The sequence below is a fragment of the Phalacrocorax aristotelis genome, chromosome 8 (assembly GCF_949628215.1).
Source record: "Phalacrocorax aristotelis chromosome 8, bGulAri2.1, whole genome shotgun sequence".
Taxonomy (NCBI): Eukaryota; Metazoa; Chordata; class Aves; order Suliformes; family Phalacrocoracidae; genus Phalacrocorax; species Phalacrocorax aristotelis.
The window spans coordinates 42,774,915-43,056,402 of record NC_134283.1 but is presented as its reverse complement, the minus strand read 5'-3'; the positions used below and the strand labels follow the sequence as shown (position 1 = coordinate 43,056,402).

Here is a 281,488-nt window from a genome sequence, read left to right as displayed (position 1 = left end):
TGCGTGCATGGGGAACCACCAAGCTCTCCTGCCCCTCTCAAAGTCGTGTCCCCGTTTCTCTGCGAGCTGCCATCTGCGTTCCCCCCCCAGCCCGAGCAGGAGATAAAAAAATCAGAAGCATTAGTGTTACATAGTTATTAGCCAGGTCAGGGGGTGATGTTTATTATGAAAGACTCTGTGAGAAGGGATTAACTACACACATTAAAAACCCCCCGATACGAGGCATCTGGAAAAACAAGCTTCTTAACATGGAAAAGTACTGAGCTGTTTGTAAACATCCGCGAAGGGGGCCATTGCCAGGGAGGGTGATTATATTTATCTGTGTCTGTCATGGGGGCTCTGCCCAGGCTCTTTTCTGATGTGTCCCAGGCACCAGGCCTCTGCCTTGGCTTCCTCCCTTGCAGAGGTGACAGTCATCCTCACCCGCCCCAAGACCTCGGGGCAGAGCCCAGCTGAGATGCCGATGGTGCCCCGGGCATGGGCATGGCTCTCTTGCCTTGCCCCTGCCTGTAGGCAGGGGATGGACATGGGCAGCTGCCAGCAGCTTCTTGCATCTGCAGTAATAGCAGTCTACCGATCTGGTCATTTTAATTAATCTCATTAGAGCTCGTTTGTCTCTGAACCTGGCCTCAAATGGAGCGTGGTGGCCAGAACCCATCCCCGGGTGCCGCCGGCCCGGGAGCCCTGCGGGGAGATGCTGGCCCTGCTCCCTGCCCCAGGAGCTGGAGGGAGGGGGATGCTCGCTCAGGTCCTCCCTGCCTTGGATGCTGAATCTGCAGCGGGGAATAAGATGTGCCTGAAGTATGGATTTGTGCTTCTTTTACTGGCACATTAGTGCAATCCTGCCCCCGGCTATAGGGCTGCTGGGGATATGAGCGCAAGTCTTGCTGGTTAGACTGCAGTCATCAAGCCCTCTCTCCTGTTTCTGACAGGGAACAGTTGTCAGCGTCTAAGGAGAGAATATAAGAACAAGGCAAGTGTGTAATGATAGTCGCTGGCTCTATGTGCCAGCTCCCAGCCATCATCGGCCTGGGGACTCCCTCGGATGCTGCCTCTGAGTCACTCCTTAGCCAGCGCGTTAGTCATTAGCTCCTGAACTATTTGGGATCCAAAACACTGCCCTTCAATGAGTTGCAGTGCTAGAATCTATTGTGGGGGAAAAACACCCCTGCTTTTTTTGAGCAAACCACCTGCGTGACGCCTCTCCAGCTGTCCCTTCTCTAAGCTGAAGAGCCCTGTGGAGTCTCAGCTCTCCTCTGCGGGTGCTGCTCATCTCACCGGACATCCTCACCGCCCTTCAGGCTGTACCTTCTGGAGGCGAGGGAACCGCAGCTGCAGGCAGGGTTCAAGATGAAGGGGAAACCACAAATTTATACAATTTACGTTATTTTCTGCTCGCCTTGTTTAGATATTACTTCCGTGTTTTGAAAGATGTCTTTATATCTCTTTACAAGGATTTAACCCTTTTAACAAACATCCTCATTACTTCCCTTCTAAAAAGTAATTCATAGTGCATTAGATCTTGGTTTATTCCCTGCAATAGGTATATAATGGCCCAATGCACTGTGGGTTTAGTCCCCGGGCTCTCCATCCATGCTTGAATAAGGGCTTTTACGAGTATGGCCAAGCAAGACTGGACATGCTGTTGCTGGGCTAGATGAGGGGAAAAATCCATCTCTGTTGAAAGGTTTGACTGCAGCAGCTTTGTCACTTTTCCCAAGCCGGGGTGGGGATAACAGATTAATACCATTGTCTTCTGAATGCTGAGAAGGGCCAGACAAAAATGCTTCTTGTTCCTATTTTAAATTCTGTTGTTCATTGAATCTTTAACATTCAGCATTTCGAGAGGAAACAAGACTAGATGAAGAGATAGCAGGCTGGCTCCCAAATGAACATGAGAGTAAGTATTTTTTTCCCCACAGGCAGATAATATCGCTGCTCACAAACACACACCAGGCATTGCCATGTTTCGGAGCCTTGCTACTGAATATCGCCGCTTGTCTTGGTGTGGAAAGGGCTGGAAAAATGTGATATAACAGCAAGGCAACAGGGCTGGGGGGGCGAGAGGAGAGCGGGGCTGGGCAGCTGAGGGCGGCACCCACGGAGGTGCCGGCTCAAGCTGATACGAAGACAGTTTGTACAACCAAAAACTATTCCCAGGGCTCCTATTGTTCCCGTTGTTTTCTCTTTCTCTAAAAATCCTTGTGACTCATGAGCTACAACAAACAATTTTATGCTTGAGAGGGTGACGAGCTAATAGCGCTGGCTGGAAATGAGGAGAGAGCCCTGCAAACGAGGCAGCCGGAGACTCCCATCATCCCGGAGTAGATGGAGGAAGGGGGTTATGGCAGGGGGGTGTACGTGGGACACGGCTGCCAGGAGAGCAGTTGGGGGGGGCAGGGTGGGGAAAGAATGTTGAACCAAAACTTAAAGAAAACCTGTTACCTTGGTGTCAAAAGCGCTCCCATGTCCCTCGTGCGCTGACCCGCTACTGCTCATCCTTCAAAGCGATGCTCGGAGCGCCACGCTGCCTGTGCTCGCTACGGAGGGGTCGTCCGCGCGAGACCCCGCGTTGCTGCGGTGGATGCCGGGGCGTCGGGGGAGGATTGCTGTTTTGTTGGCTTGTAGGAGGGAACAGCTTCAAATGTGAGACTTTGGCTGCAGGTTGTGGCCAGTCCCTTCCCACCTCTCCTGTCCACCCTCTCCTGAGCGAGCACGTTGCGCTTTCCAGCCCGTGCTTGATTTTGAATGATGGGCTTCATTTCTCTTACATTTCATACCAGTGCTTCGCAGCGTGGAGTCCTTCAGAAACTACTTTTTTTTTTTTTTTGGCTAAAACTTTTCAGGGATACAGATGTTTTTGGGTATAAACAAAATTGCATTCCATCCTGGGACTGGGAGCAGGGGTGGAGCTTGCCTCTCTGCCCCAAGAGTAAGGTCTAAAAGCCCCAAGGTCAGCTGGGTGCAGATGCAGGGGAAGATGTGTAACACAGTTCCTGCTGGCTCAGAAAGCCTTGTGCACGGGGACCCAGCCTGCTGGAGCCCGTCTGTGTCTGGCTGAGCTGCCTGGTCCCTTCGGAGCCGGTTCTCACCCGGGTTGGTTTGCAGCAGGCACCAGCGGTCCCAGCTGCGTATCCGTGTTGGGTGATGCCAAGATTGTGCCACCTTGCTGGGTACGATCATCCGCGCTGGATCCTGCACGGCAGTCCCTGGGCTGGCTGCTGTTTTAAAAGCTAATTAAAACCAGTGCTAGACGAGTGTTTCTTTTCATTTCGATTTAAAGCCCAAAACAGATACAGCTTTTTGGCTCTCGCCCAGGAGCTGGTTTCATACGAGCAGAAAGTTGTTACCGCGGGATCTGAATTTCGTGTTTTCAGGTCAGTATTTGGGGCTAAGGGGATAATTGGCAGGCTCACACCTACAGTCCAGTCACTTGAAAAGCCGGGTCCTTGACAGAGCATGTAAAGTGGGAGCTGAACGGCAGTGAGATTGTTGGGCCACTTTGTTCAAGGGGTTTCTGAGTGAGTCAAAGAACCTGGAAATCGATGCGAGGATTGCACAGAAGGGTGGTGGAGAGGCTCGGAGAGGGGCTGGTTGGCCGTGGAGGAGAGACGGAGGAGGAGGAATGCTGCTGCAAAGCGGCGCAGCCTGGGAGTCCTTTGCTAAGGGCTCCTGAAGCGTCGTGGCATGCCCGTCGCAGCGAGGCACTGCATGCCATGGCATCTCCTTCCAGGGCTAGGTGTTTCTCTCTGAGGTTGTCCAAGCATTGGACAAATGGATGCTGGTCCTTGCGAGAGCTCCTGGCGATGCCCAGCAGCCGGCTCGGGTGCAGGGAACCGCTGCACACCTGCGTCGGGCGGGTGAAGCAGCAGATCCTCTGCAAGGTGAAATGGCCGGTGCACAAGGTGGCTGAAGGAGGAGCTGAATCCAAGCCCTGCCTTGCAGGTCTCTGCCATAACCACAGGAGCATCCTTCCCCTACCAGGCTGGAAGGGTAAAGTGTTAGGATGTGAAAATTGGAAGATGTGTTATATTTAATTAGCTTGGGGGGGATCTTTTTTTTTTTTTTTGAGAGATAAAATCAATACAGCTTTTGCTTCACAACAGCAAATTGCAGAAACAGCAAAAAATATTGATGTATCATTGGGGAAGGCAGTGGCTTTGGTGTCCCAGTGTCTATTCATGTTCCTGGACGGCTGGGACCAGCTGTCCTTGGGAGACAAGTCAGTCCAACACTGCAAACTGGTGGGCAGAAAGGATGGGGAAATGGGGAAATAGTAGACATTGGTAATATAGGCTTGCCTGGCTGGTGGGGTGTGAGTCCCAAGGGTGACTTAAAGGCTTGCAGACCTTGGAGATGAAGCCAGCTCAGAGCAGTTGGATCCACAGCACCAGGCTGTGGCTGGCAGTGGTGGTGGGTGGGACAGGAGGGGTGAGCTCGAGTCTGTGAGTGCCCAGTAGTTCTTTGGTCCAAGGAGCAATAATTGCCTAGAGGTTGTTTCCTACAGAAGAAGATCTGGGTGGGACCGTGTGTGTGATCAGACAGCTGGTCTGGTGGGACAGCTGGAGCGGCAGGACCTCTGCGTTGGTGGCCTGAGCTACTGGGGGGAGGTCAGTGTCCTCCGTGGGCTGCTCTTGGTAGAGCCTGGTCTGTGATGTGAGGTCGTTGTGATCACACTGGGAATTAACCTGCCACCTCGTGTATGAGCAACACGGATGGGAGCAGGAAAGCCTGCTGGGAAGCTGAGACGCGAGGCCGATGGGCTGCTTTGGGAACGGCGGCGGTGGCAGAGGTGAAGGAAGCTGCTACAGCGATTGCTGCTTTTGTACAGTACTTCATGGTTTGCTGCTGCCGCCTCGTTGGGTACACTTGTGCTGAGGAGTGGTGTCTTCAGGAGTATTTTTATGAATACTTACTCTATCCGTCACTGTAATATCCGGAGACACCTGCATTTTCTGTTGCTCTGTGGGCAGGTGGGAAGGTGGTGGTGGGTCAGTGGGACCGTGGTGGGGTGCAGGCATGGTCCTGCCAGCAGTGCCAGGGCTGGCAAGGGGGAGCAAGAGGTGCAGCCCCCAGCAGGAGCTTCCAGTTTTACCTCCCTGCTGCAGCTCCGGGGGAACGTTGGACACCTTTAGTTTTTCCTTTTCCTTACTGTGCCCTGCTGTGAAACACTCCTCATTGCTCACCCATGCGGCTTTGGGATCAGCAGGGACCGAGAAGGAGGTTTTCTCCAGCGCCTTTCTCCTGCTGGGCTCTGAGGCTGCACCAGCATGCTGACCCCCACTCCCGTACCCCTGCTTGGAAGTACAAAGGCAAAAATATCTTGGGATTTTGCAATTTCCTGCTCTTTTTACCCCCCTCCCCCATCTTTAAAGCTGACACATGGGTGAGGCTGGCCCCTGGGCATCGGTGCGATGCATCCCCGAGCATCGCCGAAACCTGCCTGAGGTTCATGACTGAGCAGAGGTAATAAAGCGCACGTCTTGCTTTGGCCTTCCCTGTCGCTGGCAGATCAATAGGCAATAAACTGGATCCTGCTGCCAGGCTGGAAGGGGAGGACGGAGCCTGGCCAGGACTGCGGCGGTGGCGGGGGGAGCAGGGAGCGGGGCAGCTTGGCCTCGGAGACAATTTGTCAGCTCCTGCGGACGGAGAGAAACAGTAAACACTCCTATTGAGGGAAAATTGCTTGTTTTCTGGTACCCAACTTTCTCTTCACCACCAGGTCCTCAGTTCATCAGTGCCCAATTTATCTTTTATTTGGTTTTCATAAATAATTCAGAGGAGTTTGAGTAGAATAATTGAGTCTTTTCCCAACCCTAATCCCAGACAATTCAAAACAAAAAGACATTTAGATTACAATTTGAGCGTATTAGCTGTTGGGAGATTTCCAGACAACTGATCTGCTTTCCTTTACAATTTCTGTGCCGTTCTATCATTTCTAAAGTGTTCTGCTTTGATAGTTAATAATTTGAGCATTTCCAGTTCTTCATGAAAAGACAGGCATCGCTGTGATAAAGTGCGGGCGTACGTGCTGCTGTCGGATGGGTGAGCTTATCTGTTTTCCAAGAAGGTCTAAATAAATGAAGTAGTGAGATTGCAAATCCAGCCTGCGATGTGCATTATCATCTTCAGGGAAATAGATACAATCGTGTTTATTTGGCTTAAAATTAAAACTAAGCTTCTATGCCGATGTGAGCTGAAAAGCCAGAAGGGATGAATTTGGGGAAGACTTAATGTAGAAAAACACGAGCCTGGGATCCACACCATGCAGGGGGGAAAAATTATACCAAGGGCTGTGTTTTCCAGCGTGGAGGCTGCGAGGTACATGCGGCGGTTTGCCAGAGGGTTTTGCATCTGCCGAGGATGTTTCGAAGCATTGGTGAGGCTGGTCCTGCTGGTTCAGAGCAGTGGTGAGCAGCGTGGGATGCTGCTGGGGCGCCTGGACCGCCAAAGCCATGACCCCAGCGAACAGCCGAGAGCGCTAAGGAAATTAAGTAATGGCTATAAGCAAAGCAAAATGCGTTTAGTTTCTGACACGAGGATCGGATGGAGCCATTTTATTTCCTGCCCGTGGGCAGCAGCCCTTTGCGGGGATGGACCAGGGCTCCCCAGCCGCGCTGCCGGCTCCTTCCCAGGCCCGTTGCTCGACGTGGGGCATGTCAGTGCGGGCTCATTCATCTCCCTCTTCATCGGCAGGAGGAAGGGCATGGGCCAGGCATCGACGTAAATCCACCGTGGCCACCCGCCCCTGGTGTTACACTGAAGTGGTGGGGCACATCACCTCTGAGGCTGTTGCCTGGTGCTGCCTTTGCAAAAGAAAGTGGGAACCCTTGTTTGGGGTAAGGCTCTGGAAAGGGCGTTGCTGCTGTGGGTGCCAGCGCCCCGGGGAGGGGAGACACCTCTCAGGGCAGATTAGCGACACGGCTGGCCTTTCCTGGGAGCCAGTTGCCCTGGAAAGGGCACTTCCACATCCCCCATCGCTGCTCCTGTGCTGGCTGCCAGGTCGTGTGACGTGCAGCGGGAGCACAAGCGTGCCTGCTGCCCTGTGCTGCCTGTGGGGCCCTGCCTGCGCTGCCAGCACCACCCTGGGCAGGCTCATGGAGGAATTGTGTGTATCTGCATGCCATGAAGGGGTGATGCCACGCTCCTGCACCCTGCGGCGTGGAAGGGGGTGTCTTCAGGAGGCGACTGAGTTGGCGGTGAGGGAGGTAGAGAGCATTTACATGTCAGCAGGGTCCAGTCCGGAGAGTTTTGAAAACCTGTTGGGTTCCCAGAACCTTTGGAAAGCATTCCTACCTGGCTTTGCCCACAAATCCCGAGAGCGAGTGTCTCCAAAGTAGTGTTTTCTGTAAGAGTTTTGCAAGTGGAGCGACGCAGATGTGCTGCGATGCTTCTGCCCTGGTGCTGGTGGCTGGAGCAGGGAGGTGGCACCGGCCCCCGACGCTGCCCTCGACCATGCGTGGTCCAGGCAGGGGGGAGCATCTTGTCCGCCAAAGCAGAGCAGTCCGAGGCAGGGAGGCTCGCTCAGGTTTGCGTTATCCTCATTTGCGTTATCCGCACCGGGTAACGAGGTAACGGCGATGTTTCCCTGAGCTGTGACCAGGGGTGTCAAGAATGGGGCATATTCGTACACTGTGTTTTAGAAAACCAGGGGTTACAGGGGGGTTACTTTGCTTGTTTTGGCATGCAGACACACAGCACTGGAAGGTCTATGACATCTCACATATCCTTTGTTTAATTAACATCTATGTTAATATATATTTTTTTAAATTTCTCACGTTGGCACCATATTAAAAGGTTACTGTGGCATCTGTAACCGTGAATTTGTAGCACGTAGAGACTTAAAGGAACCTGATCTTTCTCAAACTGAGCCTAATTCTGACTGTAATACGTAGGCTGTTAATTATGTTTATTGAAGGATGCGCTGAGACTGTGTCTGGCCAACTCAAATCAGGTTTCTATAGACATAGTCAAAAATGTCTCCAAGCCGATGCTTCAGGAGGAATGTACCAGTAAAATTCAAAGAGCTCCCAACATAGAAAAGGTTGTTTATGTATTGTATTTAACTCTAATTGGGTTAGCAGCTGAGACTCTGAGGATTAAACAAACTGACCTAAATACCAGTCTCAGTGGTCTTAGTTAATGTCTCGTTTCCTCCATCTCAGCTGATTTGGTTTCCCAAATACTCTCCAGAGTTGTTACCTTTGTATCGAAAGTGTAAAACCATATTGTATCATTTATTGTGGTTCTGACAAAGCAATTTGGAGAATAGACTCTGGACAGATTAAACAGCTTCTATCAGGTGTTTTCTGTGTGGATCTGTCCCGGCCCCGCAGAAGGTGACACAGAAGTAGCAGAGATGGAGAGGATTGAGCGAGATGGTGTCCAGGCATGATTGCTGGCACCGTCAGTTATTATCTCAGCTAATAGCAGATGGTAGAGAGGAGAAATCATCCATTTTCATTTACAATTTATTTTTATGCTGTAAGAGGCTGGATTGCTCGAGTCGTTGCTGTCAGGCAACCCTCTGGAAGGAAAACCTTATTTACTGTGAGGGATTTTTTTGAATGAGTTTTTATCGTAGTGTATTGGGGGAAGATGCTGCAGGGCCAGAAGTGAGATGGAGAGCAAGCCTGTTCACTGTCTGAGGGGCTGGAGGATTTTCGCAGAGGAGGGGTCCAGTGTCAGATCTCACAGGAGGTTTATTGGGTCAGGAAAAATCTGCATGTGTTTGACTGTAGAGGTGTAAGCAGGCACCTACATCACCTTTTAGTCAGATATTTTCCAGCTCCAGGGTAACCCAGCCTGGCTTTATTTTGCCTTTTGCTCCTCGGTGTGCAGTCACCACTGGAGCAATCAAGCTCTGACGGGACACCTTCTGCTTTTGGCCGCACCTGCTTGGGGCAGTGAGGTGATGCATTGGGGATATGAAGGTGCTCGGGGCAGTGAGGGGACAGGATGGGACATGAAGATGCTCAGGGTGATGATGTGGCTCTGTGTTTCCTGCATCTTCATTCATGCCAAGAACAAAGAAAGCAGCATTTCCCCCAGCAAGTCTGAATGTGGAGAAGCCCAATTGCTGTACATCCCTTGGCATTTGGAGCAGATATTTGTGTTGCTATGTTAAAACATTCATCCCCTAAGAGAAAGCAGACTGTCATTTCTCTAGCTTAGTACTAATTTTCAGTCCGTGTCTTGGCTGTGGTTGCACCCTGTGGCTGGATTTCACATCTGCCTGGGCTAGGGCACCTTGGAGGGGTTGCAGCTGCGGGGGCTCGGGCCAAGCATGGGCAGCCCCTGCCTGTGCACCTTTCTCTCCCCAAATCCTGCCCAAACCTCACCCTGGAGGTCACATGAAGTGACACCCTGAGCCGTGCTGTTGGGGATGCAGGCATCCACCACGCTGTCCCTCGGGCACCCTCCCCAGGCACGCATGAACCCAGACTCTGCCAGAGCCCTGCCTGTTGGATGTGGTTTTTTTTTTCTGATGCAGGTTTTCCGTACGGACCTGATAACGGCCATGAAGATCCCCGACTCCTTCCAGCTCAGCCCTGACGAGTACTATGTCCTGGCCGATCCCTGGAGGCAGGAGTGGGAGAAGGGCGTCCAGGTGCCAGCGAGCGCCGAGGCCATCCCCGAGCCCGTGGTCAGGTAAGCGAGCGGGGTCACCTCCGCAGGGACCCTCTGCCTTGGTGGGGTGCGCATCATCTCAGAGAGCATGTAAAGGGGATGCACGGGGACCTCCCACCGTGCCCTGCCATGGGCAGCTGCTTTCTGAAAGTCCCTCTCGTACGTGCCCAGCTTTTCTCGGGCGGCAGCGAGGAGCCGTGCCAGGCAGGCCAGCTTCTCTTGTTTGGGGAATTTTAAAAAGACCTGATAAAATCAAAGGGAGGATAAAAAAATACCAACAGAAAACCACTCAGAACGTCAGCCTCTGTCTGGCTGGTTGATACATCTCCATCTAGAAACACGTGGCTGTGCAACTGGTATTTCATGGCCAGGGTGCAGGAGTTGGTCCTTAAATTAAAAACTTCCCTCTTTACCATGTAAGCTTGTTTGTGCATATTGGAAACGTGATGGGCATGCCAAGATTTGGGGCTTGGGAAAGGGAGCCCAGCAAATAGACAAGCATCTCCTGGACCTTGTAGAGACGACGTCTGTCAGCCTAGATCGGTGTCTCATTAGCTATTTTAAAATAGGGAACTGAGTTTTAAAATAGACACTTAAACAGCTGCTCGGGCAGAAAAGAAACGTGGGGGAGCTGCAACCCGTTGGCTGTGCGCAGGGGATTATCCCAGGGCGATGGCCGAAGCTGCAGGGGAAAGGCTGGGACTGCTGGTGGGGGGAACTGGGCGGGTCGGGAAGGGACCTTGCAAGTCAACAAGTGCGTACAAAACTTGCACAATTGGACCCCAAAACCCACAGGGCTTGCAGGGGCTTTGCAGCTCTTGCACCCCTCGCTTCGTGGCGCGTGACCCTGGGCGCACATCCTGCGAAAGCGCTTGCGAAAGCATCGTGCCGGCGTGATGCTGGGGCTGCGCGTGGGAGCGGGGCGGCTGCGGGAGGGTGCGTTTTGCTGAGGGATTTGGGCAGGGTGTGAAGCCCAGCGGAGGCTCCGCTTGTCCCACAGCAAGAGCAGCTGCTGCTGCAGCTGCCAACCTCGCTTCTGAAGTAAACTTTTGTGTACGCTCCCCCTCCTCCCCCGGGGAAAACAGAGAAAGAAATGAAACTTTAATGAGTCTGAACACATCAAAAGGGAAGTTGTAAAGGGGGCCGTTGAGTTGATTTAATCCTTGGGAGGAAAAAAAAAAAAACCCAAACAGAAAAAAAAGAGAGGGGGAAAAAAAACACCTATGTGTGGAATATCTTTTTTTAGTTGTCTTTGATAGCTAACCGCAGTCTGGACTCGCAAGTGTTCTGCTCCCCAGCTGAGGACTCGTGCTGGTGCTATTTCCAGCTGAAAAATGATAGCTCGGCACTGCCTGGGCTGGCGGTGCCCATGTAAAGCCAGCCTGAACAGCGGGGTGCCGGGCTGCCCACGGGCACTGCTTCCCGGCGTCCCGTCGGATGGGGTTTTGCATCCCAGACCTCTGAGCCGGGGCTGCTGGGGAGTGGGGTAGGCTGCAGACGTGCCCCTCTGCTTTTCCCTAAGCCCTTGGTTTTGGGGGTCTTTGGGGCAGCTCTGCTGTGCCGCCTGCTCCCACGCAGAGATGCTCCTAAAGCACGCCTGGTGCAGGTTGTCCCCTCCAGGTCCCCATCCCACCCTGTCCCACTTCGGCACCAGCCCTTTACCAATGTCTTTCACATTTTTTTGGACCTCTATCATGTCTCCTCAGTCCTCTCTCCTCTAGACTGAACAGATCCATTCATTTTAAGCTTCTCTCAAATGCTTTCTGGAGTTGTGAAAGTTTTTGTCACGGTCTTCCAGGCTTCCCCTGGTTTTGCCCATGTCACCACAGGGACATGCCCATGGGCTTCGGAGGGGACATCAGACACCCCACCACAGCCTGGTGCTGCCCACTCACCTTGAGCTTGGGTTTCACTTCCACTGTCAGATCCTCCTCTGGAGAATTTCCTCATTCTGGGGATTGTTCTGCTCATTTGGTTATTCTCAAGCTCGGTGCTATTCCATAATCCTTGATGAATTGCCTCTTGCAATAGTTCCAGCTCTTTCTTCAGTTCCTCAACACTGTTTTGAGTTCAAGCCTTGCTCTCCTAACAGTTTATGACTTCCCCTTCATCGGAGTTAAACTCAGCAGACCGAGCAAGCGTACCCCATGTCTGCGCGAGGAGGCCTGGCCCTGCAGAGGTCTCGGCACAGCCCACGGACATGGGGGAGCGTGTCCTGATAGGTAGTGTTGAAGCCTTGCTAAGTCCAGATGGGTCCCACCTGCTCATCTCCTATGCCCCCACTGAAGAGGTCCCAGCCCATGTCAGGTGGTTCTTGCTCCGTGTTATTTTCTGTGTGCATTCATACAGATTGCTTATTTATGTGTTTCAGTGGTTTTCCCCAAGTTGTCTTTTTAAAGGCAGATAATATACGTTGTCTTCTGGTCTTCTGAAATCTGACTCGTTCTCTGCAACCTCTCAAAGATACTCAGCGGCTCCATCACTCTCAGCTAATCCCAGGTGGATTTCTGCAGCCCCTCTGGGTTGCAACGTGCCCCGCTCATCCCAGGCTGCTCCTCCCGGGCTGCTGCGGGATCATGTTCCTTACCCACAGCCTTAGCTTCCTCAGAGGTCTTCCCCCTCCTGTGCTCCGCCTGTCTCTCCTGCCCCATGTCTCGTTTGCCTGAACCATCTCTCTTTCCTGGCAAGACAGCGAGCACGGCCTGAAGGGCTTTGTCCTCGGACTGAAGCCCGTTCAGGATATTTTGCCTTCGCTAGTGCGATGTGAGTGGAATGAAGAGCTCATTTTACAGCAGTGTTAATGGTTGCACCTGGTTTGTGGCCACGATGCACATCCCAGGGGGACAAATGGTGACACTGCCAGATTTTTTTTAATCAGGACAGCATCTCTCCACACGCACACCAGACGGAGCAGCAGAGGCGGGTGCGCTCCTCCCGAGCAGCCCTGCCTCTGATAGCATCCTCAGTGTTTTCCCACTTGGGCCACTGGTGTGAGTCGGAGATGGAGAGAGCAGCGTTCGGACTGCCAAGGACAGATGAAGATTGCAGTCCCTTTCGTATCTCCAGTGTTAGACAACTCCCTCTTGCAGCTTGCCCTCCTTTGGAGAAATGTCAAGTATTTTTTCACAAGAGATGACTGTATTTCATCTGCCTAAAGAGAGCAGCCTTTAAAGGCCTTACAACTCTGTTCACCTCCATAGTCCAACTGCTTTAATTTTACTCCTGTCTCCATCCTGGCAGCAGTGAGCTGGCACCTCGCTGGTCCCACCTGAGCTGCTGCTTTCGCCGTCACCCTGCGGCTGCTGCTCCGTGGGCTCTGCACCGGTTTCCCCCTTTGCTTCTGAACTTTCCTTTCTCCCTACTCAAATGAAATATTGCACATAAACATAACAGATCCTCCCTGTGTCAGAGGTAGGCAACCCAAATTCCTTTCTCTGCTGAAAAAAATCCCAGCGCTGATTTTTTCCTAGACTGGGAAACTTGGAACCCAGCAGCTGCCGCTCTTCCCTGCTGTCGGGGCAGCGTTTTGCCTTTCCCCCCCATCTCAAAGGTGTAATGCAGTGGTGTGACTGAGTATCCTGCTCTTAGGTTTGCGGCAGCAGGGGAGGGATGCCCGTGGTAATCCAGTCCCGGTGTTGTCACTTCTGACAGCCATTTCCATGTGAAATTCCTAGAGGGAGGCTGGGAGGGGAGAAGCCGCTAGAGCCCCAGGAGCTGGAGAGCAGGCAAGCCCTGCCTGCAAAATAATACTCAGCCCATCATCCTGCGACCCCAGGGGTCTGGTTCCTGGGCTGAGCAATCAGCAGCGAGCAGATTTTGCCGCGAAGGGTGCGAGAGTCGCTTCCCACTCCAGAGATGGATCTCGCCCTCCGAAAGGTGCCTTGTACGCAGCTGCTGCTGCTCTTTTCATCTCCCGCCTGGGCGCTTGGAAACCAGCTCTTCCTACCCGCAGCCTGCCTCTAGGTTTTGTGCCTCCAAAGCTGAAAATTAGATTTTTGAAACATTTTATTTTTCTGGAGCTCTAAAATGTCAAAAGCTGGGGATGAAGCAGAAGGAAGGAGCTGTATTTTAAGGAATGCTTTCCCCAGAAAGCCACCGTCTCAAAATGCCTCCACTAAGAGCCACCTTAAACTCGGGGGTCCTTTCTAGGTTAGCGCAAATTGCAGGGCAGTTGCAAGGAAAGCAGTGGGGGAAGAGGTGCAGCATCTCTTGGCTCAGTGTCCCAGGAGGCACAGATGCTGCTGGTGGCCACCCGCACACCAGGGTTATCGGACGGCACAGGAGATCAGCCGTGTCCTCTCCACCATCATTTCTGGCTCATTGCTACTGAAGAGGGTTTTATTCTGTGCAGTAACACGCCTGAGAATTGCCCAAAGCTCGAAGGGTTCCAGCGTGGCGAGAAAAGATGCCTACAGTCAAATGAGAGCAGGAGAATGAGATGTCGAGGCGAGTTTCCCTTCTGACAGGCAGGGAGCGGCAAGCTGGCATCCTCTGCCTGTGCATCTCCAGGTCACCCGCCCTGGGATGTGGGTGGTGATGACACTACATCCCAGTGATGACAGTACATTGCACCTCTGCTAGAGCCTGTAGCCGAAGGATCTCCACAGGCTTTCCAGAACAAGAGATGAGCCTTACAGCTCCTGTGTGACCTCTGCAGTTATTTTACAAACGGGTAAACTGAGGCACAGAGTTTCCTACTGTGAGTCAGTGTAGAACCAGGTACAAGATCCCAGTTCGGTGTGGGACACAGCTGGGTTCTGGATGCAGTGTTGGACCATCTTGGCACAGCTTGAGTTTAAGAATTACGCAAGGTGAAGTAGCAGGAGGAGTTACTGCAACAGCCTTGGAGCATCGGGGCTGCGGGTACCGCTCCTGTTGTAACTGGGAAAGAGAAGCTTTAGATGAGCTTTGTCTCCCCAGAGTCACACTGTGATACACCCAAGAGGAAAGTGGGCCTTGCTGGTTTGCCATGGATGCCCATAGGAGGCTGTGAAGATCTGTTTGCAGAGCAGGTGTGCAGGGACCCGACCCAGGCTCATTCCTACCCACTGGTGGCGGTGCCGGTGGCGTGCATGGTGGCGCGTTGGGCTCACTCAGCGCAGAGCATCGCTCCTTAAAGCAGTGGCACCTACATGGGATTTTATGCACCTGTATGGGCTCTAATTCCTCCTTTATTCAATGATTTAACATTTTTGGCACGCAGCTCCTTCCCCAGGCTGACAGGGATGCGGGCAGGATCTAGAGGTGGCTCTTGGATCTTGCATTAAGCCACATTAGTATGTGCTGTAGATTCTGTTTCCTGTGAATTTGCACACAGCGGGAGGACGAGCAGGAAGGCTGCTTCTTGCTGGCAGGCTTCCCAGGTACTCTTGGCATCGCAGATCTATACTTGCATCGTTGCTGCAGCCCTGTTTTAACAGAAAACAGAAAGTGCTGTGGCAACAGGAAGGCACAACCTCTGCGAGTACCAGCTCGGTGATGGCGGTGGCACCAGTGCAAACGCCGTCTGCCACGTCGGCGTGGCGTTTGTGTCGCTGTCACATCCTCCTCCCTCGGGTCCCCTCTGGCCCCTCTCCTCCAACAGCCACACGTACAGGTAAAGCAGCTCCTTGCTGTGCTGCTGGGCACGTGTCAAGCTGGAGTAGGGCTGGCCCTGCCCGGATTGCGATGTAGAGCTGCCCGGTGTTCATCTCCTTTCGTGGGCTCTAGTCCCATAACGAGTTGCCCCAACATCTCCAGGAGGCCCAGCTGGTCTTTGAGAGGGTGCAGAGTTGTCAGCAGGGATGTTCACGTTATGGTTTTGCGATACTGGCGTCATTGCAAAAGGCAGCAAGAGGAGGCACGCAGAGTGGGCCTGCGAGCAGTGTTGGAGGCGAGTGTACTGGGGCAGGGAGAAGAATTAACTGATGCACCAGTAATGGGTGTAGGACTATATCCGTGTCCTTCTTCCCTTCTGCTCCCAGTGGGTGACACCTTGGCTCATCCCAGCAGGGCTGGATGCCACATGCAGAACACCCAGCACGAGGAGGGAGCAGTTCCAGCAAAGGGAGAAAATAACGCTGGGAGCGATCTCTGCTGTGGTGCGGAGCATGGTAGCACTGAGGAGCTGTGGCCAGGCTGGCCTGACAGCGGGGTGGCACGATGCAAATGTCCCAGCAATGCCTGGATTTCACCTCTCCCTCTTCCTCCATGTGCGGCAGGAGCCCTGGATGGCGGCCAGGCTGTCTCCCTGCAGCAGCACGGCTCCCAGCCCGGGGAGGGCTTTCCGAGGCTTCGTTCTCAGCTTATACTGTATGAACCAGCACACTTTGTTCTCGAGTGTTGAGATTGGACTTCCTTTCCTCGGTCGGCAACGCAGGCTGGCTGTTGACTCATCAGCAGCTTCCCTTGGGCTTTGCTGCAGAAGGGGCAGGCAGGATTCTGCAGCAGTTTGTGTATCTTTTGGAGCAGAGCTTTTGTTTTTTTTTTCAACATGATCCTTTTTGTTTTTTTCTCTCTTTCCTTTTTTTTTTCCTTCCCTCCAGCTCACCATGAAAAACGTGGGAGTGTGGGGCTTGCAGATGGCATGCTGGTGATTTTACAAAGGGCCATTTCTTGGGTCAGTTATCCCCGTTTTGTGGCTGCCTGCCCTTAAATATGCTTTGGTTCTGGTATGCCTCAGAAACACATGTACGCTTCCCTTTCAAGATCTGAGACTCTGCTCCGATGAAAAATGGAAAACCCAACTGCCCTAGGCCTAAATGTTTAGATCACAAGCCCTGGGACGTGGGAGCACGGGGAGAGGAAAGCTTGCTTCCTGCACGGACCGCGCGCTCTCGGGGACCCCTGGGGTGACACCTGGCTGCGGCGAGGGTGGCCAGGCTGAGCTGCAGGTCCCTGGCAGCACTTGTGCTCAGGGCTGGCCAGTGGCACCGATCAAGGACAGCAAGAAAACACCTGGTGATGTGACACCAGGGAGTTCCCTCTGCAGCCCTGCTGCTGGGAAAGGGAGGTTTCCACTCGGATCTGCTCAGGCAGCCCTTGTCCCTGCATCAGTGGGGAGGGGCAGGTTGTTTGCAGGGTGGTCTGTCCTAGCGGTCTTTTAGACATCTGATTTAGGATCGGGTGAGTTGCCTCTATGGCAGCAGCGGTTCAGTGGCTCAGGGGGTCTGGGCAGTGCAAAAGGTGGTATCAGCGCTGTAGAGGGTTGTTAGCTCGTGCCCAGTGCCTGGGAGCGCTTTGTAAAGGAGTTAAGTGTGATTTACTCTGTCTGTTACTTGTAATCGTTTCTATTTTACAGTCTGCTTGACAAGTTCTCGTGTGGGCTTTCAGCAAGTCCTCACCTTTATTAGTTTGCTACGGGAAACGTGTTAATCCAGGCTGTTCTTACCTAGTACCGAGCCACTTGGACTTTTATTTTAAATGTTTGCTAATCCTCCCAGTGGATGCCTGTGGTTTGTACTGGATCAAGCGCACAGAAAGTCAAGTGTATTTCAGCAGTAAATGTATAGAATGAGCGGGCTTGATTCCCGCTGCTCCGTAATGAGGTTTACGGCTCTTGGTTTGGTACAGCCTCGGGAGTCTCCGCACCTGGCTCTGTCACCTCCACTCTCCATCCAGAACCATGAATTTAGCCTATAGCCGGGCAAACCGGAGCGGATCTGATTGCTGCTGCTTGCAACCGCAGCAGGAATTAAATCACCTCTTAGTGATTTAGTGCACCTCATGTCCGCATTGAACAATACAAGAAACCATTACTCTTAAGTGCTCTTCAGAGCGCTGGGAGGACCAGGACAGCCCGACAGTGGGAATAGCTGCTCGGTTTTTGGTGCTGCTGTGGATAATCCTGCTGAATTTAAGTGAAGCCTGCATTGCTGGAAAGTGAGCTTTACCATGCTCCCGGGACCTTGGTGAGGTGGAGAAGAGCTGGTAGGTGATTTTTTTCAATGCACATGAAGAAGATCTGGAAAATGCACGAAAACAAGCATACCTGCCTAGCAGTACATGGGTGGTGCAAGAGGCAGATGGAGCCCTCCTGGTTCTGTGGGACGGGCTGTGCGCTGCTGCGAACAGCTCAGTGTCAAAGCTGTTCTCATGTGTTTCGGGGTTCAGCGTTAGCGCAGTGATCCAAAACACATTAGGGAAGGCTGCATGCTGCTCTTCCCGATGCTTCAAAGCCTTGCTTTCATTGGGTTGGTTTTCTGGAAGGAGACCCGTGCGATGGCACCGTGCTGGTCACAGGAACAGTCATGTTTGTGCCCTTATCTGTATTTTGAGCTTTCCAATGCTCAGCTCCGTTAGCAGCAGGGTTGGGGGGATTTGGCCAATTCCTGATGTGCTGTGGCTCACGCTTGCAGCCCCCGCTCATACCACGGCAGGTGCAGAGCTGCTGCCATCGCTCACAGCCTGTCTCTGCTCCCCATTAGTAGGTAGATACAAATGCAAGTGGAGCTGTTTGCATTACTGAAATAATTGTGGAAACATTATCTGGCTGAGATAATTAATTCCAGATGCTTTAACGTTAGTAGCTTGGCTTAAGTTACATAAAGAAGCAACATTTTTCGTCTTTTTATATCCAGAAAACATACGCTCAAGTGTCCCTGGCTTCCCTAGTAGCAATTCCAGGATATGTATTGCTTAAATGGAAATGAGCAGAATACTAGCCACCTGCTGGCTCGGTTTGGAGAGGGTTGGCATGCAACACGAGTCTCTGAGGGGCCACCAGGTAGGATAGTGGTGCTCTGGGAGCAGCATCCATGGGTGCTGGTGCTGGCTCTGCCCTGGTCACCTGTGGGGAGCAGATGCTTCCCGAGCATCCTCTGCAGCTGCCCTGGGGCCGGGGGCTGCCGTGTTTTGCTGGGTTTCCGAGCCAGAAGGGTCAGAGCCCCCTCCTGCTGCCTTTGATGCCACTGATAAGTCTGAATGGCAGAGAGAGGAAAGGAGGAAAGGAAAACGAAGATCCTCCCACAGCATCAGAAACTCTGTGTGATTTTGCTCTCAGCCCAGACGCTGCTTTTGTCTAGTCAACCAGAAAAACATCTGTGTTTTGTTGTTCCAACCAGCAAACCACTGCTCGGTCAGCGCTGTTTGTCCGTGCAGCCATGGTTTTCCTCTGCACAGAAGTTGTGCAGATGAAACCCGCTGTGAAATGGTGCCCGTCCTCTCCTCCACCTCGGGAAGGCGGACGCTGCTCTGCAGCTCCCCAACGCTGCACCCGAGCGCTTGTTTACCAGGTCCCTTCTCCGGTCTACATCAGAATAATTTTCTGGGCACTGAATCAGAGTTGAGACTTAAATAATTCATTTGTTGAGCTAAATCTCAGTGAGATTTAGGCTGGAATATAAACGTGAGAAAGGCAGGGACATCAACACTCTGGTCTTTATCTAGTCTGCTGAGTATCAGGCTTTTTATATGGTGATAAACAGCTCAGAAACGAAATTGGAAAAGCTGTCTGGGTTTAACAAGATGGCTGTTTAGTGCCTCCTGTTCACTTGTTTTCCTCTTTTTATCACATCAAAGAAGAGTGAATCACTTTCTCCTTAGAGGATTACATTATTCCAGAGGCCTGGAAGGACCCACTTGGGTTAGAGGCTGTTACTGGAGGAGATATTACATGGAGGGGGAAAAATGGAGCATTTTTCTTGTTGCAGCTGTCAATTGCAATTTGGACCTTCAGTTGCATTTCTGCAAAACTTCCAGAACCAGCCTGTATAAATCCCGACCTGCCAGCAGCACCAGAGGGGCACCCTACCCGGTCCTTGACATTTTGCCTAGAAATGGGGTTGTCGCAGGGGGATTTCCAAACCCAAAGAGCAAGACCCTGGACAGTCCCGGAGCCAAAAGGAATTTCCCAGCTGAAACGTGCTGCACAGTGCTGGCAGCAGTGGGTCAGGGAGGCTGTGCCCCGTGGAGCTGCACAGCACCCGTCGCTGTACCCCCCCCCCCCGATCGCTGAGGGTGCTTTAAAAGCTGATAATGATCATTTAAAATCTTTACTGCTTGGAAAGTGCCGAGCGGCTGGGGTTCATCTGGGAAAAACAACAGCTGAAGGGGCGGTGGGTGTAGCTGAGCTGGTCCTGGGCTGGTCCCTGCCTGGCAGAGGACGCCGGGGTCTCCAACACATCCCTGGGTTCTTGGTGCATCGCGGGGTCCCTGACACATCTCCAGCATAGGAGGGATGGGCTGTGCAGCCTGCGCAGCCACCCAGGCATTGCAGCCACCCAGGCATTACGTCACCCGCAGCCACACTCACTGGCTGCTGGTACCCGGAGGGCAGGACACTGCTGCAAGCAGCGTTAACCCCTTCCTGAGCATCCCGAGTGCTGCTTCGGTACCGCAGAGGGACCTTCACAGGGCTGAGCGTTGGCCATCGGTGTTTGGGCAGTCAGGGGGTGCCTTCTGGGCACGGGTGCTCCTGTTACAGGAGCTTGGTGGATCCCCCTGGGGCCAAACCCAGCTGCTTTGTTCTCCCAAACCAGCAGCAAGAAGGCAAACGAGAGCTTCAGGGCTGAACCAAGTGTTTACTACCTGCGTAGGTTTTTAGGACAAGTAGTTTACTGAAGGTTTATGTTATACCAGGGGCTAGAGTCAGCCCAGTCATCCGTCATGCCCATGAGCAGCAGTGGTGATGAAACCATCAACTATTCTTGCTAGAAATGTGCTTGTTACAGCCCATGACATGAGGATAGCCTATGAACGGCCCCACCTTTGACCCTCGGGCTGAGCAGTGCTCCCGCAGCTGCTCTGTTATGTACATATGAATTTTCGCAGATTTGCAAAGGCTGTTGCCAAATCCTGAGGGGTTTTGGCTGCAACAGCCAATAAGGAAATAACTGCAAATTCTTACTTTTCTGCACAAAGCGGTCCCAGCAGTGCCCACTAAAAACAGGGCTTTAATTCTGTTGAGGTTCTTGTTTTCGAATAGAAGGGTTTGGTGCCAGTGGCTTGCCCAGACGCAGTGTCACCACGCTCCTCCCTGGGACCAGCCGCCTCCAGCCCTTTCTCTGCTCCATCACGCAGGAGGATGCGTTGGCCGGTGCTGGGTACCCTTGGTCCCTCCCACAGGGTTCTGGGTCTCTGGTTTCAGGTCTTCTGCCAGTGGCTTGTGCCAGGGGTGACAGCAGGGTGCCCACAGGGCTGTGAGCTCCTGAGCTGGTAACTGAGAGCCCGATGTTACCTGGAGCATCTTCAGTCAAGGAGGGGAGTGGTGGAGCGCACAGGCACTCGTTAGCACCAAGACCTGGATCCTAAAGATGCTTTTAGGCTCATCCAGCCGCTCCAGCCAGCTTGCATGCCAGTCTAAACATCAGGCCAGTTAATTTAAAATGTAACCCATTTAACATCTTCTTGGCATTCCCTTCCTTCTTTGAACCCAGCTTTGGGAGTACAGTTTTTGGCTCATGGTTTTACAGACTTTAATAGAAGCCACAGAAGTGGAATAAGTAAGTGTAACATGGTCGGTAAATCTGGGCCTGGGTGCACTGAGGGTCACAAAATCTTGTTTGTGGGTTGCAGCTCATTACCGTGACCATCCACCACCATCTGCAATCCCATCCTTCGCCCTCGTGCCACCAGGCTTTTTTTCTAACATCTTAGGTTCCGCTCCGCTATCGAGGAGCAATAGCACCTATAAAATCTATTAGCTTAAATTCATAAGAAGATTGGGCGTCTGGTCTGAATGGCCTGCTAGGCGCTATTTTAATAAACAGAAAATAAAAATCATCCCTTTAAATTGCCTTTTTAAAGTCATCGTATGCCACAGGAGAATTCCCCCACAAGCAGAGCTGGCGGCAAGAACAGTATCAGCATCCGCTGAAGGTTGCTGGCAGAGTTATCTTTCCACTGACTTTCCTAAGAGGATTTATTTATGGACACTGGACAAGACTAATTTAGACTGGCATGTAGGTAAAGAGAAGATGACTGACTAAAGCCTTCCTTGTAATAAAATTATTTTCAGCAGAGAAACACTATGCAGGATTAATTATTTCTATCTAGTATATTAAAAGGGAGCATATAGAAGAAAATGCCTTCTCCCTTCAGCCAAGTGAAGCATTCAGTTTACAGAGATGAGATTAACCAGGGGAATTTGCTGAGTATATTTTATTACGGCATAATCTTCTCCAGAGATAGCTGTGGTCCTCGAGAGGGTTGGGGTCCACTTACTCCTTTTCCTCAAGTGCCCTTGAGACCCACTTTCTGACTAATGGCCTCAGGTTTGTTGTGCTTTTCAGGCTGGTCCCAATTTTCAGCCCTTTGTTTAAATAAGCCCTTGATTGATACAGATATATTTTTTTAAATGCCATGCTGGCTGGATAAATGAAGGAGCAAATGCTCCTCCAGAGTAATTGGGCTTCTTCAGATGGTTCAGCACTTGGTGGAGGCGTTGCCTCCGTGGTGTTTTGCCGTGGTGGTGCAGAAAGAGCCGCAGCATCTTGGTGGTGGCACATCACCAGTGAACGCCAGTACCAGTAGCTGCGATGGGAAGGCGTGTGGTCGCACCATCGGAGCCCTGCTTGGAAAACGAGTTGTCTCAGTAGTGTATTGCGCAGTGAGGCCACACATTGCCCTCGTCCCGGGTCGCTGGGGCGGCAGCAAGGTGCTGATGGGACGCTGCTTCACTGGAGTGCTCTGGCTTAAGGAGGGCAGCCAAACTCACCGGCCGCTTGCTCTGGAGCAGCAAGAAGTGACTTACCTCACGTTGGTGGGTCTGCTGTGTTTGGGTGCTCCATGATGGTGCTCAGATGCAGGTAAAGCCCGTGTGCCACCGTGGAGCCAGGCATGTCTGTCCTTCCCATCACTGCCGTAGGGGCTGGAGGGACGAGCAGGGCTTTGGGGGTCACTTTGGGGAGTGGGTAGGGATGGTATTGAAGAGCACGTGCAGCGTGGAGGGCAAGGGCACCTCACGGCTCCCTGAGCTGTTTGGTGGCATCTCCAAGAAGCTGTTGCCCAGGGCCGCATTTTTTCCTCCAAGAGCAGCATCATTTGGGAAGCATGGTGCTCACCGTGCTCTTCAGCAACACAGTGTTTCTTTTTTACGTTCAGTAAAAGCAGGCTTTTTACCTGAGTAGAACTTCAGGGTCCAGGCAGTAGGTTTCTGCTTGGGTTTTTTTTTAAGGTGTTTTTTGATGAAGAAAATCCTTGTGTTGCTGTAATCGGATAATGATTCTCTGTAACGCACCTGTGTTGTTCTAATCAACTTTCAGGCTGTGCTGTTTGTTTCTGTAGCGTTTTCATTTCCTGCTTCAGGATTATGTATCCTCAGCCACCTGCCCATTCTAGAGAATTTGAGTCATTCCCTGTTGGGGTATGAGTTACCCCAGGCTCGTGGCACTTTCCATCCCCAACCCAGGATCACGCACGAGACTTTCTCTTCTCTCAACACCTTCTGCACATCACAGGGCCTTGGAAGCTCAGGATCTTGCATTGCCCACGTGCTTCATAACTACGTAGCTACCCAAGACTCTTCTGCTCCAGTTTAGGTTGAGAGAGGTGGTTTGGGGCTTTTTGGAGCATGTTCTTGCTTTTTGTACAGACCCAGTCTGGGTGGGTTGGTTGCTCATCCCTGGCTGAAGGGATGCTCGTGTCACTGTCGCCATTTATTTGGAACATGCCAGGGGCTGTGTGTGCTTTGCTGTCTTTGAACCGAGTCTAGGGATGAATAACTAAAGCATGAAAACTGGGGGAATGGGAAAAACCCTTGAAGACACGTTAAATTCCTCTTGTGCTGTGCTTGTGCAGGAGCTGGCCCCAACAGAGATGGCAGGGCAGCACAGACAGGCTGGGCTGATGAGCTTGCAGCCTCACAAATGCCCCAGTAATGGATTTCCTAGCACTGCGTTTGCTGTTTACCTGACTGATTCTGCCTTTTTTAAAAAAGAAAATTTTCTACACAAGCTAACAGAAGCCCTTCAATACAGATAAAGGGAAACGGGAAAACTGGTAATTGAAGTAATTAAGAGCTTGAGTCTTGCTTTCTGAGACAGGAAAAATCGATGGAGCACCTGGGCAGCCGTGTTGGTGCCATCAGCCAGGGGGGTGCAGGCACTTTCCCAGGCTGAGGCGGATGCCAGGGCACAGCACAGCCACGCCGCTGCCTCTCACCAAGGGTGAGGAATGGGTATTTTCACCGATCTTTAGAAAACCATCTCCCTGAGCATGTACCTGTGTATTGTCAGACGCCTCCGGGAACCTACTGCCCGCCACGACCCCGGCAATGGCGGTGGGCATCCCTTACCTGCCACGTCCTGCACCACAGGTGGCATCTTGCCCATCCTGAAGCAGGTAGGAAGTCCTGCATCTTCCCCACCATGCCTGAGGCTGGAATAGGAGAGGAGAACTAGAAAACAAGACCAGAAATAAGAAGGAAGCGTTGATTCCTATGGGATCACCGATGCCTGAAACAGGGATGCGAAGAATATTAATACATAATGGAAAATTCACCGCAAATTTGTGTGAGTTGGTGGCACGTGTGCAGACGTCTCCATCACCCAGCCTGGGCTTCTCCTTTTCCACTGAGCAGCTATTTGGAAACGTGGATGCTTCCAGAGGGATTAAGCCCCATTCCTGCACGAAAGGGAAGCCCTGATGACATCCCTGCCAGCCCCAGCTCTCGGAGCTCAGCAGCAGACGGGCAGGAGAGGCTGGTGAGGGTGTCCTCGGTGGTTTCTTCCCTTTCTCTAGCTGTGTATCCCCTGCAATGTGTCTGGGCAGCACAAAGCTTTCAGCTTTCCCAGCTCAAATTTTCTTGCTGTTATTGTAGATGAGGAAGGGTAGACAGCACGGTCTGTTTTCTACATTGCTGTAAATCAAGGCATGGGTTTTTCCAAAGGATTGCTCTCTTGAGGCAAATGGTAGGATCTCTTCCTTCCACCGTTTCTCTTAGCCCAAGGCAACTGTCTCTGCAGTCACTGATCTTTGTATCTGAACACCGAGAAGCTCTTTGCTGGTGTGTGAGCATGTGACAGGGAGGAATGGGTTGCTTTTTAGGAACATGATTTTACCCACTAAAGCAAATCCAGGAATTGACGGGAGGCTGCACACCTCTGGGCATTGCATCGTGGTAGGTCTTCCCAGGGGCTCGGGGTATCCCGTGAGAGCCCCTGGCAGCCTCCTGCACCCCTCGGGGCGGGAGGGACACGCATAGGAGCAGGCATAGCCTCTTGTACGGTTTGCTGAATTGTTTGTGAGCCGTAAAAACCTCGTGTTTAACCAAGTGCTGCAGATGAGTCAGGGGTTTGATCTGGACCAGGCTTCCAGCAGGTCTTTGTAGCATTATTCAGGCTGCTCGCTGTATTAAAAAATAGTTCTGTAGTTATTTCTGAGGTGCTGATGGGCAGCAGGTATTGGCAGTGCTCGAGTCACAGCTCAGAGCCACCCGACAGGGCAAAGTGTCCTGGCGAAAGGCACTGCTGTCCCTGCGGAGGTTGAGACCTGGCGCTGGACTCTCATCTCCTACTGGTGCAAACTAGGCTACGCTAAAGTCATAACATTCATGTCAGTAGAAAATGAGCGTAAGAGGAGCCAGATCCTGAATCTGCAGTTTCTGCTTTCTGATTAGGTACCCTACATCAGGTTTCAGCCTCACTGGGTCTGGCCATCACTGGGTGTGTGTAATCTATGGGTAAGGTCTCGATGGCAGCGTTTTTATTCCTGGGGCTGAGGGGCACCATGTCCCCTCGTGGGCATTGCCTGGGGAGGCTCCAGCTGATGCACTTTCCTTCTCCGTGACTGTGTTGGCCTCAGAGGCTGGTTAGGGGCAGGTTTCATGCCAAGGGATTCGGCGGGCTGTGGATGCTTTCATCTTTTCCCTTGGTTACACCCAACAGGCTTGGGGTTAGAAGTTCTCCTCCAGGTGCCTTCTTTGTGCATTTCCTTCATTTCTGACCTCCTCCATTTGCTGGCGTTTGAAGTGGTGGGAATACGGCACAAACACCTCCCGGCATCCTGAAGTCTGAATTAACTCGGGGGATGCCAGCCCGTGCTGCCGGCTGGGCGCGGGGGCACGGGGTCCTGCCCTTGAAGAGGAAACTCCAAGAGCAAAGTTTAGTGGTTCTGTTCAGAAGATACATTTCGTACTAATATTTATTCCTTATAGGACTAATAATCAGTAAGGGCAGCAAACTGCAGTGAGGCAGGAGCTGTGCAGGCAGCGCAGTGCCGCGGTAGCCGAGTGCCGCAGCACCTGATCAACCCTCCCCGATACGTGTGTTTCCAGGCGGTGGGAGGCACCTGCCATCACTGCGTTGGCACGTTTCAAACCTTTTAACTGAGCGCCAGCGAGCACGTGGAGCGTGCCGTTAGGTCTTTGTATTTTAATTCACTTGATCTTCATCAACGGTGACATGGTGAGATGCAAAGGGTCGCTCTGTAAATTCCAGTTCCTGTTAAACCGAAGCAAACTCCATTTATCGGGGCAGTGTTAGGAACATCATGCTTTCAGGCCGGCGGTGCTGTTGCCATCGGTGATCCCATGAAGCGCCCTGTGATCTCTGCATCACCGGGTCTGCGCAAGGCCAGGACCTGAGAGGGTCTAAACACACATCCAGGTTTCGGGGTGTTGGGGGGTGTTTGGCAGGTGGCTGCGTGACCGGGGAGAGTCACTCGTCTCCCATCTCTGAGCATTAGGTTCAGCAAAACTCCTTTTCCACGAGGTACCTGCAATGAGAAGGCAGAGCCTGCACACACACGTCGGGGCTGACTTGCCCAGGCTTCGGCGGGCGTTGTGTCCTGCACGCCGGCAGCGCCGGGAACGCGGCGCTTGGCTCTCGGCGGGCGGTATCGTACGTACCCCGTCATAGAGAACGCAAAGAGATTTCTCCAGTCACCGTCAGCATCCTTATCAAACTAAGTGCATTTCAGTCGCTGTCAATACAGTAAATGACCTGTTCAGGCCACCCCTGTGATACATACACAGAGAATTAATCTTTGCACTTTTATGCCAGGCTAAAAATAGCAGCTCCTTTCTCCCACCGTCCCGAGCATCCCCAGCTGGCCCCGTGTCAGACTATCACCTGTTGCAGCCGGCTGTTCGGCGAGCAGCTTGTGTAACTCGGCTTAATGAAGGCTTTCAGCGCCGTCCCTGTGCCTGCTCAGACAGCTCTTTCCAACAGGAATACGCATCGCAGTTGGAGGATTTTTGGGTTTTTTCCTCCTCTCGATAGCTTTGAGCTTTCTTCTGTAAGAAGGGCCTGGCGCTTTGCAAAGCTGGGCTGGACCTGGGCTCCTGGGAAGGAGAGGTTCAGTCCTTGGACCAAAGCACGTTGCTCCAATGACTTCTGCATATTTTAGGGAGTTGGGAGCTCCTTAGGTGACAGTCCTGAAGCCTGACCGGAGCAGGCATAGTTTCAGTGTTATTACTGCTGTCTACATTAAATACAAATGCTACTGAATCCCCAAGCCCTGTCCTAGATTACAGTGAGCTCATTCTAAAATCTGGGGACTGAGAGCTGTCTTTCCATGGGGTTGTTTTCAGATCCTGAACTGAAATTTGGAAATGCCCTCAAGGCGTTAGGGCACATCTCTATTTTCAAGGTACTGGTGGGGAAAGTAAGGCAAAAGAGGCAAAAAGAACCCCTTTCTTGATGTTTCCCTCTCCAAGCAATCAAATTATTGCTTCTCCTGCTTGTGGCTCTGGAAGTGCTTCCAATGGTCATGACTGCAGAAGACGGCAATTAAACTATATGTCTGGGTCTGGAGAAACTCCAGGCTCATTTTCCAGCCCTGCCACAGATTTTCTTCGTGACCTCGGGCAAGGCAGGTAGGGTCCCATTCCTGAGGGCAGCTGTGCCTGAATTTCTCCCCTTGGTGCTTACAGACCTTGGAGCATTTGGTACCACGATTCAGCTGTTTACGTGATGGGCATAATGGCTTTGCCCCAGACACATCGCAGAGCACGAGGCACTCGATGCTCTGACGTTAACTTACGTATCAGGACAGAAGGCAGATGAAAGTCTTGCCGGGGCCACTGGGCTTCCTAGCTGGTGCTGGTGCAAGAGGAGGGTTGGATCCTCAGGCTTTACATGGCTGAGAAGGTGCTTGGAAGGGGGTGACATGCTGCAGGGAGTTGCTGTTTGCTTGTTTGTTTCTTTGCAGCGTCCTTCTGTGTTGACATCTGCGCCAGGAGGTGGTATTTTGGGGAGGTAACGTGAGCTGTGCAAATACTGCAGCGAGCTCCAGTTCCCAACTTTGCAGAGATCTGTCAGCTGGCACCACAGGCTGCTTTTCATTTCCAGCTCGTCTTCTGCTTGCATGTCATTACGCATGACACTGTTGACGTGTGCATGGCAAGTGTCATGCATATTGCCACAGAGTTGCCAAGAAAAGGCAGAAGAGCTGACAGCCAGCGCCTGTTCGCTTTCTGTGCTGGGAGTCTGCAGCAGATGAGGCAGCTCCTCTCCCCGTCCCTGTGGTTGTGACTAGAGAGCGCTCAGAACAAATCTCGCAGGCCACCGTGGGACATTCTCCATTGCCGAGCCTGCCGAAGTGCTGCCCGGCACGGTGTGAATGCGGCGCTGAAGTCTACGTTGCAACATGGGGTTTGGTCACAGGGGCTTGGCTGGAGGATGTTTTAAATGAGGGGTTGCTCTGCCTGCAAATGGTGCCCTGGGGAGTGGATACCTGCACAGAATGGGACAGGCTTCTCATCTGAGCAGCCCAGGACCAGGATCCAATCTCTGTTGTGCCCCAGTAAAGCAGCAGTAGTTGCTTCTGAGGAGTTAATGGCTGGAGGAGTCACTGTTGCTATCAGTGTTTGGACCATCGTATCTGTTTGACCTCATTTTTCTCATGAGTTAATTTCTGTGGATGAATGGGAAAGCTGTTGCTGTAGGTAAAGGACAGTTGCCATGGGCCCGTGCTGGTACCAGCTCTCAGCACAAGCCCGTCCGTCGACTGGTGTAGTGGGGCTGGAGGTGGAGAGCCCAGCCAAGACTGCCTGCCTCGCTGGGGAGAGGGCAGCAAGCAAAGCTGGGCGACTCCTGGTTGCCAAACTATAACTTGCCTTTCTTGCAGTCAGGTCCTGGGCCTGGTGAGAGGGGAAGCACTGGCAGAGCTGGGGCTTCCCCCAGTCCTCGGAGACCTCTGGAGGGACTTGACAGATGCCTCTGCTCCCGCTGAGCACTTAGGGCAGGGCACAGTGGGGAGAAGGCACTGGCTGAGCTCATGTTTCCGAGTGTAACTAGGACAGAGCATTGCGCTTAAATTCATCTACTGGGCAAAGAGTCTCGTATTCACAGGACGCAGAACGCGTGGCAGTGCCAAGCCCAGCACCTGCATGCCGCCCTCCTGCCCGTGGGTGGGAGGAGCTGGGGATGGCAGTGTGATGAGCAGAAGCCCTTGCTCTGTTGCCACGTTTATCCTGTGTCTCTGGTGCATCCTGCCTTTTGGGGGGATATGGGATGATGGGGCAGAGATGGGTTGGTGCCACGGTCCTCTCTTGCCAGCAGGACCACTGGCTGTGGGCAAGAGCATTGCTATTTGTAACAGCTGCTTGCATGTGCTTTCTAAATCAGATTTCCCAGTTTTACAGGCAGGACAGTGTATTTCTCCCAAATGGGCTATTTCTGCCCTGATGTATTCCTGTGTGAGCCTCTCTGCGAACCCCCATGGGCAGAAACAACCCTCTGACGTCAGGGGCAGCAACGTGAGGTTGATGCCGGCGGCTGTACCCATAGGTCGAGTTGTTTGGTTCGGGAATCCAAACATGTAGGAGGTTGCTGCCACCAGCCTGGTAGTAATGCAAGGAGGGAAGGAAGAAGGGAGCAACACAAATGGCTTAATTTCTCATGGTGTGAGGGGGAATTGCAGAGCTCTCAAAAAGCAGGCGTGTTCCCGCAGAGAGCCCGGCGCAGAGCCACCCACTCGGTGCTTCCCCGGGGCTGCTCTGCAGCGTGGAGCCTTGCGGGGTGCGGGCTGGTTCATACCGAAAGCCATCAGTGGGTGTTTAGGAAGAATGAGATGGGGTGGTAAAGCCTGCATGTGGCACGGATACCAGGTTTATTTCTGAAGGGCTTGATGTTATGCCGCCGATCTGCAGGGAAGAATACACTGAGGCAGATGGAGGCACAGGACAAAAACCAAATTCCTGATTCCTAGACTGCTCCGTCCCCTCCGGATCGCAGCCTGAGGTGCGTGGCCATGGTGCCACATAGGAAGCCAGCCCAGCAGTAGCCAGAGCCGCTCCGCAGTGGGATGCGGGCTGGCTCTCAGCAGCAGGTGCGATGCTGGGGCCATGCTGCCATCCTCCCACCTCCCCCCGCCGATTTTCTCTGGGACACTGGGAAAAGTGGAAATTCCCAGTCCATGAGCACCAGGCATCTGCCATAGTCAAAGGTGGATATTTCTCTGGTTTTACATGATTTTTATCTCTGAAGACCTCAAAAGCTTTTTTACTGTTTTGTTGGAGAAAAAGATGAGGTTTTCATAAGTTGGTCATGATACTGAGGATGTCCAGCCTTGTGAAGCCCATTTGAGGTCCCGGGAAGGGGAGCCGGCAGCCGGGGTGTGCTCAGCATTTTCTGAAAATCAGCTTGTTTTGATGCATCCCAACTGAAACCATCGCATAAGGTGCTCAGACCAACAGTCTCCACGGAAGTGCTTGTGTCCCAGCTGTGGTCCTCAGAGCATCCAAAGCATAGGAGACAACCCGAGCACACAAAATCCCTTTGATTTTGCTGGGCTTGCTTTTCCTCTTAGAGTGAGGTTTGTACACGGTATGGCTGCACCCTCCGTGGCAAGAAACAGGACACTTCGGTGAGTTGTAGCTCATTCTCAACCTCTCCTTCTTTTCTTCCAGGATCATACCCCAGCTGGAGAACTCTCCTTCACAGGTTTCACCGAGTAGCCTGCCTGGCTCCGAGATTTCAGAAGCTACGAGGACTTACTTGCAAGGAGTGAGCCGCTATGATCTGGATGAGCTTGATGCTTGCTGGTTGGAACTTGTTAATATGGAGCTGAAGGAGATGGGTGAGTATTGCTGTTGTTTTTCTCCTTGCTTGGGCATCCTAGAGTAGACATTCAGTCTTAAGTAATCGTGTGGAACAAAAGGCCTTGAAGAAGAGATTTTTGTTCAGGCTCTCCAAAAGAGATCAGAGGGATTGCTGCAGTGCAGGATCTTGGGTGCATTTCAGTGCCTCTCACTCATGTAGGGGTTTCCAGACCTGGTCCAAGAAGAATGGGGCAAACCAGATGACGGTAGGAACAGTGCAGCATGCCCTGTGGAGGCATGGTTTGCAGAAGAACCAATAGATCCAGATCACACATGACTGTGCTTTGATTTCATGACCATCATCATCTCCCCTACTCATCGCTGCAGCATCTGTACTGTGGGAGGAGGTGTTGATCGGGATGGGTGTGTTGACCCTGGCTCCTCTTCCTTTGGCCACATCTGAAAACATTTCTCCAACGTTTCTCCAGCTGTACCCAACTGGGCAAGTGGAGTCAGAGGCAAGAGGATTTCCTGGTCAAAATATGTAATTCTCAGAAATGCTGGTCCTGGGTTGTCTCTCCTTTCCCAGGTGTCTCTCAATATCACAGCATAATGTAGCCTGCATCACTGCTGTTATATCACTGCACATTCTTAAAATCCATTAGTGCATTTCGGTTGAGTGCAAGTACCTGGACTTGGAATTTGACCGTTGGCACTAGAGCTTAGCATGGTCTGCTGGGCAGATTTGTTGGCACAGACACGTGCGTGTGTAGTCCTGCCAGACTGCGGAGGGCTTTTCCAGTCCTTGTTAGGTAAGGGTTGTTTGTGGTATGGCTGCTGCTACGCAGGTAAGAAAAACAACACAATAAAACATTCACCTTGTGAGGTCAGTGAAAGCTGAAACATGCCTACGCAAAGCACTACTGCTGTTGCAAAGGTCTTTCAAGAGTGGGACAAGGTGTGTTCTGGTGGTCTCATGATTTACAACCAGATTTTGTTACCATGATCTCTGAGACCTTGAGGAAGTTGTAGAGGCTACTTCTAGAGTTTGGCTAATTATCTATTATATGTATCCTGTATATTGGATTTCCCATAATCTCAGTGTTGTGGAGCCCGTAGCATCACTGCAAATCGCAGTCAGCTTTGCCCTCATTAACTGGTCCTGTATTAGCAGCCTAGCTCTGTCATTAGCACACCCAGCTTTTGAGATACTGGCAGCTGCGGTCAAGTCCTTGGGCAGAGCAGACAGGGCTCCTGGGCAAAGCCGAGTGGCTCCATCCCACTTGGGTGCCTTGCAGAGGAGCCACCCTTCCTAACACTGGGCAGCTGCCATTACTGCATCAAGAAACTGGCTTGTACTGCACCAGGCGTCCTTTTGACTCCACTGTGCTTTCACTGTATCTCCTGCGGCATTCCCCTCGCTATCTCCACAGCTGGGTGGCCGTCAGAGGTGTCTTTGGGCTTCAGAGAAGGATTATTTCTATTTCAATTTCCCCCTTGTACATATTTCATAAGTCTCTGGGAAGGCAGCAGGCAGAGATTTGGATTCTCCAGCTCAGTTGGGTTAAATTTGGCTCGCTTTATTATTATTTCTTCCAAGTATTAGGTTACAAATGCAATGTCTTAAATGGGTTTCAGATGTGGAGCTCCCGTGCTGATGGATGGAAGGTTAAGATGAGACGGGTGCCGTCGGGGCAGGGATGCCCCTGCCCCAGGCCAGACAGGAGCTGCCTGTCCCCGCAGATGCGAGCGGCCCATCACCTTCGGGCTGGCGTGTGCCAAACCCGAGCGCGCTGGGGGAGAGAAGCGGCTTCGCCAGCAGCGCTGCCTTGGGAATATGTTGGATTTAGGAGGGAAGCTTGAGCACTGTCACAGCCATACACCCACCTCCTTGCAGGCGCGTTGGGGTGGGCTGGCATCGCAGCATCCCGGCAAGTGCACCCTGAACCTGATGTCGGGATGCAGCCAGTGCTTTGCCGCTGACCCTCTGTGCAATTTTGAGCAAGCTGCAGTTTTCTTCCTCCAGCTCCTGGTCTTTTATCACCTTTTTCAAGGACGGTCCTTAGGAAGTATTTGTACAGTACCGGGCTTGCTGGGACCAGGTCTCTGACGAAGCCGCTGAGCCCATAACCAACTACAGATGGTAATAATGAACCCAGGGGATTTCAGCAGAGGCAACGCAAAGAACCTCATTGCCCATCAGCTGATTCTGGGGCCCATTTCTGTTGCTGAAAGAGCGCTGTAATTACTGGCTGAGCCTTAAACACGCTGTGGAGAGAGTAGCTTTGAAAACCAGCATTTGGCATGTGAAATCCACTGCGGATATGGCTTCAGCCCGAAGGATTCTGGTGTCTCGCCCCATCCCCCAGCCCTCCCGACCTCTCTAGCAGCGCGAGGGCTAGTGCATTTTTTCCAGTGACTTGAAAGGGAAAACATGTGGCATTGATTAATAACCCATCCCCGGCACCATGGGGAGCCGGGGTCTGGCAGGTAGGGAGCGGGCCGGGTGCTGGCGCTCCTGGCTGCGGGACCGCAGTTGCATCACCCCACACCGGCCGTGCCCGGTGCTGCCCGGGGGGCTGGACCGCAGAGGCTGCAGGGCATCAGCGCTTCTTTGGGGGATGCATTTTCCTGCCCGTGGAAGTGATGGGGTTTGGGTGCACGTAGAAGAAAGCGGTTGCAGCAGATCTATCGCTGCTCACCTCCTGGGCTGTGCCGGAGCGGAGGCTCTGCTCCCTCTGCTTCCCATATGGGAGAAGCCATGGAGCCGGGTGCATCGGGGATGGGACGTGGAGCTCATGCCCTTCACCATCCAACACAGAAGATTGCCTCCTGCTTAGGTTGGTCTGAAAGCAGTCCATAAATAGCGCTTTCTTCCGGAAGCCCTCAACATTAATGACATACTGAGATTTCCAAACCAGCTTTGCTAATCTCTTAGATCATTAACATGACTTAACTGGAGAATTGCAGCTTCTCCTCCTATTCAGAGGAGTCAGGAGTTATCTCCCAGCGTCAAGAGATATGCAGAAGTTTAAATTCCTCGTGGGTGTTTAGCTGAGCTGCTGTCACTGGGCAGTCCAGGGGCACAATGTGTCATTCCCAAAATATTTAATGACAAAGAAGGAGCCTGATCTCTGAGTGGCTCTTGAGGAGCCGTGGGGAGGAGAGCTGGAAAACACCTATGAGATCATCCATCTCTCTTTGCATTAGCGCAGCACGTTGGTCCATGTAGCACATAGCACATGCCTTTTCCAGTCCTTTTTAGGTCACCCCAGGGATGGAATTTTATCACCGAGATCAGATAAACCTCCAGATAGCTCCAGCTCTCTGCACTCTGCCGGCTCCTCTCCCAATTAGGTAGAATTGCACCAAAAAGCAAAAGTTTTTCACATAAAACAGCTTTAAATAGTTTTAAACCCCCCAGTAAGGTGCTTTGGTAGCTGTTACTGTACTCGGTAGAAATGTACTCTTTAAAGAACTTCTGTGTGCTAGAGATTAAATCAATATTTAAGCATGCCTAAATGTTTTATTGTTGCTGCTGCAATATGAGGTAGTAAAAAAAGTGGGTCTGAAGGAGTCTGAATGAAACCCCAAACCAGATTTATGAGTACACCACTCCATGCAGCACAGGTCTTTCCTTTTAGAGAAAAATCTTGGGTTTTATATTAAGATTTTATGCTGTATTTTGTGATCTCCACTAAATCCAAAGCTATTGTAGGAGCGGGGCTAGAGAGACTTCAAAGACCAAGGCTGAAAGATCCCTTTGCAGTGATCGGCACTTCATAAACACAAGGAAAATCCTCAAGAAATTGCTAAAAATGTTGCCGGAATCAATTTTGCTGAAGGCAAAGTCGAAGTTTCTAAGTATTCCCTTGACTTAATCCATATGGTGTATGCTGCTCACATATGCCCACCACAGCTTCTATCTTGGGAGCTGGAGATGTTCCTGGTATTTTATGGCAGGAACATGCAAAGGTCACATTTATTGCTTTTGAAGCTCCGGGGGGAATTCATCACTGCATACTTCAGATATGTCTGTGCGCTAATGAGATGATACCTCCCTCAGCGGAGGTGAGATTGGTCAAGTAGACGTGGAATAAGCCAAAGTTGATAGAGTAACCCCAGGGAAGATGCGCTCGATGGAGCAGAGGCTGCCATTAAATGTACGCCATGGAGAGCGGCTGCCTGCCGCCCAACAGTGCCGGGAGTCCTTGCCCAAGGCTAGCCCTATCCCACAGTGTCCTTTCAGGGTTTGGGGAGCCCTCTTTCCCCTTCCCAAGGCAGCATGTTGGCACTCCCCATGCAGGGCCTGTCCCTGTGCAGCTGCCACCCACCCTTGGGTGCCCATCACCAGGCTCCATCCTCTGTGCAGGCCACCCCAAAATCTGTCATTGAAGCTCTTCCATTATTTTAACGGCTGTGGGTGCGATTCCCTGCTGTGCTGTGGTGGCAGAGACACAGCCCCATTCCCTGCCGGTGCAGCCGCTTGGAGGGAGCCCCACGACGGGGACCACTGCCCCCTGATGTGGGGGATCCAGGGGCTGCTGTCCTCCCGCAGGGATGCTCCCCAGCCCCGGCCAGCGGGAGGATATCCAGAGTCTGTTCTTTTTGTAGTGCGATCCATTTCCTTTAACCACCAGCCCGGCATCCCCCTTTCAAGTGTCTTCCCCCCAGACCACAGCCACAAGGGACCACTCGCAGCGGTGGCCCTTCCACCCCCTTCCCCGCCATGCCCCTGCACCCAGGCTCACCCGGCTTCCTCATCGCTTGAGAAAGCTTAGCCCGTTAATAATTCAAGGTCTGTTTGTTTGGAGTATTTTTTTTTTTTCTTGTTTTGAAGAAACCCTGCCAGTTTGGAGCTGGTTTATAACATGTCTGTGCGGCAGCCCACAACAAACATCCGCACGTAGCCTGAAATCTTTGTTCTCTGCCGAGATCATAAGCTCATTGCACAAGTAATGATTTCAGCAGCAGACCGTTTTGGTGCCTGGATAGATGAACCAGCAAATCCTCTACTACTTGGCGGTATATTACAAGCAAGAGATGTATTTAATAGAGGTACTGATGTACGGCATAGAAGTATCTTGGGAACAGATTTAGGGCTGGAAGCTGTTCTCAATTACATCGCTGTTCATCTGGATTAACACCGTTGGTATCAATGGGAGGAGGATTCACCTGAGCTGCCCGTAGGCAGGTGTCACGCTCGTGCTTGCTGGTGGGCTCTTGCTGCTAATGTAGGCACTGATGTAATGCAAGAGCAGAACTCGCCTTGTAATCGGGCAAGTCAGCGAGCCCAGAGGGTAAAGAGGCACAGAAACGATGTCACTCGGAAATGATGAAGGTGAGAACCCACTGAGCAGCACGGCAGGGGTCTTGGAGAGGTGGGAGGTGGGTGCGCAAGGCTGCTGCCCTTCTCCTGGGTGACCAGCATCGCCCCAGCCACCACCTCTGCCGACACCGGCCAGGGTGCTCCCGGAGCAGTGGGAGCCGCGGTGCCCCTGCCCGGGTGAGACGCGGCAGTTCGCTGGGTGCCGCAGCCTGCCCGCCCAGCGCGAGGTGGCTGAAAGGAACGGGGGGAGGAAGAGGAGTAATTAATGATTCCAGCTCAAATAAGAATCCAGGCTAATTTTGTGTGAAAATAGCCCCAGCCTTCGAGCAAGGAAATCCAGAAATATTTTCAGGTGGCAGTTTCTTAAGTTGTGGGCAGAGGTGAAAACACCGAGAGCCTCTGGAAGGGAAAGCCCAGCTTATTTAACTCCTTATAGAAACAGACATTGCAGGAAAGCCGTGTTAATGTATAGATTAGCAGGGTCGGAAATCAGCGGGAGAAGCGTTAGACATTCTGCCTCCACATTTTTCAGCACAATCAGTTTTTATGGCAAGCCGTTGTTTTGCTGTTTCCATAAATTGCTTGCAGTAATTGCAGTAGTTTCCAGCAATAGTCAAGAGTTTTGCTGCTGGATGGAGTGAGGAGGCTTTCATCAGAAGTGCTCTAGGACAGCTCTGTCAGTGCCGAGCATTGCTGGAGAGAGACAGCAGCTTATAAAGCGGCTTCTAAAACATTTTGTCATCATCTTAAATTTGAGCAATAATTGATGTCGGTGGGTGGCAGAAAGGGTGATAATTGGTTTCTGTAAATCTTTTAAGTGCATTAGCAGGCTGTGTTTGTAACAAAATATATAGCCGTTTCACTGCGGATGCTCAGCTCGCGCTGGTTGTATGTTGCTGTTTGTTTTGTTGGTCACATTTTACATTAAGGTTCTGTTTATAAATAACATTGATAAAAGATGAATATACAATCACTCCATCTCCCGAGCATTGTGTGCCTGCAGGTGATGGGTTAGAGGTGGCTGGGGGAGCCCCAGACGGTCTGGTATGGTGTTCGGGTGGTTGTCTGTCATCCCCTGACCTTTGCAAAGGATGCTTGGGACGGGGTCCGGGATGTCCAGGGGAGCACCCAGCCCAGGACAGGGGTGGCTGGTGTCCCCACGGGTGCCTTGAGCACATGTGTGCTCGGCTTCCAGCCTTATTCAGAGGCAAACTGCTTCTCCCAAAGTGTCCTTCTGCACTGAGGTGCCTAAACTCAGTTTTAGCACCTAGCCAGTGCTTTTTATCCTCAGATTACTTCAGTTCTCCTGGCCTCTGAGGGAGGAAGGATCCTCTGCACAGCTTGCAGAGGCAGAAGCCCAGGCAGGCAGGTTAAATGGCTCGCCCAGGGCAAGCTGCAGAGATGGTCTTTGAGCTGGAAGGAGATCTTGGGAGCCCGCAGTCCCCGTGCCATGCGCCAAAACCCCTGTTCCATCAGGGAGCTGGCACCCCTTCACTCTCAGTTTTTCAAAGATACTAAGAGATAAGCCTACATCATCTCACAAGTGCTTTTCTTTAAAAAAAAAAAACAAACCAAAAAACCAGTAATTTTGCTTGTTTATAAATATTTTTACTGAAAAGTAGACTCCAAGGTTTATAGCTTGTGAATCAGCTAATGGCACAGCCTGCAGCCCTGATGGCTATTTGTTCATGAGCTGTTTTATCTCCAGGTATCTTCCACAGGGTAAAAGAATTTATTGTTTCAGTAAATTGATTTTAGTGGAGTGTGATTTAGTCAGAAATAGGTCTCCGTTTGTGAAAGGTGGCTCTCCAGCTACTTTTTTCTCCCCGCGCAGTGAGTCGGCTCACACCACGATAAGGAGTAGCTGAGAATTCATTTAGCAGAAGAATATCGCTCCTTCATGCCACATAAATTACGATATTACAGAAATAATTATAACAGAGAGCGGTGTTGTGTAAAGGAATGTGCCTGATGGTTCTTCTAGACCCGGCGCTGCGGCTTCAGTGCCAGCCCAGTGATCCCAGCTCCTTTGGGATAAAATATGTAAAATTCTGTGTTTCAGCTGCGGTATGGGCAGTTGCTCCCAAGCCTGGGGGTGCTGAGGCACATGGGGTCAGGGCGGGCGCCTTGGGAGCTCCCCGGGGATAACAGGGCTGCTGGGTGGCTGCGGAGCTGCAGGGATCGTGGCAGACCCCGATGGCAGAGATACAGGGAAGAAATATTCTGCTGGGAGCAAAGTTCAAACGAAAGGCTGGGTTCCTACATGTTTTCCCTTCCTGAATCAGATCTGGAGACCTCCTCTAGTGCATCATCGCCTGGCACCTCTTCTCCTCCTCCATTTCCAAAGCAAAGTCCCCCTTCTCTGTCGGGGGTGCTTCCTTTGGCTGGGTACCTGCTGCCTGCCTGCATCCTGGGCTGAGAGAGGATGGCTTTTCTCTGTCTGGGATGCGGTGGGAGGCAGCGCTCCCTGGGTGATAGTCCTTCCCACCACGGGGCGATGTCGGGGGTGTCCCAGGGAGGCTGCGTGGCCACATCAAAACCCATCATCGTTAACATGCTCAGTGTTAATGGGGAGCGGGTGTGGGTGGCCTCCGGGAAGGGGTGATGGGGCACACGGAGCCCTTTACACCTGTGTCAGTGTTTTGAACATGGCTCCAAATCAGTGGTGATTATTTTGGTGTGAGATTGAATTCTCACTTCTGCCTATGTCCCTCTGGACAGAAACTACGGAGAAGTTTGCAGCTACGCTGCCCTTGTCTGTGGAGGCTCAGAAAAGCTTCATTTTCTCCCCCACCTTTCATTCAAGGCCTTGGCAAACCTTAACCAGGTAAAAAAACCTTTCTCTTGGTCAGCAGGTAGAGTCCACAGTCCTGGTGATGGTCTCAGTCGTGACTTACCCCTAGACATTGCTGGATTTATTCACTGTAGCCACGACCAGTATCTGGGTCTTTGCTTTTGCTTCCCTGGGGACAATAACAGTGTCACTCGTGCATATACACAGGGAGTGTTTTGGTGGAGTATTTTTTTGGTTTCTCTATTTAGCTGGCCACGATCGATACAGATAGCGATTTCGCAGCCAAAAAAGATGACGATTTTATGAATGGAGTTTAACAGCACAAACTTTATACGATGCAGAAGGAGATAAATGGAGCACAAATGGAAAAAGCACTTCACCCCCAGGCCCCATTGTTTAGTGTTTCATAAGCGATTAATCGCTTCATCCCCATCAAGTGCAATTGTCAATTCAATAAGCTCCGAGGTATTCTGAATGGCGCTTGGCAAACGAATTCCTAATGTAATTACATCTAAATGGAGTGTGAGAGCGCGCGCGTGTGCGTGCGTGCGGGAGGGAGAGATCTATATTTTTTGATGTAACGGCATAGCAACTGCATTGCGTGTAGGCTGGTAAGGACACCCCGCTGGGGCGCTGGCCTTGCTCCGGTGCAAGAGTTTTGGGATCGGCGGGGACTTTGTCCCCAGGGTTAAGCTGGTGACAGCGGGACATCGCCGTGGATGGAAAATGCAGGAGGTGGGATGGGAGCTGGTTCTTCCCACTGGAGGTGAAATGGGAATGATGGTGATGTCAGGGTGACCCTGGTGGTGCCAGCAGGATCCCAACGCTGCGGGCAGGTCAGGGTCGTGATTCCTGTGGAAACCTCCCTCCCCTTCCTTCCTTGCGCTCCCTGCAGCTGCCGGCTCTCTGCCTGGCCTCTCCCCTGAGCACAGGGTGGCTCTAGAAAATGCCTGGGGAACACTTTAATGATCATTTTGCTTTACAGAAGAGCAGAGGGAGCAGAGCCTGAGATATTGGGAGAAAGGGAGTAACTCCAGCCTGACACTCCGGTGCCCGGGATCACAGTCACAGTTGTGGACTTGAAATGCTGACCGAGAGCTTATTTAATGCTCGCATGAAGTCATGGCTTGAAGCTCTCCATCTAGCAAGTGCAACACAGGTGGTGTATTTATAAAGGGACACCATTAAGGCAAAAATAGTGCTCTGGCTTTGTCTGTAACCCGCTCCCTGCCCTGTTGCATCCAACCGGCACGATGCCAAGAGCAAGCTAGCGGCTCCGTCCTGGCTCTGGCACGCAGGGCTCGCAGTGCCACCATACCAGCATAGGATGCTTCGCGTTGCTGAGCCCCGGCGGCCCCCCCGGGCAGCCTGTGCCAGCCTGGGGCTCTGCAGAGACCCCGTGCCCATCGCTGGGGCTGCTCAGTAATAAAACAGGTATTGTCAGGCTCCTCGGCGTGTTGCGGCACAGCAACCCTAGTGCTTGAAAGGGCTGTGATAGGGAACAGTGTTGTCTGTCTTAGATGGTATCTCAGACTCGACACAGACATGTAAAATGCCAGGCTAGATGTTTGCAGAGACTTGTCAAGCCAAGGGAAACCGTGCCAATGCGAAACATTGGGGAAGAGCTTAAAAAGGCAGACAATGGTGTGTTTGCTTGCCGAGCTCGCCTACGGGTTGCTTTCCCCCTTAACAGAGTTTTGTCAGCCAGTCCGTGGCCGTTGGGGAAAGGCGCAGCTTCTGCAAGCATCGTCCAGCCAGAGGGGCTGGGAGCGCTGCCCGGGACCCCTGCAGCCCCCCCCCCCCCCGCCCAGCCCCGGGGGCTTCTCAGGGCCCCAGAGCTCATCTGAGACAGGGATGTCACACTGTGGCTCAACAGATGCCCAGGATGGCAAATTTCTCACTGAACATTTAATTAATAACTGCTTCATAGTAATACTTCCTCAAGCCTTTTTTTCTCCTTCTTTGCTCATAAATGAGATATTTTCTCCCATTGCCTTCCAAGAGGAAAGGTGGACAGCAGCGTGGGTCAGGCTCCTCCGCTGTCTGGTGCGTTCTGGAGCATCCTGGCTGTTATCACGGATAATATAAGCAAATTAAATGCAAAGTTCAAATATCTTTTATGGCATCCTGCCGGTATCTCCGTCCCCATCTCTGTGCCTTCTCCGGTGATGGAATAGTCCTCATGGGGAGACAGGGTGCTGTGGGGGCTTAGCTCTGCCTCTTACCCTGCAGAGAACTTTGCTCCTGCTGCTGACAGATCTTTTTCTTTCTTTTTTTCCTTACCTGGAGTGACCTCACATTGTGTTTGTGGCACCAGGATCTTTGGGTGCAGGTTAGAGGCAGCGCCTTTGGGAGCAGCATTCAGCGTGGCACCGTTTCGGTGTCCCCCCCGTACCAGTGACCGGGTATCCCACTGCTGGAAGTTGCTGCTCTAAAAAAGCTTCTCCTGGTTATTGGCCTCATATTCCTGGTTGTCGCTCTAGAGCAACCTCTGGCAAAGCACCTCTGCTGCTTCTGTCTACCAAGGATCCTGGTACCCAGGGAATAAAACGAAGCACAGAAGATCTGAGCCCATAGCGGGTCTGACCTTCTGGTTACACTAAACCCAACCATGAAAAAAAAAAAAACCCTCATTTGTCCTCAGTTTCAGCCTTTGGCTTCAGTTTTACAGTTCCATTTAATTGGCCTTAAAAGGGTCAATTTTCATCTTGACAATTAAAGCATTGACTTTGTGTTGCCAAAGCTTGTCTGAGCCCTCGCTGCAGAAAACATCTTTGCAAAACTTGTCTCCTTGAACATTTAAACTGTCAGACCTAATTATCCTCATTGCTTCAGCTGAATGGGTTTCTTCCCTCTCAGCCAGCAGCAATATTTTGTTACTGTCTATGAAACATAAACTGCATCCCGAGTTAGAAGCAGCCGTTTTCTGAATCACCGCGCTTACCGTCGCCGTGGATTTGCCTCTTGAATTGCAGTTTAAAATGCTCAGCCCTTCACAAAGCGCTCCCCGAAGGCGGGTTGGCTCCTGTGCCGGAGCTGCATCAGTGTCTTTCTCTGCCTTCTGCCTTGCAGAAAAGCCCGAGCTGGACGAGATCACCCTGGAGCGAGTGCTGGAGGAGCTGGAGACCATGTGCTATGAGAACATGAACATAGCCATCGAAACGGAGGAGGGCTTGGGCATCGAGTACGATGAGGACGTGGTGTGCGACGTCTGCCGCTCGCCGGAGGGGGAGGACGGCAACGAGATGGTGTTCTGCGACAAGTGCAACGTCTGCGTGCACCAGGTGAGCCCCCGCCGCGGGGGGAGAGCGGCAGGTTTTGGCTGTCTGCACATCACACTCTACCCTCCCCTGGGTTCCTTCCATCCCCACCGTCCCCCTTTCCCTGAGCTGTAGACCCCTATTCAGCTTTTCTCATGGATTCCCAGTGTGTCTCCAGTGGACTGGGGATAACGAATGGGGTCCTGGATAGCTGGTAGACAGCAAACTTGCTTTTCTTACTTTCTTAGCCCCAACGCTTCATAAGTGCCCGCAGAAATACACAACCGGAGGTTGAAAACGGCTTCCTGCGAGCTTGCTTTCCCCTGTCCTCCTTATTCTCTGGCCGGTCATATTGTATTTTATGCCTCCTCTTCCATTATTATTCTTTCTTTACCCCATCTTTCTTTATTAAACTGCAGCTGTGGGACCTTTAGCATCCAGGGGTGACGAGCACCGTGAGTGGGACTGGCTCATGGGCTGGGAGGGATGAGGGTCTGCAGCCCTGCACTTGCTCTGCACTCGCCGGAGGGGTGGGCTGGCCTGGACCGCCAGCCTCCTCCTCCTCTTCTGCATTATACTGAGTGTAGTAGGACCTTCCCGCTCCACTAGCGCTGTCTCACATCGCAGGGTTTCTATCCCAGCTTCCCTGCTGTACAAGTGTAGGATTTCACTTTATTTTGCTGCCTGGAGGAAAATAATTTTTATTTTTAGAATAGACTGCAAATGCTCCAAGCCCTTGCTGGGGGTGTCTGTGGGCTCTTGCGCTTGGTGCTCAAGGCGGGGAGACCTTGACAAGGAGAAGGCAGCCTTGTGAGGGTCTCCTGGGTCCCACATGGGTCTGGGGAGGTTTTGCTGGTTGTGCTGTGGGGGGAGGTGCCGTGCGGTGCTGGAAAGGCAGCGGCAGCTCCTGGGCTTCACGCTCTGTGTGAAGGGTTTTGGTTTTTTCCTCTGAAGAGAGCCATTTGCTCATCTTTTGGGCAGCTTTTCCATCAGTGCTCCTGGAGGTGGGAGAGCGCTGGAGATATCTATAGTTGCAGGAGGTGGGTGTTTTGAGTGGTTTCCATCGGTGAATCAGATTCCACAAAATACCAGGACGATTCAGGGTTGGGGTTGGGGGGTTTTTCTGTTGGGTTTTGGTTTTTTTTTTAACAAGCCCATGTAGCAGTGCTAGGCTGTGAGCTGACACGTGCCGCGGGCAGGGGCTTGGGGGGAGGCAAGTCAGTGTGCACAAGGCTGCCATGGGGACATACGGACCCTGGCTGTGCCCACCATGGGCCGCAGCACCCCATGGGCTCCACTTTCAGCAGCAACCCCAGCGCTGGGAGCAGAGCGGTGCTGCAGAAGGGGACGCGGCAGGCTGGATTTCAAGGCTGTTGAAAGAAGAGGGAGATTTTCCGTTGTCTTCAGGGAGCAGTGTCCAGCCCTAAGCCCGATGCAGCCTGTAAACTGCCTGTGATTTAATCTCTGCCCCGATTTGCACCGTAAGCCACAAAGTCCAGAGATGCAGCACAGGGTGTTACGTGGCATCATGTTGTAAATCTGACCTTCCCTGAGCCTTTGCTAGCCCCACGTCCAAAACCTGCTGGGCACGATGCTTTCCCGTGGGGAACCGGGTGCTGCTGCCACTTGCTCGGTGTATTTGGGCAGCAGCAGAGGGGAGCTGTGGTGCCGGGGGACACGGCCAGAGCGATGCTCCATCCTGCATCCCAGCGGGAAGGGGCAGAGGAAGGGTTGTGCTCAGATACGCATTGGTGGGTTGTGGTGCCGGAAGAGATCGTTGTAATCATCTCATCTGCATAACACAAGCCACGAGGCTTGCTATTAATTAATTCCTATGAAACGCGGCTTTTAGAAAACACATGCAATCTTCATTTAAAAATCTTCAGCGAGGAGGCATCTTATCCCCCGCCGCTAAATCGTTGCGGTTCATCGCTCTCATGGTGGCAATGTCGCACTTCTCTTTAGCACGGGAATGATCCATCTCCAGCTTCCAGCCACCGCGCCATGGTCCTGTCGCTACCAAATTCCCATTCCCTGGCATGGGGACACGGCTGAGCCTCCCTCTGGTACGTGGACCACACCGAGCATTCCTGTGGCTCAGCGTCCTCCCCGGTGTTTCAGCGTCCCCTTCTCGGTGACGTTGAGCCCGTGACAGGCGCAGCAATAAAAATAGCTGCTCTGCTCCTACTCAGCATTGCTCTGGCTCCGTGTTCCTGGAGCACCTTCTGGCTGGTGCTGGATGGGGAGAGCATGTTTAGCTGATAACCCAACTCATTTCCTGAGCCGCTCCTTGTCCAGGACAGAGGCCCTGTAGTGTTTGCTCCCAGGAGCAGAACTGCACCTTAAGCTGCTCTAAAACTTCTAGGAATAAATAACCGAGAGCTAAGACTCTGCTAGAGATGCACACCTGATCATAATTCCTGTTTTACCCTGGATTTTGAGATCAGTCTGCCAGTTTATTCTCCTGGTAGTACGTACCAGGCTGATTTTTGTCTGGTACTAAATCAGATGTTTTATAAAGCTCTGTAACAGAAACGATTTATCTGTCAGATTTGAAAGCGCTGTGAAGCACACAGTTAAGTCTCTGTGAACCGTGTAGACTTGCAGCAATAATATTACCTCCCTTAATTCCTTATTATCCCAATAATCTGTTCACCAAGTGGCTTTTTCCCTTTGGAAATCACTATCAGAGTAAATTTGTGCTTTGGGGCAAGCTGAAGTCGTGCTACAAAGTCCGTTCTTGGCCAGTAAGGACTGAGGATACACTCCTCCCATGCCGGTGCATCTCCATGTGCCCCCTCTTCCCCTGTCCCATGTCACTTGTGGTGACACTGACCTGCAGCACCAGGATGAAAAACTCTTCCTTTTTGGGGTAAAATTCAAAAAGTGGAGCTGACAAATTCCTGGGCTCAATTTACAGCCAACAGCGCTGGGGGTCCTTATCGGCACTGCCCGTTTGCTGCTGGAGGGATGTCAGAGCAGCCAGATCTAGAATTAATTACATTGCCTCGCTTAAAATAGTGACACAGCCCACGTTGGTGCCCAGGGCAGTTGTCTGCCACTCGCTGAAAACCCTTTAAGTGTGAGTTATCAGGACCTGCCCGTTAAAAACTGTCTAGTATTAGCACTAGCTGTTTAATGCAGCCGTAAGTTACGGCTGAAGTGGAAAGTATTTTATCATCATCATTGTGTGATACGGCTTATCATTTGGCTCTTCCCCAAGTACGGAAGAGAAATATTTATGAAGCGCTTTGGCTTCGCTGCATCCTGCGCTATCGCAGCAGCTCGGGGAGCTCCATGGGCGACCCGAGTCCTTTAGTTCTCTGTCTCTTGGCCATAGACTTGTTCTTGCCTCCTTCAGTTTTATCACCCTTTAGATTTATTGTCCTTTATGGTTCCTCCCTTTTCATTTATATTTATGACTATCAGTTTCCCCTTTTTACCTTTCCGTAGTTATTTTCGCTTCCCCTTCGGGCTGTGTTGGGTGTGTAACCAGCGTGGCCATCTTTCTCAATCATGGGATTGTGGCTTTTCAGCCCTCAGCTACCTCAGAGGTTTTCTCCTCACAGCATTTCTTACTTCTCCGAGTCATCGTGGGTCTGATAGCTGTTCAGAAACGGGCAGGAGATGAGTGGGTGGGTGTCCGTACCACAGAGCTGCCAGTGGTGGGGCTCTGATGGAGCAGCCTGGTTGCATCTCCCCGACAACCCAGAGCCGGCTGGATGCTTGGCACGGTACATGGCACGTTTGTGTACTTAGGTTTTAATTAAAATCCAGGACATACTGATCTGGCATGAGTATCCACATGAAAATAAGGAAGGTAGCAAGGAATGAAGAGCTTAACCTCACTGCCTGTGATTGCGGAGCTGCTTCACATCTGCTGTTTATTATTGCGATGCCCAGATGCGGTGGCGATAAGCCAGCAGTAGTGAAAAAGGTAGGAGTGGAGGAGGAGGCCCTGGAGGATGCTCTTCCCGGGCTGCTGGGGCTAACCCACCTCCCTCATGTCTGCACAGGCGTGCTATGGCATCCTGAAGGTCCCCATCGGGAGCTGGCTGTGCCGGACCTGCGCCCTCGGGGTTCAGCCCAAGTGTCTACTGTGCCCGAAGAGAGGGGGAGCGCTGAAGCCCACCCGGAGCGGGACGAAATGGGTCCACGTTAGCTGTGCCTTATGGATACCTGAAGTAAGATGTTTTCCAACCTCCTCTTGACACACGGGTGGGCACGGACCTGGTTTCCATGTCTGAGCCCAGGATGTTCGTTAATGGTCTAAATAGCAAGTCCAGTTTTGGCTCATTAAGCCTTGCCGAGGCCACAGAGCCGCGATGCCGGTCAGTCATCTGGCTGTGTGTTTAATTATCACCCTGTTAAGGGAGGATGCAGAGGTGGGGTGCAAGGGCGCAGAGGTGGGGGGCATTCACAGGACCTGCCTGGGCAGGGTAAAACTAATTTCATGTGTCCATTTGAAATACACGGTAACATCAAGATGAGGAATTAGTTCAGCGGGAACTTCCATTTCATCCAGATTTGTTTCTGGTTTTGGGGGTGTGGTTATTTTTTTTCCAAATTATAAGTGACCCTGGTGGGGGCGGAAAACAACTAAAAAAACCCATCCCTCATTCAGACTGCCACAGACATCCCCCTGTAGGAGATTTGGGAGGGTAATGAGTATTTACAACTTGTCTCCTATTTCTTGGCCAGGTTAGCATTGGATGTCCTGAAAAAATGGAACCCATTACAAAGATCTCACATATCCCAGCAAGCAGATGGGCTTTGTCCTGCAGCCTCTGCAAGGAGTGCACCGGGACATGTATTCAGGTATGTAACTTGGCACCAAAGAATCTCAGACCTCCGGGGTTGTGCCTATAATTGCCACTGAAGATTCTCGAGCTGTTGGTGGATGCGGTCTGGCCGCGTCTTACTCCTGCTCTGAGTAAACGGAGCACAAGTGCCCATCAGACATCATCAGATGTTGTTTGCAATCATTTAATGTATTGAGTGCTAGGAATCTAGATTAACTTTCTTTGCATAATACAGTGATGTTGCTGTAGTGACACTAATTACCGGGACTGCAAATGACCTTGGTTTGAAATCAGGAACCTCCAGCAGAAAGGCTTGGCGTAGCTGCCAGAAAAGTGAGATACTCGTGAGATACATAGCCCAAGCGTTTCACAAACCAGTGAGGGTTGGCTGGGAAGCCTTTCTGTTGTGGGATATCGGGAAACACTGAGATTAGGTAGTCCTCACTAGCCTGCTGGCTTGGAAAATAGAGTATTTACCGCATATTACTTTCCCACATCTTGTGCACACCTAAGCAAACCACTGCAGACATCTGATTGCCTGCTCTCCCCGCAGCAGCAGCGTACTAAAGAGGGGGCGAGACGTTCTCATCTCAGACCGAAACCAGGACGCTCTGGGCTTTCCTATTACAAAAGTGGGACACAGCTTCCCAGGCCATGGTCTCTCTTCTCGGGGAGCCTTGCTGCATGCAAGTGATTCCCCAAGCTTAGCCCTGCCCCGCCAGTGTAATGTCCCGGTGGTCCGTGGGGACAGACTGGGGGATCTGCTGCTCTGTGGTGCTGGTGCCTGTTGCTTTTGTTGGCAGACTAGGTATGGAAGCAGTCTTGGCATGCAGAGGGGGATGGAATAGCCATTAAGCTTTGAAAAATTGGGAGTAAGTTTGGCATGTGTACCAATCCTGACTGATCGGCTCCAGTACCGTGACGGGAGCTGCACCTCGGAGGTCAGCGTCGGCAGCAGTGACTGTTGGGGACCAGAAGTAGCTGGCGGGTTGCAGAAGGGCAGTAGGAATAGGATGTCTGTAGGCTCCGCTGCATTTGTGCCACTGCCTTGGGTTTAATACTTTAAAGGGAGCTATTAAAAGCAATCCCCTTAGCTTGAAATGAAATCTCACAATACTTCTTTAAATCTCTAGTGTTGACTCACTTCTTTTTTGATGGCTCTGGGTGGATCTGCTTATTCACCCTGCCAGATGGAGATACTGTGTCATAACGGCAACTGCTTTCAAAGAACGGAAGGGCAGGGAAGGAGGCAAACAGGCTTGGCAGCATCAAAAAGAATTCAGCTTCTCTGAGGCTTCATCCTCTTAGTGCCGGCATGGCACGGGAGCTGTGAGATCCCTGGGACTGAATGGATTTGCATTAAAGGTCACCTGAGATGGAACAGGAGCTTTATTGTCTCCTGTGCCGGCAGCTCACGGTTTATAAGTCTTCACAAGATTGTCACTGGAGCATTTGCTGAGGCCACCCCAGCATGCTCAGGATGGTTTTGCTTCAAGGAAAGGGGGAGAAGGAAGAAAAAAAAAAAAAAAGAAAAAAAAAAAAAGCAGGCAGTGCCTTTATTTAAGGATTTATGGGGTAAATCAGCAAGTTCACCCATGGATAAATAAACAGGCTCCACACTCATCAGCGGTACAGAGCTCTGTTTTGAAAGCTTATGTTTATGGAGCATATTTTTGATTAGTGCCTGTTTATACAGGTGTAATCTAACTACCTTTGTCAGCGCTTCAGGTTTATGACCCAGCTGTAAAAGAAGGTTGTTTTCTGTTAAAGCACTGAGCTTTTATTCTTGGCAGCAGGAATCAGGTGCTCCAGGTGGGGCAGGTCAGGGGAAGGAAGGGTGTTGCTTTCAGGAGGGGCTTTTCCAAGTGGCTGGTTGGAACTGGGCTTTGCCAAAAAGGAATGCAAAATCCGGATGGCAAGCTGGAGGAGGGGAAGACTGTCATCCCAGAGGGGCAGGGGGATGCTCAGAGGCAGCACCGCAGCTTCAGAAAACACCCACCTCGGCCACATTTACGGAGACTGAAGTGAGATATTTTTGCATCGGCATCTCTGTGTGTTGGGGTGTTTTTCCCCATCCAAATTTGACCGTGCCAGCTGCAGTGAAGAAAATTAACTCTATCCCAGCTAAAATCATGACACCATCAAAAGGGAAGCACAACTGGGGAAGCCTGAGGAAGGGCTCCCCACTATTCTCCATGCCTCTGACCTTGCTGCTTGCATGTAATTACTTCCCTTTCTGTTCTGGTGCAGAGCTGGGAACCCAGGGTATCTCGGCATGGCCGCAGTCAAGCCAGAGCTCCCGGATGCTGGGCAGGGATGCAGGCCCGGAGGCACACTTCCCCCGTCTCCTCTTAAGGGGAAATCATGACTTCATGGTGGTTCTTGTGGTCAGACATCAGGAGATGCCAAAGAGAGCTCAGTATCTAGCAGGAATTCTCTCGTTTGCATTGCCGAGACAGAAAAGAGAGTGCTAGGAACCAGGCTCTGGCACAGCCCGAGTCCCAGCTGCGCTTGCTTGGGACCCAGCTCCTTCCTCACCAACTCCCTCCTCGCTTCTCTGAGCAACTGGAAGAGCACACCAAGGCCTTTCAGAGCAGTGCAAAGTGCCAGCTCTCTGTTAGTTCCTGGCAGGCTTCTCCAAAGGGCACAATCTTTTGCTGTCATCATCTTCCAGCTTGCTTTTTGTTGGTTTTTGGTTGGTTTTTTTTTTTTGAGAAAAATCCCTGAGATGTGTCCTCCACCACTCACTTATTCATTATTGCTCCTCTGCCCGCTGCTGCCCGCTCGCCTTGAGCTCCTTGTGCCACTGGTCCCCATCCACTGGGATAACTGGTGCGGTGATTCCCGGAGCTGTCAACCGATTGTGCCTGTAGCCCTGAAAAAGTACAGATTGACATCAGGGGAAGAGCAGTGCGTGTGCACCGTGCAGCCCCCACGCCATGCTCTGCCTCACCGCCGCATCCTCCGAGGACGTCTGCGATGCTGAAATTGCCTATTTCGGCTGAGGAGCGCTACCAGGATCCAGACCATCTGTGGTCACTAAAAATCACATGGTCGTTTTTGTAAGGATGCAGAAGCGTCGTGGCTGATGGCTTGGCCAGGGTTCAGTACCGGTATTTAATTTTTCCTTCCTGAGTTTCCCTCGCAGTTCTGTTGGAGGAGCCGCTTCCTTCCCCTCCAGCCCCAAACTGCAGCAGAGCACCTCTGTAAACTGGTAAACTTCTGCTTGAATTTCCTTGGCGAACAAAATCATCCCTCTATTTCTTCCCAGTAAGAGTGGTTTGGGGACTAATTAACAGCCCACATTAATCACTGGTGCAGTTTTCACCCTCTTTTTCGGAATTCTGTTTGGGGATGGATTTGCGTGGTCAAGCAAAGCATGCCGAAATCCTTGAATGAAAGGTGCTGTAAGATAACAAAGCACGGTCAATAACAAAGCAGACTTGGGGGATGCACCAGTCTTCCGAGCCCACTTCATTCTGCGTGGCAGATCTCTCCCTCCCACGAAGAGCGGCTTCATTCCAGCACCGTTGTGGGATGGATCAATATGGTTTTATTGTCAGTTTATGCAAGGTCCCCAGGTAGCCGCGGCCGACCAGGTACCTCTCTTTGTTGTCCTGTCAGCTGAGCTGCCTAATTATTTTCTGTTTGCATTTTGGGCACGGTTTCTGACAAGTGCTGCTTGCCATCTGTTGGAGGAGAGATCCAGGATGGGTGTCATTCGATTTCCTTTATTCCTAAAGGTGGAGTGATGGTCGTTCCTGTTAGCGGGTGCGCTGTGCACCCTTGTCCTGGCAGAAGCCACGACCGTGGTACTAATGCCAATATAACTGCTGGTGGCAGAAACAGGAGGGAGGGGACATTGCTGCGTGGCTTTCCTTAGCTCACCTAATTCACTGAGAGCAGCGAGTTCTCCATGTCCATCTTCCCTACCATAGGTATTTATGTGGATAACAGCACAAATGTGTGCTGTAGTTTGAAGCACCCCCAGCTGTTATGCCAGAACAGCCAAGATAGAGTACATCAGGAGTACCTCAGGAGCTCATGCAGTACCATTACCATCTTGGCTACCAGAGGAGAAAGCTCAATCATGGGCACTTCCAGCTGGCAAAGGCCTCCAACCTGAACGTGCATCGCATCCCCTTCGTGTATTAACGCTTGCCCCATGGCTGCAGGAGCAAGCACTTGCGCTTTAAAAGCCAGTGCGTGGTATGCTGACTGCACCGAATAAACCTGGACACTGCAAGTCAGGCTGGGCTCCCTCTGTCCCTCCTTCATTAGCAACAATGAAAACTCGAGAGCAGAGCCGGTGCTTCAGCCGCGTGGGAGGCTGTGCCAAGGGCTTGTCCTGCGGGATAGGCAGGGCAGGCGCCCGCTGCCCACCGCTGCGGTGGGTGCACCGGGCTGGTGCGGGGAGCACCGGCGGGTCCCGCATGGTGCTGGGCTCTATGCAAGCGCCGGCAGCGTAGCAGAGGGAGCTGATTTGTGCAAGCTATCCGCTATTTTCACAAGCAATTTCAGGCTGAAATTAGGAACAAATGGCCATATTTGAACAGGGTAAGCAGGAGGTAGGAGTTAATAATCTGCTTATGTTTGGTGCCTGCAGGAGTTAGTGCCCCACATCGCTGCCCAGAGCCGTGCTCGTACAGCTCAGGGCTCGGCCGCGTCAGCGCCGCATCCAGCTCTTCCCACTGGTTTTGGAGGCTTTGGAGCGGGGCCTGGAGAGCCCTGGAAGTGGAGGACTTGGACACTGCTTGCCTACGCTTTTCTTGGCCCTGGCAGCCACGCGAGTCTCTCGCTTTCATAAGCACCAGCAGATTCATAAACAAAGTCAAGGGAAAATGTCTAAAAGCAGCAATGTCAAAAGTTTACATGCTGGGTGACTGAGCAGGAATGCAGGGCTGATGGGATGAAGATAAAAAGCTGTAGAACTTCTGTTCCTCAACTACTACCAGAATATATTTTTTTTCTTTTTGAGAATTAAAGTGCAGCAGAGCCCCAGTAAAACTCTACAGCATCCCCAATGGTTTGTCGTCAACATCCATTTCACATGCTTCTGCCTGGTCCTTCAGGCTGCAACTGCATCTTCATCCCCCGCAAGAACAATTCTTCTAGAAATGCTGAAATACGGTGCCTACAGTAATAGCCCACTTAAAATGTCTCATTATTGCAGTTTAACTGATCATTAGCAGCTGGAATAGACTGATTTCTTATGGGTTATGGTTGAAATAATTACCTGACACTCTGAGCCATTAAAAACCAGTTAATGAGTAGAGGGGGAGAAGGTGCTGACATGGACATATACACTGCACTGGCTGGAGGGGTTCCTCCGTAGGAAACCAGGCTGAGGTTTGTTGCCTGTGGGATCCAAAGTAATTTAACTCTGAGGTACATCAGGGAAATTGTTAAAAAATTAATCTGATATAAGTTTGACAACGGTCTAGCCACTGTACCAGTTTGTAAAAGTTCATTTTATGATGTTTTGCTCTGTATATGCTGAGTTGTCTTCCGCTGTGTAATTTCTAGAGGAGAAAGGTGTCGTGCTCCGGGAGCGTTGGCTGCTTCGGAGATACCGCATTCACTCATAAACCGTGACATGTTCTGTATGCTTTCAATAAAAATGGTATATTAGCTTTAGAAGTGGTAAAAGAGTGGAGTAGTTTAAGGGTGAAATACAGCTGGAAATTTCTCCATCAGGAGAAATCTATTGACAGTCTGAGCATCCCATTGGCCCATGCTGTTGTCTTTGGCTGTTGACATGTCGTGTTCGAAGAACCATTGGAAGCTCCTGTTTATGGTGGGTGAAAGATGAGCAGGGCTCGTCAAAGAGAAGGATTAAAGCAGGTAAGGTGAGAAGGTGCCCACTGATAGCTAGTGAGCCCTGCATTTCTTCTGCTTGGGTCATGGGGGTGTAAGGCTTGGGCGATACAGGTGTTCCTCCATAAGATACCTCCATCACTTTGTGGTAGGCGTTGTCACAGATAGGGGCGTCACAGTTTTTGTACTAAGCCAGGCTTGAGCCTTGTGGTCACGTTGTGTTGGTAAGCATCCCCCCCACCGATGGTGCTTTGCCCTGGCCGTAAGCCCTGTCCTTCTCCCCGCAGTGCTCCATGCCCGCCTGCGTCACCGCGTTCCACGTCACCTGCGCCTTCGACCACAACCTCGACATGCGGACTATTCTAGCAGACAACGACGAAGTGAAGTTCAAGTCCTTCTGCCTTGAGCACAGCACTGGTGCCACCAAGTTGCCCGAGGAGGCACGGACAGAGCCTGACCAAGCCCAGCTGGACTTGGAGAAGGTCACGCTGCGGAAGCAGAAGCTCCAGCAGCTGGAGGAGGACTTCTATGAACTCGTGAAGCCTTCGGAGGTGGCGGAGAACCTTGACTTAAGTGAATCGCTGGTGGATTTTGTCTACCAGTACTGGAAGCTGAAGAGGAAAGCAAATTCCAACAAACCGCTGCTGACACCAAAAACGGATGAAGTGGACAACTTGGCCCAGCAAGAACAGGACGTTCTCTACCGACGCTTAAAGCTCTTCATGCACCTCAGGCAAGACCTGGAGAGAGTGAGTACAGCTTTTCTTTCAGTGGTGTACCCATATGCTCCATCAGGGCTGCTTTAATGTGTGCTAGCACCTATAGACAGAACGAGCCCTGTTCCCTGGTGACTCAGTTCGACTCCCCTAACAGGTGCGTCCCTTCATCTACAGCGTTATTCAGCGCGCGTGTATCATCACTGCCAAAACACTGACACTCATGAAATGAGTTAGTGGCAGTCTCAGCCAGGGGTTCAAAAGAGGAAATATCTGCGGGGAGAGGCGCATCGGTGGGGTTGGGTGGCTGGGAGGCAGGTAATGCTGCTCCACCGAGCTCTTCATAGCCCCAGACCACAAAACTACCCTGTGCTGCCCCTCAGATGCTTTCCAGCAGCAAGGCAGAGGAACACTTCATTATTTACTTACATTAGACATCAAAGACGGGTGAATGGCAGGAGTGAGCTGCAGGGCCAGCGGGACTGGGCATTCCCTGCCCTGCCGCAGGCAAAAGTGGGTTGGCTCCTGGGGGAGCTGCCGGCGGAGGCAGAGCCATGCCGGAGGATACAGACGGAGGATGCAGGCGCCTGCAGCTCCCGGCGGCACGGGCCGTCGTCGCACAGGGGAGGGAGCAGCTGCCTCTGCGGCAGCTTTTTTGGGGAGAGCAGATGTCAGCGGAGCAGCAGTACCAAAGCGATGCTGGAGCCCCCCGGGCTGTGCTCGCTGCCGCGCCGCACTGCCTGCCTGCGGATTTGGCTGTCATGGCTGCATGGAGGGAAGGAGCAGGCAGGAGCAAGGATGGGGCAGAGGCAGGCTGGGGAGGAGGAGGGGAGGTGAAGGCAAGAAGCGGCAAGGGGAGGAAGCACAGGGGAAGAAGCACAGCACCCAAAGTGAGACGGCAGAGAGCGGCCTGGGAGGGGACGGGTGCGGTAGTGCTGCTGCTGGGGGGCAACATGGGCACAGTGCAGGGCAAGGCTGCCCAGTGTGGCACGCACGGACCAAGCTCCCTTTCCTCCTGTGTTTAAAACCCAAGTTCTGCCTGGTCCTCCTTCTCCTGCTCCTGCCAGAGGGGTGAATCCATGGTCCCTGCTTGGCTCCCCTCCTGACAGCCCACCCACGGTGCAGAACCCATGGAAGGGCTCAGGGGGTCACTGGGAGCAGGCAAGGAAGGAGGAAAGCAGGAAAAAGGCATTGCTTTGAGCTGGTGGAGGTGGTGCCCTGAGCCGGGGGGTGGAGGGTGCTGCAGGGGACATGCTGCTCCCTGGGAGGCGAAGGTGGTGGCGATGCTGCCCTGCTTATCCCTGAGCCCTCTCTCCAAGCTGCTGTGGGTCTGCAGCATAACTGAACCCATGGGGAGAAAGGCGGTGTGGGTGAGCGGGCTGTTCATGTCCAGGTGGGGTTCAGCTCTGGACCAGCCTGTCCCGGTCCTTCACTGCAGTTCCCCTTGTGGTTCTTGGAGCCTGAGACCCTTCTCCTGTGTAAAAACAATTGGATTTCAAGCTATTGGTTTCTTTTCTCTGGCCATATTGGCCTTCATCCCTGTGTACATCATTGCCATCGCTCTTCCAGTCTGTCCCTCCTTTGCTCCTGCCTTCACTGCATCATGTTTCCATCTCTGTGTTTGGCCAGCATTAGTGGGTCTCCAGCACCAAGCTGTAGGCAACAGGCTGCAGCTGCCGGCTCCGAGGGTGACAAGTTCAACTCACTTTTTTTCCCCTCATCTGCTTCTCTATATTGTAAATCTAAACCAGGCTGCTCCACCTCCCTCTGCTTCCACTTGCTCCCAGCTTGACTTTCCCAGCTGCAGCGAACCACTGTGCATCTCTGGGTACAGCACTTTGCTCCGGGAGCTGCCTAATTCAAAGACATGGCATGGCAGCTTGCCTTTGATCTCTTTGTGTCAAAACTATGGGTTTTACCAGATTCCTCATTTTCCAGGGTTGCCTCCAGGCTTCCTGGGGTCATTCCCCATCGGTGTTCAGCCTCTGCTTAGCAGCTCCCTGCCAGGTTTCACCGCCTGGCCCTGGAAGAGCTGTTTGTTTGCTCTTCTTCCAAGACAGGGGAACAATAAACACTGGCCAGATCAAAGTCTGGCGCTCAGATCAGTGATACGGGTTTAAATCCCATTGCTGCCAGTGCATCCCAGGTATCTGATCCTGTCTGTCAGCACCACTCACAGTCACACCATTTCACTTGCAAACAGTGAGGCATCACATCAAATTCACTTGCAAATAGTAAGGCAGCGCATCAAATAGGGGTCAGAGAAGAGCAGCCTGGAGGGGTGGCCTTTGGAGGGTGTCCACGGGGGCATCACATTGCTGTTTTAGTGTTTACAGCAATTGATCTGGCAGGAATGGTTGTGATTTTGGGGGCTGGTAATGGTATCTAGATCCAAGAGTTGGGGAGGCAGAAGCCTTGGGGCAGCCAGAGTGACAGCGTTTCCCTCTGCCACCTCTTAACCACTGTCATTTCTGCACTTCACGGTGTCAGCAAATTAAAGCTATTGCCTGGGAATCCTAATACAGTCCCCCCATTTTCCTTCTGGCCTTTTTTAACCCTCTTTTGCCTTCTTCAATTTTCTAGAAGCTTTTTCCAAGAACTGGTTGTTTAAAGTAGCGTTAACAAAAACCTCTAGTTTCCAGGCTTTCATACCAGCATCTAAGCTTGGCTTGGGGAAGCAGCGCTGGGTGGTGTTTATCTGTTTAAGTGTGTGTAAACACCAGCAGTCTGTAAGCAGAGGACAAGTAATGTTTTCTTCCAGGAATATCGAATCACGGTGAAGAGATACCACCAAACACTTTGAGATGCAGGTTGCCAGAGGCAGTTGTTTTCCTCATAAAGAAATTTGAGTTTGATATATTCTCCAATCCAGAACAAAAAAAAAAAGAGAATGTAGTAAAATATACAGGATATAGCTCGCTGCCTTATATTTACAGCTAGGGGATTTAAAAAAAAAAAAGAAAAAAGAGCAGCTTTTTCTCCTGTATTCCTGAGTGTTTCCAATTTGTCCTTAGGTAAGACTGATGCCATAAGGGGGTGGCCACGGTCGTCCCGCTGCCTTCACAGCCTTTGGTGGCAGACATTAGGCAAGCGTGGGACGAGGTCCTGGCTTGCTCTGTCACTGTGAGAGGCACAAAGGCTCCCGACCTTGTAGGGACAGTCCCCGAAGCCTGGAAATACCCCAGCTTTCCCCTGCAGAGAGGCGTTTGAGGATGAGGAGGGGGAGGAATCAGAGGCATCAGGGTCATGCATGAGTGTGAACATACCCCACGCACTTTATTGCCCGTGCCTCCTCTCAGGCCACCTCCTCATTACCTTATTACGGGCAGTTTTGCTCTTTCAGAGCGTCAGGAAGCTGAGTAAACGCTGACAAATCTGTTAGCTGCCATTAGCATTTTCTGTTTCGCAGCCGAAACCCTCTGTTTCCGCCAAAAGCTGCGGTGCCCACTGCAGCCATGGTGACAGAGCCCTGCTCTCCAGCCGCCCTTACGTGGGGCTGGCAAAAAGCACAGCACTGAAACTCATCACAAGACAGATGCCATCGGGCATCACATGGTAGCTGCATCGTCTGGGGTTGCTGGGGGTGTTTATCAGCAGCCCCGTGTGAGGAGCAGGGTTTAACTGCTGCTGCACTACCTCATGCAAGCGTTTATGCTTTGCTCTTTGCGTTTAGGGCTTCCCGCTTGGTTAATAAAATGTCTTGTACTGAGACAAAATGCACCAGTGATTTGCAGGGAGATGTGGAGCAAGTGTGGGTAACCATGTGGAGGGGAGGATGCTGGCCAGATTTGAGGCAGGGGAGCCGCACTGGTACATGGCTGCTGACCTGAGCCAGCATCACCTGGATGTTTTGCTATATTTTCTGTGTCCTGTCCTGGCATTTGCTTTAGGGCAGCAGGCAGTTTTCTAAGGCTCTGACATTCAGCAGATTGGTAGCCTCATACCTGGGGCTCCAGCCCAGCTGTGCCCCTTCCCTGCACCGGCTGCAGGAAGAGGGTCTCTCCCTCCCTGCAAAAAGAGCAATTTGTGGATGAGAACTGGCTAATTGACCCAGAGGACCAAAGTACCTCTTAGCATTTGGCATTTTTTTGTGCAGGTTTCTCTGTTAAGTGTGAGCAAGGCACATGCGTGATGCAGCTGCTGGGCTGAGTGCTCAGCACGATGCTCGGGGCACTGTGTGTCTGTTGGGCCTTTGCACAGATCTATTATAATGCTCCTTCTACACCATCTTCCCTTCTGAGACCTTCCAAATCCTTTAGAGACATCAACCTCTTCATTAGGGCTGTTAACAATTAACAGGAGATTAAAACAGCGTGTGTGTCCACACCATTGCTGTACCTGGGTAAGATCACAAATAATTTACCTGTTTCTCCTGGCTCTGTTCCCGTTTTGTGGGTCTTGGTCACTTTGTGCACTGATGTGTATCAGCAGCAGAATTAAAGGATGTGCTGCAACAAGTACTGAAAATTAATCCTGACTAATTGGAGCAGATTAGTGGCACGCTCAGCCCTGTTTGACTCCCCACGTGCTGTGTTATTCGGGCTGAGTTTGTGCCCTCGAAAGCGCCGGTGCCGAAGTGCAAACCCTGCCTGTGCATTCAGGCCTTTGATGGGAGAAGTTGAAGATTAACTTGGTTATTGCTTATGTTCAGATGAAGGCAGGAGAGAGAGAGAGAGAGACTCTCCTACGTGCAGCATCCTACGTGGTCCCCTGTGTGGGGAGGGCTTCGGACCCAGGGCTGCCCCAGCCCCCCGGGCAGGATGGTCCCAGCTCGCTGCTGCCTGAAGCACTGGGAGTGGCGGTGGCCGATCTTGCCCCGGTGCCAGGGCAGAGGCTGGTGGAGCCACGTTTGGGGTTTCCAGGGTGGCTGATCTGCTTTGGGGTGAGTGCCCGAGGCGTGTTGACAGGCATCTGCGGGGCTTTGCAAGCAGACTTGGTGCTGCAAGAGAGACTTGTAGGGTCTCCCTACATGAGACTACAAGAGAGTGCTGTTGGCATAAGCGAAGTCATAACTCTGGAGATACCGTGCTTCCTTACAGCTTTTGTATGCCTAGTGCACGTGCTGGAGAAGCCGGCCAGCCCTCCTTGCCTGCCATGGGGTCGTGGCTGTCAGAGCCAGAACAGGGACATTCAGGCTTTGAATCATTCACTGCATGGTCTTCCCCATTTATATTACACAGTTTGGATCAAGAGCCCTCACCTGTAGTCCTGGCGCATCCAGAGAGCCCTGGTAGGAGTTTTGGTGCAGTGCAGATGATGGTGAGATGAAGAAGACAACCCTGGGGAGCGGGGATTTCCCTGAGGAGCAGAAGCAGCAACACAGCTTGGGCGGGCACACTTAAACCCTGTCTGAAATGGGCACTGTTTCTTGTTTTTCCGTAGGTTAGAAATCTCTGTTACATGGTGACGAGACGGGAGAAAATGAAGCACACCATTTGTAAACTTCAGGAGCAGATCTTTCATCTCCAGATGAAGCTTATTGAGAAGGATCTTTACCCAGGTCAGTACCACTTACCGGAGCTTGTTCTCGCAGACGCTGTCCCTGCCATCCTCTGAAGCCAAAGACTCGTGCCCAAGCCTCAGCCCCCCACCCCAAGGAAGCCAGAGCTGCCCCCTCCCCTGCAGTGTTATTTAAGCACGGTTCATATGTTGACTTTTTGCACATCTCCAGTTTTGTTCAGAAACAAACAATAAAGCCATACCCTGCGTGACCGGAGTGTCAGAGCTCCTTGTTTTTGAGATCCCTCTCGATCCTCTTCTCCACGGGAATCAGTCAGAAGGACCAAGGGTTTGGTTAGGGGGTGATGCTAAGGCAGCGTTTCGGCAGCTTTCGTGGAGATGGAGCTGTCTGGGAGGAGATGGCAAATCCTGGGCACGGGGCTGCTGATGTTGGGGCTGATCCATGGCAGCTGGCTCCCTGGCACGGGTCAGCAGCCCTCGCTTTGGACTCTTCGCAGATGCCTCTGGCTCTGTCAAGAATCTAAGGTTAAGCTGCTGGTGGTACGTCTGTTACTGCTAGAGGCCAGCTCCTTTAGCTCTGGTCGGCTGCAGTTCTCTGCTCCACGCACCTACTAGTGGGGGGTGTCGTGCCTACCACATGCAAAGCCTCTGCACCTTTTATTAAGGAACTGAAATAAAGTTGGTTTCCTTCTGTCCTATTTTTTTTCCTTTTGCCCAAGCAGTGCTGGAGCCCGCAGCTCCTGGTCCCTCCTCCTTTCCCTTCAGTGGCAGCACAGACCAAATCCCATGGCTGCAGAACAGTTTTTCCAGCAGCAGCATCTGGCGCTTTGGCAGGCTCTTCCGACGGTTGTTGTGTTTGTGGCTTTGGAGTTGTGTTTGAAGCCATCGCATAGTTGGGGTTTCTTCAGGAACTGTCTGGGCTGAGCTCTCCTTGACAAAAGTTTCCTTTGAGTGAAGTTCTGGAGGCTGAGTAATGTGTATATTGAGGCGTTTGTGACTCGGAGCCCATGTAAATTCCTCTCCGTGGCCAGAGCTAGGCGGCAATGCAGGGCAGGCGTGGCTGGGACCCCAGGGTGTGCTCCAGGGAGATGTGGGTCCTGTAAATTCTTGGTCCTCATGACACAGATCAGTGATGCTGTGGGTTGCCCTGTACGTCCTTGCTGACCCAGCGATATGGGTCACCAGCCTGGGCACACATTAAAACATGTTCCCAGCTGTTCCCACCAACTGGACACCCTGCGTTGCACATCCCAAGAGTCACTCCCTGGCACCAGGAAATCTGTGCCAGGCAGTGCTCCCGGCAGCGATGCCGCTGGCTGGGGTGGTGAGGCGGGACGTCTGGCGTGGGAATAACGGGTGGATAAAAGACAAGGGCAACAAACTCAGATCCTGAAAGCAGATGCCATGCACTGTCGCTGCAGGGCTCTGCGGGTTTTGGGATCGCAGGGGATCTTGTGATGCTCTTCAGTTCAGCTGGGCAAACCCAGTTTACCACTTGCAGCTCTCAGAAGGAGACAAGCACAGGGTAGTTTTCCAGGAAGGCTTTTTGAGCTCACCTCCATCACAAACAGGGTGTTAGATGGCTGGAAATACCCTTGGGGACCTGCGTTCCCCAAAATGCCTTGGGGAGTCTGACCTCCAGTGCATGCCCAAACCTCTTTCTGGTGCAGCGATGGGGTGGGAGTTGGCAGCTCCTGCCGGGGAGGGCTGGCGTGGGCGAGCTGGGACCCTCCTTGGCAGGGTGTGGATGCTGACCAGCGAGGGGGAGCTGTGTTGGGGCCCTGCTGCTCCCGTTTCAGGGCTGCCTGCACCACCGAGTGCCGGCACTGTGCAATTGCCCTTCCTGAAAATGTTACGCGTGTACTCAGGGAAAAGCTCGCCTGCTGTTACCGTGATGTGTGTTCTGCCTAAAGGTGAGTGATCAGAGACAAACCTGCAGTGAGAGCGTGACTCAGGCAGCAGTTGGTGTGCGGGCTGTGGGATTGCTTCATACATTTTGATGCAAATGTTCTTCTCTCCTGCCCCAAATGGTTAGCGTTTGCCAATTCGTTTTCTGCTCTGAACTGACCGAGCTGAGCTGCTCATCTCTCCTGGGACTGGCTTTTTGGTTGAGCCTCGGCAGGGATTGCTGCCTCTGGGACCTGGCTCCCACAAGTCGCTGCTGCCGGGGAAAGGGCCCGTCTGCGGGAATTTGGTCCTGGGATCTCCAGGTGGTTTGTGCATCTGGGTCCTTCCCATGCCAGGGGGGCATTAGGGACCTGAATGTCTTTCAGCATCGGTGCATAGGGTCTCCTGAGCTCAGGAGGAATTCCCTTGCTGGGAGGTAGCATCAGGCCACAAGTTGCGATCCCAAATGCGGGAAGAGAGGCTGGCCCAGTTAGCTGTGACAGTCGCAGTGCAGGGAAGAGCACAGCGTCGGTACGTACCGCCTCCCCAGTGCAGCACGTGGTCCTCGCGCTGATCTCCAGGTTTTGCTCGACAGCAGGAGCAAGCGCTGGGGCCGCAGCAGCACAGCACGGAGGGGCGGTTGGTGTAAAGGAGATCAGAGGAGGGCTCAGCCTCCAGCTGCCCTTCCTGCGGTAGCTGCACCGCCGGCTCTGTGCTGCCCGTGCGTGGCAACACCTAGCGGAGCCGTGGAAAGCAGTGTTGTGTTTATTTTCTGCCTCAGCTCCTAACTGTTTCATCCTGGTCCCATCCCGAACACGCACCATTGTAGACCCTGATGCTATCAAGTGCTCCCAACACCCACACGTTTGCTAAGCCTCCTCCATGCCAACTGATGATACGTAGAGCTAAAGATACTGAGCACCCAGCGGAACCAAAGCTGTGGGTAACTCACTGCGGCATTTTCCATCATTATGAAGCTCTGACTGGTTTGAAAGTGGGGGGACAGTTCCTGTAGCATCCCCTCCGCACAGCTCCCAACTGGGCTGCTCCGTGAGCTTGGGATTTCTTGGAGAAAGGAAGAAGGCTCCATTATTTTGCCTGGATGAGGCCAGTTTTTTAACTGCTGTTACAGGAGTCATCGACCAAAATCTGTTGGGGTTATTCCAAAGATGGTTTTGGCACAAAGGTTTCTTTGGAATGGCTCCCACATAAAACTCATAACTGGAGGAGTTTATTTTTCCCACTGACAAATGATCATTTAAGCAGGAGATTTTTAATAAAATTAGTGAGAACTGCCTGTGTAAGATGAACCCACCTCTCTCCCCTGTATTTTTCTTGCATGGAGTGGAAAGTAAACACTGTCTGGCTTTGAAACACGGCTACTATTTTGACAGGTCCCTCTTCAAAAAGTGCTGCTCGGGTTTCTCTTTAGCCCCATTGTGCTGTCTAAACAAAGTTAGATTTTTATTTTGTAAGCGAAGTGAAAAATCTGTCTGCGTTTCTCCAGTTATTTGGCAGGAAAGTAGCAAATACCAATTTTGCTTTTGCTTTTCTTTCCTTCAGTAAGTCCTTTGGTCAGGAGGGGGTTCCTGGCTTGGCAACCCCAGGACTGTAAATCCTCTGTTAATCCAGACTCAGGCAGGTGCAATGCGAATTCCCTCCCCTGCACGCCCAGTACGTTTCCACTGCCGCACCAAGGGGAGCGCAGGGCTTATTCCCTCTGACCCGTCTAGTGCGCGGCCTCTCTGCTGAGGCTGTTTGCAGGTCTGCTGCTGGCTGACACAATAACTGATTCATTTCTTAAAATCGCTGCTCCGCTAGCTGCACAGCTTGTGCAGGTTCAGCCTGCGGGCCAGACTCTGAAAAACTGCGTGTCTCATCTCCACTTCCATCAGCCACCCACATTTTGGTTTAAGGGCAATATCCTCCCCCCGCTGCAAATTAGCAGAAGTTTTAGCATGGACTTCTGTGGGAGAATGACCTAACAGAGTAGGTAAAAACTGTTGAAGTATTTTGCTTGGCAATACAAGTTGTACTTTTATAGGGTATTTGTCCTGTTTACCCAAGAGGAATAAATCCAGTAGAAGTTCAAAGCCATTTAGGAAATATTGATTTTCAGCTGAATGTCTACATAGCTAAGAGTTATATCCCTGGCTTTCCATAGGCGATGCTGGTCATCTTTCCTACTCCATTTACTTATGCTCAAGACACTGCTTAAGTTTTATAGCTTTGGGGTTTTTTTCATGCCCACACAGTATGAGTGCGAACAATTACTATCACTGAAAGGTCAAATAAAATCAAGGTCTGCTTTAAAACACTGCCGAGACCATTGCTGACAAACTGGCTTTGCAGCTGAGTCCCTCCAGAAGATGCTGTTGTTGGTGATGGGTGACACACCGCCAGGTTTGGAGGTCCCCATGTCTCCAGGAAAGTGTCTGAGCAGGGTTCAGGGTTACTGGCTTCTGCTGCTCCCGCAGGTCCTCACCCCAAAGCCATGATCCAGGAGGGCCCCTCAGTGGCCACAGTCTCCAGCGAGTCCCCTGCCTTCGGTAGGACTGCTCCTGCAACCGGGCTAAGTTCATGTCCAAGGCCCAAACCTCTTTTTTATATAACCTACGGGATTCAAATTTTCTTAACCTGTAGAGACGGTAGCCTACAGTTGGCCAAAAAGTGGCCACTGTTCTCCCTTTGGCTTGGAGTTGCTTGCAGGTCTGGTCCAGGTCTCCACCAGAGGGGTGTGCCCCAGGGGAACTTGCTCACCGCAGCATCCCTGATGCCTCGTCTCACATGGAGTTTTCCTTTTTTTCTAAAAAATGCCAGAACAAACTGGGAAGAAGACAAAGGGTAAGAAAAGTGACCCGAGAAGGAAAGGAAGAGATGGTAGAAAAAATAGTCCTGAGAAGAAAGAGAAAAGGAAATCAGTCAACGAAACTGTATTGGGACAACTGGGTAAGTCTGATTTTATGGGTGCAGGGTTGACCTGTGCCGCTGGCGGCTCCCTCTTTCGGGGAGCAGGGTTAAGAGTCCCAGCCCTTGATCCCTCCCGCATGTCTGCAGTGGAGTTACACCCGAGGCCGGGGGAGCCTCTTCCATCTCTGGTCCCTGGTGGGGCAGGGGGTGTAAAATCTGCCCGCCCCTCCCAGCCCCGGGGCTTGCTCCTGGATTGGGCGAATGTGTTACAAAACCTGGGATGTGCTGCTGAAGAGTGATTTCACTTTCTGGTGATAAAATCAGACTTACCCACCCCACAGTAGGGCTAATCCCCTGTATCTTCTGTGCTGAGCACATATTTCATGGCCTATACTGCCCAGGACCGTGCGGTTGCACTGGTTGTGCCGGCGGTCTGGGAGCAACCAGGAGGCAGGCACAAAGCACGGCCGGCCTCTTGAGTTTGCTCAGAGGGCAAGGAGATGCAGGCTGGCTCTGCAGATGCTTCCCCCACCTCCAGCTCTTCCCCATCAGCTACAGCCTACCGCCACTCAGCAGCAGACGGAGCTGGGGGGGGAAGTAAGAAAACAGAACAAAAAAGTCTTTTTTTGATAAGATGCTTGACAACTGCATATGTTTTTTACATGGAATTGGGTTTTTGTTCAGCTTCCTCCAGCGCTGTCACCTCTGCCAGCATGCGGGGCAGGAGGTGATGAATTCACATGTGCTCAGCTGCCCCATGGGTGCACTGGTCCTGTGGGGCTCTCAGACAGTCTGGGGGTGCTATAAAACCCTCCTAAGAGTTTCTGTGGGAGGTCCGGGGGTCTGGGCCACCCTACCTTGCTCCGCTTTAGACATTGCTCACCCCGACTCTGCTGCTTTCTCTTAACTTCAAAGCCGTTGGCTTTTTAGGCAGGAGCCCCTTTGGAAACACGGCTTTTGCACTCATCCTGTCTGCGCTGTTCTCTGCTAAAGAAACTTTGGATTTTCTGGGGCAAATTCCCACAAATGATGAAGGACTGAGGTGTCTCTGAGAAAAGCCGCACTGCTGCCAGCCTGGGAAACCAGGGAGCTGACCCAAAGCTTCACCACGATCTTGTAACCTCCTGGATTTTTGTTAAGGGCTTGAAGCATCACTTGGGGCTGCAGTCATCGGAGAAGGGCTGGGGGAAGGCGAGCTTGGCAGTGCCCTTGCCGGCAAGACCTTGTGCCGCTCAGTGCCTGGGTACCACGCAGTGCTCTAAGGTCATCCTTGCTCCCCTGCATTGGGCTGGTGCCAGGGCAGCGGGGTTTCTCCAAAAGGACCATGGTGACCTACCGGGAGGTGCGGGACTGTCACCTCAATAGTGTGACCTCCGAGAGGGGGTCCGACCTGACCAGCCTCCCCAGTGCCGCCCTTGAGCAGCCCTGGCATTGCGCAGGGAGTTCTGTTTGTCCCCTCTTGGTGCGGAGGAGGGGGTCACATCCCGTATTGCTGCTCACAGGGAGGGGTGATTGAAGCTGTCATCGAGATGGGCACACGTTGCGGACGTGAGTCACCCTGCCCGTGCCACTGCTCTTCCCTTCTTCTGTTGCTAGACTGACTGTTTGAAAAGGAAATCTCTCACCTGAAATAAAAAAACCCCAAACCTAACTTTTCTTCCATCCGTAAAACCAGCTCTGATGTTGAACCTGTGGGTTTCTGTTTCGGGGATTAAAACTGCGTGTGCTTGTGCAGGTACGCGCCTTTCCAGTTGCTAATTAGACCCAGCCCAGCCTGCAATGCTCGCTCTTGCTCTCAGAGAAAATTAGTAGGAAGATTTTCGGCTTTTTCCATTCCAGCCTGTCATCTCTGCTCCTCTTCTTCAGTTTTCATGCTTCTCGAGTATTTGGAGAGGTTCTCAGACCTGCCTCCCTTGCCTTTGCACCAGTCCCATCACCCCACTGACCACCCCAGCTTGGGTGATGGATGGGGTTTTGGCAGCACATGGTGGCAGCTGCTCCTTGGGGAACCTGTCACCCCTCGCCTGGGCACAGGTCCCGCTCTGGTAGCAGTCGCTGAATTTTTAGGCTCACACCTGAGCCTAAAAGGCTGGTCCCGCTGCCTTTGCATGGGAATGTGTTTTCCACCACGCTGGGTTGAGTTGGGACATCTTTGCTACAGAAAGATGCTCTGTTTAGATTTGGGGAAGTTCATGGAGTGTTGGATGTGGGAGATCACTCGGGTTGTTGTGCTGTGACCTCAGTGGATCCCAAATTCATCATTAGTGCTGGAGTAAACCCTCTTCTGTGTCCTGATGCGGTGCATTATGGTTGACCTTTTGAGTGTTTCTCTGGTGCCGAGGAGTTTTGGTGAAGTCGGTGGCATTGTTGAAGGGCAGCATGGCTGTTTCTGGCTCCTGAGGCAATCTTCCCCTTTTGTTTTTTCCAGGCTTGTCAACATCCTTCCCCATAGACGGGACCTTCTTCAACAGCTGGTTGGCGCAGTCGGTCCAGATCACTGCAGAGAACATGGCGATGAGCGAGTGGTCCCTCAACAACGCCCACCACGAGGACAGCACCCCCGGCCTCTCCGAGGAGCTCCTCCAGGACGAGGAGACCTTGCTGAGCTTCATGATGGACCATTCCCTGAGGTCCCCGTTCAAGCAGAGCGAGGCCACAAAGAAAGTGAAAAGCAAAACGAGAACGAACACTAAGAAAAAGCTGCCCAGGAGCAGCCCCCCCGCCATGGGTGGGAGCCACCCGGAAAGCTCGGAGCCCTGGACTAACAACGCCAGTGACTTGTCGGATGACGCCGCCAAGCCTTTCGCTCCAGATTCCAGACCGAGCAAGTTGGAGAAAGGGGCGGCGAAGCTTCCCACCGACCGCAAAGGGACAGGCGAGGCAAAAAAGGCGGCCAAGAAGGGGTCTCTCCCAAAAGCCGGTGAGCCTCACCCCCCGGCTGGGGTGAGGGGCTGCGGCAGCAAGGAGGAGGAGGAGGAGGAGACGCTGCGCTGTGCTCAGCCAGAGCCCAGCCCCGCAGCCAAAGTGCCTGACTCCGTAGGTAGCCCCAAAACCGTCGTGCGGTTCAAATTACCAAAGGAGAGCCGAGGGACTCGGAGGTCGCAGCCCCCCAAGCCCGACGGTGCCGGCGGAGCTCCCTTGCGCCGTTTTGATGCCGAGACGGACGGCTACTTCTCCGACGCAGAGATGAGCGACTCGGACGGGGAGTCCCGCGGCGGCAGGGCGCAGCGGGGCCAGCTGGATGCGGCCAGTGAGGACATCGTCAGGATGAGCATCCTGGCATCTTAACTCCTCCCGACTGTGCCGGCTCGACGAGGCCTCAACCCAGTTCCAACTGCCATGTCCAATTTCTGCCTGGTATCATAGCAAGGGGGATTTTTAATATGTGTATATAGTTGGAAATTCGGCACTGTTGTCTTTCTCTTCTCTATACGCCTGAGATACAGCTTCAGCTTCACTGACATCGATGACCATGACAGTAGTGGTCCCTCCCCGGATCCCCGCTGGACCCCACTTCCCGGGAAGACGAACCGGCACCCGGCGGGACCGATGTCGAGGGTGCCGAGAGGGCAGAGGGTGCCGGTACCTGTGCTTTCTGCAGGGATGACAGTTTAATTAATGGGCATTATTTAACGAGGGGCAGATTTCTGCCCGGGACGGTTGCCCCTGGAGCAGGGAGCGAGTGGAGGGTACGGTAGTGGCCAGCTGCGGGAGGGGAAATACCCGCCTGTGTGCGCGTATACGAGGAAGCAAAATAAGCGATACTAAAATAAATAATGACTAAAGCACAAAAAGCTTGGAGGAAAGCGCTCGGGGTGGAAGAGAGCAATGTTACATTTCTATTTTTAGAAAAAAAAAAACCAGATTCGGTCATTATTTTTCCCCTCAGCTTTCCGTCTGGTCGGGATCTGCCCAGGGGCCAGGATGCAGAATTTCTCCGTGTCCCTGCCCTGTAGGTCGACCCCGTTGAGGTCATTAGAAAAACTGAAGTGATTTACTCAGGTGAATTGATCAGCTGTTAGCAAGCTGGAAAATGGAACTGCGGGGCAGGAGGGAGGAGAAAAGCATCCTTTAAAAACACCGTGGGGAGTCGGGAGCTGGTTTAACCTGGGAGGTTGAGCGAAGTTTTTCTGCCCGTGCTTCCCTCCGATGGCTGCCGTGGTCCCACCGTGCTGTGGTGGCACGTTCGAAGTCCCCTTTGCACAATGAAATACTTGGCCCCGAGGCCAAACGTACCATCACCGAGGGGAAATGGAAACGCTTGCCTTCACCATTTTATTTTCCTACTAAACGCTACAATGGAAATGGTGAATTTATTCCTCCCCATCCTTTTTTTTTTTTTTTCCTTATTCCTTAAATCCTGGTTACAAGCTGTTGACTCGTTGTGGGAGGGTGATTCACAGAAGCTGACATTATAAATATTACAATAATTTAATGCATAAAATGTCCCCAGTAAGCCTTAAATGTTGTTTAAAAGCCCATGTTACCTACAAGTCAGGCGAATTTCCATGTTTGCACTTAATTGCACCATTACTTCGGTTTTGGCTTCAAAGGTCACAGTTAAGTCGTGCTACGTGTTTTATTGGAGTGACCCCAGTGTGAGCTCAGGGAACAAAAAAAAAAAAGGAATTCACTGAAACTTTTGTTGTTGTTGTTTTTTAAAAATAAAAAATGTTTAAAAAAAAAAACTAAAAAAAAAAAAATAACCAAACCTGGGACACTTCTGCAACCGGTTAAACCCATCACTAAACAAAAAACCTTGCAATTGTCAAACCAATCAGTCAAATAATTTTGTGGATGCCAAAGAATATTTTGACAGTCAAGCAGCACAGCCAGAAACCGGAAACTTGTCATTATGAAAAATTTGGAAGTTATTTAGCAACAAAGGACTAGAGACACACCCATAACACACTGCTGCGGCGTTAGGTTCCAAGCTTGCTCCGAGGGATGCTGCTGCTCCGAGACCGCATCCTGCCGTTTTGATTTCCGATGCTTTTTGCTCATTTCACTGTGAGCTTTCTTTTGAAACTCTGAGACTCCTTCGATTGATGTTTTAGAGTAGATCATCTTTATCAGCCTTCCAAAGTCCTTATTATTGATCAAATTGCAGCAAAGATAAGCGATGACAGCCTAGCTCATCCCAGGCATGGCGAGCAGCGGGGGCTTCGGGTCGGGTGCCGAGCGCCTGCGCCCAGCCCTGGCTAAGCCCAACACTAACCTGGCCGAGACTGACCATGCCTGGGGAGGAATCTTCCTCCGATGGGAAGAATGTTACACAACTTATTAGCAGGAAAAGAAAAAAAAACCAAACACCAAACAACAGAAAATCAACAAAATGGGAACCACCTTTGTTATAAATTAGCATAATCCATTGATGTTGGAAATGAAAATCTGCTCATTAATTAAGGCTCAGTATGTTCAGATAATGTTAAATACAGTAAATAGGACTTAGTTTATCTTATCAGGCTTGCTAGCTTTAGCTACAGTATCCTAGTATAAGAGTCATAACAATAATCAATATGCTGCCTTTTAATGAATCTTGCTTCCGTGTGCTTCACTCAATTATGGTTAAAAAAACAAAAAGCAATCCACAAATTTCACTGTACACAGCTCCATTCATCAGCTTCTGCACTACTTGTCTTCTCAGTACAGGAAAGCAAAAAGGGGGAGACTTTAAAGAACAACCAACCCGGCGCTGCCAGCACCAGGCAATAAAACAGTTTGAAACGCTCCCAAACCATCAGACATTGTATTTTGCCATCGGGAGATGGTGTTTAGGTGGGGAAGGCTAAAGGGGGGTTGTGGGGCACATCAGACCTGGGGAGAAGAATTGGGTGGAGGGAATAGAGAGGAGCCAAGGGGGTCTCGTCAGCCGTGGGGCTGGGCAAGGGATGGCAGGGCTGGCCGGCAGCAGGACGGCTGCAGCCACCCTGGTGCATCCCCTCGGAGCAGGGGAGCCTGGCGTTCGGGAGAGAAAATGCACAAGGAAAATATTTTTGATGTTACTGTAAATGTATTTTGAAATGAATAGAAAGAAAAAAAATAAAAGGGTTTATTTTAGTAGAGAAATGTTGTCTTTTAAGATGTATAAACTGCAGGAATTGACATTTGCACTGTAAGAGCACCCGTTTCCTTGGAGAAGCAGCAGCCGTTGAGGTGAGGATGCGAATAGCATCATGCCCTGATCGTGGAGCACAGCCCCAACATCACCCCAGCCCTGATAGCTGTGGGGTTTCCCAAGGACATCTCCGATTCCACACACCCTTTTTCCGCACAGCCATTTTTGAAATGATTTTATTTTTGCTTGCACCTGTTTTACAGGGTTTGGCTGCCCGCCGTCCCACGGAGCTCACCCCAAGGCGGGGTGCAGAACAGAGCCGGGAGCGGGGTGCGGGAGCAGCCGCCGGCGGGAAGATGCTGCTGCAGGGTAGGGCGTGAGATTTGGTTGTTCTTTAAGGAAATCCCCCCGCAGTTTGCGCCATTCCACACTCAAAACAGACCCACTTCACATCAGTTACAGGAAACGATATGAATGTCACAGGAGGAGAAACCCTTCTGTTTTCTTTGTTTCAAAGAACGTGATGTGCCATTTGTTAATATAAAAGAGAAATATTGAAAATATATTGAAAAGAGCAATTTTAAATTATTTTTGGCTTATGTTGCAATATTTATTTTCTTGTATTAGAAATTCCTTTGTAGAGAAAAAATGTATTTTTCATTAATGCAAAAACCTATTTCTCCTTTTTGTACATTTTCCATGTTAGTTAATCCTTAAAGCAATATAATGTTATCAGACTCGTTCTGTGTGAGACTGTATTATGCATGCTATTTGTGTTGCCTTGGAATAGCTCTGTCTGCCATTATTTTCATCCTGTTTAGATACAGTGTATGCTTTAATACACATTGGGACCATGGCCCATTGCTTATGAAAAAAAAACCCTTTGCATTCCTCAATGTGTTGGCAAATGCAGTCAATAAAGCAGTGTTTTCTGTGTACCTCTGTGTTGGTGTAATGAGCAAAGTCACGCAGAGCAAATTTACCCGGGGACCGGAGGGCTCGTTGGAGCATCCCAGGGGATGCAGCTCTGTGCGAGGGGATACGGAGCTGGTCCATCCCTGCTGATGCAGCCGCTCTCTGCCCATGAACAGCGAATTTCCATTGCGTTTCCATTTCAATTTCCATTGCAAGATCTCAGCGAGCCCTTGGAGAGCACGGCTGGAGATGTTTTGTCGGTGCTAGACAGGAAAGCCCAAGCAAGAGGGTGCTCCCACAGTCCCCAGTGCCTGAAAGTTTCTGTGATTCAAGGTAAATACCTTTCTCTTGGAGATCTAAATCTTGTTTTGAGACTTGGAGGAAAACACTCAGCGGGGGCCCCGCTGGGAGATTTGGAGGAGCAACGCCTTGCACCAGCAGCCAGCGTAACAGGCAGGGAAACGCGCTGTCCCATTTGCTATTCACAGGAGCAAAAGCAAGCTGTGAAATCCAAAACACTACAGCGATGTGTTGCTGTTTGTAACACGCTGCTTGTCTCTTTGCTGGTGTGGATTGCGGGCAGGTGGGCGCCGGGGCTGACCCACCGTCATACCTCCCTGTGCCGAGCATGGTGGGAGAGGCAGGGCTCATCCAGATAGCTCTGAAAACTCGCTGGAATGGGGCCCACATCTCCCTGCACATGCACAGGCAGCCTGGGGACCACGGGCAAGGGCGTTCCTTCATTTCAGCAAATACTCAACTGGGTCTGGGTACCAGGAACCCCCCTCCACAAAATGTGGGACCCCTTAGTGTTTGGCCACTTCATCTGGGTGGGCAATTAGTCATAAAGGAATTGTTGGCCTTTCGTTTTTTTGTCTTACCTTTTTTGGCGTTTCCTGGCACATTTTTCTTTTCTTCTGTAAAATCGACCAAGTGCCCAAGCTGCTGAAGGAAAATGAGATATTTAATAGACATACTTTGTTCGATTTATTACCAAAGTGATTAATCAGGGAAATCATAGCGCACAGAGAAGGCAGCACTAAAACCATCAATCTGAGATGGGTCTTCTGGGGGGGTGGGGGAAGGAGAGAAGGAAATCCACCTTTAAACTATCACGGCCCTATATTTTGCACTTAAATGAAAAGACAAAGGATCAGTTTATTGCAAACTAAGGATTTTATTACTGGCCTGTGTTATTGCTTGCAGTGCCTGAGGCACCCCAGTGACAAACTGGAATTCCTGGCTGGTCCACGGAGCCTCATGGCGCAGACACACTGCCTGCAGCATCGTGTATGAACCCGTCTGCCCAGAGCCAGTTCAAGAGCTGTCTTCTGTAATAAGTTTTTCACCTGTTCTAGGGAGGGAGATATTAAAGAGTTCCATTTCATAAAGCAGGGAGCGAGGCCAGCCCGCTGTGCTGCTGGTTTGAGAAAAACCCCTTTGGTTTGACTCCCCTGATTTACCCTCAAGCCCTGGTGATGCCTCAGGCCCTGGGATACTCCCAAAATGTCCAAGTGGGGATAACACACGGCACGGCCAGGCCTGGGAATTCTGATGCTGGGGCAATGCCCTTACAAACCAGCAAGGATTTTGCCTCCAAAATATCTGAGCCTCATGGAAGAGAGAGCTACCCAAATTGCTGGGAAGATGCATCCCTGCCTCTGGCACCTGTATTAGATGGTTATTAGATGGCTGGGGTGGTCTGGCTAGAAGCATCATGGGAATGGGCATGGGAAATGGAACCCAAACACCTGGAAGTGAAGGAAGAAAGAAGATAATTTGGGGCATCTAACAGGACTGTGTTGCCTCTGTACATCCCTCCTTTCCCAGAGAGCCCATACTAGAGGCAATAACCGAGACAACAACGAAACCAACCTACCAACAATAGCTCGGCCCTGTATTTTTGGCATCCTTCTTTCTAGGAAAGCACCTTCTAACCCAACCAGCTGGCTCTTGCAGGAGAGAGGTGCAGCAAGGAGCTCTGCAAGGCCAGGACCCAAGCCCTGGGTACCCAAACCGTGGCAGCACCCTCTCTGCCCCTCACCATCACCAGGTGAGAGCCATCGGCACCAGTCCCCGAGCCTCCGGCCGCGAGGGTTGCTGCTGGTTTTCCAGGCACCCAACAGAGCAGGGACAGCCAGCCCTGGGGCACCAGGGCTCCACCAGCAGCACCGCATCATCCTCCTACAGCCCAGCCCAAGAAATACTTCCCCAGTGAAGTTACAAAAAGCCACTCTTATTAAAAATATATATATTTATAGGCACTTATAGCACATAGGGTTTCCCTGTGGTGCCTGCTTGGGGTTTGCACCCTTGTCACAGATGGTGCTGAATGCCTCAATCAGGAGCGAGCAGGCAAAGAATCATTTCAGTTTAATGTGAAGATAAATGTTAGGCTATCCCCTTTGTTTTGCATAAGGATTACAAGTGCCACCGTAAATACTAATGGGGCAAATATGCCCCACTGTCAGTAAATTGTCAGCGACGGATGTGAAAATTAATTATTTTCCCTTCAACTTATCCTGAAAGAATTGCAGTAAGATCTCGTTTCACTGTGTTTGATTAAGTGCTACTGGTATAACATGATTTCCCCTAACCATTACAAGTGCTGGTGCTGTACTTCTGCATAAATGCCTCTAATGTGATGAGACTGTATTTAATATTTACTCTTCCAAAGTTAATACATTTAGGGGAGATATTTGTGTGCTAAAGATAGCTCCTTGGGCTTGGATTTCCATGTAGGGCTGTGAAATGATGCGTCTGCTGTGATTGCAACAGATTAATAATTAAAAAAAAACCTCTAAAAAAATAAACAAACCTATGACTAACCCACAAGACACGGGAAAAATCCAGCTCCAGCCAACACCAACCCTGGCTGAACCAGCTGGGTTTCACAAGCACTGCCTCTGCCTCGACATCTTGCCCGTCCCAAACTCCACTTGACGAACTCATTCCCCGTTCATTTAATGGACAAATTAAAATTGGACTCGTGCGTGTGATGCGCAGGGTTTAACCAGGCACCTCTTTTTTTGCAGAGGATTAGCGGGGGGAGGTAGCAGTGATGAGATGCAGCTGGTTTTGATGGTGATGGAGCTCTTTCTGCTCCTGTGATGGCCCTGTATGCTGGAGATCATCCACAGAGTCATGGTGGGGATGTGCTCGGCCCCCAGCCAAGCAGTTTTGGGGGCACAGGGGGAGCCCACGGCTTTGCCCGTGTCCACCCCTCACCTGCAAAAGGGTGCTGCAGGCGCTGATCCTGGACCTCGTCTGCACAGGGATATAAATCATGCAAATGGCAACTAATTTATAGGGGGACTCGAAGAAGGTAGGAGGAATAGATCCCCTCCAAAGTCAGGAGTCGGCTGCTGGGGGTGTTGCTTGTGCTGTGGCTGCGCTCAGAAATGAGCCCCGGGGGTGTCCGTGAGCTCTGCTGATGTGTGCAAGTGGTGGGATGGAGTTTCCCAAAGTGGTGGGATGGCATTTCCCAGCCAAGCTCGCTCTCCTGAGCATCAGCCGCGGTGGTTTTGCTCAGGGGTAGCTGCTGTACGTTCAGATACAATAAAGATTAAAATAATTGACTGCCTGTGCTTATATTTTAAGTGGTACTTCATAATGCTGACACTGAACACTAGGAGAAAACGCAGAGGTTAAAATATTGCTGTTACGACTTGGTCATTAGCAGCCCTGCAATGAGCTTGAAATGGTCTGATCAATTAAATGGAGTTTTTCCTGGGAGGCAAGCAGGTCAAAAAGCAAAATAACACATCTGCAGCCATAACTCCTGGGAAAATGATTCTCAGGAGGGAGATGCTGTGTTTGTTTAGGACGCTGCTGCCATCAGAGCGGGACGCGGGCCATCCACGCGGGTCTGGACCTGCCACGTGCTCTGCCTCCGTCCAAGCATCCCCCTGTGCAGGCTGGAGTGCTACAAGCAGCTCCAGGCACCCTGCAAGTGAGAGAATTCCCTGTGGAAAACAAGGTACCGAAACCTCTTCCAAGAACACTCAGCTAAAAATAGGTGTTTGTTGTATGGGATACCACAAATAACACTCATGCTGCGCAGAGGGGCGGGCAGGCGGGGGGGATAAATTCCTGCCCTTAATAAGCAAGCAGGATCAATAAAGCATTTCTAAAAGAGGAAAATCAGCAATTTTTGCAGCTCCAGCTTTAAAACGACCAAGTTCGGGGGGTAAAGCATAGCAGGAAGGATGCCAGTCCTTGTGCCGCACATTCCCAAAGGCAGCTTGGACCAGGTGTGATCCTGGGGGACACAGGAGACCTCGACACCCAGAGAGGACAGCACACAGACCCGGGGTGGGCCCATTCCCCTGAAGGGCTGCTTCTGGAGACCCATGGCGAATGAGCTTGTTCCAATCAGCTTTTTAAATCCACCACAGAGAGAGCACCCTCCAGAGCAGCGCAGAGCCAAGCAACATCACTGCGTGGCCAGTGGCAGGACGGGGACACACATCCCCCGTGCCCCGAGCATCCCCTCCTCGGCACCAGCTCTTCTCTTGCAGCAAAAGGCATCTATGGCTGATTTTTTAGGCTTTCTGAGGCTTGAAGATGGCGAGACACAGTCAGCCACAGGGCAGCAGTGCTGTCATTTATCGGCATGGCAAGAGCCAGATGTGTGCCAAGACACAAGGACTTTGGTCACTCCTCCGCTCTGAAGCCTGCAAGCATCTCCCCAGTCCTCTGCGTGCGCTAGACAACAGCTATAAAACTGGATTATATAAATACCCCAGGATGAAGAAGCACTATAAGCTCCAGGAGCGCGGGCTGGGAGCGGCATGGGCATGGCACGGCACCGGCATCTCTGTGGCCGTGCCTCCCCAGCACCAACAGGAACCACAGCCGGCTGGCAACATCCCACCAGCCCACCTGTGATGTGCGTGCAATATTTTCCATCCCAAGCATTAGAAAATAGTCGGTGAGGATGAAGTAACTGCCCCACCTGACACCAAGGCAGCTGTCACAGCCACCTCCGGCTCACAGCTATCTTTTACGGTTAGAAAACATGACCTGAGCTTTGCAACTCGGCGAACCTGGGAAATACCCTGCAAAGGTATTTCCATCCCGCTCCCTTCCATCATAGCACAGGTGAATCTGGATGGAAGGGGGCAGGAATGCAGCCAATTTGGGAGCAACCAGCCACCAGCATGTGTTACAGCAGTAACTAAATAAAATTATCAGTTGAAGACACCCTCAAGCTGGGAAAAGACTTAACTGCGGTGCTGATGTAGCTTATTCTCAGCATCGGTGAGTGGTTGCAGGTAAACCAAAAAATCTCTTTGGTGCATTAGATGTTCCTGCAGTGCCTAGCAAGAGCTGAGCAGGAGGTGGCTGCTCAGGCCATCGCCGTCTCTGAGGAAGAGGAGGGCGATGCTTCAGGATGGTGTTGGAGAAAGCCCCTGAGCAGTGTGGGCGGCAGCGACGACGCCAGGTTGGGAGCAGCAGAGCTGCCCCGGCGCTCAGCTCAGCACCGACAGCCCAGCGTGGCATCTGGCATCACCTGGAAACTCCAGCTATGGTTTTGATGGTTTTGACCCCGACCCACCTCATGGTCCATCAGCGGGGACGGCAAATGTCTGACGAGTAACTTCCCTATGAAATCATTAATTCAACCTGTCCCTTACAAACCTCCTCTGCTGAGCAGCTCGCCAAACACTGCTGGGAGCAAAGCAAGGAGCACAGATCAGATTTATACCTCAGAGGGATGATCTCTCCAAGCCTGGTTGAGCTCTACACACTTTCAAGCACTTTAAAAGACAGTTAAATTAGCTTATCTATCTCAGGCCACTCCAAAGCTGAGCGGGGACGTGAACCCCACAGGTACTGTACATTGTGTTGTTCTTGTTCTTGCAGATTTTGTTGTCTTTTACCTAGTATTTAGATGTTGAGTGATTCCTTATTTAAACACTCCATCTTATCTGTGTGATACAAATCTGCAGCTGTGACATTTCAGGGTTATTGCCTTTGCAGCATCTGTAATAACAGAAGGATGAAAAAAGTCAACATGCGTATGGGACAAGGCAAATATGTGCTGAGTATTTGGGGTTGTGTTACATGGAGAGAAAAGATAATGGATTGTTTCCCATGTGACGAGCATAGCAGTTGCAAGGGGAGGAAAAAAGGTTGGTTCTGGGTGTTTTTATTGCTCCAGCCCTCCCTGCCCACCTCCCCTCTGGGTCTTGGCAGCGTCTCAGCAGGAAAGCTGGAAAAGAGCCTGTTAAATGCAGGGCACAATATGCCAAACCACCAGGAAACCCAGCAAAGCCTGTGTCAAAATGTCCCTTCTGCAGCTCTGCTTGCAAGGTCGCATTTGGGTTTGGTGGTAACAAGAGAGTAATGGTGAACTGCTCAGCTTTCACGGCGGTTTTCTCTGACCTTCTTCAAAGAGAAGGCGAATTTTGGCTAAGGTGCCCTAAGAGCAAAATTAAATGTACTTTTGAAGTCTGTAAACTTCACCAAGAGGATGTTTTTTGGACTGGAACAGGGTGTGGGGCAGCAGGGAAGCTCAGCAGTAGGATGGGTGCATTTGCAGCTCCTGGCAGAAACGCCTAATGCCCCAATAGTCAGCAAAACTAAAACAGGGTCTGGACAAGATGCTGAAAAATGTTCCTTCATTTTGGGGGAAATGGCCTGGATAAATCAATAGATTCCCCTCCCCTTTCATTCCTCTCTGGTTTTTGTCCAGCACCAATGATGCCGGTTTCTGCCAGTGGCTCTGCTTTCCCTTTTGGGTGCAGAAGGAAGATGCCAACACACCCAACAGGAGAACATGTCACCTTTGGGGTAGTTCATCACCAGCAAACAACCCCACCCACACTATAAGCCAAGCCCGGCTCCTCCGGGACCATGTACAAGCAGAGACAGAGGGATGCAGCACTGGTGCCTGTTGTATAATTGCAGTGGGGACTCTGGTTTTTAACAAACTCCTGGCACCTGGAGATTGCTAATCTGTGGGGAGAGCCTTGGGCCTGGCTGCTTTTATGGACTGCATAGAGTAAGAGCAGATTTATGACCCAAATGAAATATTAACCTCTGTGTAACTCTCTGCTTTCTAATGGGGGCTGATAGGATGCCATTTACCGGCTATGAGACTGCTCACTGGCTTTTTTTATTACTTTCATAAAATCTTTGGCATAGCTAAGGATTCCCATCTCCTTACAATTAAGTGGACAACACCGGCTGCTTGAGCAAACAGAATTACGTTACACTAACGAATGCATGGCCGAGCGAGCCCAAGGGCAGCACTGCTGACTAGCCAGAAGGAAATGTGCTTGGACCCTCGAAAAATTACATTTCAGTTCATTTCCCAGTTTGAAGGTAGTGTTTGCTGGCTGCTGAAGAAGAGGTGGGATGCCGGGGGCTGGCAGCACTGAACTCATCATGCATTTACGAACTCGTTTTGCATTTTTGGTTCCTACACGTATCAATGAAAGGGATTTGTTGGAAATGAGGGAATGGGGACACGGGGAAAGGTTTGCTGGCTGGGGCTTGCATGAATCTGAAGGGCAGTAAATAAGCAAGGAATTAGGTCATTACCGAATGGCAAGCAAGAACCAGGAGTCAGTTCCCAGCAGCAACTGGAACATCTCCCATCAGCAGGCTGTCGACTAAACCCAGCTCGAATGCGCTTTCACAGCTCTCTGAAGGTAAGCACCAGGAGTGGAGGTCTTCCTGGCAAAATATCCCCATCCCCTTTGCTTCGCTTTGTGCCTCTTTGTCTTTCCCGGGAAGGTGCATGGGGCCGGGGCTGTGTCCCCACTGTGGGACATGGCACCTAGTCAGGGCCGTCCCCCCCGAGGATGCTGCCTTGGGCTGGTACGAGCAGAAACCCTGCTGCAGGCAGTTTCATCTACATTTTGCTCTGAGATTTTTGACTCATCCCAACCTGAAAGTCAGAACGAAACTCACAGCGGGGGGGACCTGAAACACCAAAACCCGGGGGAGGCTTGCACCCATGCCCAGGAGCAAGAGGCAGTGGGGAGGCTGCAGAGGGCTGACACCAGATCACCTCCCAGATCTCTGGCAGTCAGTCCCCTCTGCTCCCCATCCTGGCCTCTTGCCGGTGCTGCAGCCCCTTTTAGGATGCTCTTGGATCCAATCTGAGCAAGAGGACTGACAGGCTCATCTCCGCTGCAGAGGAATATGGTTTTCATCCTGTGACACCGTCAAAAGTAAACCAAAAGTAAAAGCCTAGACTGAAACACTGCTATGCCCCCCCTCCCAGCACCAGCTCTATTCCTCTAATGACTGGCCCAAATTCCCCAGCCTGCACGCTGGCTTTGCCCCACACAAGGGCCTCGCATAGCTGAGCCCCGCCATAGCTCAGTGCAGCTCAGCAGCATGGGGGGGATGCCCGGCTCCTGCTCTGGCATATGTGATTATGACCCCAGATTATCACGACAGGGAATGTAACATCTCCTTCCTAACCAAGACGAGGGGACCGCGGTGCTGACTTTCCCAGCCAGGGCTCAGCCCCTGCCTTCCCATTCCCCAGGGCCGTCATCTCCCCTTGGCGTGGTTTTGGCACCTTCACCTGGGGACGGGGAGGGAGAGAGGGGAAGGCATCGCTCGGTGACACCGAGAGCACCATCTTCCCCACAAAAGGCATGAGTCACCTCCGCAACGCGCAGCCGGTGTCAGCCTGAGACACAGGATCCCAGCGCTCTGCCCACACGCTGCTGAAGAGAGCCAGCCAAAATGAGCGCGTGTGGCTTCCCGGCAGTGCCTGGCCCCCTCTTTCCTTCCTCCCCCCACCACCACTTTCAACAGCCACCAGCTCTGCTCAAAAGGATGCTGCTTTCAGAAGGTGGGTTTTTTTTTTTGTGGTCGATCTGGGCCAGCTGGCTTCAGAAAGAAAACTTGGGACTTATCTCCCCCCTCCCTAAGTTACAAGCAGCTCTCCAAGCAGTTTGTGTTGGGTCTGATGCGGTGGAGAGGGGCTTTGCTCCAAGAGAGCTTCCCCTCGCTGCTGCACACACGCTCTGCGCTGGCAGCACAGCCCTGCTGAGTGCCTTCCCACCCCCGGCAGTGGGGACAGGGACGGGGACGCGGACAGACACCCCTGAGGCACACCAGGATGCTCAGCATCGCCGCAGCCTGAGGATCGTCTGCTTCCCTGTGCTTTGTGCCTGCTCTTTGCTTACTGATGAAAACAGTACTGATGAAATACGTTACCGCAATTATTTTATGATTTCTCAAGTCTAATTTGATGGCAAGGTGGGACTCCAGCCCTGCAGGCAGGCGACCGCGCTGCAGAGCATGCAGGAACCATCGCTGCTCCCCCAAATGACACTGGGTTGTCCCCATGCTCACTGGTGGCTCACCTCCTGGCAAGCTGGTGGGTGGGAGTTAGGCTGGACCTGGCAAAATAAATCCATAAATAAATAAAACCCTTGGAAAAAGCAACACTCGGCTGCTGCTGGTAGCATTTACCCCAGCCCATTCCCACTCGCCCAGCCCAGCCGCCCCCAGGGTGGATGGTAGCAGGAGCAACCCAAAGGGATGCGGGGCTGTGCACGGAGGAGCGCACAAAGGAGCGGCTTTGGTGGTAGCAGTGCATGGGAATTGCTCTTTTCTGCAGGAATACGAGGCCCCAGCAAGGTCATGGGCAAAGCTCCCCTTGGCTGCAGCGGGGCTGGGGCTGAGCATCAGCAACACCGTACCTGTTAAACCATCAGCCTCGCTCCCTCTCTGGCACCTCAGCTGTGCCCCAGGAGAGGCAGCATGCCACAGCCACACTTTATTTGCTGCCACCTGGAAGACTGGTGGCATGACCAGTCACTGGCACTCGGTCACTGTCACCTCTCCTGCCTTTAGATGGAAAGACTGAACTACACGGTCATAGCCCAAAGTCCAGACATCCCCTTGGTTGGTGGCTTTGAGTGACATTAAAATGGGCTCAGGGTCTGTCCTGATGAACACTCCACCAGTGCACGCTCCGGCATGGGCACCGCCACCTCCGGGGCAGATGTCCCAGCACTGGGGAAGACATTTTTTCGGAAGTGCGGTGCCTCTGGGCTGGTTTGAAGCTGCATGGGGGTCAACCGAGTGCCTGCAGAGTGGCTTCATTCCCCCGGGACAGCCGAGGAGCAGCTGAAGAAACCATCCACCACCCGCCACAGTGCCTGTTGGAGGGGGAGCTCTGCCACAGCTCCCAGATTCGGCACTTTTATTGAACGCCACGTTAACCAGTTCAGCAAACTGCAGGGGAAGTGTGGGGAGAAGCTGAGATTTGCAGGCTCTTGTTAGGTACAAACGCTGCTCAGCTGCGTGGCAGTTACTTACCCATGTGGTTGATGCAGAGAAATCGTGCAAATAAATATAAAGCAGAACTTGCCGTAGAGCCTGAGCATAACCCGCCTGGATGGGAGGATGAGCATCCCGTTTCAGCCACCCGGCAGCTGGGTGTCCCCGGGAGCTGCTGCATCCCCTGGCTCAGAGTCACGCAGCTCGAAAAGCACTTAGAGCTCTTTTTCAGATGAAAGCTGTGGACAGCTCGAGCCAGAGGGAAATGGGTGCTTTCAAAAAGAGGCTGAACTTCTTCTGGAAGTAATTGCAGGCACTCAGCGCATCGGAGCAGCAGGCACAGATGGAGGCTGGGAATAATACAGTAATAGCCCAAGCCTGAGCAGAAGGGGTTTCTATTAAGTGTGATGCTTAAACTGTAAATTTCCCACAATAACCTGCAATACCTCTTCGGCTTTCCTAACGGAGATGTGAACCGCAACATGAAATGCCTTTAAAACACAAACACGGCCTAACACCTGCTATAACGTTTCCTACACCGCTCTTGCTGAGAGAAAAAACAATAAAACAAAGCCGGATGGCATCAACAACCACCGAAAAGCAAAACTGTGGTGAAGCTGCCGGATTAAAGAGCACCTTATGCAGCTCTGGCCTGCTGGCACAGAAGCTTTTCAGGCATTATGGCTGAGCATCCCACCAGTGCCAGCATCTGCACTTACCTGAAATTAAAAGGGATTTAACCTTGTAAGAGTAGCTTATAGGCAACAACTATATTGAATACCTTATAGGAAAAACTATATCACTAGAATTTAAGGCTGAAGAATCCAATTCCACACTGGAAGAGAGAGAGGCCTTGGCTCACGTCCTTTACAGTCATGACACACGGCTTCAGCCATCACCAAGGCTCAGCCTTGAGGTGCTTGTGGAGCAGCGGGGTCCCTGCACCCTTGTGGCAGCTGCTCATCCTGGACAAGGACCTTTCTCTGAACTCTGCTTCCAAGAAGAGATGATTTTGGAAGGCCACCAAGAAGCTGGGGTATACATCTGTGGCTTGAATAGCAGCTTTTTACAAGTATTTTTGCTTTTTGCTGGTATTCCTGGGTACTGGGAGCCCTTCTGCTGGGTGCGCAGGTGACGGAGGCCCAGTGCTTCCCCACCTTCCCACTTTGGGCCAGGCAGGACCGCAGGGAGCCCGGCTCTGAGGACAGCCACTGCCTGCACAGCAAATCCCCCGCATCCTGCACAAATCTGCATTTTACGCTACAACGGGTGAAGAACCATTGTTCTTGCAGCCATCTAATATGAATATTATTCCTTCAGAATTTCCTTGAGTGAGGAAGGGAAAAAGCCACCCAAATCCAGGCAGAATACCACAGAAGCCCGGCCTCTGGTGCAGCCTCCACCACCGAATGCCTTTTCTCCCCAGGATGCCAGCATCCATCCGCATCCCGCGCGCTGGTGGTTTCTAACCAAAGGCTACTGCAAACAAGACTGAGATCACCACCTCACTTTATGTTAGACACTAAACAGACATAAGATGATCACTTCAACTTAATTATATAATAATTAAGCCCTCATATTCCTGTCATTTGCAACTGTCAACAGCAGTCTGAGCAGAGCTGCTGCTCCTCCGGAGGAGCTGTCACTCATCACTGCTAGCTTCTGAGAGGTGTCAAAATAGGGGTAATTTTGCCTGCAATGCCAGCTAACGGCTGTAAACAAGCGATCATGCTTCACTTCAGAGCTCTGCCGCGGAGCAGCTGCTGGGGCCGTGGGGATGGAGAGGTCTGGCTTGCCAGCGGCATGGGATAACACCCCAGGGCAGCGCAGGGAGCGAGGCAGCCTCAGCTCCCGGCGCAAGGTCCCCACATCCCAGCGATGGCGCTGACATTGCACCCCCATCAAGGGAAATCACCTCCTTGCCTTGTGTGAGCAAGATGTGCAAAACATATGTATTTAAGCACATTGTTAGGAAAAGTTAAATAGAAATCGGCCCGTACTTTTGCCTACAGGATCAGAAAGTGAAGGCTGTGGATGGGAATGTGGCTTCATTTATTGCTCACCCAGAGAAGATACAATTCCCCGAGGTGCATCTGAGCATGGCACCCACTCAGACACATGCGGAGAGCTGGACAGGCTCCCTCTCTGCCAGAGGAGACCACGTCCTCTCCCAGCTCCTCTGCCCACCAGGCCTGATCCTGCTCCCTCACTGCATCGGCTGTGGCTGAACCGAACATGCTGTATCGTCTCCACTATCCCAGGAGAGCCGACAGCCCCAGGAGGTCCCAGGCTTTCTCTTTCCCTTTGGCTGCCTCCCCTCCTGGCCAAATCACAGACGTCCCCATGCATGCATGCGCTACTGTAACTACCACTTTATTATCATTTCATTTTCACAAGCACCATGTACAGCTTGCAAATTTTCCTTTAGGATTGCTTTGCTGCCTGGCAAAAATCCTGCCACCTCGGTGGTTTCCGAGTGAACCATTACCATTGCTCCAGCAACACCCCATCAGTTAACAGGCAGGTGGAAAATAATCTCTCTTTCAATTAAAGCAATGATTAATTTTTGCAAGATAAGTAAAACGACTTATACGGAGGGTTTCCCTCATCCTTGGCCGGTGCTGCTCCCATGCAGCAGCATGCACCCACCACCAGAGCTTTTCTTTTTCACCGTGGCCCAGCCATGCTTTAACAAATTCCTGATTAATCACCCTGGGAGACAGCCGTGACTCATTGCCTCCTCCAAACAAGTGCCTTCCTCACCCTGCCTTGTAAGGAGCCCGCTGACCTCTCTGGCTCTTCCTTGTCAACATGGTCTGATTTGTTTGGGTGAGCCTGGCACGGCACACGGGAAAATAAAAGGCAAAACAGAGAGAGTCACCGTGGCATGCTCGGCCTGTGGTACCGCAGTCCCTGGGATGTGCCGAGCGGTGCTAGGGGACATCCGCAAGCAGGGGAGGCTACCCAAAACTGCTGTAAGTAAAGACAGCTTGATGCTGACCTTCATCCTTTATCTGTTCCACCCTCAGACAGGGGCTGAGGCTGGAGGAGGCCTGGCTCACGGCACTGCAGAGCCCAGAGCAGTCGCAGTGTGATGCTTCTGTAGGTGGAGGCACCGGGACAGAGATCCCAAGTGCTGGAGATCCTGAGCACTCCTTACAGCTGAGGTTACCATCACCGTGGGGCTATGTCCGCGCAGAACAGGTCATACTCACTCCATGTGCTGCTGGAACACGAGCAGCCAAGCCTGCCCGAGCTGTCCCCATGTCCCCACCGTGCTGAGCCTGCTCGCTTGGTGATGCCACCTGAGGCCGACCCAGACAGCAGCCAGGCATCACCACGGGAAGAGAAGAGAGATCCCCGAATGCAGGCAGAGACATACAGAAAACACAAAAGCAAATTTGAGGAAGGCAGCTTAAATCTGCATCACAGACACGACTTTTTGCACCCACATACTTTTGGGAGGGAAAGCTGTTAAGCACGTTATTTTTCCTGGGTAACTTATCCGACAAAATCACTGCTCTTCGCAAAGGTGTGTTGGCCTAAAATAAGTGCTTGTTTGCCCTTTCTTACCCCCGAGTTTAACTTTCTATTTGTCTTCATCGAGCAATTAAGTGAAGAGCTGCATAGGATGTTGTGTTCCTTGAAAATAATTCATACCTCTCACACCAGCTCCATGCACTGAAGTTCTGGAGATCATGGCACAGCTCCCTGAGCTCCTAAAACACATCAGTGTTGAGAGGTTAAAGATTTTAAAGCCTGCTGCCACCTATGGATGGAAAGCAGTGAGAGCAGGAAACTTCCCGGGGGGCACGGGATTTTCTTAGAAAATAAGAAAAATATGGAATAAAAGCCCGTGGGAGTAGGGAGATGCCAGCAGCCCTGGGCAAGACCTGAGCTTTCTCCTTCTTCAGGCAAATTCAGGAAGGTGCAGGACACAGAGGGCTGAGGGAAGGTACTGGGAAATTCTCTACCCATCATATGAATATATGTAGTACAAGAAAAGAAATAAGCCATTTTTTGGATTGCTGGATTGATCTGATTACAGTGGTTTTATTGACAGACTATAGCTTGCCCTCTCCTTTACCTAATTGTTCTGGTGTAATTAAATCTTGAAAATAATTGTGCATATTTGCATTCGGCTTGCTAAGGTGATTATTTCCACAATAAAACTCTACAGCATACCTAAAACGGATGTTTGTGGGGCCACAGAGACTAGAGTGACATATTCCACCCTCACTGGAGGAAACAGTGTTATCTATAATAAAGAAGACATGTTATTTGTATAGAATCATACCTAGCAGAGCCATTAGTCCCTGGAAGAGGCTATTTGGTCCATGGCAGGGGAAGGGGAGAGGTCAGGCAGTATTTTCTGTGGGTGTGGGACAGGGGCTTCAGCCATGGACAACCACGCACGGACCAAGACAGCTCCCACCCCGAGAGCATCCCGCCCATGAGCTGGACCGCGCGGGGAGCTGTGCTGCCCGCGCTCAGCGGGGCCAGCCTTTTACCGTAAACTGGACAAACAGAAGAGGGTAGGGAGGATGATGCAGACAAATGACTGCAATGCAATGCTATGAGAGATGCATTTATACACATCATATTTAATGCTCATACACATGGTATTTGTCCTTTTTTTTTTTGCGCTGGCTATCTGCATGTGTGCTCCAAAAGGGGAATGCTAACTGAAAGCAGGTCTAATCATAGAATCATTAAGATTGGAAAAGACCTCCAGGATCATCAGGTCCAACCCCCAACCCAACTCCAGCATGTCTCCTAAACCATGCCCTGAAGTGCCACGTCTGCATGTCTTTTAAATACCTCCAGGGACGGTGACTCCCCCACCTCTCTGGGCAGCCTGTGCCAGGGCCTGACCACTCTTGCAGTGAAGAAGTTTTCCTAATATCCAATCTAAACCTCCCCTGATGCAGCTTGAAGCTGTTTCCTCTTGTTCTGTCACTAGTAGCTTGCAAAAAGAGACCAGCCCCCCCCTCACTCCAGCCCCTCTCAGGCAGCTGCAGAGAGCGAGAAGGGCTCCCCTCAGCCCCCTCTTCTCCAGGCTAAACCCCCCCAGCTCCCTCAGCCGCCCCCCAGCACACTTGTGCTCCAGACCCTGCCCCAGCCCCGCTGCCCTTCTCTGGACACGCTCCAGCCCCTCAAGGCCCTTCTTGCCCCGAGGGGCCCAAACCTGAGCCCGGCATTCGAGGTGAATCTCTAGAATCTGCTGGTCTCAGGCATCCACCACAACCACCGCATTAATCTCTAGAAAAAGATGTAATACTTTCAACACAGGGTTAAAGATGTCCTATTATTTTATTCCTTTTTGTAATTTCATAGGCTTCAGCTTCTTGAAAAACCTGTTTTTCTTTTATCCTGAGTAATTTTGCATGAAGAAGCTATTGTTCTAAACTGTGACTCATCAGTTTGCATCACCACATTCCAAACCCCTCGGGGGCACCGGGGCTTCGAAGCAGGCAATGGCAGCCAGCCTTTATTTACCAATAAATAGGCACTTCATCGCTGCATTGACTCATCACTATTTAAGCCTCATTGTGCTCCTACTTCCCAACCGTGAACTGGGAGTGATCGTTCTGTTTGCTTTTGTAATCGCCTTTTATGAAGAGCATTCACACGACCCAGGTCTTACTGACAGTCTGACTGCTGTTTAAATACAAAAACTCATAAGGAAAGACAAGTATGTAAAAGCTAGTGCTGAAATACCTGGAAATATGATGGTTCCAGAAATCAGCCTGCCATGAGGCAGAAAACACAACTGCTTGTTACTGAGGCATACCTCATATGCTAGAATTCATGGGGGAAAGGAGGCCGCCATCCAAATTACCCACTTCATTGAAGCTCTTATGCAGTTCGTAACTGTCTTTTTGAAATCCAAGTCAAAAGGAGCTCTTTTGGAGCTAGGCTCCCCTCCACCACCCAGAGATACATCACTCCTGTGCACCAAATGCAGTGCCAGCAGCAGCATGTGAGGGATGGATGAATTTTGCATGAGCAAAACTGAACCTTTAGAGTTTTAAGATGCAAAGTGAAAGGCATGATCCTGCTTTTCTTATGCACCTAGACCTCAGTAATTTTCCTCGTGTACTTCTGCTACTGAATAAGTATGAATAAAACAAAAGAAACTAAGGAGTTTGGATGCATTATTTCTTCTAAATCTCACAGTTGTCAAGACCGAACAACACTCAGCACCTTACCCTAAAATACATGATGCTGCACTTTCTTGTGGGACATAAATCACAGCTCAAATCTCCTGCAGCCTTAGTGCCGACTGGAGGCAGAAGGAGCGGTGTTTGCGGAGAGCCCGCTGCAAGCTCGGGCAACACGCTCCAGCAAACTCTTGCTGCCATGGCTCAGTTGGGTTGAGATTCATCTCGAGAGCAGGAGGATTGCACAAGGCACAGGGCAGCCATGACGCTAACCGTCGTGTCTGAGGCAGGGAAAAGCGCAAGAATGTCACTTGAAAACCAGTGGGAAGAATAAAAAGAATGTCCAGACCTATGACTATGATGATTTCGGTTAAATACCCCAGAAGTGGGTTGCACACCATGATGAGCTTAACATGACACATAAATTCCTGGTTTTCTCTAACAGCAAATAGTAAAAACGATGAAATTTTACATAGTTTAGTTTTTCTTGCCTTCCTACTCTTCTATGCCAATCCTTTGTTTACCTTTAGAAGGCTAATAGGAAAACCATCTGACAGTCATCTCTGGCCAAAAATTCCAGAGCAGCCATCAAGACTTCACTGCTGACAGAGCTGCCCAGCCATGCAATATGGGGCATGACTGTGTTTTCATGGGGGAATGAGCCCAATATGGGGCTTGGGGGTTTTCTTTCACTCTTGAGCAGTGGTAACGTGCCAGCCTGGGCTGCTGATTGAAACCTCCTCGTCAGGCACAACTTACCACCAAGGACCTCTCCTCCACTGTAGAAGGTTTGTGGGGGGATGCTGCTCCTTCCACTTCACCTGATTTGTTAGCCTTAGCCCAAAACCCCCCACATACTTCCCAAAGACCAGGACTGGGAGCAGATTATTCCCTAGGCAGATATAGAAATATAGGCTGAATGGGGCAGGCACAGGGTTACAGTGCATGCCCTATAGGCTACGTTACACACGAGAGAGATGAAGGCACATGCTGCTCCAGGTTTAGGGCTGTTGTGTGTGAATGGAGGGCCACCATCTGTTTTTGAAAGGACTGCCTGCTCAGGCACTTGCTGCAACAAGTTTGATCGCCTCTTCTGTGAAATGAGAAAACCAGGAACAAAGTAAATCCAGGATCCTACCGGTCGCTTCCCCCCCCCCTCCACGTTTTTGCTCTCCCTCCTTGCCTAACTTTTGCACCCAGGATAGGTTCTGTTTTCCCTCCTACCTGCCTGCACCCGTGCGTCTGCACAGGCAGGCAGGCTGCTGCTTGTCCCAGCAAGCTCCTGCCCGGTGCAGCCCAGCGCACAGCCTACTCACACCCCTCTGGCAACGGGCTCTGGATCCCAAGGAGGCTGCACCGAACGTGGGTGCTGGACCTGGAGACACTAGGCTGGGGCAGACTTACGGCCACCCTTGAGTACTGGGGGAGGAACTAAGCATCTAGGGTGGGGAACATCACTGACCTTTGCACCTAGGATGCAGGCTCAGCGCTGGAGCTGATGCAGAGCAGAGGTGCCAGAGGTGGTCCCAGCGAGTGCAGGTGGGACGCATCTCCTGGAGAGGAGCAGCAGCAGGGGAGGGCACGGCCAAGGCAGGCTCCAGCAGAAGACTCAGGGCAGGACCAGCTTCTTCCCCACCGCAGCCTCGTACCGCGCAGGTCGCCGTTGGTACCACCGAATGGTGCAAAAGCAAACTATACGTGACCCATTTCTCCCACATTTTTTTTTCCCCTTCTTTTGCAATCTTGAGGTACACTTTTTTTAATTTTGCAAAAAGGATCCAAGTCTCAGCCACACATCAGTTTTAAGAATTTATTTCAAATCTGGACTGTACAAAAGAAAACATGGGGGTTTTTTAGTGATTTCTTTTCTAGATGCTGTCTTTGTGAGGTGCTCTTATGCCCACAAGGTATGCAAGATATTATTACAGAAACTCAGCACCTTGCCTCTTACCTTGTAACATTCTGGGTGGTTTCTTTGCTTTACTGCTTGACCTACTTCCCTTTCAATAAACATCTTCCAGCAGCACAATATCTGCAATAAGCTCAAATTCACTTTGTACTCCGGGAGAGGTGCAAGTCCAACGACAGTTGACCAGGTCAGACAAGGACTTCACCAGCACCATCTCCATGGCATGTATTTCATAATTTCATGTTTACGGAGACGTAAATAGACTCCATCCCACAGTCACATGCGTGAGGATCTGTTACACATTCTTTGCTGCAGTCAGACTTGCAGCAGCTCTGTGAACTTCAACTAACCACGGTGACAGTAACTTTTTTGGTTTTCCTTGTTTCTCCCAAAATAATAATGGCAAACAAACACCACGCATCAATCTTTTACTGATTCTCTCTTGCATTCTCCCTGACAATGGCTCTGAAGACACAAGCAGAATTTCTTCTATGACAGAGGGCCCCCTTACAAATTTCTTCCCCAGGGTTTTAAACATCAAACGGTTGAAGAAAAGCTCTCCCCAGAACAGCCTGGGAAAAATAGTCATATTGTTTTCTTAAATTTAGGAGGCAATTCAAATTAGAGATTAGGAAACAAAAGGGTATTACAAAAGTGGTAATAGCATATAGGAGGACTAGAGAAGAGCTAAAAAAACCCACTACGAATCAAAAAGAAGTTCTCTTTATAGCCACATTTTCAGGTACAAACGTCAAATCCACATAACCTCCTTCTGGGGACGTTCATCGGAGCTCTTCAGAGCCAGCTGCCGCAGACAGCAGGGAGTAGGAGCAAGCGGATGGGACACGGTTTCTAAAAATCTCTGGAGTAAACATCTCATTTTGTAGGAACACCCAAACTTCTTTACACCAATGCTAAAAGCGTCTCAGATACCAGCGACAAAGCATAAGCTCTAAAAAAAAGGCAAACTGTATTCCTAGTTCTGTCTCCTCCTGTTCTGCCTAACTGTTGTTTCTCCAGGCAGCACCCGGAGCTCCAGCTACTCTCCCTACTGTAGCTGCACATCTGAATTTCTCCCACAGTATCTCCTGCAATTATTTATTCACCAGTAAAGCAAAAGCTTTTCATTTTCTCTACTGCCAACACCTTCTGCTTTTTTTTTGCCTTTAAAACCTATGAGCAGACTTCCACTAAGTGCCCTCTGCAGTTTCATGCTAATGCATCTCAGTAACAGTATTTTGAGCAGATTTATTTTAAACCTCTTGCATATATACACACACATATATTTACATATTTTTATATATATTACAAATATACACACACATCAAGGAATAGAAGAGCTAAGTGGCACACACAGGAGCCTTCCTTCTACACTTCCAATTTATTTGAACCTAAACCTAAATCCTGCTCTGACAAAGCAGGAGAGAAAATGGCATCAGGCACCAGGGCTGGAACCAAGAGTCTACACGGAACTCAAAACCCCGATCCGAGCACTAACAGGCATGAGGTTGCTTAAAACACGGTTTTAAGTTTTGCAGCTCGTGCCTATCTCTGGTCAGAAGTCAAGTGCATTAAACAAGCGACCTCAGCTTTGTCCTTGGGGAACAGTCGACCAAGGATCAGCAGCTTTCAGTAACTTTGCAAACCCCGGCTTAATTGTAGGATACTGGACAGATTTCAAAACTACCTGACAAATGCGGGCATTGCCACAGCGCACACAGACTGATTGGAAGACACCTCCTGTCACTAGCCAATTTCTCCCTCTCCCCTTTGCTTTCACAAGCACCAGCATTTCCAAATACCAGCCCTGGGGTTCGGCCCACAGACAAGCTGTGGCAGAGCAGCACTAGGAGCCCTCTTCATAATCGTTCTCCCTCTTAACTCGCTGGCAAGAGGACATTTTTCAACCCAACTAATTTCTGTCTTTTTCCACTGCACAGCCAGGAACTTAGTCAAGTGCTTCCTAGAGGTGGTCACATCATCTCTGCGGCAGACCCTGCGCTGTGGTCCCCAACGCTGACCCTCTCCTCCAGCCTGCTTGCTGCCCGATTTCCCATCCCTAGCAATACTTTTAGGTTTCAACAAACCTTTACAAAGATTTTTAACAAACTCTGACTTAAACCAAATTACAACCTTCCTCTCAAGGGACACATTCTCACTGAAAAGCAGCTCCCTTTGCTCAGAAACCCCGTGTGCTACAAAACCTGAACCACTTCAGATCCTCTCGACAGGGTAAGACCAGGTTCCCCTTCTTAGCTCAGCTTCCCCAGCTGCACACAGTAACTGTGAGCACCAGTCCCATCCCTTCCCAGACCAGCAGCTTGTCACAGCACACCCCTTGTCAACATACTCTGGGCTTTAGGTACCCGAGTATCATTAAATTGCTAAGATCAGGTCTCCAACAGCTCATCTCTACCCCCAGCTACTGCCAAAGGTTGGCTCCAGCTAGTGCCGCTCCTGGGAGTTAATCAAACCACAGTGAAGTACCACCTTTGCTGGGTGAAAATCTAACCAAGCCCTATAAATTCTTATTTGCCTCTGCCAAAAGCAGGCTTTTGCACCCAAATATTGAAAATACACCTTTAAATTTTCTCCTTTTACAAGGATAGTGTTTATTTACATCACACATTTAGGGAAGAAAATCAGAAATTACAACTAGATACAAGCTTTGCACCCACCCTACACATCGGAAGTTTTTGTGCTGTTCTTTTATCTACTAAATATTGTCATAGTTGGGTGCAACACAGTTGGCAGTGAATGGCACATGCTTAGAGCAGCTTTTTTGCTATGAACACAGGCATACGAGAGGGGGTGACCCGAAGTGCCACTGATTTACACCTGGTCTGTGCAGGACCTTCAGTAGCCTGAATGCGATGAAGGCTTCTGTCATCTCCCTAATACACTGACAAATGGTGCCCAGGTTAAGGGAGGCATTGCTTCATTGACATTGCTCGTGGTTGCTGGGTTGCTTTTCTTCTTCAGGCAGTGACAAAGTACGACCTAATCCCTCTGGACCTCACTATCTTCACAGGTTAAGCAAAGGATAACAAACCCCCTCTGCCTCACAAGGATGTTGAGGCAGCATTAGCAGGTAGAAAGCTTCGAGATCCTGGAATGAAAGGCATCAAAGATTCTAAAATATTACTATAAATTTCTTACTGTGATGGGACACGTGCCATAAGAAATGGGGTCATATGGTAAAATATGATTTAAAAAAGTATCCCTTATTTTTCTTAACTGCTCACCATCAAACAACATTCTAATTCTAATTCAAAAGCAGTCAAGCAAGAAATAATTTGAAAAACACACTAAGGAGAACATATACTTCAGACTGGAAAGTAGTTCTCTCTCACAGCAGGTTAATACATTTTCCCCAAGGGCTGTGTCAGGCAGGGTTGAGTGGACTGGGTTTGATAAGCACCTGAACTCATGGCAATCCCCGCTCAGTACAGTCCCACCACCAGTGCGCATCCCGGAGGGCAGCTGCATTCTAAGACAGTATTGCCGGTAAGATCAGTTCCTTCCATCCAATTTTAAAATTGCAACAAAGGAAATGCAGTTTTTCCCATGCTCAAAGAGTTTTCCGAGCAGAGGACTTGCTTCCATGCACACAAACCCTAGCTGAGAAGAAAGGGAATTATTATTATACCCAGCTGAACAAACCCAAACTCACTACTAGAGCAGGTACTAAATTAGCTCACGTACTTTTTTCCTGGGTTTGATAACTTGACAAGACCGACCTGTTTAAAACTCTCTTTCTTCAAATTCCTAGTCAGAATTTTATTTATTCCCAATACTTAAATTTCAAGCATGGGGTGGGATAACATAATAACAAACACCACATTAAGAACGTGTTTAAGAACACTTTCATCTTTAGCTTTTCTCCTGTAATTTATTATATAAATTATGCTTTTAAACATTAGCGCACTCAACATTTCAAAACAGAAAAGGTTTAGTTCCACACAGATACTAGTGCAAGGAGCGGTTTATCTAAGTGCAAGTACGTTACATGTCCCCACTGACAGCCAGTGGATTAGGCTCTTTTTAATGTAACTCGTAAGTCCATAACTAACAATGACATTACCTACACTAAATCTCAGCACGTTGTAGTCAACAGAAATACTGGACTTTGGTAACAGCCAAATACTCGGACAGTACAAAAGAGAAGAACAATTTGACTTCAAGCAGACCTGGGAATTCACTGGGACTGGAAACCACCACCATTATTTTCTGACCTGATTTTAGCTCTAAATAAGTGGATGCCAAATGTCCTATTATTCCAATTATTAAAATACAATAAAGCTCCCATGCACGCAGGTATTGTATTCCAGTGAATGCCATAGGTCAACTTTGGCACATCACAGAGAGTACCTGAACACTGAACATTAACATCTTGATCCAGCAAGAGGATAAATACAAAAGCTCAAAGATCCTTCCTGTCTCCGGTAGCAATAATTGTTGCTGAAATATTTATTAAACCAAGACTGAAATACAGCAATGCCTCTCAGTTACATATACATACTAAACCCCAAGTTTTAATTAAATCCAAGCAAAATGTATCTTATTCAACCCATAGATGTCAGCACACGGGGCCACTTTGTCAGAAGCGGTTATTAGTATCTTAGAAATCGACATTCATTTTTCTTAAAGAACTGCTGCGATGTAAAAATAAAATGAGACACTTCATAAATAACATCTTTATTAATGAGTTTTCTTTTTCACATTCTTTAAAGTGATGTTTAATTGAAATCTGCATAGTCAAGAGTGCAAAAAAAAAAAACAAACCATAGAAGTCGGACCCAAACGTGAATGTGGCTTTCTTTAAGACTGGTCACAACCACAGGAGTAAGCAACCTCCAGAAATAAATGACCAGGGGGATGTGGAGGGGGGTGGGGATGAAAACCACCGGAAAAAACAATCATCAGTATATTTGTCTATTAATGAAGTCTTCACACAAAGACACACAACACCCATTCACATTCATGTGCACAACAGAACGTAAACTACAGAAGAAAGATACTTCCTCTAGTGAATGAAACGAAACAGAGCAAGATTATTTGTGTGTTTAACCGAGTGTTTATCAGCTATTCCCACAATGGGAACCATTATAGTACCCCAGGTGGATAAAATGCAAGGTCCAGATTTCTTCATGCCCTTATTACAACCACATTTAAACTAGCCACCTACAGTAGGAAACATGAAATCTGAGTATTTCCATAATTCTAAGAATTACTCTTAACACACATGTCTAAAGCAGTACCACCTCCCTTCTTTTTTAATTCTTAATACAATCGTCCCTTTCCTTACTGCTAATGTTATTCACAGTTGGTTGGAAGAGCAGGTGAAGGGGACCTCTTTGTGCCCACACCATGGCTCAGCCCGTGGAAGTGGTCTGCAGCAGAACACCTCCAGCTCCAGCTTCATTTCCATAAGCACAGGCACCACAGTCCCAAGTCTCCCACATCAACATCACAGTGTGACGGCAGTAGTATTTTTAATATTTACACCGTCTGGTTTCACTGTTGTTCTCTGCATTATAACCATCGTCAGAAAAGTCTAGAGTCAAAAATCCCCAGGCATGTCCCCTACATAACAGCTGTAGGTAGTAAAGACTCACATATTGTCCACACGCTGGTGAGAGGCTGTTTCTTACCTCTGGCTTGATTTATGCAACAGAGACTGGACTCGACAGCTGAGCGCTAGTTTAAATGCAGAATTCTCTTATGTTGGACATTTGGAAACGCTATCTGATACTGTCCCTCTGAACTTCACCACGCACAAACTAGGCTTAACACTTTGCATATAATCGTGCAGTAATAAACCTCAGTTACCATTTACATTAGTTAGGTTCTGAATTATTCATCTTACTCAGACGAACAATCTAGGACTGTGGGGAACTGATTGTCAATACTCGATCATACAAGTTCAGATCTGGGCAAGGAATAAGTCTCATTCATTTGCTATGACGCTGCAGGCTTTAAATCTGAGATTCAAGCCCAGCAGGTCAAGAGACAACATTACTTCTGAAATCAAACCAGTCAGAAATACATTTGCTGCCATGGATATTGGAAACATAAGGCCTAAAGTATTTTGAAGACCCTCAATGGTGAGTAAAAGGGATTCAGCAAAGCACTTGCAGCAGTTCGTACTCTTACAAGGGGGAAACAAACTACGCAGCAGACCTCAAACTTATCAGGGTGAAATGGTGACTCCTGGGCTGAAACCCTACCTGCGTTTGACAGATTAGAGTAAAACACACTCAGCACATAGAAACACCAACCACAGCTCTGTGGCAGTCTCAGCCAGCATCAACAAGACACTGACAAGACACACGTGCTTCAACATCCCGTCAAAAATAACCTGCTTTCTCCTCAGGGAACTAATGTGCCCAAAGATGGGGAAAAACAGAAGTCTGGGAAAAAGGACTGCAGATAACCAAATTTTACCCCACAAACAAGCCGCCTGGACAGCCAGCAGCTGCCACGCTGGCTAGGTTTCAGGGCAAAAACCACAGAAAACAATCCGTCTTGTCCCAGTTCAAACCACCAAAAATAAAATTGGCTGATTGGGTGTGGGCTGATAAAGTTTCACAAGCAGCGATGGCAACTGTTTTTTTTTCCCCCAGGCAGTTGCACAGGCAAATCTTCTGGCAGACCCCAAATCTAATTAAATTAGGAATAGAATATTTAGTGCAGTGGTGTTATTGATTTCTTCAGAAAAAAACCCCTGTATTTCTAGTGTCACTTCAGGGGTTTAATTTGAGAGACCAGTAGAGCAAGACCACTTTTGTTCAAGACCCACAATGGCACAGCTGATTTACATTATTTGTACTTTTTAAAGGTGGTGGTTATAAGGGCATTGGACTAGATTTTTCTTTTACTACTGCAAAATCCTAAAATAAATGCAGTTTGGTAGTCTGAAAAAAACACTTTAACATACAATGAAACTTCTTTGTGGCCTTCTGTGTTTCAGGAGAATATCCCACATATTCAGATCATCAGGCAGCCTCACTAATTAAGACACATTAAAATGAAACATCTTCCATTAAAGTTGCCAAAAACTGGATTTAAATTTATTGCATGACGTTGCATAAGAAAGTATATTATTGAAAACCGTAAGGCATCATGCAATTATCCATCAACTAATTATTTATTATTCCTTGAAAGATGGTTATATACTCTAAAGTTATAAAACCAGTTTCAAAAAAGTACATAAAAAAATTTAACATAAGCATTAAATATTTTTCACATGTTTGTAGCTGTTAAAAAGTGCATTCAAACATACTGTACTGGAAAGTTGCTCTGACCAAAAATGGTACCGGAGACTTGTTAAATTAAAAGCTGCAGAAGAATGTTGCATGGAATTAGAAAGCTCACAGGTTGTGGTACTTAAACTTATAAACTTGCTTGAAATAATTTTTCAATCCTCACACAATTTACCATACGTGATATAATTAGCTAAAAATGTATATTTTTATAACTAAACAGTCAAATGAATTCAAGTTACGTACACTGAGTGATCAAATAAGGAGCAGACTTAATACTCAGACACGGGACAGAATGTACTGATGCAATTTTGGCATTAATCAATGTACTGTGCCATCCAACGGAAGCCTTCTCCATAGCCTTGTCTCTTTAGCACGCTGCACATAAACACTTCTAGAGGCCTTGCATTCAGTTCTTTCAATGGTATACTGCCCTGCAGAGAGAAGGAAGTGCTCCGAGTTACAGTATCATTATAACACGACTGCTACTTTACACGGACAATTGTTTCTACGGCATGCCATTATTTAATTTGTGCTGGATACTGGAATTTTAGAAAATAAACTCATCTGAAACTCGTACATGTTACTAAGATAATAGTCACTTGAGAAACACACTGACCACATTTTCATGTGCATCCACATTTGGAGAGAGTGAAGCACATGAAACCAGAGCTCAACAGCAAGCACGTGCACAGAGAATTTGACAGCTTATACTTAGTTTTCAGTCACAGCTCCCCGCTCGGTTTCCAATAGCTTTCCAACCAGATTAAAAAGAACATTTGCAGGCCTGACCATAGCAAGAGCGCAAGGTGCTCGCTTGCCAAGATCAGTGCGATAAAGCTGTTGCTCAACTGGAGAGTCACAACAGTATCCATACTTCACAGACTATGTGCAGTGTTGTAAAAACCAGGGCAAGACACAACAACCCAATAAAAGTCAGTAGTGACTGTTTATAGCCCATTACACCTACTCTAAAACTAACCTGCGCAATTCTCTCTTTTTGTGGAAAACAAGAAGGTGAAGACTTGTTCCTGCCCAACCTAAGCTCCAACTGGCACCGCACTTTAAGGGAAGCATCTAAGAGTAAATACTCTTAGAGGAAACGAGGAATTACAAGCCCAGGTGCCCTCCTCAGCGGAGCCAAGCTGCTGGTCATCTAATGGGAGCTGGGACCAAAGCCACACTGCAATGGCTTTGTCAGCTGGGGAGACTTGTCTTTCCAAGGGCAAAGGACAACAGAGCAACTTGTTTCTAGTGTCCTGTACCCAAATGTCTCCTACAAGCAGTACGCTCTGTTTGCTTTAAATTAAAGAGTTGAAATGTCATGAAGATCCATAATATATATTTGCCTAGTTGCTACTGATGCTAGCAGGAACTTTTTTTTCCTCGCAACCTACAAACTCAGGCATCTACAACGGTGTAAATCTATTTCTAAGCTTTAGGCATACATGTTAATTAATAAATTGTGCTAAGTCTGCACTTTCAATGAGAAAAGTCACCTACTGAAAGACTTTATCCAGTTTTGTCTTACAGTTCTCACTAGAGCTATAGTCTCTGAAAACTTGCTCATCCTTTTAAAGTACTGCATAAGAAAGTTGAAGTACTAAAAAATATCCTAAGTACAATTGAGTTTTCCTTTAAAAAATGTGGTATTAGATATCTTGTAAAAAAGTTGTAGTAGAGATGCATCTAACACACACAACAGAGACTCCACAATGAATTCATTCCATATACAGTTATTGGGTACCAGGTACTTTATAAATTAATACCCATTTATTTTGTGTACTTGGAGTGAACTGGAGCCAACACACAAATAAGGCAAACTCCCTAAAAAAAAAAACCAAACAAACCACCACAAAGCCACAAGGGAAAAAAAAAAAGCAAAGGAGCATTACCTTTCCTGTTGTCTGACCATACAGGCCAAACATCTCTCGTAACCTCTCTTCACTAATGGCTTCAGGTCTGTCAATCTTGTTACCAAGAATTAGGATAGGCACATTAGCAATAGTTTCATCTGTCATTAGTGACTACAAAGGAAAGGAGAAAGGAGGAGAGATTAATTTACAATATAGAAGGTTAAATTGCTACCACTCATGTCCAGGTGGCAGCAGAGCTCTGGTAGATACTGGGAATTTATTTCTTAGAAGTTGAACTCAAAACTTTCAAAAACTTCATTAAACTTACATCAAGTTCTTCTTTTGATTCAAGCAATCTTTCATGATCTGCACAGTCCACCAAGAACACAATGCCATTAATTGCAGGCAGATAGTTTTTCCACACTCTGCGAGCTACAAGGAAGATGTGAATAAAAAGCACAAAAGGAAATTATCCCAAAATTCAGAGTGATGCACATCAGTAATTAAGAAGCAACAGGATTTTTTTTACGTCTTAGCTTATGTTGCCTGCCTTCAGGATGCGATTTCATATTTTACCACTCCATCCCACAGGCACATTGATGTACCAAAACTTCTTGTGTTCCCCCAAGAATTATGTCAACAAAGGTAAGTTTGAAGCATAAAGTTTAAAGGCAGATGTAAGTGATTCAAAGTACAGAATCCTCCTCAAAATACAGATCTCGATTAAAAATTTATGCTTGACTGCAGCTCTTGCCAAATTGTACTTGGGATTTGTGATAAATGGTGGGGACTGACAACAGAGCAGTAATCATTTTTATACTGTCAAAGAGTGTGGGAAGTCGATCTTTGCACCGTGGTCTTATTTCTGATCCGAAGTGAACGGACTGTAGACAACTCTTAACTCAGTGCAGTGAGTCAGCGTATTCTCCCACCTTGAGCATGTCCACCCAGATCGAAGGTAGTGAAAGTCATGCCAGCAATTGTCAGCTCTTCTGAAGCTAGAAATTATGAAATTAGAACAGAATTATGTTCTCTGTGAAGATTATGCAGTGCGTTAGAACAGTCTAACCTTCTAGCATGTAGATTTTACTTTCTGCCTTGGGTCTTTTCAGTATTTCTTTATTCAAGAAACAAATCAGAGCAATACCTTCTCTCTCTCAAAATCAATGACATTCATTTAATGGTTAATAGCATTTTGTTGCTAAAACACATATGAAATATCTACAATGCTATGAATAGCAGAGAATATTTGTACATTATTTAACCCTACACATTACACAAACAACAGTTGGCTCTGGCATCTGGTTTGCCACAAAGATGGCATTTCACGTACAATACTGTTCAGAGTTTCTCCTCTTCACATCCTTTCCCCATTTCTCACCTCCTTACTGGACTTCATCAGTCCACATTTTTAACCTGTGTTGAACTTTTTCTCCTGCAGGACTACCCAGATAACAATTACATAGCAACCTCTGAGCCAAAAGAAAAAAAATCTCAGTGTACAGAAATGCTAATTTTCCAGCTGCAAAGAGGAGCTGTTCCCAAACACTGCAAGCCCCAGTTTCCCACAGCTTCCCTAATCTAGACTCTGAGCTCCATCATTCTGCTTGTTACTCGCTCCTTAATTTTAAGTATACCGCAAAGAACTATCCTGTACACATCTTTCTGAATACTACTTGAACTACATAAAGATTATAATCCCAGAAATGCCTGTGTTTCTCCCCAGTTATACTGTTGGTCTTACGATATATAATCAGATCCTGCTTTTCCTACAACACATTATATACATCCTAGCTATGGAGCCAGCAATATTAACTTACTGGGGTGTAACGTGGGGACGTGTTGCCCCAGTCTGTCATCTTTGAGCATATGCAGCAGCGTAGTTTTTCCAGCATTGTCCAGTCCAAGAAACACTAGTTTTCCTGATTTCTTGTACAGTCCTAGAACAAAGAAGGACCTAGTGATTAATCAGTGAAACTGGTAGGAGTTGGTTTCTAGTGCTAGATGATTTTGCTCCCAGGAGTACAGAGACAAAAGTCATCGTACAGAATACAGACCGGCCAAGCTCCGCCGCACTTTATCAATGCCCTTTACCCGTGTTCTACTTGTACAAACTACATTCACACTTGCTCATGTGCCCGCTGCACTACGTGTGCCATGTGCAGCTTACGGGACGCTTAGTGGGGGAGAGGCACACGACTGATGTCAACATGTCACTCATGTAAATGCATTTATGTTATCTTAGGAAAACCACAACAAAATGGGAGCAAGGTTTGCCAGCGTAGCTTTACTCTGCCCCAGCGAAAGGACAGTTTTGCTCACAGGCAATGGAGAGAGGGGCACGCAGGTACAGTGCTGACAGTGGGCTCAGAAATACAGGCCATCCTGAACCTGAGCAGAGGGTGTTTTGTTCGGCTATCTCGAATTCTGACAAAAAACTTGTTCGGGGCAAAAAGAAAGTTCAGACCTCAACGGGTATATTTCAGAGAAATTAATTTCAATGTCAATAGTCATAATTAGTATATGTATCAATTCTTTCATGTTGGTTCATACATTATTTTGACAAAACATAACAATCACCCATATCCCCAGCTAAATTGTATGGCTATATCCTAAATGGCATCATCAGGGCAGTTCCGACACGCTTGCTGTCATGCGATAATGCTTTCATAAGAGGAATAAGAAACTGTATTTTCACCAATTGTCATCTTGATAAAAATGTTTCCCCCCCCCTTTTTTTCCCCTACTTGTAACCCCAGTAAATGCAACAGTTGCTGTGAGGGAGACGAAGGGTGTGTAAAACATGAACACTCTTATTTTCTTAAGTTTGAGGTTATCAAGGAGTGATTCTCTTAAACTTGCCAACGCTACATCCTATGCCAGGCTTATTTTTCACTGCTTCAAACTGATTGACATTCAAAGCAAAACATTTTTAAGACAAATTTCATTAAAAAAAAAAAATATCACGTTCTGTGCTGAAAAAACTACTGAAGTAAGAGCCTCTTAGCTTTGGCTTTAAGAAGAAAAATCTTCCCTTACTCCCTCTACAAAGAGCTGTGGCTGGATACTACGCACTGTACATCTCCTTAGGAGCCACTGCTGATCCCACGGCCTTCAGGAGTGCTGAAGGGGGCAGAGCACTTACAAGGGGTGGTGGTGGTGAAATATATGTATGTGCTGAAATTACACTTCTTTAAAAGCAAAACTGGGCTACATTCCTAACAGAAATCTCCCTTCTGCAAAAGAACTGCAAATACAGCCAAATATTGTAACGTTGGCGTTCTTAAGTCACCAGAATCTTCTACTGTATAATGCCACAGTATTGTGATACTTTGCAATATGCTGAAGAACAGTTTATTTTACCCCCACTGTGGTGATACAGAAATATTTTGTGAAGTACACAATCAGATTTCACTGTTGAAGCTCAACCGTCCCATCGCTGCAGTCCCTACACTTAACCTCACTGTCTCCGCAAGCACAACCAACCCTCCTGATCTGCAAACCACGCTCCGGCGTGCCGCGCAGCGCCTCGGGGCCGCGGGCAAGCGGCTGGTGGCCGTCCAAAGGGCGCACTGACAGCCGCCCTGGGTCTCTCTACATGAGGAGGCTAGCAGGCAGCACCGAGCCAGTAACATCAGTTTCTGGAGCCCTCGTTTTTCTTATCTAATGTGTTATCCTCAGATGTGTTTTATTTGGTGGGATTTTAAGTGATGCTGTTGCACAGGTGGCTACTTGGACAGTCCCGTTGATACCGCAGCATTACACGGGCATACATGCCTCTGTCTGGCCGACCTTTACACCGCTGGTGTTTGCTCACCTCTCCCCCTGCCTTTAGACTAATCTCTGGGATCACATTCCAGCATGGCATGTTTTGTAGCTTGTGGGAATGAATATTCTTTCATATTCCTCAGCTTATTTAATCAGTGAACTTTGTTACTACAGGTACTGTAGAGTGTCTTCACAGTTCTTTCAAATACAACAACTCTTACTTCCCAAACCTACCTCCTTGCATGCCCAAATATATATTAACTATTAAACTACAGAGTGGACGAGAAAGTACTAATCTTTACAGAGAAAGAAGGAGTGGACAAACATTCGCATATATTAATTTATGTCACAGGAGAAACTCGAGTTCACACTTACCTTACGAGTTAAACCCCTACCAAACCACAGTAAAACAATAATAGTTTTGCCACTCTCAGCCTGGACATCCAGGAGCCTTTGCTCCCAAATCAGGTACCACTGCTTTCTCTGAAACATTTCACACTTCCCAAGTGTTTTTCATAGAAACCCAAAACAAACAAGCACCAACACTTCAGCTATTAGTTATACCAAGACCAGATTTTTAATCTATATATATTAAAAAAGTAAGATTCTTTGTGCATCCTAAAAGTATGTGTGCAAAGATGTACTTCATAAAGTGAACTTCTCGGCCTGCTGACAGGCCAGCACAGGGAACTGCGGGCAGTTTCCCAGATGTTATAGTCAGCCGCCTTCAACTGTACACGAGAGTGAAAAGGGAAAGTGTTTCTTTTAGAGTAAGAGGGACATATTGAACGCAATTCTCCTTCCTACTTCAAGCTCCAGTACCTTTCACCAGAATTAGACTTTGCAAGCACAGGAATGGGAAAGCGGGCTAGTGGGCAGTAATCACAGCTCAGCTAAGTAAGAGGAGATAAGAAAGATTAGTCAACTTAGTTAAAATTTCACTGGCTTGTATTTTGATAGCAGGCCAAGGGTCTAACATTCAGCAAAAAAGTTTAAACTTTCAACTGATAAAAGGCAGGTGGCACGGCTTGCCATCGTTCCTTAATCTCAGATGCTTTTTATCCACTTCCATAAAATCCTTCAAACTTGTAATCTGTGCCTTTTACCTACGTGATCTGCAACTTCTGTTCCTTTTTCTGGTACCCTAACATTCCTTTTCCTCCTGGCTGCATTTCCTCCCCACCCCTTTTTTCCTCCTATTTTGCATAAGCTATTATTTCACCTTGGAATGATATGGATTGCAGACTCTTTTTGCCAGGGAATACTTTCCTGAGGCTGTTCAGCAGATGCTAGTGAAGTTTCACACCAATTTCAGTGACACCAGTCACAGAATAATGCATTGCTGAACATAAGGAAGGGCTTCAATATCCAGCACTAATTTTTTGTGGACAGTCCCTCATATCTGGATTCTCAAGTGATATCCTCACGCACAAGAGAACAGAGCTAAAATAACTGAGTTCAGTTCTTTATAGCAGAGAAAAATCAGGAGAAACACCATAAAAGTCAACTGAATTACCTGCTTAAATGTAGCATGATTTAAAAAAAAAAAAATCAAACCTATTATGTTCATGAAAGAAAATGTAGTTTTCTCAAGAGGTTAAAGGATTAATATAAGATTGAGTGGAGAGCTTACTCTGGAAATACTCACTATTGATAAGCAAACCTTTTGTCTGAGTGATACTGAATATACACCAAACCAAATATTATTATTTAACCAGTGGCTATGTTTGAAGATAACAGAGGTGAACAGACATTTTATACAAGAATAGCAGAAAGGAAAACCCCAAACAATAAAAACTTACCTAAAAACTGTAATACGCTACTGAAACCACTGTAAATCCAATCAAATATGAAGGACATATCTGAATCTTATGGTCTGAAATAAACAGAAAATAGAATGCATTTAAGATCTGTCAGAACAGCGTATTAAACATTGTAAGATATTTATAGTTATCAAAAGTAATCCAAAATCCTGGATGAAAAATAAAAAAAACATTTAGTTTTGGTAAACTGTATCATGGACCAATTAAGTGACCCCAGGACACATTAGAAAATTAGCGTAGAAATGGAACACAGAATCCAGACCTTGTGATTCAACAGCAAAGACCTTTTCCTGTCCTTGGAAAATACTACATAGACAGAATTCTTTGCAAGAAGTAAAAATAATTTTAAGCACTGTTTGATGGAGCTGTGTGATGTTCCACCAATGGGATGTTCAAATGGGGCCTTCACATAAACTTTTCAACTGGGGAGAAGCGGTACTTCTGAGCACGCAATAGTGGGACGTCAGTGCTCCAGCCACCCTTGGGAGCTCCTGGGGTTTTGAAGCAGAGGCGATAAGGGGTGAATAAGTTTGTGAAGTTGAATCTGGAGAAGTTTCATACCAAATAAACCCCTATTGTCTGCACAGAACCTGTCTGTTTGGCCTGTAATGGGAAACAACTGCTTAGCACAAAGCACTGGAATTGCCATTCAAAGACCAGGACCTCCCGTACTGCCCTGCACAGGCTGCCACAATTTAAACCTTACATGCAAAACTTATGTTCAAAAAAAAGGACTCTAGAACACCATGTTTCCCACTGAAATCCTTCAGCTTTGGTTCAAGAACAGAAGGCCGAGCTGAGAGCAGCCAGGATGACTATAACCAATGCTCTAGTTGTGCCATACAACCATCAGCCAACTTCAGCCAACCATCACAGGCGGGACACCCTTTGCGGAGTAGCAGAGCTTCACCCTGGTAGCAGATACCCCTTCTTTGTGGCATGCTTAAAAAATATAAGGCTGTTATGCTCATCCCTGGGAAAGAAGCAAGTGGCCAGGATGGATAGCACAGACTGATGAATCCATTTGTCCTGCCCCAGAAAAAAACCCTTTGCCACCAAAGACAGGGCTGTCTGCAAACAACCGGCTGCAGCAGAGGTGTCAAGGGAGCTTTGGCACACCTTGAGTGCCCAGGAGGGCAGGGAGCACAGAGGAGGAACCGCCACTACTGCCACAGCAATGCTTTGGGGCGTAAGAATAAAGCCGTCACTAGGTTCACTGCACAGCCATGAGCAATTCATTTCTTAGCTTTCATCTTCATTTCCTCATTATCTAAGGTGATGATAACCATGCTGAAAGCACCAGTTTGACACAGTGAATTAGTATCTAGCATGAAAACCTCTTGAAAGACTAAAGGGCAACATCCTTAGAGGCATTTAGCCAGCTAAATCCTACTGGAGTGCGTAAGCCCTGCTAACGTCAAGAAATGCTGGAGTCTGACTACCCTCGAGAAACTGGACTGTGCTGCTAAGTGCAGCTGGCAGAGGCATCCACACCACTGCAGGCTGTCTCGCTGTGCTCATTTCGACACTGCAGCAGTACCTGGGGGAGGTCACAAGATGACTTTAGGTCAGCTCTGACCCTGGAGCACAAGACACTACTCAAAACACAGGTCACAACCAGATCAAAATCCAGGCACCTGTCATAGCAATTACGCTCACAGCAACAGTTTCTCCACTCTGCAACAACAGGTATATCACAGAAAGATAATCTGGAAAGAGGAGGAAAGAATATTCTAATTACATTTGCTTGCACTGGAACAAAATCTTCTCAGCCCATATTTGCCTCCCTGCTCGAGGACAACACAGCACTAAGAGTCCTTGGTTTCTCTCTGACTAACCCTGAAACCCTTACACACATCCTGCGTTCCTCTGAACAACTGATTGGCTGCAACAGGCACAAGTTTTAAGAATACAAATCAAATACTCTTGTCAATGCATAAACACCCAGTTACACAACGTCATGACTGAAACTGTCCCTTGCACGGCTAAAAAGCAAAGGTCAAGAATAAGCAAACACGGCAGGACATACACGTCAGCAGATTTATTTATTGCTTGAGCAAAATACCGATCGAGAAAAGCCTCTACGGGGCTTAGAAAAACGATCGACTCAAATAACCTGCAAATCAGGGCAAACAGTGTGATGTAAGAGAAGCGCTCAGTTTACTGAGGTGAGAATAACTTCACAGTGTTTAGCTGTATTAACCTTTTCCATCTATTAAACTTATGGATAAAACAACAACAAAAAAATCTTTATGCATTATAGAAAAGACTCTAAGGGGCAAGATTCATATTATTAAAGCGAGAACAGGATGAGTCTGCAAACACAGCTGAAGTGGCAGTAATATTGGTTAAATTTCCATCACCATAAGAAAAGTGGTGTTAGAAACGGAGCTATCCAAATACACCCAGAACAGCCTCCGTATCAGCTGGCAGCACTTAAAGGAAAATACTTTTAAAATGGGGAAAAACGGACAGCTAATTGTAAAGGCACATTGGTAACATTTGAAGAGAGATATTAAATCTACTCTTACCACACAGGAAAAGTAACTACATAACTCTCAGCAGTGTCAAATCAAAGCATTAAAAAGCCATAGCAGCTCTGCATTGGTATCGAGAGTTGTTACAGTGCTGAGACACCCAAGTCATGGAGCTACACCGAACGAAGGGGAGAGCCCAACTGCTCAGCGTGCACGGAGTCAAACTCTCAGGCCCATGTTAAAAACACCAGAGAAGCAAAACAATGAAAACGCTGGCAATCACTGTTCACAAGCCACAATAAGACAAAATTACTATTTTAAGGTTATTTCAAGGGTTCCCTTGAAAATAATCCAGTTGCATGCAGACATAAACTTTTAATGAAAAACTGTACCGGACACGAGACAGTCTTTTGACACCACCTACTTTTACAGACATCACCAACTTACTCGCGCCCACTTAACAGAAATATGGAAGTTAATTTTCTAGCATCACATCAACAACAGATGGCTAGCACTTCAAAATGTCTCCGATGACTCCAGCTGATGTTATTGCATCAGCAAAGTATCATTCGGTAACTCCCAGGGAGCCCTGTAAGCCACGCCATAGACCAAGGAGAGGGTTTGCTTATTGGAGACCACTTCTGACCATGGGGATGCGGGATTCTCACCCAGTGGCTTTAGCAGTAGCTTGAGCCAGTCCCCCAAAAGGGAATGTCGCTGACAGCAAGGACTAAGCAAGCAAACTCACACTTATTTCTTTTATATTCTGAAAAATGGGAATGTCCTGCCCCCCTGCTCTCAACCTCCATTTTTCTAGCTAAAAATTAATAATTTTGCTTCTGAACCAGTTAGAAAAGCACTTACTTCCAAAGTCTGTGAAACTGCAGATAAAGAGGGGCTATCAGGCTTTCAAAGACAATTTTAAATCCCTTTATGGAATAATTAGGAAACAGAAACCAGTGACACCCACACTGAACTGCTCTTGCAGTAACTGGAAACACACTGTGCTGGGCCTGGGTGGGTACTGTCAGCAAGAGCGAGGAAAGAGACCTCTGCCCGGCCTAACTGCACCCACCCTGCACCCCAGGTAAGCCTGAGAACACAACTTGTAAGCAAGAGCTTAAAGTCTGCTCTTAAGGGTATAGTTGCAGTTTTTCAAGGAGGATCTAAACATGATCACTTAAAGTTATAATTTCACATACGATCATTTTGATATCGTAAAATGTTACCAGAGAGAACAAAAATCAAAATCCTTAAGAAGCTCAGTGAATATAATGTTATCTGCCTTCTTCTTCAGGACTTTGTTCTATGATACAAAACTGCACTTTGATGCAGTATTTTAGGAGCTGAGGGAAGGGACAGAGTTTGAAAATGAGGTACAACCACAGATTTTCTCTGGGTATTTTAATCAATTTTTTGATAGCAAGCCATCTCTGAGATTTCAGAAAGAGCAATCATCATGCTGCTCCACTACAAATTGGGTTGAAAACCAGAAAGATTACATATCTTATGGCAAATGACTTAAATTTAGTTCTATCACCTCTTTAACTCAGAGAGGGCCTGTATGAATTCGGCAAAGATCTTAAGCACATCTGAAACAGCAAACCAACAGTTTATCCGCGAGGACGGCACGGCGACACGCAGGGTAGTTCCTAAGGGCACCTAACGTTGCCTGGCTCACAAAAACCAGTTCATAGAGCACATTCTCAATGGAGGCCCTACTGCAGTTATTTATCTGCCTATTAAAAAAAAAATTAAGTCATAATTTGTGTGGAATTAATAACACTCAGAACAAATCCCGGCAGGCGGGTACAACGCGCGGGCCAGCCAAAGAAGGCAGCGGAGCGGCTGTAGGCTGAGGCTTACCCGCCGCTCCCCAGAGCCCCAGGCCCCCGGGCGAGACGGAGCCGGGGCCGCGAAGGCTCCGCGACACCCACGGAGGAGCCACGCAGTGGGGGCGGCTCACGGGCCGCAGTCCCCAGCCCCGGGGCCCTCCCGGAGGGGCAGAGGAACGCAAGGCAGGCCTGGCCTCGTCTCAGGGAGCGCTGCCCACGGACCCACGGAGGCCGCGGCCTCCCCAGGCGCGTGGAGACCCCCGACCAGGCCCGGCCCAGCCAAGCCCAGCTCAGCTAGGCCAGGCCCGGCAGGGTAGTAGGACGGCCCGGCGCCCCGCGGGGGCGGACAGAGCCCCTCAGCACCCGCCCTCCTTCCCCGCACTCACCCGCTGCCGCCGAGCCTGAGGTGCGGGCGCTCCGCTCCACCGGCGCCGACACGCAACCCCGCGGCTGCGCCCCGCTCCGTCCCCGCCCCGCTCCTTCCGGCTGCGCCGCACGACCCACGTTCGGCTCGGTTCCGTTTGGCTCGGTCCACGGTCGCGGGGCTGTCCCGGCACCGCCTCCCCCCACCCCGCGGGCACACCCGCAACCCGGCCTAGCTTAGACTAGGTTTAGCCCCTGCCCCTGCCCCTGCCCCCTTAAGGCGCAAGGCTCCGCCCAGTGCCGCAGCGCGCCGCTCCCGGAAGTGCCACGTGTACGCAGTGCGCCTGCGCGCGCCGCCCGGTAGTTCCGGTGCGGGGCCGTCCCTCCCCTCCTCCTCCGAGCTGGGCCGGGCGCCGCCAGACGGGCGGCACCGTCGAGCTGAGCCGAGCCGAGCCCAACATAGCTAAGCCGAGCCCAGCCTGCCGCCATGGCCCAGCCCGCCGCGCCCCCAGGCTACCCGAGTCAGAACGGGGCCGGTCAGCAGCCCTACAGCAACGGTGAGCGCGGCGGCGGCGGTGGATGGGCCGCGGGGCCCGACGGCGGGGCGGGGCGGGGAGCGGGGGTGGTGGTGAGTGAGCTCCTCGCGGGAGCGTGACCCGGTGTGGGGGTGGGAGCGGGGGCGGCGCGGGGGGCGGCCGGGTACCGGCTGGGGGGCTGGCCGCGATGGGGGCGGCGGGGAGCTGCGGGCGGGAGCGGCGCCCAGTAGGGCGCAGAGCTGTTGTTCACCAGGCAAAATAAACCTTTGCTCCGCTCTTTTTTTTCATGACGAAAGTAGCCCCGACTATATTTATTTCGCGCATCTCGGCTTATAAATGGACAAAAGCGCCTCTCAGAAAAACCGTGTTCGTGCTAACGAAGTAAAATATGGGGCCGGGGCCGCGCTGAGCGCCCCGCCGGCCCAGGGGGACCCAGCCGAGGCGGCGGGCTCGGCCCCCGGCCCTTTGGAGCCGGGCTGTACATGTGGCACCGCCGTTATCGCTGGCGGGGGGCCCGGCCGCCCCGGCAGGAGCGGCTTTATCTTGTCATTCACGTAAAACCCGTATTATCTTGTTCCCTGTGCTACGATCTGGGAAAGGCTTGATGACTTTTTTTTCCCCCTCGAAGTAGATCTTTTCTTTTTTAAAACGAGATATTGAAGGTGAAACTGAATCACTTAGTAGCCTGCCTTTTAAGCTAGGAAGACAGAAACACAAGGCGAGCCTTGCCTCTGTATCTGTTTTCTTTGCAAGTGTGGAAATCAGTGCTGTTGGAAGTGTTTCCTGATTTCGTGTATATGGACAGCATCCTCTGTACTTGGTTCCTTAATTATACGCTTCTGCGTTTCGGTAGTCGTGCTGCATCATAAGCAATTTAGTTATAATGAGATCTTTTGATTTTTCTGCTTTATGCATGAGCAATTAAATGGTTTGACTTGTCTTCTCCCTCCTCCTTCACAGCGCGCTTATTACTTTCCCTCAAAGTCATCTGCAAAACGACATTTTATGAACAACTGTATAGTCGCTTATAGGGTCAAGAAAGCGGGAAGCGTATGAATACGGTCCAAAGAGAGTCTTTCTTCGGGAGAGCTTACGGTCTGAGCAGGGAATGTGCAAAGAGAACGTTAGCTAATGGAGTAATCAAGTGGGATGATTTACAGACCGGCATTGCTTTGTGTGTGCTGATTTCCCTGTAGTCGGATTAAGCATGTGATGGTAGTTCTGGAGGGGCAGTGGGAGGAGGAGGAGGACTTTCAGGCTGCCCGGCTGTCAGGTGTATGAAAAATAAAGAACTGAAATTTAGAGTTACGCAAATACAAGGTAATAAAATTAAATAGTTTTTGCGGTATGTCAGAGATAAGGTTCGGGTTGCTGCCTTTTGAATAAATCAGATTATTCAAGCGTATTCTTAGCGTTGTTTAAAATATACGTTGAGAAGGTGCCGTGACCCTTGACTTTTACAGTAAAAATAAAGATTTTTAAAACAATCGAGAGCATACCAAGAGTACTGCTGTGACACTTGCAGTCGTCTGTGAGCAAAGCAAGCTTTCAACAGAATGATAGATTGTTACATAGCTGCCAGCTCTTCCTCTCAACTTGTTGCTTGCTTTACTGTTTGCAGGTAAGTCCCCGAGCTCAGAATCTGGTGAAGGCAGTAAATCGTCACAGCAGCACCATGTGCTGACCAGGGAGTTGTTTAGCACAGAGCATCAGGTTGCTGAGCAACAACCTTCCTCTACTTCATTTGTGATTTTCTTTCAATAGAACCAGTATTCTGTATTCCTTTAACTGCAGGTTACTAATTTGCTTTCCAGCTAATAGATCTGAAGTACAAACCAGAAGGAGAAATAATTCTTGTAGATCTGTTCTGCTCTCCTTGGGTGATATCTTAGCATGGCACTTTGAGGCTGTGAGATGCTCTAGAAGCTGTTGGGTTTGGTCAGCTCTAGTGTGCTTGGAGACTGGGGGTCAAAGTCAGCTGACGTGGGCACTGGTGGTGACTGATCCCATGGCAGGTCAGTTGGGATCCAGCTTGTCGGTGTGTTTATCCTTGCATCTCTCCAGGGGTTGGAAAGGTTGCGGCTGGTGAAAGTGATGTACTGAATAACTGCCTCGGAGTAGGTGATGCTGAAATACTGTATGGCCGAAAGTATGATTTGGATCCCAGCTTCCTGCCTGAATATTTTGACTCCTCATTTTATAAAACCATCAGGCAACCTTCATATATATCTTGGTGCTATTCCTGATATCACAGAGACATTCAATGACCTTGTGTTCCTGTAGAGGTGTCTTTTGCTGTTAAGTAGGTGGCCTTTCTTGTATTACCAACTTATTTCTGCTCTGAGCTTTGGTGGTTTTGCTGCCATGCAGGTGGTCTAGCTCTTCAGTCTACACTGAATTCCTTGTCAGTTCCTGGCTTCAAAGAACAGTGCAGGAAACCGGCAGCAGTGTTTGGGGAAAGCTGGAGAGCCTATGTGCTTTCTGACAGGCCTCAGTAAAGAGGTCAGGTCAAGGTGGGTACCTGGCAGCAGCAAAACAGCAAGTTGTGAGAAGTCTTCGTGAACTGTGAAGCCCTTTGGAAAGGGTTTGCACCCCTCAGTGCTGTCGCTTTAGCTTTGTTGGCAGCTTTATGCAGGCTTGTCTTGAAAACATGAACTGCATGTAGGTTATCGAGACTTTTTGGTGTGCTTCTGACTTTAAAAATTAAAATTTGGGCCATTGTGCTGTGGTGAATTTGATTTTTAAAGCAAAGTGCCATAGAAAATATCAGGTTGGTCTGTTTTGGGTTTCACCTCACTTCCATTGCTTTATCCTCAAACTTATCCCTCCAGCAGGGAAAACAGTGCGTGAGAGCAATCCAAGTGCTCCGATTCCTGCCTGGGCTACAGAGTCATGCTCAAAGGTGAATAATCAAGTTATGAAATTAATTTGTATTTGTTCTGTACCTTTCATATGGCTTACAGTAATGTTGTTATATCGGTGTGCGTGGTGATGCAGTCAGGAGGCCTGGCATCATGTAGGGATTCTTGATCGTTCTTAGATTTAGCGAGTTTAATTTACAATGGATTTTGTAAATTGATTGTTGAAAAACTCATCTGATGCTGCAGGGTAATTTTCAAAGGTGAGTCGTAATTGTTAGCGTTTTTGTGCCTGCAAGCTTTTTGTTTAGACACCATCGATTTTAGAGAATTTTTAATTACTAAGATTTATGAGCAGCATTGAAGGACAGTAGGGTATAACAGTTAGGATTTCCTAACTGAACGATAAGTAGCATATTGAGATTAATGGGTGGAGAGTAACGTGGTATGTACTTTTTAGGCACAAATAACAGTGGTGGTGAGGATGAGGTCACTGGCACTGTAGTACTGTGCCAGTGTATGTAGTTAGCGTGGATGTGTACGATATTCAGTGGAGTAACAGCTGGCTCTGAACTGTGGCCTAAGGCTTTCTAGGGAATGAGGAGCTGAATGACCAGTGCAGCATTTGTCCTAAAGAAGTGTTTCAATGTATTCTGTGTTCAGCTTAATTTATTGTCAGAAATGCCCAAATTCAAAGTTATTTTAACTTGGAAATGCGAACTTCCTCACCTTTTGAAATTTAACAAGAATGCTTCAAAAGGAAACCAGCTGTCTTTGTTTTAATGTTAAATGCAATTCTGTGATTTCATTCTGGTGGCAGCTGTTTCCACTACTTGTATGGTAAATACATATCGCCTCTCCAAGCTAATCTCTCTGGAATCTTTTTGAAAATGTAAGTGGCTTCTGGTCTGGAAAATTAAGTGCTTTTGTTTATCTGGGTTCAACAGAAATTGTCCAAATCTTAACGAAGTCTGGAAATCTGGAAAACAGTACAGGGTTGCAAAGAATAGAATCTTAACTATAAACCATGAAGGGGATCTTTTCTGCTTTCAGATGTTTATCTGTTTACATGGAATGTCTCCAGTATTCAAACTGTGTCTTTAAGGGGGTTCGGGAAGCCATGGTGCGACTTGCTAAAATAAATGTGCCACATTGGAAAGTGTTTTAGTCATTTTTAAGGTCGTGGCTGGCCGTGGCATGCATTATCTAGTGTATTCCATTCTGAGGGATTTCAGTGGAAGATTTATAGTTTCCCCTCAGAATGTCCATTTTGTGGCAACGATATGAACAACCTGTAGTAGTAACTTTCTTGATGGAGCTCTCGGCATGCCAGAAATCTCACTGTAATGACTCTGTCCCAGTGTAAAGCAGAAGTTTGATGATGCTCTTGCCAGTGTTGGTTACTGTTTTGGAGGGTTATTAATCTTTTTTTCATTTCTTTTTCTTCAGATGAGTAAAGCTTAGTTCAGCTGTGCCAACCAACAAATATGCAAAAAGCAGCATTAACCCGTCAAGTTTTATTTTCCTGATTGGCGAATTATTTTATGACAAAATTACCCTTCATTCCATGTTTGTGACCAGTTGGCCGCTCACATGAACAGTGTGTGTGTGAATAGTTCTCTTACTAAAATTAACTGCAGAAACTTTCCTAGATGAACTCTGTCACTTGAGAAATAGCATGGTGACCTACGGTGAAACTGGCTGTTCGTGTCTTTGCCGTAAGCTAAAGTTTAAGCTGGTGTCAATCGTCAAGGGAAACCGAGTTATTACGTAATGGATGCTTCCGCTTTCGGTCTGCTCGCTTGTAGGGCTGCCAGCTGTGTGGGAGAGCACTCCTCTTTGGTCGGCTTGCTTTTGGGTGTTTCTGTGTATAGAAATAGTATCATGCGCGAATTTCAGTTCAGGAGGATGGGTTGCCCTCAGTCACTGGAATGCTTAGTGGCTGGGAGGCTACTGTAAAAAAATAAAACAAAACAACAAAACAAAACAAAAAACCCCCCAAAACTCAAAGATCTAAGTGTTGATAGCACGTGTAGACACATAAACATAAATTCATGTCCTGTGCAGCTGGAGACTAATAAAATCCTAAGAAGAGAGTTTCCCAGGAACATCTCTTACTTTCAGAAGGGATACTTAGCACTGACTTCCTAAAGGATTTATTGTTTTATTATTATTATTATTTTTTAATTCCAGGTCCTGTTCAAAATCAGCCGATGCATTCATCAGATGGCCAGGGATATAGCCCTTCGGTTCCAGGATCGTATTCACATCAGGTGCCGGCGAAGGTTCTGCCCCATCAGTCTTCTGGACAGTATAACTATAGTGGCTCTCAGAATGTTTCTCAATTAAACAATTATCAAGGACCTGGGCAGACTCTCAATAGACCACCAGTGGCACCTTTCTCTGGGTCACCAGTACAACAGACGGGTCCTGTTCCACAAGTGCTGCTGCCTGCATTGCAAAACTCAGCTGCTATATCATCTGCTGGTAGCTTTCCTCCTGGAGCTAGCCCGCCAGTGCTTTCAAACTGGCAGTACAGCCAGACTCCTGTGAGTCAGCCAGTTGGGTCTCAAACAAGCCATTTGGCTCATGTCACAGGGACAGGGTCAGCTCAGCCGCCGTTGTCGGTATCAGGAAATACAAATCCTCCAGGAAGTTACCAATATGCTGCTTCTCCGGGAAGTCCCCTGCTTCAGAACAGCTATATGAAGCCAGGTAACTGTAACTTTTTGATATTTTGCCAATGCCCATTTCTCAGTGTCCTTTAAAGAAAAAAATACAGAATTTACTGTATTTAGCGGCGTTTTGCTTGTGGAACAAGGTTGTCAAAGCAGATACTTTTGAGAAAATGCACATCACAAATACTGGGGTGGTTTCTTTGGATTGGAGATGGAAGTTCAGAGCGCAGGTCAGGCATTTCAGCTGCCTGAAGCAGGTAACTCCTGAATGGTGCCTTGTTGTTTTGGGGAGCTGTTTGCAGGTAATGCTGTTTCTGTGACCTTCACCATCCCTCAGGGCAGCTGTTGGAGCATCGACGTGCTTCAGTCATGTGGGGACTTCAGGACTTCGCAGTTGAACCCTGTAGTCCTGTTTAGTGACGTGGTCTTTCACAGCTCAAAACTTGTTAGCCTTTCAGTTAATCCCTTGATACAGGTAGCTCTCAGAATTACCTTAGACAGGTTGATGCAAATAACGTGACCACAGCCTGAAAAGAAAACTGAAAAGCATTCTGTGCCGTTGAAATAGAGGCCAGCGGAATGGGAAGCATCCTGCCTCTGAACTTGTAATTTTCACTATCTAACAATAATTGTCAGTCTTTAGAAAGTACCCTGGAAGCATGAGATGCAAAGAATTACCACTTCTGTTTCTGCTGCTTGCGTGCTGGTACGTGCAGTGGCAAAAAGCTCTTCTAACACTAAATAGCTCTCTTACATAACTCGTGAGTATTATGGAAACACAGTTAATACTCAATTTTCTCTTTGCCAAATGGCTCTTTGTTGTTTTAGAGGTTTTTCTAACCATCTTTCTGAGCATGCTAATAGGAGTTACGTACAGAGATATTTTAAATGTTAAAGCAAAATTTTTTTTCCTTGTGAAATGCTTTAGACTCATTAGAGACTTCTTGATGCTAGTTTCTTGTTATATGCCTGACTGATTTTGTTATGGTATTCAAACTGTTTTAGGCTCACAGAATTTATGAAACTATTTCTGGCAGTTTATTGGAATAAACAATTAGTACTTTGGAATTAGTGAGGAAAACTACGAGAAATTTTGGGGAGTGGCATATGAAATAAGCCTGAGTGTCTGGGATAGGAGGATTCTTATATCCATTCAATAATGAATCCTCCCGAGCAATTTCCCTGGTAGTTCTTTGTAGAACAATGATCACTTCTAAAATGAATTTGACTCATTTTGCTGATCACGCTCATTCTTAGAACAAAGGTCTGCCAGCTCCCTGCCTGCATGGCCAACTTTGGACGGCCTCTCAGACACAGAATATCTTCCAAGTTCTGTGATTGCAGCGTTGCCTGCATATAGCAATTATCAATTAGCTTTACAGTATCAATCACTAAGTGAGCAAACAGATAAATGCACTGGATGTGATTTGATTTTTTTTTTTCTTCCTTTTTGACTTTCCTGCCTCCCTCAAATGTGACAATGCTGTGCAGGCTCATGGGGTTGCATATTTTGTGTGGTGGGGAATTTGTCAGTATACTTTTGTGTCTGGCTTACAGGTTTCTGTACCGTATTGAGACCTGGTGATACTGGACAATTTGGCCTTACCTTTTGAAAGGCTAACTTGTATATTAAAACACATTGGTGTCTTCCTAGAGTTAAAGGGCAGTATACTCATCTCTCGAATAATAGGGAACAAAGGGGTGGAAGTGCTCTTAGGATTTGGTGTTATTTGAAGGGAAGAAAAGCAATTTGGTTTCTAAATGTCTTGGCTTGAGAAAATACTAGAATTTTAAAATAGAAGCAATTAAAAACTTCCCTGTGACTTTTAACATGGAGAGTTAAACATGTCAGAGCTAAACCACCTCACATTCACACCCCAAGTTTATTCAGAGTGTATATTGTTGATGCTTTCTCAAATGAAATCTTTTTCCCAAGTAATTTTAGTAGCTGTGGAATCTGTACTTCGCTGTTTTGCATCAGATTATTGAAGTGGAAGACAAGCATCCTGTCAGAAGGAACCTGTTTAGACTCTACTAGTTCATTATTCTCTGTCTAATATGGGGCTGTACTATAACTTTATATAAAGCCCAGACTTAGTCATTGAAGTTGGATTGCTTTCTGTACCTCTGGAAATTCATACCAACAGCAGCAACAAAAAGCTGAAAGAGATCATGGATAACAGCTACAAGAACCTGGTATGAGAAGAGCATTACAGAAACAGTCTGAAGTTGTGAAACCTTCTACACATGTTACGATTTAAGCATCTAATGCTGTTTATCAATTGAATAAGAGGACTATTTAGAGTTCTGTCTGTGTGTTTTCATAACAAAACTTTTGTGACCTTTTCAGCTGGGTTAAACTCATCCTAAAAATTAACCTCTTTACAGGATCTGCACCTGTACCAGTGACTCAGCCTTTAACTCCACTCCACCCTCCTTCAAGGCCGCCTCTAGGACCGCCACCAGTTGGTGGTCCACCTTTAATTAGGCCACCAACACTGACAACAGGACCACCTAATACACAGTCTCAGCTAAATTCAGCTGCAAATCGAGATGGTAAGAAATAAAATGCTCTTTTTGTTGAATCTGAACATTACAACTTGTTCTAATCTGCAACCTTAAAGTCAAGTCCACTGTTCTATTAGACACTTAGTAAAATTGATGCTAATACAGCATAATTTTATCTGAAAGGAGCAGGTAAGGACCTGGAAGGAGGTAAAATATTTCTTGTTGGCCTTTAATAAAATAAAAATAATTAACACTTCAAGATAGGTTTCTAAGTGCAGTTTCACATGTTCATGTCTCCCATAGTTGCCACCTCTTTTATTTTTAGTGTTCTAAAATGATATTGAAATTCTGATTTCTCTGCGTCCTAGACTGCTGTGGAGGGCATAATCTGTGTATAACTTCCTGTATTGTTTTATTCTGCAGGGAAAGCTAAAATAAGAACCCTATAGTTCCTTGCCTGTTTATGTAGCTGTACCTTATTCTTCCCTTCTGTGTAAAATCACTGAAACAGATATTCTGGATCTGTTCATTTTCTGAAGGTTGTTAGTAGAGGCTGTTAAGTGTCAGCTGTTGAAGACAGATATCAGACTTTCTCTGTCCCCAGCGGGCCCTGCACAAATATGCCATTGTTTAAGAACTCATCAGGGCTGTATCAAACAGACCTGCAGTTGTATTGTATTTAGTGCCCATGCTAGATGGGGCCATGTGGTAGCTGGCAGTTTTATTTTTACGTCCATAGTTCTGTGAAAACTGTTGGTTCCTTGCATGTTCAGATCGATAGTTTCTTGTATGTGGTAGCTGTGTGAGTACAACAACAGTATATTCATAGTTAGCTTTAGTTTTGAACGTATGAAATGCGTTAGAAACTGCTTTTACTTAGAAAGTCTTTTCTTCATAATGAACAGAAACATTTCCAGGGCCCTGGAGAGATAGGAATGTTTAGTCTGAAGTAGGCTGACTGCTGCGTACTAGCAAGATTCAGCATATAATTTAAGTTCCTTTCACTGGGTCATCTTTGAAGATTTTAACGATAATGGAAAGTAAATTGAGTACCTACTTCTCCTTAGCAATGGATAATTGGTTTTGTATATTTAGACATAGTTACCTTACAAAAAGCTGTCCTTTGGCAGTTCTCTCTCACTTTCAAGGTTTTTTCTTATCTCAGTTGGAATTTATATCTTGACTGGTAAGTGACCATATCAGGACTGTTGGTGTTTGGTGAACAGTACTGGACTAAGTGCGTACATGAAAGGAATTTGGTGTTTCCTTGAATTATCAGTGGAAAACGTTCTTTAGGGAACTCTGTACCTTTGTTCCAAGGGACTTTGAAAACTGCAGCTAGCCTACAGACACTTCTTTGATAAGGAGGAAGTGTTCCCTGACATTTTGCTGCATATTGGCTTGGAAGTTATGGCGAATACCTAATCTAAAGTAATCTTAAAAGATCCTTCAACCCGAAGTGTAGGGACTTCTGTTTTCCGTGAAGAAAGATTGTGGTGTTTTATGAATGTCCTTTGTTGAGGTCATGTGAGCAGGGGAGGTATGTGTGCTAAAGAGGCTAAGATGTGTATTTAATCCAGTTTTGTCCTGGGACAGAAACAAAGTAGATCCAAACTATGCTAATCTTCATATTCATCTAGCAAGTAGGATTTCTTTGCAGTTGCCTCATTACAACTTCTTAGTAACTTGTGAAAATTTTTACTGGGACTGTGTTTCTTAATAGGCGATGCTACGTCTGCTGCCAGTGATGGGTCTGTGGTCCAAAACAGCTATGATGCAATAGAGGGTGGTGGCCTCATGGGTAAGGCTTTGGGATGAAAAATGTTTACTGTTACGTAACTTGTTTTTTATGAGCCTGGGAAAGGTAGAAGTTTAGGCCTTTATGTACAAATATATGTACTTGGTTTGATGTCTGTCTTGAAACTAAATATGAAATTTGAAGCATTGACAATTAACATGTCTTTGCCTGGAAGCATGGTAAAGCAGTGAAAAGCACTTTGCAAAACTGACAGCAGTTGTCAGTTGTTTACACTTAAGAGACTAAACAACAGCTAAAAGCCCTTCTGCTGTATTAATGCATTGAGCAAGCTGCAGTTCTTCAGCAATTAATTTTAAGTATTTGTCTACTCTGCCTTTAGCAACTCCACATCCTTCTCCTGCACCCCCAAATCTTAAGATGAATAGAAATGTTGGCTACTCTTACCCTGCCTTACCTCCAGGCTACCAAAATACTTCTCCATCCGGAGCACCAGGAATGCAAGCGTCTGCTTTGCAATATCCAGATGGATCAAAACATTTCCACCAGGTAAAGATTGTCTGGTGTTTATCTTGGTACTACTCATGGTGCACGTGAGCAGAGGAAAAGTGACGACTGGTGTGTGTTGTGCATCTGCTAGGTGCTGCTTCTGTGGTTCACTGCTTGGTGTGCCATTTGTTCAAGAGGATAGATGTAGCCTGAAATGAATGCTTTTGCTGACACCTTGGTAGCAGTTTGGGAGAGCTATGTGCTACCTCGGTCTGAAGTGTGTTCTATCCCCGAATCTGTTCAGAGTATTTCTCTCAAAACTTCCAGCTGCTTTTGGCATGTTTTTCTTCCCTTGGGTTGCTATTGTTAGCTGAGTACTTGGGTTTTTTCCCTTCACTTTCAAAGCAAACTGACCAACACTTTTGCCAGCTGAGCCTCTGTATTTCAATATCTTCGTAGCAAATGTACGCTAATTTTTACCTCTGCTGCGTTACATGGCTAAGTCCAAGTTTATGTAACAAGTAGTATTTCTAATTATATCACTCTAATACAATGGCAGTTAATACACAAATAAAACATGAAAAAATTGGAAGGGAAAAATATTTGCTTTTTAAATGGACTGTGGGTTTCATCCAAATAACTAGTGTTAATTTCTGTCAAATTTTATTTGATTGTAGCCTGCCCTGGGCACTAATCACTTAACTGCATCTATGGGTGGCCTGAGCCTACAGCAAGAAGGATTAAGGCCTGTGAATCTTCTTCAAGAAAGAAATATTCTTCCTACGACCCTCTTGAAGGCTCCTGTCCCAAACTTGCATGAAGACATCCAGAAGCTCAACTGTAATCCTGAGTAAGACTGTCCATTTGCTATAATCTATCAAAACAGAAGTGTACATTCCTACTTGTAAACATAACTCTTCACAAATTTTTTCCTTCATTTTGTGAGTAGAAAACATTGAAACCAGGCTTCACTGTGTTACGTTAAAGGTGGTAAGTAGTTTAAACTTTGAAGTGAGGAACATTATCTGTGTAGAAAGTACAAGGAAAAATATGTTGCTTGCAAGGCAGCTGCAGACAGGCGTAATACAAAAACTTAAATATAGCTGGCAATGAGTATGCCTGAGAAAAGATAAAGCAGGGCTTAACTCACTGGAGTGAGGTGCACCAAAAAGACTGTGAATGCAGAAACATGAGTGACCTCTGTATTGGAAGTAACCATTTAAAAGAGCGGAGTAAATGCAATGTCAGACAAGAGGCTGGCAGTTGATTATTCAAGTAATCCCTCTGAGGAGACCAACCAAACTGTGTATAACCAGGCACTCCTGCTTTGCCAGCCTTTTGTGATAGGTAAAGGAAATAACATTGTCTTTGTGAAGTTGTTCATACAAACAAGCTGGGCTGGATTTGCAACAGGACTGTGCGCATCTGCGCTTTGGAAACCACCAAGTTCTGAGGTTGCTAGAAATGACTGTGGGGTTGTTAATAGGTTTGGGTAGTTTTAAAACAACTTTTTAAACTTTGCTGCTTCAGATTTGTATGTAAGGCCACCTCAAAATGGTATTCCAAAGTAACACTTAGTATATAAAGGTTTGGTGCAATTTTGAACGTCGTTAGGTTTAACTTTGACTGGAGTGACTAAAATGACACTCAGCTCTGTGTAAAGAGCATGTGTACAAAATAACGTAAGACCTCAAAGTATGTACTGTGGGTCAAGCTCAGACTAAAACAGAATGATTTGATGGAGTTGGAGAAGATCCTTTATCTGCAAATGGAAATTCACCATCACCAGCTCTAGAAAAATATAAAGCGTGCTCTGTACTACTGAAATCATCATTTTATTATCTGAAAGCCTCTGAAAATAACCCTTTGTCCTCCATGTAGGTTGTTCCGCTGTACCCTGACTAACATTCCTCAAACTCAGGCCTTATTGAATAAAGCCAAACTTCCTTTGGGGCTCCTGCTTCATCCTTTCAAAGACTTATCGGTATGACAAATATTCCAAACTTTAAATGCTGAAATATCAACAGTGCCTTTATTAAAGTCCAGAGCTGGACAATGAATTATAAAAGAAGGTCAAGTATGTTGGCTAATCTTGGCCCAGAACAATTATCCTTGTAACTGACAATTCCCTGTTCCATACAGATCATTGTAATTTTTGTGACTTTTTTCTCTGTACCATTTTTAAACCTTCAAGCCTCACTTCTTAATCAAAAAAACCTCCCAAACCTCAAAAAAACAAAAGCTTAGAAGCAGCACAGCACTCGGACTATGACAGAAGGTGACACATCTAAATTCCAGTGTGGTTTAGACAGCTTTGTCACATATCAGTTGTAGTTATTGATTTCCTGTGCCAAACCCAATACTAAACCTCAACTTAATTAAGAATTAACAAAGTTAGAGGGGTTTGGATGTCCTCAGATAGCCAGGAGACTTTGTGAATTTAGCAGTGCCTCTTCTAAACGTTGTTATTCTTCACAATTTAATTTTTCAAAGGTGTAGGGGTTTCTTCTGATTTTTGATCTGTACTGGATGTAGAATTTGGTCATAAACAGTGTAAAATTCAAGACTCTAGAGGCTTGAAAAGGGAACCTATGCCGTCAAATCGGTTACTGAGGAATTGTAGGGGTGCTGTGAGGATGCAGAAGTAACAACTTCTTCCAACAAGTATGCTTTGACTTGCTAACCAGAAGCACAGCGTAGAAGATGCTGTTATCATACATGAATAGCTCTAGTGTGGTGATGCTTTAAAACAGGAAGCTTTTCTTTTCCAGCAATTGCCAGTGGTCACTTCAAGTACTATTGTGAGATGCCGTTCCTGCCGGACGTACATTAACCCTTTTGTCAGCTTTCTAGACCAAAGGAGATGGAAATGCAATTTGTGCTATAGAGTGAATGATGGTAGGTTTTAAATATGTGCTTTAAACTGTTACGGTTAACCTTTCCCACCTTGACCTTTGAGACTGTAATATTTTTAGCCGTATCAGCACTAGGGTTCGTCATCAGTCATGCTGGGGCTGTGAGACACGAGAAGTGTTTCCTATGGGCAAAGACAGTGGTGTTACTGATCATAGACTCACAGAATGGTTTGGGTTGGAAGGGACCTGAAAGATCACCTAGTTCCAACCCCCTGCCATGGGCAGGGACGCCTCCCACTAGACCACGTTGCTCGAAGCCCCGTCCAGCCTGGTCTTGAACACTTCCAGGGATGGGGCATCCACAGCTGCTCTGGGCAACTTTTTCCAGTGCCTCACCACCCTCAGAGTGAAGAATTTCTTCCTTATATCTAATCTAAATCTATTAAAGCCATTACCCCTTGTCCTATCAGTGCACGCCCTTGTAAAAAGTCCCAGTGAGTCTGACATAGTCTCCCAAGGTACCCTAGCAGGTGATAAAGTAGCTGCCCTGCCTAGTAAGTTCTCCCAAGAAGTGTTGCCCAACATGCACAAAAAACTTGATGTATTTGTTTTAAAATGCAGCACAGCTAATTCTAGTGTGAAGTAATAATGTATAAATTTATCTGCATAGTTCCTGAAGAATTCATGTATAATCCTGTGACAAGAGTTTATGGAGAACCTCATAAAAGACCTGAAGTCCAGAATGCTACTATTGAGTTTATGGCTCCATCTGAATACATGGTAAAGCTTTTGTTTACCTTTAGTTATTCTCTCCCTTTGTTCTATTTCCAGAGGGAAGTTAGAACAAGCCTTGTTATAGAGCTCAGAACAGTTGCTGCCTCAAGGAGTGTATCTGAGAACTCTTGGGAAGAACTTCCAATAGTTCTTCATTTCTAAACTTCTGTGATGTCAAAGTTCTGTATTTAGAATATGTAGGTGTTTGTAGGTCTTCTGGAAGAAGACAGGTGCAATGAGAAGTTTTAGCTATCATCTCTGTGCTGTTTTAAGAGAGTTTAAACTTGCAGTGGAATTAATAAACCCAATCTAATAAATGTCATTTTGAAAATTAAAGGTAATCTTTTCTTTGCTCAGCTGCGTCCACCTCAACCACCCGTGTACCTCTTTGTGTTTGATGTCTCTCATAATGCAATAGAGACAGGATACTTGAATACAGTCTGCCAGACCCTGTTAGACAATCTTGACTTGTAAGTACCTTTTTCTTAGAATCTCCTATTTTCGTTCCTCTTCTGAAACTTGTGCTAGCCATCAACATGCCAGTATTTCCTGTATCGAAGAGAAATTTCATAGCTTTGCCTAGCCATGGCCAATGTTTTGTGTTAAAATGTAGCCTAAAGCTGTAGCCTTTTTCCCATCACAGCTGCATGGTATAAAAGGTAATTTTGAGGCTTGTTTCTCAGTCTGACTCTTTCATATCTGCTTCACCAATTCCAAAAAAGAATAAACGTCATGTTTATGATGTCTTTTTGAACTGTTTTTTAAAAGCTGAAATTTGGATAAATATTTGCTAGAAGGAACGCATACATCTAATAAACTTTTCATAAAATATGTGCTATTTGAACGTATATAAATGCTGCTTGGTATTCTGTCGCTCATTTATTCCTTTTTGTTCCATTTCTATTACCCTCTTACAAAAATTTCTTGAGTGTCTGCTAGGTGACCCTACTATGAGCTCCTTTTTTGTTGTTTTGGTGGTTTTTTTCTCCTCCAAAACAACTTAGTGAAGCTGTTGCAGTGTAGCTGTTAAGCTCACTACTTGCTAACAACCTTGGACAGATGCAGTGGATGTTAAAAAAAAAAAAGCCTGAAGAAATGAAATTTCATCTTGCTGAACACCATATGTCTCATTTTTAGGCTTCCTGGGAACACTAGAACAAAAATAGGCTTCATAACATTTGACAGCACAATCCATTTCTACGGTCTTCAGGAAGGTCTCTCTCAGCCTCAGATGCTCATAGTTTCGGATATTGAAGGTATGCAGAAGGAAGTTCTGTGATTAGTATCTACTAATGACTGCTGGTTTTGACAGCCTTTTAAAAAAATATTCCTGGTGGGAGTTTCTAGATCAGATCATTAGTCTCTCTAGTAATGGCTTTAGAAGCAGCATATGTGTGTTCGTTCATGAAGCCCCCGATGCCTGAGCAATGCTGTGGCTGTTCGTGACTTAAAACATGAAGGCAGCCTTCCTAACTTCTAGCTTAATTTGTACAATTATCTAGATTTCTCTTATGATCCCGAATACTGACGCTTGGCAAATGGCTATAAATTCTGTGGTGGCTGATGCTTCGTGCTTGTTCTGCCATTAGCTTTAAGTCACCCTTCACTGTACAATATAGGGCCGGGCAGGACGAACACTAGAAAATGCTGGCTATGTGTTTTTACTTAATAGTCTTGATTATCTTTCAATCCTGTTGATTGCTACTCTAACATGGCATTCTAGCCACAGATATGCTCATGAGAAAAAAAGAAATACATATAATTGTGTTTGAATGGGTTTACATGCTGATACTGGTTTGTTTGGGGTTTTTTTTAAGAGGTATAATGGTTGTCAAATACAATTGATGTGTTATGTTTTAAAAACTTACTTTTTTTTTTCTTCCAGATGTATTTATACCAATGCCAGAAAACTTATTAGTAAATTTAAATGAAAATAAAGAGGTAAGAACTACCTTAAATAACTAGGGACCTTCACGTAGTTTGGGATATGCTTGATAATTTCTGGATTACTTAATGCTCTAACACCTACAGTTTACATGCCAAGTTTGAGGTGGTAAAAAGAGGTCTTTTAATTTATCTGTGTAACTATAAGCTTCTGCCAGCCTGAAACAAGACAGTACTTGACTTTAGCTAGAGCTTTTTCTTTAAGACCTTAACATTAGACATGTTAACACATGTTTATGTATGTTCTGGAATCAGCTCTATAACAAAGAAAACGCCGAAGACTCCTAGTCTTAATACTTTTGTTTTCTCACTTGTAGCTAATTCAAGATCTGTTGAAGGCCTTGCCACAGATGTTTACCAAATCCCTGGAAACCCAGAGTGCTCTGGGGCCTGCATTACAGGCTGCCTTTAAACTGATGTCCCCCACTGGAGGTAGAATCTCGGTCTTCCAGACACAGCTTCCGTCTGTGGGAATGGGAGCGCTGAAGTCACGAGAAGAGCCAAACCAAAGAGCATCCGCAAAGGTTAGAAAAGCAAAGAGGTTGAGAGAACTGACTGCCCTGTTCTGTACATGCAGGTGATTCTGGAGTTGCCTGTTCTGGGATAATTTTGTGGTTCTCTTGTTGAGGTAACTTTCCTTTGTTAAAGTAGTAGAAAGAACAAAAAAAACCCCAAACCAAAAACCCCAATACCAAGCACTATAAACACAGATTAATGATCTTAATTTTTTTTAAAAGATATCAGTGATGGAGAATCAATTATTAGTGTCCCTGAAAACAGGCAGTAAATGCATTAGTCTGTTTGAATTTCCTTTGTGACACGCCGTTGTATTAACAGGACATACATCTGACGCCATCGACTGATTTTTACAAGAAGTTAGCCTTGGACTGCTCAGGGCAACAGGTTGCAGTGGATTTATTTCTTCTTAGTGGACAATATTCTGACTTGGCTTCTCTAGGTAAGTCATAATAAGCTGTTTTGAGGTGTGTAACTCTTGGGCAAATACACAGAACCTACATTAACATTTGGTATATGAACTTGATTTGGATGAATCTAGTGTGTCAGGATGCAAATTCATCCTTGATGAGCCATGACAGTGAGTAGAATGTAATCTTTGAGTCTTTCTTGATTTACCCTAGCTGTTTTCATATTCTCCCTTAGTGACTCATGATTCTTGTGATCCTGGTGTGAGCGGCTGAAATGCTTTCCTTCTTCTATGCCTTTTAACCATCAGTGTGAACATAGTTAGATGAAGCTTCATTAGCATTTTAATGAATTTTTTCCTCCATTTAACCAAATTTTCAAGTGACAAGCTACCTGTAATTTCAGGCCAATGGAAAATTATTTCACACCTGAAACTACATACACACCTGAACATACAGTCGTGTTATGTCTATGTCTCTGTATGCAGGTCTATAACTGTGTAACAGAGCTGTTTGCAGGTGTGAACAGTTTAATAATTAAAGGGAATATTGCATTCAACTGGTATATTTAAAGACCACAGCAGCAACTGTCTGCACTCTGCCAATGTATGTTGGTTTTGTTTTAGGTTGTATATCAAGGTATTCAGCGGGTAGTGTCTATTACTACCAGTCTTACCATCACAAACACAACCCTGTCCAGGTGGAGAAATTGCAAAAGGAACTGAAACGATATTTAACTAGAAAGATTGGGTTTGAGGCTGTCATGAGGATAAGATGCACCAAAGGTTTGAACACAGTTTTTTGGATTTTTCAGGGGGGGTGTGTGGAAGGGAAGTGGGCATTTGCTGTTATTTGGGAACGTTTTGGTTGTTATTCTGGCTGTTACGTGAACTTAAATGGTTAAAAGACAAAGATTAGAGAAGTAAATATTCAGTACCGGGAATCAGTTTATTAAAGACTGTTTGCAGTACTGTTACTGGCATCTGAGTTCCATTTTACAATGGTTAAAACTGGAAATTTTGTTGGACCACTATTTCAACAGGGGGCTCCTTTTATAATCTACTTACTACTATTCTGCATTGATTAGACTTCCAAATTCCTGCTTTCTGCTAGGCTCTGTGGATTCTATGGCTTAGTTGTCTGTTTGGGTTATTTACCTTTCCTAAAGACACTTTATTTCATTGAGAAGGATCTTAACATAGAATCATAGAGGTTGGAAAAACCTCTAGGATCATCAGGTCCGCCCATCAAGCCAACACCCCCAGGCCTCCTAAACCATGCCCTGAAGTGCCATGTCTACACGTCTTTTAAATACCTCCAGCGCTGGTGACTCCCCCACCTCTCTGGGCAGCCTGTGCCAATGCCTGACCACTCTTGCAGTGAAGAAATTCTTCCTAATATCCAATCTAAACCTCCCCTGATGCAGCTTGAGGCCATTTCTTCTTGTCCTATTGCTAGTAATCTGGGAGAAGAGACCAACCCCCACCTAGCTACAGCCTCATTTCAGGTAGTTGTAGAGAGTGAGAACATCTCGCCTCAGCCTCCCCTTCTCCAGGCTAAACACCCCCAATTCCCTCAACCTCTCCTCATAAGACCTACTCTCCAGAGCCTTCAACGTTCTGATACAGAGCCATCTGGCAGCGATGGCAGATGTGTAAATGGTGTCTGTACTTCACAACTATAAAAATATAAGCATTGCATTGAATAAATTTTCTTTGTAGGTCTTTCCATTCATACTTTCCATGGGAACTTCTTCGTACGATCTACTGACTTGTTGTCGTTACCCAACGTAAACCCAGATGCGGGATATGCTGTGCAAATGTCAGTAGAGGAGAGTCTTACTGATATGCAAGTTGTTTCTTTTCAGTCGGCCCTCCTGTACACATCCAGCAAAGGTACGATGTACAGGTAGTGTTAGCTGCATTAACAGTACAGTGTCCGGATGAGTCTTTTTGTGTCCATTCATCAGCTGCAGTTTAGTTGCAATAACTGACACAAACTGTTTTATCTAATATCAGAATCACAGCTGTGATGCGTTATTGCATGTTGTTGATGTTACTGCTTCTTCCAGACCAAGAATTTTCTTGGGAAACTTAGTTCTGGTCTGAAAATAGGTAGGCTTGACCCAGAAACTGAGAACTAACTGTTTTTAAAAGCTACTGGAAATTACCCGATTTACCACTTATAGGATAAATTAGATTAAATCTTAAATATTTATTGCTATTGAGTAAACGGTGGCATTTCTTGAATGGTTTCATGAAACAAAAGTTCTGTTTGGAGGCTACAGTTTTCTTTTCTTACAGGTGAAAGACGGATTCGTGTCCACACTATGTGCTTACCTGTTGTAACATCACTGAGTGATGTCTACCTAGGGGCAGACGTACAAGCCATCACTGGGCTGTTAGCCAATATGGGTAAGCATGATAAGAGCTTGTTTGGATACCTATGGATGATATCCCTAAAGCTCCAAGCAGTAATCCTCTGGGAAGTGACATTAGAAGTTTCTCTCTTTCTAAGAGTGCTTTCCGAGTTGTAAACCAAAGAGGTTTGGTTTTTTTAATGCTTGGCCTAGGTAAAGTACCAGTATAGTTGTATGTAGTCACCTGGATGTAGTCTTAATCTGGTGCATCATCATGGGCCCCTGATTTTTTTTCCCCGAATCCCTTGTCTTGGCTTTCTCTATAGTGTAGTAAAAACTTATTAAGATGCATATGTTTAAATGAGGAAAGCTAATGTATGTGACTGTATCCCTACCAAGGGAGGAAAAGCCTCTTATTTGAGCTTTGTACTCTGTTTTTAGCTGTGGACCGATCAGTTTCTGCTACCTTGAGTGATGCTCGGGATGCCTTGGTCAATGCAGTGATAGATTCTTTGTCTGCTTACCGTTCATCAGTCCTAAGCATTCAACAACCTGGGCTCATGGCCCCCCACTCGCTACGGCTCTTTCCGCTTTATGTACTGGCACTCTTAAAACAGGTAAGAGTTAAAAAGAAGCTGTGCAGGAGGATGACTGTCTGTTTGGCATGTCAGCCTGAAGCAGAGGACACCTCTTTGATGTACAGAATAGCATCTATCTTCTCTTTCAGTATTTTTGTAGGCCTCAAAATTGAGATGTTGCTTGATTTAGATCGTTTAATAAACCCAGCCTTCCTGCAATTGGCCATTAGAGTACTGACATATTTTACAGACCTGAGAACATTCCTTCTTGCACAGATAAAGTTCTCTCAAGATAACAGTTCCATTTCTCTGCACCCCAGACCTTGATTACTTGAAAGGTCAATGTAGAGCAAAGCCCATTTAATTGTTTCTTAGGCCTGGGTAGATAACATATGATTTTACAGGTGGTGAGCGTGTGTTTTTATCTTGCAGTCTATGTTATGAAAAAGAGAGGGATTTGGAGAATTTTATGGAGCAAATGTATCAGGGTAATGACGGACAGGCCTTTTGCTCTTGCCTGCAGAGGAAAGCAACAGGGAATAGAGAATGTGTTTGAAGGATATCACTAAGGAGAATGATCTAGTTGAGAAGTGGGAGGTTCGAAGTGTGTCTAAAAACAAAAGTATAAGTGGTGTAAGCACGGGAATAGGAAAATATCAGACACACTGACTAGAGAGTGTGGAAGGGTACTGGTAGTTTTCTCAAGAATCTAATTTTTGTGCATTTCTGGAAATGTAGATCCACATGGCAGTTCAGTGTGGATTAAGAGAGCTAGCTGGCTGGCAGAGAGGCAGTTGGCTGGCTGTTCGTACAAAAGGTTTAAAGCATTTCACAATATTTTCTAAGTGTAAGTATTTATGATTGGATTTCCCTGAACTTATATGAGTAGTTATTTTAAGTGTTGGACAAGCTGCCTTTCTGTTCTAGAGAGAACTTTGATCATACCTTTTGATAAGGAATTAACCAGCGTGTTGCTACTACCATGTTCATAATGACACTGGAGCTTTTTCATGTAGAAGGTTGTGTAACTGTTTGACCCAGAACAGTGGGAGGAGCGAGCCCTCGTTTCAGTTATAGCTGGACTTTTTTTGCCCCAACAAGCCAGGACTACATCTTTATTGTAAATCCAGAATTAATTAAAGTTCTGTACCTTGAAGCCAACTGTAAACTGCTCCAATATTTAGTCTTTTAAATTCCATCAAGTAGCATTTTTGAGGTGTATGTTAGAAGAGAGATATTTCAAGATGCTTTCAACTCGGCTGTAGTGCTCGCTAAAAAGGATTGATAGTGCAAGGTCATGGTAAATTCTAGAACCCAGAAATGGGATTGAGGAGGATTGTATGATTTGTATGTGAAATGCTGAAGAGAACTGTGGAGAAGTAAAACAGCAGTGGTAAAGTACCATATTTTGAGAAAATACTTATGGCTGAACTCTAAGACGTTTAAGTAAGTTAGAAATAAACAATAGATGGCGTGCTAAATTCAGCTTATCTCAGTTTGCTTTCATGGTCAAATTAAATGCCTGATTGTTTGCAGAAAGCATTTCAAACTGGGACGAATGCACGTTTAGATGAACGCATTTTTACCATGTGTCAAGTGAAAAACCAGCCCCTTGTTTACCTCATGCTTATGACACATCCCAGTCTGTACAGAGTTGATAACCTCACAGATGAGGTGAGTATTGGCATTGCTGCGTGGTCTGTGTGTCTGGTCTCAAAGATCTGTATGATATGAAAATAAATTTGTGTTAAAAATCTCACAAGTTTTCCATATTAAAGCTGTGTAGCTAAAATTTACTGGTTTGTATTTTCCCATCTGTTGCATTTATGCGTTTGCTATTTGGGATTGGATTGATGACTTCTGGAGAGAAGCTGGGCTCTGGCTACGGAGGGATGGGGAAGGTTTTTTCTAACTTAGTTCACTTTGTGCCTTGTGTCGTTATCTTGCACGATAAATCACATGTGTGTAAAGACAGTGTAACATAGGTTTTAACTTTTTGTCCCTCTGTAGCTTCATTTTAAAATGTCAAAGTAGTTGTGTGAGGAGTGAGAGAATGTTTATGTAAGAGCCTGAATAATTTTAGAAATCACACCTCTTGTACGTAACGAATATGATATTCCAGTTCTAGAACTAATTAACTAAAATTAAGTTGAAGTACGCCCTCTCTCAATAAAACATTAAGTGATTTATTAGTAAATTATACACTTGAAGTATGGCCTGAACTAAACTGAGGAAAAGGGTCCAGCTTCAGTGTTCCATGTAACACATCCTATTCTTGTTTAACCTTCTGTTCTTGGGCCTGTTTCAGTGCATCAAGGTGGGAACCGCTGTTCTTTTTTGTCTTTTCCTCTAGGGAGCTCTTAACATAAACGATAGAACTATACCTCAGCCACCCATTCTCCAGCTGTCAGTGGAAAAGTTGAGCAGGGATGGTGCTTACCTTATGGACGCTGGCTCTGTAAGTTGTGTGCTGGTGGTGATTTTAAAAAGTATCCAGATTTACTTGATGGGTTCTGTCTGAGAACTCAATGTGTAGGAGGCTGCTGACACGGTGTTTTGCATTGAATTAATGTTGTTATTGCTGGGTATCTTTCAGGTACTGTTCCTGTGGATTGGGAAGAACTGTGGGCAGAGCTTTATCAGCCAAGTCCTTGGAGTTCCAAATTATGGCTCAATACCACAGAACATGGTACGTGCTTGTGTTGCTGTTCGCCAGCCGTACAGTGCTGCCAGAATATTATTTTCATGAGAACTAAAATAGCACTATTCAAATATTAGCCCTCCAGTTATTATCCACTATAAATCCAGATTCAGGGAAAGAATTTCTATTACCTCTCTTGGAGTTTCTCCAGGCTAAAGCTTTATAGATCTTCCCATGAAAACACAGTAAGAAAAGGCTGGCAATGATTAAGTTTCTCAGAACTGCGCGAGCAGGCCAAGAATACTTGGGAATAGTAAGGACAGTGGGCTAGTGGGAAACCCTTCGGTTTTGGCCATAAAACAGATACCGTCACAGCTCAGTCATCACCATTCTGATGCCAATTGTTTGTACCAGTTTAGTGCATTTGACTGTTTCAAACCCTTTCAAAGGAGACTAGACTAAAACTATACCTCACAAAATGTATCTGTCTGGGTTTCCTTATACCTGAATAAGATAAAGTTGGGCTATTTTAAGTGTTCCTTTTACTAATTTTTTTTCTGAAAAATACCATGGTTGTATTAATGATACCCTTTTGCTTCTTAGACACATCTCCCAGAACTTGAAACTGCAGAATCCATCAGAACACTAGCTTTCATTTCTTGGCTGAGAGAACAGAGACCTTTTTTCCCTATACTATATTTAATAAAGTAAGTGGTTTTTAACAATCTTTGGCTTCTTTAGGGACCTCTTAACAATATACATATTTGGATACCATACACTGAACTTTCTTAATGGAATTTTAACAATGGTGCATGCTGTATATCATGTTGATTTGACAACAGATATGACTTGTTACGAGTTGTCTCCAATTAGAATTTCCACAGGCTAAAAAAAGACTAAATGTCACGGAACAACAGCAAGAACTTTAGTTAATGGCAGATAAATGAAGTAAATGCTGATAAGTGCGCTTGTGGTTAATCCCAGCAAGGGCTATTTGAGATCCTTTTTTCATATGTCCTTAAGCTCTTGAAATATCTTGCCACTTGACAAGTACCTCTATTAATACATTGCACTGTCTTCTTGGCAAATACTTCTTTCACTCAAACACTTGTATTTTTGTTTTTAAGGGATGACAGTCCATTGAAACCAAGTTTTCTGCAAAATATGATTGAAGACAGAACAGAATCAGCCTTATCATACTATGAATTCCTCCTTCATATACAGCAGCAAGTGAATAAATGAAACACTAGCCTTTGGCTCACTTCTTTAAGGAAAGATTTTGCAGTAAAGAACAATTGTGCTTGTAATATCTTCATTAAATCTGTGGCCTGAGGCAGTTGATGAGAAGTTCTCACTGTGATTTCAACAAACTAAAGCAAATAAAGGACCACATCTGAGAATCAAACATGCAACTACATAATATTGTACCTTAAAAAAAATCAAACTATTGGAACTTGTTGAGCACCTTTAATTTGCTGCAAATCATGTTTTTACTGTAAGTAGTTGCAGCATGAAGTACATTTACAAAGGCAATACTGAAAAAGGTGAAATACGTTTTGTAAAATAAAAAGTACTTTGTTGTTCAAAATGTATATTTCTGTAACTCTCTGCGCTTTTTTTTTGCTGCTAGATATGAAACCTCACAATACTGATCATGATTTGCAGGGAAATTCTTTCTAAGTGCATCCAGTGATTACAGACAGAGCATCTCAATGTTCATCTTAAATTAAAGTAGCAATGAAACAACTGTTCATTGTGAAACGAACAAATACTTTATGAAGTGTAAAATCCAGTGTTTGGATTGGATTATGGCTAATAGGACTAAAGGTAAGCTTAACCCAGACAAGATGGCTGAATTTGTTAAAGCTTATTAAAAAAGTCAGTATTCCAATTTAAAAAACGGAGTGGGGAGGAGCGGGCCCTATGTGAGAAACTTCTTAAGAAGTCAGTGGCTGAGTCAGCAGCAAAAGTAGACTTAGGTAGATGGCAAGCTTTGTTTTTCTTCAGTAAAAGGAATAGTTTTCATTTCAGTTTGTGAATGGTGTGGGAGGGGAAGGGCAAGAAAGGATATCTCAAATATTTTTTGGTTTATGTTTCAGTAGACTTTTGGCTTTTGTTTACATTAGCTGAATGTTAGGCCCCTAAAATCTAGTGTGTTTCTGAAGCGAGTTTGTATGATGGCACTTCAAACCTAATGTTTCGAGACAACATTGAATATTCTGATGTTAAAATTGGAAATTATTTTTCCAAAGACAAAAATATTATATCACATTTGCAGATTTGTTTATGGTTTGAGACATGCTCGAAGTTTTCAAATGTTTGGGTTTTTTTTACTGCAGCTGTGTAATGAGCCTAGGTCCAAAGCCAGTGTGCACCAAATAAAAAGCTTTAAATATATTCAGATCCCTGCCAGAGCTACAGATGGGAGTTGACATTGGACTTGAAGTGAAAATTAATATACAAAAATATTTACATCATTTTATAAAAGTGTATTGATAATCATTCTGGTTTGGAGAATAAGCTATCATTGATAGCTACCAGTGTAAAGAGTATTTAAGTTACTGTATCCTTGTGCCCGAGGAAGTGTTCCATATGGGAAAATCTTGGTTTGTTTTTTTTTGTTTAACACTGTTAAGACTTAAAGGTCTTGCAAAACCTGCTTCCTGGGGCAAGTAATTTGAACAGGTAAAACACTTATAAGTGGTCAGACATGTACTGTGATTAGGCTAGCTAACTTATATTTTGTGATACAAATGTCAAAGGACACCATAGGGTAATCATTTGCGACCATTTCAGGCTGTAGCTGCACGTGATTGTCAGGAGTTGCCTTACTTCAGGGGAGGAGTTTCTTTGGGGAAATTGTTCTTGTCGCTTGAGCACAAGAAGCTAAAGTTCAGAACAATGTATAAAATAGCATGAAAAGACTATTCTAGAACCAATTTAAGCTTCCCTGTCTGCTCTCTCCATAGCAAACAGGAGTATATTTACTTGAACAGCTTTTCAGAGAATTGCACAGTTTCTAGTTGTACTGAAGAGATTTTTTTTTAAGTTTTGACGGTCTGATTTATTTTTTTCTGGGGGAAAGGGGTCTCTTCATTTAAATCATAAATGGAAGCTATGCTCTTGCATAGGTTATGACTTAAACCTTGTGTTTTGGATATATTATCACTCGGATGTTGAAAAACATCCTTGCATCTAACAGCCCACCCAAAGTCTGTTTCTTACTATGACTATATTTTGCTACTATATCCCTTATTTTTTTTAAAAACATAAATGTCAAAAATGGCTTAATTGCTTAACGTACACCAGACTAATGGCTAAAGATATCAAGATTTGTGGCAATTAACAACTTTGAATTAGAGTCCCTAAGTTTCACAGAGCAAAACATTATCAACACAAATCAGATGAACCCTCTTGGAGCATTCTTCACTTTGGAAGAAATTCTGTATTGAACTTTGTTAGTTTATTCCCTTGTGGTGGGAAAGGCCTGCTGGTTCACCTTGTAATGCTGGATGGGCAATACAGGACAGATGAACACACAAACTACCTATGATGTGTCATTTTTACTTGCAATTGAAAAATGAGGACACTGAAGATGAACTACAAAAATAGGGAAGAGTGGCTCTGGTACTTAGATCTCAGCACGACAACTCTACCACTGCAAATGTACTCTATTTTTCTAGTTGAAGAATTTTTTTTTTAAAACTATTTCTGTATTTGACACATTAGTGTTCAGCCAACATTGTTACCATCCATTTTACTTTGCTTTCATTATTGTTTTTAATTTAATATATTTGAGTCTAAGTCCACGTAGACTGTGTTGCAATAATTAGAATTATTCACTTTTCATTTATTTAGAATTAATTTCTTAACAGAATTTAATCAAAGATGCAGAATGGCTGTTAAATAAGGGACCATTAAATGTGATTTTAAGGTTCTGTTTACTATTATGGATGTAATCCTTATAGTAAATTTAATTTTGTAAAGTCGTGTATAATATTGTAATATTAAATCTTTGTTTTCTGAACTCAAACATTTGATCTTCAGTATGAAGTTATAAATCTTCCCCCTTCTGAATTTAAGACAGGATTTACTTGTCCTCCTTTTTACAGTTTGTAATTTTCACTGTTTTATTCCTGTAAAAAGTCATTTGTAACACATGCAAATGCTTATTTTATCTGTGCTAATTTATCAGATTTGGCTACTCAATAAAATTAATTGAACTCATGCAAGTCCATCAGTCCTTTCTTATAAATAAAAATAATGTATTTGATCAATTGAGATAAATACAATGTACCAACAGGTGATAAATTCTACTTTTAGCTAAAACGTAATATTTAGGTGATACAAACTGAGAGGGAATTTGGGAAAATTAGTTCTAGCAGACTCAAACTTTTCTTCCGTCACTGGCATTTTTTGTCCCCCCAGAGCATCTCTGTCAGTCTGCGTCATCACTCAGTCCTACCTTGGGGTTTGTTCTTCCAGTAAGCCCGCGGTGGTGCTGTACCCCACTGTGTGGTACCCTTCCATCTGGCTGGAGGCTGGTCTCTAGACCCAGCTGACACGGATGGTTGGAATTTAGCCTTCAGCAGTGTTCCCAGGATGGTGTCAATTTTATTTTAGGTAATCCCATATCTTCATTTAACATGCTGTTTTTTCAACACCTTTTTGCAGAAGTCATTCCATCTTATGCTTGCCAGTTTTTTTATGAGCTGTCATCACTTCTGCTTCTGGTTCATCATATATGAGTTAATGCATGAGCTTGGTACTTTGACCTCTGTATTTACGGTTTTTGAATATGGAATTCTATCATTCTCTGAATCACTTAGGATTGTAGAAATATTAATTGGACATGTCTGCACAAAGTTTTTCCCCAGTACATGTAACAATCTTTGTCCTCCTGCTGCTGCTGCTGAACTTTGCCACTCCAGCTGTGGCTCAGCATTCAACAGGCATTCTCCTAGAACAGGTCCTCTGAAGTCCAAGTACAGGATCTTGAAGCTGAGTCCTGCTTCTGAAGTGCCTGTGGCACAGTCTGTGAGTTAAGGAGTGCAAGTCGTTCAGTGGCAAGGATGGAGAAGGTAATTCATTTGAAGTATCCACGGCACTTTGATTTGGCTTTTAGGTACTTTTGCTACATGTGTTAGTTGTCTGAATATTCAGCTAAGGGAAGAATACTGTGGCCCAACTTTATCACTTTTTGTCACACAAAATCAAGGTGTGATGGACTTTTTTTTGTATGTAAATATGAATATTATGCCAACTGTGTCTTGCTAGAAAAAACTGAAGACACTCTCTGTTATGGTAATTCTGGAATCCTTGAGAGGTTCTTATTCCCTTGGTTTTTTCCTTCCATATGCATAGTCAATCCCTTTAGCTGATTACTGTGCTAACAGCAGTGCAGTGCCACTACGCTGGGACTATCACTTGGGAAGCTGATCTGTGCTGCTTAACAGTCCCCTAGAAGGCCTTTCCCTGTGTTTTGTATTTGTATCTTTCATGTACAAGTAAAAACGTGTCTTTGCTGGCACTCCAACAAACGGCATATTCTCTTCCCTCGTTTGGAATGTGCCTAGATGTGACAAATTAACTTTCTAAATTCAGCTATACAGCAGCTCCCAAAGCTTTTTTCCCCCACAGAGAATCTCAAAACCCGGCACTGTGCTCCCCCTCGGTGTGCTGACCTGTTCCGTGCAAGGAGTGCAGCGGGGGTCACACTTGTGGGCTGGAACTTAAACACACCTGCGTGAACTTAGCCTTGTGAGCACCTCTGATGTTCTGCTGCTTTTGTACGGTTAGAAACAAAACACCCTAGAAAAATTGTGACTGAAGTAGTATTTACCTGAATTACATGTTCTAACACTTTTAAGTTTCTATACAGAACACTGCTTTCATCTCTCTGTATGACAAGGAAAACGTTACCATCCTGTACTAGTTCTTACATTGCATCGTTAAGCAGATTTTCCTCACTGGTCGCAAGGTGGATTTGCCAGGTTTACTGAAACCGAATTTTAAGCAAACTGAGGCAGGAGCTGGCCAGCGGTAGCGCTCGGAGCATGAAGTCACGTCACTGCTGGTTTGCTTTTCCTACAGGCATGCAAAACCCCTTCCCCCGGCTGAAGCTCTGCGTCTCCCCTGCCCCGCGGCCATCGCCCCCTCTCTCCCTTCCCGCCTCCCGCGCCGTGATGCCACTTCCGAGGCTGGAGCGGCCATCTTCAGTGCGGGCGTGGTACCGTCAGAGAGCGCGGGACTCCAAAGACTCTCCCCGCGCAGCCCCATGTTCTCCTGCCCTTATGCAAGATGGCGGCGCTTGCTTCAGCGGCTGGAGGCGGGAGGCGCTGGCGCCTGCGTGATAAGGCGGGGCGGCCCCTTTGTGCAGCGCTGAGGTAACGTCGCGGCCTTTCCTGGCGGGGATGGAGGACGGCGGCGGGGCGGCAGCGGCGGCCGCCGCCACCCCGGGGACTCCCGTCGGCCTCTCGGCCTCGCAGCGCCGAGCCGAGCTGCGGCGGAGGAAGCTGCTGATGAACTCGGAGGAGCGGATCAACCGCATCATGGGCTTCCACCGGCCCGCGGCGGGCAAGGGTGAGCCCGGGGGCGGCGGGCGGCGGCGGTGCGAGGGCTCCCGGCCGCGGGTCTGGCGGTAACGGCCGGCTCCCTCTGCCGTAACCGCTCCCCGCAGTCTTCCCATGGGACAGGAGCGGCTGTCGTTTGGCCCCTCAGTGCGATCTTTCCTTTCAGTGATGCTTGAAGTGAAGCACGACCTTCCCCAGTCCTCGAGAGACCCGCGGATAAAATACGTGTGTCATCAGGAACATGTGCTGAGATCGGGTCTGGGGCCTGTTACTGTTCTGACATAGCGAGCGGACAAGCTGTCCTTTCACTTCAAGTAGTTTTTCTTAGTTGAATAACCGATGAGTCTCCCCCACGTTTCCATTCAGTAACTCCTTGCTTTCGTAGCTGTGTTTTTATATCAAAGTTTTCTCGCATTTGGATGATAACCAGTCACTGGATGTTTGTGGTTGGCATGCAGAGCTTTCTTGCAGATTCATAGGTAGGTCATTTATGTCTCTGCATACTTTAAGGAGGCTGGCTGACTTGTCGGGAAAGAGGTCTCAGATTTCAGTGTACAAGGATGGCCATAAGCCACGAATCAGACTGCTTTAATACCAAAAAATACTCTTTAAGCGTTGGTGCTTCCTCTCTGGTAGGATCAGACCTCTTCTGCATGCCTCTTGGTTTGGTTTTTGTTCTCTGGTATCACATCTCTGCCTGCTCATTTGTCAGTCTGTAAAGCTCCTGTGTGATTCACTGTAAATCTTTATCTTGTTTTCATGTTGCTCCATGTATTTGGAACAAAATTTTTCCTCCTGAGCATGCAGTGTTAAGGAAATCCAGTGTTTTCATTTTTCCATTGCTGACTGACAGCTCCAACTTCCAACCTGCATTGCACAGCTTTCGCTCTCATGTCTGCGCCATTTCCGAAGAGCGCCCTGCAATGCAAAGCGTGTGGCACAGGTCAGGTCCTTTGTAGGCTGGTGGAGGGGAGACAGAAGAGTTCCAAGTCCAGTTGTGTAAAAACATAATTTTGGTGAAGCTGATGAGCGTTTTCAGTCTGGTCCATGCTGTGCTTTTCCCTTTTCATTGTCATCTGTGGTGTAACCTAAGTCTGAGTGTAAACCTTTCCTTTGAAACACAAGCAGGTTGTGTATCAGCTGAGCCTGGTTCTTTTTAAAATGAGATTGCTTTTATTCAGGTATGTCAAATGGCTTTGTGATCAGTTTAGCACATTTATTAATTATAAATCTGTGGTTTCACCTTGGAAGCAGAGAGACATCAACCCAGGATCCCAGTCCAGCATGATTAAAGTGTTGTTCCATGTGCCTGGTGTGCATAACTGTGGTTTTTTTTCTCTTCTATAGATGATGAAAGTCGCACAGAATCAAAGCTTCAGCATGAGCAAGATAAATCAAATTCCCTTCCCATTCCTTCAGTTTCCAAGCGAATTGTGCTTGGTGATTCTGTCTGCAATATGGCAAGCACGGCTGACCATGCAGGCAGCATGGTAGACCTCAAAGGGGATAAGGACTTGTTCAGTAAGACTCCAGAGCTTGTCAGCGAGGGTACAAGTGAGCTCCGTCACCGTAGTAGAGGGGAACTGCCATCTGAAGCTGCACCACGGCCTCCTAGGCACGGATTAGACCAGTATTTATCCAGATTTGATGAAGCTCTGAAGCTGAGGAACCAGCTGATGAATGAGAAGCCAAGCCAAGAGAATGGGAATGCAGTGGAGGAGTTTGACTCTTTCCGCATTTTTAGATTGGTGGGATGTGCTCTGCTTGCCATCGCAGTCAGAGCTTTTGTGTGCAAGTACTTGGTGAGTTCAGGGAAACAAACAATCCTATTCTGTTTTGCTAGTTTACTGCAAACTTACTGTGAAATATTCTTTATCTAGGGCTGAAGTCTATCAGTAGTGACTGAGTGGGGGACTTGAGGCACTCTTTACATTTCCAACAACAGTATAAAACAGTGTTTGTGGAGGAGAAGCACTGAAATAGTTGTTGCAGCTTAAGTCCCTTGCAAATTTATTCCCGTCTTTGTGAGCATTAGTCAACTGCCCCTCTGGTTTGGAGTCTACAAAAGAATGTAGAGTAAGAAAAAGAATAGTTGTCCCAAGATAAGCAGATCCTACTCATTTATCGGTCTTCTGAGAGAAGTAGTTCCTCAGTATTCCAGGTGTCTGCCAGTACATCGTAGAGGTGCATGGCTGGTATAGTCTGCCGTCTCCTGGATCACTGGGCTCTTTTTCACATGCTGCTGTATGCTTCTGCGATTTCAGGTTTTTAGCCTCAGAGGAAATAAGGCAAGAGTCTTATTTTTGACATGTAGCTCGTCTACATAGGTTTGTAGTATTCAAGAATACTGTTGCTATTGTCCACAATTATTTTTTTTACCCACCTAATTTTCTTTTCTAACTTGGGAAGTATTCAATTTCTGTGTTTTCTAGCAATTACTGCTGACAGTTATTTTGACAAAGTGTCGTGGTTAACTGACAAAGTTAATTTTCATATATTCTTTTCTGTTCCTTCAGTCAATATTTGCACCATTTCTTACTCTACAACTTGCTTACATGGGACTGTCCAAGTACTTTCCAAAGGTAAAATATTCTTTTCAGAATTAGATTAATTTGAAATGTTTTAAATTTAAACTTGTGCTTAGGTTGTATTGTTTTAGGATCAATGCATGTGAAGTATTCTTCCCTTGTTTTAAAGTATAGAATTGAGTTACCAAATGCTGGTAGTTTACACTAGTTTTTAATCTTCCCAGATTTACTCCAAATCTTTTTTAGAGACACTGAAAATGTGGACTAGCAACTTGTTTAGCTGTAGCCTGATTAAAAGCATCTGACCAGGAAAGCCAGGTAGTTCTTTCATGTATTTAGAAAACTTCAGCTTTTCTCATAGACTGCTCTCCTGTGGTTACTGTTCGCTCTGTCAACAGCCAGTCTGCATGTGATACCTGGACAAAATTTGGGAGGATGTTAGTTACAAAATGACATGGTCCTTGGGTTTTTAAGGGCTCTGTGTTCCATTGCTAGAATAAGTTTGAATGGCAACTTGAAATGAAACGTTTATTTGTGCGTGAAACTTGCTGCTTATTAGCAAGGTTTGCTCTATCGCTTGCTTTCTATATTTACACCAGTTAATTGTGCTGAAGTGTTTGTTTGGTTGATGATTTTTGTCAGGTCTACAGTGCAAAGTGAGTTTGACTGATGCTCAATCCGTAGTTGAAAGGGAACATTTGCATTTTAAAAGGAATAACAGATTAGCTGTAGAAAATCAGAATATATCAGCGGATCTTTTGTAGTTAAGTATATCACCGAAAACTAAACTTCACAGTAGTCATTCTAAGCTGATGTGTCAAGACACAAACCAGCAGAATTAGCCTTAGACTTCTTGCACTAGGTCACCTGCTAGATCTTTCTGATCTTGTTTCTGCTGTTTTTAAAATGAGCTCTTCAGTTTCAGAATGTAAAGAGGTGGTTCATTTTCACAACTTGCTTTTACTGCACTTACACCCAGACGAGCTCACTCAGCTTGTTATCCTTCATTTTTCTCTCATGAAACCTAGAAAGATTCTTGAGAGCTTAATTTAGCTTGGATTAAATTAAGATATCCAGCAAGTATCATCAAATTACCAACATTTTCAGCCACTGTTGCCTTTTCCTGCCTGTCAGACTTTGCATCCTTGGGATTTGTCATCTTGAGGACAGAACAGTTTTCAGAAGCGTTTTGGGGCATTTCTGAGTTCAGAGGATAAAACTGTCAAATGGAGTAATACTAAAATAGAAAGGAACGGTTGGGTTTCATTTCTAAATCATTTTTCTCTCTTAGAAAAGTAACAGGATCTTTCGCCGAGTAGTGTGATGAGATTGATCCTGTTCTGCCAGTGAGATGCCTGGCTTGGCTTCTTATGCCGGGTTGCCCTTGTCTGGGGCTCTTCCCGCTCATGGAGAAGCTGCTGCACAGCCCCACTTCACAGCCTTTTTGGAGTGCCAGTGTGAAGTAGGCATAATATCTGTGATTAATTTTATCTGCTGTTAACCAGCCTCTGGGTTAACATGAATCTGTAGCGAGGATAAGTGTTATGAATCATGGAGCGTGTCTGGAGAGAATCAATCCAACCTCGCTGCTCTTACGGATGATGAATGTGGAATGTGCCTGACTGTGTGTGAAATTGGCACAACCTTGTTGACATGTAAAGCAGAATTGGATTGTAAGAACTAACATAACACTGTTGTTTTTTTCTTTTAGTGCGAGAAGAAGGTGAAAACGACAGTATTAACTGCTGCTCTTCTACTGTCTGGAATCCCTGCGGAAGTGATTAGTCGCTCCATGGACACCTACAGCAAAATGGGAGATGTTTTCACAGACCTTTGTGTCTATTTCTTTACTTTTATCTTCTGCCATGAACTTACTCTGTTTTTTGGTTCTGAAGTGCCATGATGGCTCTAGAATTCAACGCCATAGTTACACTAAAGCTTTCTGGACTGTTTTCATTTAACGTCTGACTGTGCAGAGAGGTTAAACCTTCGTTAAAATTCTTACTTGTTGGAATGCTTGAAAGGAGCCTTAAATGCAGTCATTTTGGGAAGGGAAGAGCAGGGTCCCAGACTGACGGTTCCATTGGTTCGGTTTATTTAAATACTGTGTCTGCCTATTACAAATGTGAAGAATAAGATGTAAGTGTCAGTGGATGATTTATTTGGTTTAGTTAGGTGATGCCCTTCTCAGCCTCCTTCTTACCGTTGTAAACTGCCTTTGTTTTCAGTGAGAACAAAGAGAAGAGAATTCCTTTCACCAGAACTGCGCATATATATATCCAGGATGACTCTAGCTAACAAGAACTGCTCATTTTGTGGTGTTCCCATTTTTTAAAGAAAGCTCTACGTAAAAGAAATCCCTGTGTTCTGTTCAAATTCAGAATGTCAAACCAAGTAGCTGCTTCTGGAGAATGTTGGTGAAACATGCCACTTTGTTGTCCTAACCCTTGCCTTGCTATACCTGCTTTGTTGTGATGGTGATTAATTTCATTTGACAATTATAGCGCAAAACAGCTAAACAAAACCAACAAAAAAGAAGTCCTGTTGCTTACAGATGTCGTTAATGCAAAAGTAGGAAGAAATATAATATCTCACCTGTTTGTGAGTTTTCAGCCACATAATCCTAGTGTAGCTTATTCATGTGCTTTTGTTTTGATGCCTTTGGTTTTTTATTTTAACAGTTCACCCCATGAGAGGAAGGTTGTTCATCCTGGGAGCCAACCTGCAGTTATCAAGCATTTGCTCCAGTCTATGTAAAACTTATAAGGAAGCTATTTTCTTTTTTCTAGCTCCTTGCAGGATTGCATGATGACTTTTAATACGGCGTTAATTTCTGCAGTTTGTCTCTGTTTATTCCCAGACATTTGCATGTAAACAGGACCCTAACTGCAGAGGAGTTCCGCTCCTGCTGCGTAATGCCGCAGCCCCACAGGACACAGCCTTTGATTCAGCAGAGCTGGTGACTTTTTGTGGTGTGGTCAGAATTGCCCCAGTGGAATCCCACTAGCCATTCCCGTTCGAGCCCTGCATACTGCAAGTGACAGTGAAATCAAAAATAGTGCTTTGAGTGGAATCCCACATGACGACCCATGTCTGAAGGGAGAATAGCATTTTGGGGTTTGTTTTCTGTGGATGTCCAGCCACCTTTCCACCTTTCTTCCAGGTGGAAAGAGGACAAATACAGATGAATCCTGTCACTGGATGAAGTGGCAAGCTAGTGATTGCTCGTTTTCAATCTCATAAGAATTTTGCACAGTGAATGAAGGAAGTGTCATTCCAGGTAGCTTAAATGCTGATAATCTGTGAAAATTTCTGTTGAAGCTAAAGTTGGTATTATTTTAATAATCTACACTTTCAGGTCATCTAAGCCAATGCTTTTTTTGGGGTAGAGAAACACCTACGTATCTTAGTATGTGTCTGCAGAATTTTTTTTAGGGAGCAGAGGGTTTGATTATGGCTCCTTAAAGTAAATAGCCCTGCTTTCTGCTTAATCTTTTCTGTTAAAGCTTCCTGCTGTAATTTTAGCACTGTGTTTCTGCCTCCTAAGTTAGATATATGTTTGTGGCACAAAAACAAGCAGCTTATGTTTTCAATTTGACAATTTTTGTGGTTTTACTGATTATTTTACAGTGAGTATCATGTTACAGGTATCTGGGGCTGGGCTGCAAAAGATTCTGACTTAGATCTATGAGCACGAATACTTATTCAGAAGCTTTAAAGTTATATTAGTCAGGAATTTCAGCAAATTGAAATAGCTGTCATTTAAACTGAGTTATGTAAGTAATGAGTTTGCTCAAAAGTTACACTTGTTCTGACTCTATCTATGTGCCCAAACGGAACACAAATAATTTGCAAAAATACTGTGTACTGACGTCTGCAAAAACCAATTAATTTTTAATCCTCGGCATAAAAATTTTAATCCTAATCAGCGAAATACGAAGAAAAGAGCTGCCCTACCTGCTGTATCACTCAACCCCTTGCACTGTCCTTATAGGCAAGGACAGATGAAATAATTTTCTTCTTATGCCGTGAGAGAAATCTTGCTGCGAGACCTAAGCTGGAACTTTTCAGCCTGTAAACACTTGATTTTGTCCGACAAGGTGGGCTGGGGGAAGCCTCCCTGCCTGCGGGTGATGGGGCACGGCGCCCGCAGGGGCTTGTGCTAAACGACGCGTCTTCCCCTTGGGTCAAGAAATTAATCCCGTTTAGTCCGTTTTTAACTTATCTCTGTTCATAGAATGGTTTGTGTTGGAAGGGGCCTTTAGAGCCCATCTAGTCCAACCCCCTGCAGTGAGCAGGGACATCTTCAGCTAGACCAGGTCACTCAGAGCCCCGTCCAACCTGACCTTGGTGTTTCAGGGATGGGGCATCAACCACCTCTCTTGGCAACCTGGGCCAGGGTTTCACCACCCTCATAGTAACAAATTTTCTCCCTATATCCAGTCTAAATCTACCCTCCTTTAGTTTAAAACCATTTCCCCTTCTCCTGGAACACGTTCATGTACATAATTCTATTTAATACCCTGTCATATGTTCATGTACATAATTCTATTTAATGTTTATCGGCAATCTGATTGTTTTCTATTAAAAATATATTTGCTACCCTCTTCCTTGGCGCTTTGTCCTGGCAGGGTTGCGGTGCGCAGCGGGCACCCTGCCCTTGGCCGGGGCCGGGGCCGGGGCTGGGCAGTTGCGACGAGCGGGACGGCGGGCGGTTGCCCAGCGCCGCTCGGTTTTGGGGGGGCGCTGTGCCCTCCGGCCGCCAGGGGGCGCCGCAGCGGGGCGGCGGGCCGGAAGCGGGGGTGGGGGCGAGCGGCAGCTTCCCGCCGCGCCTCTTGTCGTCCCGGGCGCTGGGGCGCGGAATGGCTGCCGCCGCCGCCGCCGAATAGCGCAGGGTCCGCGCCGCCGCCGCCATGGGCCGGGAGTCTAGGTGAGTGCAGCGGGAGCGCCGCCGCCGCCACGGCCGCTGTGGCCCGCGCCGGGGCCCGCGGCTCTCTCGAGTGGCGGCGAGGTGCGTGTGGCTGCGTGGAGGGGGAACAAAGGGCGGCGGCGGGGGGCCCTCCAGGCCGGCCCGAGCGGCGGGGAAGCTGAGGGAGGACGGGCCGCGGCGGTGGGCCCGCTCTGAGGGGTGGCTCGGGGCTCTGGGCCGGGCTTTAGGGCCCCGCTGGGCTGGGCGCTCCCTGGTAGCCGGCCGGCTCCCCTCCGCCGTCCCGGGTGGCCAGTAGCCTCCCCTCCGCCGTCCCGGGTATCCGGGAGCCTCCCCGCCCTCCTCCACCGCGCCAGCAGCCTCCCCCCCGCCGCCCACGGGGGCCGGCAGCCTCCTCTGCACCGTCCCGGGCCCGGAGCCGCTTTAGGGCTCGGGGCTGGCCGCCGGAGCCCGGTTGGGTCCGAGTCCCCGACCCCCCGCTCCCGCCCGAGCCCACCAGCCCCTCACTGCCTTGTCTTAAAATAATAGTAACAACCGAATTAGTCGGGTAGCCTTTTTTTTTTTTTTTAACCTGGGTTAGGCGGTTTTGTTTGTTCTTTTTAAGATTATGCGGGATCGCGTATTTTCTGTCCACTCGCAGCTCGTATGAACACCCGATTCGGTGTTACCGACTCAGCAGCGGTGTGATCGCGCCCTCGGCGTGTTCCGGGACGAGCCTCTGCTGCCAGGCTGTTCGGAGCTGCTCACACCTATCAGTCTTTAAACCAAGTCCATAATCTGCACGTGCTGTTGTGGCATATGTCTCTTATTTCTTAGTTTAATCTAACCGTCGGATTTTGGCACTAAAAACGTGACGCAATAATCCCTGCGTGCAGCTGTCCCTGCGCTATAACAGCTCCCTGGGTCCGTAACTGAGATTTATACTGAGGGAGGCAGGCGAGGTGAAATTTTAACCACGGGCATGTGTTCACACTGGTGATTCAGAGAAGAGCTGGGTACTCCCGTAGTTATGTCTAAATTAGTTTCAAACTAGCGAGGGCAGCGGTTGCTGCCAGCAGGGCACCGTTAGAGACTCGGGCTGCAAAATCTCCTGGGACTGAACGCCAAGCTGCTGGCACTCGAGCTAGCAGGGCTCCCTTGCGTATCCTAGTACAGCTTCCCTGCTGGTAATGACAAGTTTTTTCTGTTTGGGCTAAAACTAACCTTAAAAGTGGGTTTAAACTTGTATTATTTTCTATTTTAATACCTACAAAAAGTTTTAGAAGTGAAGAAATGGTAAGGGAGTGAGAGCAAACGGTGCTGGAGATGGGTGGGGTGGGCTGCGTGTGCTGGAGGTGATGTAAAGAAATGGTCATCAGACTAAGGCTTTTGAAACCTGAAACCATACTTGGCTTTACTGCACAAAACCAAAAAAGTTTAATTTTCTAAAGCTAAAAGATTAGAAAGGAGGGAAGTATGGAGCAGATCCCGTGGCATTTTGTGACAGAGATGGGGAAGAAATTAGAGATATCTAATGCTGACGGATGTTCTTTGCGCTCAGTTATACTGCTGATAGGCAGTATATATGGATATCATGCTGCTACTGTACTGATTCCAAATGTACATGGTACCTAAATATACCAGAGTGCTGAAATGAACTCTATTATTTTTAGTGCCAATACTGTTGTAATACAACCCTGTGTGGCGATGATGGAAGGGAAGGAAGGAGGTGGGGGCTTGAGGTCTGTCCTTCTCTGCCTCTTCCTGCTTCCCAAGCCTGGCTACTAGGCTTGTTGGGAGAAAGGGTGTGTGGGTCCTGGGCTGCAGGAGCGTGAACAAGGGAATTATTCTGGCGTGGAGACTGGAAGTCAGGAACTGGAGGAAGAGGAGATGGTCACGGTCCCTCTGTGACTTGTACACTCAGCTGAAGGGTTTCCTAGAGAATTCCTAGCCCTACGCTAACGTGGTTGAGATAAGCGAGCACTAATGAGGGGAGAAAAGGCGACTCCCATCTCCATCACACACCCCTCAAGCCTTGCTAACTTCTTAATGTTTCTGTTGCAATGTTTGATGATGTTACGGAATTTCTTTTGATGTCAGCACTCTAAAGGCATTGACCATTGCTGTGTAACACGTGCTCAGGGTTTTATGTTTCCTTAACTGCAGTTTGACAGCTTTTCCATTGAGCAGAGGTATAATTTACCTAGCTTACCTAGATAAAAATAGTATATTGTCTAAAAAGCAACAAAGAACAGTTTTATTTGTTCAACAAATTTTTGAGATTGCTTCCAAGAGTCTTTTTCTTTTCCTACGTATAATGGAAGTCAGAGGACTTCTAAAAAGGAAATTGTTCTCGATGTTCTAGTGTTTTCACAATGTGCTTATAGTAGTTCTCTAAAACCAAAACAAAAATATGACCAAGTAATTCCTCCGATTTCAGCATTGTTGGGAGTATACATATATTAATCCGTTTAGCAAGATGATTACAAATGTTTAGAAATCTAAAAAGTCCAAGAAATTAAGGTAAATAATTCTTTTTGGCCTGTCCACCTAAATATGGCAAATATCCTTCAACTGCAATTGTTCTCATGCTCATGTTCATCTTTTTTGTGTGACTTTACGATGCAGGCATTATCGGAAGCGCTCTGCGTCACGTGGACGCTCTGGTAGCCGTTCTCGAAGTCGTTCTCCGTCTGACAAAAGAGGAAAACGCGGAGAAGACAGACGCTCTAGAAGTAGGGATCGAGAACGTAGACGTGAGAGGTCACGCAGTAGGGACAAGAGAAGGTCGCGATCGCGTGACAGAAAGCGTCAAAGGTATGACTTATCAGTTCCAATCAAAGTAGATAAAAATGCCTGTCATCTGACTATTGATGTTCTTCCACGGTCATTAGTTACTTTGCTGGTGTTCCTGATAGATTTTACTATGCTTAATATTTTTGCTTATTAAATGGTTTCTAGCTGCTGGTGCTGGAGTTTGTAAGCTCTTAGTGGTCTTGATGATTTTTTGATTCCTTTTACAGCCTGTTCCTCAATGGCAGACTAAAATTATACTATGATCACATGCTAAATAAATACAATTTTGTTCTGTGGCAGACGTTCAAGAAGCAGAGAAAGGGAACGGAGCCGAGAGAGAAGAAGATCCCGGAGCCGAGAGAGGAGGCGCTCTAGAAGCAGAAGTAGAGGTAGACGGTCTCGATCCTCCAGCCCAAGCAAGAACAGGAAAACAGAAAACAGGTATTTGTGTTCTCTAATTACAGTCAATGCCATAGTGACAAAATATCGTAAAACTATTGGTAGCATGGAGGGAACCATCAGGCAAAACTACGCAAAGCTTTGGTTTGTAGAACAAGGAGAATATTATGCGAGTGTACTGTTAGGATATTTTCCCATTGCTTAACGTGTCTAACACAGTTTGTTGTGAGAATGTTTCTGTGAAAGAAGATAATCCGAGTTGTGGCAGCTAAAAAATGCGCTTAACTTTAAAGACTGAACTTCGTTCTGAAAGTTTTGTAGTGCTTCGTTGTTATCTCAGGTCCCAGTAGCAATAAGTAGCGGTTTGTGTCCCAGCACGTATGCCCAAATCAATGAAGTGTGCACAGTCTCTAGCACAGGCATTACTCTGAATATAACTTTCTTTAAACTTGTAAATTACAAGTTTTAGTTGTCAGATTTGCTCCAGTGCAGTGTTCTCAGTGATGCACTGTGTTGTTTTCTTTCTCAGATAAAGCACTTTATTTCTTTGGAAACGTACAGGGTTTTAAAAAAATACAGGTAGGGTAGCATCAGGGGATCTATAAACAGCATCGTGGTGACATTTACAACAGGAATTTCTGAACTGTTATAAGCGCCGCTGATTGTACCTGAGCTCAGTGATTCATCCATACTTTACACAAAAAGTGTTCTGAAGAATGTAAGCCAATGAAGTTTGGAATCTGCTTTTTTAATTATATTTGTGCAGAAAAAAGAAAATACATAGCGTAACACTTCAGAGGAGCTCAAGAAGTCTGCGTTGGTAAAGCCCCCACCTGTTTATTTGCTGTTTGTTGCATTCTGTGGGTGTGCTTAGTGCTGCAGTCAGTGTGGGTTTGGCAAGTACTAGTCTTAGGGGTTTACAGTTGCATTAACTCTAGTAAATAGACTTAGTAAAGAGGTGAACCTTGAACTCTTTTAGATATTGTCTTCAGAAATGGGGGAAAACTTCTTACAGGCCATGTTCTTTTAAATATATTTTATCAAAATTTTCAGATATAAACAGCATGTATCATGCTGTACTGTAAAATGAGCGGGGAGTTGGTAAATCGTAACGGTAGTCTGTATCAAGAATAAGCAGGTTGATGACAGTATAGAAATTGTGAGAAGCTGGAATCACAAAGTTTTTTTGGAATAAGCGTATGGTTTGTGTTACAATAGCCCAGTGAAAAAGCCTTAATGAGATTTAATTGGCCAAAGTGAATTTTATATTTATTATCATGAGTTAGCATGTGTTTGGTTTGGGTGCATTTTTTCTTTTTGTTTTCTTTTATTGGAAGCAAGTAAGGATAATAAAATCTGTGATAAATGGGTTGTGTATTAAATGCAAGTCTGCACATTCTGTTTGAGTTATATAAGTAGCTCTTCCCAAGGAGAGGTGTTTTTATGTCTTTCAGCCAGTACTCTATGCCCAGGGGAACGTTCAGACTTCCACAGCAAGATGCTAGATCACTTTACCTTTCTCTAGAAATTCAACAACAGGAAATTTTTACTATCTCTTTTCCAACTGCTGTCTTCAAGGAGGTGTAAAATAAACTGCAGAACCACTAGTGTAGTTACCAATTGTAAGTGGTCTGGAAATGAAGTCTGCAACTTCCTCCGGTAAAAAAAAAAAAGAGACATTTCGGGTAGTTAAAGGGAATATTTCCGTGAAAAGGAAAGATTCTCCTGGAGTCAGTGTGATTTGTAAGGTATTTGAAAACATAAACCTGTACAGGGTGTTCATAGTTCTGTTTCCATCCAGCACGTGTGGATTCCCGCCCTGAGAAAAGCTGTCATGTTCTAAGAAATCTTTGGTCTTACCTTTCAGATCAAGATCTAAAGAAAGGACAGAAGGCGTGGAAGTTTCCAAAGAAAAGAAAAAAGACAAAGACGACAAAGAAGAAGAGAAGGATAAGGATGCTACCACAAATACTGTGGCTACTGAGGTACAAAGCTTTTTAACACTTATAAATTTAAATGATAGAATTTAAACCAGGAATTAAGTTAGCCATAGAATACTGCATTAACAGAAGAAAACCTGCTCTTAGAGCTGGACAAAATCCCGATTGTCAGTAACGCAGATTCCTGTCACGGGATATGCTTCCAGTTCTTGGCATAAGATACATCATCTCAGTTCAAGATTTTGAACTGCTTAGACCACAAACCACAGACAAGCGTGAAGGATCTCTCATTTTTCACATATTAGGTGTCAGTAGAGGAGCTGAACATTTTTTTTTTTTTGGCCTCTGAACCCAGGCAGGAATCAAAGAACAAAGGGAGAAGGAAGCTGACTTTTCCTTCCTCCGTGACATGAAAAGATGTGCCTGGGTGAAGAATTCCCAAACTAGCAGTTTTAGCTAACTCTTCTAAACCAGCACAGGGTTGCTAACCCTCCTTTGTTAATAGCAGCTGTGCTGTCAGCGAAGGCTCTGCAGGTATAAACCAGTCACAGGTTTTTGTACTAGAAGGACTTTTGGAAGAAGAGGGTAATGTGATAATTCCTAAGTCTTTTTGTGGATCAGTGACTAAAATGAGTTGAAACTCACTGGTGTGAGTTATGATTTTTTTTTTTCTAGTAATTAAAGGAAAGTTTAATTCACTATTATCTTAAAAATTATATACCAGCTACTGTAATGAAAAATAAGAGTTAACTGCATTTCTTGAAAATGTTATAGTTGATGTTAGTATTTTTTATTTACTTCTGTTGCGATAGGTTTGTGGACATCCAGCCTTCTACAGCATGCTCGCGCAACAGTTATGTTTCTTTGAAGAAGCATAGGCTAAAGCCAGTGGCCATTAATTTTCACTATTTGGTTGTTTTTATCGTAGAATTTTGATCAGAACAAACTAGAAGAAGAAATGAGAAAACGAAAAGAAAGAGTGGAGAAATGGAGGGAAGAACAACGCAAAAAGGCGATGGAAAACATAGGAGAACTGAAAAAAGAAATTGAAGAGATGAAACAGGGGAAAAAATGGAGTTTAGAAGATGATGATGGTAATTAATTTTTTATATATAACAGTTAAAATACTTTTGTTCCTAAAAATATTACTATTACATTATCCTTAAAGCATTTAGTTATGTTTCAGAGTGTGAACTATAAAATAACAAAGCCTAAATCTGGTCATGGCTTCAGGTCATTTAAGATACAATTGAGATTAACAAACTGGAGAGACTTGTATGAGGAAAAATGATATATTAATAAAACTGGACTGTAATTATTTGGGTAGGCTAATAATTTACTGCACATGAGCACTTTTTGCTTCCCCTGTCTGTTTTATTCTTGTCTTTCTTGCTTGTAATTAGATGATGAAGAGGAAACTGCAGAAGGAGAAAAAGAAGGCAATGAGGTTGAAGATGAAGAGTTAGATCCTTTGGATGCTTATATGGAAGAAGTAAAAGAAGAGGTCAAGAAGTTCAATATGAGAAGTGTGAAAGGTGGAGGTGGGAGTGAAAAGGTAAAATCACGTATTAAGATTTCTTATATTTGCCTTTTAGAAATAGCTTTGTGTTTAAAAGCAAAATGGCTTTGAAAAAAAGGGGAAAGTACAAGAAAGGCAAGAAGTTAGATACACTTAATACCTGTTTGCCTTCACTTTAATTTCCTGGTGTTTTTATCAAGCTGTTTTATCACACATTGTTTTGATAAAATTTCACTGAAGGAAGTGGAAAAAAAAATCCAGCATAATGTGTTCAGAAGTACAAATATTCTATCTATTTTATACAGTATGGTTTTTTGTTTTGTATGATAGCACAATGATTTTTCTTACCTGTTTTTCTAGAAATCTGGACCAACTGTTACCAAGGTGGTAACCGTGGTGACAACCAAAAAGGCAGCTGCAGAGTCAGAGAAGAAGAAAGGGGAGCTTATGGAGAATGACCAAGATGCGATGGAGGTAATGGAAGTGTCTTGTATTTCTGCTGTGAAAAGGCAACGTGCCTCTTACAAGAGGCATGAGAATGGGGGTACTCTGGGGTTTTTAGATCTCATAGGAGTCAAACACTTAGTTATTTAATCTGCAGAACCACGGTCACAAGATTTGTGATCTTACATGGTTTCTTGTTGCTTGTACTGGGTTTTTTTAGAAATCATCATTGCAGCTTTATTGTTCAGAGTCAACATTATACAGATGAGAACTGAATGAGTGTATCAGGTTGTCTGGCTTTGTAACTGTTCTTAACACGACTGGGCTGGTGGATGTCACATGTAGTGTGTGTGAGCACTCTTGCAGTAAAGACATTTTTCCTAATATCCAATCTAAACCTCCCCTGATGCAGCTTGAGGCCACTTCTTCTTGTCCTATTGCTTGTTTCTTGGGAGAAGAGACCAACCCCCACCTCGCTACACCCCCTCTCAGGCAGCTGCAGAGAGCGAGAAGGGCTCCCCTCAGCCCCCTCTTCTCCAGGCTAAACCCCCCCAGCCCCCTCAGCCGCCCCCCAGCACGCTTGTGCTCCAGACCCTGCCCCAGCCCCGCTGCCCTTCTCTGGACACGCTTCAGCAACTGTCTGTCTTGTCTGAGGGGCCCAAAACTGAACACAGCATTCGAGGTGTGGTATAGAGTGTTTACATACGCAGCTGCTCAGCCTGCATGTTCAGTTGCATGTATCTAATCAGAAGAAAATGGGGTTTATGTGTTACATTTCTGCTGAATTTCTTTGTAAGTATAAATATATTCTTTTCTAAAACACCAGTAAGTTATGGATCTCAAAACACTTCATAAATCATAATGAGACATCTTTTTTAGCACAGACGAGAGGCAGATGTTCTCATTTTACAGTTTAGGAAACAGTAGAAAGGAGTTTGATTCTGCCCGGGGCTACAGGCCAAGTCATGTGTCGTAGTAGACAGCACCCTAAACTGAATTTATGAGCGTTTTCTGTTACACTGGCTGTAATTAACAAATGTGTTTTAGTAGGAAGAGGTAGTACAAGAAGGTAAACATCAGCTGCCCTCTCTGGATGTGGGTTTGATGAACCGGTGGATCTCCCTGTGGTCTTGACAGTGTGCAATTTTTTGCATGTTGAGCAGTGGCAGATCAGCACGAATATTGAATTTTAACAGAACAGTGCTCTGGGATTCTCGTAGAGCGGTCTTGCTCACTGATAGGACCTGAACTTCTCAGAATTACTCCTCTGTGTCCAAACTGCCTTCCTAAAATGCTTTCAGGAGAATAGGAGTATTGAGTACTTCATGTGGTTGTGTGCAGTGGTGTAGGCCTGAATAGTTATTAAGGGTATGTGTGTGTTGCTGGCCGGGAGGTCTCAGAGAGACAGCCTTGCCCAAGTCGTAGACTAGATACCCTGCTAGCACTGTAGCTCAGCTAGGTCGTGCTATGCTCCGTGTTGCTGCAGTTCCAGTGTTAGTAGTACTCGACTAGTTTAAATCTGAATTGGGTGCATCTGTCAGAGCTGTGACTGCAGTGGTGTGCTGGCTAGATCTTTCTTCTTAGTATCCTCTTACTATTTCTATTGTATGGCAGTGGTTATTTCTGAATGACAAGGCTGGTAGTTAGTATTCATAAAGTCATGAAAGCGATACGGAGCATGGTGAAAGTTAATGTTTGGGAGAAACGTGAAAGAAATAGGTGAAAGAACAATTGGGACTCTTAAACTGAGAGCTGGTTTTCAGCCTCTAGTCTAATAAGGTAAGGAGTCACTGCTGCTTCTGTGTGAAGTTCCTCTATAAATGAAAAACCAGAGCCTCTCAGAATACCACTCGTACTAATTTACACACAAATTATAATCTATACAGTATTCTTCAGAAGAGGAGGAAGTCGATCTGCAGACTGCCCTGACTGGCTACCAGACCAAGCAGAGAAAGCTGCTAGAACCAGTGGATCATGGAAAAATAGAATACGAACCTTTCAGGAAAAACTTCTATGTTGAAGTACCAGAACTAGCTAAAATGACTCAAGAAGGTAAAGAGAAATACAACCAGAACACCTTGGGTACTATTAAAGAAAAGAACGTTGGATTTTGATGTGCAAAGAAACAGCAAATTGCTTTGGAATATAAAGAGCATTTGGAGCAACTTGGTATAGAACAACACTGAATCAGTTAGATCATTATTTTTGATAACTTCATATTATTATATATGAGACACTGAAAAAATTTACCTGGGTCCTTTCCACTTACCTCCTGTATTTATGTGTAACAAGCTAAAAGCTGTTTTTCTGGTGGTGATAAAACTATTATTACTAAAAACAGTATTTCATGTTCAGGGACAGATCAAGAATATTTTGATCAAGGTGGCAGAGAAATGTCAAGTTTGACTCTGTTGTAATGCAAACTCTGTTTCAGAGGTGAATGTGTACAGGCTGGAGTTGGAGGGAATTACGGTCAAGGGAAAAGGCTGCCCCAAACCAATAAAAACCTGGGTACAGTGTGGTATTTCCATGAAGATTCTCACTGCCCTCAAAAAGTAAGGAAGCACTTTCTGAACTGTTTCATGCTTGATTTTGCTCACTGTGTTCTATCATACGTTCACAAGAAAAACCTTCTTTGCTGTATAAAGCAACATGTCCCTGTTTGTAGATGTTACATAGATGGCGGTCGGAGTGTTTGTCGCTCAGTATTGCACTACTGTTATGAACTATCCCTTCTGCCGTTTGTACCATGCTTTTGCTGCTCGTGGTTAAGGTGTATTTTTTTGGATGGCACTGATATGTATAAGTAAATATGAATATGCAAAATTTTTAAAGCATGACTTTGCAATTCTCATCTGTCAAACCCTGTTTTGTTCTTACAATATCTTTTTTTCCTTTCTTTAAGACATGGCTATGAAAAGCCCACTCCCATTCAAACCCAGGCTATCCCAGCAATTATGAATGGACGTGATCTGATTGGCATTGCTAAAACAGGAAGCGGAAAAACTATTGCATTTCTGTTGCCCATGTTCAGACACATTATGGATCAGAGAGCGTTAGAAGAGGGAGAAGGTCCCATAGGTACAAAGCTTTTCTTTTCAAAACTGCTATTTTAATAAATAAAAACTCAAGCATACGCTTTAGAAGGCTCTTTGGTTCTTCTCTGGCTTAGGCAGGAATGCTTACTTACTACTGTCCATTAATGAGTGGCTTTTTCTGATTTAGTTAGTGATCACCATGCTGTTTAATGATGTTTGTGATCACTGTGCTATCTAGCGTTGTTTCAAGAGCACTTGCATGTCTGTATATCTGGAAGGGAGACCGTACTCCTTTGATTTTGAAACTTTGACCAGAGTTCCACTCCATCCTCACACTGTCTTAACTCTCTTTTTCTTGAAATTACATTTGTAAAAATATATATAAGTGAATTACTTCAAACATTACAAAAGATTACTTTTTATTGTATAAATAACATCTCTTATATTACAATGTATGATGAAAATGCTTTGCTTTTCAGCCGTCATTATGACACCTACTCGCGAGTTGGCTTTGCAGATTACCAAGGAGTGTAAGAAATTCTCAAAGACACTTGGACTTCGAGTTGTCTGTGTTTACGGAGGAACAGGAATCAGTGAGCAGGTACGCAAAGGACACACCTTACTTGTCAAGTAATTCTTGAACTTTATTAGTAAATGTTACTTCTGCAGTGAATTTAATTCCTTCCTCTTTCCCATAAATTCGGTACATTTGCAGCCTGAATTACGGATTTTCTCTGTGTGAATGGTAGAAATACACAAGCTTAAGCTTTTGCACGTAACTTAGCCTTAAACATACTGATCTTGTTGAAAATTCTCAAGTGTGGTCCTTAAAAGTTTCAGACTGTTTCTTTTTGTGTATGTACTGAGCATGGCAGAAACTAAGCTGTTAGTGGGGTGTGAGAGTTTGAAAGATATCGAGAAGCTAATTTTTATGAGAGTTCCCCTCAAGATAACAAAAGCCAGAAAAGATTAACTTTGGTTTATTGCATTATCAAATACTGCACATTAGAGGAATTTAGAGATTAATTTCAAGGGGTCCCATCCCTGTCCCCCCTTATTTATGGAGACGATGGGAGTGACCATCTGTGATGGAACATGGTTTATTTAGTATCAGTTGTTCCTGATGTAACATGTGGCATTTCTTATGGGCCCTTAACTGTATAGAAGTCGTATCCCCATTATAACTTCAAGTGGTAGTAACTTCAGTTGTCAGGGGTTACTCTTTCAGAAAGCAAAGTTTTCCAAAGACTTAAAGAAGTTGCTAAGTAAAATCTTTACATAAACAATTCACATTAGTAGAACAGCTGCGTTACAGTGTATGTTGTTTTCTTTTTGCAAGGTGATACCTGTTTTAAAAAGAAGAAACCACAAAGCAAAATCCAACTCTAATGGTTTGTTTATTGTGTTTTAAAATCAGATAGCTGAACTCAAAAGAGGTGCTGAAATTATTGTTTGCACACCTGGACGTATGATTGACATGTTAGCAGCTAACAATGGTGAGTAGAAGTCCTTTTCCTATGGAGAATTTTTTATATTTGTTGTGTAATTCTAACAAATTCAAAAGATCATGTATTTTGATAAATGGTCTTATGGAATTTTCTTATATCTCTTCAGGCTGCACTATCTAGCTATTGAGAATATATAGCACTAATAATAGGTTTAATCACATATTGTTTTGACTCTTTTGGGGAGGACAGGAAATACTACATTCTTGAAGAGCTTCTGAGAATGTTTATCACTGTTAAAATTAAAATGTGCTGGTCCAAATTCTTTAACTTCAAGTCATTTAGATAAAGGTTGTATAAGAGTTGCTTATTTTGTCTGCCCATTGATCCTTTATTATTGTTAGTGTAGCTCAGCAGTTACCCCCTTTTACTTAAGAGCGTCTGACTCTGCCTTTTATCTGTTGGCTTTAAAAACCAACCAAAGAAGCCCTCCCGAAATAACTGTTCAAAAGTAAAAGAACTGACCTTAACATCAAATACTCAGATTGATTAAACTGAGCCACTGCAGCTTTAAGAGGTTTTGTCCTAGTGTAACCATTGCATGCTTATTAGATAAAGTTTTATTATTAAATTATTCCACATCAAAACCTCTACTAAACTGTTGACATTATTTAACTTCTGTGGAAAAAGTACCTTCAAGACATATAGAACTGGGCTTCCAAGACTTAAATCGTCAAAGGTAGGTACATTAATGCTGTTCCCAAGTAATTTTACAAAGTTATTATTTGGGGATGAAAGTGTTAAGATTTTACATAGATATGTAGATTTTAAGAAATATTTGTTTTGCTCCTTAAGTACGAATTCCGTATCTTTAAAAAAAATGCAGCGCTAAATCTCTACAGAATAATTTGAGGATTCAGCTACAATTTGCTGAAGCTGAAAGGACCAAATTCTGCTGTAGTTTGATAGGCACGAGTCTGAGTGATAGTGGTAGAAAATGTGAAAAATCTGTTCCGTTCTGAGAGCATTTGACATTGTCACTCTGCAGTTGTTTGGAACTGAATCTGTTCACGTTTATATCGTTTGAGAATATGATTCTTAAGTCCTTGAGTTAAATCCTTCTCATGAAAGGGAATCTCTTAGCTATTTGTTTGGGAAGGGTGCTAATTATCCTGTCCATCATAATTTCAAAATGTTCACAGCCATACAATTTACTTACTTTGTTTCCAGCTGTCCCAGAGTTTGGGGTGGTTCTTAATTTTAATTTCAGTAGTGTTACTGGGTAGGCTTTAATCTTTTATATATTTATTTTGACAAGACTGCTTACTCTATTCTATGCATATTATTAGCTGTTAACTAGAATTAGTATGATTATCCTCAAATAGTTGTTCCTAGCTCCGAGGAAGCATTACAGATTATGTGTATAAAAGGAATTTTTCTGAGGCTGCAACAGTTAGCACTGGACTTTGCCTTCCACACATGCGCTGTAATCTCTAATATGTTTTTTTCTAGGTGGCGCTGTCAGATAATGGCTGATGTGGCTCCTTGCTTCATCTCAGTCTTAGTTTTATGATGTGTTTTGGCGAGGGCAGTTTTCTGAATTTTACAGGTTCTTCTGGCCCTATGATGGTATGCAAGAGAAGAGTTTGACAAAATAAAGGGCCTTGTGCATACTTACACATTTCCCAGAATGTATGTGTGATTAAAATGAGAACATTAAAATTCACATTTAGTGAATTTTTTAAAAAAATTAATTAATGTCTTTGTTAGAAGATAGTGAGACTATATAACATTTTAAAAAAAAATATTCCTGAGGGAAACTAGATTTCCATTTGATTTTGTTTCCCATGTGTTTTTTCCTCTCCTTTCACAGGTCGGGTGACAAATCTCCGTAGAGTCACATATGTTGTACTCGATGAAGCAGACAGAATGTTTGACATGGGTTTTGAGCCTCAGGTAACGAATGACAGGAGTGATATTGCCACAAGATGTTATTTTCCACTTCAAAGGGCTTTGCCATGCTATGTTGTTACTACTACACTGCCAATGAGCGTTCAAAAAGATGTGCTACATATGGACAAGGGTTTAAACTGACCCTTCAATTTTTCTATTATCCTCACATGCTTTGTCTTCAATAAATTCATATATAGCTTAGATTTTTCTCTAATGTACTTTTTTTTTTTTTACACACTTGTTTTGGATACTTGTGGCCATGTTGTAGCCCAATGTCATCCCTTGATGCAGGTGTCAGTAGTAGTTGTAGCCTGCTTATAAAGTCTTTGATGTCTCCTGGCAATGTCCTGCAGCAGACAGGAACAAAACGTTGGAAACGTTGGTGACAAATTACTTGCTGGCAGCTTTGGACATCCAGGACTCTTTCAGTTGTCATCAGGCTACATTGTCTTCCAAAATCAGGAAAAATTCGTTATTCCGTCTCTTGAGCTGCAGGGTTTCTGCCGCATGTGTTAAGCTTTCTGCTGGGCTGTTGCCATGTTGCATGTTGCCTCACAACTTCCTTTCGAGTCAAGTTTTGTCTGTCTTCCAATGCTAGCACCTAGGTCTCGTAAGCAAATCTGTAAAGAAATGGGTTGTAGTCTGTGTGCGGTGCTGATACCGCCTGATGTTAAAGATGTCAGCTCTGTGTGTGCATGAAGTTCAATTACATCACTTGGGTATTAACAGGGGTTGTTCTCTTAAACCAGGTTATGCGCATTGTAGACAACGTCAGGCCTGATCGTCAGACTGTCATGTTCTCTGCTACTTTTCCCAGAGCTATGGAGGCATTAGCTCGGAGAATCCTAAGTAAACCTATAGAAGTACAGGTCGGAGGCAGAAGTGTTGTCTGTTCTGATGTGGAGCAACATGTTGTGAGTATCACGCACCTGCCCCGCTTATCTGCTCATCTGCTTGGAAAAGATTATTTCCAGCAATATTGAATATAAACCAGTACACCCACACAGCTTTTCTTTTTAGAAGTTCAGTGACCTTATTAAACAGGAATTCCAAATAAACTAACACCCTAATCTGCAAATGCAATGTGATCGCTTTTTTTAAAACTTGGTTTTATACCACAAAGCTGAACAGCAGTTTTGCCACTAGCTGTGGAAACAGCCTGAAAAAGTCATCTCCTGTTCCTGATTTTTATTTTTATGCACCCTGAATGTGTTTAATGACTTAAGATACAACTTATACTCTTTCTGCTTTGCTTTTGTATGTCTTTTTTCCAGATTGTCATAGAAGAGGAGAACAAGTTTTTGAAGTTACTGGAGCTACTGGGACACTATCAGGAGAAAGGATCCGTTATCATATTTGTAGATAAACAAGAACACGCTGACGGGTTGTTGAAAGATTTAATGAGAGCCTCTTATCCTTGCTTGTCTCTTCATGGAGGTAATCTGCAACCTTAAGGATTTATATTAACAACCCCAAACTAGAATACTGGTATTCAGTGGTTATAAAGAGAAGTTACTCAATTTCTGTATAATACCAATTATTATTTCTTCCTAAGCAGGCTTTGCTTTGTAATTGCAAAATATATTTGTCTCTGAATTTGAAATAGACGTGATAGTTTTCCGTAACTACTCTTTATTGTTCCCTGTGAGATGTCATCGGATGCCCAATCTTGTCTCTGTGCAACAGGATTGTGACTGAGAGTTAACACCTCTCGGGGAGTATTTCTAACTACTTGCTATTGTAGAATAGCAAATGTCATTGGGGGAGTATTATATGATATTGTTATTAGAGATTTCTCAATAATAGTGGCTGTTGTTTGCCTTTTCTGCCATCAAGTAGTAATACTACAGAAGTAGTTTAGTAGCAGGAAGAGGAAATCTCTTTAGAATATTGTCCATCCCAGAGTATTTTAAAACTTTCTATATATAGTGCTCTTAAAAATACCAATAAGTACAAAACCACTGTTCATTTAGTGCAGCAATGGAAGAGGGAAAAATATTCTTGTTCTTTGGAGATTTCTGTTGCCTTTAGAGAGCAGACAAAGTCTCGGCATGAGGTCTCAATTGAATATAAGAAGTCAAACAGAAAATCATGTTAAAGACACTTTTGAGGATCTTGGTGTGGGAGAACATCTTTTTGTAGTGGAAAAACTAAAAGTTTTGTTATTCTGGATAATAGACTGAGAGATTTATTATTCTGGCTAATATATGTTGCCAGTAAAAGTATAAAAATGCAATACTTTCACTTGCATAGGCTTTTGGCTGTTTGAAGCTGAAGGGTGTTTTGACCTGTGTCCAAATTCTTCTGGCCCAGAGCAGAGCTTTATAATTAACTGTTTTGTCTGGTTTCTTGCAGGCATTGATCAGTATGACAGAGACAGCATAATTAATGATTTCAAGAACGGAATTTGCAAGCTTCTGGTGGCTACGTCTGTAGCGGCAAGGGGCTTGGATGTAAAACAGTTGATGCTGGTGGTCAATTACAGCTGTCCCAACCATTATGAAGATTATGTGCACCGAGCAGGCCGAACTGGGCGAGCCGGCAATAAAGTATGTACAATTGGTTGTCTGTTTTAGTAATCACTGAAACCTTTTCCTTATTTATTGCTTGATCAAGGTGTTCCCAAGGGATAGCTACAGAGGGAGTAGTTCACGTTACTGGTGGGAAGAGGATTTTCCTTTACAGTGTCTAAGGTTTTTGAATGATTGTGTGTAAAATGCATTCTGCGTTTTAACACTACAAAAGTTGGAACTTACTTGTTCTTCTGATGTATGAATGTGCTTTTAAATCCCATTTGTGGCTGAAAGTTTGGGTGGTTTTCACTGTTGGAAATGTGCCCTACTCAAATTTATAAGATTTTATTTTCCAAACTTTTAACCATGACAAGGTTGAACAGAAAGACTTCTGGTTCTACTGTCTGTGGCTGATTATCTCTGTATCAGCTTCCTGGGAAATCACGTTACTCATTCTACATTCCTGCTAAAAAAAATATATGCATGTATATCATGGTTACTTTTATTGACCAGAACAATATAATCTCTGTGAGGGTGCTTCAAAACTTCAGAGATAAAGTGTCTTTAGAGATTTTTTCTTTATTATCTTTTAAATTAATTTTGACCAGGGGTATGCGTATACGTTCATTACTGAGGATCAGGCACGGTATGCTGGTGATATCATTAAAGCTTTGGAATTGTCAGGGAATCCGATACCTACTGATTTGGAGAAGCTCTGGGCTGACTTCAAAGACCAACAGAAGGCTGTAAGTAATTCTTTCTTCTGCAGTGGGCTTTGGTCTGGGTTTAATGCGTATGCACGTGGGTCCAGTGGTATCGTATACATGCGTGAGTCATCTCACTGACTTCATTCAGAACACACATGCATGCTGAGGTAAGTGTACTACGTGTTTTCAAGATCGGGGTCTTGAATGTCATTTACAGGACTGTTCTTGAGAATTTAAATATTGTCATCTGGTATGTGATAGAGAAGCGCCTGCTATATAAGGGGCACTTTGGCTTTTATCAAAATTCACGTAAAAGATAATTTGTATTATTATTTCTAGAGCTCTCACCGTCAGAGGATCTTGCTCATGCTGAGAAGAGTGACTTTGGAGCTTTTCCCATATAAAAACTGGAGGGTTTTTTTAACTGCATTTGAAAAGCATTTAAAATGTATACTTAAAGAAAATCTCAATAGTGTATTGTTTCTATCTGCTGAATTAATATAGCTTTTTAAAATTACAGTTCATTGTAAAATACAGTTTTTAAAATATCAAGAGCTTCCTAAATGTGCTAGGATTTGCTTTTTAAAATAAATAACTTCAAAATTATTTGTCTAATTTTATAGTTAATTACTATCAGAAATGGGATTTTCAACTTTTAAATATGAAAATATATGTTTTTGTTTTCAGGAGGGAAAGTTGATTAAAAAAAGCAGCGGATTCTCTGGCAAAGGTTTTAAATTTGATGAAACAGAACAGGCTTTGGCTAATGAAAGAAAGAAGCTACAAAAAGCAGCTCTTGGCTTGCAAGATTCAGATGATGAAGACACAGCTGTTGATGTAAGCACCTGAAAATAAGGTTTAAGTTGCTTAAGGATTTCCAGTATATTTATGTTTTCCCCAGTGGGTCACATACCATGTTGCAGAATGCACGGAGTTTTGTTAGTCCATGTCCTGCACTACTAACTTAGTTACCTTCCATGAGTAGGACTGTATGTATTAGGAGACATGGTATTGTTGGGTTCATGGTTGGACTTGGTGATCCTAGAGGTCTTTTCCAACCTTAATGATTCTCTGATTCTATTCTTCGATATAGAAGATAGATCCCTTTCCTAATGTTCGTTAGACTCCTTTTTATGACCTTGAGAGTAAACGCTAGGTTAAAACTTTTTCCTGGTTATTAGATTATCTGTTCCTTTTGCTGAGTTGTAGTTCTGAGCTGGACTCTACCATTTATACAAGATTTAGTTCTTTAAAAGCATGTAAACTAAATGCTCCTTAGTTGTTTTTTTCTTGAGGATGATAAGATTATCTAATGGTAAATGTTGTGATCTAATAATTGTTATTTTCTTTAGATCGATGAACAAATTGAAAGCATGTTCAATTCAAAGAAAAGAGTAAAAGACATGGCAGCACCAGGAACATCAAATGCTCCTACACCGTCGGCTGGGAATGCAGAAAAATTGGAGATTGCTAAAAGATTGGCTTTGAGAATCAATGCTCAGAAGAATCTTGGAGCAGAGGCACAAGTATTGGTCCCCTTCCACTTTAAGGTCAGGCTCTTTGAAAAGCGATTTTTTTTCTTTTTCTTTTTTTTTTTAAATAAAGGTTGTTCAGGTCTTTGTTCTGTGACTGCCATTTTATTTAGTGTTTCTGCACACTAATAACATACTGTATTACTTAGCTTATTTGTGGCGGGCTAACTCAGTTACAAGTTCTAGGATTTGTAATTGAGCTAATATGATAATAAGATTTAATTCAGAACTGGAAATTTTTTGTCTGTCCTGGGAAAGAGTTAATTCATTACCGATGAAATTACCCGACTAGGTTTTGTCAGCTTTAGCAGAGTTGCAGGATATCTTCCTCTGCTGAAGCATGTGATAGACAATCCATTTAGATTTAGGTTTATGTGGTCTAGAATGTCCAAAGGTCTTTTGAGCTGCAGATACAAAAGACCAGTAAGATCTTTTCTATGCAGGTGTGAGGGGAGTTACTGAGAGGAAGGAAAGAAGAGAAGGAGAAGTTTGGAGAATGTACTTGTTGTGTGAACAATTCTATTACGTAGAAAGCTTTAACAAAATCCTTGCTGGTTTATGTAGGACTTCTGGCCACCTTGTTCTCAGCACAGACCTGTTTTTTTACAGGATGTGATGCAGCAGGCTACAAATGCCATCCTGAGGGGAGGCACAATTCAAGCTCCTACTGTGTCTGCCAAGACCATTGCAGAGCAACTGGCTGAAAAAATCAATGCTAAGCTCAATTACGTACCCATAGAGAAGCAGGAGGAAGAGAAACAGGATGGAGGACAAAACGAATCCTTTAAGAGATACGAAGAAGAACTGGAGATCAATGACTTCCCACAGGCAAGTGACCGTTTTGCTATAATCAAGTGTAAAGGGCCATTACTTAACAGAGGCTATCTTCGTGGCTTAGGCTGCGATTGTACCAGTAAAATACTTTGTCTTTATTTCTTATCACACCTAATTGAAATTACCACATCATCGGCGATTGCTTCCCAGTTTATAGGTACACAATGCTTTGGACGTATTCCAGAGATTATCGAAGACAAGCATTCCTTACTATAAAAAAATGTCTTTTCGCTCTGCCGCTGACTTCTCTCGTACCCAAATCTTTGACACTGTCTGGCATTTTATTTCCAAGGCTGTACTACTATGGCTGATACTGCTCTTTGCTTTTCTTATTACCTGAGTATTTTCGCCATTCAGAATGTTGCTGCTCTAGTCTACCTCATCTGTTATTTCGAAGATTTATATTCCACAGTAACAAGCACAAATGCCTTGTATTTATCTTTTGAGGTTTTGCCCAGGCTTCCCTTTTTTTATCAAGTTGTTGTGTTATTAGTTTGTTGCCCTTCCCCCTCAGAAATCCTCCTAATTCTTATCCTAAGCGGTTTCTCATTTATAGAACATGTTCTAGATGTAATAATTTTGCTAAGGATCTTTCTAACCCTTTAAGGATACGCTTACTAGGTACAAAACGGTGCCTGCTCACAATGGCTAAACAGGTAACCGTTCTGTCATCTGCATATAAACAAATTGTAAATATTTAATTATTTTATTTTTTTTTAGACCTGCACTAGAAAAAATAGCGCTCTCCTGATCTTTTTGTTGTTCGCTGTTTTGTAACATCTTCTCTGAAACACTGATGTATATGTGGCAGTTAATCAGTGAGAATCATCACTGCTGGTTATGTCACCAGAAAATCTCTGTAAGGGAGAGGGACTCACACATTACGCATTGTGCAGTACTGAACACAGCACAGTCCCGAGATGACAGAGGTGAAGTAGGATAAAGTGATCACCTAAAGCAAGAATGACAGCTGACTCTGTAAGCTGTTGTTATGTAGAAGTACTGCACAACCATTCAATACCATCACATGAGCTGTAACATGCACATGGGGTAGCCTTCCTGATTATGGGTGCAGGTGTTCCTGAGAGCCAGATCACTGCTGATAAGGTACCTCGTGTAGAGAGGATATGTGACAGGAACGGTTTGATCCCAGGACATACAGCCTGCCTTTAGAGGCTGTGTTCCAGAGCTGGCTTCTGGAAAAGCAGTGGTTTAAGGTAGGATACACAGTACGTTTGCTCAGCCTGCCAGAACTGAGGAACCAAACGGGGACTGGAGGGGATCGTTCTTCGTGTCAGAAATAGCTTTGCCTTCACGCCAGGGCAGGGTGAGCTGCTCCAGTCTTGTCCTGCATCCCCTAACTTGGAATGCCAGAGCTCGCTACGACAAAAAATTGGCTCCATCTACAAGTGACTTAAAACAATCTACTAGATACTTTCTAGTAATTTCATTGTCTAAATTAATGGGATGCATTTATCATAATGAAGGGTTCTGAAAAACAAGTGGCAATGTTTATTCCTTAGGCTTTATTTTTGGAGATTTTAAGGTTTGGTTACTTTTGTCTTTAACCGATGAAGTGTGTAGAAATAAATAGCATTTATTTTGTTACAGGGGAGTACTTGCAGCCATTAGCAGTATGTTTGCCCTTGAAGCCTATTCCTCTACAAAAAGTGCGAAATAAAATACTTGAGTGCTGCTTCAGAAAATCACCAGAAAAAATTACAAGTTTTAAATTTTCAGTGTAGCAAAATAGAATCTCTTTAGAGTTCTTGCTTCAATAGAACTATGCATCCATTCTCTTCTCTCCTTCTTCCATAACTTTATCTTGCTGACACAAGGGGCAGATTTTTTTTTATATACTTGCATTAAAAAATGGGCTAAAATTTCAATCTGCATTTTTAAAGTAGAATGCCATGACCGATCTTCACCGTGCAGTGTTTGTCTAAAACCCCGTGGTGTTTGTCTAAAATCTCAGCTAACCTTTGGATTGCCGTTCGGTGCGGTGCCTTTCTCCTCGTTGATCCTCCCATATCCTTTACTTTGCAGACGGCCAGATGGAAAGTTACCTCCAAAGAAGCGCTACAGAGAATCAGTGAATATTCTGAAGCTGCTATTACAATCAGAGGAACTTATTTCCCTCCAGGCAAAGAACCCAAGGAAGGAGAACGAAAGATTTATTTGGCTATAGAAAGTACGTATTCATTTTATAAATGTTTCAATGAAAGATAACGACTCCAGTTTTTTAACTAGATATGGAATCTCTGTAGTTATAGCGTACGGATGCTCAGTTACGGACCCACTGTAGTTACTTTGCAAATTAATATAAATACTCAAGAAACACTTGTTTATCTTAATACACTTTGTCAAATGATCCATGGGGATCTCAGAGATGCTTCTCCTGAGAAGCCTGACCAGCCGCAGAACAACAGCAAGCATGCATGGAGGCGGTGTGGAGGACAGGGAGAGAAAAGATTAAAAAAAACCAAATTGGAATAAGCACAAAGGTGTCTGTGCCAGTGTGAAATAAGGAAGAAAATGGAATTATGTGGGTTTTGGCTGTTAAAGGTATAAGAAATTACATCAACTACTGCAACAAAAGCTTTGCTAATCTTGTGATGGTTGAATAGAGTTTTTTCTCAAAGAAGTCTCTAACCTGTGGTATTTCTGAACAGCTTGATTTATGACTCTGTGCTGTTCTAAGTATCTTCCTTAAAACAGCACACAGTCTAGCTGTGGCAGTCTGTACAATGCTAGAGAGTTCTTCAGCAAATAGTTGAGGATATTCAGCAAGTCCTACAGCGCTTCTGAAAATAGCCAGCAATGTTTATTCTGTAGGCTTCACCTACAGAAAGCGTTTAAGATGGTAATACTTTTTTGTCTTCAGGTGCCAACGAACTGGCTGTACAGAAAGCAAAGGCAGAAATCACACGACTTATAAAAGAGGAGCTCATCAGATTGGTGAGTGAAATACCCAGAATGCAGAGGGAAAGTGCATTAATTTGTGCTTTCTGAGATTGATTTCTACAAACGTTGATGCTCTGGCATACATTTTTATTATTATCGGGGACTGGAGCCTATAGATCTCAAAAGCACCCTTTCATTAAACAGCCCAGAAAATACATGACTGTTCAGTTGACCGGCCATACGGCCATTATCCAGCCAGCAGATGGAGATAACACATTAACAGAGCTTCTTGACTGAAGACCCCTTAAAGAGTTTTCCTGATTTCAGCACCATCAGGCAGGGGGGAGGAGAATTATCCCCCTCATTTTAATACTTTATGTGTGTTGAGAGATTTGTTTTGCCATAGCTTTATAGCATACCCGGCTAATAATTGGCTGTGTTCAACATACTCTGTTTTCAAATAAGAAACTGTCCTGAGAAATCACCGTTTGACTTCTCTGGCCAAAGAAACCTCAGGTTTCTCTAGAATAACCTTCAGTGATATCACATGAGACTTGGCAGCGTCTTTGGCTCCTTCTCTTAAGTAGCCTTTCAGAGCAGCAGTCAATTCCAGTGGTCTTGCTGGGCCATTATTGAGAGTTTTACTTCTTTTTCAAAATCGTTGACCTCCCCGTAAAAATGTTTTCCAAAGGAAGGAGGTTGCTAAGGTACTGCTTGTCCCCACATAACGTGGATTTATTGTTAGTGGGGGTTTATTGCAATTCATTTATCTGTTTTCACTTTTAACTGTGATTATTCTTTCCTTTGTTTGCAGCAAAATTCATACCAACCGACCAACAAAGGAAGATACAAAGTTCTATGAGTATTTGGAGTTATCTGTCTGCCAGTGGCTGGTGCGTGAAACTTTGTGGCTTCTGTTGTTTTTGCTGTTTACACTGCTTATTGTAAATTAAGAATTTTTTTATTTTGTCTTGCGGACATTTTTTTAACAGAAAATTGATACTTGCTGAAACATCTTAATTCCACTAAAGTTATCAGTCTTAAAGCAGACCAGTTTTGGCAGAGCATGATTTAATTTAGAAGTGCAGTTTATATACTTCTCATCATAAAGAATATAAAATAAAACAGATTTTAATTTTCCTGCCAGACTATACCGTTAAGTAAATTAAACAGTGTTGGGATTTGTGTTGGAAATCATTAGAATGTACCTGCTTCATATCGTGGGGATGGTTCACACCATATCAGTTTATACTGAAAAAACGATAAACCCACCAAAATAAAAGCGGGATTTTCTCCTGATCTATAGCATCTCTCTGGCTGGTTCCACACACATTCATTCCCTGTACAAATGTCCCCCTAAGGTCAGAGAGTCTTGCGGTGATCAGAGCAGAGAATTTTATCCAGAAATAATTGAGGTCTAGTTTTAAGATCTTCTTATCTTTATCACGTCCCATTTTGTCTTTATCATCCAGGTAACAGAATAACTCTTTGGGGTTTTTGTAAAGTGAAATGTTTTGTAGTATGAAAATAGCTTTCTTGGTTTTTTTCTAAACATCAGAATTTTAGGATTTGATTTTCTTTTTTCCTCATTCTCTGACATAAGAATGAAAGCCTGTTTAGTTTAAAAATAAATTCTCGGAAAAAAAAAAAGAGAAATCTCTTTTGTAATGAAACACGACTTTGACTTTTTTTATAGTGTTCTTATATATACATTTAATGTGATTTTTTCCCCCAGGGTTGTCGTCTTTATTACTGTTAGGACATGGCTTTAAGTAAAAATGAATAATGATATTTCTGAGTGAATTCCACAAATATTGACTATTGTTGCAGTCAATAAGCTACTGGGACAGGCAAGGCCTTTCTTTTTGAGGTCTCATCCCCATAACCATTAGTATTCACGATGGACACTTACCACTCTTAAGCATTTAACTTTCCTGCCTACTTATCTGGAGCCTAAGCGGCAGCGATTTGAATCGTCTCATTCTAGCAGCTGCAAGACTTTCAAGACGATGACTTTAAAAAGGACTTTTGTAGAAAGCTTTTCTTATCTGACACATTGAGAAGAAATGTGTCATTTTAAAACAACTGTGTATATACTGCTTTAACGCTGGTGAAGACAAATCGTACAACCTGCATCATGGCTGTATAAATTCACAACTTCTATTTCCCAACTTCAGGTAATTTAAATGACTATTTCCATTTGCATACAACTGTCTGTTGCTCTCACGTCAGCGTACCTTATTTGCAATACAGGAAAGGAAAGTAATGATTACTCCGACGTAAGAGTGTACAGTTAGGATAACAAAACCCAATACTTGCCAATATTACTACATTGAGTAGAACAAAGAGAATAAGCACGCACAGTAACACTTCTCAAAACTGAAAACGGAAACCTCAGACTATAGCTCCATGGTTCCCTTTAAATACATCAGGTTTCCTTCCTTTTAAGAACTGGGTTTCGATATGCTTCATACAACTTGTTTGCTGAATTGTCTAACTTTTGACAGTGTCCCCCCAGAAGAGTGACAGATTTGGATGTGTTGAATGAAAAGCACCTTCAAGTTTGGACAGTCTGACACTTCTTTAAATATCTTGTTTCAAAATGTTCATATATATATTGGTATCTCCTAAAAAAGGCATGGTGGAGACTTTTTTTGTGATTTCCAGCTTTGCACTGTTGGATTTCAGAGATGCAACAATGTATAATCTTGAACTTCCTGGGGTTTTTAAATGCAATGTCAATATTCCTATGTTTTTTAAATTCCAGCAAAAAAATAAAAATAATTTCAATGTATATTTTTCAGAAACTGTCTTTCTGAATAGCTCATGTTTTCTGCACTTATATTGCTTCTGCATTCTTTTTCCTATGACAGTTAACCTTGTACTTTTTGGAGTAGGGTGATGTGCACAGTAACTAGCGCTTGTGTTTTTCTGCTAGAAATGCAATGAGGTGCAGCTCAGGCTCAGTTAAGAAAGTTGCAGTGAAGGCATTTGGATGCATGGAAACAGGAATGAAATGCAGAGGGGAAGAAACTCTCAAGTTAACAAATGTACAAGGAAAAAAAGGTGGAAACAGGATGAGTATAAAAGTTGGGAGAAGATGCAATTAAGGAATGAAAAATTGTTGTATTTAGTTCTTTGCAAGTTCTTAATAAACATGACCGTTTGGCTGCTTTCCAGGGAATCTGCCCTGCACAGATTCCTGCCACCAGTTGGTGGAAGAGCGTAGGGATGCTGTATTTGTTGGGGGTTTTTAAATCCACACAGCAGAGTTGTTCTGTTGTGTGCCCACTGCCAGCTTTCTAGGTTGCTTTATGCTTTCAGTGCTTGAGTAACAGTGGTATTTTGGGTGGATAAGTGATACAAGTGTTTGAGACTGGATCATGAATGAGTTTTTGCTTGCGTTTCGCGGTGCTGCAGAGCTGTCGTGCAGTGGTGGCGGTGAGGGGTGATGCTCTGGGGGTGTTGCTGTTCTCGGGGAACAGGGCACTGGCACTTCTAGGTGGCAGCAATGTAGGAGAGACCTGCTGTGTAGATGAGGGTCTGTGAATCTGGAAGAGATGGTGAACACCGGGAGCAGCTGGAGGCAGAAAAGCGTCACTTTTCTCCACTGCAGCCTCCACCACAGCCTGAGGTCCTGGGCTCCAGCAGGCCGGGAGAAGGAGAGAGCAACACCCTTGATCGCAGCCCTTCTGGCTCCCTCGTTCTCAGCGCCAGCACGCACCAAAGATCCAAACAGCAACATTCCTCACGACATTGCGAAGGGTGACATCCCGTCTGTCGCTGCGGTGGCCGTTTGTGTGTGAGAGTTGACACAGCATGTCGGGCTACTCTCTGTATGCACGACTGGGCAATTGTGCAGAGGTTTTGCTCTGTGCCCTAGCCAGGAAAACAGGAGAGGAAGAGTCAAGCCAGTGTTCTGCATGGGGGGCGGGGGGGAAATCGCAGCAAGATGAAAAATGTGTGCAATCACAGACCAGAATTTTGTACCACCCTAGCCACCCCTTGCTTTGTTAAACAGGCAGCTTACGGCCTATTTTATGTGTTAGTTGTAATCAAAATATTATGTGCGGATCACAGCCCGGCATGTTCTGTAGCTGTTCCCTGACCTGGTCGCTTGAGGTCTTGTACAATGTACAACTTGTACAATGAAATTGGTGCAGTCTATTTAATGTGCATCTGGCTGCTAATTGAATAAAAGATCCTCAGGCTCAAAGTGCCATCTATAAAAGCTTTTCTCACTCAAGTCTTCCAAGTGGAAGACAAAAAAATAAAGATTTTCAAGCAAAGCTTTCATAAAATTCTGCCATTGTAAAAGCTGAATTTAAAACAAACACCGAAGGCTACATTTGGGATCATCCTTAAATAATAAGAATGCTGGAGTCTCAGGGAGAGAGCGCACTTTGGTCTTTCAGTCCTTCAGACATGTTTACAGTTGTAGGAGATGTCTGTTACTGAGTGAAACTAGTGACAGGGTTAGAGAGAGGCATGTGTATCTGTGAGAACTGAGCCTGCGCAGCTTGCCACAGTGAGGTTTTCATTTTCTGCCATGGACGCATACCACCGATGGCCTGTTCCTGAACCACCTCTATTAAAAAAGCCTTTTCTAAATTTGCCCCAGTGCCCTTAAATAGGCCAGTGAGTGTCTTCTCAGTGTGGATGTTGGTGTAAAACCAGCCCTTGCCACGAGCCTTCTCTCAGCAAACGACTCGTGGAGGTCGGGCGCAGCCCCTTCGCTGCATCCGAGCGTGAGCGTCAGGCCCTGTGTGCGCGTTCTGGCCTCCTCACGTGACGCTCAAGGAATGTACTTTCCTTTGATTATTTTTCTTGACCCAGATCTCTTCCAAATATGGTCTCAGCTTAAACAAGTTTGTGTTCTTAGAGCTCGGGCGTTTGCAGAAGAAATTCTGGCTTCCAGCTAACTGTGGCTGTATGGGGGGAGTGGAGGCGGAGAACAACCTAAAAATGTAAAGATAAAAGGCCCACAGCTGGACTCGAATTTGTCCCAAAATGTACATTTTGTAAAATGTTTATACAATGCTAGGCAGGAAGATTTGTTTTCATAATTTTAGCTACAGTGGAAACAATTGTTTTTAAATAAATGACCATTAGTCTGAGTGATTGCCACCCAAACATTGCTTCTCTCTCATCTGAAACAGATTTAAATATTTTTCTTTAGTCAAACTGAGATACAAATTTGTCAAGCTGACCAGCACAAGCAGAGGTAAATTAATTAGTATCTCAGAACTAAGTAGTTATAGTGAGTTAAGAAATTAATAACCTCCTGTGGAGTCAGCATATGATTCTTAAGTTATTTTATACTTTGGCCATTCTAAATACAAAGTTTATCATCACAAATTAGTTTCTCAGAACAACAAATACCACTGGGCAACTGTTCTGAAACTTAACTGCCGAGCAAGGAAAACGTTACACTTAACGAAAATCCCTAACTAAAACCTGCATTTCCTCTGCCTGTGCATGTTAGCAAGCAAGTGAATTTGTAGAAATTATCAGCTCCAATAATTCATAGTTACACAGGTTTGGCAGTTACGGTACTGGATTCTCCCGCCTTGCTCAGCATGCTGTATAGCTGAGGACCGGCGAGAAGCTCCTGCGTTGGCAGAAGGAAGAACTTGTGTTATTAGGTGATTCCTCTCCATGAAAATTTGGATCCACGAGCAAGAACTCCAGTGAGGGAGAAAGAGAATGGGACGTTGCAGTTCGCATGTGGGGAGCAGCAGCATTTCATTGCATCTTTTACCTTACAGATCATTAGATGTAATCATTTGCTGTTCCTAGTGAGAAAAGTCATTTAGAGAAGGAAAAGGGAGAAGCAGATTCACAACCCAAGTAACAGCCGTGCTTCAGGCCCTGGGGAGCTTTCACAAAACAAGACAGTCGCGGACCAATTTGTCTTCTGTTTGGTTCCTGTTTTTATTAGCACAGCGTGCAGATGAGGAAACCAAACCCTGTTGCTACCCGATTAATATTTGAGCACTGTGGGCACCGGAGCTGGCTCGTCTGGCGTGCGTTTGTCAGGAGCACAGTACAGAGCGGTCACAGACCCTGCGCCCTCACAGAGGCTCGTCCAGCTCCCAGGTGAAACGCTTAGATCTCACTCTGCCAGTCCGCCAGCGACAGCCTCAGCAACAGCCTCAGCAACAGCCCCATTCAGGTTTTGCAGCTTCTCAGGATGGAACCTTTCACTGCTTCACATACAAGTTCACTCTTCTCTATTATCTGACCACTTCTGCATTCTGTTGAGATCATTATTTCTTCTCAATAAATCAGGAGCCTGAGCCCGGCCTGACTTCCACCACCTTCCAGACTAAGGTACTAAAAGGAAAATAACAGGATACCAAAGAGGTATTGAACTATACCGCTTTTGATTGGCAGCAGCATTTCCAACAAGAGTTAAAAACAGCAGGAAGGTGAAGTTCATAAACAAACTGAATCATTTGCTAAATTAAGCTAAATAAATGCTGCTTTTCCCTGCTGCTTTCTTATATTGGAAGTGAGGATTCCTGCATGCATTAGGAAGCACTGGCAAAACGAACCATCGTCTTGGCAGGATGTTTCACAGCAATTTTTGGCCTGAAGAGCTCCAAGTGTTGTAGAAATGTAATATCACATGGTTGGAGTACAGTAGTCAGCCCCCCAAACAACAGTAGGAGAGGAAAATATTTAGAAAAACAGAATTAGCCATTTGTGAAAGTTGCAGGTTCTTAATTGCCTGGTGTTTCTTGCTTTTATTTTCTAAGACTTAATCTGAATAACGCAGAACGTCTTTCAGACTCTTTCAGATGTCAGTCGTTTAAGGACTTGATGATTATTTAGACCCTGTGATTGGAAGGTGTATTTGCTACTGTCTATCAATGGCCCAAGGGTACTACCAGAGGGCAGGAAGGTTTGGATCACTATAGTGACACCGATGCTGTTACAGTCATTAACAAATGTGGATTAAAAAATCCCTTGGTCATAGCCTTCCCCAGAGTGGGATGTCACATTTGTTTCACTAAAACTCAGGTCAGGTTGTGAAAAGTGCTGGGCACTTAAAATTCCTGTTTCTATGAGATCTCTTTGGAAATAGTTGAAGTTGCTTTTCCCACTCAAAGCCTTTATTTATAGTTAAGTGCCATTGCAGTACCTGTGCTCTTACTGAACTCTTTGGAATGCAGACAGATGAAATAGGGCAAAATCTTTAATAACCGACAATACTTCATTGGAGCTGCTGCTGTTAAGGCATGAGTGGCTAATGGTACATGGACTCAACCCTGTATGAGTTACACTGGAAATGGATGCCGTCTTCATTGCAAAGTCAGCAGTGAAAGAGAACTAACCTAATACATTAATACATTCCTAAAGCCTGAGTCTTCTATGAAGGATTGCAGCGTGCATACTTTTAGGACAAAATATCATGTTCCTCCATCCAAATGAAAGTAATGGAAACACAGCTAACCCTGCGTTTTCATGAGTGTGCTTCACCCTTTAGAATATTTCAAATATAGAGGATGTGTTCTAATAATTATTTTACTGTACAATAAATCAGTGACTTATCGTCCACAGCCAGATGAAAAGATGAATGTGAATAAGGCTATTCGTGAGGTGGAGAAGAACGGGAATGACTGCCCAGCACTGGCCCTGCTGGTCCGCAAACCCTCCTCTGCTCCCAGAGGCCCAGGGTGATGGCGACTGCCCTGGCCATCCTCTGTGCCTGCCTGGCGGCTCTGCCTCATCCTGTGCGGGAAGGCGAAGCGGCAGCGGCTCGCCCTCGCCCGTTCCCCCGTGCGCCTCGCACCTCAGCCCGCCGCCTTCCCGCCCGCAGGACAAAATGGCGGCGGCTCCAGGACCGTGAGTGCCTCAGCGGCGGGAGGAGCCCCCCGCCGGCCCCGCCCCGCGCACGCTCGCCGCGCGCCCCCGCGGCGCGGCCCCGCTCGGGAGCGCGCCCCGCCCTCCCCTCCTGCTCCCGCCCGCTCCCTCCCCGCCGCAGCGCCGCTCCCTGCAGCTGCCCGGCGGGGTGTGGGGAGGCGGCCGCTCCTCCTGCCCGCCCTCCCGCCGCCCCACAGGCCGCCCTCATCCCCTCAGGTAGGTGCAGGCCGGCCCTCCGGTCCCCTTCCCCGGGCAGTGGGAGGCGGCGGGCGGGCAAGATGGAGACGCAGCCGGCGGGGGAGGGGAGCGTCCAGCCCCGCCGCTGAAGAGGATCCCCCCTCGGTCCCCTCACGGGGGGGGCCCCGTCTGCGCGGCGTTGCGGGGTGCGGGAGCCCGGCCCTGCGGGGTGCGGGAGGGAAGCTGCGCCATCGCCGCCCCGTCCCGCTGTGCCCCCGCCCCGCCCGGGTGGAGGGAGTCGGGCCGTGCCCGGTGCCGGGGGAGGAGGAGGAGGCCGCACCCCGGGTCGAGAGGGGCTTTGGGCCGGGCCCTGTTTCTTGCCACCCACGCAAGGCAGGTGACACGCGAGGGGAGCCCCCCCCCCGCCGCTCCCGTGAGCCCGGCGCGGTGCCCGGCGGCGGCGGCGGCGGCGGCAGCTGGGGTGGCGGGCCCGGGCAGGAGGGCGCCGCGCCGCCCCTTTGTCCCCTCAGCCGGCCCGTGGCCTCCTCAGGTGGAGCTGGGCCTCCTGCTCCTCCCCAGCCGGGCCCCTCCGCTATGCTCGGGAATCATTAATTCCCTTCAGCACCCACGGCTCCCGTGCGTGGGGACCGGGTACACGCAGCGCTTTTTACTTAGAACGTATCTCCGTTAGCGTGTGGAATCTTAATGCGTGCATATGGTCCATGGATGTGTTTCCTTGGCATACCTAAGCAGTGCATAGCTTCATCCACCTGCACGTCAGGGTGCCTGGATGACCTCTGGTATGTTCCTTCTGTGCCTCTTTGCCTTCTAGCATAGTGTGTGTGAATGGTGTATATTCTTGTGGATAGTTACAGAGAGTTTAGTACATCCTTATTTGTGCATAGCCCTTCCGGGGTAATTAGTGAATTTTTGCACCTTTAATTTGCATGCATTTCTCTCTGGACACCTCTCTAAGGAAAGTAACAGTTATTTTGATCTACATGGTTTTTATTTTCGTAAAATGAAAGAGTAGGAGGAACAGTCAGTTAATACATTCCTTAAATTACGGTTTATTTCTGTTTCAGTCTTCAGATACCAGACTTTCTCTTTTGACTTTTTTCTTGTCTGTATTGGTGTCCTTCAGGTGTTAGATGCAACTTTAAACAAAAAAGTCCCATGTGTTTGTCCATTGACCGTTGTTGAACAGATTAAGCAAGTAGATTTTGTCTTTCTGCAGTCTAGCATAAGTACGCTGCAGTGGCTGTATCTGGGTGTGCTGACAGGTGTCCGGAGCTGTTCACACTAGTCCTGTCACAGAGAAACACCATGGAAGTGCACATCAGGAAGGAGGTGTTTGATCCGTCCCTTAAGCTTCAAAATCCTTCTGTGGGAGGAGGCTAGGGAAAGAGGAGAGGGTAGGTGAGAACACCCACTGAGATGAATGAGCACCTCTTACCTCTCCGAGCTATTGTTCTAGACTACAGTGAGGTCTGCTCCCTGGGGAGAGGAGCGGGTGGGCGAGAACACCCACGGAGATGAATAAGTATCTCCAGCTCCTCAAAGCTGTTGTTCTAGGCCATGGCAAGGTCCGTTCCTGTTTACCTGGGAATAGCTTCTTGAGGTGAATGGACAATTTAACAAACACTAATAATCCTTTCTTTATAAAGATCTACCTCTACCTGCTCCATCATTCATATGCATATTTGGATTGCCTTGAAGTTTGGTAATTACAGAACCACAGAATAATCAGGGTGCAGTTTCACAACTCGTACTCCTCTAAGCCAGCCTATCTGGCCTGATGGCTGTCTTGATTCTGTGCTGCCCCATTCTCAGCTGTGGGGGATTTTGGTTTTTTTCCCCCAACCTCCATTCCCTGTGCTGTGTTTGGGACTTCTCATATGCTTCATTCAGGTCTTCTAAGTCCATTAAGTTGTCAAAAGTCATGTTTTTGAGGACTGGTTAGGTTTTTAAGTAACTGGGACAATGGGGGAATGGATCAGTGGCAGCCAGTAGGTAGGGTGGCTTAGGCTGACCTGGGACCTCAGCCTGTTTCTGTGCTTCTAATGGAAATGTGTGTTTCTGTTCCTCTCTTGCCTCAATGCCAGCCAACTGTTGCGTTTTCTTTCTTGTTGGATTAGTTTTCACCTGGGTCAGATGCCTGGTGTTGATTTGTCCTGCTCTTGCTCAATAGTTAGTGTTGGCACAAGGAACGAGAATGTGGGAGAGGACGAAAGGGTAAGATTGTCCCATTCAGGAAAAAAATGTGGATTCAGAGTGGTTTCTATTGATTATGAAACCAAACTCTCAATTGTGCCAGTGTAACTGGAAGTGCACAGTTAATTAGATCATTGACGTGATCTTCCTTAATTTCTGTGAAGCTGTCTTAACCCTTTCAAGCGTCCTGTTTCTTATCATCACGTGGTTATATGATCTTAATTTTGGGGTGGGAAGAAGTCAGCTGACATTCTTGCTGATGTTGGCATCTCATGAAACTCTGCCCTTAGATATGACTCTACTTGTTTTTTAAGGTTAGAGAGCATAACAGTTACTTGTTCGCCTGGTTTTGCAATCAAATCATGAATGATCCCTAAAAGTTCACAGTTTACTTGACACTTAGCTAGGCTACTGCCTGACAATATCTAATCTTTGTGAGAGCAGTGCTGATCTCTGTCTTTAATACAAACCTGGTGCTTCAGTTTTGGAGAGCACTGTTTCTCCAAGGGTGTCTGAGTTGAGAGACTTGAACTCCTGGAGGCACAGGGATGCACCCAGGTTGCAGCTTCTGGTAAGGAGCAGGAGTCGCAGCCCTTTCATAAGGGAAGGCTTGTCCTCCGCCTGGCATGTCTGGGAGGAATTTGAAGGGGGTGGGTATATCTGCTCCAAATAACTCTTCACTTAACTTCCATCATGTAAGAAGATGACCCTTGACCCTGGGTAACCAGGGGAAGGACTGTCCATGTAAATTCTTCTGCTGCTTGGGAAACTGTTCATTTCCTAGTCTTTTTTCACTAAGAATAATTGAGAAAGCAGCTGTTTTCAAAATTATGTTACCTCTTCAATTCACAGTTTCCTGTTGTCCTGTAGTAGCTCTAGTGAGGCACTGCTGTGAAGAAATTGTTTCTTATATTTTTGGCTGGGTTTAATATATTTTTCCTAGTGTCAAATGATGAGAAAAATAATATTAAGCAATCAGCTGCGGAAAGTGCTTTGTAAGCACAGTTTGGAGAAACTGGTTATCTAGCTTCAGGAGTAGATTAGATTTCAAATGTAGGTTTGGGTGTTACAGTGTATGTTGGTGCCACTGGCAGGATTTAATATTTAAATGTTTAATATTAAAAATACTTACATTTATGGGAATACTCAGGTAAGGTGTGACATTGTGAAAACAAGCAGTTACAGATCTTAAAAAATTGGGTAAGGCCCTAGTTTAGCATGAGTTAATGTGTAGAAAAGGAGCTGACAATCAAAGGGACACTTCAAAAACATTTAAATTGATGTAATTCATTCTTTTAAGAGAGTGATGAAGGTATTTCTTGCCTCCTAAGAGGGAAGAGCAGAACCAATATGGTATCTCTGTTGGAGTGTTGAAAGTGTCTGTGCTGCTGCTGCTTAAACTCCCCCCACAAAGAAAAGGAGCCCTTTGGTATTCCCCAGGGCCTGCAGCCCCTGCACTCTCGTACGCGGCATAGAGCGTTCTTTATGCAGAGATCTTGAACAGAGCTGGTCCTGTGCTCCACTCCAGTGGGTTTAATTGGTAGAAGTGACATTCAGAGCACTAGTGCAGAAATAATACTTGTAGCTGCTTGTGTTTTTAAGTAGTATCATATACATTGTATGTGTTGGATGATGAAAATGTACAGCCTCCTACAGCTCTGTCAATGCTGCTGAAACTGTGGCAAGCTCAGTGGTGAAAAACGACAGAAAAATGAGTGGATTTTATGTACTAACCCTCATTAAAAGCAAAATTGTCCCTGTTGACAATGGGAGTTTACCTTTCCTGGTATTCGTCATTTGAAAAACTGTAATACAGATGTGCTTCCAGTTTTGTTCAGTTTTGCTCTGATTGAGGCGTGTTTTACCAGCAGCCAAAAGGACTTGCTGAGTCAGGTCTGTTCTGGTGCTAACCAGGCTGTAGTTACAAAAAAACAGGCTGGGGTGGCTGAGACCAGAGCAGTTGCCTGCTACTTATATTGGAATTGATAATTCCGCTTAATGCGGATAATGGGTCACAGGTCCAGTACCTGCTGTGATGGGCTTGTGTACTTTCTCTGCTCGTGAAAGTTTTCATCTTTTCTACGCTGGCAGCTAAATTCTGCCCATGAAGAAGGCAAAGGGTGTGACGTTTGAAAGCTAAAGGATGGCATCGTCTTACAACCCAAGAGGGTATTTTTATGTAATTTGATTTGAGTAGCTTTGATCTTAAAATTTTGTGTAGTGAACAAGACGTGAATGGGAATTTTATGTGTAGTTTCAAGCCTAGAGAGGGGTGGGCCATATCAGTAACAGAAGCCTTAGCTGTAAGCTAGAGCTGTGCAATTTGTTAACCTGTATTTACGAATAGAAGGGTGCCCCCTCTCTGTCTGTCCAAAACCTGTAATATCACTGGCATTAGGTGAGATTTCTTAAGTTTTGTGCTGCCATCTGTATTGCCTGTAATATGGTTCCTGCTTCATCTCCCAGCAGAAGAAAGCAAGCGATATCAAGCTTGATTGTGAAATACAAAAAATCTTAATGACAGCCTCATACACGGTGTATTGACTGGCAAGTAGCCTGGCTGTCATCTGAGCAAAACAAAACTTCAGACTTGCCTCGCTAGTGCTAAAGCAGGTGAATTTTGCAGGTATATGGGAGAGTGGCAGCACAGCTGTGCTTTAAAAGGAGGGGTCATTACCCTCTCCAGAAATGCCCCTGGCAGCAAAGCTTTGTGGGTCCCAGATGGATGGTTCTGTTTCTTTTTTCGTTTCTAGCAGCAGTGGAGCTTCTGTGCTTCGTTGCATGGGAAGCTCTAATGCTGCTTCTCTTTTCCCAAACCTAGCTTATCCAGTTGTCTCCTCCCTTTCCCAGCATTTGTATAGAAATAAATTACGAGACAGAAAAAGATCCACACAGAAAATCCTCTGGAGCCACTTTGCAGTAAAAAATCTTTTTTGAAATATGGCTACATTTCATTACTACAATGCCTCACCATAACTATTTGTTTACACAGAGACATTCAACCAGTCTGTTGAATCAATTTAAAAACTGATTTAAGTAAACTGTTGCAAGTACCTTTTACGTATCTATTGACAGGTTTAAAACAAGTAAGTTCTATTTCACTGGAAACTTTTCTGGCCAGTTTTATTTAAGAATGCTGGCACACAAAGTTGTATGTGCTTGGCTATACAATTTAGCTGGAGTGTGAATTTTAAATTGGCATAATTCTCATTTGTACTGTGCATCTCCCTGCCAAGAAACCTGCTTCCACTCTACAGATAGACTCACTACATTCTTTTATTCCCTGCTGTAACGTGAACGAAGTAAAATTATGCTGGAGATGTCCATGTTAGGGTAATTAAGCTCAATTACAGATTTCCTTTTTAAAACTTTTCTGAAAAAAATGTCTTAAATCAAAAAACACAGAATACAAACTTTGGCTACTACTTGAAATTTTCATGGTTTGATGAAAAAAGGTGCAGAGAGGGGGAAAAAAAATTATATTAAAAAAATCCTGTTGGCAGTCTTCCACCAAGAATGGGGGAGGGAGGCAGGTTTAAGCTTCTTCCTCTTGTAAGAAATTTTAAACAGTTACTGGTTTGTACATCTTTCTTCTTTCATCAATGACAGTGATACTGGCTGTTGCCAGATGGAAGGTGAACTAGCGTCAGCTAGGTTTTGTATGTAAAGTTGGCGTTTGTCGAAAGGTCTCAGGGATGTTACAGCAGACACAAAGCACATGCGTATGGTGATGAAGCTCTAGCGTTTGCCAGTTACAGCAGGATATATTCACTGTCTAGGAGTACCTGCGATGGTTCTCCCCAGGAAAGATGGATGGTGTCTTTAGGAAAAATCCCCCTGACTGTATAAGGAGAAAAAGCAGAGAATAAGAATGCAACATAGACAGGAAGGAGTCTGAGTGGTGATCAGTCTCCTGAGAGATATCAGGGGCCCTCACTTTATTCAGTGCCTTCTCCCTGGTCTGGTGTGTTCCTCGGATACCGGGCAGCTGAATTGATCCTTCTTTGTGGCAGTCGAGCTTGCAGTGGCGTTTTGGGGCTGAAGCCAGTATTCTTGCGTTTAAACTGAGGACTGAGACAAGAATGCTTCTACCGCTCCAAGTGTCCTCTAGTGTATCAACAAGCAGATTAATAGCCTTTCAGAGATGCTGGGCTTACTCTCTTGGCAGCAAAAGTATATTATCAGAACCCTTATGTTTGTAATTGCATATCATGAAATATCTCAGGTATTTTTTGTGATATTATGGGCCCTGTTCTAGTGGGGTTAAAGGTAGATTACATTTATTTTTTGACTGCTCATTGTAGAAAACCTTAAGCTTCCTTTTTATTGCTGCACAGAAAAGTCTGTCTGGTCTCTTGATCAGTAGCTTACTTCCTTTGTTTTTTGCTAAGTGCAGGCTTGCTGATTATTCTTAGTTGTTTTGTTCGCTAGTCAACACCTGCAGTAACAGTGGTTTTGTGTTTGCTCCACTGTACCCCATGCAACACACCAGAACTGTAGCACGCAGATAATCTCTGCTAGAACCATTGAATAGTTAAACTATATTACTATCATAATTTCACTATTTGTCATAAAACCGTATTCATATATTTGCACAAGAGTAATGCATACGCTGTAATCCGCATTTGACAAGCCAAGGTAAATTGGCTGTTACGGTAGGGAATGTATCCGTTGTAATCAGCAGAAAAGGGCATGGGGATTTACTCCTGGGTAAATAAACCGTCTCTGCTGTATGCTTTCTCTCTGGTTGGGAGGAGACATTCATAACTGCCAAATAAATTCAGTAATCAATGGTAGAATTTAAATTGGGCTGCTGTAGGTGATATTCCAGAGCTACTGCGGGGAAAATACAATAAATCTTTGAGACCTTATCTACTTGAGAAATTTACTGCAGGAAGAAATATTTGGTGTCCTAAGGTGTCCTAAGTGTGACTGTAGGGCACGGAAGTACACTGATGTGCCAGATATTGATTGGCCTAATCTTGTCTTCAGCATGGCTAAACACCATTATCTTAAACTGAGTATTTGCGGCTTATTTAAGTTGTAGAACCAATATAGTCAAATGGGGGAAAATATCACCCCATTGCTCCTTGAGTGGCTTGCTGGCTTCTTACAGTATCACCGCTATTAAGAAATCTGAGATGGTATCTGTGCAGTTGGTATTTAGAAGCTTTATACTAAAAAAGTTTTAGAATACCAGTAATAATATTGTTGTGATTCTGCCCCAATACCTGTGCTGCAGGGATTTGATACGATGGATATAAGCATAATCAATTTATTTAGAAATAATTGTTGCTTACCATTATGATGGTGACCATATGTGGTTTCCAGCAGCTTGGTGTCAGTTTGTCCGCTGGAACCGGGGTTAGCCTGTGGGAACATACAGGTGAGAGTCACCCTTCTGCCATCCTGAAGATAGGGCTTTGATGCTTGTTTAAAGAATTAAACCTCTGTGAACAGAGCACAGCTCAAGTTGGTTTTGTCTAAGGAAAAGAGCAGGCTGTATAAAACAGTTGTTGACCTCGATGGGCCGCATTTGTTTTCCAGAATATTTGGGGCATGTGACAACATGCCTATCTGTAAGAGGAGTCGTGTTGTGTTTCCCAAAGTTGTTATCTCAGAGTTGGCATTACCAGATATTTGTACCTGCTCTTCCAACTGGGACAGCAGGGGTGCTCCTGCAGTCTAGCTTCTTTTCCTTTGTCATAGACTCATTTTGCACCTCTGCTTTCCCAACTATGGCACGTTGTCTTTGCTGAACACCTTACCTGTTTCTTTCACATTAATTGTGACAAGAAATGGCAAAACTGATTACTGTTTTATTAATTTGTTGCAGTTAAACAAAAAAAACCTGCAGAGCCTATACCTGCTAAATCAAGAGAGTGATACCATGTTTTTCCTTGGCTCACAGGTGATAAGTTAATCTTGCAACTAGAATGGCTAGAATTTAGATGGAATTCAGTTAGAAATGTTTTGAAGTTGGAGTAGGTGAGCAGATATTGTGTATCTTGGCTGCTGAAATGCTCCTGTTCAGTTCATTAATGTACTTCTTCCCTAACTGTACCTATCTGATAATATATAGTTTAAATTGTCAGTTTTAACTGTGTGTAAAGGTTACCATGCAAAACCTCAAGTGAAAGATTAATAAAACTTTTTCTTTAAAAAAGTAATTTACTGACGTCAATACTCTTTACTAAAAATAGACAAAGTAGTTCATCTATTTCTTAAAATTAGTCTGTAGCCCTTGAAAGATTCTCCCTTGTGGAACGCTGCAGTATTATTATATATTGATGCATATTTGTCTCTCTTATTTTTGGTAGAAAATGATGCACCCTGTTGCCAGCAGCAATACAGCTTTCTGTGGGACCGGCAAGAGTTCTTGCCTTAACGAAGACAATGTGAGATCTGCCGACCAGTTTGACTTGTATGCCACGCAGCAAAGTAAATACAGCCACGCGGTCAGCCACAAACCAATTGCGTGCCAGAGACAAGATGCGTTGAACGAATCGCACTTGCAGACCACAAGTGGCAGGAATATAGAGACAAAAGATGAACTAAAGAAAAAGAAAAACCTCAACCGATCTGGTAAACGTGGAAGGCCGTCAGGGACCACAAAATCAGCAGGGTACCGAACCAGCACAGGTCGACCCCTGGGGACCACCAAAGCAGCTGGATTTAAGACAAGTCCAGGCAGACCCTTGGGTACAACTAAAGCAGCAGGATACAAAGTCAGCCCAGGCAGACCTCCAGGTAGCATTAAAGCTCTATCACGGCTTGCAAATCTAAATTATACTTGTGGCAGTGCAGCTTTTCCCTATCCTATGGTGCATAACAGAGGAGTGCACGCTGCTGGTGAAACTAGCAGCAAAATGAAACAGCCTAATGAATGACAGGAGGGAATTAGCAACTCCTTACTAATCTGCTTTACTCTCAATTTTGGCATGTTTCTTGCATTTTGTTGTAGTGTTTGCCTAAGTCTGAATTTCTAGATTTAATTTTTATTTAAATAATGCCATAGCCTACGGGTGCAATTCAGTAACTTTTAAAGCAATGTTGAGAAGGCACTGGTTTAAAGGGGGTTTTGTTGGTCTTAAGTCATAATTTCTAAGAAAGTCTGAAGTGATGCATATGCCTTGGTGTCAATACTTAAGAAATGTCCATGTCCCTAGTTTTATGTGCAATTCCTGGCAAATGTAGTTGTGCGGTTATGCATTAAATAACTGAAATAAGGGGTACGGAATTAGCTGGCTGTTGGTTCACGATGTGGCCTATCCCACAATAAGGAACTCAGCCAGATGAGTTCTTACGTTATATGAAATATTGATAAAGAAAGCAGCAAGCTACATTTTCCACTTCTGCAGGAGCTTCTACAGACCTCAAATAGGTACTTAAAAAACAAAGAAAAAAACCCTCAGCCTTTTTTTAAAGTGCTGGTTTCAGGTGGCTTTTGTTTCTGGAATTGTAGCAGTAAGGCGATTTCAACTAATGCTCCAAAATTATTTTTGAAAACATTACAGAAAACTGAACATTTGTACAGCCTGTTACAGCTCACAGCGCCTTATTAATACAAGCTAATTGCCTTTAGGTGATAGCTGTTCTTTTAGTTATGGTGTTATAGGATTCTGCTGTGTAATTCTGAAATGCCTAACAGTACATATACCAAACGACAAATAATTGTTTGAAATTTGAAATATTTTATAAGACATTAAGTACTGTTCATTCTAGTTACGCACTTGGTTAATACTAAACAGTGTGTTCTTAAATATGTAAATAGCTATTTACACTGGGGTTTTGCCTTTAAAATCTGTGCTTAGGTGGCAACAGTTTAATAGCTTTTAAAGTATTAATCTATAATGTTTACAAATTAAACTTTTTAAATAGCCTCTGTTGCCAAGTTTTCAGACTTAGTTTTGCCAAATATTCCTGGAAATACAGTTATTTCATTGTTTGACACTTAAATATAAGTTACGGAAGCTTATATATCTACCAAAGGACACCATTTTCGTGATTTATAAAAGCAAACTGTATAGCTGATGCAAACAGGAGGCAGTTCACTGCACTGCTAGAGCCCAGATACAAAGTAATTCATCTATGCATGCAAGCTGAAAAAGTATATGTACCTTTCTTGATTCAGACTAAAACCTTCCCTCCTCCTAAAAGAGCTGTTCAACTTTTCAACTGGGTGTGTTTAATTTTTTTTAAAGTGTGCAAGAGTGCATGAGTGCGTGTGTAAAATACTTTAACCTAGACTTCAGAAAAAGCAGTCCTCAGTGTTGCGTATTGTTTGTTCTAAATTTATTACTGGAATTAAAGCCCTTTTTTTTTCATTGCATCTGGAAGAAAGTTTATGGTTAAGTTGTTTCACACATAAGGTGACATTATGCTAAACTTGTAGCTTCGAATATCTGGGGGGGGATATATAGTTTTCAGATTTGGGGGAGCAGAAAAATCTGGGTTAATTGAGCTTGCGCTGAGTGACTAATGATGCTGGTAATTTTTGTTAACATAAATGCTATTCTGGCCTGCTGTCATTTAGATGAGAACTCTTGATTTCAGTGATGACAACTTAAGAAACAGATGTCATGTTTCATACCTTTTTTATCAGGAAAAAAGCAGCAAGCCTTCAGGTGTTCCAGTGATGCCTAACACATATTGAGCTGGACTTTATGCTGTACTTTACAATAGGTGTGTTGAATTGTTTTGGGGGAACTGTGTATGCACTGGCAACTAAGACAATGAACCTCAACTGTACTGGATGGCTCCTTAGTCGATAGATGAACTAATGGCAGCTAAACTGCTACTAAAAAAATAGTGTCTTCACGCTGAAGCTATGAAATCCAGTTATTCGTTCTGTTCCTCAACAAACTCGCAAGTCTGAAATTTAGCAATCTTTCTCAGAGCGATGTAACTTCTGACGCGTGCAAAATGCTAATGTGCGTTAATTCACCCTCAGGATCTGTGTTGTATTGGCTGTTTTTAATCAGATGATTTTTCAACAAAAGACTGCTTTAAGCTCTTTCCTGAAGTCAGCTGGGAAAGCAGTCCTCTTCATCTGAATGTAGTAACTGCAGGAGTGTCACCCCTCGCTGGCAAGGAACGTGTTGCATGTCACCACTGTACCTTGGAGAAACTCTACTTCTTACCTCCTCCTGTTTATCCTGTTTGCTCCCGTTCCGTTGCTGACTTGTGCATCCACTCGATGGTGCTGTGCTGTGTGTCAGGAGATAATGCAGATGTATCGCTGTTTGGCTAGTATAATGAATTTTGTATTCAAGTATGCTGATGAAATAATGAAATCATCTAAGCAATTTCTGTTCATTACAGTGTTTATTAATTATATCAGACGGAATATAATCCCAGGAAAAAACAATTAACGTCAGTTGTGAAACGATGAGCATAGAGAAGTGTTCAGGGAATCTAATGGGCTGCTTGGTGCTTGAGGCTTAGTGCAGAGACCAGATGCTGCTGGGCATTTCCCAGTTCTGTTTTATTTTGTATCTGACGCGAGTTTACTGTTGCCATGCAGCGAGGGGAAGGAAAAAAGAAGAGATTCAAAGTGAACTAGAAATGGAATTTTCAAATACTTCTGCTTTTCCTATGTGTAATCTGCAGAATACGCTGCGCTTTTTTTTTCAACTCTTTTCTTTCCATGGCAAACACTGAAACAGCATGTTAATGCCTAAACTTTGTTAGCACCGATGGGAAAACTGGCCTTTTCCCCCCACAGTATGAAAATGTTACTTGTAAGGTAAATTGCTTATTTTATATTATATATCATAATTCAGCTATTCATAAGTTAGGGTCACTGTTGCGTGTTAACACTGTTCAGATGATCTACATGTCGTTTGTTTTTAATAATTTCTTTTAATTATCGAGTTTCTAACGTCTTATTTATACATAAATGAAATGTATTAGCTTGCTATTATTCCTTAATGATGCTATACGAGTTCACTGTTTAATATACATATAGTAACTACTATTCAGTTTCTGATTAAATGTACTTAAACTTTAAAACCAAATAATTTTGCTACTACAAAGTCTTGCACTGGACATATTCAAGATGCTAGCACCATATTTTGGCAGAAGAAAACCAGATACCATCAGAAGTGGCTAACTGATATCAAAGATAGTATTTTTAAAATCAGCAGTTAGCTTTGTCATTAAAGCAATGTTCTTTATAGCTCAGATTTAGTTTAAACTAATCAAAATACCTATGTATCGAGAGCCATTAAAGATCTCTGTTCTGAATGAATATGTTTTCACTTTGTCTGGAAGATCGTAGAGTTCAGTCAGGACAAAACCAAGCCTTGTCAGTGAAAAGTGATGTGTCTGTGAAAAGAATTACTTGGAAGTACAATACACAGAGTAATTCAGATGAGAATTTAACTCCCTCCCCCTTTTTTGAAGAGCTTTAAAAGGCAGAGCAATGTGAAGTCATTTGTCCGATGGTTTCATTAGCTGTGACTCTGCTGTTCTTTGTTATATGTATAATAATGTTTCACGCTATCCTTAGAGTTGACAGTTAAAACAGTTGATAACAATCATAAATACTTTGAACTGCAGACTTCATTTCTGACCACAAAAGAAGCTTATTATTCTCTATTTTAATGCATATATTTTAACACTGCTTAAATATATTTATGACTTTAGTAGAGACTAGACCTTTCTCGTGATTTTTTTTTTCCCAAATAGATAAATCTGTATTCTGAAATTTGAACCACTTTCTGATACTTTAATCTTTAATAATTTGCTTTTCTACAGGTTTACTTTGGGGGAAACAGTAATCTGTTAAATAACTAGTATCAGCACCCCATCCTCTGCTGTAAAAAGCCTGATTAGATACTGTGTATGTTTTTATGTCCATGAACTTGAGCTACTCGTGTGCAATTATGTGTATGGGAATGGAGTAGTGTTCATGATCTGTATTTACATCATCATATGGATGTATATTTATTAATAAAGTTAATACTTTAAAACCTAACTGGTTTTTCCTCTTTTTTTTTTAAATATCTTTTAAATTCTGGCTGAAGATGCCCATCGACAGCGTTACCAGGCCAACAGCCCATCTCTCTTGTGAATGGAAATGCTGTTTGCTCTCCTGGTGTCTCAGTCATCATTTAGTGGCTCAAACTGGCACTGGAATGTTTTGTTACACCTTGTACAGATTTCATTCAAAATCCAGGGCTTGTTTTGTTTGTCCCTTGCCTCCCTGAAGTGTAACTGAATCTGGCCATGACAGACCAAGTGCGTTCGTGCCTGTGTGGACTTCAGAATGCACACAGGATTGGTGAGAGTTGGGGGGCTGACGTATTGTGTGATTATTTTTTTTTTTAATTGAATACATAAGCCCACCTTCTCAGTATGCTTTGCTTTCTGAATTGCAATGTCAGATATGTATTGCTTGTTATAGGCGAGTCCCATAATTTAAATTAAGGCACAAAGCCTGTTTGAATTGCAAGGCATCAGAAAATGGAGGGATATTGCTTATTTTTTTAATGAATTAAAAACGCTGCAGCAGTAACTTAATTGTTCTTACACTTTCACTCAAATATGAGAAGAGGGGAGGAAAGGAGTTAGCCGCTTACTATTTATACATAAATAGCCGTAACTGCTTTTTCCCCTGCACATGGACATCAACTTGAGAGTACTCATAAACTAAACTTTTCATGGAATGGCAGTCATTATTCATTATTCTGTGATGAAAAAGATGTATTCATCCTTGTATTCCAGCACTATTCCAATTTATCTTTGTTGGTAAGATGTGCTCTGCGTACCACCCAAAGCCTCTTTTTATTTTTTTTCCCCTCTACAGGTTTTTCAGTACTTTGTGGCAGGGTGGGCAGTCCTACCTACCAGAAGCTGCAACCTAGCCTGCCAGGCCTGCATCCGCCCCTTGCTCTCCCACACCGTTTTCTCCTCCAAGTACTTTTAAAGGCCCTGAATACATCCAGGATTGAAACATTTTAAATGTCAGTTGTACCTGTTTTGCAGACTTCTAAGTCGCTTTTACCTGAAAAAGACATCTCACGCCTTTTTTTTCTTCCCCATTCTGGTCATTCTAAATATTTGGCTTTCGAGGCGACTGGCTATGTTCAGAATGTTGTTTGACTCCAGTCTGCTACGTCCTGGTCTAAAAATTAGTTCCTGGATGTAATTCCTTGAGCAAAATGGATTCTTTTCATTGTAGTGAAACCTGAAGTATTAGATATTTAATCAGTCATAAATCACATCGTACAAGAACACAGGCTTTTCAGCTGTGCTGGAAGTTGCTTGACTGTTTCTGTGGCTGTTGTGTTCTCTGCCACGGCACGAAGTGAATGGTAAAAGCTGCAGCGCAGTCCGTGCCCTCGATACGCAGTTGGTGCGCAAGGCCAGGTGCAGTTTCTGATGTCAGAACCAGTTTATGATTTATTCATGCCGACAGACTGGCAGTCATGTGGTGTCAGCTGTGCGAACTGGACATCTCCAAGGAGTCTTTAAGATGGTTATATCTATTAATAATTTCATTTCTGTGTATGATGAGACACCAAGGCTTGCTCTGGGGCCAAAGGGGCCATTTTATGCTTCTGTACGTCCTCGGAGTGATTGCTTAAAGTAGCACAAATAGTACAGTGTGAAGTAGCGATATACCTGTTAAATATCCTGGCTCACCAGAGCGTGGTTTTGGACCATGACAAAGATTGTTCTTGACAGTTAATCATTTAAAGCTGTAACGCCTAAAAGTAAAGGGCTGACTCGCTGCGTCGCATTGCATGCTATTTTTATCCGGGTTCTGCCTGTGGCTGTGTTTATCGTTTAACATTTAAGAGGGGTGTGGCCTGACCATACAGAATTGGCAGCCCGGAAGCTACCGTGCTCTGGAGCTGCTCCCACCCAGGTTCCCTGCATGGCCTGGGGATGGCAACTTCTCCTTTTCCCCAAAAATGCGGCAAAAATACCTGCTTATCTTGCAGGGTGGCTGGAAGGAATCATTAGCTAACAACTTTTAACTACTTTGAAGATGAAAAATGTTGTGGAATTCTTAAGTGCTGTTTCAACGATCTGCGGCAGATTAAATCTTCTTGCCTTTCATGTTGGTTTTTTTAATACCACAAAGGCCTGTTCTAATTAGTGAAAAAAATCACAGTCACAATTAGTGCAAGTTTGATGACTTAAGAGTAGGCCTTTGAGATATGTATAATATTAAACTGTGTATTTTTAAATAAAAATACTCAACTGCGGCCACATTGAGAAAAGACTATGAAGTCACACATCCCAAATGCAGGTGTAAGTTAAAGTTGCCCGTGCGGCCTCAGCCTGTGCTCCTGACAGGAATGCTTGTCGTGTTTTTTTCTACCTCATCTTTGGGCTATTGAATACACAGAATGTCGTGGCTGTGAGGACATGTCAAGATTCCACGAGTGGAAACTCTGGTCTTGGTGAAGGTCCTGGCGTTGCCCCTTAGTCCCAGTCTGTGTCCTCTTTTGCTCCTTCTCCTGCTGTGCAAGAGCTTGCCCAGCGTGACTGGAATCTGGGGAGGGAAGGAGTCCAGCTGCTGAAATCCAAGATGCACAAATGACCACCGAGTTCTGGTGTTTATTCATGGGTGCAACAAAAGACTCATGTTTTGCAAATCCTCCTCTTACTAAATTTCAGCTCCTTCCCTAACAAAGAGAGCTCTTTTAATGTGTCCAAGATTTCTGAATAGATGAAGAACAATGTGGTTTTTTACTAGACTGTTTCCTGAAAACAGACATTTGGCATTAAAAATCAGAAAAATGTTAAGCCACTGAAAACAGTTTTGCAACAAAACTGGCAGGCATTGTAAGAAATGTGCCGCCTCTGTAAGACGCAAGGACTGGGATCGTACATTCGTTGTGAGTTAGGTACGATAAAGCCTGACCGTCTCTAACTCTTGGGGTTCGTTTGTGTTCCATGAATAGATTACCTATAGCCCCCATAAAAAACGCAATTTTGCACAAACCTGTTGATTTGTGTTATGGTAGGAAGAATATTATGCTGGGATTAAATCCGCAGCAGTGTCTCTCAGAGATGTGCTGCCAGAGAGCTGTCTGTTATTTTAAAGGTTTGGAATATCGTCACCTGTGCTGGTGATCTGGCACCAGCCGGGGCTGCGGTGAGATGATGGCGCAGAGCCGCGAGCTGGGAACCACGTGCCGTCCTTGGCCAGAAGGAGGAATTGGTTTCAAGTTGAAAATGCCGCGTCGTCCAAACAAAAATAAGGACACTTGGTAATGGGGCAGCTTTTTCCTGACTACTTTGCACCAGCTTGGCTTCCTTATCTGCTTTTGCTTTCAGGCTTGCTTGGTCTGTATCAGCTGGTCTAATTAAATATTTTCTTTCTATGTGCAGACCTCGTGTTTTATATCTTTATAGACTTTCATGTCCTCAATATTAATGCTTAGGCAAATTGGGCTTTGAAAGAAAAAAAAAATCCCAAGAAAATGTGCATTGTAAGAAAAGGGCAGAATTGGAGAAGTGTCCCCTGGTAAAAACAAAGGCAAAAATCCCATTTCTGTAATAAAGCTGACATCCATCTTCATTTATATACATGTATATATCATATATAATAAATATATTAATTCAGAATACATGTTTTATATATAAAATATATATAACAAAAATAATTAGTGTTTTCCTTGCCTTTTTCTAACGTGTATGGATGGTTCATACTCTTGTAGTTCATAATTCTCACTCGCTTTTTGACAGATGCAGTTTTGGCAAAAAAAAACCTCATTGTGCAGCACTGGCAGTTTGAAGAAACACGGTCCAAAACGGGGTATGAAGTACCGTGTTAATTTTAAAAATGCCCAAATAGTCCTGAAGCTTCACGAGTAAACTGAAAGCAAGAACTGGCAAGTCTGTGACAGGAGGAATATTACCTTATTTCCTAAAAAGAAATACCGGAGCATTTATCTGGCCTTTCAGCTGGGGAGCTTTGGCAGTCTGCTGATGTACAGCAGCTCATCTTTTCTTCTTAGCTTTAAAAAAAATGCCTTTAGTTTACAGGCTTTTACCCTCACCCCAGCCTGGCTGCAGGTTGAAGTTTAGTTTTCACATGCAAACACATCCCAAACTGACTCTGTGCTTCTCTACCGCGGTGGAAGGAGGCGAATCCCTCGGCGGGCACATGGCGGCTGTTCGGAAGCCCTGGTGGCCGCAGGCCCTTGGGGCCGCGACGCTGGGTTATAGCAAACCACGCTTTTGGAATGAATTACAGGGTGCGTTTGCGTGCCCTCGCAATTACCCTGCAGTCAGCTCCTCAGGATGACATTTCCCTCGCTACAGGAATTTCTGACCTGAACTAATTTAACTCAACAGCGAAGCGCCCGCTGGTCCCAGCACTGTCGGCAGACCGAAGCTCAGCCCGTTACACCGTGTCGTTCGGCTGTCGGTGGACTCGGCCCTGGGTGTGAGCCGATGCGAGCGGGCCTGTGTCGCTGCCGTGCAGCGGGGTCCAGCCGGGCCGACCTAACAGAACCCGGGTTTAAAAACCCCCTCTGTTTGTAGTTAATGGTGGCAGGGGCTGGGACCTGAGCTGGATCCTGCCCGCCCTCTCGCACTGCTGAGCCCCAGCTGATCCCGGTCCCCTCACTCGAGGGTCACGAACACGTAGCTCTATTTTTAGCGCTCACAGACCAACGCGGCGATCGTGTTCCCGCCGCTGCGGCCCGCGCGCCCCGCCCGGAGCCCTCCCGCCACAGAACTACAGAGAGAGCGAGCGGCCGGAGGAGGGAGAGCGCACGCCCAGCGCCGCTCACCCCTCCCGGCCCCGCCGCCGCCGAGACAACATGGCAGCGCACCGCCCTCCCGCCGCTACGCACGCGCGCACGGCGGCGGCGTGCCGGAAGCGGAAGTGGCCCAGGCATCCGGCGGAAGTGCCCGTTGTCCGGGGAGACGCGGCGCGGCGGAGGCGACCGGGGCCGGGACCGCGCCAAGGATGTGGCGGATGCTGCTGGCGCTGGCCTGGCTCGGTAGGGCCCTGTCTTCAGGTGAGGTCGGCGGGGTCTGGGAGCCGGGCGGCGTGTGCGGGGCCTCCCCGGGGCGGGCGGGGCCCGGCCGCATCGCGGGGCTGACCTCTCTCTCCCGGCGCAGGGGCTGCGGCGGCGGAGCAGAGCGGCGGCGGGCAGCCCCTCTGGGACGGGAACGGGGCCGAGGCCGGCTCGGTGCAGGGCGGCGGCTCGGCGGTGCGATACCGGACGGCGGAGATGGCGGACGCGGCGCTGGGCAGCGGGCTCCCCGCGCAGCAGGCCCCGGTGCTCTCGGTGGTGCCGGGGGAGGCGAGGGACGGCCGGGCCTCTGCTGCCGCCGCCGCGGAAGGTTGCGAGGCGGCGGCGGGAGGCGATGCGTGCGGGGCGGGGAGCGGCCCGGGCCGGGAGCAGGCCGGGCTGGAGACGGTGCTGCCCGCGCCCGCCGAGGAGCCGAACGGTACCGACAGCGCCAAAGCCCCCAAAGTGAACTGCGAGGAGAGAAATATCACCGGTATCGACCGCTTCACGCTGCAGATCCTGAACGTGTCTCAGGTAAACGGGAGGCCCGGCTCGGTGCGACTCTGAACGCCTGCGGATGGCGACAGGCACCCCTGTCAGCGCCCTGTGCCTGTTCCTCTCAGTGCCTGACTTAGTGAATTTCTTTGCATAACATCCTCTGTGCTATCAAAGAGACAAAATCTCTGAGCAGGGAGGCTTTTTGTGTCATTCCAAGCTGAAAAAAATATAGCTCAGTCCACATGTCCATGTCTCTCATCTGTGTGCCTGTAGTAAACTGCCAGCTTTCATGCTGCGTGGATTAGTGCCCTTCTCTGAAATCGGCGCTTACTGCCAGTACCAGTGCCTGTTTCTGGCTTGTGTCTTGTAATGGCTATGTATTTTTAAGTAATACATTTTTAAAACAACCTTTAAAAAAGGTTAAATACATTCCTCTGTTTTAAAATGGTTAAACAAATCTGCAGCTAATGATAAATATTGTTAGGTATCTAATTGACTGCTGAATGACGCACTCCTATGTAAGATCTAACTCTGTTAAATATGTAATTGCCTGTGTTTGTTTTTCTTCTGCTTTCTTAAAGGACCTGATGGAGTTCTTAAACCCAAACAGCAGTGACTGTACGTTAGTATTGTTCTACACGCCGTGGTGCCGCTTTTCGGCCAGTCTGGCACCTCATTTTAATTCTCTACCTCGAGCGTTTCCAACTCTTCGCTTCCTGGCGTTGGATGCATCTCAGCACAGCAGGTAATTTACGCTTCCTGTGTCCCGCTGTCGGGTTATTTCCATTAGCAAGTTGTGTGGTTTTAAAACAGAAGTGTGGGGTTTTTTTTCTTACAAAGTGACAATTTAATTTGGTAAAACTGACACTTCCTGTATTGTGACTGTTTTTGTTTCTTTCTCCAATGGATTTCTTTTCCTTCATGCTTTGTATTTGCTTTATGTCCACCAGTTTATCAACTAGATTTGGAACTGTGGCCGTACCCAATATCCTCCTTTTCCAAGGTACTAAACCTATGGCTAGATTTAATCATACAGACAGAACACTGGAAACACTGAAAGACTTCATTTTTAACCAAACAGGTATGTAAATCAGCCCCAATGTGTCAGCAGGAAGAATGGGCTGGCTTTTAGCTCCAAAACAGGCTTTTAAAATGAATTGCATTAAGACCTTGAGAGGACCCAGCAGAGGTTTATATAATCGGTTGCTGTAGTGAGCTGGATTTCAGGGTGTGCTGAAAGTAGAGACTCAATGTACTGGGTTGCTGTCACAGAGCAGGGGAAAACAGTGGGGTTTAGCTAGACAGGGCGCTAGGAGGATCAAGCACGCCTTTCTGCCCAAAGATTTAATTTGGGAATGAAGGCAGATGAACCTTGGGATTGTTGCCAGAGCCGCGTAAGGCTGACAGCAGCTGGGGGATAAGACAGTTTTGGCTCTTGTGCTAGAGGAAACAAAAGGATTCCAGTTTCCATGATCTAGCTGTCTGCATTGTGAGCTCAGCACCGGCCAGCTCTCTGGTCCTCCTGTAAAGAAAACCAACAAAAAAACACGTATAGGCCTACGAGGGCCTTTGTTGGAGGTCAGAAATTGTTATATTTGCTAATACAGCAGAAATACTCAAAACCTCCACAAACGAAATCCTCACAAACTTACACAAGGCTGTGCTGTGGAAGGACAGAACGACCCTTCTGTTGTGCAAATGTACATACACGTTGACAGCTTTTCGGTTTTACGTAAGTTAACTGAATGCTAGACACACATTAAAATACAAGACTGTCTCACCAAAATTTTAAGTCCAACGGTACATACGCTTTAGTCTGAGACAAGGAACAAAGGTCCAAATACAACCAACTTCTCTGCATTTGATGATTATTACTGGTGTTGATCAGGTGCCTGCTTTTTCAGGTATCGAAGCTAAAAGCGACGTGGCTGTGACCGAGGAAGACTGGGAAGGCCCCCTGCCCAGCGTTCTGACAAAAGGCATAGACTGGCTGCTTCTCTTTTCTTTGCTCTTTCTGGCTAGCTTTGTCATGTACGCTACCGTCCGAACAGAGAGCATTCGGTGGCTGATCCCGGGACAGGAGCACGAACATCAGGAATAATCTGGGATGCTGAAATAGGGACAGAATTTCCTGCTTATTGGTAAAGCGGGAATTTGTATGGACTAGAAATACATAAGAATGAACTGTTGAATTCTTCGGTTGTAATTTATAATATTGACTAAAAATCTGCTTTATTTATCAACTACGGAATCTGTAAAAAGCAAATTTGTGGCAATTAATGTGGTAAATAAACAAATATGAAAAAACAGGAACTGAAAAAGTATTTCTTAAGCTGCTCTGATCGGCTTATTTTTCATGGACTTTAATGTAAATAGGTGATAACAGTCCTACTTTGCTCTCCTGAAGAGGTCCCTCAGCTTCGTAAATTGAATAAGATTTTTACAGCACATTGGCCTGTATGCGTGGCACAGGAGCAGAGTTGCTTCTGCTCTGGTGGAATCTGAGGATCTTTTACAGATCCTACAGACGTAGGAACTAAAGACTGTGCATGGACGATGTGGTAGGCGCTATGGAATTAGGATGCGTTAGCCCACAGAGATCGTGCTCAGGTTTTGGCTCATGTGTTCCTGAAATAGAACATGTTAAAGGAAAACGCTGGTGAATGTGATGTTGCTAAATTAGTTTGACCGTCCGTAAAATGAATTATGAAGAAAAAGATGTTTTATAATAAGGTGCTTCAAATTAGTTATTCCACTGTATGCCAGCAGTGACAATTCAGAAGTATGTTATACAGCTCTTGACGGGTGACTGTTTCCCACCTCAGTGCTGGGGTTTGCTGGTTTTCTTGTTCCCTGTGCTCTGAGTTTTGACTTAGTGGCAGTTCTTTGTAAGATTTAGAATTACTTCCAAAGCTCACCTCATTGTGTGATTACACAACTTATTTACTGCGTTCGTATAGAATTAAATTGCATTCATTGTCATTCTTTTTTAAATAAATCAGGTTTTTAGTGTACCCTTTTAAGTCACTTTCTTACAGGGTTAAAGCATACAACTTCTGAAGTATAGATCACCGGCCTAAATTAGCAAGACCAGTCCTGAGATTTATTTAAATTTCTGCTAACCTATTTGCTGGTTGCACTGTCTGCTGCTGAGGCTTCGTAAGGAATTGGTTTGGGTTTTGGTTATAATTAGTATGGAAGACTTTGAATAAGGTGTAGACTGGCACAATGTATGGTTTTTTAATTATTTGATTGAGTAGCATTTATATGTGATGGAGGCTTGCCATAGTACCCTGATAGGAAGCTTTAGAGTGCAAATTAAGCTGAGAGGACACAGTCATAAAATTTCATATTTGACAAAGAGCTCGTATCCCTGCAATGTCATTCTTCAGGTGTCTTCCTGGCAGCCATATCTTTCCCCTTTGGAATGCTGACGTCCTGCATTTCTACATATTAGAGGAAAGTGCTCTGATAAAACTTTGGTGTTACTGAAGATAAAGCTAGGAAGTATTTTATTAATAAAGATTGCTCAGAATCTGGAATCAGTTGGAGCGTTCTTGCCTCTACCACCCAGTTAGCTTGAGAGGCCTGGGGCTGGATTCTCCCCAATAATTACCTCCATTCCTCTACAGAAAGAGCAGTGTCTGTAAAAATGAGTGACTATTTCAGTGCTGCCCCATGGCCTGAAAATGAAACCCACTTGCACCCCCGATGGCCTCCACTTCTCCGTGGCCAGGGGTGCCTTTGCCATTACCCTTCTCTCTGGTGACCAACGCCAGGGCCTGAGGGAATGGCAGGAAGATGTGCCAGGGGAGGGTGAGGCTGGGCGTTAGGAGAAGGCTCTTCCCCCAGAGGGTGGTGGAGCCCTGGCACAGGCTCCCCAGGGAGAGGCATCACGGCACCAGCCTGGCGATACTCCAGAAGCGCTTGGCCAAGGCCCTCAGAGACACGGTGTGAATTTGGGGTGCCCTGTGCAGGGACGGGAGCTGGGCTCGGTGAGCCTTGCGGGTCCCTTCCAGCTGAGGGCATTCCATGAGTCTCTGGTTACCACCCGCCGCACTAGAAGGCTGGTGTGGGGCGGGCGCGCGTCCCTCCCTGCCGCCCTCACGCCCGCCCGCCATTTTCCCCCCGCTCCGCTCCGGCCGCGCGCTTTCCCCTTCGCGGACCGGGCCGCGTGGAGCCGGGCGGCGGCTCCTCCCGCTGCCGAGGCGGGGCCGGGCCCGGGGTCATGGCCATGCCGGGCGGTGGGGCCGGCCTGCGGCGGGCGCTGCTGGGAGCGCGGCGGGCGGCGGGCGCGGCGCGGCGGGGAGCCGCCGGCGGGAACCGCGCCGCCATGGTGAGGGGCGCGGCGGGGCCCGGTCCTGCGGGACGCGGCGCGGGGGAAGGGGGGGGACGCGGGCGGGACGGGGCGGGTTCAACCCGCCGCACGGCTTAAACCCGGTGTCATGTCCGTGTGTCGCGGGTCAGGTGCAGCCCCTCGTCTGCCAGGTCAGCTTTTGCCCGTGGGTGCCCACGCTGTGCCCTTCTCCCTTTCTGGGGGCGCCCGTGGCGTGGTGCTGCGGGTGCGTGACCGTGACAGACCGTGGCATCTCCCGCCTTCGCTTTTTCCTTTTACAAACGCGTTCGTGCTGCTTTCTTTTACATTTCTGAATATAGTCGTGACGCGTTGGAGGGGCTAAATACGCACCTGGCCTTTGCAACCTCTTCCTAAGCAAAACGCTGCGGCCGGTGCGCTCCAGGGCATTCATCAAAGCTCCGTATTTCTGTTAAAAACTCTTATGATCTTATTTCAAGTCACGCCTGCGCGTGCAGGCGAGGCCTCAGGAAGGTAACTGCAACGTCCCTAAAACCAACAGAGAACATCTCTGCTGCCAGCTGGAGGAACGGACTTTGTGCTGCCCCCAGGTCACAGTCCTGGACTTTGCTGTCTCAAAAAAACCCACCCCCATGATTTCTTTTTTTGTAAAGTAACCTACTAATTTCATCTCTCAACAGATAAAATAATAAATTGCAAGACAGCCGTTAGCTTTGGCAATTTTTCTGTATGCTTGGAAAAAAGAAGAATGTAAGACATTCATGCCTGCAGCTGCGGTTATAGCAACAACAAATCCAATCTTTGTATTTTTGCAAGTCCAAAGTTGAGTTGGAAGCATAAAGAGCCTACGTTATTTCATTTTAGGACCTGTAAAACCCATCTCTTGGACTGGATGTATCCAGCTGAACACAAGCGGTGGCACTGATGCTGTTAGATTGGTTTACATTGTTTGGGTGTTTTTTTGTCCCTTACTATGGGTGAAAACGTTGCTCCTTGGCCGTCCTACATCTTACAGCCTCGCTCAGGTCGCTCTAATCGCGTTAATTCCTGCTCTGCTCGGGCTCACAGCCCCATCTGGTGGCACAGGGGCTCCTGCCGCTCTCTGTAGCAGAGCTGCCAGCACCGACTCTCAAATCAAAGGCAAAAAATACCCCGAGCTGCTGAGCTGGCGGTGGGTACTCGCAGACCTCTGAAGTCTTAGTGGAGATCTGGAGCAAAATTGCTCAGCCCCTTTCTGGAAGTTCTCACAAAACTGCTTTGTCTGCATGCCCTTACTCTCTGCTTCTAGGAAAAATACCAGACCTCTTCCAAACGCCCCATAGAGCTTTCCTCTCTCCGGGTCTGGCTCCAACCTCACGCACGGTTCAGGCACTGATTCAGATATTGAAGCAGAGGGTGTAATCTTTTATCTGTGCCCCCAGTCCCAGAAGGACTCCTTTTGCTTAAAATGAGACATTTCAATAAGTGCTGTGCAGAATCTAGTGCTTACATCAGTAACCTGTAACGTCTTGTAATTGTGTCTGTATTGTCAGTTTTTTTTTCTTTTAATTGTTAGTTAAAAAGCTCTTTGTTGCTTGCTATCTTTAAATCTATTCCTGCTTTCTTAGGAATAGCAGTATACAGGTTATGTAGAATACAGTCTCCTATTTTGCTTCTGGCTTTTAAGTTACAGAAATTAACCTGATGCCTCTTTTAGCCTTGTAATTGTACATTTAGCATGTAATGTAAATAATCTTTTATTTATACATATAGGATTATACATCTAAGAATGGAATGTTTGAAAATTAAGTCAATTGTTACAGCATGTGGGTGATCCAGAGGCACGAGGGATGGGTACAGGTATGCTGGTGACGGTGTTCCTTCCCGTGAAAGAGCCCGTCGCTCTTCGCTGGTTTTGTACAAAAGCATTTGGCTGAACTTAATTGACCAAACAGAAATGGTGTTTCCTGGCTGTTTTGAGTTATGCTGGTCTGTTAAATTATAAAGAATAAGAAACTGTACGGTGGATTTTCCACCTCTACCTTTCTGTAATACATAACCACAATTCCATCATGTGGTTTTCTTATGGTTGTACAAAAGAGAACCTCAGCCTCATTCGTGTCATGTTTGTGTTTTTTTATTCCTCAACAGTCTTCGCAGTCTCACTGGTTGACAGCAGAGGAGAGGAGCCAAGTTTTGCTTGATCTCAAAGCTTCAGGCTGGTCTGAGTCAGGCGAAAGAGATGCCATCTACAAAGAGTTCAATTTCAAAAATTTTAATCAGGTAATTATTGTTATATATCACTTTTAATATAAAGGAAATGTAATTGCTTTAATTTCTGTACAATCCTGATGGGAACATAGCTATATTCAGAAATTTGGGAATATCCCTGTGGGACCAAACCCTCTTGGATTTGCCTCAACGGATTGCTCTCTGATTCTGATCTCATTAGGTGGAGTAAATTAATTTTGTTTTGTAGTTGTTAAGTAGATTTGTTCTAATACTACAATTTCTTGATTATAATATTGGGGTCAAGGTCAGGGTCGGTACAATGGGACTAGAGAAATAATATTTAATCCTGATTTTTTTTTCTTTACTAGCACTTGTAAACGAATGCTGGAAATAATGTAACTCATGGACAGTGGGGTTCATTTTTGTCAGGGGAAATTCTTGAGAAAAATGGGTAAATGTAAGAACAGAAGCTTTTGGCAAATAAGGTGGGGAAAATATGATACGTTTTGCCTTCTAAGCAAGAAAACAGAGTTCTAGATGATTCTTGAATGAATCATAGTATCTGATCTCGCAGTGTCTTTGGCATGGCCGAACTGCTGGTTAGCCCTCGTTGGGTTTTTTTTAGAGTCAGGATCCTGAGCAACGTCTCAAACTCGCAAGAACATATCTTGGATGTCAGTTACAAACTTGCTTTAGAAATACTGAATTTGTCTTGAGAACTGTGGTCAGCTACATTCCCCTGAAAAATTGCCTTCTGAGGAATCGTGACATTGCTTAGGAAAAAGTCACGTACCAAGAGCATGCGTTTCCCTTCTGGTTTATTTCTGAAGGAAAGGTGAGCGCTTTCTCGGTGGGAGAGGAAACCCAGGGTTTTGTTTGGGCGATGGCTCTCACTGAGCTGGTTCTTTTCCTCACTACAGGAGGGACGCAGCGAGCCAGGCTTCAGGAGGTCATGGGCTTGTTGGTGTGTGTAGGGACCGGGAGCTGTACTGTGAGCTGTTTATTTACACAGCTATGCCTAAACTCAGACCAAGGTTTTTAGGAAATCACAGTGAGCTAGATAAACAACAATTTGTAACGCTGGCTATTTTTCTGCTTTTTCAGACAGTAGTTGTCATGGTAAGGAAAGGCCAGGTGGTAGAGAGGAGGTGGGTGAGATGCTCCCAGCGCCTCTGAGCTGGGTGAAAGCAAAAGAGAAAACAACTGCAGAAAAACCCAGCTCACGAGCAGGACTGTGCTGGTCCAGGGAGCACGTCTGGAGCCCCGAATACATTTTTTTTCCTGGATTGCATTTCAAACCTGAGCATTAATACAGAACAAATAGAACCATATCATATAATTCAGAGGACAACGGAAGTGGGAAACCCATGAGAGGGAGCTCACCTGAAACCTTAGTGAGAGGTGCAGGCAGCTTGGAGCTGGAGCAACCAGGAGAGACCAGCATGTTTGACACCAATGAGCTAGGAGTGACCCTTGGAAGGGTTGAGAGTTTCAGCCTTTGTGCTTCAAATATTGATGAAATGGCATCTCTGCCGGGGCATGGTCAAAGTCTTTGTTGGTACAGCACAACCAGAAATGACTTTCTTTTTCACCAAAGTTAATTAAAGAGTGGTTTTGCACACTGTCAATAAATAAGTCAGTTTGATCAGATGGACTTAGGCAGTGTGTCAACAGACAGGTCAAGAGACAAATCAGTGTGCTACACCAGCAGATAGCCAGAAAACCCATTGCTCTGGCAAAAGTTTACAAAGTTGTGGGTTTTTTACTGTGTAAATTTATCTTACAACATAGGTAGATATCCTTGTCTTTCCCAATTTGAAGACTGATGAAGCACTTACCAGTACAGAAAGTTGAGTATAATTAAATATGCTCGTTAGTAGATGATGAAGTATACATTTATACTTCTAGTACATGTCATCTTAGAAAGGGTACTAAAAAAAAAAACGCCACTTGAATTGTTTGGGAGATATGGGGACAGTCTCTCTCATTCTTGGTTGCCATTCATGGATGTTGGGTAGGGCAGGAACAAGAGCAGACGTTGGGAATCAGCTTCAAAAGTGAGCTTTCTGTGCCCAGCTGGGAGAACAAGCTGGGCTGGTGGGTCCTCTGCGCAGCTCTGGTCAGATCAAGGGTATATGCGAATATCTGAGGGCAGAATTTCACATGCTGATTTGTAGGAATGGGCTGCAGTGACCCTGTTTGCAGTTGTGGAGAGCAGAAGCTGTTCCTGTTATCGTAGTCCAGGAAGGGGCTCAAAGTGCAGATCCCAAGGGGGTGTTCAGTGCTGGTGTTAGAGAACAAGTATTCACCTTTTGATAAGTTGAAGATGAAAGTTAATTAGTATTAAGGACGTATGCTTATGCTTATATTACTATTATGTTACTGTTAGTAAATACTGCATTTATTACGACCTAGGGAACAGATGACAAAAGCAGAGCTATACCTGCATTGTACTTTGGGAGAGTTTAGTCCTGCAATGAAAAAAGTTGAACTTGTAGGTACAACTCCTTTCATTTCACGTAATAAGTACTCTGTTTACATTATTTAAAGTGTGAGTATTTAGTAAAAGTCAGAGCACTGAGGAGTATCGTTTCCTCAGTGATCTTCCTGCTGCCCTATTACAGATGGTGTAAAATCAGGTGTGTAAAACAAAATAAAAAACGCAAGTAGTTGAGCTGACGTGAAAGGTATTTCAGATTTATGTTTTGCAGATGATATTGGTTTGATTAATGTATTTATTGCTCTTTTTTTTATTGCTTCTCGCAGATAATGTTCATGATGCATGGAAAATTCTGTGGCTTTAAAATCTATGCCAGGTTTACAAAGTCTGTGTATGTCAACAGATGTTAAGAATATAAACACAACTTTTATTATGAAGTCGTGCAAATGTGTAGACATGAGCTTGGTTTATGTATATTATTTTCAGCATGAGAATGAAATGAAACTTCTGTGAAACGAGTTATTTAGATTCCTGAAGCTTTCAGGCTGAGATTAGCTCGCTTAAAAGCGATCAGCAATGGGCTGCCTTTGTAAGGCTGACAAGCTAATGACACTTCTGGCTTATGGAATTAGTTTGTAACCCAGAACTTGAAAATGCTGGTGCTATTTGTTAGTCTGAAGATACATTTTCATGAAAATGGGCTTTGGAGGTACAGTTCTCTGAAACAAACTGGAAACCAGCCTGGGGTCCCAGCTGGAAGCCCTTTGTTAGTTATGTTGCTGTGGATGACCACCACGCACTGGTCCCAGCATCCTGGACTGGGCAGTGTTGGTGCTGGGTGGGGGTTGCTGCTCCGTGTTCCCGTTGCCTTTAGCGTGAGACAAGCTTCTGATGGGTGGATGTTCTGAATCTTGTACGAAGTATGAAATACACCAATGGTGAGAGAAAAAAATGCAAATGCAACTCAACTGCTTTGTCTGGAAGAGCTGTGCTGATCACACCAATGCATCCGTCCCTCCTTACCTGTGCCTTGCGGTTGCCACATGTTATCACTGCTGTTGAACAGCAGGTATTTAAAATCAGAGTGTTTTACTTCCAGAACCCTCGCTTGGGTGTGCTTGCTCAAGAGCCCTGTGGTTGAGTTGCGTTCCCTGGGGAGCATGTGCTTGGCAGAAACCTCTGACCATGAGAAAGGTCTCGGAGAGCAGGTGGGCTTGGACCGCTCCACAGCAACTCTCGAGCCCTGCCACGTGTCTTGGTGCTGGTGTGCCTCCATAAACCTCACAGCCACGTCAGGGACCTTGCAGCTAGCAAGGCTTTTGGGTGACTGTGTAGCATCAAGAAGGCACACTCTTGTCTGTTCATGTCTTTGTGCTACTGAAACAAAACGTTTCTCTTCCAGCTGTGGAGCAAGCCCTCTGCTTCCACTCTGCTTAAGCAAAATTCAGAATCAGGGTAGAGAGTCAATTTATGCCTCCAGACCATGCCAGTAACTTGTCCCAATTATCATTCTCCAGACTCAGAAAAGAAGCTGCAGAAACACTGGGATTATTGCTAGAAGCTGGTCATAGAGGGAGGGAAGGGTTGCTGAGGACCTGGATGTCCTGGCCTATATCTCAGGAATTTCCTGGGCTTTTCTCGGCATTTCAGGTCAGTACACCTCGGGAGGGGTGATCCTGCAAAGTGAATTTCCCCCAGGTTTGTCTCAAGCTGGGCAGGCAGTGGGCAGCTGCGGAGGGCTCTGGGTGATGGGTGCTGAGCGCTGGGTTTAGGTCCTTTACCCAGCTGCTCATTTTCGCTAAATTTGCAGGAACGCCTTAACTTTGAGACTTCCATGTCTCTTGTCAAAGTTGGTTGGATTTGACCAGAGGGTTTAAGGGGCAACTGCCTGTGTGATTGCATTTCCTTAGGTAATCACGCAAAGGCAAAAAATGCAGTTAGGAAATTACAAAGGTGGGCATGTTTGCTGATGGTCAGGTTCAGCATTTACAGCTGCTTTCTTTTATAGGGTAAGTTTTTAATTAAGGTGGTTTTTTAAAAAAAAAATTCATGTAGGAACCCTCCGTAAGAGCTCTAACGTCATTTTATAAAATGACAGGAAATCAAATGTTCTAAGAGTCTTTAAAGCTATTTTAAATGTATTTTTTATTTTGGGGCTACAGGACACAGGCGAAAGATGAGCCTGAGCAGAGGGGACAGTAAGGAAACACTTTACAGGGTGGTGCATAGAAGGGTAGAAGCACATGTGTTTCATTGCAGTTGTGGATTCTGGGTTTTTGAGAACTTAAAGCTGTGCAAAAAATCTAGAATAGTTAAATAAATTGTTATTCTCACTTTGCGTTTCCTTTCCAAATTTTCTAGCTCTCTTGCTTGAAGTCCAGGAAAAGAACATCAGACAGAGCATGTTACGGTAGATGCCTTTTTTTTCCCCCTCTCATTGAAATGCCAGTTATTTTCCTTTTGCTGTAGGGAGACATGCTCAGATTTGCCCCTTTAAATTGATCATCCTTGTTGTAATATCACAATTACACATCGGAATGAATTTGGTGGGATATGCACTGAATACTCTTTATTTGTTTTGATGGTGGTACTTGGTGCCAGTCCCTGTAATGTAATCTGCGTCGATACTCCCTTTCTCTACTCCCAGCGCGTTGCTTTGTCTTCTGCGTTGATCAAAGATTGGAAAATTTGTTTTTATATACATAGGCAGTGTATTTCATTGCAGCTTTATGTACTTAATCTTTTGGCTGTTTGGCTGAAATACGTCCACGCCTTTTACGTATTGAAAACATAATATCCTTTAACCTACAATCTGCAGAGCTAAAATGAATTTTATGTTAAATATTTGGTTGTGGACCACATCTCCAGCTTTTTATATGCCACAGCGGTCTTGTGGGTTTTTTTCTTCTCCATTGTCTGATAGTGAGGTCATTTTCAGTCCTCTGAGAAATTTTATTCCCAGCCAGATGCGGGCCATATATTAAAAGTAGCACCTGTGGCTAATATCACAGCAGCTTACCATAAATTTACATGGTAACTAGGATTATATCTGTCAAGACTGTTAAAAAATGTCTAGCTTTAATTTGATTTCCAGTATTGAAGGAGCTCTCCAACATTTTGCTTCATAACTATATTTTAAAAGTTAAAATCACTCCATTGTTAAGTTTTATAGCACTCCCAGTGCCCATTAAGTTGATTTGTTAAATGGGGGTCAGAATAAAGCAAGTTGGCTACAGGAGGATCGGAAACCAACCCATTTGTGACAAATTTAGTCCTTGCGTGTGAATCTTCTCAGAGCCTGGGGACTGATTGGATTCAGGTGCAGCTTATGTCAGTTGTGTTTAACCTCAAAGCCTGAGCAACCTCAGCCCCTGACTGTCACTTGTGCTAATCAAAAGACGAACCTCTCTTCCTTCGTTAGCAGGGGAATTGCTATTTTTAATGTAGTATCGGTCCACTTGCTCCCTCTGCTAGAGTTTTGCATTAGATTGCCTGTCGAATGAAAATAGTTTGGTTTTTTTTTTTCCATCCTCCTAGGTAGGTGCTGGTTTTCATATAGTCTTTCCTAAACTGCTTCGTTTTCCATTATCCTTTGAGTCCTCTCCCATATGCTATGATTTGTGCACCTGCAAAGTTATGAAAGTATTTCTTTTGGTAGTTATGTTGTTCACCAACTTCCCTGCGTTTATGAATACAATAACCGATTTGCAATAAATCAGAATTATTTATGAGTGGATTTACAGAGTTGAGAAAAATCTTTGTATCTGAAAATAATGAATTTCTGGCCTATCTGCCTGTTGACATTTTCCTTTATTAGAAACTGATAGTGAAGCTTTCAGGACGGGCAGAGGTTAACCTGCAGGCTGAAATGGAGCGAATGAACTGGCTCAAGTGTCTTGGAGTGGGGCACAGTAAAAATATATGATTCCTGGATGGTCACACCTTCCTTGAGTGTATTCTTGTGATTGACTGAGTAAATAACACTCTTGCCTCTGAGTCGGTGGGTCGGAGGGTCAAGGTGCAGCTGCAGGACACAGTCCACGTGCCCGCATTGCTGCCTGGCACTCCTGGTGGAAGGCAGGGAGCTCAGGGTCTGGGTGAAATGAAAGGTGACGTTCTGGGGAGATGGATTGTTTGAAAGCTTTACGAGTTTCCTTCCCTCGCTTTGGAGGAGGAGGAGATGACACTGGTGCCCTGGTCAGTGTGTCCTGTTTCCAGTGATGCTTCCAGTTACCTGGCAGCCAGCAGCAGGAAATTGTGCCAAGCTGGGAAGTCCGTAGTGGTGGAAATATGTAATCGGGTTGTGTCTAGGCAGGAATTAAATCCTTGGTGCTGGGAGTTCGGAAATACAGGATTTATTTTCTTCTTGTGGCCAGTGTGGCTGGCAGGGTACAAAACCATATGTAAAGTCAGCCTGTGCTCCAGAATATTTTCAGACCAATGTTTTGCACTTGGCAATGTTTTTCTGTTTTAAATAGAGCTGCCTTAGTGCATCAGCAGCCTCATGTCTTTTAAAGTCCTTCACAATTTAGCCTTTCCTTATATGTCTGGGAACCGTCATTTTGTCCTTCAGTCCCTTCATTACGACTTTACTGTTGTTAATGCATACGAGAGATTCGTGCCTGATAAAAGGCAGGTGATGAGCAGCAATTGCTCCTCTTCATACTGTGGGGTATCTTCTCTCCTCTTTGGCCAGGGTCTGTGTACAAATCCCACCACCCTCGAGTCCCATCTGCTTGTGGCAACGTACAGTGCCGGTATCATCATGGCGGTACCACCAGTATTAGGCTGCCAGGTTTGTTTAAAATGTCACAACATTAATCATATTTAAATAAAATTAATCATGTTTAAATTGAAGACTCAGAGTGGGTGTGTGTCCTTCATTTCTAGTGCAGGTGAAATGTGAGATGTCCCATCCCAGGTGTCGTAGAAGTTGCATCACTTTAATTTTTCTTGTCACTTAACTATAATTAGGGATGCTCGTTTTCTTCGTGAGCTAAGTCATATTTCTTCTTAGAATAAATCATTATTATATTGTTTATAATTACTGGGGACGGTTGCGTTTCTAATTGCTGACTTTGCCCCACCGAGTAGTCCTGTTGTATCTCCATTTAAGCAGGCCACTGCTTAAATCTGCCCGGCTGACCTTTGGGCTGCTCTCCAGTTGGCTCTAATACAAATGCTTTCCTTAAAAGATGGATTTATTATCACTCAAGTAAAAATTATTACAGCGTTTGCCTTGTGCTTGTTGCATGCATTGATCTGAAAGTGCAAAAGAAATTATTTGTCAAAATGCCTTTTGGATCTCACAAGCTGTCTTGTAGATTTACAGTAGAAGAAGTGTTTCTCCTTTTTTTCAGCTGTACAAATTGATTGTTCACTCTGTTTGAATTAAACAGAACAAATGTTATATCAGCCACGCGAGCAAGGCTGCCGTACATTCGTACCGAATGAGAGCAAATGTGACCAGGTCAACTTGATTTTTAGCTACAGTTTGGTCTCTTTCCTTGTGAAACCACCTTTGGAGAATGAATGGAAAGTTCAGTGGTTTTGAATTCAGTTGGACGCCTTCATTTGGGAAAGTGCAAGTAAGACTGGTGTTGCCTTTCCTGAAAAAGATGGCCACTCAGAATTTTTTACCTTTTCAATTAAGGAAACCTGGTGTCATGCAACTCTTTATGCATTAAAATTTATTTTTATGGGGGTGCTGGAAAGATGTTGATTAAAAGCAAACAGCACATCTCCCTGTCCTGGTTGCTTAACCTTTTGCATCCCCTTGCTTTTTGAATAACACCCGACTACGTTTTCAAACCATTAATTGCCTTTTACGCTAGCAGCTCTCACTTTCTCGTACTCCCATGGAGGAGACACAGGCTTTGGGATACTATCCTCTGCAACTGTAATTGAAAATGGACTCCGGCTGGCAGAATAAACTAAAATAAAACTCCAACGCCCCTATTTAAAAATTAACCATTACTCACCAAAAGCACATCAAACCCACTTAGCGGACATCCGTTAATCCCGCGGTGAGCCGTTTCAGGCTTTAATGCACACTGTTTTACACGTTAAGGGTTTTGAAGTCGCGGGCCAGCGCTGACCTTTCGCATCTGCTCCTCTCGCAGTAGGAATCTCCGCTCGCCGCTCCCCGTCAGGGCGGATTAACGTGACGAAGTGCAGCGCTTCTGCTGGCTGCAATTTTGGGTTTTGATCAGAATTATTTCTTTCACAAACAATCACGTTTGGCTAAAATGTTACATCTGCTCTGAAAAGCCACTGGCAGGGCCGCAGTTTATCGGGGTGAGGCGAGTGTAATTTTTTTCATTCCTCTTTTATAAAGCTGCAAACCTGCTTCACGTCTTTTTTTGGGGAAGAGCTTCCCTTCTTCCTCTTCCCCTTGCCCTTTTCTTCCTTTAATTTTGTTGGGCTGAGATGAAAAGTTGCTCTGGACAAACACAAAGCTGGCTGTGATGTCTTGGAGGGGTTTGGTGGGGGAATGCGCTGATAAGTGGGGAGCCCTGTGCTGAGTCAGCACTGCACCATTGGGTTTATTTTGTGCTAAGGGTGCTTTGTAGGAAAACATTTCCTATGATCAGAGGGGGAAGTCCTGATTTCATGATCTAGTGTGATTTTCCTCAGGCTGTGATGAGAATAACAGTAGGCAGTTAAATATATGTCTGTGTATGACCAGGGTGTCCCTGGTTGGGAGGATCTTTATTCCGTGATACAACGGGCAGGTGCTTGTAGCAATCAAAAATACTGTTGGCTGTACAAGCCCAGGACATTGTGTTTATGCATGCATCTTGTAATGCCCAATCTCATGAAGAACCAGAAGTGTACAAAGGGTTTCCCTCTATGGTGTGCTTGTATAAATTTCTAAAAGAAATTTGACCTTCACTGGAGGACTCAGAATTAGTATTTGCCTCCCCTTGTGAGCCCACCTCTCTGTTCCCAGATGTACCGGTGTACAAACGGTGTGGGCTGCCCAGGGGAACCCTTGTGTCTTAGTAAAAAAACAACCAACAAGAAAAACGTAGAACCTCTCAAAATATTGTACATTGTATGTACTCTGCCACTTCCAGGCATGCGCTTGGAGCACACGGAGGGGTCTGAAGACACTTGAAAATGCTAAGTATAGGTTGTTCATCTGAATTATTGGCAGTTCAGTGGGCCTGGTTTTTAATAATGAACTTAACGTGGCTGCCTTTGTCCTTTTCTCCATGACCTGCTCCAGCCATTCTTCCACCTACCAGAGACAGGGATGAAGCAGGGTCTAGGTGACCTACAGATCACATAGGGAACAGTGGGCATGGCAAACCAGGCAAGGTACCCAACTGCTCCGAGGTTGAAGGATGCCCTGAAGAGAAACATGTTGTCTGGGAAGATGCTTGCTCTCTCCTGCTCTTTCTCCAAATGAGCTGTCATTTCTAGACTTGAAATGTCTGTCTTCAAAATAGTATTTGAATTTTATAGTGCAATATAAATGAAAAGCCTGCCAGTGCTGGCCCAGGTAAGTCTCCTGCTGAGTTTGCTGTCCCAATGTATCATCTACATTCTTCTACTATAAGAGATGTCCAAACATGAAGGCCCATTCTGACAACAGAGCAGGATGCTTTCAGCCGCTCAGTTGAGTGAAATGATTCCCTGACTGGATCCACAGTAAATGTTCCTCAGTTTGCTTTATTTCATGGCATTAGGTCTTTTTAGATTCTGGCTTGGCCAAGAGGGTGATCGGAAGACCTCTTCAAATTCCTCACACCTCCATCGTGATTTCTCTGTCGCATGTTTGAATTTTTGACCTTGTCTTTAAAAAAAAAACAAACCAAAACAAAAAAACCTGACAGTGTAGTGAGTAGGAGGATGGTGGAAGATGAAATGGCCATGAGACCAGCCACTTCTTCTCTTAATCTACCATAAAGCAGTACCTTTCTTATCACTCTTTGATGTTTTCTTAGAATCATAAATTGCAGAGATTTAGAGGATTATCAGAGGCAGGATACGATTGCCCTTGGATACTCAGCAGAGAAGATTTTGGATATTAAACTGGTAGTATGTGTAATCTTGGCCAAAAGACCAAGGAAAATTCCATCTGAGCGCTCTCTATGTTATCAACAGCGTGTATGGCATGTGAACTTCATTTTCATGTCTGCAGAATGAAATCATTCCTTCGCATACAAGTAAGAAGAAACATGGGGGGAAACCAGTAGTATTTTGTTCTGCTGTAGCCAGGTCTGTTCCACTGAAAACGTGGTGCAACGGGATAACAAACTTCTCTAGTTCTACGCTGAGGCCAAGCTCTATAAAAGTCAGAGGATTTGAGCACCTTTTTGAAGGAGCATTCACATAAATTAATTCTTATTTGGTCTGTTTTACAGCGCCTTCATGTCATGGGCTGGCACCATTTATTGCCCAGGCGGCAGCATCTTTGTTCAGCACGAAGGTCACCGGGGAGCAGAGTGCCTTAGTGGAGGGTTCAGGTGCCTGAATTTAAAGGGTTGGAACTGGGGACTAACTGCACCTTGTTACTAGTTTATTTTTATAGTGGTTTGTGTGATGGCTTTATTACAGTACAGCCAGAAGCTTAATTTGCTGGGCCAAACATTTGCTTTAACAAGTAAAATTATCATTGTCCTTTCAGTTATGCGGCCAAGAGTGTTTGTTATTTTAAGTGACTGATTGCTTTAGCAGGTGCTCGGTTAATGGAGGTTTCGCTGTGTTATTTAATGTTTTTAGGTAGGGTGCAAAAAGTTCATTTTAAAAAGTCATGTTTCTTGGAATAGCCATTTTAATTGGTGTAAACCTCCTAAGTGCAACCTTTATATTCCATTTTTTGACCACAAAGCACACAAAAATGGCTTGGGAGGTGGAGAGTCACATTTAGCTGACTACGTGGCTGGAGGATTTCTTCCATGTTCTAGTTCAGTCCTGAAACCTGGGATCATTTTCCTTTTTTTTCCTCTAAAATCTAATATAGAGATCTAAATTTTTTAATAAATAATATTTATGAGGCTACATTTACCTAGAGTGCTAAGGAACTGGCACTGGGGTAGGGGGACCATTTGTTTAGAATATTTCTATATGAAGTGATGTATCGCAAATATCATGGGACCTTCTTGATGGTTTGGTTGGGATTTAGGATGTCTGCTTATTTATGGGCAACTATAATTATTGTTATCTACCTATAAGCAAATGAATGTATTTTGTAATAAGGTTATATTGACCCAGTGGCATCTAAGCTTGAAATTTTATCACTCAAAAAGAAGTTTTTATGCTGCTTTAAGGCATCTCTATGTTCTCTCACTTCCACTCCATCAAGTTTATATATCTTTTTGGTGGAATAGGTGATCAATTTTGGCGTGAAGTCTGTTCATTGAATCACCGAGCATATTATCTGCTTTCTGTTCATGAAATCCAGGTGCAATCGCTTACAGTAATAAAAATGAGAATAGGAAAAACGATCTGAGGCTGCTGGAAAAGTCAAGATGTGCCGGGGAAGAAGGTATAATAGATGTAACATTTTGTATCATATTATCACCAATAAGAGAAAAATAGGTCTAAATTCAGCAGTTATGTAAATCTTGATATCAACAGGCTTAGAAACAATTGACTTGGGGTTTGTTGTGCAGATTGCATGTGAGGGTATTTCACACACGTGGCGAGTGCGAGGGAAGAGGAAAGCAAAGCAAAACCAAGACTATAAGAGCAGGTCAGTGCTCTCTACCTTCCTCTTAGTCCCTCTTCTTGCATTGATCCTCGGATCCCTTGGCCTTAGCAGAAATATTTGTGTTTGGGTTTTGGACTGGTTGAATTTCAAGTGGGGCAAATTACGCTTGCACCTGCTTTATGACAAAGCGATGTCATAGCTTAGGTCGCTGCTGAGCTTGCGAGACGAAGCCTTTGACTCAAACCTCTTCTGGAGAGCTGCATCTCAAGCATCACCAGGTCCATGTCACGTCGAGTGCTGCACCTGGTCTCGATTGTGCCGAGCGAGTGTAAACTTCCGAGCAGCTTGGGCTTTTCCTGGGACAGCATTCCTGAAATTGCCTTCTGTCATCTCTGCAGCTCTTGACATTGTACCGGTACCTGTGTGAGAAATGTCCCCATTGAGGAAAGGCCATGCCTCCGAGCTCCGCTTCTCTTTGCCTCCATTTATTCTTCATGTTCTTCAAATTGGTAAATCATATGACAATAAACAGAAATACCCTCTATGAAGAGAGAAGGGGAAACTGTTGTTTATCTGGTCAGGTGGTTTAGATTAGCGGTGATGCTGGTCTGTATTATGTTACTTTAAATCATAGTGTCCCAACAGGACATAAATTATGAAGATTGTTACAGTATGTTTCATCCAATGTAAGATCAACAAATTGGAATAATTTTTTTTATAGGAAAATCAGTGCTTTGGCAAGGTTATTGTTGAAGAATTTAATTTAACTTGAGCTTTGCTTGCATTATTTCTTAATATATAAAAACTATTTGCATAATGTATGAAGTATAAACATTTTTAGAATCAAAGGCAAGAATGCCTTTTCCAAGATTACACAGAGTGGCAAACTACTTAGAATAGATCAGTGTTTGTGCTTTTGCTGTCAAAAATGTTTGATATAGAGCTGGCGAGCTAGTTTCTTCACCGACATAATTGTAAACAAGTGTTGGGAGACAGAAACAGCGTTCTTTGTAGAACATGGTGTAAAGGTTTTCACGTACCCTGCTGCAGATCTAACATGGAGAACAGTGTTCACAGCTATAATAGGAATATAAATAGGTAACTTTTTTTAGAGAGCAAAGCAGCATTTCACTTTCGGACAAATGATGTGTGCAGATAAGTGTGGGGGATGTGAGCAGTCTGCTCTGGATTTTAAAAGGATATGGTAAACGCAGAAAAGTGTAGACAATTAAGTTGGAAATTGTGGGGTGTTTTTTTTTTTAGTTTCACATTTCGTTATGAAGACAGAAATGGCGTCTCAGTACATGCCAGTATGTCTGTAGTATCCCTCTTCCATCCTTTCTCTTTACTGGTGTCTTTCAGAGTTAGGAGGACTGCTTTCCCCAATCCTGAGCGATGCTTGGGGAATGGGAAGGTTGGCTGCACTCATGATGTTCTCTTGCTCAAGCTGTTAAGGAGGAGTAAAAAAAAAAGTCTCTACCTATGATTTGTTAGGTGTTGTTCACCTTCAGGATGGCATAGTGCTGTCTTGAGGTGGGATGGAGGGAGTAGGGAAACGCGGGCACAACGCCTGAGCCAGCTTGTCCATTGCTTGCACTCACTGGAGAGATGGGGACATGAGTAATTGGAGTTCAGCTCTATTTTGGGCCATAGTTTAGTTGTGCTCTGAAGGACTGTCCCACTGTTTCTGGAATGGTATTAAAAAGGGGAAGAGCAATGGGAAGGTGTTCCCCTGGTTTATGTCCTGGATGAATCCAGACAGGGCCAAAAAGAAGAAGAAAAGAGGAAAAAATCTAATGTCACATGGATCCAGTGTCCCTGGGGTGGTTCAGGCAGGATGATGATGCCCACAGGAAAGAAGCCCAAAATGAGCACGTGGTTTTGAGAACGAACACCTGTCCTCCTGTGCTGCCATCACCTTCCTAAATACCAGTTGGATTCCTCTTTTTTTGTGTTTTAACCATGTTGTCACTTTCAGATGAAGAGCGTGGCCTTGTGAGATGACTTTTGTGTATTTGTAAGGTAAAAGTATTTCTTAATGGAGTAAATAGAATTAAAATAAAACAAACCCTGGATTTTTCTTGACAGCACAACAGAAAATGTCATGAGATTAGGTCAAACCCTCATGACTAGCTAAACATAACTTAAAATAGCTCGACATTAAAGAGCTTTTTCCTTTAATCTGCTGGCTCACTGTTAGGTAGTAACATCAGCTGGATGCATGAAAGCTTCTGCAGTTTGGAAGTGAACCTGAATGGTTCGAGTTTATTGTTGTTACAAGTGTCAAACTGCTGAGGGGAACACGTGCTATACACTGTGCGCAAGGGTATTTTTCACTTGGGTGAATGGAAAGCAAATGTGTGAAAGCATATCTCTTGCCTTGTATGACAGTGTCGCTATAACTTGTTTTATTTATTCACTTCCCACTGATAAATTATACAGATGCATCCCAGGTGGGTGGGGAAGGGAAGACAGGTAGCCCTTGCACTGCAGAAGGTCAAGGTTAATGCTACCTCCAATGCTATAATGACAGATGGGAGGCAGAAACCTTAATGTACTTGTGATTAGCATATGGTTTCCTTGGCTGAGTGTCCGAAGGATTTAAGCAGCCCGGGTACGCTCTTCATAGCGTACGCATTTTAAAACAAACAAATAAAAAGCGTGTATGGTTATATTGTTGAGCCTTTCAGCTGTTTTTCTTGAATAACTCCACTTCTGAGTCAAGTACCGTCAGCTGCTTTGTTCTGGAGATGCACTGGGGTAATCCATCACTGGGGACTCGCGGGTGGGTGATGTATTAGCATGACATATCGACCTGTGTTGCTTTGATGTATAACTCATCAAGATAATGTTGGCAAGCATTGTACAAAAGCAGCATGTTTAAAAAGTATTAAGATGAATTGATTCCTTGCTTAAGAAGTGCGAAAGGAAGAATAATAGCAGATTAGCTCCAGGATGCCGCGGTTCTCCTGGAGCCATGCAGCGTTGTGTGGTGCAGAGGGGCGGATGGAATTTCATCTTTCCTCCCACTTCTGACAGCAAAGTGTCTGGCCCTGGTTTTCCCATTCTCAGGCAACAAAAGTCACATTAAATCTTATTTTGTGATCGCTTATTTTGTCACTTTCGAAAGCGGTTTGGCCAGTCCCAAAACATTATACAATAGCTGAATTTTTTAAAGATGGGGTTTTTTTTGTTTTGGTTTGGTTTTTTTTTTCTTTGTTAGGTTAACTTGTTCTTCTAAGAGCAGCCCTGATTTTTATCTCGTGGAGACGTGCTGTGGCTGGTAGTATTTAAAAACCATTTTAGAAGAGATGTTACAACTGAAAAACCATTAGTTTTTAACACCTTCTTTCACGATATTAAAAGACATGAAGGGAAAAGACGTACAGGCGCACCCAAGGCATCTCCTTGTCTGTGCAGAATTGCTTCACTCATTCCTTGTCCTAGTGCTGTTTGTGGTTCATCACAGGGATTTGGCAGTCTGCCGTGACTTGGGTGATGTGATGCATCTATTTAGAATAACCTGTATGCCTGGATGTTATTTTAGCCCAAATGTCCTAAAAAGATTAGGTTGAAAATGTCTGCCTAATATGCCTGTTACTGAAATATCAGAATACTTTACACTTATTTAGTACATCAAAGTGTCTTTTCATACTTTGTAATGGCTTCTAGAAAATGCTCAAGTCCTGTCTTTCTCCTCTCTTTATTTTTCAAGGAAAAACCTGAAAAAGTTCCCATTAGGGGCCAGGGGGCTGCAGAACTCTGTTATTAATATAGCGAAAGTCAAGACTGTGTTGGATCTTACTGTCATGAGTAAAGTACTTGCCCCACTTTCATCAAGAAATGTGTGATGGTCTGATAAACTCTGCCTACCAGTGCAGTCTTGACAATGATCTTGCACTGCAGACTGCTTAATAATTTTCATTATTTTTAATTAAAGTTGAAGAAATGCAGACTCCTGGTCAAATTAAGGTTGGTTGTGTTGCCGGAATGTGGTAATTACTTTAATTGATCACAAGATAGTTTCCTTGATCACCAATTAGACCAAATTACCGATCAAGTTTCAAGACGTGAAGAAATGTCCAAACTGATTTTATGTAATAGTGTTTTCATATCTAATCAAACCTAAATATCTTTTCCTTCCAGAGCCAATTGTATTTTCCCAAAGAAAGGTTACGGCTCTACAAATATAAAGGTGATTCATAAACAATAGCGTTCTAATTCACTTAATTAGCAGAGGAAGTATTTAGGACCTTAATGGAGATTGCGCTGTTGAAATTGCTCGGTAGAACTGTAGCTCATTTTCTTAGTGGGAGATACCTTTTTGCGTATAATTAAAATAAACTAAAATGCAAGAAGTTGCTTTGAGTAATGTGCAATGAGGGAGAACGTCTCTGAGCGGAGCGGGGCATGGAGGAAGGCGGGCATGGCTGGTAGGTGTGCATGCTTCGTCTTTGCTGTAACACCGCACTGTAATCACCCCGGCTGGGACAGCCGTGGTCAGCTAGAGCAACGAGCAGCAGGACCTGTCCTGGGGAGGGTCCTCTGCGCCAGAATGAGTTCCTTTTCGTGACTTGGACAGCCCCAGGTTGAGCACTCTTTGGGAAGATGAACAGTGTTAAGACCAAGGACTGTTCTGTCCGGCTGGAGACTTTGTACCGTCTGTGGGGGAAGAGGCAGTGGGTTGGCGTGGTGGTACTGACCGGGGGGATTTGTTGTCTCAAAGGCTGGAGGAAGGTCTGCAGAGCAGATTAATTTAGTAGATGCATTTGCTTGCACAGTTCGCTCTGTCTGCCTTCCATCAGAGCGATGATTATTGTCATACTATCAATGACTTGGGCCTGTGTAGTGTCACCTGTGTATATACGTAGGTGGGTGAGTTCCCGGGATGGACAGACAGACACTGGTAGAGCATACACGAACCTGATAGGGTTTTCATAAATTTAATGTATTTTTCCCTTGCTGCTCATTTGCACAAAGGCAATGCAGTTACAGATGCAATTGCTGTTTTAAGCTTGTGGGGACATTTCTGTGTGTAGGTTGCTGTGTTGGAAATAACATTCCTGTTAAGCCCATGGACACTCTAAAAACATATAAATCAAATATCTTTCAGAACTCTCAATGCAGAAGAGTTCCAAATCATTGCTAACATCTAATGCACAACTTGCAGCTTTCCGCTTCAAAGAGTGTGGCTGAAACATTTGCAAATTTTTAGAAGTAATTGCTCACTGGAAGTAAAACTAAATCAAGCAAGAGCTTCAAGGGAAGTTAGATTTTCCCAAATTTGGGAATGCTCTTGGGTCAAAGAAAAAAGCTTTTTAATTGCTGACAGTTTGGTGATTTCCAAATGACAAACCTCATTGGAATGATTTTCTCTGATTATAACGTTTGCATTCATTTGACTGGCAAAGCGACTAACAAAGTCATACTTCATCCAGGCACCGATCCTTTTTTTACTTAAAGGCTTTTGTAATTTGTGAGAGGAAAAAAGACTGAAACTATTATCAACCATTATATGTTATTCATTGACCACATGTTTGTTTGAAATGGCCATCGCTTGGTGGAATGCGGGCCATGTACATTCTCTTCCATAAATTAGCACTAAAAAACTACCTAAGTCAGGTAGGGTTTTGTTGAGCTTGTTGTACTATAATATGAACCAGGCTATAACGTGGATGTTACTTTTGCTTTGCATGTTAATTCAGGTCCTGAACGCCGATGGATGGAGCTCGGTATGAACAAAGCCTCCTGACTTAGAGGCGTTCTGCTCACGCACTGAGGCCCTTCGGGCCCCGCTGTGTAATTGCATTCTTGATTTACATGGACATTCTAATTTTCTTTATAACGTAGTGATTTGCTCCTAAGTATTTTGGCAAGGGCCTGCTATTATTTTCTTCTTGAGCCTGTGATAAAACCTGCGTCCCAGGGGGACGTGCTGGGGAGAATAGAGAGGCAGAGGATTGGGAAACCTATTTTAACTCATTTTAAGGGAAAATATTTTCTCATAAAGCAGAGGGGCAAACCCACCTGCCGCATCTCTCCCCCCGGTAAAATAAATAACAAAATCGTTATGTGAAAGGATGTGTTTCTGGAATTGGTATCTGTCTAGTACAGGAATACTGGGCCATGATGCTTCATTAGAAACGGCATGTTTCTAAGACGCAGTAAGGGATGAGGGGTTTGGAAAGGATGTTTTAAATTGCTGTTGGATGCCAAAGGTAAAATCATTGCTCTCTTGCAATGGCTTTGAATCCTGCAGTAAGTAACACTGAGGAGAGTGATTTACTGGGGTCTGAAGGGGATGATTTCAGCAGTGTCCGGAAATGCATCGGCGGCATGAGAAGGTGAAAGGCTCCTCGAACACACGCAAGCCCGAGGTGCAGAGATCTGCAGCATCTCTACAAGTTTTTAAGATTTTGGAGTGAGTCTTGCAGATCCCCTGCCAGTCCTGGCAGGTGGAGGAGTATTTTCTTCTTTGCTCTTTCTCTCCTTAGGCTTTCGGATTTATGACGCGTGTTGCTCTACAAGCAGAGAAGATGAATCACCACCCGGAATGGTTTAATGTCTACAGCAAGGTAATGTGTCACCAGCCCTAGTTACAGGTGTGGCAAGTTAAGGAGACCAAACCACTGGCCCATTCTCTCTGCCTTTTTTTGTAGCTTATATACAGGATAAGGGAATGGAGAGAGGTTGTGTCTTTTTAAAGAGGTTTGAGATTTTAAATGAGATGCTGAGATATTTGTAGTGGCAAGGAATCAGGAATCAAGCTCTTTGTGATTGCTACCACCCCCATGGTTTGGACCTGTTGCTTCACCTCTCTGGCTGAGATCTAGAAATAAAATAGAAGCCTTTAAACTCTTATTTAGCCAACCTGAATAAACGACTGTTTTGAAACCTCTCACCAACTCTCATTCCTTTCTGTGCAACAAGTCGGGAGCCCAGCGGTGTAGGGTAGCACACCATCGATGTGTAGGTCCCTAAATGGGAGCCTGGCAGTCTCAATTGAGGTTTGATTTTTCTAAAAAAAATTGTAGGCTCCTATGTCTCAACATAGCAGCTTATAAAATTTGTTTATAATATTACCTAACTGATGGTGGTCTCGTATTTACAAGGGTTACAAGGTGTACTGCAACCCTCGAATGAAAGGTGCTGTGTGAAGGGGGAAATTATTGCTCTCCCTTTATTTTTATTTTCTAATAGTCTCATTGCATTGTATTGAGTTGTTTGTTTTAGCATTTGGCGAATATATGGCAATCCCGCTAAAAATATACTAAAAGGGCATGTGGACAAGCAGCCTGCAGCTGGGAACCACCACCCCCACCTCTCCCCCGAACAGAGGCGTCCCAGCACAGGCTCCTCCTCATCAGACCTTTAGATCACCCTGTTTAAGGGGACATTAAATGATCACCGGACAAAGTCCTGGTCACCTACTCTTCATGATTTTCCTGGCTTTCCAGAATATTCAGAATACTTTTTTTTCTTCTTCTCTCTTCCCAAAATCTCAGTCAAAGGCGAGACAAAGTAATGCCCAACTGGTCATCTGGCCTAGTCTAAACAAACCCGTGCAGGCAGCTGCGTCATAGCAAAATGCACCAGTCTGTTTGTTTTTCTTTTTGAAATTAATCTGCAACAAGCTCAACAGTTTTTTCACCTTCAGGGTGCTGGTTTTTAACAAAACACATGAGCCCCTGACTCTGCTGTTGGCAGCTTGGTCACTGGCTCAGGTTCTTCATGAAACCAGTCCATGGAATTTAAATGTAAAGATTGAGTTATTTAATCGGATACCTCTTCTTGGATGAAGCCCAAGAATGCAAAGGCTGTTTTATTCTGTGAAGGGGCTCGCTTTGGTTAGACTCCAGGCTCTGTTAAGCCTCCTCACCTACATCTTCTGGTTTATGTGAGCAGTGAGGGTCCAGCTTGCTGCTTTCAGGGAGCATCATGTAAAACCAGTTCACCACAGGGGCACACAGCGTTCCTGGTGGATTGCTGCTCAGCCTACATGGCAGAAATCAAAATGGCTTTGTAACCCCTTTCTTTTCCTTTTTGACAGGTTCAGATAACTCTGATTTCCCACGACTGCGGTGGACTGACCAAGAGAGACGTGAAGCTGGCTCAGTTTATTGACAAAGCTGCTGCCTCGGTGTAACAAAGATGTAAAATGTTTTAATAAGTGCCCACCAACGTTTTGTATTTAAACGGTATCCCTCATTCCTTGTAACCCTGATTTCACAAAACCCCTAAAAGAAGATATTTTGTAGAAAGAGTGGCTTAGCTTGCTTTGCCTTTTAGTCTGAAACCCTTCTAGATGCCTGTGCTTGTCCTTTGCCATTGCTGGCTCTGCCTGAGGATGTAACAGCTAAACCAACAACAAATAAGGTTTGAAAAATCCTTTTCTAGAAGCTAAAACTATCTGGAATGAAAGCAGGCGTCCACCCGCACATGTTGGTGTTCCCCAAGTCCACGGGAGCCGAGGCTGATGGCAGCTGCCACGTGAGCCTGCTCTGTGCCTGGCCACTTCCCTCCTGAGATCTGTATCTCTCTGCACTTCAGACAGCGTTAAGAGCATCCAGGCTGGGTCAGTCCCCTCTGGCTTGGTGCCTCCCTCTCTGCCCGTGACCGGTGGCAAGGCAAGGGATGCTGGTGAGAGCAGCGCAAGCAGCTGATGATCTTTCCTTGAGGTTGCAGCTCAACCAGCAGTTAAAACTTTGCATTTCGGTGTTTATTCTGTGCTTGTCCGATGGCTCTTCAAATGTATCTGCCCTTTTGGCACCCACAGCCTGGCAGCTATACCCTGCAAAAGGCTTGCTGTGTGCTTGAGAACCATTCCCATCTGAGATGCAGGCCTGGATCCTGCCATTGCTGAAAACTTTAACTCTGGTCCAACAAATACAAAAAAAATTCCAGTGAACTCCGGCACTCACATCATTAAATGAAGCGTGTGCTTAAGTGGTTGGCTGGGCCGGGTCAGTGCTCAGCACCTTGCAGGATCGAGCCATTATTTGAGCTGTAACACTCCCATACCTGCTGGATCGGGGGTGGCTTGGCTGAGTGCCCGGAGCACTGGCCAGAGCTGCCGGCGGTGAAGGAAGCGGCATTAGCAGGATTCTTGCTAAGCTGGGCTCGGCTGAAGCTATGCTCATTGCAAACATTGTTCCAAGAGCTGCAGATCCCACTGATGAGCTTTAAAATAATTTCTTCCGTGGTTTCAAAGTCTTTGTTTTTATCCTATGATCCTCACCAAGACAGATTTCCACTGCCGGCAGGGAGATTTCAACCTGCTTAAGGCTTGCAGAAGGGCCTCTCGCTCTGCAATCCTGCTGCCAAGTGTCCCCAACATGCACCGTCATGCCAGCGAGCAGCTCTGGGTGCGGAGCTCCCGGGAGATTGACACCTCCAGAATGCCTGAGTGCATTGCTAGAATGACACCGGCGGCACAGCTACCAGCTACCGAGAAGCGAGATACAAACTGAGCGCCAAAATCTATATCGGGTGTATATGCAAGGTGTGTGGTCTCAGATATTTAGGATGCAAAATGCCACTAGCTGCCGTGCAAGTATTTGTGTCGATAAAATAAGAAAGGGTTTTTTTGTTGATGCTTGGCAAGTGCACGCTGTCATGTGCTAATTGGCCCCAGGAAGCGAAGATGTAAGATGTTGGGGTTTATTGTCAGTAACCCTGCTTGGGATATCAAGTTAATACCTAAAAAGACCCAAATTCGGACTACGTGCTCAAATGTTCTTTGCTTACAAGTGCCTTTCCCCAGTGAAGCAGCGGATTTCCCTGATACGGTTTGGAAACGGCCACTGTTGTGAGGAATGAATAAAACTAAAACAACCAGGCTGTGATGTCTCCTGTTACTGGTGGGGAAGTGAAACGAGCTTCACCCGAAGTTTTGACAATGTCTCTAACGAACTGTGAAAACTCGGTGGTTAGAAATTGATATATAATGTGTGCGCTTTGAACAAAACCAATAAAATCAAATTCCTCCTTTGTAATTTGTTTCTTTATTGTTGTACATGTGACAAAGCTGTTTAGTTTTAAGAGAAATTGAAGATAAATAGTATTTAGTTACTGGGAGGTCTTTGGTTTAGAATATTGATATTTATTTACATACTCCGAGGGAAAAAATCCCCACCAACTAATTTAGCTTGGAGAGCTGCACTGTCCAGCTATGGCACGGAGCTGTGCAGCCGTGGTGGTGTGAGGATCCTGGACTGGTGAAGAGGCAAAAATATGCAGAAAAAAAGAGGATGGCTCTGAAACGCTCGTAGTTTCTAGGTCAGCGCTTGTTTAACCACAATTTATTGTTTACTTCTGGGGCGTCCCACAGACCTGTGAGTGCCTTTCATGAGCATTGCTGTGCAACACTAATAAGATAAAAATAGTGAATAAAAGGTTTCTGCTCTCTTTTGCAGCGAGTGCTGACTGCGTAGACAGTGTCATGCGTGAAATCCTGGCTCTGCTGGTGCCACGAAGAGGTCGGCCGTGCTGCTCGCGCCACAGGTTCCCTCGGGGCTCCCAGGCGGTGCCTTTGCCTCCGGCCCCGCTTGGATTCATCCAGCTGCCGCTGGCCGCTCCCTGCATGGATCGGTACCCGCGCTGCTCGCCTCGGGAAGCGGTGGCACTCTCCTGGGCTTTGCTTTGCCTTGCTGGCACCAGGGATTTCTTTCATTATAAAACCACTTTTTATTTTGGGGTTGGGGTTTTTTTTGGACAGGATTCGCAGCATTTCTGAAACTCATCCCAAACCCCCATTGAACCCCACCTCCCGCCCCGTCTCCGCAGCATCCCCAACTTGCCCGCAGAGCCGGGCAGGGGAGCCCAGGGATGCTGAGGAGCCCTGACCCCGCCTCACATAGCTCCCTAAATCCGCGCCAGGCAGCTCGCAGCCACCCAGCCCCGCTCCATGCTCCCGCATCGCCCCAGCAATTCTCCACCTGCACGTGTGCTGCTGGTGCGGCGAGGGCAGGATGCTGAGGGCCGTGGGGAGGGGACACACACTCTGCCTGAGCGAGCTGGAACTTCACGGGAAATTCATACAGCAAGGTTTTCATGACAGGCGCTGGGTTTGGGCCAGGAAATCCAGCCTAAGGCGCCTTCTCTTGTGAAGAGCATCATCAGCTCTGCTCTGAACAAAAGTAGCCAGAGCACAGGGTTTTGGGTCTTTTCCAAGTGATGGCATCACTGGAGCCACGCTGCTCTGTCACATTATGGATTGAGCAGCTGCCCGAAATACGGCTGCTTCTCCTCGGGGTCGGTTTGGTGCCTGCTCCCCATGCACGTGCAAGGTCGCACCCCAGTGCAGGAGGGTGCCGCTCCAGTAAACTAACCACGTTTCCCTTTTGCTGGGAGGTTAAATATTCCCCTGGCGTGTTTGGGGTTTTTTTGCTTTAATGCTGATTGTGGCTTGAAGTATTTGGATAATCCACTGCAGAACAAACTTCTTGCAGGTAACTTCCCTGCACTGAGACTGACTTAGCTCAGTGTGTCCCATCAACCAACCCAGTCCACGGCACGTGGGAAACACCATCCCTGGGAGAGCCTCCGATGGTGCTCTGTGGCCACAGGAAATTAAAAGGCAAAAACTCGAGGCTGAGAGAGCAGAGTAGGAAAGATGCCTGCAGCATGCTGCACGGTCGGGATCGCTGCTCGAGTCCTGCGAGGCTGGAGATCACACCTTCACAGCACTGCCTCTGAAACAGGGCCAGTGAATAATCCTTTCCTTTCCCCAAAACGGGAGCTGAGGCCCAGTAAACTGCAAAAATCATATTGAAAAGGGCAGCGTCAGCATCGGGTGTGCTCTGGGGATGGGGGTCCCACAGGCAGCTCAGAACCGTGTGAGAAAACAAACAACTCTGCCTTGGTTTCTGAGTTGTGGATCTGTCCAGCTGCACCGGGATTCCTCCTGCCCTTCCTCCTCCTCCCGGCTGCCCAGACTGGTGGCCGAGGCATGGTGGTGGAGTGGCTGAAGAAGAGCAGACCCTGAAAGGCTAATAAGGACGTGTCCTCACCCCGCTGCTTCTCGAGGCTGGAAGGACAGATGGAGGTGGTTACTTTTTAGATGCTTCCCCATCATCTGTGACACGTCCCCGGCTCCAGGATGGGGCTGGAGGGATCATAGCATCCCCTGGGACATGCCTGGGCAGCTGTGCCAGTGGCTGCTGGCTCTGAATCAGCCCCACCTGGAGCCCTGGCCGTTCAGCAGAGCGAAACCGCAAGGCGGATCCCATTGGACTGGAGTTTTCTTTTGGTTTATGTCCCCCAGATGGCTTGGCCCTGGGTCAGGAACGTTTGCAGCATCCCCAGTTCTCGGTGACAAGCACAGTTTCTGGGTTTGCCCAGATCCCTGCTCCAGCACTGCCTTCATGCTCAGCCTCACAGCCTGCAGGGTCCTCAGCCTTGCTCTGCCTTTTCCTCGTCCTCCAGTGCTTTTCAATCATACAAAACACCATTTTGAAAGCCTCGAGCTTTCTGCAGGTTCTGATAGGTGTGTGCATCTCCTCTGGCCTTTTCAGCCTTAGGTTAATGAAGGGATTGCCAATTATCTGAAACTAATGAGTTCTTCTGCATGAGCTAGTTTCAGTTTTCCGCAATTGTTTGCTCCAAGAAACAAATATTTGTGGCTTACCCAAAGCTGCACCTCGGGATTAGCCAAACATGTGTGTGTCCTGGAACAAGTGCTCGCAGAGCGTCCAGACTAGAAAGCACAGAAATGCTGACTAATTGAAATAAATTGGCAATTGCTAGTACTCCTTCTCCTAAAGAACCGAGGCGAAAAGCAAACATGGATGTGAGTTATCCCGCTGACATCAAAGGCCGTGTTTACGTAAGTGCTGCTCGTGCTGAAGATCTGTTGCAGAGTTGGACCCTTTGGTGAGGAACTGACAACTCGTTTGCAAACGAAATTCGGAAAGAGCCCAGGTGCGGCTGCCAGCGGTCCTCTGGTTAGAGCCAGGCCAACCCGCGCAGGCTGTGGGGACGCTGGAGCCCCAGGAAGGGTCCCCAGAAAGCGCATAGGTCTGTGCTTGGGCTCCTGCACCGTTTGCAGACCAGTGGTGGGTGTGCGAAGGAGGACTGTCCCCGCTAAAGCTCAAATGCGCACCCATCGTAGGAGCGCGCGGCATTTTTTCTGCTGCTAGACGCTAGTGCCAGGGTGACGCGACAGCGCGATGCTCCTCTGCAGGGCTGGCGGCGTTTCATCGCCTGCGCCTCGTGCCTCGGCACGGGAACGGGCTGTTCCCCCGGGATGCTCAGCCCGGCGCCCACGCAGCATCATCCCGGCTCATCTCGTCCCCCACGTGGGAGCAGGTGTTTGCCTAAACCGCTCAGCAACGCAAACCCAGTAAATTAAGAATAATCAGCGTCTGCTTGTTACACTGCTAATGCAGAAATTTTGTTTATCTAAGACTTGGCCTCAGCACTTTCCTCTGTGGTTTCTTCTTCTGGAAGTGACCTCATAAGATGGTAACGTCAAACAGCAAGTTCCACCCTCCCAATCCACCAAGGGTCACTTGGGGAAGCTAAGGAGAACCCGGCTATTTCATGGATCGTCCAGGGAAGCGGCACACAGAGCATCCAGCACCTCCCCAGAATGGACGAGTCACCTCCAGTTTTCTTACTAGGTCCCTCCAGTGTCTGCTGGAGGCTGTTGCAAGGCATCCTCCCTTCTGCCGGCTCAGGTACAGACACAGCAAAGCCTTTTTGGTGTGGAGCTGCTCTCCTCCAGGTGACGTGACCAGTATGTTGTGGGACCTGCTGGTTGGGGTCCGGTTCAGCCTGTGTGAAGGGAGCAGGATCTCCAGCCGGGTCTGGCTGCTGGGGTGGGTCATGGGAAAACCAACAAAAAAAGACAGCAAACTGCAAGAGCTCCCTCCAGCTCTGCCGTTGATTCTTACAGGAGAAAGGACACCAGGTTCTGTGGTTTTGTGCCTCGCTGCGCGGGCAGCTGGGCAGCCGCAGATTCACAGCAACCATGAGCTGCATCATCGCCATCAACACCATCTCCGTCGCCGTGGAGACCAGCAACCGCTGGGGGCTGCACGGGGGTACCTTTCTGGAGGTGAGGCATGGGGGCACCCTCCCATGCGCCATGGCCAGGAGGGGAGGGGTGGAGGGGACAAGGGTCCGTCCCCCGCAGCCGCTCGGCGTGGCTGCCAGCCCACCGCCCTCCCCCGTGCCGTTGTCTGCACCAGCCAAGGGCCTGGCTGTATTTCAGCTTCAGATCGCTTCACTGATTCAATAATTATCATTCTTAAAATGCAATTATTCGGTCCTTCCCATGGCAGCCCTCCCCTCCTTGGCGGTTTTAGCACAGCTAGTTTTAAGCACCCTTTTAATACTCAATTTTCACATCCCTCTTGGTCACACTCCTTGATTTCCCTGTCTTACACAAGCCAGCTACTGTACACAAACCTCTGAGCCTTAATTATATATCCCAGTAATATATAGCCAGGCCTGGCTAATGTCAAGAAACCCAGTCGTAAGCATCAGAGGTTTCCAAGAGCTCTGGCTGCAGGACCAGGCTCCGTCTGGGGAAGCGAGCAGCATGTGCCCAGCTCTGAGGGGCCGATGGGGTGCATTGCGATGTGGCCAGGACCCTCCTGTGCTGGGCAGAGACCTGTGGTGATGACGGTGGCGGGGTGAGCTCAGCCCACGTTTGAAATGGTCCCCGTGAGCAGAGGGATGTTGTTGGGGTCATTTAATGTGAAAGTGCTGGCTTGGCACGCAGGGTTTGGCAGTCGCCGGCAGCTGCCCCGGCTCACGCCCTCCTCTCTCCCGGTCACAGATGCTTCCTTCATCGCTGTTTACACCAGTGAGCTTTCGCTGGAGCTGTATGTGGATCACATCGCCTACTGGAAGAGCGGCTAAAGCATCTTGGATGCCGGCACCCTCCTCATTGCCTTCCTCCCACACGTCTTGCCCATGGACACCGCAACATACACACACCTGGAGGGGATGACCCAAGGTCTCCAGACCCTTCCCATACTCAAGCTCATTGAGAACAGCAGTGGGATGCGGGTAAAGCACTGCTCGCTGGCTAAATCACGGCACAGAGAGGGGATCCCAAACCCCGGAGCGAGGGGAGGCTTTGCCTGGCCCAAGAGGGGCTGATGCTTGGGGCAGCTCATGATCAAAGATGAAAATAATAATTCCTGGTTTTTTAAGAAGCCCATGGCTTGGCCATTGTTTTTTCCCCTCCTTTTTCCTCTCCTTCCCCCAAGGAGAGGAAAGATTTTCTTTTTTACTGCAGCAGAGTAGACGCAAAAAAAAACCCTATAAAACATAGGTCACGTCCTATTCTTGGTCTGTGTGTATTTTTCTCTCCAGCACACCATCTCCTACTTAGTTTTCTCCTGACGACTCTGGAGGTTTGTTTTTCAGCAAGGAGCTTATGTGGGCAATGAATGCTCAGCCAGCATTTCTGCGTGTAATTAATTGGCTGGGTAACCCACCAGAAGTGGGATGTTTATGGGCACAGGGCTCTTATAATGTTCACTTTTGAGCCTTCATTCCTCTAGTTTGGATCGTAAACCTCACTTATCACCAGACTTTTATATGTTAATTATTCTGTGTCGCTGGGAGAAGGGAGGACATGTAGAAGTGCATGAAATAATGAATGGTTTAGGCATGGGGGATCAGATGCTCCAATTTGGTCTGGCTGATAATGAGAGCAAATAGATGCATGGCAAGATAGGGAGACATTTAAATCAAGGTAAGTGTGTGTTTGTTGATCTGAGCCTCACGGGATGCCCTTGTGGAACCCAATAACAGCAGATGCCTCGCTGGGGGACCACGAGGAAGAAAACCTGTGGGATAAGATTTGGCACCGTTCCCCCCTGAGATGCTTAAAATGTTGAGGTGCTTTGAAAAAAAAATCCCACTCAGCACAAATCTGCAAGTTTAAGAGCCAAAATGCCTTTGAAAATCTGGGCCGTGCAACACTAGGTTTTGATGGAAGTTGGTGGGACTTAACACCTAAGGGACTGGGGCCACTGGGAAATTGCATCCTGGCTTTGGGTGAGAATGCCTAGAACGGCATTACTGGGGGGAAAAGGTACCAGAGAGAAAAATTCTTTAGGCTCTCACAGTCCCTTCCTGTTCCAGGGACGCTATAAATACCCTGCAAAGCCCTGCCGTGCCGCTGCTTTCCATCTCCGGGGGGGTTTGGTACTTGCCTTTGCGTCCTGACCTGAAGGGACGAGTGCCCTGAGCCACTTGGCATCCCATGAGACAACATCTCTTTGCCTAAAATTTGTCTTAAAATGTGACAGGGCTGTCTAAATGCATCTTGCTGAAGGTGCAGGCGGCTGTTTATGCCTCTGTGTGTACTGTAATTTATTAATTGAAGCCTAAATTAGCCCTCAACAGGTTAGCAGTATTTAATGCAGAGAGCTCAAACACGCAACGCATTCTTGGCACGTTTCCCTTTATTAATTAAAAACCTCTTTAAAACACTCTGCCTTCCAACTCAGAGCAATAAATTTCCACCTTGAGGAAATAATTTCCTTGTTGTATTCTGTACAGAGACGTTCTGTTAGCTGCAATCCCCGTTTTAGTGTAGGCCCCATTCATCCTTATTTCAATTTCAAAATAAACTTTTAAAATACCAGGTTGTTCTGTAAAAAAAAAAAATAAAAGAAGAAGAAGAAAAAATCAACTTTTCTGCTTTTTTAAAAATATATTTGGGATTAATTCCAGTGTAGTCTACTACCTGTGCAGACTGCGAACCACAAAGCTCCTTCTTAATAAAAACTCATAGGACTCCACAGCGGTTCCTGGAGCAGCCAGAGAAGCCCTGGCAATCGAAAATGAGGTGATGGTCCTGCTCGGGAGGCACTCGCAGCTCCCGGTTGCTGGGAGCGTTTTACGGCCCTCCTGCCACCCCCAGCTCTGGGTGGCTGGTTTTCTTTATGACCACGTGCCGCAGCCCAAACCTGCCCAACGCCATGACATAACCTGGCAAAAATGTCACCTGATTTTTGGGGTTGAATGGCTTTTGTTCCCCTGCTAGTCCCAGCCTGCGCCTGCTGGAGAGACCTACGTGTGCAGGGAGGCAGGAACACCCTCTGCCAGTTCCTCCAGGAGTTTGTACCAAACTCGGTGGGTTTAGGGCTGGTCTAGTTTGGCCTTTCCGAGCTGGTTCTGCAGACGATACAGCTGCATGTGCTGTCTCTGCGTTGGATGCTGCCCTTCCCCACTGCCCCATGCGTAGCGTGGCGGGACGATTATCTGGAGCAGGCAAGACTTGCAAAAGTAGGGAATTGCTGCAGGAGTCCTTAACCCATCCGAACAAGCTCGGGCTGTTGGCAGCTGGAGGAGACGGGGAAGAGCCCCCTGCTCTAGCTCTGCACAAACATCCCCTCCAGGCGGTACTATCCGAGCAGCTCAGCCAGATGCGATTCAGAGCTTTAACCTGAGATGCTGTTGACAGTCAGAGATGATGGATGGACAGTCCTTGAATGGGTGCACTGTGTAAGACCCGCCCTGGCACCAGCAGGCACAGTGTTACTGGGAGAGCAGCCAGCCCGTGCTGCTGCTGCTCTCCAGGGTAATGTAACACGGATGCAAGAGGCTGCATGTGGTTGTCTGTGATTTGGAGTTAATGGGAACGTTTGCATTTGCCTGTAAGTCATTACCAGCTCTAAGCTCAGGTCACCAAACCAGCACTCCCATCAACTCCCACGAGTGTCTTTTGTGTATGTTGGTGTCATCTTTATGGGTCTTTATAAGACATGAGATGGTTTCAGAAGCAGTATCGTGTCCCTTCCCAGTGACCCCAGGCTCTGCATGGGGCTTTCTCAAGCTGAGCAACCAAGGAGGGATGAGAGATAGCTGTGGACTCCTGTCTCCCATCCTGGCCCATCCTGCATGTCAGGGGAGGAGCAGCTGGACAGTGAGAGTAGAGAGATATCGTCCTACCTCCAGTTTGTGCTCAGACCCCAAGGCATGAGGGTTAATAACAGTGCTTGTTTTTATTCAGCTAATTTATTAATGGAGAAGCTTGGGAACAGCTGTATCCTCATCAACAGGAATCTGTTGCTCCATTAGTAACTTGTCCATATCTCAAAAGGCAGTGAGAAGTGTGCTAGGTGTGATGCTTCTGGGACCAAGCAGCCCTTGGTCTTGCCACTGTGCAGCACTTACCACTGAGGCCTACAAGGGCCATTTCCCAGTCCGAGAGGCTGATGCATAGTCACAGCCTCTGGATTTTGTCATGCTCCCATGCATCGTGGCAGTTGACCCTTCCCTCTCCTTAATTCCCAGTACAGCCCTGTGGATGCATGCAAGGGAGCTGGTTCAGAGGTGGTCGAGGGAGGCTGTCACTTCCTGCATCCCCAGCCCCACTTCCCAGCCTTCATCCCTGCCGAGAACCTCCCTCACCTACAGAGCACGCATTTGTTTTTCCTTTTGCAGGTTTTCACAGAGACTCTTTGCCAGACAGTGCAGGCAGTGATGTATGCCCTCATCCTGCTGTTCCTGCTGATGTTTGTGTTTGCCGTTTTGGGGCATGGATGGTATGGAGATCCCAAAACCGGAGACATTGAAAACAGGGGCAGCTCGAAGGCTGCCCTCTTCACAGTTTAGTAACTGTAAGTACAGCAGCATTTTCCAGTCTGTCTCAGCCAAATGACAAACTGCAGATTTTGGAGTGCTGCTGAAGAAGCCCTTTGATTAACCTGTGACTTCATTAGGGAGAGCATGAACTGCTTGGCAGTGAACTCATATTCCAGATCCCTGGGAAAATTTGCTTTGATAGACAAACTTCCCTACCCAGTATTGCAAACTCAGAGGGGAAAATCTATGAAGCTGACAGCAGAGAGATCTGTACGAGCTGATTTAAACCTGGACCTCTGAGGAACAGAGAAACTGTGCTCAGTATTAAAAAAGAAAGAAAAAGAAGAGGAAGATTTCATATGGCTTGTGAGTTATGCTGTGGTTTGGAACTAACTCTCTGGTCTGCTTAAATACATTTGCAGTTGGTGGTTGGACAGGCTTACAGCGTGAGATAGACCATTATGGGTTTACGAGCAGCCACGTGTTCATAGTCGTGTTCATCTTGCTGGACAGCTTCATCTGTTTCAATATGTTGATTGCACTTGTGATTACCAAACCCCAGGTCACGCGAGCTCTGTGCGTTGAGTGTGCACACGTGTGTGAGCGTGTGTGCGCGTGTATGCTACCAACTAACTGGCTCCGTTGGAAAGCTGGTGCTTGGCTGCTTGCCAAAGTTGGCTTCTGGTGCAGCTAGAAACATTCTGGATACAGAAGTGCCCAGCCCCTGAGCAAAATAAGCATATCTTTCCCCACGGTCCCCTTTTTGGGTCATCTCCACCCTTCTGCTTTGACTGTTTTTCCATAGCTGCTGAAAGCTCGCATTCCTCCAGCACAGGCAGCCCCCAGGTCGCCTGGGTGCACACTTTGCACCCAGGTCTTCTCAGCCACGACCTGTTTCTGCCTCCATTTTACCCAGGACTGCTCTCATGGTCTTGTAGCTGCCTCTGGCCCTCCTGCATTGAATCCCTGCGTGGAGCCAGGGCCAGGGTCAGCTGGGTGTGCTGGGGGAATACAGCAAATCCTATGTGAGAGGCATCTGCTCCCAGCTGCTATCAGCTGCCAGCCCTGAGGTGGTCCTGCTTAACACCTCTCGCTGCTGCACAGACCTGGGGCCGGACCACGGGTTTTTTGAAGCCCAAGTCTTCTTGACCAATGTCTTGACCCACCAGCTGTAAGCGGTGCTCAGGGACCCACTTGCATCCCTGTGGTTTGGCATTGGCAGGACTTGACTCAAAGGTATGAACAGGACTGCAAAGCAGCAAAGGCGGCTGCTGTTTGGGCCAAGAAACAGAAGATCCTGAAGAAGCAGGGGAAGAAGGTGAGCAACCAGGTCACGTTTGAGCAGGTGGGCTGTGGTCAGCCATGGTTGGACAGCACTGTCTGCAAGTGTCAGGTGTTGTTAAACAGGGCAAGATGTGGATGAACTGCTTTCAGTGGAGGAAAAATTCCCTTTTCTTTTCTTGCCCATTTTTATAATAATGCAGGCTGTAGATCCTATATGCCTTTTTGGTAGGCTCATCACACGCGCAGCTAAAAATATTATGGTGGCACATAGTGGTTGAAGTATTATAAAGGTGAAGAAAAACAATGGGGTTTGATGTGTTTTATCTCAGTTTGTTTAACTTCAAAGAGAAGTTTAAAAAGAATTCCTTCTAGGTCATGTCAAGCCAAAAGCCCTGTCCAGAAATGGCTTGGACTCACTTTCTGCGAGCGCTCAAGGGAGGTCATGCTCCTTCCTGCGCTCTTGCAGCCCGTCGATGCAACGTATCCAAAATGCTACTACGGGCGTGAAACACATGCTGCAGCATCTGTAGGAGAGCTGTGCACTGCTTGATAAAGGGCTTTTTCAAAGCTGACTTGAAATAAATGCAGTAAAGCTGTCAATGAAATGTAAATGATTAGAGCAACGTGTCTCCCTGTTTCCACCAACTTTTCTGCTCATTCTTGCTTTTAGCAAATGTAATTTAAAAATAATTAATTCAGGATGGCTCCGTTCGGAGTGTTCTTGCCTTTGGGCCAGAAAATTGCTGGTTTGAGTACTAGGCTGAGTGACCGATTTGGGTCAGTGGTTTGGGTCCCACCCCAAGGGCAGGGGTGGGGATCCCTGCAGAGCTGCAGGACCTGCCTGCCTGGGTGGATGCTGGGGAGACCCCGGGCTGCATCCCTCGGGACAGGCATCCCCATCCCATCAGTGCCTGGGAGCTCCCGCACCGCCTGGCACGTCCGACTGCTCCAAAAATGCACTGAGGGTGGGGGTCACAGACAGCCCCATTTCCAGCCCGCCGCTGGTGTGAAGCCCATGTAGGGGTCTGCAGGGTGACAGTCCCGAGTGTCACCGCCTTCTTGCTGACAGTGTTTTCTTCCTGGGCTTGTACTGTTTCACAGCACAAAATCACTCAGCATGCCTGGGAGAGAGGCGAGAGCACATCCCAGATTTACGGGGGCAGTGGGGTTGGAGGACGTGTTTGCACCCAGCTTTGGGAGGTGAGGAGGAGTTGCCGCCTTCTTACAGCAGTAGCCTGGGCTGACCTGTGCTTTCGCTCAGCAATGGACTTCTCTGGACCTTGTTCAGGGAACGACAAACCCCAGGCAGTGAGTCTAAACCATGTAACCAGAAAAATCTCCCACGAATCCCCCAAATGGAGACTGCTGAGTTTTACATGTCTTAGGTTAACCTTAATGTGATACAAGCCTATGATCATAGCTTGGTACCTATTGCTTAAAAAACCCACGGTCTGGCCTGGAGTCCAGAAAAAATTCCCTGGATAGCAGAAATTCCCTTTTGCCCTGTTCCTCACGTGACTGTGGTTACTGCCAGGAGTGTCTGTATTATTTTCCCCCTGTACTCTGAAGCACCGGTCAGGACTGGTGCTCCTGAACGTGTTTTGCTGTGCGCATGGCACACATTATGGTGACAGTCCTGGGTTGTCCTTCTGCCATTCTCCTCTGACCTTCTGGTAGACAAATGTTTACAAGGATGTTAAAGAAAATCTGCAGAGCCAGGGGACTCAACGTCATGCAAAATACTTGGGATCTTTCCATTGCTCCTTGCCCTGCCGGGTGAATGGAGGGGTGCTTGCAGAGGGTACAGTTCTCTCTCTGCCTTCGACACGGTGCTTCCCATTTTGCATGGTATTTGGGGGTCTTTTTACCATGCTTTTCTCTCCCTGCAGGTTGCAACATTGCTATTTTGAACATACTGGCATATTGAGAGAGACTGTGGAAGTCACGAAAGAAGGATCTTTGCCAGATGGTGAGAAGACAAAAAGTTAAAGCTCTTTAGGCGGAACATGATCCTTGGTGGCTGTCAGAGCTCTGCCTACAACCTCCTCTTCAAACCTCCACTACAATAAGCCAGAAGCATTTATGATTAAAAATGATTCAGAAAATAATCTGCTCCCCTTTCTGCTCGCTGAGCGGGTGGAAGCGCAGCCGCCGGCGCTGGCCCCGCGCTGCAGGCAGCTGCTGATGGAGGGAGGCATGTTGCCGCCGAGAGCTGCAGAAAACGTAGGCTGGGAAAGAATCACAGCCCGGGTCCTTTTCCTGGAAACCTTGTGGCAAGGCTGGGACTAGAGCCCAGGCCTCTGGTGCTCTCCCTGCCAGCTCCCTCTTTCTAAGATCAAGCAGCCTCGGCGTAGCGAAGGGGCTGCTCCGAGTCAGAGCAAACCAAGCCGTGCTAAGGAAGTGGATCGTGATATCTCTGAACGAAGCAGCTCATTTCTGTGCGCTGATGCTGATTAGCATCTTGCAATAACCCCCTTGGGTTCATCTGGCAGTTTTAATGCAAACACAGCCACACGGCTTTGGGTAATCGAGAAGGGAAGAGGAGACCTGGGGAGCGGCAGCCGTTCCTCCGCGTGGCACGGGGTGTACCGGCACAGAACTACAGCCCCCAAACCGGGGCACGATGGCTCTGACGGCAGCGGTTGACCTGCCTGAGATGACAAGGAACGAGCCACCCTGACCCTCTCCCGGGCGTGTAGGCAACGTGGCTTAGCAGAGCGGGGCTGCACGGCACAGCTCTGCGTTACCCCCGGCACGGTCCCCTGTTAGCACACTACGGCAGGAACCGAGAAACAAGTCCTGGGGGGTGACAAAAGGGAGGAAAGTGCCTGGGGGGTGCTGGGTTTGGTGATTTGGCTCTCTCCAGGCTGGATTATGTTGCTGAGGTGAGGAGAAGGGTGGATGCCTCATGTCGGGGATGCCGGGGGCTCGCGGCTGCTCCTTGGCTCCTGTGGCGAGCAGGCAGGCTCAAGCTTCTGACAACACAGAAGTTGGAACATGACAGAGGCAGGACACGAGGCTGCTGCAGGTTTCGCCTTTGATGGCAGTGTGGGTATAACATCAAGTGTTGAGTTTTTCTCAGTCTCAATAGTTTTTATATGACCATTCCTTGCAATTCTGCCTAATCAATGGGAGTTCAGTATTACCAGAGGAACATCTAGAAAATATCCTCTTCATGACTGTGCTGTGGCTTCCAGCAGCAAAATAAATGAGAGCCAGACACAAGAAGTATCTAAGACAGAATTATTGACACGTCCCTATAGAGAGGGGTGGGTTGATTTTGCACAGCTCTCTCCACCACTGCCGTGGCCTCTCCTGCCTCTTACCAAACCCACAGAGCTCATCTCTGTGACTCTTTAAAATGCATTTTTGATACCAGCCTTGGGGCTACCTTTTGCAGTGGGTTTGTGCCCCAGCGGCTTCGCCCAAGCCGGCCAGCGCGAGGGGGCTGAGAGCTGCAAACAGGAGATGCTCATAAAAGAGCCAGGGAGAAAGCAATGACACGAGCTCCTGCTCAATTTGTTTTTCATGTTCTCATTTGTAATAATTTTGTGTTTTATGACAGATACTTCCTAAAACTTCCCCAACATGATGGAAACACATGTGGTGTTATAATACATGATGTGACCCTTTCGGTGGAGAGATGAGATGAAAACCTGCTTTTCTCTGACAGCTACATGTGATACGGCCCAGTGAGCCGGACAATCGGAGGGGCATGGGGTACCCAACCTTCCCCCAGCCAAGCCCACACTGTTCACCCCTCCAGAAATACTGCCTGCATATCTTTGCATGCACAACTTCCAGGTGGACTTTCTCACTAATCTATTATTTAAACTTTTTTCTCCTCCTTTTTTTGTTTTTCTAGGGGTAACCCAGCTCTGGGCGCACGCATGGCTCCGTGTCACCCCTTGGTGACATGCAAATCATCGCTTGGAATTTTATCTGAGGTGCAGGTTTGCTCCTGTGCTCACTTCAAGGACAGAGCCAAACTGGGAGAAGCAAATACTGATCCTAGAAATGGTTTCTGCAGGCTTCAAAGCTAATAATGCCAAGGTTGAAGGACCTTTGCTTATTTGAACTAGCAAATCCCTCTACAACGGACAAGACTGAGGTATCAGCGTCACTAGCTGTATTTGAGCCACACCGCAGTAGCTGTCGCTGAACTGGGACAATTCCTGCAGCTTTTGTGTTTGGGTGAGTGACGAGGGTCGCCTTACCCATCAGCCAGGGCCGCTGGCATCCCCTTCCCCGCAGTGGTGGGTGCAGAGGGTCCCTGAAAACACAGGGCTGGCTCTCACCAGCAGCACCACAGCTTGGGCTGTCGATAATCCTGGTTTTCATTATTTTAATGGTAAGATCAAGCTTTTCTATAGTGTGAAAAACAATCCTAAGCCTCCCTGTGTTTATAGCAAGGGCTCAGACAGCGTTAAAAAATGGTGTGCAAAAGGCGGAGACCGCAGGACCGCAACGAGAGTGAAAGGACACCGGTCATAAATGGCCTGGGATATTTTTAACTGAAAATAAAAATCTAGCGGCAGGCAAGTGCAACAGCGACATTGGTGAGTAGTTCAGGATGAATGCAGAGGCCAGCAGTCACAGGCAGCAACCAAAAAGGTGGAGAGTGGTAAAATCCTCTAACCCTGCCGATGGATTTCCAGTTTCCAGCTGGAAAGGCCAAAGCACTTTCAAGTTTTTCAAATTCATTAAAATATAGTGGCCTTGCTTGATCACCAGAAATATTGCTGCTTTGGAAGAAGCCTCTCTGCTTCTCATTTTGATGCAGAATTCGTTTTGGAGGTACGAGCCCAGGAGCTGCAGAGGGCTGTGGGCAGCATTTTAGGTGCAAAAAGCCTCACTGCTGAGACCAGGAGAGGACAGGCTGCGGTAGTGGCACCTGGGGACTTATGGCACGTGGGCAGAGCAAGCTGTAAAATACGTAAAATAACATGCAGGGAGGAGGGAGGCTTGCTGGGAGACAGGCAGCAGCTGGGGATGCTGGGGGAGCTGGCTGGGGGCAGCTTCCCACCTCTGCTTCCTTGCTGCGGGACAGGGCTCTGCTGCTGGGGGGCATTTGGGGTTTCTTTTTCCCACAAAAGCCTCTGCTTTGACTTCTGATGGAGGACCTGTCTGTCCGTTTCCCACCTTCGGCTTCACCTTATGACCCAATAAACCTTTTTCTTGCTACTTAATTTCCCCCATACCTCTGTGCACCTTTGAATGGGCTGACTTGGACCAAGGACTGTTAAAACATTTTGAAAAATGCTCTGAATATGTCGGCACGTTGCTCAGCTGCTTTGGCCAGGCTGGGCAGTGTGAAGCCGCCCTCTGGCCAGTGTCTTTGGGTTTGGGAGGTGTCAGCAGCCTTTTTGGTGCCCGACACACAGTGTGATGCTGTCCCTTGCCTTTGTCCTGGGGAGACTCAGAGAGCAACCAAATACGAAATGGAGGTTCTCGGCAAAGAGACCCCACATATTAATGAGGGAAATTAATGTACTTTGTGAGTTGGTTTCTCCTGCACTTTGGGCTGGTGTAAATTAGGACCAGGCCAAAGAAGTCAGGAAGGCTGCACCAGTGTAAACCTGACTTCATAAAATAAAAAGGAGAGGCCCCTTTTTTCAGGCGATGGCTTTTCCTCAGAAGCTAAATGATACATAATGTTTATATAGTGTTTTGCCTCTCCTAAATGCAGGCTAGACATTAATTGATTCCAGGTTTGCTCTGTGAAGTAGGTCAGCTCTTTCCATGTTGCAGATAAAGGAGAGGTGAGGATTGCTGAGGGGGGCACAGGGGGTCAGTGCCGGCGCTGGGGCACCTATATGGATGGCCGCCCTCGCCATCGGACCACGCTGCCTCCCTAAACACACACTTCTGATGTATGTTGACATCAGCTGTGACTCTGTAAACCCAGTTACATTAGGCCCAGTTCAAATGAAATCTGTTTATGTCTCCAATACTCGCTGCGGGTCAAAGCAGGACTTAACTAACCAACGCTGTTTGTGTTAAACCTCTGCTCTGACCATCCTGAAGTGAAATATAAAGTACTCTCTGGGACCTGGCCGGAGTCCAGGGAGCTGTTTCACACTCCCCCCTCTCTCTTTTGCTCATGGAGCCGTTTAGAAAAAGCATCACACATTTTAAACAGTAATGGAAAAAAATTGTTTTAATTCACTTCAGTTTACACAGCATTGGAAGCTTGTGAGGGTTTGTAGAGATGATTATTAATGGCTTAAGCTTGCATAGTAAAACTGTTGCCTTCGTCTGGGAACACGGGCTGGCTCTCAAGTCCCCGGCACTGGTTTAGCCAAGCACCGGCCCCACGGGCTGTGCCGGGGGAGCCGGGGAGGGAGGACCTAATGGCTTGGTGGGTCCCACTGCTGTGGTTCATTCTGGCTTCTTGGAAACAGCCTCCTGCCCATTCTGCTGATGTTGACCTATTAAAACCCAAAGCCTGGATCTGGGGAAACACCTGGCCTTTGCTGGTTGCCTTCATTTCTGGGTGCCCAGGTTGGACGTGTTGGGTGGCCAGACCATAGGAAAACGGGGTGTACCCATGCTCGGAGCACCGCTCCTTCACTACTCTCTCAAATCTGACCTGCAAAGCCTCCATCTAGCTTCATTTTCTGAATTTGGTCCAGCTTTTTGGGAGCATGGCCCTTTATTTTTCTTTTAGGCATTGTACGAATCAGGCTGTGCTCCTCCGAAGCAGGTGGAGTCATGCCTGAATGTGCACTGGCTGGAAACAAGAGGGGAATTGGGTGCCATGTGAAGTGCCCCAGTCCCCTTCTGGCCGGCAGGGGAGGCGGGCATGAGCAGGTGCAGGCACACCTGTGGCACAAGCCCAGCCACGTGTTACACGCATCCTTGCACGCTTCCATCAGAAGACTCAGACACGGTTTTACTGGTCTATCGCACAGCAGGATCTTGCACCTATAAAACTAACTCTTAATTACTTCCTAAGTTACTAAGCAGGGTGACGTTGATTTTGTCTTATAACCCAAGAGGACTTTGTCTATTTAGTATAAACCCCGGCCCATTGTAACTTTCTTGTCTATGTACATTGGTGTGGGCCCATAGACTGCATGCACATGTCCATGGCTGGTTTTTGGACACCCACTAACCTGCTTTACGAAGCTGCCCGTGCCATTTTTGCTTCCCAGCCTGTGCCCACCACGCTGCAGCAGTTCCACACGCAGAGCTGTGATGCTGGCGTGGGGCTCCAGCAGGCACCTGCGCGATGGGTAACACAAGCCTGGGGAGTGCCTGGGAGCCTGGTTTGGAAGGTGACAAGCTCCAGGGCCTCCCTCCCAATGTGGCCAGCTCACATGTGTGCAGGGAGGAGAGATCGTCCCCTGTAGCCGTGGCACTGACGCCTCTGACCTGTTTTCACTCTGCTTTGCCAGCTGAGTTTGAAGGAATTCCTGTAGTAGCAAAGAGAAGAGTAGAGAAAATGATAGTTGGGAACTAAGCCCATGCCAGCTTCAGTTCCTGCAGCACCTAGACTCCGCTTTGAAGCTCTCCACTCAAAATACTACCTCTGCGGTCCCTGGGGATTACCCTGCACCATGGCGCTCATCCGAGTGCCAATATTACAAAATGCATAAGCACGCAATTTATCTGCCTGCTTTGCAAGTCAACCTTGCACAACAGATTATGGGGTCGCTTGAAGGCATGTTGGTGTTAGAGGCTGGATCGCTGTTATTAATGCCATTCTGGCTCTAGCTGAAACAAGTGTAGGACTAATCTGACCTCATTAACCAACTCTGATGTATTCTAAAAACAAATCTGCAATGTGTGAACCATTGTTTTTAAAAAAGAGAAGTTAATTTATGGGGATAAAGAAGTTTGGAGGCGTTTGCATACAGACCGGAGACTGGTCTTTTCTAGAGGAATCCCTCGAGGTGTTGTGACATATTTCTCCAAGGCTGGCGACCCTGAACAACATAGTTATATGCCAGTGAGACAGAGACAGAGAAGGGTCTTCCCTCTGAGATTTTTGGTTTGCAGGACTGTTTTTGTGGGAGAAGGTGTTGGATAAAAGATCTGTAACACATGGGCTGAGGAATGCTTTGTGTGCTTAGTCATCACCTGTGTGAAACAGGCAGGGAGAACAACATTTATTCTGCAAAATGACCCCATCCCAGAGGGCTTTTCCTTGAAAAAGGCTCAAATCTTTTCCAGAAATGTGCTACTGTGGGGAGTTCAGCCTCGCCCTGCACAAGAGGTAATCTTCAGACAAATGCTGTATTTGATATGTGGCTTACAGGTAACATCATGCCCTGATACATAAAAGTCATGAGACCCAAAACCATCCCACCGCCTGCCCCAGCAACAAGGAATTTTGTACGGGAGGGTTTGAACTCAGTGGGAACTTCACCAAGTTCGTGGAGTGGAAAGTCCAATTAGAAGGACATTAAGAAAAGACCTGAAAATGGGCTTTCAGTCATAGTAGGGCTAATCACTTGAACCCTTCAGTTCACGCTTGTCTTATGTGCCCATGCACCAGGGCTAATTCCAATTGATCAAGTTATTCTGGACTGATGCTGGGGAGAAGATTGGTCCCAGAGTTTTTGGATCTGACCATGAATGCTCCCAGGTGGGAGAGAGCATGTGGGAAAAATGCAGCTGGGACAAGAGTGATGGGAAGCACCACAAAATCTCAAACCAGCACAGAAGGTGGCTGTAGAAACATTCAAGCGACTGCAATGGATGCTTCGTTGCGCACCATCGTCGGCATGGGGTGTGCCCCAGGGGCCTTGCTTTCTATCCAGTTTTGCCTTTTGCATCAAAATTGGGCACTTCTGAACAGTTGCCCATGCAGTTTGGTTGTCCCGGTCAGCTGCCGGTCCGCATGGCACGCTCTCCTCTGAGCCATTCTCCTGGCAGGCTGTGCCCATGCCCGGTGCTTGCCTCGCCGCAGGGTTACTGCCTGTGGGTGCAGATCGGCCATCCGGGTGGAGACCTTTGGGATTCAGGTCCTCAGCCTCTGGGCTTAGATGTTACAAAGCAGAAAATGGTGAAAGAAAACATTTGTAAATCTGTTTCTTATTTACTGTACTGCCAAGCTGCTGTAAGACTGTAAGGAATCACAACCCCAGAAGAACGGAGTGGAAAGGATTTTCCTGCTGTTATTATTGGCGGTGGGAGAGACCTCGCCGCCTGCTGCAGGCTGGGACAGGTGGGGACGGGGACAGGGATGGGCTTTCTGCTCGTTTGTGAGGGTAAGGAAAACATCTGCAAATGTTCCTTGTTTCTCCTCAACCCTTTCCAAAAGGAATGTTCATTGAATATTATGAAGAACTGAAGGCAGACTTGGAGAAGGGATGCTTGGAGAGACATTTAGAGGTTAGTTTTTGGTCGTGATGAAGGGTAAATGTGACATCAGATCCTGGCAGCAAGAGAAAAAGCATTAGATGCTCAGGCCAAAGCGGGTTTTTGCTGGATATTCCCATACTCTGGCATCATCTGAAAGGATCTGCCAGCACTACCTAACCGAGGGACACCAAGGGAGATGCCAAGGCAGTCTCTACTCTTCAGGCTGTGGAGGAGAAGATGTCTTGTGGTACCAGGGAGCTCTTCCCAACACAGCAAGGTCTTGCATCCGCCATTTCCACCTACAAGAGCCCACATCTCTCCTGGGAACGCCGCGCATCACCCCTGGCTGCTCACGTGCACTGCAACCAGGGTAAGCTGAGTAGGGAAAGTTTCCCAGAGACTTTTGGGCCATGACGCCACTAGTCATAATTGCCTTGGCAGAGGTGGCTACAGTTGTTCGAACCTGCCCTCTTGCCCATGAGTCAGAGTGGAAGTGCTGGGATGCCTTGGAGCAAAGCTGCAAAGCTGGGAGTTGCTTTCAGAGCTTTTTATTTCCTTGAGGGCAAGCCTGAAAAACATTAGTGAGGGAGCAAGAGAGACTCCAGCAGCCTCCGTTTCTGCCTGCAGCCCTCAAAGGCAGCACCAGCCTCTGCCAGCTGGGACCGCAGGCAGCACCAGTAGCCCCTGCTGCCTGCAGGGGATGGGAGCATCTCTGGGGCCCCCAGCGACGGCAATGCCATGGCAGAGAAAGCAGCCGTGCAGTTTGTGGGTGAGCCCTGGCACCGGTGATGTGTCCCGTGAACTGTTCAGGGCATGTCTGGCAGATGCAGCATTTGCCTGGCAGCCACTATCCTGCTCAGAGTGCAGGAGGACACAGCCAGTCCCGGCAGTGGGGGACAGAGCCCTGGCTTGTGCGGGAAGGTCTTGGGGAGCACTGACCCCCAGTGTATAGGGCTACATGTGTGAGCGTGTCCTATTTAGGTCAGAAAGCATCAGGAGATTGCTCAGCAGGGTTTTCTGAGGACAGCTAGCTTTGGGCCTCTTCTGTAGTGAAAGCACTTCTGCTCTCAAGGGTTTGCAAGTCCCCCTCTGGTCTACGCAACAGAGCAAAGAGCAGAGCCAAGGGTGGATAAAACCTCAGCACCACCAGCGCAGGGAGAAGGGATGGGAGCTCAGTCTCCCAGCATCACGTCCTCACCTGTGACACCCAGCTCCATCTGAGCACAGGGAGAGAGGCAGCAGGAAGGGCTGGAGCCCAAGGGAGCGTGGGATGGGTGCTGATGGAGCCGGTGGCCTCTGTGGGGAGGACTTGGCATGTGGACAGCTTCCAGCACATGGAAACCGTGATGGGTTACAGGCAACTTGGTTCCATAGCGTGACTGAAGTGGTCAGAACCTGGTGGTGGCAGGGATGTCCTGGGGTGGGTATTGGACCAGACTGGAGGCAGGTGGGAATGGAAACCCCAGTAACAAGCTCTCCCCAACCTTGGGGAGGTCCTGTCGCCTCCAGACTCCAAGTTCATGGCTCGGAGCCATCTCTCGTTTAGTCCCAGCGAATTACTGAGCCCCAGGAAGCCTACCTTACTGAGGCTTTTGTAGAAGTCAAGGGCTCAAATTGAGCAGGAGCTTGGGGAAACCGTTTCCCTTGTTAAAATAAATGTATTAGTTTAATACGTACCAGGAGAGGATAGGGAGTTCTCCTTGTTAAATATTTACCAGTCAAACCCTGCTGAGGACTTACTTGGAGCAATTCAGCTTTAGTGATTTCCTTCTATTGTGGTCTAAGTCTCCAGCATTGCTGGGAAACCGCCCGGCAGGGCCAGGAGGGCTGGCGGCAGATCTGAGCCCCAGGCAGCAGAACCGCGGCCGGGATGGCTGCCTGCCGCTCCCAGGACACCGCGGGGCCGCGGTGGGACCCCAATTCCACCCTAGGACCTCCATGGGGATGCCGGCACCCGCCTGGAGCGATGGAGCGAGCAGCCTTGTTTCCAAAGGGAAGCAGGGCGCAGGAGAGATGCCCAACAACCAGGCAAAAATAAATGAAAGTAAAAAGATGAGTAGAGGCACAAAATATTGCTCTGTGCCTTACCTAACCTGGCAGCCCTGGGAGCATCCCGACAGCGCTTTTCGAGACATGCCGCAGTGAATTTTAACAAGGAGCGTGATTTCTATGGCGGCTGATCGCCTTGGGAGTGTGTCTCTCTGAAAAGAACCGAAACTGTGAATTACCTTCATTTCCCTAAGATGTCCCTCCTGCTACCTGATGGTCGAGTTAAGCCATATTCCAATAATCTTCCATAGCGCAGGATTTCCTGACACAGCAGTTCTATTCATATGAACAGTTCTGTATTTATGTTATTTACAAGTATATATGCTAATTTGATGCATATTTACATTAATAATTTAATTGCCATTTAAAAGTTTATATTCCAGCAATCTCTGACAGTTCAAGATTTCTTGACACTGGTAACATAGTTTTTTTCTAATCAAGCTAAATTCAGATTATTTGTATTTTTGGTGAGTCCACATTAGTTTGTAACCCTGTTGCTTCCCCTTAAACTCCCTAGAATAAAATGGAAGTACCAGAAAACATGGGGGATCTCTATGCTCAGGACTTGCGGGTCACTTGTTCTCCTGAATTCAGTAATTGCAGATTTTCAAGGATCGTGTCATCATGTATTTTTTAAAGAATGACTCTATTAATAATGTTAAGAGAAAACAGATGCTTCAGGTTTGCAACCACAAATGTGGATATTCCACATCATCAATTGTTAGAAGTAAACAACAGCCCTGATTCAACAAAGCTCTTAAGCAGACACTTAACTTTAAGCATGCACTTAACATGGGCTTCAGCGAGGCGTTAACATATGTTCTGCTGTATAAGGAGGGACTTAAGTATGTACTTACAGTTAAGCTTGTGCTTAAGTACTTTGTTGAATTGGGGCCAATACTTCAGCTCTCCTTCTGTCTCCCTAACATTAACTGTGCCTGACATCCAGGAAATTCAAACAGGGGTTGCTGTATTCACCTACTGGCATTTTCTTTCCCTTCAGACAGTGGCTGTGGCTCTTTTGCAGCACAGCCGAAGCGCTCTATGTGGTGGGGCCAGGCCACCTCAAGCACCTTCGTAGCCCCCATCACTCCCCATCCCCTGGGAGCCCCATGCCACAGTGCCCATGGGGTCACTTGTGGAGAGACTGAGAAAGAGTCACACTCGAAAGTCTCTATGAAGACCTCACCTAGAAGTCTTTTGTGTCTTTATTTTTATTCGTTTTTAAATCAAGATATTTTTCTGTAATATTTTGTGTGTTCATAAAAGATGCTTGCTTTCTTTGGGCTTATTTTCAGGTGGCTGATTTTCTTAGTCCTGAGCACCAAGAAGTGCACCGTGCAACAATTTAACCTCCCTGGTCAACCTTTATGCATGAAAACTTAATTTTGCAATTTTCTCCTTTTGTAGCTTTTTCTCCTTTTACATCCCTCATCCACTGAGTTGTGCATGTCAACAGACGAACATGAACGGGGAAGACCTTGGTGTCCACTGGTTACTGATGACCTCCTGAACCAGCCTGGATGCTCTGAGGTGCCCTTCTAATTAGCTTGAGACTCTTCTTGGCTGTAGGTCACCTTCACTTCAGACTGAAGTTACTGATGGTAAGCTACTGATGAAGGTCTTCCCATTCTGGACATTGAAATGGCACTTTGAATCAGCATCGCTGGAAAGCCCAAAGCCAAGCTGTCAGTCTTTTCCATGCTTGGGATCAAATCATCATAATTTATTGGCTTTTATTTGCAGTAATGCAGATTTCTCTGAAAACTCAGCAGATCCTGTTTCCTTAGCTGGGGAGAGCTCAGAGAAAGGGAGAACCAAAGCTGGAGCCTCCAGACCCAAATCACACGAGGCAAATCCTGAACCAAGCATCTCCAAAGTTTTCCCATTTTGCAGGTGGAGTTCTGCCCTTCTTGCAAGCAGAGGGAACTTTTGCACTTGCTTCAGTGGGGCCAGAGCAACTTTCTCCCCAGGATCTTCATTCTGGACAGTTTTTAACCTGCAGGTATGGCAGAAGCTCTCTGGAAGAGAGCAGCCTGTTGGACAGCAAACCTGTTACCTTCCCCAGCCCCAGCTTTCTGTCTACACCACCTCTCTGCCCAAAAGGTCACGGCTGGAGACATGTGGTCACTGCAAAAGAGAGGATTTTGTTTTACCAGTCAAAGCCACGTGTGATGAACTTGTGCCCTTGAGTTAAACGTGACTCAGGCAGCATCGTCTAGGTTCTGTGCTAAGTTTTCTTGATTAAAAAAAATTAATAAAGACCCCAAAGACCAGCTCTTCACTGCTTATTTTCTTTGCAGATGGCAGCATCCAAGTTCCAGTTATTTCTGCCTTGGAAAATAAAAAACACTACCAGAAGAAAAGGAATGTGAGTTTGCAGCCCAGTTTGGTACCTGGAAGACTCCAGGCTGGAGTGCACACTCCTGATTTATGGTGTACTTGTTAAAACCACTTGTTCTTGTCATAACAAAACAGATCGAAGTGAAGCTGGGTAGAAGGTCTCCTTCTAGTTGGCACTTCATCATGGCTTCTTACTCTGTCTTAGGTTCTGGGGGTTTACAGTTATATAAAACTTAATGAATCAGTATACTTTAGATTTCCTTCCTAATGCATATGGGTTCAATTAACTGCACTGTTTGCTTATTTAAGCGTTTTCATTAAATTGCTTTACTATATTTTCCCGCAATTGAAGGGGAACATGGTGGGGCTGATGCCATCTGCCACCATCGGTTTAGCAGAACCTTTTTCTTTGTTCAGACCCGTTCTTTTTTATTAGAAGAGACCCTCCTACCCCCAGTTCCCTGTGTGCCACGCACTTATTGCATTCTCCTCTTCTGACTGCAGACTGATAAATAAAAAGCTTGTGCAAGGACCTTCATGTATGGTATTTTTTAAGGCTCTCTTTTACAAGATCAGGTTGTGTTTTGCTCCCCCTTCTCTCCCCCTGCTTGCAGATTCCTTTTTGCTCCAGCTTGTGAATAAATAATTGTTGCTATTACAACAGCTAGCAGCTCTTGCTGCCTGGCTCTGCGGGGTGGGGGATTGCTTTGGCTAAAACACCCGGCCAAGCTGCAGGCTCAGCCCAGGACAGCAAGGATAAGGCAGGGGGGCTTTTTAACTTGCTTTTAAGGAATAGCTGATCCTAGACATCTCACCAAACCTTTCTAAAGATCCTTCTCATGGTAGGGGGTGGTATCCCTGCCAGTGTCTCTGCTTCACCCGTGGCTTCATTTTTGGCCCTGGTGCCATTAGGGCTTCCCACACTGTCCTCCCCCCAGCACCGTGGTAGTGTTTTATTACATTCCTCCTTGTTGCTCTACTCTGGCCTTTTGAGCTGCATTTTGACTGCGTAAGTGCTCACCGTGAGCGGCCCCGTGCTTCTCAAAGGGCTGGCGGTCCCAAGGGGGCCGCTGCCAGCACCCCTCTGAAACACCTCGCATTGCCACGGGGTTGCCCGTCAGGCACTGACGGTGCCTTACCCCCATTTTATAGACAAACTAAGCTGAATAATCTCACCCACTTGATTTGGGATGCAATCTGCACCCTGTTACACAAAGCAAGTGCTTTATACACATCACTAATGGAAAAACACCTCCTGGGGAATATAATAGAAGAAGGAAAAACATTCATCCTCGAGGACTCTCATCCAGAGGTTGGCTTTTTGATTTGGAAATGCAGTGTTTGATGTTGCAAAGGTTATCTGCCATCTCTCGGTTAGGGAACAGGGGAAGGCATTAGTGCTCCCGGAGCAAACTGACATTTTGCAATACAGTCTGGGGAGGAAAACACCCTAGCATTTATCATTTTCTGTTCCCTGCTACAGGCATTTTTATGTAAGGGAAGATGCAAAGAGAATAAGTAACTTGCCCTAAAGGTACACAGTGAATCTGTGACAAGGCCAGCAAAAGAAATGCTTTTACCAGCTGCTTGCAAAAGCCTTGCTCAAGCAGTACTTTTGGTGAAGGGATCACAGCCCCTTGTCCTCCCCAAAGCCTAAGGAAACTGCTTCGGCCGGGAAGGACCAGAGGATGATGCTCTGGGATCCTCACCCAGCCTGTGCTGCCTTTTGTAGAGGGGTTTCCATTTGTGGAGCAACGTACCAGACCAAACAGCTCCAAGAATGAAAAGAAAGAAACAAAACAAAACAAAATAAAAACAAAACCAAAAAACCAAACCCTTTCATTTTCAATAAAGTGAAATTTAAGAAAAAGCAAAATGTGACAAAATACATTCAAACTGGAAAGAAAAGCATTCCCCCCCTCGGCCCCACACAAACGTGTATGGACTTTTTTCCTTCCTTTTCTTATTTTCTAGAAGGTTTTCTGATTTCTGGGGTTTTTTCAATGGAAAATGCAGCAAAGGCACCAAAGATTTTGCAAAACATCACCGAGTTGCCAAATTAACCTTTGGAAGGGGGGGGAAGGATCAATTGGAAGAACATCCGCTTGGACCCTCGGCTGTATCCCAGTCCCCCTCTGCCCTCCCTGCCCGCTGCCCGCTGGGCACGGGGACCCTAACCTCTGCTAACAGCCCTGCAGGCTGCAGGGACCCACATGCAACTGGCTGGATTTGCCAAAATCGTAGGGAATCACCTAAAAAAAAAAACCAATTGGTGCAGAGGCTGGGCACTGGGAGGCTTGACAGCCCTGCCAGCTCCAACCTCTCTCTGGTGCCTTTTCTTCTTGAAGTGAGGCATAAAATAAATTGAAGCTGCTGGCTGTGGTAAACATTCCCTCCAAACATGCCTGTTCTTGATACCCCAAATGCAGATATTCAATTGTGGAAGAAAATGGAGAAAGAAAAAAAAGAAAAAAAAAAAAAGAAAAGAAAAGGAGAGAGAGAAAAAACCCGACGCTTCCAAGACACTAAAAATAGACTCTGATCACTTACCAAATGGTAAAATGAAAATGATTTGCTTTGAATAGTCTCCAGAAAGGCTCAGATACAATGTCTTGTGGAGTAAAATTGAATCAGTTGAAAGTGCAGACGCCAGCTCAGCCTAATCCCTCCCAGCTGCTTTGCTTTGCTTTTTTTCCAACAAGCAGCCCCTAAAAGTCGTCTCCCTAATCCTGCAAACTGAAATTCAATCTTGTATTCTTTTTTTTAAATCAAGTTTCAAGCCTGGGGCTTGCAGGGTGGGGGAAGAGGAGGAGGGAGGGCTTTGGGGTTGCCTCCTTCCCCTCTCCCTGACTGCAGTAAACACAGCCTTGAATTCAAGGAAAAGCTTTAGACTACAATTCGCTTGGCTTGAGCCAAACACACAAATCTGATGCCTTTAAAGCCCCTCCAGCAGACGGTAGATAGCTTTGAGATGCTCACTAAATGGCTGTCTGGTTGCTGCCTTTTTTGTTGTTGATTGGGGGCCCAAGGAGACCTTGTCTCTGGGTTGTTTTTTTCTTTCTTTTTTTTTTTCTTTCTTTTTTTTTTTTTTGGTGTCTGCTTTTATCAGTGAATTTGGGTTGGGCATTTACCTAATACAAAGACCAAGACAAACAATTTCTCACAGAGGCTGGTGATTGCGGCCAGCAGTGCATGTGCAGGCTCTGCTATCTCGGGGAATATCGAGAGGTATTTATGACACTTTCCCAAGAGTTTCCCGACTCCTGCCCTCCTCTCCCCCAGCTTATGCTGCATGTGTGACTTGCAAGGACTCGGCAAAGGCTCACAACGCATACCAGTCCTCCGTGGCACCTGGGAGCGTAACTCCATGCTCTTCCAGACTTGCCTTGTCAGTCTTTGCCACCTGATGGTTCACTGATCCCCAAATATTTTTGGTATCAAGCAATACTGGCTTGGTTTTGGAGAGTCATTGGGAATAGATAAAATAGCACCAAAGCATTCAAAACCAAATCCTACGACCCAGCATCCTGATGATCCAAATTCCTGGGTTGGAACACTTCCAAACTCAGAGCTTCAAAGGTTTTCACCCTCTCAGCCATGAAGGTTGGTCCTGTGAGGCTCTTGTCTGAACCCAGGTCAGGGTCCAGAATTTGAGCAGAAAAATAGTTTAGAGTGAGGAGAGGGAGGGTATCTGTCTTGCAGTATAGAAACTCCCCATGGAACAGTTGCAGGCAGGTGTAGATTTGTTTGGAGTGCCATGGAAAAATGGGAAATCAAACTAAGGAGAGAGTGGAAAGCTCACATGGGAAACTTTTATATCAGTTCTCTTACCCTGATGTATATGATGACAAGAGACATACCTGCATAACACCAGTGCAGCTGCCACACCCTTGTGGGTATTTAAAGTTGGAGAAATCCATCCCATACCATGAAAATCATATATTTCACAGATGCTGAGGTGATTATTTTGTCTGTTCCTAACATCCGCTTTTCTTCAGCCAGTTGGCATAATGGCCTTGACTTACTTGTTTGCAACTGGCTGTTATTTCTGCTTTGAGACACCCGGGGTTACATGACATTTACTCAGGCAATATCCATTCTTGCTTTCCGTATCCCTGTACCTATCAGTCTGATACAAGGCTGGGTCACCGGGAGTGACAAAAGCATTATTACTGACAGTTACTTTGAACTGAATTACCTCTTGTATAATGAGGGACAGCACGTCGGGCACCTGGCCCGAGTCGCCACATGTGTTGGTTCCTGAATTTTATGGTGTAAACTGATGGTCAGGTTAGATAAACATCCAGAAATAAATGGGTAGAGATATACAGACAGGTATACGGATTAGAATAACTGGCATAGGATCTGTGCAGAGGATGGATAATTTGATATTAACCCAGAAGAACTGAGGATGGAGGGAAAGCGTGTGTATTTGACACGGACTAGATGGCCCAGCCAGGGGTTTGGTATGGTAAGTGTGGTCCTGATGCACATCAGGATAAGTAGAATAGATGTGGGATGTGTTGTGTTACAGCAAGTTCCATCCGGGTGGGTGGAAAGTTTATGTAGGAGGTGGCTGGATAGCTGGGTGGTGGAGCCAGGGATGAGGTGGCTGACGGGCAGCATAGCGACCGCAAGGGACAAATATGCAGAGAGAAGAGGTGCTGGCTGGAGTGGCCGTAAAATAGGAATATTAAAAAATGTAGAGCTAGTTATGGGAGAACTATAGAGGGAGGAAGGGAGGAAGGGAGGAAGGAAGGGAGGGAGGAAGGCAGGAGGAAGGGAGGGAGGGAGGGAGGGAGGAAGGAAGGGAGGAAGGGAGGAAGGAAGGAAGGGAGGAAGGCAAGGAGGAAGGGAGGAAGGAAGGAAGGAAGGAAGGAAGGAAGGAAGGAAGGAAGGAAGGAAGGAAGGAAGGAAGGAAGGAAGGAAGGAAGGAAGGAAGGAAGGAAGGAAGGAAGGAAGGAAGGAAGGAAGGAAGGAAGGAAGGAAGGAAGGGAAGGGAGGAAGGAAGGAAGGAGGGAGGGAAGGAAGGAAGGAAGGAAGGGAAGGAAGGAAGGAAGGAAGAAAGGAAGGGAAGGAAGGGAAGGAAGGAAGGAAGGAAGGAAGGAAGGAAGGAAGGAAGGAAGGAAGGAAGGAAGGAAGGAAGGAAGGAAGGAAGGAAGGAAGGGAAGGAAGGAAGGAAGGAAGGAAGGGAGGAAGGAAGGAAGGAAGGGAAGGAAGGGAAAAAGAGAGAAAGAGAGAAAGAGAGAAAAGAAAAGAAAAGAAAAGAAAAGAAAAGAAAAGAAAAGAAAAGAAAAGAAAAGAAAAGAAAAGAAAAGAAAAGAAAAGAAAAGAAAAGAAAAGAAAAGAAAAGAAAAGAAAAGAAAAGAAAAGAAAAGAAAAGAAAAGAAAAGAAAAGAAAAGAAAAGAAAAGAAAAGAAAAGAAAAGAAAAGAAAAGAAAAAGAAGCTTAGAAAGAAAAAGAAAGAAAGAAAGCTTAGAAAAAGCCTGAAATTAGCTAGACATAAATATGCATGGGGTGGATTGCAGTGTACCTGAGCCTGATAGCCATGTTAAAATAAGCAAATAGGTGTCTGTATATCACGTATCTGTTTGTTGAATGGGTGTGGAACAGATAAATTTGGAAGAGAGAAGGCTGGATTGGGGAGGAAAAGTAACTGCTGGGTGGCTGGGAAGGTAAGCACAGTAAATGTAATGTGGATAGATTAAAATATGGAAACGTGGAGTATTGCAAGTGGATATCACAGAATCACAGATACGGTAAGTCTGTAGCTATAAAAGGTAGCAAGTAGATAAGTACAGATATAATGGAAAAGTTAGCAGGAAGCATGGAATAAATGGAAACGTGAACTGAGCAATTGACATGTTTAGGTAGAGATATGTATTTTAGGCTACACAAATTAAACAAAAGTGACATGAGAGTAGTGGCACTGCCAGATCTAAAACAAGCAAATGGACATAAGGAGAAAGAGGCGATCGACTAGAAATACTGACTATTCTAGGATTAGATCAACTGAGTAGAAATCGGATGGATGGGTGGGTGAAGAGATGGGTATATCTACCAACTAAAGAGATTATTAACTGAGCTTGTATCAGCCAGAAAGATTGACTAGATAAACCTGTAGAGAGCAGATTAATAAATTAAAGGCCAAAAGAGAAAGAGATTAGATTGGGATGGACAGGCTTAGAGCAGACAGAACATGTGTCGTCTGAGTAAAGAGATGGAAAGATAGCTGGAAATATGGAATAAATATATGACTAATATAGCCAGAAAATATAGGCGGATAGGGTGACTAGGGCATTACTCATGGGGGATGTGGATAGAGGGAGGAACAGATGAAAGAACAATAACAGAGTTAATGAGTAGTTAATATGGTACTGGATTAGTAACAGCCATAGAGAGGGTATCTGGTCATCGAGACTCTGTGCAGATACAGAGAAGTGTGAAAAAGGTGATGTATAAGACATAGATGAGCGAAGGAAGTATTGGGTAGATGCATACAAAGAAAGATAAAGTGCACAGGCATGAAAGAAGAGTAGGTATGGGAAAAAGCAAAAAAAGCACTTAGGGAAGAGTCAGATAAAATAGTCATGGAGTGAATAGATTACATAGAACATTCATATCGAATAAAGAGGTTATGCTGAAAAAACCAAGCTTGGAACAATTAGCGAGCTAACAGGTTGGATTAGGTGTTGGGTAGAGAGAGAGGCATATTCTGTTAGAAATTAGCCTGATGATCAAGTACCAATTAGAAGGATGTTAAATGAGGAAGTAAATCCTGGACAGGAAGATTGATGAAGGATGAGGGTGCACATACAGACCAGTGGGTACCGGGAAGTTCATCTGAGCGGGTACGAGCGAGCAGAGAGATGAATGTGGATGGCACAAGGAGGGAGATGAAAATATATAGTTTACTATGTAAACTATTTAATTAATCCAGAGAGATTAATTAAAATTTGCATCAGATTGACCAGATAGGTAAATGGTCACAAGCGATAGCTTAATGAGTATGTACAAAAGAGACTGCGAAAAAAGGTTGTCAAACGTGGCGCTAGTTGAATTGATGTCTTAGGCACGACAGGCAAAAGCGGAGGTGGTGAATACATCAGTGCTATAAGAAAGGACAAACGCGATTAAGGGATGTGAGATAGACTAGATGTGCAAGACATGAATGTATGCAAAAAAGGCAGAGGTCAGGTAAGTGAGAATACGTGGGGAAAATGGATTGCTAAGTGTCATGAAGCTCAGTTGTAAATGTGTTTTACGTGTTTACATGTTTACCACACACATGGGATGTGTAGAAGAGAAAACTAGGTGATCTGCAGTCGTAAGATAGACAGAGAACAGATCTGTTTGCACAAGAAATAAGCATAGAGAAATTATGTGACCGAGGCTGAGATGTAGCTCCCAAACCAGTCCTAAAACTAATCCTAATTCTAAATCCTGACACAAACCCAACCCTAAACTTAAAGTTTATCCTAACACAAGACTAAGCCAAATCTAACCCTGACCCAACAGTATCTGAACATAGCACTAACCCATAACCCTAACCTCACCTAACACTCTGCCCCCAATACCTAGCCCTAACACAAGCTGAGACCTACAACTCACCCTGATACTAGCCATAATCCTATCCTAAACCTAATTCATGCCTCACCCTAACCCAGACATAACCCAAACATAATCCCAAATGCTGAACCAACCCTATCCCTAACTCTAAGCCAATCTCAACCGAACCCTAACGAAACCCTGACCCTAACTCTAAGCAGTAAGCCTTAACCCTGTCTCTAACTTAATCTCAACCTTGCACCTCAGAGGAACAGGTATATGATACATTTGTATTTAGCTGATACTAAGCTGTTTTAAAACAAAAGAAAGGAGGTTAGATAAATATGTCAGAGATGGAGCTGTCAGTTCTATGTATTATAAAGTTATATGGTATTCACTGGCTACGGGGAGGTAGGGGGATTGGCTAAATGAGTGGGTATAAGGTAGAGATGAACAAATGAAATATGCCTGTGTAGAAGTTATACCAAAGAGCTTGGAGTGTGAAACTAAATAAGAAATTCATAGTTATGATCTCAGACCAGAGATCAGACAGATGACGATATATAGAACAGAGTGATAGTGCAACCAGTGGATAAATCACACATCCAGGTAGGCTTGAGGTAGGCAGGTATTTGTATGGGATAGACAGGTAAGGAACGAGGGAGGAGGAAGTGTAAGGCAGGTGAAGACACACAGAGCACGGGAGCCATGGCATGAATAGGTATGTATGTTGTCAGAGCTTGTTGAAATGTAGGGAGAGGACAGGTAAACGGGGTGGGTTCAGGCCGGGAAGGCAGACAGGACTGTGGATCAGCAGTTTCTGCTTTTTCCAAATTATGAGCCCTGCAAATGTGACCAGTGGAGGTGCCAGTCCCTGCCCATGGACTGCAGGGGAATGCTCTCCCTGAAGTCCTGTAAATGAGACGGGGGCCAGCGAGGGGAGCGGTCCTGCGCTCATCACAGCATGGCTTGGGTGGGTGTATGGGGACGATGGGCCAGTCTGGGGGGGTACCAGCAGGTGGGAAGGGGCTGTAGGCTGATGTGCTCAGAAGTAAAACATGCAAACCCACTTCAGGTAAAAGGATGAGCTTTTGGAGGACAGGATCCAGCCCTTTTTGCTACCATGCCAGGCAGCGGGGTTGCACAGGTCCTGTGCTGAACCCAGTTCAGTGGCACCGTGTCAGTCTGTGGGACTGCAGAGGGGTCAGCAGAGGGGCCAAGAGCCGTCTCAGCAAGCTCTGCGAGCACAGGGGGAGAGGTGTAAGCATGCTTCCCTGCCATAAACAATAACAAGCTTTCCTCCAGCTCCAAATATCTGCACTGACTCACAGTAATTTATTCTCACTGCCAGGATCAAGCTGGTAACGTGGACAGAGACCTGTGAGGGGTGTCCCAGCCCTGGTCTCAGCTGCTGAACCTGCCTTGGAGGGGAGGCTCCTGAAAACTGCTGGCTTCTGTAGAATGGGGCGGTGGGGCGGCTGCCTGCCTTGGCCGGTTCCTGGGGAAGGGAGAGTGGACTGAGCCCAGCCTTCTCACCTGCCTTTCCAGGTTTGCTTTCAAAGGTTCAAAACCTGCCTCTGTAAATGTTTAAAGAGCGGGGTCTTGCTTTGTGAGTGCATAAGATTAAATTTAGGACCTGACTTCAAACACGGACATGTGAAAGCATGACTCCAAAATGCTTCCTTCACCTCACTTAACTTTAGGCTTAACTTGGGGCTTAACTTTAAGCAACTTTAGTTTGCTGACTTTAGTGGCGTGCGAGCAACAGGGTGCGAGTGGTGCTGTGGTTATCCAGAGGGTACAGCCCCACTCCCCCACAGCCAGCCGCAAATCTCCAGCTGACCTCCGTGGGACCAGGGCTTCACCTCATGCCCAGAAGCGTTTTGCTGGATAGTTTCCTTCTGAACTTAAGTACTTTCCTGAATTAGCTTTTAAATGAGTGAACCCTCCTTCTAGACTTTTTGGAAAAAGAAAAGGGAGTGGAGGGAGAATGGGAGTTTTGGAAGGTGCCTGAGTGCCTGAGGTGCCAGTCAGCCTCTGGAAGGGATTTGGGTTCCCACAGTTTCACCCAGGCAGTTAGAGAAGCCTCAGAGGCGACAGAGCAGATACCTCTGATGGACACAGGCTCTAGGTGCTTTTAAAGAGCCCGCTATGTATTTAGCTATATCTTCAGACATCCAAATCCCTCTAAAAGTCTCACTCTTAGTGTCCAAATCCCAGGTGCCTAACTCACTTCTGGGAAAATCTCACACAAGGACTGATTCACGGGATCATTTTTTAAAAATCTGGTCCTCACTCACATAGGGCTTTTGAAAATCCCACTGCTAATCTCCTGTACCCGGGCATGTATCACTTTGAAGCCTGTAAAATAAATTGCTTTGCGCTCCTGGGGGACAGCAGCTACTTTGTCCCGGCTCATACTAGGTCAGATTTTTGTTTCTTGCATATTAACACGTAGATTTTTGGGGAAGCTCTGAGCTGCTATGCAAGACTTGACTTAGCAACCCGGATTGGGTGAGGTTTTACGGGTTGTTCCGGGGAGGCATCGCACGCTGCCGTGGGCTGTAGGTCTGCACCAGCAGAGGTGCCGGGAGGAGCTGGTTCTGGGCGGCTCGTTTCCATCAGTGGGGCTGGCCCGTGGGCACAAGCCGTCGCTCAGCTCCACTGATCTCCTGGGAAGATCTGTGAGCAAATTTGCTTGACTCTAGCAAACATTGCTGCCCGGGTTTTTGCAAGAAATTATTTGGGTGAAGAAGGGAAAAAATCAAATACATCTGTTCTTTCGGTTTTCTTCTTTTTTTATTTCCTACGGGAATTTTTATTTGCTGGGAAGTTTTTTGGTAACTAAAAATTTTGTGCGTATGATTTCTTCATTAGAGAAATTGGAGTGGGGATAAACAAATTATTTTTTCCTGCATATATATATATTAAAAAATCATGCCACAAAAGAAAAGGCTGGCTGCCATTGAAACATTTTTGATAGAAAAATCTGCCTGCAGCCCTACTGCTTAATCAGTTTGGAGCAGAGCGTAGCCTGTAGCTTGTTAATAAGAGCAGCCTGCCCGAGCGGTTCGCACAATGGTGAGCTGCGCAGGAGGCTTGCTGCATAGCTGGGGATTTTATTTTGCAGCTCTATTAATTAAAACATATTTTACTTTGAAGGAGTTTTATACTGTTTTGTATGAGGGTGAGCAGAAAACTGTTCTCCTGGATAGATTAAAGGAGGGATATGAAGTGTTTTTTTCTTTTAGAAGTAATGACCTTTGTTTGAGGGGCAATCTCTCAGCAAAAACAAGGTGTAGTTTCTTGTTTTTATTTGGTCTCAGTTCTTGTATACAGGCTGGTTTATGAGTCTGGATATCTTGGCTGTTTTGATAATATCAAGCTAAATTTTCCTGTACAAGTTACCAGGCTGCAACAGAAAAGCTGTCACAGATTCTTGTTTAATTGATAAAGTAATTTCTCCTTATACAAGGGTAAACTAAAATAGTAAGGCCTGAAACTGCCATTGAAGCTAATGACGAACCCTTCATAGGTTTCATATAAAGCCTGTATTTTTATTATCTCAGTTCCAGCGACCTTTGTTGCAAGTTTGCAGCAAAATGTTAGGGCATTTCTAAGTGTTATTTTTATTATACAAAATCCCATTAAAATCAGTACTGAAGCATCCCATTAATTTAAATGGGACTTTGCATAGTTTGCCGAGTTCCAGGCCACAGATAAAGAAAAGTATGCAATTTGGAGTTAAACTGACCACAGCTTTTTATTAGCAGACGTTTAATGTCGAACGAACAGGGCAGTCTGAGGCATAAAGTCTTTGTGAACTTTGTCTGGGCTGGTGCAATAGGAGCCTTCAACGTGCAGCAACTTCTGCGTTGGTCGCCTGGGACCCCCCAGCCCAGGTAGGTTATACAAAGCACTCCCCAGGCAGCTTTGCCTTGGAAATGGTAATAGGTAAGCCAGCACACCCAGAACAAATGGAAAACTTGATTCAGCTCTTTCTCTGGCTCCAAGTATCTGCTTGCCTTGACAAAGGCAAGGCTGCAATCAGCGGGCAGGAGTCTGGGGGCTCTCTGCAGTACCCGCTGGAAGGCAGAGTCCCACCGGGCTGGAGCCACTCTAGGTCGAATCAATGCGACTTCAGAAATCCCTGCTTGAGGTTCCGCGCACTTTGAACCACTTGGAGGAATGTGCAAGGTGAGGGATGAAAAACCATCGCCTCCGGTGTGCGGAAACTCCCACCGGCCAGAGGCTGGCAAGGGGAGTTTTATACAGGACAAGAGTCATTTTATACAGGGGACCCCCTTTTTGGACCCCGTTTTGGGGACTTTGGGTGCTAAGGGACCATGAAATGACAGCCCCCCTCGGCCGCCCCCAGCGTGGGTGCACACCTGGGCACCTCCAAGGGCACATCCCTGAGGAGGCTGTGCTTGGGCAAGGTGGTCCCAAGCCATGCTTCAGACACACCAAACCCCCAAATAATTCAAGCTCTAACCGTTGTGGGGGAGACCTAAAGGCTGCTGGAAGCAGGGCATCGTAAAAGTGCACAGGGAAGGTGTAGGAGCTGCTTTTTGCTCAGTGACTCCTTGGAATTTTCCTTTCCCCGTGCCATAAATGTGTCAAGATGCCCAAAATTTCACCCAGCAGCAGTGGATCAGCTGTCTCTGGTCCATTCACAGGGCAGGGAGACACCAGTGACGGCCGCCGGCGCAGAAGCCCAGGCAGGCTGTGTCCCTGCTCCCCAGCCCTTTCCCGCAGGCTGAATTTCGGGGCGGGGGGAAGGGGTCAGGACTCCCACAACAAACTCGGGGCAGGGTTTGGCTAAACGTGAGCCCTGCAGTCACTGCTCTGATTTAGGACTAACAGTGCTACCTCCAGGAGCGGGAGAAAATGAACACCGAAAATCCAGGCTAAAAGAAGAGCTGAGGGCTTGCAGGCACCCACCCCCCCACCCCCCGGGATGGAAACTGGAGGGGAAAATCTGTGGTTTGCCTGGTCTGGTGCCTGCTCCCGTGGCTGTAATAAGTGATAAAGTAGACGAGGCGATGCAGCTTCTCTCTGCTGAGACCCCGCTTAGGTGCAAGGGCACTGCGCAGCCCCCCAACCCCGGAACGGGGGTTCCGCGGGCACGGCCCCCGCCCCCCCGCTGCCAGAAAACGGCTCCGGGGGCTCGGCGGGGCCGGGCTTCCCTGCGCGGCCGCGGAATCTCCGCCCCGGGGGGGGGGGGTCGGTGGGACCGGGCTGCCCTGCGCGGCCGCGGAACCTCCGCCCCGGGGCTGCGGCGGTTCGGCGCAGACAGCTGCAAACCACCACCCCCGGGGGGGGGACGGACATCCGCGGGCGCGCAAACTGCGCGTTTGAGCCACGGGGAAACAGCCCTGGGAGCGGAGGAAGCCTCCGCGGAGGAAGGCGGCTGCCGTCGGGTCCGGCCTCGCCGCAGATAATTTATTGTTTCGTTGGCTGAATTATGGCGTTTTCCACAAAATATTAATAGTAAATATAGCACTAATGAAGTAGTAATGAAGACAGAGTCTTTTGTGCTTGCAACAGGTTGGGGGGAGGAAAGAAATAAATCGAATAATCTTTAAAATTCAGGATATCGGGGAATTTGGAGGAGCAAGAGGAAACCGCTCCTCAGCAAAACGGGTCAGCGGGAAGGAGCGGTCCCGGGGCTGGGACATGCCGGGGGGGTGGGTGGGGTGGGGGGTGTCTTTAGGGTGCAGGAATTAACTCTTTGGGGAAGGAAAAAAAATCCCCAGCCCAGGGCTCGAGGCGTTCTGGTTCCGTGGGAGCCGAAATCCCGGCGGGAAGGAGGGCCGCAGCCCCGCCGCGCCGCCAAAACAGCAGCGGTAAAAGTCTGCCATAAAATTAGAGGTGGGGAGGATTTCCCCTGGCGGGGCTGCCCCCGGGGGGGCTGCGAGCAGGGTCCCCCCAAAAAAAAGGGAGCCTTCGCCCCCCTTGGCCGGGGAGCGGGGACACGGGACACGCGTGGCGAAGGCGCAATGACCGGGGGGGACACACACACATTTTGGGGACCCTCCCCAAAATGCCCACGCCGGCGGCAGGGGGGAAAACTGCTTTTCTTCTTATTTAGTCGATCTCTTAAACACAGCCAGAAAAGAACATTGAAGGCATTTCTAGATTTCGTTTCGCTTTTGGTTTTTTTTTGTTTAGTTTTTTTTTTTTTTTATTCCCATGCTCTTAATTTTGAAAAAAAAAATAATCACAAAACATAACTTATAAAACAATATATATACTGCATCCTTATCCACAACAGCATAATTGAAACATCCAGCGTAACGTTTACCACAGGTGTGAAATACACTGGGAAAAGAAGTACCGTGTGCATTTTATATTATGTTTCTTTGTCATCTACAGGTAATAAGTATCGACAAAAAATAAGCAACAAATATGCCTGCAATTAAACTTCATATGCGTTTTGTATACGTATTAATAAAGATCATATTTATAATTTCCATGTTGTTTTTTTTTTCTTGCCAACAAGCACTTGTTAAAGTATCTACATTTACATAATAACACCTTAAGATAATAACACCTTAAGATCGGGGGGTTTGGGTTGGTTTTTTTTTTCCCCTCCTTGTTTTTCCTTCACAGTTAGAAAAGCAAGGAACGCTTTCAGCTTTGCTAAGCAACCTTTCCGGACGCCGAGGCTCGCTGTTTCTCTAGCAGAGATGCAGTATCTGGATTCATTTCATAACAGACCAGTTTTCGTCTTTTTTTTTTCGCTAGACTCTCTAAAAGGTTTGGTTTTGGTTTTATTTTGTTTTTAAGAGAAAAAAAAAACCCTGCATTTAAATAAAGATGAACGATAATTTCATTATCAGGATAAGACTTTAGTTGGGGAAAATGCTGAACAGTTTTCGCATCGCTGGAGGGTTTCTGTGCTCTCTCACAACCGGGGATACTGCAGTCTGTTGGAAAGGATGAAGAGGTAGGAACCTTGAGCTGCTTAGTATCAGGAATGACTGGATTATAGCTTCCAACTAAAGAAAAAACATCAAGAATCATGCATTTTAAAAACAGTTTATTCAACGGCCAAGGACAATGATCCGGCACAATGCAACGGTAGATATAAATATAACCTTATATAAGTGGTTGACCCTTGTCATTATTAGTTTTAATAGTTTCATACCTAATATTTTAACCATTTTTTTACCGCAGAATCTACTCTGCGAATTATAATTTTTTATCCCCCCCCTTTTTTTTCTGTTTTTCGTTTGTTTGTTTGTTTGTTTGTTTTCCGAGTGTGATTCTGTGTCTCAGTGGTAAACATTAACCAAACTCTTCCCGTGCGACAAGCGGCCAAGAACCGTCCCACCAGCTCTTACCACCGAGGCGTCCCCCCCCGGCCGCCCTCCCCTGGGGAAGCGGCCGCCTTACCAACTCCTGTGCAAGTTCAAGTAAACACATACAACCCGCATAATCCAGAGAAAAATTGCAACTCATCCATGTACCAGATTTCGGTGTCTCTTGCAAAAGTTTTCTGGTCCGTTTACGGTTTTTGATGGTTTATGTTTAATTTCTTTTTTTCTTTTAAAGCGCTGCTTTGTTGGTTGCATCGTTGGTTTGCATTAATTTATTTTTTTCTAGACAGTCGAAGTCTGCGGAGCTTTTGGGTTTTGGTTGGGTTTTTTTTGTTTTGTTTTGTTTTGTTTTCTGGGTAGTGTTTTGTTTTGCTTTTTATTTTCCTCTCTCACTTGCTCGGGTTTTGTCTTTGATCATCATCGGGTTTTATTTATATATATATATATAATTTTTTTTTCTTTTCCGTTAAACGTCGCTTTGCTTCTGCTTTGCTTTGTCGGCGGTGTTTGTCGGAGGTGGTTTATGTCAAGTCCGTCAACTGTTGTACTGACAGGCGTTTAGACTAGAGCCGGGGCTTTGCAAACTGCTGTAGCCGAAACTGGAGTGCTGCTTTGATTTCAGTCTGAGGCTGGCTAAGCTGGAGTTGCAAGTGTCCCGGTAGACGCTGTAGGGCGAGCCTGGTGGCCCGTAGGGACAGGCTGGCGAGGACATGGCCGAGTTCAGCGAAGAGCCGCTGATGTTGTTGATGTTGTTGAGGCCGGAGTTGCCCATCCCCGGCACGGCCGAGTGGCCCATACTGGAGGGCATGTTCATGGAGGAGATGCCGCTGGGCGCCGAGAACATGGACTGCGAGGAGAGGGGGCTCATGGAGTTGAAAAAGGTGAAACTCTTGGTGGAAAGAGGCGCCGGGGTGAGGCTTTTGGTGGCCCAGTTGTTGTAGGGGTAGCCGGCGTACATGTCGTCGTAGGGCTGCATCAGCCCGCTGAACTGCGGCACGTAGCCGTTCTTGCACAGGTCCATCTGCTGGTTCCGCTCCCGCTTTCTCCACTTGGCTCGGCGGTTCTTGAACCACACCTGTGGGTTGGGGAGAGGAAGGTGCGGGGGGGACACACGGACACGGCACGGTGAGTGCGGGGCCACCGCCGGCCCCCCCCCCCCTCCCCTCCCCTCCCCACGCCGCCGCACCCCGCTGTGGATGCGCGCAGGGCTGCGCGGCCCGCCACCCATCCCCGGGTACCGAGGGGGGCGAGGGGAGGTGGGGGCCACCAAAAGCCACCCGCGAGTCCGCACAGACTCCCCCTGCAGCCCCCACGCGGGACGGGTGGGGGGGTGTCCCGCTCCGTGGGTTGCCTGCGCGCACATCCTCGGCATTTGCGCGCATCCCCCTCACTTCAGCGGGCTCTAAGAGCCGGGGTGCGCGGCAGCCGCCCCTCCACAAGGGATTACCCGCGTGGGTGTCCACGCCACGGCCCTGGCCGCGTCCCTCCCCCGGTTCCCCCGCCACCCCTCTCCCCGGAGCAGGGCATGGGGCGAAGGCGCGGCCCGCTCCGCCGCGTTTCCGAACGCTAATGCCGTGTAATAAAAGTCCCCTGTTACAGATCATAAAAAAGGGGATTGGATTAGTATGTTTAGGTTTTAAAAAAAAAAAAAATCAGTCCCGCATCGCCATGGGATGGATGCAGCCTCTGCCTTTATATCTAATGGGAATTTACAGCCCTGAGCAGGGAGCAGAGAAGCAGGGGCCGCTCCTGGTGTTTGATGCAAAAACCTGATCCAGGGTTTCTCTTTATTTTATTATTTTTTTTTAGCCCTCGGAAAGCTTTTGAGCCCCCCCCGGGATTGAATCCGGGCAGCCCAAAAAACTCTTTTTCCAGGTTAAAAACCATCATCCTCCTGCCTGCCGGCTGTGTCCGGCCTGCCAGCCCCTCCTGCTGCTCCCACCCCCCTCCGCCTTCCCCGGCTTTCTCCGTCGCTCCCGGGCTCCCTGCGGACCCCGGAGCTGCGCGGCTCGGTGCGCCCGGACCCGCGGAGGTTGCGCTCCCTCCGCACACCCACGGGAGCCGGGCCGGGGAGTGGGGGGGAAAGGAACACTTCGGGCCTCCCCTCCCGGCGCAGAAATAGCGCAACTATTATTAAACACCGGGCTCAAGGATGGAAACATCGGCGCGGGGGGAGTGGGGGTGGGGGGCGGGGAATGGATGGCAGAGTCTATTTGAAAAAAATAACAATAATAATAATAATAAAAATCCCGTGTAAATAGGAAACGAAAGCCAACATGTTCAAAACCTGTAATATATTCCTCGGAAGGTGCTTCCAGACAGGAATTTCCTGAAAATGAGGGTAATAGTTTTAATTATGGCTCCTAGACATTTTAAAGGAAGGCCCTCATAGCAAATTAAGGTTAGATTTGCAATCTGCAATCTCAGACATCAACTCAAAACATCTCGGCACAGAGGGAGAACGAAATTATGTTAATGGCAACTCATATATTAGTTTTATTTGCTTCCTGATATATTCCAGCAATATTAATGCAGTTTAGTCTCCGCTCCGGCTTTGTTTTGTTTTAAACTCAATTAAGACAATGCTTTCAGATGCATTTCCCTCATTGTAGATGGGTGTTTACTCTTGAAAGGTTTAAAGCAGAATCTCTGTAATCCGATTTGGTCACTCGCGGTTTAATTGCCAGGAGTTTAAAAAAAAAAAAAAAAAAGAAAAAGTGGCTTTTCGGGACGGCGGTGCCGCCTTCCGCCGCTCCCGGTTTCTCCCGGGTTTCTTCCCTCCCCGGTGCCGTGCTCAGCCCACGGCCACGGGGGACGGCGGGTTCGGTGGGGTGTGCGGCCACGGCCGAACCCGCGCGGGGAAATGTCCAGGGAAAGGGGTGGTGGTTGTGGGGAAACCGTGACAGCCCAGGCACGGCGGATCAATACAGCCCAGGCCGCTTCGGTCCGGACGTCCATTACCAGGATATTTCACCCATAAATCTCTGCAAGGAACTGCCGGGGCGGTATATGTATATTTATGTGTATATATATGGTGGCATCGGCTCCCAGGCGTGTAAGGACCAGGCGCCTTCGCCATACCAGTATGTGTCCACGGCGTTTATTGACTTTTGGAGTGCAATCGCTCCCCGGCCCTTGCCCTTCCCTCTGCCCACCGGCCGCTCCGCCCGCCCGCGGCCGCGGAAGATGCGCGCCCGGCACCGACGGGGCGGGGAGGGGCTCGCCGCGGGTCTCCGGGGGGGTTTGGGGGGGTAGAGCCGCAACCCCGCCACAGCAATGGCATCAAGCAGCGGTTTGTTGGGATTACTGGGGATAACCAGAGCAAGGGGAAGGGCCGCTGGATGTCGCGCGGCCGCGGGGTTGCTGTAGCCCCGCACCGGGTTTAGGCCAAACTGGGGGGTAGGGGGGTCTTCCCCCCACAATAGGGCCCTTCCCAAGCCCAGGGCTCCCCGCTGCCCCCAGCCCTGCTCGCCCCCCACTTTCCAAGCGCGGGGCCGGCGGGCACAGCCCGCTCTGCTTGGCATCTCTCCGCGGCCGGGAGCTGAATTTCTCCTCTCTGCTTTGGATTCCAATCTTAGTAATTAAAAAAAAATTTAAAAATCAAACCCACAGCAGCCGGCAGCTGCTCGCAAACCGCCTCAGCGGCTCCCGAAAGGGGCAGTTTCCCCCGAGGACCCCCCCCGCGCCCCCCCAAGCAGCGGGGTCTGGAGCATCCCGGCGGGGCCGGGCACCCCTCTTACCCGGACTCGGGGCTCGGTGAGGTTGGTCCAGACGGCGATCTCCTCCCGCATGCTCATGTCGGGGTAGCGGTTCCGCTGGAAAGTGGCCTCCAGCTCCTGGAGCTGCTGGCTGGTGAAGTGGGTCCGCTGCCGCCGCTGCTTCTTCTTCTTCGCCGGGTCGTCGGTGGCCCCGTCCTCGTTCTTCTGCTCGCCGCTGCGCTCCTTTTCTGCGGTGGGGTGTCGGGGTTTGGGGAGGGGGTTTTGGTTGGTTTGGGGTTTGGTTTTGCGTTGGGTTTTTTTTGTTGTTTGTGGGTTTTTTTCGGTTTGTTTTTTTTTTGTTTTTTTTTTTTTTTTTCCCCAAACAGAAATACAAGCGCACAGAGGCAGCCACGCCGCCCCCTCACCCAGCCCTGCCCGCCCCGCCGGAGGGACGCGTGGGGGCACCCACTCGTGTCCTACCGAGCCCTGCACCCTCCGAGGACCCTGCAACCAAAGCCAGCCTTTCCCGGGGCGGCTGGGGAAGGAGCCCGGAGCCCAGGCCCAGGGTACCGGGGGAGGCAGAGGGATCCCCGGGGCGGCCCGGCTCGGAGCAGGCCCGGGGGTGTGAGCAAATCGGGGAGGGGGGGAACACCGGGTTCCCCGCAACATCGGCCGCTCTCGCCTTTCCACGGCGCCTTTTCACTCCCTTCAACCTAAGGCGCGATCTTTGCTCCATTGTCTTTGTTGTGCTCGGCCGCGACAGGAAACTTTGGAAGGGCAGGGGTGTAAAACCCAGCAGCAATTAATTGCAAAAGGCACCCTTTCTCCTTGCCTCTACACTCCCCCACTTATTTATTTTTTCCTTCGGCCACTTTTAGGATTTTAGTGTTTATTATAACCCGAGGCTGAGCGAAGCCCTCTGCAAAAATCATATCGCAAGAAAGAAAGAAAGAAAAAAAAATAGAAACCAAAGCCCAAACAAAATACCAGGAGCGTTTTCGCCGTTGGGATTTGCGTGGACTGGAAGCAAGAATCCAGCCCCGGCCCAGCTCCCTTTTCATAACGGCCTTTCTGGTTCTCCCAGCCCCGGTTTGGGTCGGATCTGGCCCGGCTGAAGCCCTCGAAAAGGGACTCGAAGGCCTGAACGAAGCGTGCTCCCGGCGGGAGCGGGGAAAGGTGCGGCGGGCACGGGAGGCTGCAGGGCCGGGGCCGCGGCCATCGCCCCGGCTTCTGTCCTGCTGCTGCTTAAGGGCAACTCCGCGGGGAGCTTCCCCTTTTAGAGGTTTTGGGGTTGGCTTTTTTCCTCCCTTTTAGAGGGGCTTTTCCCGCCGGCGGCCGGCCCGGGGGCATTTCTACAGCCCCGACCTCTGCGAGATAAGCGGGAGTCTAAAAATAATCGCGGGCTGCATCCAAAGCCCGAGAGGGCTCGTCCTTTCAAAGTCACCCCTGAATCGCTCCTCGCCTGGGCCCCCTCCGCAGCAAAAAACCAAAAGGGGGGGCCGAGCGAGCTCCACCGGCTCCGTGCAAACCCCGAAAGGGGCCGATGGCAGCCCGGCTGCCCTCGATCTCTGCTCTAAGTGCTTTGCAAAGCGAACAAGGCCTCTGCAGCGCAGACCCCACCGCAGGACCCCCCCGGACCCCCGAGCCCTCCCCGGTTCCCCCCCGACACCCCCCCGGGCCCCGGCCTCTGCGGCCGCTGGAGCGGCCAAACCGCAGGGCCCGGCGGCGGGGAAACAGAAACGAAAATAACCCCCGAAAAGACAAATCCTCTCGCTTTCGGCTGGGAAGAACCAGGAGAAACCGGGCCGAGAAGGAGCCGGGAGCGGCAGGGAAGGTGGGATCGGCCCGGAGCCCCTCGCCCCGCTCCGGGTTTAATCCCGCCAGGATTTCATTAAAAATCCGGCCTTCGCGCAGGGCTGTGATATAATTTCAGATCATAAAGCACATTAGCTTTAATCGGCTTTTGTACCTTTTTTTTTTTCCCCCCGATTAAAAAAAATGTGAAAGGTATTTTGCAGCTTCCCGGAGAAGAAAAGCAGGCAGGTCCTCAGCCCTCCTCCAGCACCGAGGGGTCACACACAGGGGTAGGGCAAAATGGAGCAAATCTCTTTCTCTAATCTCAAATAATCCCCTCTAATCTCGGAGTCCCTTCCAGACGCCGGTCCCTAACTTTGTTTGCGGATCGGGCTAGGAGGCACAACCCAAGCCCAGTTTATCACTTTGGGACCGACTCACGCCGCAGCCACTCTCTAGGTTACAGGACTTGCTAAAACTCCGAAGAGCAACAACGGCTATTAAAAAAAAATACAATTAAATAAGAGATAAACTCCCCCCCGAAAGGGTCTCAGTGGAGAATGGGTATCACGCTCCTTCCTGCAGCTTTTGTTTCCTTCTCCTAACTTCCCTTGTCATTCTAGAAATGCTGCTACTTTAATTAAATACAAACTGGGAAACCACAGCTCTCCCTGCAGCCCTTGCACATGGTGGTCAGGGCGCGCGGACTCTTTCCAGCGAGGGAAAGCGCGCAGATTCCGCGCAAAACTTCTCCGCGGCCGCGCACGTCCCCTCCGCGGCGGCCGCGCTCGGCCCCACGCCGCCTCTCCTGCTCTGCGGCACTTTTCTTTCTTTTTTTTTTTAATTTTTTTTAAAAATCTCGTTTAACAGAGGTTTTTTTTTTGTTTGTTTCCACGTCTGCACCACCCCAGCTGGAAAATAAACCCGGGCAAAACTGACATTATTTCAGAAACATCCGGCAAAACCTCACTCCCCGAAGAGCCCCCCCCCCTTCCCTTCGACCCCATCAATTAATAACTGTGCGTTTTTATATATATTAAAAAAAAAAAGAAAAAAGAAAAAAGAGCTCCGGGGATGGGGCAGGGGAGCCGAGCGCTTCCTGGCTGTCAGCCCCCCGCTCCGGCTCCCGGGGCTCGCTCGGGGTCACCGGCAGCTCTTGTGTCCCGTCCTCCCCCCCCTCAATTATCCTCCGCTATCGCCTCTGGTCGTGCGGGGGGTGCGGGGCAAAGCACCCCCGACCGCCCCGCGAAGGGAAGGCGCGGTGGGGAGGGGGAGGCGGCGCGGGGGGGAGACGGGGGCCAGGAGCGGGGGGGGGGGGGTTGGGGGGGTGGGTTACCTGGCACCTCCGTGTCGGAGGATTCACTGGCTGAGTTCTCGATCGGGTCTCTGGGTTCCGAGGATCTTTGCAAATGGAAGCTGGAAGCCATGTCATGGGAGGGTTGGGGTCTCAAGCTCTCGGGCAGTCTCTCCAAATTCATTCCACCTTTAAAGGAATCCATGGCAGGGGCGCCGGGCTGCCTGGGGGAGTTTGCAGGTGTTTATTCCACACAGAAAGGAACAAGGAGGGTTGCTTTGGGGTAGTTGGTTTTTTTTTTTGGTTCTTTTTTTTTTCAAAGAAAAAAAACCAACAAAAACAAAAGCAAATCCACTTATTACTAACAGTATTATTTTAAGGGTGTCGGAAGAAAAGATCTGGGCAGTGCCTCGAAGCCGGTTGTCTCTGCTCGGGGAGAGGCACAGCAGTCCGGCCGCATAGGCAGGGAAGTGGTAAAGATCCCTTATAGAGAAACGCGAGTTGCGAGTTGGACAGTTTAAAGCTAAAGAGATTAAAGTGACCTGCCCTAGAACAAATGCCTGTAGTTAAACGGGGCTCCTCCCCCTGAAGGTTAAAACCTCCCCGTCTCGCTTAATGCATCACTCCATCTAGCGCTCGCCCAGCCCGGCCGCGCACGCGGACCTGCCTCCGCGCTCCCCGCCGATATGTGCGCATCTTGCGCGGCCGTGGGCTTGGCCCCCCGGCAGGCCCCTACCCGGCCCCCGCCGCCCGGCTGCCCCTCCTCTGAGGGTGCCCCCCCCCCGGTCCTCCTCCTTCTCCTCCCCCAAACTCGGTGAGGTATTAAAAATATTTCAGAAACGAATAGAAAGGTGGAAAATCACTCCCAGCCGCGCGGGGGGGCAGCTCGAGACCCCCTGCCCGCCCCCAGCATCCCACCAGCCAGCCCTCCTCTGCAGCGTCCTGCCAGCGCGCAGGTTGCGCCCCCGCGCAGTGTGGCACCTCCGCGGGTATCCCCGTACCCAGCCCGGCTGGGCCGCGGAACCTCCGTCCCCATGCCCTGCAGTGGACGCGCACCCCTCAGCATCCTTGCGCACCCCTCAGCATCCTTGCGCACCCCTCGGCATCCCTGCGCACCCCTCAGCATCCTTGCGCGGTGCTGCGCGGCCCATCCCGGCAGGATGCGACCGCACCGCGAGTTTCAGTACTGCGGGGAAACCCCCTTCCCGAGCTGGAGGAGATCTTTTTTGGGGACGACGGCCTCCTGGGAGCTGTGTCTGAACTGGTTTTATCCTTTTTAAACAACTTTTTTCTGCCTGCCGGGTTTATAATAGAGCGCTCGGACGCTGCCCGGCGGCCGGGGACCGATGCCCGGGGAACGGCGGCAGCGCGAACGCTCCCATCACATCATCTTTCAGCACATGATTAATAAGAAATAATTTTTCTCCCGCGGCCGAACTCGTGGTGACCCTGCGGAGGGGTGTTTGTGGATCTGCCAGCCCCGGGGGCCGGGAGAAACACCCCGACACACACCCCCACCCCAAACCCCCCCAGTCTCTTGCAGCGGACACCGGTGCGCCCCGTCCCGGTGCAGCGCCGGGGCCGGTCCCGGGGGGATGCCCACGAAGGCCTTCAGCCCTCCCGGATAACACCTTCGGTGCTTGGGGAGGTGGAAACCCCCCCGGGAAGCCCTCAGCCACGAGGGACAGGTGGGGTACCGGCGGGGTGCTCGCTGCACCGGGTAAAGGGGCGAGGGGAAGGGGGAGAAGGACCCTGGCTGTAACTCTGCCTGGGGAAAGGACCTTCTCTCCTCTTTATTTTCTCGTCTCACTTTAACTGATCCGTCCTGACACTCTATTTTGCTTTCAAATCAAGTAAAGATGTGGGAGAGAACTTTTGAACTGGTTTATGGAAAAGTGGAGGGAAGCAATGTTCCAGCCGCTCAGGCTTTTTCCTACACCGGTGATGCAGCCGGGCCCCCCGGCAGCGCCTCGCAGGGCCCGGATCCCCCCACCCAGGGGCCTGAACCCCCCCACCCATGGGCTCTGGGGATGGGGAGAGCCCAAAGCTCCCAACCCCCGCATCTCTGATCTCCAGCGCCTTTTGCACTTTAGGGGATGTACAGGTGGGTGCTGCCGGGGTCAGGTCTCCCCAGCCCTGTCTCTTAGTTTTGTTCTTTTTTTTTGAGTGGCGTATGGATGTCCGTCCGTCTGTCTGTCCGCCGCTCCCGGCTGAACTTCGCTCGGGATTCTGCAAACGACGGGGAATTTCGGGCACCCGAGGTGACCCAGACAATCTCAGGGCTGCTAAAGGTGGCCGCGGTTTAAAATGCAAATATTTACCAGGGCCAGGGCCTCTGGGCTTCGAGGGGCTCAGCTGATGCGGGAGCTCCAGGGCACGGGGAGGATGGGGACCTCCTCCCGGGGAGGTGGGCATGGCCTTTCTCCCGAGGAGAAGGAAGGTGACCGGATTGCACCGTGCCTGAGACCTTTAGACCCTTCACAGTCTCACTTTTTAAATTATTTTTTCCCTTTATTTCCTTGGGCCGGGGGCGGCGGCAGCCCCGGGGCAGGTCTCGGGGGGCTGCCCAGGCCGGAGCAAGGGGGGCCGGGCGGGAGGGGGCTGCCAACAGCCCGGCGGCCCCACTCCGGCTGTTTTAAACCTCCTGCTCACAGCAGCCTCAAAACCGGAGGCAGGATTTTTCTTTCTTTTTCTTGTGGATATTTTTTTAATGCGCCTAATTTACAGTTTTTGTTCTGCTCTATAAAATCTACTTTAAAAAAAAATAAATTCGTTTTAGGCTCAATTCCTCCCGGTTGGGCGCAGGGAAAAGCTCAGCCCCCGGTACCAGCGGGATTTTGCCGAGGCACCAGTCGCGATAACGGCGGGTCCGGCTGCCTCCCAGGTCGGTGACGGCTCCTTCTGGGGGGTCCCCGGGGCAGGGACCCCCCGATACCGGCGTTAAATAGAGTAACGGGCCGACCCCGCCGCCCCTGGCCCTCGGGAAGCGGAACAGCGCCCGGCTCCGTCCTGACCCCCACGCGTGTCCACTCCCGGGCCGTGGCGCGGGTCAGGCATTCACTGCACACCTGCGGCAGCCTCGGACGGGCGCATATATATGTGTCGTGTGTATGTCCCGTATATGTCTTACGCAGATCGTGCCGCTCCGCGCTTTGGGGAGCAGGCCCGCTCCTACCGCAGGGAGCCAAATCCGCCCGGTTTCTCCCATTGCTGGTCGCGACAGCACGTGTCGCGACAGCAGAGCGCACCCTCGGGGCGAACGCCCCCCCCAAATTTGCGCTTTCTCCCCTCCTCCCCGCCGGGCCCGCTCCGTTTGGGGATGCTGGGGGACACCCCTCCTCCGGCACCCCTCCCCAGCAGGCGCTACGTCACGGGCCCGCTCGCGTGACGTCACGCCCCGTTCCCCTGACGTCACGGCTCGCCTTTCAGCCAGGCCAGGATTCAAGGCAAGACTTGGTGCCCCACCTCGGAGCCGGCCTCTCTTCCCGCGACGTGGAAGCGGGACGGCGGCCCCCACGGGCTTCGCGGGACGGTGGGCCCGGTCTCGGACTCTCCCTTCCCCCCGCCGCCCCCCCCCGAGCTCTCGGGGGGCCGGAGGGAGCCGCGGAGAGGGAAGAGAGGCCGCAGCAGAAGGAGAGCGGCCGCGACCTGCGTGGGTGTGGGAAGGGCCGGGGAGAGGCGGAGGGAGGAGTCGGGCCGGGGGCCGAGCGGGGCCCACGGAGCCCCGGCCGGGACGCGAGTCGGTGTGCGCGGGTCGCGGGAGGGCTTTGCGTGGGAAAGTTCCGCGCAGCCCCGCGTGGGGCTGGCCGGAGAGCACCGCTGCTCCGCGCCCGCGCAGCTCCCGCGCCCCGGGGCTTCCCGCGGCAGGGGGCTGCACCAGGGAGCTGTAAAAGGCTGGAAGCCCGCAAATAAACCGCTCTGCTTCCTCCTGCTATAAATAACACAGGAACGAGGGATGGCGCTTACAAATAAATCAGCGCTGGCCACGCGGGTGACAACCCCGTGAAGAAGAGGAGGAGACGCGTCTGAACGAGAGCAGGACTCCCACTGACCCCCGGGGGCGGAGGGACCCCACCGACGGCGCGGGGGATAGGGTCACGTCGTCGTCCCCCGCCGCCCCGAGCGCCGGGATCTCTGCTTTCGGAGAGGGGCTCCCATCCTCGCAGTCGTAGCCAACACAAAACCACCTGGGCCGTATATCAGGCAGCGAAGTTCAGGCTCTGCCAGCTTCTTCTCTTCAGATTTATTAGCGATGTATAGAGTCGGATTCAGTCTATAAATTACCGGGAATTGTTACAGAAATGAAAGCATCTCCTCCCAAGCACATGTCTGCCTGAAAGCAGAGGGAAGCCCTCTGAAAAATAGAGCTGCATTGAAGCAAGAGAGGCGGGAGAAGGTCCGCAACCCAACCAAACCCAATCCAACCAAACCGCAGCCCAACCAAACCCAAAACCAGCCAACCCAACCCAACTCAACCAAACCAGACCAAGCCAAACGAAACTGCAACCAACGCAACCAAAACAAGCCAAGCCAAAACCAAACAAAGCAGTTCTAGCCAAACCAAGCCCAAGCCAAGCTCAAGCCAAGCTCAAGCCAAGCCAAGCCAAGCCAAGCCAAGCCAAGCCAAGCCAACCTGGTGTCCCCTTCATGCAGCCCAGCAGTGGGGAATTGCTGCAGGAAAACGACTTTTAATAACAAAACTATCCTAAAAGTGCCCAGCGGGCGGCGAAGGGCCATTGCCGGGGCGGGGAGAGAGGCTGGAAGGGCGCAGCTCCCCTGTGCCCAGCGCCGGCAGCGCCACGACAGCGCGCAGGGGCATTTTTAAAGCTTCCCTCTATGAAAATGTCCCCTGCACGGGTGGATGAGTGAGTTTCGGCCTCCAGTCCCCGCTCCCGGCCTTCGCTGGTGCAAGGCTTTGATCGACGCGATGCCCACGCGAGTTGGGAACAAGCAGGGGCTGGGAATACGCGCAGGCTTGCACGCAGGACAGCGAGGCCCCCCGCGGAGCACGGACCTCACTGGGGGGACGGTGTTTGTTGTTGCAGTGTCCCGAGAGGGTGCTGTCCGTCGGGGTACTCTCCCGGGGTGGGGGTGCTGCCCCAAAAAAGCATCTCCCCAAACACCGCCTTATGCGCAAGGTGGAGACCCGCGTGTACACCCCCGCGCAAGGCAATTCTCAGCACTACCCGCCGCGACCGTAGTCCCGGACTGGATCCGGTCCTAAGGGAGCAAAGCCCAAGGAAGGGCAACCACGAAACGAGCCTCCACACCCCTCGACCTCCCGTCGGAGCCGTGTCCCCCCCGCCCCGGGCCGGGCGGAGAGGGCAGCGGGAAGTAGAGAAGGGGAAGAAACCCAGCCCAGAGAGCATGTTAAATCGCTCAGGAGAGGAAGGTGGAAAATTACGCTGGCTCCCAGCCGGCCTGTCCTCCTCTGCGCAGCCAGGAGAGCAATTTTCCTAAGAAGTTGAGCAAAACGAAATCAGCCCCTTTTGGATCCGCAGCTTTCGTCCCTCTGCATGCCGGCCAAGCCTCCGCCTTCCGCGGGCGCGCAAGGCCCCTCCGCGCAGCCCCCCAATCTGCCCGGGAGCTCCCTGCCCCATCCCGCTTCCTGCGGACCCTGCCCCACCGCCTGGGCTCTCCCCGGCCATTGAAATCCAATGGGGAAACGGAATTTTCTCGGGGGGTTTGGTCCGTGGTACCTCCCGGGGCACCTGGGGCACCCGGGGCTGCGGCTCGTCCCGGTCCCCCCGCCTCCGCCATCCCCATCCCGCCCCGGGGCTGCCCCGGGAGCCGGCGGCCAGCGGCAGCGCTTGCAAAAACTCGGCATGAAAAAGCTGAAGGCTTAATGTTTTCTGACAGATACAAATGATACCCCAAGGCTTTCTTGAAATGCAGCGACTGACGGCTGGAGAAACGGTTTTCCTATTCGGGTTTCTGCAGCTGGAGGCAGACGGGGGTGGGGGACACACACACACCTCCTCCTCCCCTCACCCCGAAAATAAAACCATTTTCTGGGTGTCCGCCGCCGAGCTGGGACAACTCATTTTCCCCCCAATTCCCCAAATGCCACAGTCCCACCCTGGCCCGGAGCTGCTTCCCAGCCCTCTCCGCGTCCTACAGACCACAGTCACCGGACTCTGCTCCGAGAAAATACGCATTTGCTGTTAGCAGCGGCTTGAGTTTATCTCTGATACCCCTGCTAGCCTGATGCGAGCGGGAGTGTCAGCCCCCTGCAATGACAACGGCGGAGGATGGACAGCTACGGCGGATTGTTTCCCTAGGTGAGGGGAAGAGAGGGGGAAAAGCCCAATATAGTTCCACAACTCCCTGTCTGAGTAGAGGCAACATGCTTTTCTTATTAATTGATGGAGGAAGGGGCACCGGAGTTTGCTAGGCAGCCTGCTCATGTTACTCTGTGCATCTCTAGACCCCGAAATGTCTCTTTTTTGCGGACTAAAAAAGATGCCTCTCAAGCAGGATAATCAAAGGCCCGGGCACTCCCTTGGCATTTGCTGAAGACCCTTCTTCAGCAGGAAAAAATCCAAGAGGCTGCGTTTGGAACCACCGATATTATGTTTCCATGTGGGTTTCCCCCACCTTGTTTCGGGCGAGCAGCCTCTTAATTGCTCCGGCATTTGGATGGGGGAAACACATTTCCCTTAAACAGGACATTTCCTGAAAGGCTGAAATATTCTAATAACGCGCTGGGTCTTTAATGTTCTCAGAACAGCAGCGAACCTCTGCAGAGCCGCACATTTCCTGCTTTAAAATGCAAAGTCAGAGAAACAATTAACCTTTGTGTGCATTCGGCTTCTTACTTCTGTAATTATTTTTTAAATTTATTTTTTAAAAATAATATTTTATCTTCTTTTATTTTCTTTTTTTCCTCCTTCTCCCCCCCCCCCCCGTCTTTTTTTTCCCCCTTTCCCCCCGAAATGCTGGTTGCGCCCCGCTGCTCCCGGGGCTGCTCCCGGCGCGGCTCCGCCGCAGCCCGCGCTCGGCTCCGCGGCCCGGGGAGCAAACACCGCCCAGATAAAGGCACGGGACACTATTCTTTCCAGTTTCATTGTGGGAACGACCGTATCTTAACGGGCACATCTCGGGGAGAGATAGGAACGTACTGCCTTCCAGAGGGCTGTGCTAATCAGCACGCCGGGTTAGATATAAAAGTTCAGAGCAAATAAAACGAATTAGTTTTATTAGCACGTTTAGGAGGCGGTCTAACGAAGGAATTCGGCTTTACTAGAGAATGTTTTCTCCTCCCCTTTTGTTATTTAAAAGCAACATATATCCGAGCTACTCATCGCGGGAGGGAAATAGCGCATCGTTCGATCTGCGGTTATTTTCTTCGAGAAAGGCGCTCCCTTATCTAAACCCGATAAGAAGGATTTATACTATTGGAAATACACGATTTCATAATAAAACCTGCGTGAACAATAAAACCGACTGTAAAGGACAGGCTGCGGACCCGCCGGGTTATTGTTCGGCGGTGGGTTTCGATAGGAAATAGCAGCCTTTAACTCGGCTAAAGCTTTCCCAGGGAAATGTTGCCACCGCTCCAGCGCGGGTTTTCCAGGGACTTTTGTCCGTTTTTCAGGCAAATTAAGGATTTTGGGGAGGTTCTGTCAGCGAAGTAGCTTTCAGGAATTATTCGGAAGTCAGTTTTTAGATCAGCGGCTGAAGTTGGCGCAGGGAATAACCCGGCGAACATGGACCTTGGTTTGTTAAGTGGAAATTATATATTTTAAAATTTTTATGAAAAAAACCCCACCCCAAAACCAAAGGGCGTCTCGCTTCTCGATTCAGGCACGACAGTATTGTTTTATGTTCATGAGCTGGTTTTGGCTGGGATAGAGCTAATTTTCCTCGTGGTAGCATCGGACTTGGCGTTCGCCTGCAGCGCGGTTGGCAAAATTTGGGGAAAAGGGACGAAATAACAGAAAACTCGCCTAGTGCCATGGTTTTTTAACCGCAAGACCTAAAAAAAAATCTCGAAAAGATACCGTCGGTGGAGAGCCCTCGTGTCCATTTAAGCGGGTTAATGCGGAAAAAAAGCCTTTTTTCCCTCCTACTCCGAGAATTTCACTCCCGCTGCAGGAAGCGTTATCCCGGAGCGGTGCTTGCGGGCACTCGTGCTTCCCAAATAGGATGCCTATTTTTTTAAATCAGAAAAGAAAAACCGAAAAAAGGAGGGTGGGAGAGTAAAAACAGGAGCTGTAGAATATTATTTTTTCTGAAAAGGGAATTAATCGAAGGCCCAGACGTCGCCGGGAGGAGACACCCCCGGGGGGCGGCAGCCCCACCCTCCACGGCCGCGCAGCCCCGGCCGAGCTCGGCAGGGGCTCGGAGCACCCCCGGCCCGCAGCCCCGGTACCTCCGGTTCCTCCCGGGGACTCCCCGCCCCGCCGGGGCCGCTCGAGCCTCTGCGGGCATCGCCGCCGCGCTCAGCCCCCGCCGAGGGTACCGGGGACCCGGGTGCGGACCACGGTTTGCTCCGCGCAAAGCAGAAGCGCTGGAGGCTGAGGACGCTGCGGTGCGTTGGGGGGGGGGGAAATTATATACATATATAAAACATAAAAATGAGGTAACCCCTCTGGAATTGCATTTCCCAGCGCATTTGTCAGGGCTGACGAAGCGCAGAGGCCCCGAAAGAATTTATACACGGTGTAAAGATGTCAAGGGCTGCGCGGGGAGCGGAGCGCGGAGCGGGGCGGGCGGCGAGGCCGCGGTGAGGGGCGCTCCCCCCCGCCGCCGCCACCTCCCGTCTCCGCTTTTGTTTTCCAGCCCCGCAACCCTCCGCACCTCCGACCGCCGCCCGCGTCCCCGTAGCTGCCGGGCGGGCCTGGAGGAGGCGAGAAATGGGGGGAGAACGAGGGCGGGAGGGACACGCGTGGGAAGCCACGGCGGGCACGCGTGGGGCGGGCCGGATCCGCGGGAGCACGCGTGTGGAGGGCGGGACGGGGCGCACGGGAGCCGTGTCGTGAGGGACAAGCGGCGACACGCGTGGGGCGCGGGAGAGGGGGGTAGGGGTGGGGGACACGCGTGGGGCCGTCCCCGGGACACTTACCGGGCGGTGCGCTCGGCGGCGGCGGGGTGCCGGGCCCGGCGGGGGCTGTGCGCGCCCCGGCCGCCGCTCCAGGGTTTTCTTGGGAGATTTCCCCGTCTCCTCCTGACGTCAGCCCCGTCCCAGGGTGCCGCACACGGGGGAGGGCCGGGGGCAGGGCCGGCCGTACCGGGAGACCGGCGCCGCCGGTCGCCCCGCGCCCCCTCACCTCCGTCCTGCCGCTAAAGGCATCCCCGGCCCCGGTGTCGTCCCCCACCCTCTCCCCCTCCGGCCCCGGCCGGTGGGTCCCGCCTGGCCGAGCCTCCCCGCAGCCTCCGCCGGCCCCCGGTGCGCGGCCCCGGGCTCCGGGCCGGCCCCCGGGGCGGTTTCGTGCTCCCGGTTACACGGCCCCTGCCCTCCTCATTTCCTCCCGGCCGGTGTTCTTGTCCGAAGGGGCAGGGACAAGGAAGAGCCACTTCCCCACCGCCCTCCACTCCCCCCCCCCCCCTTCCTCGAGGAAAAGCCCTGAAATACGCTCCCGATTCAGGATTTCAGCGCGGAGGTGGGTGCGCAGCGCCGAGCACCCCGGGGGAGGCAGCAAACAGCGCCCAGGGCTGCCCGGGCTGCAGCCGGGGCTGGAAGATGCAGGGCTCCATGGGGATGCTTAGGTGGGTGATATGGCGCAGGCATGCTCTGCTCCCCAGCCAGCCCAACACCCATCCCCAGGCCCTTGGTGCAGTTTAATTTTCCCGGGATGCTTCTGGAGACACTTTGCTTCTCACACCTACCCCTCCAGAAGGTCTCCTCCCAAGAGAAAAACACGCAAGTCATGCGGTGACCGAGCGAACACGGTGGCGGGGACATGCCTTGAGCTTGCCTTAGCGGAGCGAGTCACACACAGATGCAGACACACACACACACAGAGCTGAAAACCAAGGACAACGAATATGGAATGGATCAGAAAGATAAATAGCATAAAATCAGGAACAGTCCAGTCCCACACTTGCCATTTGTTATAGAAAGAAGAAGTAAATGGAATTCACATGTCGAGCATTAGCTGGTTGTTAGTCTGTAAGATAATATTAACTTTAGTGTTTGCTGGTTTACTCCAGTTTTCCAAAGGCAGTTCCAGGAGGCGCCCAGCCTGTAATTTAGGATGGCACATACTGTGTGAAAGAGGCTTTGGCACCGGGGCCTACCAGCACATCAAGGTGATAGTAACATAATAAAACGTTTGGAGAGGGAGTAGGAGCTCATAAATTAATGCATTCTACTGTTTTAATGCTAGGAGCTAACAATGCGTTTCCTGTTTGGCTGATCGTCCCCACTGCAGCCTAACAGCTGTTTTAAAGGTGCTGTGAAATTAAAGAGAGGGAAGATGATTGTCTTTAAATCAATGTTTAATGATGTGTTATTAGGAGAAAAGTCTTCCTCCAGCAGATGTTTACATGCTGAGGATAGAGGGGATCTTCCCAGGCTGCCTGCCTGCCTGAGGAGCGGGGGAGATGCCCCCCGTGTCCCTCCAGTCTCGCAGGTGGCCCTGATGTCCCCAGCACAGGGGCACAGCTTGCTCGGCACCGGGCTCGGCTGAGGGCTGGCACCGGGAAAGGCTTTGCCCAGCTCTTTGGTTGGGTGCTGAGGAAACTCCTCCAGGATGCTGAATTGCCACAAGGTTTTCAAGTTATCCGAGTTGTGACTGTGAGCAGGTGACCATGGTTAATGTCGAGAACATCCTGCCCGTGTCCAGCGCAGCTCAGGGCTGCCAGGATCCTTCTCCCATAAAGATCAGATACGGATGCAGGAATATCGCCCTATGCAGGAGTCTTTTCCTGGAGGGACAAGCTCTGAGAGATCTCCCTTTAGCGGGGGATTGGAAGGGCTCTGGAGAGGCAAACAGCTGGTCAAAGACCACACAGCAAAGGGTTAGGGCTGGTCCATGGGCCTTTGGGCTGCAAGGGCAGATTATATACAGACTCCACCCCTCCTAGCCTAGAAGACCATCCTTGCTGAACGTGTATACTGGGCTGGAAGCCCATCCAAGCTCTTCACTCATATAGATCATTTGGCCTGAGATATCTCTGGGCAGGCACTAACAGCAAGCTCCAGGTACTAGAAAAATAAATGTACCTTTGAGGCAAGCCATGGGAGTGAACTTCTGGAGGTGGTGCCTAAAATAAGGTGGGAACAGAAGCTGTGAGTGTAAATCTTTCTGAAGGTACCTAAGTCTTGTTAACTCCCTTTGCACTTGATCCAGAGGCAGATTAATTAGTCTCAGCATCTGTGCTTCAGCTTCCAGTTTAAAAGATAGCCATCATAAAGCTTCTCCCCCAGAGAAGAGGTTGGATGGTTTCAGGTGCCAACAACACAGAGGCGCTTGTGCCCAAAAGACACCAAGGATCGCACAGCATGGCTGGGGGGCACCTCATGGCCAGGTGACCCTCCCGCTGCCAACCAAACCAGCATTAAATCAACTCCAACCCAACCCAGTTTCCAGAAATGTGGTTTCCTTGGGCAAGCTCGTATTTCGCCTGATGGTGGCACAAATCGTTCCTACACAAACAGAAGAACCCTTTGCTATTGCTTGTTTTAATCATCATGAACATTGATTAAAAGAAAGTCTCTCTGTATTTCCAAATATAGTGAAGAAATGTCTCTCCAAGCTTGCCTGTTCCTTTATTTGCAGCCTTCCCTGTCAGTGCTTCCTTGGAATAACGTCTGAAAGGCTGCACTGCTTTGGGAGAAACGGGGATGTTTGGAACATGAGTGGATTGTAACGTTTCTAAACTTCCCAGAAGAGGCAAACTGTAAAGGAATAAACTTCTTTCTGTGCACGCACATTTGTTTTGGAGCCAAATGGAAAGGAGAGCTTAGAAAAAAAAAAAACCTGACAAATTGTTTGGAAAATATTGTCCTTCTCAAAACAGACCTAACCATATGGGGGGAAGGGATTCAATACTGACATTTTCCCTTTAATTTTGAGTCCAGCAGCCCTCCCATTCACTCCGCTGGGAGGTTTGTGTGAGTCAGACCTGAAAGATCATCCATTCAGGGTAATATTCCCAGCATTTCAGCCCCCTCCCTGCTTCACTCCTATTCCCCACTGAAAAAAAGTGGGGGATAGTAGTGAAGTGGGGGTCCCCCCCTCAGGTTTATGGGAAGAGCAATGGGGTGGGACCCAGAGCTGTCCCTGTCCTTCCTAACCTCATCTGTGGCCCGGCATCACTGAAGATGGACTACAGCGAAGGGGAAGGCAGAGATGCTCGGTCACTTAGTAAACGTATCCGTAAGTTTATGCAGATAATTGCAGAAAAGCAAAAAGCACGCTGGAGCAAGGAAAATGAAGGATGAGGACCTGGAGAAATCCTCTTTCCAGCCCTGCCCAGCCTCCTGATGTGACTCCAGCAAGTCGTATGAGGTTTATGTGCCTGCAACCAACTTCCCGGACCTCCCTCCAGGGCGTGGGCAGGTTAAGGCAGGAAAAGGTGTTAGGCAAATGGAAGAAGCTATAAAAGAGCAGAGTTTACTGGCATTTTGATCACGATTGTGAAAGGCTGCTGGAGCTGCACTGGATGGATAATGCTAGACCTGGTTTGTTTGTGGACAAAACGAGGGGTGCATTTCTGCCTTGGTGTCTAGATGGAAACAGAGAAAATACTTGTTGTGGCAAGGAAATCCCTTCGCTCCTTTTAAATCACTGAATTTCTCATCACCCTCATCTTTAAATAATAAACAAACATGATATATATGCATCCCCAACTGCTAATGGTAACATTTATGCAACAACAAAAAAAAGCTGCAGCAATTGTGTACATCGGCAATTAGCCGCGTGCAGAGCGTGCAAGATGCTTTGAAAGGAGATGTTGGGAAAGAGGTTTTTTTTTTGTGTGTATGGTTGAGTTTATTCCCTGGTGACATGCTGCTAACAAGCTGCAAGCCAAGGATCACCCACAACAAACAAAAACAAACAAACAAAGTATTGTAGAGGGTGGTAATACTTAGTTTAATTCTATTAGGCCTTTAAAAATAATTATAGCCCTGCTTGTGACAATTGGAAAGGCCATATTTACTCCAATAAAACTGCTTGTTATTCTTCAAGAATGACATTTAGAGATATTTCCTTATACAATGTAGACATTAATGGGAGTAGATCTCAATCAATGAAATACTGATGTGTTTCTCATCTTCGTACGAGCAGGACTTTTGATTCTGCAGCTTGTGGTCAGCTGTTTACTTGCCAGTTAAATCGCAACACATTTAACGACGTTCTAAAGATCTGTCTGAGGACTTACTGCCAAAGAATAGGATCTTGGGGATTTGAGCATTAGCAAAAAGTTACTTAAGGTCTAGACTTCCATCCCAGTGTCTCTACTGTAGTTTATTCCATGCGTTATAGATTTTGGGGGAAAGTGATAAATGGCACATATACTTTAAAACTATCTAACACGCCTCCTATATTCTTACAAGGTAGTTGTTACATCTGACTCCAAGTACTCTGCTGTGCTCAGCATTATTCATCTGTGCTTTGACAGCACAGCCACGTCTTAGCTCATGCACTGTCTGAATGTCATACTGGCTCTTAATGTGCCATCTATTAGAGCTTGGTATCTACTTAAAGCAGCTTCTTAGGCCTTGGTGGAAAAAAAACGCCCATATAGATATAATATAGATATAGATATAGATACTCAAGTCTAGCTTCAGCTGAGAAGTATTTAGCTTTGGCTTTAACAGGGACCAAGCATG

At 47.1% G+C, this 281,488-nt stretch overlaps 9 protein-coding genes and 4 long non-coding RNA genes across 24 annotated transcripts in view; 8 read left to right on the top strand and 5 right to left on the bottom strand.

The window, feature by feature from the left end:
* Nucleotides 1-69,522, top strand: part of JADE2 (jade family PHD finger 2) — an 82,846-nt gene extending 13,324 nt beyond the window's left edge. For 2 of the 4 annotated variants that reach the window (XM_075102913.1, XM_075102912.1), the window contains 9 exons: nt 9,494-9,651; nt 30,401-30,570; nt 41,728-41,939; nt 45,932-46,099; nt 46,617-46,733; nt 52,822-53,283; nt 58,633-58,750; nt 63,418-63,546; nt 65,936-69,522. In XM_075102913.1, the coding sequence (XP_074959014.1) occupies nt 9,494-9,651; nt 30,401-30,570; nt 41,728-41,939; nt 45,932-46,099; nt 46,617-46,733; nt 52,822-53,283; nt 58,633-58,750; nt 63,418-63,546; nt 65,936-66,795 (2,394 nt within the window). In that variant the 3' untranslated portion in view covers nt 66,796-69,522. The remainder of the gene's footprint in view (nt 1-9,493; nt 9,652-30,400; nt 30,571-41,727; nt 41,940-45,931; nt 46,100-46,616; nt 46,734-52,821; nt 53,284-58,632; nt 58,751-63,417; nt 63,547-65,935) is intronic. The other 2 variants (XM_075102915.1, XM_075102914.1) reach the window with 1 other exon arrangement.
* A 23,965-nt stretch (nt 69,523-93,487) lies between these two features.
* SAR1B (secretion associated Ras related GTPase 1B) lies at nt 93,488-108,537 on the bottom strand. The gene is made up of 7 exons (XM_075102911.1): nt 108,224-108,537; nt 103,505-103,578; nt 99,755-99,874; nt 98,867-98,932; nt 98,263-98,366; nt 97,974-98,105; nt 93,488-96,512 (listed from the first exon to the last, which is right to left on the bottom strand). The coding sequence occupies exons 2-7, from the start codon at nt 103,560-103,562 to the stop codon at nt 96,396-96,398; spliced, it is 597 nt and encodes a 198-aa protein (XP_074959012.1). The 5' UTR covers nt 103,563-103,578; nt 108,224-108,537; the 3' UTR covers nt 93,488-96,395.
* Nucleotides 108,538-108,569: 32 nt separating this feature from the next.
* Nucleotides 108,570-135,326, top strand: SEC24A (SEC24 homolog A, COPII component). The gene is made up of 23 exons (XM_075102910.1): nt 108,570-108,757; nt 113,788-114,309; nt 116,661-116,828; nt 118,504-118,581; nt 118,919-119,085; nt 119,703-119,875; nt 120,907-121,009; nt 121,797-121,923; nt 122,551-122,660; nt 123,012-123,124; nt 123,792-123,910; nt 124,540-124,595; nt 124,916-125,122; nt 125,436-125,556; nt 126,148-126,306; nt 127,243-127,416; nt 127,825-127,935; nt 128,322-128,497; nt 129,995-130,132; nt 130,812-130,916; nt 131,055-131,147; nt 131,703-131,806; nt 132,227-135,326. The coding sequence occupies exons 1-23, from the start codon at nt 108,688-108,690 to the stop codon at nt 132,339-132,341; spliced, it is 3,309 nt and encodes a 1,102-aa protein (XP_074959011.1). The 5' UTR covers nt 108,570-108,687; the 3' UTR covers nt 132,342-135,326.
* Nucleotides 135,327-137,453: 2,127 nt separating this feature from the next.
* On the top strand, nt 137,454-144,806 carry CAMLG (calcium modulating ligand). Of its 2 annotated transcripts, XM_075102908.1 has the most exons (4): nt 137,459-137,681; nt 139,019-139,473; nt 140,188-140,253; nt 141,911-144,806. In XM_075102908.1, the coding sequence occupies exons 1-4, from the start codon at nt 137,513-137,515 to the stop codon at nt 142,100-142,102; spliced, it is 882 nt and encodes a 293-aa protein (XP_074959009.1). In that variant the 5' UTR covers nt 137,459-137,512; the 3' UTR covers nt 142,103-144,806. The 2 variants fall into 2 exon arrangements, with proteins under 2 accessions (XP_074959010.1, XP_074959009.1); XM_075102909.1 differs by lacking the exon at nt 140,188-140,253 and having other exon boundaries at nt 137,454-137,681.
* A 182-nt stretch (nt 144,807-144,988) lies between these two features.
* DDX46 (DEAD-box helicase 46) lies at nt 144,989-169,923 on the top strand. 2 transcript variants are annotated; one of them, XM_075102907.1, is made up of 24 exons: nt 144,989-145,129; nt 147,734-147,922; nt 148,202-148,342; nt 150,168-150,285; nt 151,169-151,334; nt 151,644-151,795; nt 152,120-152,233; nt 154,090-154,255; nt 154,638-154,758; nt 155,109-155,284; nt 155,721-155,842; nt 156,659-156,737; nt 158,560-158,642; nt 159,389-159,553; nt 159,914-160,076; nt 160,995-161,188; nt 161,761-161,898; nt 162,547-162,696; nt 163,212-163,409; nt 164,001-164,219; nt 166,272-166,416; nt 167,110-167,183; nt 167,944-168,022; nt 168,865-169,923. In XM_075102907.1, the coding sequence occupies exons 1-23, from the start codon at nt 145,113-145,115 to the stop codon at nt 167,989-167,991; spliced, it is 3,138 nt and encodes a 1,045-aa protein (XP_074959008.1). In that variant the 5' UTR covers nt 144,989-145,112; the 3' UTR covers nt 167,992-168,022; nt 168,865-169,923. The 2 variants fall into 2 exon arrangements, with proteins under 2 accessions (XP_074959008.1, XP_074959006.1); XM_075102905.1 differs by lacking the exon at nt 168,865-169,923 and having other exon boundaries at nt 167,944-168,277.
* A 5,120-nt stretch (nt 169,924-175,043) lies between these two features.
* C8H5orf24 (chromosome 8 C5orf24 homolog) lies at nt 175,044-188,370 on the top strand. 5 transcript variants are annotated; one of them, XM_075102902.1, is made up of 3 exons: nt 175,050-175,214; nt 183,710-184,139; nt 185,995-188,370. In XM_075102902.1, the coding sequence occupies exons 2-3, from the start codon at nt 183,713-183,715 to the stop codon at nt 186,033-186,035; spliced, it is 468 nt and encodes a 155-aa protein (XP_074959003.1). In that variant the 5' UTR covers nt 175,050-175,214; nt 183,710-183,712; the 3' UTR covers nt 186,036-188,370. The 5 variants fall into 5 exon arrangements, with proteins under 5 accessions (XP_074958999.1, XP_074959003.1, XP_074959002.1 ...); XM_075102898.1 differs by having other exon boundaries at nt 175,044-175,214; nt 183,710-188,370; XM_075102901.1 differs by lacking the exon at nt 175,050-175,214 and adding an exon at nt 175,284-175,381 and having other exon boundaries at nt 183,710-188,370.
* Nucleotides 178,747-182,942, bottom strand: LOC142061596 (uncharacterized). The gene is made up of 3 exons (XR_012662157.1): nt 182,690-182,942; nt 181,327-181,496; nt 178,747-181,230 (listed from the first exon to the last, which is right to left on the bottom strand). It is a non-coding gene; the product is annotated as an uncharacterized LOC142061596 (long non-coding RNA).
* Nucleotides 188,194-193,201, bottom strand: LOC142061597 (uncharacterized). Its single transcript, XR_012662158.1, has 2 exons — nt 192,272-193,201; nt 188,194-190,923 (listed from the first exon to the last, which is right to left on the bottom strand). It is a non-coding gene; the product is annotated as an uncharacterized LOC142061597 (long non-coding RNA).
* A 37-nt stretch (nt 193,202-193,238) lies between these two features.
* Nucleotides 193,239-196,197, top strand: TXNDC15 (thioredoxin domain containing 15). Its single transcript, XM_075102897.1, has 5 exons — nt 193,239-193,381; nt 193,485-193,912; nt 194,458-194,621; nt 194,827-194,957; nt 195,781-196,197. Exons 1-5 carry the CDS (start codon nt 193,330-193,332, stop codon nt 195,975-195,977), a joined length of 972 nt encoding a protein of 323 aa, XP_074958998.1. The 5' UTR covers nt 193,239-193,329; the 3' UTR covers nt 195,978-196,197.
* LOC142061594 (uncharacterized) lies at nt 195,636-198,765 on the bottom strand. Its single transcript, XR_012662155.1, has 2 exons — nt 198,564-198,765; nt 195,636-195,986 (listed from the first exon to the last, which is right to left on the bottom strand). It is a non-coding gene; the product is annotated as an uncharacterized LOC142061594 (long non-coding RNA).
* Nucleotides 198,006-222,498, top strand: PCBD2 (pterin-4 alpha-carbinolamine dehydratase 2). 2 transcript variants are annotated; one of them, XM_075102903.1, is made up of 4 exons: nt 198,006-198,212; nt 200,322-200,453; nt 218,998-219,078; nt 220,554-222,498. In XM_075102903.1, exons 1-4 carry the CDS (start codon nt 198,105-198,107, stop codon nt 220,647-220,649), a joined length of 417 nt encoding a protein of 138 aa, XP_074959004.1. In that variant the 5' UTR covers nt 198,006-198,104; the 3' UTR covers nt 220,650-222,498. The 2 variants fall into 2 exon arrangements, with proteins under 2 accessions (XP_074959004.1, XP_074959005.1); XM_075102904.1 differs by lacking the exon at nt 198,006-198,212 and adding an exon at nt 198,955-199,362.
* Nucleotides 200,460-218,991, top strand: LOC142061595 (uncharacterized). The gene is made up of 3 exons (XR_012662156.1): nt 200,460-204,492; nt 205,204-212,545; nt 212,902-218,991. It is a non-coding gene; the product is annotated as an uncharacterized LOC142061595 (long non-coding RNA).
* Nucleotides 222,499-259,792: 37,294 nt separating the features above from the next.
* On the bottom strand, nt 259,793-276,860 carry PITX1 (paired like homeodomain 1). Of its 2 annotated transcripts, none has more exons than XM_075102894.1 (4): nt 276,773-276,860; nt 267,748-267,929; nt 264,660-264,865; nt 259,793-261,994 (listed from the first exon to the last, which is right to left on the bottom strand). In XM_075102894.1, exons 2-4 carry the CDS (start codon nt 267,908-267,910, stop codon nt 261,455-261,457), a joined length of 909 nt encoding a protein of 302 aa, XP_074958995.1. In that variant the 5' UTR covers nt 267,911-267,929; nt 276,773-276,860; the 3' UTR covers nt 259,793-261,454. The 2 variants fall into 2 exon arrangements, with proteins under 2 accessions (XP_074958995.1, XP_074958996.1); XM_075102895.1 differs by lacking the exon at nt 276,773-276,860 and adding an exon at nt 268,072-268,233.
* Between the last annotated feature and the right edge of the window lie 4,628 nt (nt 276,861-281,488).

Excerpts from the sequence above, each read along its gene's own strand:
- SAR1B (XM_075102911.1), bottom strand. The coding sequence starts at position 103,562 with ATGTCCTTCATATTTGATTGGATTTACAGTGGTTTCAGTAGCGTATTA. Across the intron at positions 98,933-99,754 it reads CGTCCCCACGTTACACCCCA|CTTCAGAAGAGCTGACAATT; the intron begins GTAAGTTAATAT and ends CATAATTTCTAG. Across the intron at positions 98,106-98,262 it reads AATCAAAAGAAGAACTTGAT|TCACTAATGACAGATGAAAC; the intron begins GTAAGTTTAATG and ends TTTCCTTTGTAG.
- CAMLG (XM_075102908.1), top strand. The coding sequence starts at position 137,513 with ATGGAGGACGGCGGCGGGGCGGCAGCGGCGGCCGCCGCCACCCCGGGG. Across the intron at positions 137,682-139,018 it reads CCGGCCCGCGGCGGGCAAGG|ATGATGAAAGTCGCACAGAA; the intron begins GTGAGCCCGGGG and ends TCTCTTCTATAG. Across the intron at positions 139,474-140,187 it reads CTTTTGTGTGCAAGTACTTG|TCAATATTTGCACCATTTCT; the intron begins GTGAGTTCAGGG and ends CTGTTCCTTCAG.
- PITX1 (XM_075102894.1), bottom strand. The coding sequence starts at position 267,910 with ATGGATTCCTTTAAAGGTGGAATGAATTTGGAGAGACTGCCCGAGAGC. Across the intron at positions 264,866-267,747 it reads CTCCGACACGGAGGTGCCAG|AAAAGGAGCGCAGCGGCGAG; the intron begins GTAACCCACCCC and ends ACCCCACCGCAG. Across the intron at positions 261,995-264,659 it reads TCACCGAGCCCCGAGTCCGG|GTGTGGTTCAAGAACCGCCG; the intron begins GTAAGAGGGGTG and ends CCCAACCCACAG.
- DDX46 (XM_075102907.1), top strand. Across the intron at positions 152,234-154,089 it reads ATGACCAAGATGCGATGGAG|TATTCTTCAGAAGAGGAGGA; the intron begins GTAATGGAAGTG and ends TAATCTATACAG. Across the intron at positions 156,738-158,559 it reads CATGTTAGCAGCTAACAATG|GTCGGGTGACAAATCTCCGT; the intron begins GTGAGTAGAAGT and ends CTCCTTTCACAG.
- C8H5orf24 (XM_075102898.1), top strand. The coding sequence starts at position 183,713 with ATGATGCACCCTGTTGCCAGCAGCAATACAGCTTTCTGTGGGACCGGC.
- SEC24A (XM_075102910.1), top strand. The coding sequence starts at position 108,688 with ATGGCCCAGCCCGCCGCGCCCCCAGGCTACCCGAGTCAGAACGGGGCC. Across the intron at positions 121,924-122,550 it reads GTGCTATAGAGTGAATGATG|TTCCTGAAGAATTCATGTAT; the intron begins GTAGGTTTTAAA and ends TTATCTGCATAG. Across the intron at positions 122,661-123,011 it reads TGGCTCCATCTGAATACATG|CTGCGTCCACCTCAACCACC; the intron begins GTAAAGCTTTTG and ends TTCTTTGCTCAG.
- PCBD2 (XM_075102903.1), top strand. The coding sequence starts at position 198,105 with ATGGCCATGCCGGGCGGTGGGGCCGGCCTGCGGCGGGCGCTGCTGGGA. Across the intron at positions 200,454-218,997 it reads ATTTCAAAAATTTTAATCAG|GCTTTCGGATTTATGACGCG; the intron begins GTAATTATTGTT and ends TTCTCTCCTTAG. Across the intron at positions 219,079-220,553 it reads GGTTTAATGTCTACAGCAAG|GTTCAGATAACTCTGATTTC; the intron begins GTAATGTGTCAC and ends CCTTTTTGACAG.
- TXNDC15 (XM_075102897.1), top strand. The coding sequence starts at position 193,330 with ATGTGGCGGATGCTGCTGGCGCTGGCCTGGCTCGGTAGGGCCCTGTCT. Across the intron at positions 193,913-194,457 it reads AGATCCTGAACGTGTCTCAG|GACCTGATGGAGTTCTTAAA; the intron begins GTAAACGGGAGG and ends GCTTTCTTAAAG. Across the intron at positions 194,958-195,780 it reads CTTCATTTTTAACCAAACAG|GTATCGAAGCTAAAAGCGAC; the intron begins GTATGTAAATCA and ends CTGCTTTTTCAG.